Consider the following 221,433-nt stretch of genomic DNA (forward strand, 5'->3'; position numbering starts at 1 on the left):
TTGATAATACGTTTTGGTAATGTTTAACATGCAGGGAAAGGCTTTATCGTGAAAAGGCTGAACTCGATCCGGTAACTTAACTGTTTTACTGGTAAGACTGTCATTTCAGGGGAATGAGAAACGAAAAAAGGGTCAACAATGAACGTTACCTACTGCAGTTTAGAGTTAATCCACTGGAGTTAGGGTTACAATTTCAACCATCAAAATACCACCAAACAGGCAAAGGCTCGTTCAAATGCAGAAGCAATTTTTCCCCGTTCTGTCTTGGCGGGCGATTTCCTAGTAATTAAATAAATAAATAAAAGTTGAAAAAATAGTTATGCGCGCAAAAAAAGATTAACTCCGTTTTTTTAAATCTCAAAAATGATTATCAGCATCCCATAACAATTACATGCTGAATATTAGTGGCATTTGTTATCAAATGCTACTTTTGTGTTAAATGCTGTGTTTTGGCTGAGCTATATCCAGAAATTTAATTTTTACGATTTAGTACAGCCTTGGTTGTATTCTGGTTGGAAAACAAAACTGGTTCTTTTTTCTTGAATAACATTTTAATTTACCAAAATATTTGTTCTTGTAAATAAGTTTAAGCTTCAAAAAAAATAATAATAAAGTAAAATGAAAATTTAAAAAATACTTATCAAAATCTATTTGTAGTAAAACAATTTATCAAAAAATAAATAATAATAATAATAACATTGCTTTTTTTTATATTTCATCATCTTGTATTACTTATACCAAACAAAATCCAAAACGTACAGTACAATTTAAAATTAAACTAAAATATATGTTTCACATATATTTCATTATTTCTTTATATATGTTTCCTGAAAATCTTTGCTTTTAACTAAATAGGAAAAACATTTACAAAGCATGTTGTTTAAAGCAACCTAGTACTTAAAAACCTACAATTTCTCCGATGTTAGAAATTATTTTATCATAATTAATCCACTTCATTTTATAACATCCGACCCAATCTTCCATATTTTTGTGCTCATATTTTAATTATTAAAATTTATTAATGTTACTTTGTAAGATGTTTAGAGTGATAAAAAAGGTCTGAACAGATGGACTGAAACTTATGCAAAATTGTATTTTTAAAAGCACGGGGTAATTAACTATACATAAAGCGGAAATTCGAAAAAAAAAAGCACAAGTAACAATAAATAAATGAATGTATTAGAAAAAAAAAACGTTTCAAAGCCGTATTGCATTCCAAAATTGTGATGACAAACATTTCAGGACCGTGTAATTCTTTTCTTTTCGTTTTGTCTCCTCTACTTGGTATATTTGTGAATATATAACATTAGAAGATGTTTCTAAATGGAATCTATTTTGCATATTCAACAAATTGCTATATGAATCCCACGGAGAAAAAGAAAGCTCTATTAAGAAATACTTTCATCATATTTAACAGCAGATGTCCAAAAATTATTATTTAGTGCACAAGTCAGCAAAAACTTTCCAGCGGTAATTTATTTACATTCTGTCACGCAATTGAGAGAGATTCAAATTCATGAATAACGTGTAATTAATCACGGGTTAATCAAAATTTATGTTTTAGCCGATTGTTCCGGATAGTAACTTTAATATAGGCTTCCGTATTATTTCTTCTAGCAAGCATTTTTGTGTGGAAGACTAATGACATTATGATGAAAGGAAGTTTTTATCTGGTGCACATGAGAACGGAGGAAAAAAAAAGATTTTTGCAGCCGTCGCGTTTTCCGCTTTTCTGATAACATATTTCCTAAGCAGTATAATTTCTTCGTTGACGAAAGCTTTTCAGGCATTATTTTATTCCTTTTACAGCAGAAATTCTCCAATACGGACTGCTCTTATCCGAGTTCTCGCATATCCGGCAGCTATGAGAGGGGACTGACAGCTTGACGCAATTGAATCATTTGTTTCAGAAACTTGTTGGGCGTATTTTTCCATTTTTTTTTCTTGAAATGTAATTATGTAAATTAGATTATGAAAAATCTTGCTTTGGATGTATTATCATTCATTTTTCTTACAAATAGAGAAGAAACGGAATGGCTAGTGACAATTTGTTATTTATCAAGCACATCAGAAATTTCTTTCTTTATTGCACTTTGCATTTTAGGGTGTATTGTTTTTCTAATGATGCAATGTGATTCTCTTGTTTTTATTGTTTTTATGTTACTTTAAAACTTTTCTTTTTCTTGTTTCCGTTGTCTGGAATTTTCGTAATCCGAGCAATACTTGGTCCGTGCCGTTTGTAACAAATAGTTACTGTTTTTTCGTTGGCACTCACACTGAGGAAAATCCCTCAATTTTATCGTATCAAACTCCAGGATCCCGCCTACCTACCACTATTTGTGGTTGAACCGGTTAGATGGGGCCCTTAAGACGGCTCTGCTTTACGGATTCATGCCAGAAGTCGAACTGTCCCTGGTCCAGCACCCGCAGAGGTATTGATTCACTTGGAGGACTTTGCGACCACGAAATAATTAATGTGTCCCAGTCACCATAAACGAGCATAGAGGATCTTTGACTGACTGGCATTGAACCCAGGACCCTTCGGTTACGAATCCGACGCCTTTCCAATCAGGCCACCACGGCCAATCCTTGAACTAGTCCAATTAGGACGCCATTTACAACTATAACTAGATAAGGTTCTCGTTGTAGGATATCGAGTAAGTGCTTCCAATGTGAATAGGTTAATATTATCAAAGGAAAAGAAACGATTATTGCTTAAAAAACATATCGCATATTTAAAACACTATAAACTTCTATATTCTACAGTAAAGCTTTTGATCCCGAAATAGTTTAAAAAGAGGAAAGAAACTGCAATGAATTGTAACTTTTCGAATAATTTACCCATAACAATTATGTACATTATGATATCAAAGTAGCAATAAACTAACGCGTGATGAATTGACATGAAGCATTAAGGAACATTGCCCTACCTTTCCGATTGTAACTACCACACAGCTCAATTAATTGAAAGAAATCTGAATTAAACTCGTTCAAAACACTTAAAAGTGGCGGTTAGAAGGACTCTAGTACATCTGATCTGACATTAACCCACAAGCGGATTCCCTTTATAGACGTTTATGAACATTTAACACGGGATGCGGTCATTACGAAATCAATGCCTCATCGACCTACAGCCCGCTCGGATCCACATTCGAATCCAGGGGAATTTCTCATGCCAGTGGAATATGCAAGGGATCATTTAAGATATGATTTATCTGCTTAAGTTATCAATAATTATTGATCTTCATGCCAAATTTGAGAAATGAAAGTTGTTCAACGTAAAATGGTGCATTTTGAAGATCTGTGCATTTTAACTGCAAATAGGTTTGGCAATTGTTTGAGAAACTTGAACTCTTTAACCGGTATTTCCCCCCCCTTCAACATATTCTAATCTATGCAAAGACCGTCATAACTATTTTCATAAAGTTATTTCATTCTATCTTTATTAAAGAATCAAGAATGCTTGTTGATCTCACTTTATCCAAAGTCTGACGCTTATCTTTGAAATCTATAGTCTTTGTGACTGGTAGGTCGTGATCTCGTGATCTATAGTATCTTGACTAGTGAAATTTACTCTCTGGAAGTTAATATTATAGTCTGCTTTTTTACAGCAGTGATAAATACAGTGTTTATTTTTATTGATATTGAGATTTTTATGAACATTATTATTATTTCTTACTTACTTATTTATTTGTAGACGCAAATATAACCTTTTTTTTTCGGATTGCAGTTGGATATTTGTACGTTATTTCAAGATTTAGCTTGAAACGCTTGGGTAGGGTATTTATGAAAGATATTTCTTCAAATCCTTTTTCTTTGTTTCTTTTCATTTCTTGCCTTATTTTTATTAAATGATTACTTCTTTTTTTTTTGGGGGGGGGGGGGTAATTTCCTGCGCATTGAAATTTTTTCGTGGGTTATTATTTCATTTATTTAACTTGAAACTTTTAGCTACGGTAATTACGCTTGATTACCATTTAACTAAAAATTTCTGAAACTGAAGATATCTAAGGAATTCAGTTGGAATATGATTTGTATTTTCATTTTGTCCCCCTTAAAATAAGTGCTTTTACCCTTTTTTTAGTAGTTATAATTTTTAATCAGTATCTTTTATACAATTATGCAACCTCCTTACTGCATAGATAATATAATTTTTTGATTATATCTTCATTTATCATGAATACGATCTGAAATCTGATATATTACGATTCATTTGTGGATTTGCGCATGATATTTATCAAGGTATTATGATTTTTTATTTGCAATATACATTTTATTCCTCACAACATTTGTAGTTAGGCTCACGAGGAAAAGAATCGTAATTGTACGACATAATTTGCTCACTGTTTTTTTTTTTAAATTTTTATTTATTTATTTAAGTGCAAAGCTGCGAATATTTTAAAGAAATGCAGATGGTTAATATCCGAATTCGATTTGCCTGTTCAAAGTTTATAGAATTTCTTCGCCGTTACCAATCTGTTTTCTTGAGGAATTAGTTTCGGAAAGAATAAATTGACGTTTTCAATTAAATCGCTACTACTGCCATCTATCGGGGAAGATATTACCTAATTTATGTCGTGCAATTTCTAGACGTGGAAATGGAAGTGAAAAAAGACCCCCCCCCCCCCCACACACACACACAAAACGCGGATGATTTTCAGAATTTTACACTAAACTAAGCACGGATCCAGAGAGAGAGGAAGGGGGGGGGGAGTCATGACCTCCTCTTAAGCGGCCAAATATAACCAAAAACTGCATTTTGGAGACATACTTTTAAAAAAAATGCCACTACATATTTGTGCCCGTATATTGATTGCATTTTGCAACCCCCCGCCCCCTCTTTCGATAAAGGCCCTCTCCAAAACCAGAAGCCGGAACTGCCTTGAACTACGTTGTAGAAAAAAATTGTGTTGTCAATATTTCTAAATAAATTCCCTATTTGCAAATATTTAGGTCAAATACGATGAAGTTTCAAAGTATTTTTTTATGTACAGTAGACTCTCGTTTTACGCGGATTTATTTTACGCAGTTTCGATTATTCGCGGTTTAAGATTTGACAGCTTTATTTTATTTTACGCGGATGAGTTTTGGTTTTACGCGGATGCGGCAATGCAAACAGATAAAATTTTCCCCTCTTTCAAAATCCTAACTCCTAAAGATTGCAGATTACGCATAATCAATTGCATTTTGGCGTGCTAATAATCGAGCTTGGGCCACTGGAGACATTTTATGCGATTGGTTCCAGAGCTTTTTTCAGAAGTAAAGTTATTAAACTCACACAGTCCAGAACTCACTGGAAGAAGTGCTTTTAAGAGTGACAAAGGAGGCCAAAACCAACAAGGATACCGACGTCGGTGACGCACATCCAAAAACGTTAACATTGAAAATTTTGAGCCATTCCTAGACAATAGAAAGGATTTTTCTGATTTGTTAGTGACGGAAGATTCTATCATGGAAATGACGCTAGTGGTCATGAATGCGTTAATGCTCTGCAAAGAATTACAGAGAAACATACTTAATGACTGCCAAAAGACTATCATAGCCAGCTCATCTTTATCAACAGGACACGAAATTAATTTATGTTTTCTTTATGCATGTTGTGCATAAAAATCGATATAAGTACACATTAAACTTATCATACAATTAGTCATCACTAGAATGAAGTACTTTGTTATCTACGGAACCAAACCCGTATTTTAACTCTAGCATTAGGTCTCAATTTACGCGGTTTCGATTTAAGCGGCATTTCCGTGGAACGTAACCCCCAAATAAAACGAGGGTCTGCTGTATTTTATATTTTAGTTTTCATAATTACATTGAGATCATTGAGTAATTTTGTCTTATCTATAAAATGGGAAAGCTTCCTTCAGGTGAAACACTTATTTCAATTTACTTAATTCAAGCAAATGAATTGTCCTTCTCTTAAGACAATTATGCAGTTCCTTAAAATTTCCTTTTCCTAACTTCTCGTAATTAGTGAAACAATAAAAATAAAAATAAAAAAAACCCTCTTTTTATAATGCAAATACAAAAAATTTGTTAATGTAGTAATACTTAAACATTTTTAGCTGCTAGTAATTTCAAAAGTGGAAACTGGTAACACTTTGTAGTAATTTTAACGTATGCTTCTCTTCGTATTTCATTCAGAAGTTCATATTGTTGCAAGTTTATGAAGCATGCTTTTGAAAGTGCATTACAACATAAATTAAAATGTAAACCATTAGGAATGCTACTTTATTTGGTTGCTTTCATAACCCCGCCCATAATTGCACCGCTGTATCCCATAATCCCCCCATAATTCCGGCTTCAATTTCATCTCCTTTTTACCATAGACGGGGCCTCTCTATGTATATTTCTTTACTCTATAAGTGCCGCGGATAATGAAAATCACGGTTAACCCGAAAAAGGCTTAAAATGTGGTTGCCAAAAAAGAAAAAAAAATGTTTTTGCTCAAAAACTATTTTATGGTACACAAAAGGTTTTACAACGTATAAAGAGTGAAAATATATCCAGTACGCGCATTAAAAATTAATTGTATTTTGTGTACATACTTTGTGTAGCATTATAAAAGCTGTAGAGAAAAAGAGATAACGTTCAGATAAACTAATTTATTCCTCTAATTATCCCTCACAAATCTGTTGTTTTTGTTTTACCAGCCCTTCAAACTCATTTACGACTTAAAAAAAGTGGAAAGAAAAGAAAAAAGAAAACCCGTCATTTGTTTTTGTTTTTGCATTTGCGGATAATCCACCCCGCTGAAAATCTGCTCGTGGATAATCGGGACTGTACTGTAATCATTTCTTTAAAATCTATAAATTTAATGGTCCTTCTAACCACGAAATTCACACAAAGTTAGTTGCTGACACTGGTGCGTGTGGCCACAATAGCGATATGATCAATGGGGACATCATTGAAAGTTCATAATGTACAGTGCTGGCCAAATTATTAGACTAAAGAGGTTTTTTTTGTTTTTTGTACATTATTTGTACTAAAATACTATTTATTTTACTGTTAAAGTACAGTACATACTGTACACTGATTATTACGTTATTTTAGCATAATTTAATGTTTGCAGGTAGCAGCACTGTCTGCTTTGTTTATGTTCTTTGTTTATCTACCTTCCAGGAACATAACCTCAATCAGCTTAAACAGTTCACTAGTTCTTTTTATTAGTGTGTTCTGTTATATTTAAAGTTAGTTTTAGGTGATTAGTGAGTATGTGTATGAGTATATATAATAGTGAGTATAAACAATTTTTTACCTCCTTTTTTAAAAAGTTAAGAAATGGTGTAAACCTTGTGAAAAGTATGCCAAAAAGACTTAAAATGCTCATCAAGAACAAGGGAATGCATACCAAATATTAGGTAATTATTTCACTGTTCATTAATGTGTCTATAATTACGTAATCAATAAAGAATTGCTTCTAAAACAGTCTTAGTCTAATAATTTGGCCAGCACTGTATGTAGTTTAAACTACAAAACCAACCGGTAAATGTAACGAATGGTTTGCACTTGTAGTATTTGACAATTAATCGGTTAAAAGTTTTCTCCACCACACCAACCTAGGTTGTCAAAAGTGATACTACGTGAAACCTTGGTTTTCTCCAATGCTGCTTTTGAGTTGTGTCACTTCTTTTGGCTGGGTGCGATATGTGCACGCAGCAGTGTCCAGACAAATCTGTCCCAGTCGGTATACAGTTAGTCTGAGCCCCGGGCACGAAGACAATGCCCATAGTAAATCACGAACTCAATAATTTAGCATAGGAAAGTTTACACTCAATATTTAACGTTTTTTGAGGTGCGGGTTCGTATTTGCTCATGACATAAATTCAGATTAATAGAGAAAATAATTTGTTTGCCAGATGTTACAAATTATGATACTAACGTAACAATGGAGTAAAATGGAGGTAGTTGTTTTAATTTTATTTTTGGCTTCATTTTGATGAAATAAATTTTGTTAGTTAAACACAACTGTTATTGAAATAAGGTTGAAAGTAAGCATGCAATTTTTCACTAAAATGTGTGCATACTTTACGTTAAATTGTTCATAGCCACAGTTAAAAAAAAAAAGCAATTTTAAAGCATTGATTCCCTTCATGTAATTAATCTTCTTAAAATATTATACTTTTAGAAAAATTTGCTTGTATACGTTTAGTTTATATGCTTTTATTGAAAAGGGAAGATTACGTTGATTGTACACAAATTTAGGTATTGCTTTCATCTGAATTGTTGCATTTTTTTTTTTTTTTTTTTTTTTTTGAGTTTTATCCACTGTCTTTATTAACTAGAGTCTAGTGCACGTGCAGGGCAGTGCGGTGTAGATTAAAAGAACATTTAATTTTTGATCTAATTATAAATATTTAAGTACTAAACGAAACACAACTGTATATTGTATTGCAAAGTTAAATTGTTTATTTAAATAATAAGAATTTTGCGCAAACTTTTTGTTCCATTCATGTAGCTGATAAAGTGCATAGGAAGACATTATACAGAACCGATGAAAGTAAATAATGAAAAATAATAAATGTTTTCTCAAATCTGGATCATCGTCATAGTTTGTTTTTCGTTTCGATACAAGTATTCGTAAAACTACGATAAGCAATTGCATTTTGTTTCTGATGATCGGCTTTTTTTCAGCAGAAGTTACTAAAAATATTAATCTGGATCAACCGTCATAGTTCTTCATTTTTCGTTTCAATGCAGATCTTCGTAAAATTATGATAAGCAATTGCATTTTGTTTCTGATGATCGTTTTTTTTTCCAGCGGAATGTTGCTAAAAATATTAAATGAGAAGCATGTTACAGTTTGTCCAGATAACTTGCACTGCGATGGACGAAGGAATAAAAGATTTCGTTAGCTAAAATAGTGGTAAAAATACCATTATTAAAACATGCTGCGATCACCTTGTATCAATATCAGAAGTTCTCATCTTTCTTCCCTAACAAAAAGAGCTCTCTTAACGGCAGAAAACATGCATCATCAGAGCCATAGTAGCATGCGCAGAGTCAAGACTGATTTTGGAGGAAGGGATTCGAAATCGGTAGTCAAAAACTTGAAAGTTCTGAGAGTCGTAGTCTGAGTGAGACAGTTTCCCTTTGAATCCGCAATCTGACATGGCTGCGGGGTCAGAGTCGGACCCAGACTGATTTTGGAGTAAAGGAGTCAGAGTCACAGTCGAAGGCCATATAATTCCTAGAGTCAGAGTCGGTCATTTTCCTTTCGACTTCGCAGCCCAGGATCAGAGGCGTGGTGAAGAATTTGAGGGTTAAAACTCTTCTTTGGTTATTACCAATCCAAAACATGGTATTGTTACAAGATTGTTACGACTGATCTTCACTCTTCACCCCCCAGACGGTAATTTCTGGTTGCGCTGGTGGGCATGATAACAAAACGCATGACATTGCAAGAGTTTATGGTTGGGTTAAAAGAGGACAAAACAAATGAAATCGTTTAACCCTTCGCCCATCCGAAGTTATCTTTCAAATCCAGACTTTATAATTCTTTATAATTTTGTCTCTGAATGTATTGTTCGTCATTTCCTTGACTGTCTTCTCGCACGTGGTTCGAGCGCGTGAGCATGATGGCGATCCTCCTGAACTGCATCACCCTGGGGATGTACCAGCCGTGCGCAGACGAAGTGTGTTCGTCGAGTCGCTGCCGACTGCTGCAGGTCTTCGACGACTTTATCTTCGCCTTCTTCGCCATAGAGATGATGATCAAGACCATCGCCATGGGCATTACGGGCAAGGGCGCTTACATGAGCGACTCCTGGAACAGGTTGGACTGCTTTATCGTCTTTGCCGGGTGAGTACCCACTTCTTTGAAATGGAATTTTCCACTTCTCTTTCCGTAGTACTCGTCAATCAATTTGAAGATAAATGAATTTCACTAATTCACCAACAAAACTTTTTTATTGTTCTACACAATAACATATTTTAACGAGATGGGCAGTCATTTTCCTCTTTCTCCTGAAGAGCGGTCAAGAAATATTGCGAAAATTGTTATCTCGCTATTCGCTCAGGATTGTCTCGTAATTTCAAGACAACCTAACATATTCCTGTGACCCCTCACAGGAATCTGACACCCTCATTGCGCCTTAAGCGGAGCATATATTTTTTTACAATCTTAAAGCCACTATAAACATGCTGACCTATTTTACATTTTGGTACCAAGAACGCTGACCCGGAAACCATAAGAAATTCTAATCATGAAAAAAAGGTAGAAACTAAAAGAGCGTCGCAAAACATGTTTCTGCACGCGTAAATTATTTGCCCTCGTGTCCCTGTTATCAAAATATGAGGTTTAAAAGGCTGCCAAAATTTTGGGAAAAGTCACCAAATTTAGCATGTTTCGGTGAGAATGAAAGACAACCTTTACATTTTTTTTCAGAAAGACCGCCCTATAGCCAGGGCTAAGGCTGAAATACATGAAATACATCACCAGCTCAGGCATTCCAACCGATGACTGCAGTTTCGTGCTTATTACCACTCATCAGCCCGGAATAGGAAGTGCCTGAGCTGGAGGTAGAAAACCTCTTAAGGAAGCCAAGAATGCCAAACAAACTGGTAGCTAATATACAGGGTGTTCCGTTTTAACCTGCAAGTCCTTTATTTTCACAACCGTTAGTCCTAGATGTATACTTAAAATTGCAAAAATGTTCAAAATCAGATGCAGAGATAAGATATTGTTAATTTGAAGCAAAAATAAAAATGAGTCAAAAAATACAGAATTTAACTTTCTAAATGGTCCCCAGGTCCCCTAACTTTTGTGTATAGGAAAAGAATATCCATTGAAAAATGATTCTAACACAAAAAGTTTGAAATTAGTGCGACCAAGATTCACCGAGATATGAAACGTATCGTTTTGTGACTTACACCGCTTTTCACTTGCCGTCAATAACACTTTTTTTTTTGGGGGGGGGGGGAATATAGCGGTTAACAAGTATTTAAAATCATATGTGTGTATAGAGTGTACTTTTTCAAATTGTTCGAGGTTTTGTAGTGTGTTTTTGCGTATCACAGCATAACATTTGCATTTATTTTTGAATAGCAATGAAAAATGAAAACACCTTGTTTTTCTTACTTTGACGACCTGTCATTCTTCTGAAAGGGCGAAAAATTCCAATCTCATCTTTTGTATGGTCCCTTAAAATTTTGAACTAGAATATCTTTTTGAGTTCTGGTTGCACAGATGTAAAGTTTTTTGTGTCAGTAAGTTTTCAGTGGAGAATATTTCTCTAAATATAAGTTAGGGGACCTAGGGCCCGTATAAAAATTTAAATTTTGTACTTTTTAACTCTTTTTTACTTTTGCTTCAAAATTTGAATATCTTAACTCCACATCTGATTCTGAACATTTTTGCAATTGAGAGTATACATCTAGGACTATCGGTTGCGAAAATAAAGGTCTTGCAGGTTAAAACGGAACGCCCTTTAGAATCCAGACGAGTGACCGCAGCAAACCAGACGAACGCCTGAGCTGGCGGTGTATTTCATGTATCCTTCACATATGCTTTGCAGATGAATGTCCAGCAACATTCAGAAGGTGAAATCGTAGACTTTTAAGACTTTACTGTGGTAGGAACTTTAATATATTGATAAAGAAGAGGTGGAAGGGAGGGGGAGTTGGAAGAAGTCAAAAATTTTTGTCTCATACTCTTTCCATGGCTACTTAAAACTTTTTTTAAAAAATCACTATTCCTTATTAGGATTCCCGTTTCAAAAGCTGTTGCTCAGGACTTGCTGTTATGTCACGCGGTTTTTAAAATGGCTCCTGTTATGAATTAATGAAATCTTCCGTTCCTATTGACTTAAAGAGTTGAACCTCAATCAAGTAAATAGATTTGTAACGTAGCTGTGAGTTTTCTTCGAAGAAAAATTTTTAATATGTAGACTAACAGAGTCAAGAAACGAAAAGGTGGAGTTTACCGTCTTCCCAGTTATTGATTGGACCAGCGTCCTGAGCAAGAAGGACGTATTTCGTTATATTCTCGTGAGACGAAGGTTTTCATCTTATTTAATTTATAAGGCATATTTTGTATACTAACCCAGAGGTTGTATCTGACTTGGGAAATGTATAGAAGCATTAATAAAATAGGTGGTATCTTAAAATATAACTTAATTACAGTGTTCCAAAACGCCACGCTTCGATTTCATAAATATAAAATACGACTTACGACCTTGAAATATAAAAAAAAAAGAATTCGTATTACTTACCTCTTGAAGAAATCTGTTTAGATTGGAGATAAATCGCTGTTCTTTGTACTACTTAATAGAAACACTTATCTATATCAAAGAACAACCGATAACTTAATTTTTTTCTTTTGTATATCGAGGGAAATGTTCTTAATCAGTCAGCTATTATTTCATTTGTTTCCACTACTGTTCTGCAAGTTGTATTTTCACTAGTCAAAACAAGTGGTCCATTATCGAAAAATATACCTTACACTGGCTTTAATTCAGGCGAGAAATGCGCTTCCCAAATATTATCCTCAAAATCTCTCCGCTCTGCCAGAAATTCTCTCTCTTCAAACAATATAACTGCTTGCCAAAACGACACAAAAGGAAAGTATTCAAACCGGCGTAAACAAAAACTAGCAATTTCCCCAACCACGCGAACTGAACAATTTTCTACCATATCTCACTTCTCTGGAACAAAGGCGGAAGACAGAATAAGCAGATCCTCGTCTTGGCCGAATTCCAGGACGGTAAACATTAAACAAAGTGCAGATAAGGTTTAACAAATATGCACCATATTAGCGACGGGAAGTTCTTAATGAATATCTTTAATACGTCTTAAACAGCTGCTTGAGCGGTTTTACATCATAAACATCTGTTGAAGATGTGAAAACAATGGAAAAAATAAAGATTTACATGATTCGTTAAGAAATGGCCGCAAAAGGCTAAAAATAAAATCATCCGTGAATAAATGTTTATCTTTTGCTCCGCCGTGTTCTTTTTTTCCTTCTATAGTGCATTACGCTGGCTATTTATTTCCCATAAATTATTTGTGGAAACCTATTTCTTGACATCTTTTCTCTTTAAATTCCATATTCTTATTAAATATCTTTCAACGTGTCTACAGAATATAAAGTTTAATGGAATTCTTCATTAAATTTACAGTAGAGAAAGTTTTTTTTTTCTTTTAAAATGCAAATACGTGGCTAGTTTAAACGTAAATATATCAGTACAAAAAGTGTTTATTTTTTTTATTTGGGGCATGCAATACTGATATATTGGAAACAATTTTCTACTATTTTCCATTTAGCTGTATATGCTTGAGTACAGAAATTAAAACGTGCTTTTTACTTTAAAAATGAGGTGCTCCTTATGTAACAAAAGTCAAAACTGTAGCTTTTTTGAGCAATCAGGATTGCTTCTTGATCTCACTACGAGTTTGGTATGAAGGGGAAACTATAGTCTTTGATTAATCAGACCGATCACATGACCCTTTTTGCTTAATATCTTATTCAAAAATAAACACGCAACTTAATTTTTAAGACGAAGTTAACTGAAAACCTAACCCCTTTTTTTACGAAAAACATATAAATTATGTGAAAAGGTTCAAGGATTTCACAATATTGACTTCCTTCCAAAATTTTAACACAAGAAAATAAGCTATTTTACCGCGTCATTGAAGCAAAATGGTAAACTTTCGTTCGTAATTTATTTTCACCATCCTAGAATAGGGCAGACCGACTTAAACGGAACTTCATTTTTAAAAATTCATAGCATCGTTTAAAATTGTAGCACTTGGCAAATAACAGTGAAAACACTTTAGATCATACATGTGATTGTAGTTTTCAAGTTCATAGAATTCATATGGTTCTGTATTTGGTTTTTCTTTTTGTGGGTTGAAATGAAAAAAAGCGCCCCCACCCAATAAATGAACATCTCAACTAGTGGACAAACACGGCTTTTTCTAGTCGTTTTTTTTTCTGGAAATGTGTGAAAGAAGTGACTATTGCCAATTCATCTAAGACAAACGTTTTAAAACTTTATTTAAAAAAAAACAGTTGTTCATTCATTGGGGAGGGGGGGGAGAGGGGGCCCATTCAGTCACCTTATATGATAATCTAAAGATTTGCAAAATATTGATCTTTTAACGCATCAACGTTCCTTAAAAAAACTTTAACTTCTTCTGCGGTAGTTTTATAAATGGAATAACACATTTACAATTTAATTACTATTTCATTCAAAGCTAAGATTTTAGACTCTCTCTTCTTCCTAAATGATGGTTGATGTTAGCAGAAGAGCTCACTTTATATTTGCGTAACAAACTGCTGTAAAATGTGTGTAAATTCTTATTCAATCGAAGAACTGGTAACAGTGTTGAATTGGAAATTAAATAAAACATCTGATGAAATAAATTAAGGTTTATTCAAAATTTTTATATTCAGTAGTACGTAGTATTGCCTCATTACGATATCATCATTAAGGTTTCATGACAAAAATAAGATACAGCTTCCGGGAATAGCTTGGCAGTCAAATATATGACAAGTCGTCAGCTCTGTATCCGTACAGTTATCACAATTCCTATTAGCTCTCTTCTACATTCTCTATCAATCTTCGTTCCTCTGTAGCAACCTGCTCTTAGTTCAGCAATTGTATTTATATAATGCAGTCTTAATCTATATCACAGAGTTGATGCAGAACAGGAATTGAATTATCCCTCAATTTAAAATTTGCAACAGTATTGGCGTCTAATAAGGTAACACTGACGAGGTTATCATTATTGAGATTTCTGCCCTCTTTCGGAGATTTAGTTTTCCAGCGAAATTAATTTAAAAATTTAATTCAGGCGAGATTATTCTAAACAAATTGATACTCAAGGGTTCTTCAGCATGCCGCATTAACATGCGTGGAACCACAGACGGTTTTCTGCGTCCCGAAAATACACACGGCTAGATAACGGTTGCATAAAAAAAAGTTGCATTTTTTTAGTCCTTAAATAAATGTTGTTGTTCTTGCTGATCTCCTTGGTCTAGACCTCTGGCCCCAAGTCCAAGAGATCATGTTGCAGTAAAAGATCAAAGATAATCCCACTCTCATCCGATGGTTGCCTTACAGAGGCACCGATACAGCAAATAATATGAGAGGGAGAGGCAATAGACGAGCATGGGCAAGTAAAAGGAACCGTTGAAGATCAGACTTATAGTGTGGCTAGACCTTAGCCTAGCTAAGACAGTTTGGGCAAGTCTTGAGCAGGTCTTCTGCAAGGACAATCCAGGATACTCTGCGGTGTACCAACCGTGTTCAGGTGGAATCCTCCAAGTTGAGTTTATTTTATTAACAAACATGGAATGAACCTCTGAGGCTCTTAAAATTGATGATGGAAGAATGGAAAGGTTAATGCCTTCCACGACGAGTCTATCAGTGGCATCATTACCATGGATACCAACATGAGAGGAAATCCACTGTAAACTCACAGAGCCTACCTCGGACAATGTAGCCAATTTGGAAATGATATCTTGCCCCAGTTGATTATAATAATAAATGTTCGCCCGAATATCGATAAAATGTTGAAAACCCAACGACTGCAGATGACAACAGTCAAACATCACGATTGCCTATATAATGTCTGACCACGGATTGTATGGAAATGCAAACATCCGTTTTACAGGCTGAAATAGACGCATCTATTAGTTTTCAGGCATGTCAGCTTTGGCAGATGTATGTTAGACTCTAAATTAAACAGAGAATCATTCAAATAAGCGGAACACGTGCATTAAATTTTTACTTTTCCCCCTCATTCAGATTGACTTGTCTTAACTGGACGTTTGCCAATTCCATTCAATCCGTGGTTAGAGAGTAATATGAAACGAAATGCACACAAACAAAAATCCGGCATACTTGAATAGTCACCCATTATTACCAAACTAAGAGAAAAAATACATAGCTCAATAAACTAAAGAACTATAGCAAAAAATGAAAATTTCGCCAACTTTTACCATCGTTTAAAAGGTATTTTCTTATAATGCTTCAAACGCATCATTCCGAAATAGCTTTGACATTTGAGCTTCGATTTCACAGTAAAAGTTTCAGATTTTCCCATAAAATAAATTCATTTCGTTCTCAAATTTTGTAAACCGATATTTTGCAACGAGCTTCAAACACCACATGATGGTGGAAAAAAAATAGGGAAAGAAAATGCATTCGCTTTTATGGCCTGTTGAAAGAAAATCATTTCAGCAGCCCCCAGCCACTTCTTTTATTTTGCGCTATAAACTTTTCTTCTAGATATTTCCAACCGAGATTTTAAAAGTATCCGTAGAGTTAACTGCTTACTTTGACTTCGGCTATCCGTTCTACACTTAACGAGCTGTTTAAACCGCTTTAACATACGCGCAATTAAATCCTGCTGCGTTAAAAACCTGCTTTTCTATATAGTTAGTAGGAGCTGCTAAAACGTTGTGGTGCTATTTTATCCTAGAGGGATTATTATTACGCTACGCAGAACTTTAGGAGTTGTTTTAAATGCCTAGGCGTTTCGGAGCTGCCTCGGAAATATTCAATGCTTCAAGAATGAAGGTGAAAAATCCGAAAAAAATATCTCAACCGTAAAGAATTGGGATGACTTTTGAGCTAATAAAAAAGTTGAACTTATCAAGATGTTTTTTTGACTGAGCAACTTCGTCGTCTGTATTTGGATTAAAATAATTAAAATTCTGTTAGAAAATGCTCCTTTAATTAAATTTAAGAAGTACGGGAAGTTCAGTACGTAGTCTTAGTTATTCAAAATTAAGAAATAGTTATTATTAAATTAGTAAAAACGATTTATTAGCCTTTTTAAAAGCTATCGTGTCATTTAAGGAAATTTTGAGCCAAGCTAGAAATAGATGCATAGTAAATTATTTTCATGAAAGTTTTGCAATTTTAAAGCAGTAAAATAGTATCTCTAAACGCTTAAAACCTCGTTCTTTGTACTTCATAACACAACAATATTTCTAATATTTATGACAGTGGTGCTTGGCCCACAGCCCGCGGGTCACATCCTATTCCAGGTTCCACAATGTATGCCCGTAAAAAGTTTTAGGTCCAGAGATTTTCTCTTTCGAATCTTGATCTGTAGGTGTTCTAATGTGAGAATATCTTTGGTAGACATGTTGAACCCTGCGCGAAATAATTTTACTGGTCATCAAAGATAGCGGCCATTTTGGTTCACTTGCTCATTACGTTTTTCGCAACGTGCGTACCTATAAATTTAATTTTAGTTTTGAACTGAGATCTTTGGGGACTAGAAAGTCAATTAATGAATAGTTACGACATAGAAGCCGCTCTGGCTATTTCCACAATTTTTACGTGAGATACCTCTGACGTTTTTGATGTAACATTGTGGTTACTAAAAGGTGCACAAAAATTAACAACTCTTAATGAATCCAAACGATTTTAAAGTGTAACATCTTTTGTGTAAATCAATATCTTTCAAGGTCACTAGCGCTTTCAGCAACACCTTCTGAAGGTTTTTTTTTTTTTTTGATCAAAAATACCTTATGAAGGGGATTTTTGATCAAAACAGTCCTCTCATATGCATAAGCTACTGTATTAGAATTTGCATTCATGTTAAAACCAATAGCTCAATACCTTTCACCTCCGACACCACTTTCCCTTTCGCTGCGCCACTGTTCAAGGTTATCGTCTGCTATCAAAGTAATTGTTTTCGAGCAAAAATATTCCACATCTACAGAAACTTTTTGTTTCATGTTTTTCTGTAACAATAACTATTTAAGCAATTGCTGATATTTCTAAACTGAGTTCAGAAAGTTTTGGTGTGCAATTGAAGACATTTGATGACAGTTTTGACAAACGAAAATGTACTATATGTCAAAAGGAATCAAGAGAAAAATTATGTTCTCTGGACAAAAACGAGTTCGTGAAGCTGCTGAAATACGCAAAGACGCAATATTGTAAAACGCTGCAAGAAAATATAGTGTGTCATTGAAGCAACCAGTGCTACAAGAAATACACGGGAGATAAAACGCTAAAAAAAAAGGTCGAAAAAATGCACAAACAAGTTATTTTGAAAGTGAAAACAAAGTTTTAGAAAAATCAGAAAGTACTGAAAGAGGTTCAAATCAAGACGAAGTTTTTGGCAGAGTAGCAGATCTTAACAGCGATAAAAATGTTTCTGCTGCGAATTTATATGCACATCCAAACTTTATAAGTTGTTATATTCGAAAGTATGAGCGAGAAACCAATATATAGTGTTTTAAAAGGCAAATGAAATATTAAAACCTCTTTTAAATGCTGGGCATAGATTAATTCTGTCAGAAATAAAAGAATTGATGCTCAATGTAGATGAAAATGCATTGGTTTATATTAATGAAATAAACTATTTCTCATAATAACATATAATGATAGGATTCTTTTCTGTGCTTCCGAAAGAAAGAATGAACCTTTGTTGGTTTTTTTCTAGTCATTTATCTCCAAAAATACTTGCTGCTGCTATTCGCTCACAAGAAGCTGTGAAGACTGCAGAATGCATCTTGAGAAAATCATTATAAGATGTTGAGACTACAAGAGACTACACGTACTACTTGTATAGACTACAAGAGAAGTTCTGAGATGTGAGTAACGATGGTTCAGTATGCTCTTGGCTGAAAGGATGAGGAAAAAAGTCAAATAATCATTCAATCGCTACGCACAAATATTGAAAACTTGAAAACAGAGTTTGAAGTTTTTGTTAAGGGATGTAGCGACAAATCGGAACTATGCAGGTATTGGGAAGTTTTTCATTCACTGGTATCACTTGTAAAACACTTGATTATTGCCGATCGGGAAGAAAATTACAAATTGTACGTTGAAACTGGTGATTTACTGTTTCCAGTCTTTCGTGAATTTGACTACATAAATTATCTACTATATGCAACATGGTACATAGAGAGGATAAGAGCTAGAAAAAGAGTGTCCCTACCTGTAGGAAAAATTCATTGAAGGTAAATTGGTTGTTAAAAAAATAATGGTAAATTTAATACTCTGAAGCCAGATATGAAGTTGGAACAAACGATTCAATGGTCTCGGAAAAGTGCCGGAGGAAATGTAGGGCTGACGAGAAAATATGTTGCCGAGTGGTAATTAGAGTGTCATGAAATTTTAATGATATGCAATGTGTTTCGTGGTGTTACTAATTCTCATTTAATGGATCACTGTGCGAGTGTCCCGCATCATTATTTTTATAGGCAATCGTAGCTAGTATTTTGAGGAAAATGTCAAAAGACTTGTTGATTTTATGTATCTAAATATATAAAACTCAAAGGTGACTGACTGACATAGTGATCTATCAACGCACAGCCCAAACCACTGGTCGGATCGGGCTGAAATTTGGCATTCAGGTAGATGTTATGACGTAGTCATCCGCTAAGAAAGGATTCTGAAAAATTCTACCCCCAAGGGGATAAAATAGAGGATGAAAGTTTGTTTACCGAAACACCCATGCAAAAACAGAGTCAAAGGGCAAATTGAAAATCAAAGTGAAAGCTTTGCTTGAATTAGTTACTCAAGTTTTATTTATTAGCGAATTGAAAATGGCAACAGATAAAATTTTAACTCGTTAAAAGTTTTCAGGCATATTTTGGATTGCATTTGTTTTGTTTCGGTTTACTAGTTTTGGTTATAGACTCTGCTTTGTATTTGGCATTTGTTTTGTTTTTGTTTAGTTTAAGTATAGGTTTTGACGGTTCGACTTTTTTAAAATGGCTAAAGTTTGGTTTAAGTATAGGTTTTGACGGTTCGACTTTTTTAAAATGGCTAAGGTTTGGTTTAAGTATAGGTTTTGACGGTTCGACTTTTTTAGAATGGCTAAAGAAAATCTGAACGTTAATGGAGAAGTTGAAGAATGTACTATCGTCCCTATTGTTGGTGACGATGCATGTTTGTTTCGTGCTCTCTCTTATTTAATGTACGGAACACAAGATTGAGCGATGGAGGTGCGTTCAGAAATTGTCAGATATGTGGTCAACGACTGGAGCAAGTTTTCAATTATGACCCACGACAGGAATGGTGATAACTACTTAACACCTGACGAATATTTTGCTGATATGATGAAAAATGATACTTATGGCGGACTTTGTGAGTTAATAGCAGCAGAATTAATATTCCCATTTAAGTTTGAATGCTTAGTTACTACAGTTCAAGAATTACTGTCTAAAGTTTATCCAGACATTATTCATATACATGACAAGCCCATTCAATGGTTATGTGAGCATGCCATACTTACTCCAAAGAACGATCAAGCAGCAACTATCAACGATATCCTGCTCATGTCCTTTGAGGGCGAAGAAAAGGTCTATACTTCGATTGATACTGTGGTTAATACAGATGACGCTACTAATTACCCTGTAGAATTTTTAAATTCATTGAAACCGCCAGGTTTGCCTTATCATAAGCTTATTCTGCGTGTGGGCACTCCAATTATGCTGTTGCGAAATTTAAAACCACCAAAACTTTGTAACGGTACGAGACTGCAAGTAAAAGCGTCACATCGAATATACTAGAAGCCACTATATTAACTGGGTGTGCGAAAGGGGAAACTATATTTATACCACGAAGCCCATATAATCGAATGATATTCCGTTCGAATTTAAACGATTACAGTTTCCCCTAAAAGTCTGCTTTGCCATGACAATAAACAAATCTCAGGGGCAAACTCTCAAATTTGCGGGTATTGACTTGAGAGAACATTGCTTCTCTCATGGACAGTTTTATGTTGCTTACTCACGAGTAAGTTCACGCAGTAGTTTGATAGTTTTAGCGCCTAATGACAGATTAGTTAAGAATATTATGTACAAAGAAGTTTTGTCGGCCCTAATTTTTTTACACACGCTAAACAAAAGTAAAGCCGCAAAAACTATATATAATTAATAATAATACTTCTTAACGCGAGCGAAGCCGCGCGCAAAAGCTAGTCAACACATAAATCTTTATGAGAGTTCTGAAACAGTGCAACTTGACAACTTTCTCACTAAACACCTTGCGAATGGTAGGGTCAAGATTTGCTTTCTCAGTACCATGAATCATTGATCAGAACAGTACCGCCAGTTTAAACAGGAGACATTTGTTTCAAAAATTGTCTGATTTACTTTCGAAAGTCAACCTACCATGCTTTGATGCACACAGTTCTTCACAGAATATCATTTCTAAGGTAATGGGGAAAAATAAACTTTAACAAGGGTACAGAGACATGAAAATAGCGAAAGAAAGGGGAGAATGCATTAAAAATATTTTAGCTTATGACTTGTTTCCAACGAACACAATTCACCTACCAAGCTAGATATTATCGTTGCGCAGTTGCAGAAATATCTGTTGCCGAATATTTTCTATTTAGCAAAGTATCTCCGATGAAAATTGCACTCGTTATCTATTTCATGTCACAAGTCTGCTAAATAAAGAAAACTTTTGTAGAAGTTATCAGCAATGTTCTGCACGGATCCATTTCTGTATGCTCTTTTCATGAACTTCATGTTGTGTTCGATAGTTATTTGCAGCATTCTGTGAAATATTTTGAAAGGATGAGAAGGGAATCAACTAAGGGCACAATAAACCTTGCTGTAATTGACAAAAAAACACTAGTACTTATGCAGGTAGAAAAGTTCTGGTCTTCAGTATCAAATGAGGAATATTTACAGAAACTAGCACGCTAGGAAATAAAAGAAATGTCCAAAAATGCTACATTTTTAGCGATTGCTAGCGGTTTAACAGTTAATGAAGAAACAATCTGCAATACTTTTCATAGGAGATTTGAGACAGATAATTGGAGAACTCAATTAGAATAACTCATTAGAAGAAGCGGATCTAGGAATTAATCCACACATAGACTGGGCTGATAAAAATGGTTCAAAAATAGTGGTTGCGGCATCAATTGATAGAGACGTCGTAGTGCAATAACATGCAATGCAAAAACAGATCGTAACCTTTTTTAAAAGTAACTAATCTTGTATTTTTCGTTTATTGTGTTGTTAAAGAAACATGTATGTGATAAACACTAGTTTAAAATGAGCATTCTGGATTATTTATTAATTTTTGTACACTTTTCAGTAACTAGAATATTCAACAACAAATGTCAGAGATATCTTCACGTACAATTGTGGAAACAGTCAGAGTGACTTTTATGACATAATTAATACACATTAATTGACTTCCTATAAATTCCAAAAACTGCAGTTCAAAACTAAAAGTAAATTTGTAGGTACGCCCGTTGCGAAAAACGTAATGAGCAAATGAACCAAAAATGGCCGCTATCTTTGATGGCCTGTAAAACTATTTCGCGCAGGATTCAACATGTGTACCCAAGATATTCTCACATTAGAACACCTAGAGATCAAGGTTCTAAAGAGAAATTCTCTACACCTAAAAATTTTTACGGGACTACATTGTGGGGCCAGGACTTATCCAGCCCGCGAAGCTGATCCGTGTGGCCCGTTGTTTTGTTTAATGTTACATATTAAAAAGTACAAATAGGTACAATTTTACAAATTTGTCCCAAATGTTCAGAAATTGTTTTATGAAAAACAGATGCATTAATAAAATAAGCATAGTAATTCATAACAACAGTTAAGTTTTGGATTTTAATTTTCTTTCCTTTTCAATTCTTTTCCATGCTTTTTAGAAAAATGTATTAAATGTTCTGAAATGTAATATGTGTTCAGACCCGCGAGAATCATTCTAATATGAGGTGCGGCCCTCGAAAAAAAAAGTTGGGTACCAATGATTTATGATGTTGCATAAAATATTATAATTTGAAAAACTTTCAAAAATAGTTTCCTAGCAGTTACATCAGAATTATTGAATGATGCAATGATCTTTATACAGTGAAACCTGTGTAAGTTGACCACTTGCGGTGCACTACTTTAGTGATCAACTTAAACAGGGGGTCAATTTATAGAGGTTGAATTATATGATATAGATCTTATTCTGTGACTGAAATTAGCGGTCAACTTAGACAGATGGCCAACTTACAAGGGTGGTCAACTTTACAGGCTTTACTGTATAGTATTTTTTTTATTTATTTTTATTTATTTTTTTATAAAATAAAATGTATAGAACTTATATTTTCTAGTCTTGCTCGGAGACTGCTGGGTAAGGTCGTCAAGTTTTTTAATCTAAAGTCAAATGCACTAAACTATTTGAAGTGGTGCAAAATTAGCCGACATGGCTCAAAGTTGACAATAGTGGCTGTACAATCAGTAGTGTCCCTACGGAAAGGGGGGGGGCGATGTCTACCCCGGGTGACAATTAAAGTGGAATTAAGATTTTAAAAAATATTTAAATGTGCTCAATTTAATTCTGAAAATGTTGCCTAAAAAATACTAAATTATATTTAATCTATCATAGTTCAACAAAAGTGGTAGCCAGTGCTAATTTGAATTGAACTGAAAATTTTAGTGCTTGCACGCTCTTTGTTTGTAAGGAATGTGGAGTCTTAGTAATTGATTGGGATAGAAACCGAAGATCTACTGCTTTGAAGTCAACCAATCCGTAATCAGCCATTGTGACTCACATGCTGTTTAAAAAGAAATATGACTCTAGTATAGGTAAACCAAAAATTATTGTTCTTTTTATTGAGGACAATCCAGGGCCTGTGTGTGTGTGATTGAGATATTAAGGGTATCGAGACCAAACACTCATTCGGGGCCTTCCGCAGTCACACCTTATTCATTTTAACACTCACGGGGAATCACTTTTTAGTTTCTAATGGGGTTGCGTTAGAAAATTTAGCTTTTGCATCCCTCGATATAGCGTATCTCTTTTCTGTGGCACCAGTATCGGCGGAGGACAAATAAGAACTTAGACGCCCGATTTCCTCACCAGATGTTGACTCCTATGGTCTCTTCGATGGGAAATTTACACCCACATGATGGTACGACATGGACACTATTGATTTTTTGCATCTTGAAAACCCACCGACTGGAACCAGGCTTAAACCTGAGCCTTTGGGTGCAACAGCCGAAAGTCAAACCACTTCCCCACTCTGCTGGCTTTCACGGGGATCCGAGAGTGACAATTTCACAAGTGCGATGGTACTCAACCACTTTTTTCAAAATATTTGTTTGGGTGCACAGCACCTCGCACTTTACGTAACTAGAAGATAAAAGAAATAAATAAAGGAGGAAAATTTTAAGATGGAAGAGACTTAGAGAAAACCTTTTTATTTTTTAGATTATGGCTAAAAAGATTTTAGCCATTTGGGGCCCCTAAAAATTGGGTGCCTAAGTCGTGGCTCAGCCGAAAATGTTGGGTAATCAAACTTGGTGCCATTAAATATCTTCACTGGTGAAAATTCTTTAAAGCACCTTGGATCAATGCAGTTTCTCACTGTAAAATACATAAGTGCTGTTAGAAGACTAATCAATTTTTAATTACTTTTATTGCCAAACTACGAACAACTTTCCACACTTTATACATGAGGAATTATTTAATATTCAAGACTATCCTTCTTCCTGAAAAATAAGATTTCTAGCAGAAAAGTTAATATGGAGCTTTACAAATGCGTTAAAGCGCCCGCTTCTAAAGTAGCTTGTAGCTTCATATATCAGTTTAAAACACCTCTATTGCATAATGTTTAATTTATGCTTTGTGTTCGTTTTTAGTTACGTTACATTGAACGTGCGTTTTTTCAGTACTTCTGAAAAAAAATCCAATGAGTATGAAAATGTGGATCGCTGTGGATTGGGTTTATAAAAAATGTTTAGCCTAGTTTAGGAAAGTGTTACAAACCATGTCCGTGATCAATTTTAAACTTTTTTTTTCTTGTTTCCAATGGGGCTGTATAAAGGACCCACCTCAAGAGGCGGCTGGGCTATAACCAGACCTAGTGCGCTCCCCAACAATGCATCAGTCTTTCGTGTGTCAACATTAAGGCGCTGATGCATGACACAGTAGTGTTTTTGACTCCCAGTTTCCACCAGATGGAGGCACCTGGGCTCTCATTTGATGCGAAATTGCACTAGGAATTTAATTTAGCCGAGGGATATTCTAAGCCAAACGAATACCCAAGGGATCTTTTACATGCCGCATTATCATACGACATGGGCGTTGAAGATTTTCTGCGTCTCGAAAATACACCGACTGGCCTCCCAGGTCAGAGCCTGGGTCCACAGGCGTGTAAGGTCAGCGTCTGGGTCCACCAGGCGTGTAAGGCCAGCGCCTAACCATCACGCCACCGGCCGGCCCACCAGTCAGCCGGTTTTAAACTTATTTTAAGAACAAAAAATAGTTCATAAAACTGTTTTTGTTTTCTATGAAAACGTTTTAAAAGAACAATATTTTAATTCAAAGATTAACTTAAAGTTTGTGGATTTTCGATGCTAACGTACCAGGTAGAACAAAAGATGAGGGAGAAAAAATAACTAAAATTCTCTCATTTTTCCCTTTTTGAGATCTAAAACTAAAACTGAATTCCGGAGAGTTTAAGGAAATATACTTATTCGATTCTGCCAAAAGATCAAACTATCGATTGGTATTCAGGCGAAAAAGGAATAGATTTCGAAAGAGTCGGAGACATTTATCGTTCGGTCCTGATCAAATGTCAGCTGTTGCGTTAAGGTGAGTGATATGAATTTATTTCTTACTGAAAAATGTCATCCTCAAAACATTTAGTTCCATATGAACTCTCATAAGATATATTATTCATATAGTATGCAAGAACATTCATAAATCATTGGGTATCTGTGTAAGGGCATCGTATAAAAACTACAGTTTTAATGGAATGTATAAGATGTTTCTTATTCAACTATTTTTTTTTACTTGCTGGTGGCAATAAAGGAACAAATAATGTCTGTCACCATAGATTGGTGATTCTCAACCAGTGTTCTGGCGGACCGGCACCGATCAGCAAAATTTAACCGGCAATCAGAGATTTTTACCTATTCACGTCAAAAAGTTTTGTTACTAAATAAAATAAAAAGTAAGAAACAAAATTAATAATAATACCTACATATGACATTTTAAATTTTTACGTGAATTTTGTGATTAATCCTCGCAACTTCCTATGATCATACAAATTTTTCTTTACTTATGAGTAATTGTCACAATAATTACTTGTCATTGTTATTAAATATTTTTATGATACTTCTTTGGTACCGAATAAAGTATTATTTAGTTATATTTTAATATGTTATGAGTATTTTTCCATGAAATAAATAAAAAAAACCTCACTGGGTTCGTAAATTTTTCTCACAAGTTTTTAACGGTCCCCTGGTTAACCTTTTGTTTTCGGCCAACCTCACTGATTCGCGATTTTTTTTCGAAAGATTTTGCCGGTACGATGGTTAAAAAAAGTTAAGAAACGATGCTATATATCATTAAGTACAAGGGTTGATCCAAAAATAAGGTTCCCTTAAATTTTACAAACATACAGCACTGTCTATTCTCATTGAAATTTAAACGTTGGAAAACGAAAACGTTTCTCTATTTTTATACATAATTGCCAGCTTTTTCTGTGCATTATTGTCGACGGTGCCCTAACTTCTCTATCGAGTGTCACAGAATTTCACCGCCAACTAGTTGAGGAAGTTTTTCACCTCTTTTTTGACTTCGTTGTCGCTCCAGAAACATTGGCCATCAAAGTGTTTCTTAAACTTAGGAAATAAGTGGTAATCACTAGACTCGAGTTCCAAACTACATTCAAGAACGGAGTGGCATGTTGACTGTCAAGTCCTACTCTGGCGGTAGAATTCTGTGAGACACTCGTTACAAAAGTTAGGGCACCGTCGAATTAATACACAGAAAAATGATGCAATTATATAAAAACAGAGAAACGTTTTCTCTTTCAAACGATGTAAGTTTCAATGAGAAGAGACAGTACTGTATATATGTAAACTTAATGGGAAGATTCCTTTTGGATCGACCCTCGTACACAGACTGCCCGGATTGCTCATGTATCGTTATGCCACGTAGTAATGGCATTTTGGTTCGCGCCATAAGCAATTTTCATTAAAAATCCAAATGGACAAGAAAGCTGATGCACATTGAAAAATTTGTAATGGGCAATGTTATTTGAATAAGGGCTATAGCAGCAGTTACATATAAAATCACCCCCATGTAGACTGGAGTCACCGTATATTTAGAACTTTTGTTGTGCGGGGTAATTTATGATGCTGTTTTTTGATTGGCTTCATATTCAGAAATAAATTTTCCTTTATTTGTTGTTTCTCCTATGATATTAAAGGGAACAATTTTTTAATAAATATTTACCGGCGGTTAAATGCTTCAGATTCTTGGTTTAATGTCGCAAAATTTATGTAAGATCCGAGAAAAAGCTAATATTTTTATTTGCAGGGCATGAAAATACTCCTTGACATGTTTAAGTGGAGTGTGTGGAGTGGAGAACTCCATTTTGAAGGAGTGCGACATTTGAAAAGAGTAAAGACCATATCAGTGGTCAGTTCCATTAAAAAACATTCTTTCTAAATATGAAATAAAATGTAATAGGAAAAAAGATATATGCACAATATTGATTCGTAACGTTCATATTATTCTCCTTTTAGTAATTAAGACATTACAAAGTGTTCAAATGTAACATTATAAAAGTGCCAATTGCTTGTTTTTTTTTTTTTTTCCAGAGCTGCTAAATTTTAATTTTCAATGCAAAGCAAAAAAAAAAAAAAAACGCTTGGCAAAATGTTTGAGGCTTACTTCCGATTTCAATACGTAAAATAAGCTTGTAGGAAAAAAATCTGTATGCGATGTTGTTTCTCCAGATTTTATGAGAAAAGTCTTAACCTATATTGAAACATTGAACATCCCGTGTTTACAAATCCAATTTTATTTTTTCCGTTTAAAGGTTAAGACTGATTGCCTCAAGTACACTGAGCGCAATGAACTGATATTTTTTTTCCTTCAACGTTCTTTCTTATTATTTCGTTTGCTTTTACAGCAGGGTTCGTGATTTTTTCTTTAAACAAATAAAAAAATTCGTATTTTTTTATTTGAATCGAAATTTTTTTATTTTTTAAAAAAATTTACAAATTTTTGTTATTAATTACTTTACATTTTTAAACATAATATATTTCATACAGTAGATGAATCCATTCAGCTTACTTCTAAAACTAAGATAAGTTTTCTTTCTATTTAATACAATTTTAAGATTTATAAATACGTTATAAATTACTTAGATAAGAAGTGATTTTGTTTTACGCTTAGCTTTAAAATACGGTTTCCATCATCATGTACGTGTTAGTATAAAATAATATGTTGAGCAATTACTTTTCTTAACTATATTAGTGATAGTGTATAAGAAAAACTCTTAATTTTCATTTCGTTCTGTACTGAATTGAAGTGTAGTTTTGGAGTAAAAGCAATATTGCAAGAGTGAAAATCGGTTTCACACGCAGAAAGACGGGTCTATATAATTATGCCTGTTCAAGTTAAGATGGTATAATGCAGTGTAGTTAAATTTAGAGCAACACATTCTAAAAATGCAAAATTTATTTATAAAAATAAAATAACTGATTTTAATTAATGATTTTGTTAAAAAAATCACTTGATTCAAATCTATTGATTTAAATCAAGCTGTTTTAAATCAACGAACCCTGTTTTACAGTAACTTACTGGAACACGTCTCAGTTTCAAACTACACAGTCACTCATGTACATTTGAGTAAGATGGTCCATAGTTTCTGTTGTCCTGTTTCTATTATAAACAACTAGAAAATCGTCCGTCAAGATATGACGAGGGAGAATTGCTTCTCCATTTGAACGAAGCAATTGTCTGTTTGGTGATATTTTGATAGTTGAAATTGTAACACTAACTCTAGAGAATTAACCCTAAACTCCAGTAGGATGCGTTCATTGTTGACCACTTTTTCGTTTCTTCATTCCCCTGAAAGGACACAGTCTTACCAGTAAAAGACTTAAATTACCGGATCCAGTTCAGCCTTGTCACAATAAAACCTTTCCCTGCATTTTAAACATTACCAAAACATATTAACAAATTATAATGCCGTGACGTGAGTTTCATTGACGATGACGTTAGGATCGTTGCTCGGTCATTGGCTATTATATATATGAAGATTTGCATATTTTTCGTTCCTATCTCGACTATTTGATTATTTTCTATGAGGTGTGAGAAAAAACTACTATTTTGATTATTTTAGGCGTGATTTTTGGGGGAAGTTAAAAAACATTCGAAGAAACCCGGACATACAGACCCGGACGCATAGGTTGATGAATTTTCTTTTTCAAAATTGATTTACGAAGAATGAAAACATTAGAAGAAATGGGAAAAAACTGCTTTGTTCTACCTAAAATCAAGCCTACAAACCATAAAAATCGAAAATCAATGGCGACACATCGGAGGTTGAAAATCGATGTTTCAATGCCTTTACTGGGCTGTCATGTCAGTAGTGAAGAGATTGTGTCAATATTTAACGACACGACATTTTCACATATCATTCAAGTAAATGAAAACAGCTGCTGTTTCCTGCTGGATTTCAACAAGTATAGATTTGACATAACTTCCTATTGACTTTTTCGATTAAGATTTTTGATATTCTCTTTGTTTCCTAATTAATGTTCTCTTTTTTTTTTTTTTTTTTTTTTTTTATCTAAACAAGAAAACCGCCCGTCGAGGTATGACGAGTGAACATTGTTTCTACATTTGAACGAAGCCATTACCTGTTTGGTGATAGTGTGATAGCTGAAATTGCAACCCTAACTCCAGTGGATGACCCCTTAACTCCAGTCGATATCGTTCATTGTTGACCACTTTTTAGTTTCTTCATTCTCCTAAAATGAGTCTTACCGGTAAAACAGTTAAGTTATCGGATCCTGTTCAGCCTTTTCACAATAAAATCTTTCCCTGCATTTCAAACATTACCAAAACATATTATCAAATTATCATGCCGTGGCGCGAGTTTCATTGTTGATGACGTCAGTGGGACTCGATCGTTGGCTATTATATATATGAGAGTTGTTTTTTGTTCCACCTAGTCGGGTGTTTTTCCAAAGGTCTCTTCAATAATAAGCCTTTTTTTCGTACAAAACAAGATTTCTTGAAACTCTGAAACATGTCTTCATTTATTTTTATTTTTATTTATTTTTTTTTATTTATTATTATTATTATTTTTTTTTTTTTGAGTCATTTTAACGTTGCAGTAAAGTTTTTGAAATATCAAACGAAGTGAAAATAAATTTATAAGAATATAAATATTTTTTGTTTACTGAGTTTTGTGAGTATCAGGTCAGACAAGTTATTTAACATAGTTCAATCCGATAAATTTGAGTTTAGTTTTTTAATAAAGTCATCGCTTAATTCTGGAGTTGGAGTCATTGATCCAACAAGTTGTTCAGAAAAGCACTGGGATAGGAACGAAAAGGTCAAGGATTCGAAAAGCAGTGTAGCGTCGGTTTGAGCTACTCATAGATACAGCGTTTGTTGTGTTCTATATGTACGTACACGACTGTTTATAAATTCCTAAGAAACAAAGAATTTCTCAAAACAAAAACTCATAACCCTTCGAAAACTTCTTAAATTATCACAATATGAAATTAACGCACTGTAAAGGGAACAAGAAGTTCCGTCCAGAACTAAACGAGCCTACTTCACTGTATACGAATACCGACTTTTTAATTTCTGATCAATATTCTCAAAATTAGCTAAAGTCTCAAATTATTTCAAACATAACTTTCTAATATTTTGAGCTGATGTCTCGAAATAAAAAATATGCCTTACTCACCTAAAGAAAAAGATACTAAAAAAAATCAAGAAACGAACAAATAAAGTAGTTGCACCATTTAAACAAAATAGCTAATATATTTTTTCCATTCAAAAGAAATTTTATTGCATTCAAATAAATAAATAAAAATAATAAAAAAATACATTACAACAAATACATTATGTCAAAAAAAATTGTTTGCTCCTCCCCTATTGCCAAAAAATAAATTGAAAAATGAATAATGTACCTTAAAAAATAGATAGGAAGCAAATAAAATGTCAAATAAAAAAAAAATCGTCTGCGCAAATATTTGGGTAGAAACATAGGCTCCGCCAAACCTTACTTTTTTTTTTTGGAAACATTAAGGTTTAAAAAATAGGTCATCAACTTTTCGACTACTTTTATTGCCAAACCTAAATTGATACATGAAATACACCGCTAGCGTCTCAAAATTAACTCTAAAACTTGCTTTTCTGCCAGCACATTTTCTATGCAAAGAAAACACGTGTTTGATCGTGAACAAAATTGTGAGTGAGGATCACCAAATGGCGTAATAATGTTTCGAATGCGCAACGTAGCTTTTTTTTTTTTCAAAAAATATTGCACTTTATGTAGACAGAAACGTTTAAATCCAATTATAACAAATCATAATTGTGCATCAGTCAAAACTTTAAACCATACACGTGCATTAAAACAGTTAGTAATCCAACGTTGTGAAGCACAAAAATTGCAAAATTATTGCAGACACGTGTTTCGGTGTTACAAGGAACACCTTTTTCAATGCTAAGAAGTGCGAGCTTCTGGATGAAAACTCATCCGAGAAAAGCAACATGGTGGAACAGGAGATAGTATAAATATCAAAAAATAGAAATTAAACAAAAACAAATAAAAGAGATAAAATGACACCTGGAGACATAATTTATTATATACTTCCATCAGGGAAAAACCGTTAAGTAATAAATTTTCCAAGAAAATCCATAACCAATGCAAAAAGTCCAAAAATGAAACCACTCTGCAGAAATTAGCAATAAATTTACCAGCGGGAAAAACTATGTATGGAAGCAATGTATCAAATGGAGAAATGCAGGAAAAAATAGTTAATCACAAAACGAAATAAGAAAGCAAAAAATGAAAAAAAATAAAAGTAAGAAATGTACGACGTATACATAAAAATAATAGAAAAACTTAGCCAATTTTAACAAAGGAGTCCACACAGAAGGAAAATAGGGAATTGCAGTAAGATCGTTAACTAAATTAGAACGGTTCCTCAGGATGTGGAAAGATTCCCAAAAATCAAGATCCAACGAATTGGGGCATTTTTGTATAATTTGATAAGAGTTAAAATCAAAAGACTGATTCGATTTCCAACAGTGTTGAGCAATACTGGATTTATTCAATTGTTGTTTTCTGACATATCTTTGATGTTCTTTTAACCGAAATTTCAAAGAACGGCGGGACTGTCCGATGTATCCGAGTCCGTAATTGCAAACAATTTTATAGATCCCACAACAATTAAGAGGATGAATAGAATCTTTAAGAGAAGAGAAAGAAAGTTTATTAATAGGAGAAAATACCACTTGGAATTGGAATCGCTACAGAATCTTAGCAACCTGAAAACTAATGCCAGGGAAGAAAGGCAGAACAACTAAATTCTTAGTGTTAAAAGTTCTATTAAGAACAATACTTGAGATTTTTTGCAAAGTTTTTTATAAATGGAATCAACTAAGGTGGGCGGATAGTCTCTATCAACAGCCACAGCTCTTAAATAGTTAAGTTCCGCATTAAGAAGCTCAGGTGAAGAACAAATATTCATTGCACGATAAACAAATGTGTTGAAAGCTGAATATTTTTGATTAGGAGGGTGAGACGATAATCTATGTGGGGGAAATGAAACAGCAAAAGGTTTGCGATAAACCGTAGTTTCAAAACCAGACTCAGTTCGAGAAACGAGAACATCCAGAAATGGAAGGCAATTATTCTGTTCTTTTTCACAAGAGAATTGAATATGAGGATCAATGGAATTTAAAATAGATGAAGCATCATCAATGCTTAGTTGATTGTGATTCATAAGAACAAAACAGTCATCAACATAGCGAACATAGAATTGGAACTGTAGTTTCTGAAACAACTTGACCTCAAAGTAATGCATGTAAATATCACAAAGGATGGGGCTAAGTGGGTTTTACCATTGCCAAACCATCCGACATAGTATAAAATTTACCATTAAAAACAAAGGAACATTGCTTTAGACAAGTATGAGTAAGGAAAACTAAATCCTCAATTTCCTTAGAGGTAAAATGAAATTCAGACAGTCTACTCTGAAGGCATAACAATGAACCCTGGACCGGAACGTTCGTAACTAATGAGTTCACATCAAAAGAAGCCATAAAAGAATTATTTGGAACGCAATTCTGAATTTTTTTGACAAAATCGATAGAGTTTTTTACAGTGAATACATTGTGACTCATAAGAGGAGAAAACACAGAGACTAAATATTTTGCAAGTTTATAAGAAGCCGTACCAATATTGGAAACAATCGGCCTGAAAGGAATGCCAGTTTTATGTACCTTGGGTAAAGCAATAAAATCTAGCGCAATTAGCAATGGAAGGAATAACAGAGCGTTTAACATTTAATGGAATAGCCTGAACAGACTTGACAGCAGAAGAAAGTACTTTTAACTCATTTTCACTAGGATCTTTAGAAATCTCTAAGTATGGCCCAGAAGAAATCAAATCATTAGTTTTGTCAACATAAGATGATTTGTCAAGAACAACAATTTGACCACCCTTGTCAGCTTTGGTAACAACAATATCTGAATTGGAAGTTAAATTCTTTACAGTACGACTAACATTATTAGTAAAGACGGGATTGGAAATTCTAGAATTAAAGTCCACATTAGAAGCAATAAGATGCCTAACGCAATCTTTGTGATTGGATGATAAGGCACTGAATTTAAAAGCTTTCTCAATAGGAGCAATAAGCTGAGAAAAAGAAGGTTTGCTGGCCAGAGCAAAGTTATCATTGCATTTTAGGGCATTAATTTGAGAACGGTTTAAAGGAATACTTGAAATATTAACGACAACATTTTTATTTACCACTGGTAAATTTTCCGAAGGAACAACTTTCGAATTTCTACAAAGTTTAGCTTATTTCTTTTTCAAAACAACTTGATGATTCTCCCCTTGAACAAAGGATTCTAGACCAAGAAATTCTATCAACATAATCAAAATCAGAAATAGAATTTGAAATAGAAAGATGCAAATCATAGAGCTCACGTTTAATAAACGAGAGGCGTTTCCTAGTTTCTTGGTTCAAAGCTCTAAGTAGAGCCAATTTCGACCAAAAAATAACTTTATCAATTTTTACAGAACATGGTAAGTTACATTTCAAAGAAATAAAACTCGGAATTACTTTCCTGCGCCTACATTCTTGAAGAAATTTTAAGTGGTTCAAAAAGTGAAACTTCTTAATACGAAATTGCAAAACCTATTAATTTGAGACATTCCAAAAACAAAATACCAAAGCACATAAGAACAAATTATTATCAAAAATACAAATCAAATTAAAACGGTAACAAGGCAAAAGAAGAAAAATGAAGCAAAATTCAAAACTACCAGATACAACAAATGCAACCAAAATTCAAGGCAAGAAGAAAGAAAAAAGAAAATAATGCAAACGTAAGGCCCGTTTAAGCTAACTAAATAACGAATAAATACCTTTGTGCTGAAAATTAGAACAGCTAGTAATCCAACGTTGTGAAGCACAAAAATTGCAAAATTATTGAAGGCACATGTTTCGGTGTTACAAGGAACACCTTTTTCTATGCTAAGAAGTGTGAGCTTCTGGATGAAAATATTTCTGCACTGGACATGCATATTTTATAAATTAAGAGTTACAGTCGAGTCCCGACTTACGCGTTCCAAGATCCCTCGCATAGGTTGAAATTTCGCATTGTGGAAAAGGATGAATGTACAAATTTTTATAAGCATACTCGATTATTTTAAACACCAGTAAACACCACCTTCAACTGTTTCGAACCATTCCTTAACGGAATATTACCGTTTCTTGCATAAAGCACTGAACTTTAACTGTATTATTATATATATATATATATATATATATATATATATATATATATATATATATATATATATATATATATATATATATATATATATATATATATATTGTTTGCTATTTTATTCAACATAAAATACTGTTACGATGCACAAAATTAATGATCAAAGGGAAAGAGAGACATAAAATGAACCAGTATGGAACGTACAGTATGAAAAAATAATAAAGTCAATGTACTAGAATAGCACTGTGCAGTGCTGGTAAAAAGAATGCATCACCCTCGCATTTTCACAACAATAGGATTATGTGAGAAGTTTTGGTCGACCGATTAACGATAAATGTATGTGAAATTCTGCAAAACTTACGAAATAAACATTTAACAGCAGGAATCCGATAATTGTTTACGTAGTTCGGGGCTGATTCCCGGCCAAGGCAAACTGCTGACCCCATACTTATTTTTCCATTTCTATTATTATCTCTTTTTCCTTTTTTCTTTCTTTTTGGACGCCTTAGAATAAGTTTAAATGAATAATAACTGCACTTTTCAATCTAACGTTTCTGCACTATTTTTATTTGAACAAAAGTTAAGCTTTATAAAAATTAAACCTTAATCTTGCGCATTTAGGAGATATATTTTTTGCCCCTTCTTTTCTTCCCACTTTTATTTATTTTTTTCTTTTTCTTTCTGTTTTTAGACGCATTCGGATAAGTCTAAATGAATATTAACTGCACTTTTCAATCTATCGTTTTTGCTTTATTTATGTATGAACGAAAATTTAGCTTTATAAAAATTAGATAAATAACTACCGCACTTTACATTTTCAACACATTTGCTTGCTATTATTTTGGTTCCTGGGTAAATAGGTGCTTTAAAATCATTTCATATTTCAGTGAACAGATAGTTTTTACCTGGATGGTAATGAAATTAGATGAAAGTTAACTACGTGTTTCTTAAAACATATCTTATTATCAAAAGTATTTAAAAAAGTTCCAAAAACTTTAACTAAAAAATGTGACCTAAAATTTCTACTGCAGTCGTAAAAGTAGCGCAAGATCTCCTTCTGTACACATATTTAAAAATAAGAGGGTATATACCGAAACTTTAGAAGGCAAATGATGGATAACTTAGTTTAAAATATCTAAAAGATATACTAAGGATTTTTAATTTTCTGAAAATTGCATCCCATGTAGTGGGGGATGCACATTCGTCTGTAAACTATGATAAGCCTATTATACACACTGAACATTAAATGGTGAGAATCAAATAAGAAAAATGGACTTTTATGTCTATCAAATATTCCTAGGACATGTTTTTACCATTACTAATCTTTAAAAAATTCCTAAAATATGATGTCAAATTCAATAAATTCAGGGAGTATACGCCACTTTTCCAAAAGAATTTAAAAAAAACCACAGGGTATTCGCCATAAACCGTCGCATGCCCTTTAACACAACCCCGTCTGAACTTCACATTGGTTATTTGAATATTTAATGCTTTGAACTTCACACTTTTTATAATTGTAGGGCACATAGTAATTAACGCTTAACATAAAAGCGGCTTTCACCAAGTCTGATGTCTTTTCATTTACTTTTAATTAAAATTATATCATATAAACGACATTGCGCCATTTTCAAAAAAAAATAAAAACACCCTACGTCTCATAAAGCAAACTATTCTACTTCCCGCCAGAAAATCCTGAGGGTACCATAAAGCGGCTCTTCTGACCCTGGTTACGAGCGCATTCCGCGTTTGATGGCTCTATGATCGAAGTAGTTAGCCTATTAACGGAGCCTAATTAACCAGGATTGGCGAAATAAGTTGACATAGAAGCACCGTCTCAAGAGTACTGTTAATACACGATGGGGTGATGTGTAGTAGATGGCACAGAATCTTTGAGAGGGTAAAGGTACAAGTAAGTAATAAGTTAATTAAGGTCTCATACCGAACGATGACGAGTGTAATAATTTGTTACATATCTATTAACTTTATTAATGCACTGGTGGTACCAGCATGGCTTTGCCTGTAGTAGAAAATTAAAAGGTCATTTGGTTCGCCTGTATATTTACAAACAATGGATGATGAATTTCTCCCAATTTGCTATTATTCATTTGCTTGCTCATGTTACGATTCCACGTTATGATAATTTCGTAATTTATTCGTCCACGTTGTGATAATTTGCTCGGTAAAATGTTCTTAAAATTGGCATAGAAAAAGAACAAAATTGAATTTTTGAAAAATCGCTTCGAGGTGCACACACCCATGCTACAAACTAATTTTGTATCAAATTTCATGAAAATCGGCAGAACGGTCTAGGCGCTATGAGCGTCACAGAGATCCTGACAGAGAGACTTTCAGCTTTATTATTAGTAAAGATTACATCAAATGAATCCCGACTAGGGGGCAGCTTTTTGGATTTGGTATGTCAATTGTAATCAATAAATGTCACTGTTCCACTTTCCTCTTTCATTGACACTAGGCCTGTGGGCTCTGTTTGTTGAAAAAAAACATTTGCAAATATTTTGGCACGTTTGGACTGCCCTCTTGTAAATAAATAAAAAAAGACAAAGACGGTGCTGCCCAAGAATGATTTCACAATCTTTTTCATTAAATTTCACGACCCACCCCTCTTTCTATCACAAAGTGTTACACTTCATTTCAACAAATTTGACCCCTCCTCCCTTTTATCACAAAGTGTCACACTTAACCTTACCCCTTTGTTACACGTCACACTGCTTTTAAAAGCAAATTTTTATAAAACAAAAATGTGCAATGCCTAACTTTTTTCAGCAAATTTGATCCCCCCTCCCCCCACCATTATCACAAAGCGTCACTTTACCTTACCCCCTTTGTCACATGTCACGCTCCTTTTTATAAGTATCTTGTATAAGAAAACGTGCTATGGCACACTTTTCTTAACAAATTTGATCCCTTCTCTTTATGACAAAGTGTCACACTTTACCAAATGTGGCCCCTTTGTCACATGTCACGCTGTTTTTCATGAGCATATTGTAATCAACAATTTGCGAGGTCACACTTTTTATTCGCCCTTCCTTTCCTCTTTTCAAAAACTGTCACAATTTCTCGAACCCTCTACCTCTTAACGCGTGACTTTTTTTGAGGACGAGCTCTAGTAAAAGGAAAGCGTGATAAACAGTAAAAGATGGCTTAGCACTTTTAGCACCGTTATGGAGCATATGTGACTTTTAAGTCCAAAATTTATCTTTTTATCCGATCAAATATGAATAATTCACAACTTATTACTTTTTTTCCTAGTGCTTGAGACATCAGAATCTTAACATTAAGCCCATTCTTCCCAAAAAGTAATAGTTCAAAATAAATGCATTATTTCTTTCTGAAAAACTTTTATACTCTAAGGCAAAACTTATGGTCCTCAAAGAGTGAATGTCATTTCTTTGGGAAATATATATATATATATATATATATATATATATATATATATATATATATATATATATATATATATATATATATATATATATATATATATATATATATATATATATATATATATATCAAAACTAAATAAGCTCGTTACGTATAGAAAAACAAAATTGTGAAAGTAGGCTTTCGATATGGAAAAATATGCGTCTCTCGGTTTTGCTCAATAACTTTCAAGGAAATGGTCAGATTCGACCAAAACTAAAATTTCCTCATTGCACTCTTGTCAGATTGCCGTTGGAAATAGCCTAATTCTTGAAGTAGTTCTTAAAAATTGTTGAAGATTGTTTGGAAAATATAGCTAATGTACTTAATTCAATCAATGATCATGTTTTCGTTTCCTTTTCAAGCTATGTATTTTTTTGTGTATAAGTATTTGCAGGGCATGTCTTTGGATCATAAAAGTATTTGCAGGGCATGTCTTTGGATCATAAATTTTATAACACAATGGTGGAATCGTTTACATTATTTCTGAACTATGTTTTTTTTTTTTTTTGGAGGGGGGGGGGAGCATCAAATGTGTCATCCAACTTCATAAATAAGGTATCATTTCAAAGATTTTTTTTTTTTTTTTTCAGATTTAGGTAAAAATAAAGAAACAATTCACATTTAGGTTGCTTTAAAAAAATGTTCGCTTAAATAAAACGATGGCTTCGTTTGATTATATTGTGGACTTTCGCTTGCGTTGTTAAAAGGAAGAGTTGGATTGTCATGAGGTAGAGCGTTAGACCTTCAGCGGAACCTGTTCAGGGCTCGAGTTCCTGTTTGGGATTTGTTTCAAATCAAGCATTACGTATGTAAACCAAAGTAGTGTTAGTTTTAGAAAAGGGTAACACCTTTGACGTTGAAATTAATGCAACGAGAATACTCTCCGCTCAAAAAAACTAAGTGGAATGTAAGCTTAAGCAGAAGCATCACCAGGGTTTCCCCCTCCCCCCCCCCCCTCAAGTTCAATAGCGCAAATTCCCCCACCAAAATTCCTCTATCCTCTTTCCCTTTTTTTATTTTCTAGCTCTTTTTTATTTTATTTATTATTTTTTACAATGTTTTATTTATTTATTTTTTTAAATATTTTTTATTTATTTGTTTATTTATTTATTTTCAATTTTTATTATCATCATTATTATTATTTTATTAGAAAAATTTTGTGCTACAGAAATGAGACTTACAAACTAAATAAATAAATGTAATAAAATATAAACAGAATAAAATAAAATAAAATAAAATAAAATAAATTTAATCAATAAATTAAATAAAAAAATGAAAAAAAAAATCCCTCCCTCCAAAAAAATTTGGATGACCCCAACTTGCGCCATAATTTCCCCCCCCCCTCGAGGGCTCCCCTGAGCATCACCATAACTTAAATCATCATGACTTAAAGAGATTCATCTATGTATAGAAGAATAGTCCTTTATTGTATGTTGAAAGGTAGGTTTTTTTCTTAACTATGTTTGTAAAAGTTAATATAAATGAAAAATTTACTACTCCGAATAAAAATAAACTTTTTATCCAGTAATTCTATAAGTATTTATGAAAAACTGAGGAAATCATATCGTATAGATTATTTCTCAGGGTCATTTTTTGCGTGTACCATAATTTCCTTAGCAATTTATCAAACTTCATAATAAAGGCGTCAACTGAAAAAAAAAATTTCACCACTAGGCAAAAAAAAAAGTAATTAACAGAATGCTTTTTTTTATTTTTCGAAAACCTAAAAACAACCTAGACTTGAATTCGTTCCGTTAAATTCAAACTTAGCTTGCATTGTTACAAGGCAGCAGAAGTCTATAAACGGCGGAACTAATTTCTCCTTAGAAAAGTTGACTAATTTTTGTCTTTAAAGAACATAAACATGTAAATGCGTTCATCAAATTTTAAAGCGCGCACTATGTTTGAACAAGTGTCATAAAACGTAAATACGTTCAAATATTAAAACGCTCATAGCACTTTTTTCTATACGTTTGTAACGTTTCAATAAGCTCAATTGCATCGCACGTGTCAGCTAGTGTAATTTATTCTATATTGCTTATATATAACGTATCTTTGATATTTATTTTGCGAACCAATTTCCCAACGTTTTCCTATTATAGTGTTCATCTAACGATACAAAATTTGTTTTCCTAGAAAAAGTAACCAAATACTTATGAAAACCGTTTGAAGTTCAAGCTTTTCTTCGAAAATCTTATGTTATTTTATCATTTCATTCCTGCTCTTGCACATTTCAAAAGATTTCTCTCAAAGACTCTTCGTTCAGGTGCTTTATTTTTTTTTCCATTGATTCACAAATAGGTTTCTGCTTCAGTTGAATACTTTCGAATTTCTGATATGATCAAAATTGTGGATATAAAAGTCACTGGAAAATTAGCTTTGAAAATTTTCCGAGTTAGATTTTTGGTGCACTACGATAGAACAAATCGCCGCTTCGTTAAATTAAGCTTAAAATTAAGTTACGAAAAAAGGAAGAAGAACTAAAAAACTAATAACTCACTAAAGCAAATATGGAATAAGTTTCACATTTGTTTTTATACAATCCTTCTTTCAAAGCCCTTAGCTTTGTTCAGGGCCGCCGACAGCCAAGCGGTCAGTTTGGTCGCCAGATCTTTCCGACCACCATAAAATTGATAAAGTTTACACAATTCCCATTCTGAGCAGTCCCCTCCCCCCCAGGACAGGGCCCCTAGTACAGTGGTGGTCAAAATTACAAGGATAAAAGAAAAAAAACTACAAATTCTTCGCTGCATTTGGTTGGAAAGTTATACAAATTTTATGACTAGTCACATTCTATTTTTACAGTCATCCCGCTAGGTATAAAACTTCAAGTATTTGAGACAAGGAAAGCGGTTGTTTGAAAAATTTCAGGACGTACTGTAGTCGAATCACAACATATTTGAATAGATAGAGATCGGTCGAGCTTTCTCAAAAATTCCGGCAAATAAGGTCGACAAAGAAGAAAACTTAGGAAATCTCCAGTTTCTGTGTGTGTGAAACCAATGATGACAAAAAACGAGTTTGCCCCAAAAAACAAACATCAAGAGATATTCGATAGGAATTCAAGTTACAATACAGCGATCGAACTGTTCAACATCTTTTGAAAAAAAGAGAAAAAGGTTCATTATCTGAAACTAATGTCATGACAGACTCCTAAATAGTTCATAAGAGACCAAGGGTTGAGCGTGCCAAAAATGCGTCGTTATGGGTAAAAAGTGGGATAATGTAGCGCTTTTCAAGAAGAAAATGTTTAATTAGGATGAACTAGGTGGTTTTTGCTACTTCTGGTACGATCTCTGTGAATGAAAAAAAAATCTTAAAGCGTACATATGGAGGGGACTCAGTAATGATCTGAAGAAGTTTCGCTACGGACGGTAACTTTACCAAATTTTTTGTGCAGGGTAGAATGAATTCTGAGAGTAATGTTGATGTACCTACTGAGTAATATATTTTTAACCAAAATCACCATTAATTGCAAGTTAAAACTATTTGTTCCATCAGAATAATGGTTAATTATATGTTTCTCAGACCTCAAAATCATTTCTTGATGCTTATTTCGTGAAATTACTGTACTGGCTGGAAAAAAGGGTCGATCTGAAATTAATGGAAACTCTGAAACATTCTGGCAAGTTTTTGTGTTTTAGCATTTTCTGATTTTAATTTCTTCTTAGCAATTTATATGTATTCTTTTTTTGTTAATCCCATAATTTAGAAATCTACCATTCAATCATTTCTAAATGCAGAGTTCACTTTATTAAAGAAAAATATCTCATCAAGTATTAGTTATTTCAATAAATATCAACCAGTTTTCTCGAGAGGCTTATTTTGATGGGCTCATTGAGTCCTTCAAAAACTTCCCAACCCTTCAAGTAAATCACCATGAAGAAAACCGAGGATTTATTACGGATTTCTCTTCCCTTGGGGGGCATTAATGGCAGCGCTTCACTCATAACGAAGTCGCGGATCTGAGTACCTGCTTGATTTGTGACTCGGCACAGGGAAGACTTAACCGTTAAATGCAGCTTAATTAGCAAAAAGAGCGAACTAATTTGCTAATGCGCCTGCATTTCGAAAAGACGATAACTACCACTTCCACCATTACTGAGGATTAGAAAAGTAATTACCACTCCCGGTGTTCGAAGCACCCCCAGCTAAATGATAGAAAATAGAAAAGAGCTGGATTTGAAAGTTTTGAAAATTTTATTCCATGTTTTTTTTATTTATTATTTGCGTAGAAATGAAAACAGGGGGCAGAATATTATACATACATCTAAAGATGAGTATGAATGAAAATAACAGCTTTTAGCAGTAAATTCCATTCTTGTTGAAAGGTAATACCTACAAAATTTACTTTCTTTTTTTTAACGTGAAATCAAAAAAAAAAAAAAAAAAAATTGAATAAATGAAAAAATACATTGCTGGAATGATGACTCTCTTCTTCTATTCAATATTTTCATTTGTTAATGCATACATAACTCCGGTGATATTTAGTGAGCAAAAGAGATTTATAAAAGTGCATTTAAATTTACCAAGTGGAATCAAAAATGAGATTTGAGAACTCAGAATGGGGTTGTTTCCTTCAGTCAAAAGTAGTACTTTTAGTCACTGAAATTGATAGAATAAGTAAAAGAAAAAAAAAAAAAAAACATGGACCCAGAAAGTTTTTTTATTTTCCTAACAGTTATTTTGTAATTAATTTTTTTAAATGTCCGATTTTGCAAACAAGGCATGGTCTTATGACGTCACAAATGATGCTCTTTGGCACATTTTGTACCGCGTTTTCCACGCTATGATAATCAAGAAGCGAATTAAATTGCGCTCTACGCTTGCTATCAACCATATCGTTGCCAATATACGTGAATAAAGATGCGAATTAAGTATTTTGCTCTGTGAATGGCAACACAGAATGGCATTTCATCATTTGTGATGTCATCGGCAAGAAATGTAAACAATGAAAGTGCATCGATTTAAGTAATTTTTTTTAATATGAAACTTAAACAAATTATTTAAAAAATGGTTAGATCCTACATGTTTAATCATGTTCTTTCAGAAAAAAATATTTTTAAAATTTTGGAAACGACCCCATTATTTAAAGTTCTTGCGAAGTTTTTCCTTTCCTTCTTGTGCACCGATTCTTTTTTTTTTTTTTTTACTTTTTTTTTTACTTTTTTTTTTATTCGCTTTTATTTTAACTCATGTTATTAAATTGGACCTTTTTATTCTTGCTTTGAATATCAGACAAAGCTGGCTCTGCAGCGGGATCTGCTCAAAATCAAACAACACTATCAGTACCATTAATATTTAATTTCAATGGTTCACATAGTCTAAAATAAATCTTTTTCTTTAATATTAAAACGGAAGATATGTGGAGAGCTTAACTCGTTACACTTAACAATGTCTGTAATGTCAAACTCAATCAATTTACACGCAAAACCTTTGACAAGCAAAGTTAAGCTTTGAAATTAATTCGAATTTAAATTTAATATAACTGATGAATTTCCTCTCGTATAGTTCAACCTGTTTTCCCTCAATCACTACTCAGACTCTGGTTTCAGAAACGCAAATTCAATGTGCTGTTGATATTTTAACTTTTTACTTAACTAGCCATCCGTCATTTTTGTATCATTGTCGAATGTCGCTTAATGTAAATATTTCATTCTTTCCTTTTTTAAACCCCGGCACACAATGGAAAGGCTTATAAGTTAGACGCATCTGTGTATCTGTAGCACTCTAGTGCCTAAACGGATGGATCGAATTTGAATTTTTTTTCTATTCGAAGGGAGAGTTAATCGAGAGTGTTCTTAGGTAGATTGCGTTTTCGGATGACGTTAATTAACTAAGATATTAGTTAAAAACCTCTAAAAGGTTTTTCGCGATTTTTGCAGAGAAAACATATTTAAAAACTAAAAAATTTAGTTTCAAAATAAAGAGTAATTTTTTTCTACGTCTGATAAAATATGTTTGGATAATCCATATTATATAGAATTCGAATAATTCGCAACTCCAACGAACTATAGGGGGCACTGCAGTCACTGTTTAATGGCGGACGAAAAAACTAAAACAAACGCACGTGGTAACGAAGAAAATGCTAAAAGTGTTGTGATTTTTGTTCGTATGAATGATTTTTTTGTTTTATCCTTTTTAAATCAATATTTTAAGTCCTGAGGATATTTTGGCTCACATAGAAAGAGATTAGAATTCAAGAAGCCGTACTAAACGTCAAACATTAATGCAAATTACGTAGTTCGTAGTTCTAAGCAGCCATTTTCACGATGTTGAATTCGATATTTATCAATTCTTGATAAAACTAAATAATAATTGTGGCCTGACAAGAATAACAATTAATGCAAGAAAATTTAATGCGACATTACAAATTATTACCAAAAGATGATACTTCTTTGCTTTGCTTGGCTAGCGCTTATTGTTTTGCATTTGTAGCTGAGTTATTTTTCTCGAATTCCCGAATCGGTTAATTTAACATTTTTCTGTTTCGATGTTTCTAATTTCTGAGTTACGATTTAATTATGTCATGTTATGCAAATCATCTACAATATTCTTGCGGATATATGGTGGTAGTTTTCTTTTCAGTTGATTGACCATTATTTCTTTTTACTTATCGAATTCTGTAATCTTACTACCATTTTATTCCACTCATGATAAAAAATTAGATTGGTTTAACTAAAAACGCGAAATCTCGCCAAGGCTACTTTGCTCGCACAATACCAAAACTATAACCCTAAACAAATTTGGCGAAACCTTTCAGCTGAGAATAAAAGGAATAAAGTAAATTCTTTCTCGGTTAAACATTTTTCATTTTGTTCTACGATAATATATTTAAGAAAATATTTTGCATACTGTCCATTCCAACTAATTGCTGCTGTAAAATGGGGTTAGTTAAATTAATTTAAGATTAAAAAAAGACTCATATTCTTACAAATTCATACAAAACAATATTTTTTTTTTACTTTGTATAACGTTATCCAAGTTTGTTAATCCAGAGTTTTCGCTTTCACCATTTCTCAATCAACTCATATTTTAGAAGAAAATAAGGAAAACTAACATTATTTTGAGAAGCTCGAGAATACTACTAAGGGACGAATTAATTTCTGTAGCTGAAAGCAAACTAAGACACATCGATTGCGTTAATAAATACTCAGAACAAACTGCCTGTGTTTACGTCAACAGACACACGTGGAACGCAACGTGGCAATGTTTTAGTTTCTTCGGCAGTTTTGTAAATCACCGCAAGGTAGCGTATTCGAGCGCTGGAGTTGTGAATAACGTTTTCTTAATGCAAATTTTAAATACGGCTAAGCCTTTATTCACGAGGTTGGTAAACGTATTTATTGTCTACTGAGACTGTCTCTAGTGTGGGGTTTCTCAGTCGGTTTTTTTTTTTTTTTTAATTTTAGTTACTTGCTTTATAGCGTCGCACGCAAACTTTACTCTTTTACCTCGCCGAAGCTGTTACAACTAGGATCATTCACAGCTCTTTACTTACATTAATAGTTTTATTTGTTTTATTTCTCTCCGATAAAATGAATTGGGTTTCTCTGCTCAATTTCCATCAATGCCATTATTACAAACTTGAACAAGTGAAATGGCAACAGTTAGTTCAAAATCTCAAAGCGCCTTTTTACCAAACATGGTTGCATAATTTTTTCACTATATCTTATTAGAAATCTTTTCGTATTTGCTTCCTGTTCAGAATTTAAATAAACCTCTGTAGCCTCTGATGGCGGCTGAAAGAGATAAAACCAACAGTGATTCATTTACGTAGGCTATGACCTTCCCAATGAGACATCTGCATTGGCCGCGCAAAATTCTATTATTGTAATATTATAGTAATATTCCTCTTGGCTACAAAATGAAAAATTACATTTAGTAATTTAACCATTTAGTGCCCACCGTGACTCTGAGGTCACATCAAAGTTCATCATTATCTTTCCCTATAGGAGCGTTATTCATTTTCTGACCAGTGTGACCCGAAATGTGCAATGTGGCTACTTCACATTTAGGCTGCATGTATTGATGCAAGTTATTACTTCTGTCACAGTGTCACAAATCAATTTTGAAATTTAAAAAAAATTTAAAAACAAAAATTCACTTTATATGGGTTAAATGCATAATTCTTTTAACATTTCGGGAATGTAAATATTTTTTCCTGCATGAAATAACAAATTGAGTAATAGAATGTTAATTAAACGGGCAGTTAAACACATTTGTTTTTTTAATCAAAGCGATTCCGATTAATTGGAATCTATCTCACATGAGAAATATATAACTTGTTACTGGTCCATTTCACAGCATTTTGTCGAAATACCTAGTCCTCAATATGTCACTTTTTTTGCCATTACTATTTAATTTACTACTTGATTAGCGCATTATTTTATTTTGAGTTTGTATGTTGGTAGGAAAAACTCAAAATAAAATAATGTGCTAGCCAAACAGTAAAATAAACAGTTATGAGGGAAATATGTCATTTTGCTGACTCCACATTTGGAGAAAAAAAAAATACTGTGAAATGACCCTATAGCGAAAAGCAGAACATAACTGTTTACTTGATCCTATTCATAATGTTATTTTCAATGGATCTCAAAAACGAAAAAGCGGGAAACATCTTTCCCGTCAAAACAAAGCAAAAGCGAAACAGCAGATTGCAACTTCTTTATCCTACTTGATGATAAAAAAGCTCTAAACTCGGCCGGACGAGAATATCTATTTGCGGAACATGGGATCTCTCTCGAAAGAACATGAAAATCCTCTGAAATCACGTTTCGCGGCAAGAGGGAGGGGGGGGGGAAGGGAAGTTCGAAAAAAAAAATTAGACAATGGGATGGAGTAAAATGGAGTAAACTGGAAAGAAAGCTGGGATGAACGTGACTTTGCTGGGAACGTGGAGGGAGGGAGGGGATTGTCCAACACCCAGATTTGGAGAGAGAAAAAGGGGGGTAGAAGGAGAGAGGGAAACAATGGCAGCTATCCTCTTCGGAAGATGAATCGATTTAAAATTCCCATTTTCTTCATTCAAAGACCTAAAGGCAAAGTTCTTAGAAGGAATACAGGCCTGACAAATTGTTAGAAAGTGGTTTGATGTATTACGTACAGTATGTTATTCTTTGTTTTTGTATTACTTTCTCTTCTCCTTTTTAATTCGTAAAAATCAATAATGATTGAAAATTATCACAGATTAGTTAATAACTTGAATTTTCTTGCACATAACTGTTTTGCGATTTTCTATTTCGTTTGTTTTTTTCTCGAAACTCAATTAAATATTTCTTTTTTGCAAGTAATATTAAAGACATTAATAATGAAATCTTTAACATTTTTCAACAACAAATGTAATTTTTGAGTTACAACAAAATGTTACAATATGAGTCAATTTTTCAAAATTGCTTGCATTATCATACGCTTTGATCTTCTGACGATCAAAAATACTTCCAGACTGCCCTAAACTTTCGAAAAATCAACAAAAAACCAGACCTTCAGGCACTTGAAAAAATTAATCAAAAAACCAATCCTTTAGGCGAATTGGAAATATTTTAGTTTCTTAGTTTACTTCTTACTGAATACACAACTAGAACTCCCACGTTGTTTAGACGGTCTTAAAGTACTGCCAGACGGCCCCGGACATAAAAAAAAAAAATCATTTAAAAAACCTATGGGAATGTTTTTAGCGTCTCATTTTCGCTCTTACATTCTCTTTAAGCGTTCTTACATACTCTTTTTATTTTTGCAAGTGCCAGAAGGTCTGGTTTTTTCGTTGATTTTTCGAAAGTTTAAGGCAGTCCTGAAGTATTTTTGAACCGTCCAAGCTGTCTGGGGGGTCCAATTTTCAAATTCCGTAAGAGCAAAACTGATAAAATAAAGTATTTCCAATTTGCTAAAGGGTGGGTTTTTTGTTTGATGTTTTTGAAAATGCCTAAAGATTTGTTTTTAAATTTGGTTTTCGCTAGTTGGAGGACGTCTGGGAGTATTTTGTAATTGTTCAAACATTCTGGGAGTGGAATTTCTGCATCGTGTTGGAGCTAAATTGATAAAATAAAGTATTTGCAATTTGCCTAAAAGACGGGGTTTTCATTGATTTTTTGCAAATTCCTAAAGGATTTCCTTTTTAAAAGGTTTTCCACAAGTTCGAGGACATCTAGGAGCATTATATAATCGTTAACACAGTCTGGGAGCGTTATATATGTATTCTGCAAGGGCTAAACATAAAGTGTTTCTAATCTGCCAAAAAGATGGTTTTTTTTATTGTTTATTTTGCAAATGCCTATAGGATTTGTTTTTAAAATGGTTTTTCGCTTGCTCGAGGATGTCTGGGATCATTTTGTGATCGTGTACACAGTCTGGGAGGTTTATTTTTGCATTCAGCAAGCTCCAAAATCAAAAATTTAAACAGTTCCAAGGTGCCTACATGATGGTTTTTTCTTTTCTTTCTTTTTTGTTACTACGCAACTTCTTCAACTAGCTGCGCAGTAGCAAAATAACCACAAACGGCCTTGCAGACTCTCGATTCCAGATTCTATAACATTCAAGTTGTTCAATTTTTCCAGTTTCTAAGTGCCTAAAATACCTTCCCAAAATATGTCACCAGCTCTTGGGCTATAACGTGCTTTAAGTGTTGAATCTCAAACGTAAATCTTCCACCATTATAGAATAGCAAACAAATTTTTTTTTAAAAAAGCAGAAAGTAAAGCTTGAAGAATCACATATAACATACATGGTTGATTAGGCATTTAGTTTCGCTAAAAAAGAAATGATTCTGTCCGAATATAATTTTAAAAATATTTGCTTAAGAGTCAAAACAACGGCACTAATACCCCTCTACTCACCCCACCACACACAGAAGAAAATTATGCTTACATCGCTGAAGCTGAAGTACAAACTGCACTTAAATTGTATTTGAGGTTCACTTGTAGTTTCAACGTTTAATCTGACCCATCAAACTATGATCATCATATAAATTGGTAGGTTTAAAAAAAAATGTTGAACAAGGTTTGATAAACTCTTGTGAGACTGCAGTGGTAAATGAAGTCTTCTCCACCGTTTAAAGGGGACGCGCAGCATCAGGGAATTCTTCGTTTTTCTTTCTTTCTGTTTCTTTTTTTACATATTTTTCATCATTGCAGTTTTATTGCGCAAGCTTGCTTAATTGGTTTCCGCTGAAAATAGAGCTCGAAAAAAAAAAAGGTCAAAGTCTAACACTCTCCTAGTACGGAATCCAAAACGTGCTTCTTCAAACATCTCAAAACTTCATTTCTGCAGAAACTACGCTTTACCTTCCCTCGGCAGTACTATTCACCATATTTACTCGTTTAAAACTTCCGCATCAATTGAAGTGCAAGAGCAGCTTCAAATTTCAGAAAATATTATGAATAAGTTCAAAGTGGGTTACACCATACCCAAAACATTTTCACTTTAAAATCACTTCATAAATATTTCAGTTAAGTATACCATTAATATTTCCTTGCTCCCGATTTTTTCAAATAATTTTTAAAAGGTAAAAACTTGCTGTTGAATCAAAACTAACCACGACTCCATATTTGAACAAAGTTCGCCACTAACATTCTAATATGTAATATCATAAATCAAGCAAACGGTGATTTACACTAATTACGCTTTAGGTAGAAAACTCTCCCGCGAAAACATTATCGAACTATTATCTGCCTCGAGCACGCAAACGAGGTGTTTTAAATGCCCGATTTCAGTTCTGAACGTCCAAAATGATTCTCGCCTTTTTATTCTTAATTATTCTCTGGTCAAAAATGATTTTCATTCACGGATAGAACGATAGAACTCGTTAACGTTACCTTTTTTATCTCTTTTTTTTCAGAGCTTTAGAATACTGCCTTGATGTTGGTAACATTAATCTTTCTGCGATCAGGACAATCCGGGTTCTTAGACCACTCAGGGCAATCAATAGGATACCAAGTAAGCGATTCATTTTCAATACTTTAAAAGTATTATTTCATTTCTCTAAATACTGTTGGTTACATTGCCTTGGTTTTATCAATAGCGTAACGGCACGAGTAACAGACAGTCATAAGTTTGGAATTTAAATAAAAAGAGTTTTAGGCGGGTAAAACTGATGTTGCTGGGGTGCATGATTACGGTGCAACCATCTAGTGTTATCAGAGTGAATTTTATGAGCCAGTTGGTATTTACAAGGCAGTGGTGGAAGGTTTCGAGCAGCCACCACGAGGTCTGCCGGTATTTCATGTTCATTTGAATTTAAGAAGGTTTTAGTTTCTAAAAAAAAAGAACTTCTTCACATTTAGAAGAGGAAAAGGGAATTTTGTTCATTGTTCATACTTTCCTCATCCTATCTGTTACTGGATTTCATCAGACGCTTCGGTGAATGTTACTGGGGGTCGGACCTATTATCGAAATTGAGCAAATAAAAATAGAATTAACTAATTCAGATGATCCAGAAGCAGCCAAAGGTTAGATGAGATGTACTTCCACAAGAGAAAAATAGTTTAATACATTAAAAGCCTCAGAAAATTGTGTTAACCTGAGAACGATGTCTTAAGCATGTCTGTTACTGGTGCCGTTACCCTATTCCTTGAAATGCCTTACTTCAAAAAGTATTTAATATTGCCGTGCTAAGCCCAAAAGTCGTATCTGCATCCAAGTTCAAAATGATAAATTGCTGTTCAAAGTTGTGTGTCTCCATGTGATTCTGATGCAACTTTTTCAGGTTAAAAAAAAAATACATCCCATTGACTAATGACCACAAAACATTGCATTTAGGTGAAATATGTGACAAAGAAAGGTTTCTTGGTGATCGTAACTAAATTTTGATAAAAAAGGCAGATACGACTTTTGTGCTGAGCATGGCAGCATACTATTACCATTCAATGCATTTTCTTTTGGGTTATTAATCTTAGCCTTTGTAATATGACTGGTTGCACCGACCGACTTTTTCACACTTTTGATTTTATTTGCTTTTATTTGCTTATTTGCAGGTTTAGTACTTCTGAATGTACTGCCTTTATTTCAATATCATTCATTGTGGTGGATGCCATTTTAATTTATTTGATTGCTTAAGTTTCTTTGGCACGTCAATTTTAACTTTTTTTCCTCCATTCACAGCAATGTTTAGGTCAGAGCATTAAGCTTTTAAAACCAACAGAACAGTCATTTACCACTATTAAATTCGAACGTTTGTTCCAGAAACCTGTCAGCGTATAGTTTACAGTTATCGTTTGTTTAAGGTAACAATCCATTTTGCGTGTAATTATTTTGCAGAAAATCAGATAATACATCTTTCAGTCCGTTTAAATTAATAAACTAAATACTTTAAAGTACGCATCATTAATTATAATTAGGATTCTGAACTTATTTTTGTTTTACTGAAATTTTTAAATTTCTCTTAAAATGGAAATTATTGACTTTATGCCCATTTTGGAAAAATTAACTCTAAAATAAATAAAACCCATATCTAGAAAGAAAAAAAAGAAAACATTTCCATCGCTTTTTCAATGATTTTTCTATAATTTAAAATGTTTATTTAGTTTTTGCCGATAATTTAAACATGTTTCTGTATGATGATTTTGGCAGCATAGGTAAATTAACTTGCATTGAAGGCAGTTAACACTTGTATGCTAATGTCTTCTAGTCCTTCTTATGAGCATTTTATTTGGATCTTTATTGTTTTTATCTATAAAAACCGTAACTCTTAAAATCATTATCATCAAAATCACCCATTAAAATTTTCTTTTAACTTTGTTAGTGTAACAAGGTACATTGCAAAAACTTTTCACATGCACATTATGAAAAGATGTCTATAAGCACCTTATGTGAAAATGTTCATAATTGCACTATATAAACATTGCCTACCGAGAAACAAGGCGAAATTTTTGTCAGTTTGGTCGCCGGGCTACCCTTCCCACATTAAACTTATTAAATTTATACTAATTTCATTACCTCATCGACCGGGCCCTTACTTTCTGACTAGGCTGACATGACCTCTCGTCGGCTCTGTTTGTAATTTTGATCAAAGGTTCAATGGTTCATTATGTCTGGTTCAAATAAATAAATATAAAAATAGATAGATAGATAGATAGGTAAATAAATAAATATTGCTATGTAGAAAATCAATTACAAATGAGGATAATTACAATATGGCTCTTCCTATAAATAATATATTTCTGCTGTCGAATATATTCAAACTAGACGGAATCATAAATACCAAAATATAAAAACTGTCACAATACAGAGAAACACTTTCACTGGCCAAAAGCAAAATTATGTTTAAAAGCAACAGATAGAGTGCCATACAAAATTGCCTTGCTTTGATCACTAGATCTCTGTCGTACCGATATGCAACGGGTATTACTAAACAGCAAGTCCAAACTCAAGCACAGTAACTACAAATTGTTGCTGATTTTGGCGACCAAATGCAACTGACATGAACCCTTTTCTACAAAATAATGTACGGCGTTATAAACATTTGAAAGAGCTCTTTCTAGCGTAATCTATTGTTCAGTCTATGATCTTGAATTTTTGGTCAAAACTCATGTTATCTAGAAAAGAAATGATTCAGCCAATCGCTTTTATCCAAGTTGAAAAGTTTTTAGATCTTGGATATCGCTTTCTGTCAACTTTAGACAAACTTTAAAAAATCCTGTAAATACGAAAAAAATGTCAAAAACTATCTCAGTTGAAATGTGACTAGAAAGATCAATTAAGGTAATCTAAAAATTGCAAAAACCACACCACAAACAGCTATTTCAGAGATAGTGGAAAAAACATTTGAATCGCTGATTTTGAAAAGGGCGTAAGTCACCATTTTTGACAAATCGAGATAATAATGGGAAACGGTACTGTGAACGTAAACCTATTAAATGAGATTAAAAACGGCATAAGTTTGTATGAAAAGTGATTGAGAAAAATGGAGAGGAAATTTGCGATGATTTTAAAAAGGGCGCTAGTCATTGAACTTACGCCCTTTTCAAACTCATTGGCAAATTCTAATAGATGTCGCTGGTTGTGCAAGGTGATATTTTTTGTTTCTCTTGTATTAGTGTTTTATGAACTATAGTGGGTAATCTTCCGTCACTATTTCGCGATATTGCATCATTATTTTACCAATATTACGTCGTCGTTATCTACGTTGTTTTGGTTTAGGTATTTTTTTTAACATTAACGATGGACAAAGTAAATGAAAAAAATATATATATAAAAAGGAGTCAGAAACATGCTTTGATTCATTTTTTCCAGAGAAACGTGACGGTGTCCTTGCTAATATGTACTCTATGTAATCAAAGACAATACAAGACGTCTATTTTCAATCCCTCGTTGATCATCATGAAGTCGAAAAACATCGTCCCAGAAAAGAGAACCACGAGTGAGGCAGTCCACTTTCAGCTACCATGTCATGCAGGGCTCCCAAAAAGTATCTGTTTGACAAAAGGTTTTTCTCTGTCTTCACAGCGTCTCCGAAAAGAAGCTAAGGCGTTTACAGGGATTGTTAAGAGGAGGAGACACCCCAAAAGAACTGCGCGCTCAAGCTCCTCGACCAAATTTTTAAGATTTTCGCCATTGAAATCCACCGAATAGTGGAGTATATTAAATCATTTCCCACAAAAACGTACCACTATTCCAGCAGAGAAAACATCTACGTCCCGGACGAATATCATGCATTGATTCTGGCTACCAGAAAGGATCCCTTCACTGTCAAAGTGCTACGCCCCAAAGAAATCAAAGATTTCAGTCAATGGTGGCCAGAGTTTTATAAGAAATCCTGCATCCCTTTGAAAAAGACCCGCCCGGGCCAGAAGAGAGATGATCACGTTTTATTCTCCGGGGGTCAGTTCCAACAAGATGTACGTGTTTGATTCTTCAACACCTAGGATCCTTATTGCTTTTGACCGGATTGACGGTCTTAACTACAACAGTTACAAACTCCTGAAAGTCAAGAACATCCCCGATCTACCAACTACGCCAGCATACACTCACTGATCAGGTGCCCATCAATGAAAAGAAGTTGACTGACATTAGAAAGCTCCTCTTTCACATTCCCGAATAACACCATGGATTCTATAAAATGATCCTCTCTTGGGAAAAATACCGCTTCTAACAAGGCCAACCAATTTGTAACATTTATACAATTAAAAATATCTTTAAAATAAGTGCAAATAAAATATTTTTTTACTGCCAAAAACCTATTGATTTTGAAAAAGGCGTAAGTCATCTAATTTGTAAATTCGATATTTGATCCAAATTAAATCGGAAATTAACCAAAACTTCAATGAACATATGTAAAAGCAATGCCTTTGGAACGATTGCTATAGATTTATAATAACTAATTTGTAACTTGAGATAAATGGTTTTATCAAGTTTTCTCAAAATCAATTACTGGTGACTTACGCCCTTTTCAAAATCAGCGATTCATTTAACGTACATAGCAAGTTTTTTGAGAAAATATTTATGTAGAACAAGATAGTAGTATAGATACCAAAGCCTCGGAACGAAGGAATAATTTTTAAAAAAAAAAGAAGGCAGACTGAAAGCAAATTCGAAATCGTATGGTAAAAATGCCATATTCTCTTGCTGTATTTTCTTAAAAACATAGTATTTGCTTTGATAGTTTTGGGACGATTAAAGACAAGTGTATCTTTAAAAAAATATTATTGCATTCTGTTTTTATACACCCTTCCGTTTTTTTATTATAATGTCTTGACAACACTTGTACGGCACAAATCTTAGTTGTGTATTTTATTCATAACGCTGCATTGCACAGTAGAACGTCGGAAATACGAATTTTTGCTAAATTTTGTTAAAAAAAATTTGATTATGTAATGTACGAGTAGGGTTATGAACTGTATCTTATGCTATGTATATGTTACGGTAATTGTGATTATGCCGGTGATTTTATGCAAATTCACCGGTGTTAAGTGGTGGTCATATTTACCACTAAAATTGGTAAATAGGATAAATTAATGAATATTTCTCGAATTTACCGGTTTGTTTATTTAATCCCCAACTTGTAACAGGAAATGAAGTAAAAGTTTATTTTTTGACCTGAAACGGTTCTAGTAATAGAATTATTTCCTTTATTCAGGTCATAATATCTGGCTATACAAAAATGTAAGAAGAAATGTAAAATAAATAATAATTATTATTTAGTTCAAAGCTGTTTTGTTTGGATACAAAGGAAATATTTGTCGAAATAACATACTTGACCTTATTTTATTTTGGTCAGTTTTGAACATTTTGTATTTTTGCTATGCATTATACCACATATTGAGCATCACTTGGGATGTCATTCAGTTTGTCGGTTTTAATGTACCTAATAAAAGTAAAGTAAAACATCACCCCTATTATTATTTTTTCAATTGAAGTATTTTTTTTTCAAGTTATATTAGCTATCATGGCGTCTTTTTAATTGTTAACGAATTTTTGTTGTTGAAAATATGTATTTTTTTAGATTGTATACCAGTAGAATTAAGCCTTCGTCACTCCACAGAATAACTTGAATCTATTACGTTCCTCAAAATGAGTCAGAGATTATAAAACTAACCAGCAAATAAATGTTAAGTAATTTGTCATATTTATGAAGTTTTTTGCTGATTATGAATTATTCCGGGTAATTATATGCAATCACTAGTTTATCACATTTACCGTAACCAGTGGCGCACACAGGAATTTCTCAAGGAGGGGGGGGGGGGCAGGATTCACCATTCTCGTATCATTCTCCATACGTATCCAAACATATTCTTTTGATTTTATTTGTCGGGGAGAAAAAATTTTTAAAAAATATTGAATAATTAGCATTAGTTAATAAAATCAATTTATGAATACAAATACTGAGTTACACTACCAGAAAGCACAAGAATGGATGTATTTACTTTTCCCATAGTTAAAAATAAAAACAGTTAAGCAAAATCATCTTCTAGAACAATTTATGTTCGCATACAGTTCGATTTTGTAGTCGAAGAAAGAGAGAAAATAAATTATATTTTTTTCATTCATTAAATTTTAAATTACTTTTACCTTTGCTTAGAATTATTTTACGTACTGCATACATAGGATTACAGTCAATTAAAATAACTCAAGGGCCATGGGGGGGGGGGGGGGTCCGGTTCCATGTGGTTCCTTGGCTTTCCCGGTTCCTAGACTCTCCCCTTGTGTGCACTAGACCGTAACATATATATATACTTGTAATGTATAACCACTTCATTGACTTAACTGGAATACTCTATAACACATTCTTGAACTTTTTTTTAGTTATTTTCGAAACTTTTGAAAATCCGGACTACCTCTGGTCCCGATTACTTCGGATTTTCAACGTTTTACTGCATTACCTTTGTTTCAGCCACACGTTACAAGCGTGATAATTCGAGCGCATGAAATGTTCTTTTTTTTTCTGTTTTCTAGGCATGCGGATTTTAGTTATGCTGCTTCTGGACACGCTTCCAATGCTGGGGAACGTTCTACTCTTGTGCTTTTTTGTGTTCTTCATTTTTGGCATAGTCGGTGTTCAACTTTGGGCAGGCCTTCTACGACAACGGTGCTACATAGAACTCCCAAGAAATGTCTCTTTCCCCGAGTGAGTACCACACCCCGTTTCTCTCAATGGCGGTAAAAAATTTTGGAAATCGAAACATATTTTTAGTTAAGTCAGAAGAAAGGCAAGAGCATAATCCTCCTCTTTTTGCGTCGAGGGTAAAAAATTATTGATTTTCATGAAACTAAGTTCATAACACATACTTGACAACTCTACTGTTTTTAACGGGAGACTCCCGTTTTTTGCTTCCATCTCCCGATTTCCCGTTTTTTTTACGATTTTCTCCCGTTTTTGCAGTTTTTTCAATCAATCATTAAAAAGTTTTACCTTCTTCTCAGTAGATGGCGCCCTTTTCTATTCTACTAATGTCAGGGAATAAGAATTTTTCCAATAACTCCTTCAGTAAAAAATAGTTTTTTTGGAAGTTTTCCACATTGCATGTTCAATGACGTGCTTTGCCGAAAATTGCAGCAGATTTCAATCTTTTTGCATCTTGAAAATATTTCAATTATTTTAAAAGAGTGAAGTTATTTTAACATGTGTGCTGCCCCATACCTACTTACTTTATATTTTATTTTCATTATATATTGATTTTTTTTTTCGGATTAGTAATTAAGTTTTGTAGTTACTTTTTTGGTAGAGATTGGGGAATGCATAAAAATTTAAACAAATTCACTCCTTATTATTCTGTTTTTCCTTTTCAGTATATTTTTCTTGCTGCTACCAATTAGCTTACATCTGCAAAAAATCCCCATTTCACTTTAAATTTAGTATTTATGTCACTAAAAAGCATAATTTAATCATTCTGTTGTAAAGATGTGTCACTAGTGAATTACCTGTATACCTCTAGTGGAATCTCCTGTTTTTTTTTCTTCAAAGGTTGGCAAGTATGATAACATGTGTAAACATTCTGGAGGATAAAATAAACGAGATTTATCACTTGAAAAATTCCCGAGGTGTAGTTGGTACATTATGTTTTGTATACCCCATATTTGTTAACTAGTTTCTATCATTCATTGATTAGTGCACATTATAAAACGTACCATAAACTGCGTTTGACAGATTTTCCACACTAATAAAAGAAAATTATAACAAGAGAATAAATTCCTTTTAAAATCCTTTTAAGAATAAATTCTTTTTAATTTTAAAATTTGGTTTGGTAAATGTGCATTTCATTTATATTCAATAAAAAGCAGAAAATGTTTTGTAAAACGTTAACCATTTCCCCACTGAAGAGAAAAAACAATAATAGATGAAGCAAATTACTCTTCTGCAAAGGACAGAGACGCAGTTTGCAATTTAACAAAAAAAAAAAAAAACAAAAAAAAAAAACAGTTGTATTTCTTTCAGACAAATTAAATATTTCGCAATTTGAATTGCAGTCAGGTTTTTGATTTTTTTTTTTTTTTTTTGGAGACTTTTTCTATTTTCGTATTTATATGCTCTTTTTTTCTTCGTGCTTCCAAAAATTATGTCTTGCCATAAATTTTAGTCTATCGTTTCAGATTTTTAAGGGGGTCCGGGACACGTTTAGAAAAAAAATGTATTAAAAATTTTAGAGTTTTGAAATTTTTTGCACTGATTTACCATCAATTTAATAAGCAAAATCATTACATACATATTTAAAAGAAGATTTAATTTTTTTTCTTTTTATTAAAACAGTTTTTTAAAAAAATATGCTCAAACATAAAAGCTTTAATTTTTATCCGGCGATTTAAAAAATATTAATTCCATTAAAAAAAATAGAATTTATTTGAAAAAAAAAATTCGGAAAATTTGAACCTACTTTTTTTAAAAAAAAAATCATATTTTTTGCAGAAAACGTTTTTTTTTTTTTTTTTTTTTTTTTCAAATTCGTCGAGTAAAAGTTAAAGTAAACTGTTTGAAAAAGATGTGCTTCAAATTTCATTACTTTATCTTTATCAGTTCTTGATTTCTAAGGTAGGTTTAAATGCAAAAAATCGGGAAAAAATGGCATCATAAAGAGAAACGCATTTAAAGGTTGAAAGTTAAGCATGTATTTAACATTAGTTAAATACATGCAACAAAAATAATTATATCTTTCGTTCTAATTAAGATAGAAACAAGACACACGTCCTTTTAAACAGAGAAAAACTAAAAAGTTTTTAAAATGATTTAAAAAAAAAAAAAACTGCAAAATTTGACGATTATTGTGTCTCGGACCCTCTGAAACTAAATACCATACGAATACCATCGACCCCATTTGGGGGCACGGTCCATAGGTTGGAAACTCCTAAGTTAGGGGAAGAGAGGACAGTAAATCTTACAAATTGATTTTGGTATGGTAAAATAGACTCGTGTAAGTTCTGAGTAAAAGTTCTTTTGTCGCATCAAAAATCCAACTTAGAAGATAATAACTAATGCTGGGCATTGAAAATGTTTTGTTTTTCCTCAATAGAGGGCGCGAGCTCTTAAAGGACAAGACAGGCTTCAGAAGGAACCCTTTTTAATTATTTCATTATGTTTATGTCACATGCCACCTTTAGTGTCAGTGGATAGAAAATAGAAAATGTATTGTAGAATACTGTTTTGTGAAAATAATTGTTTTAGTTTTGTGTAGTTCCAAAAAGTTGTAAATAGTATGTTATTTTATGTATTAAATGTTATTCGTCTTAAGCGGAACATTTTATTTTTGAAAATAATACGTGCGTTTAGAAGCATTAAAAAAAAAAAATAATAATCCGTAGTGCAAGAAATCCATGAGATTAAATGTTATTGTTGTTTTAATGATCCTAAGCAGAAATAAATATGATGGAAACAGTTCGCTCTCCAAGCCTTAAAAGATTTCAGAGTTTATTTCTGTACCTCAGAGTCAGAAATACGTAAGTCACATTATGCTAATTTTACAGGAGAGAGGAAAACCTTTTTTTCTGGCGAGAACGAGCTCTTATAAACCTGGTAAGAAATTTGAAAGGATATTTTTTTTTTTAAGAATTTCGTTTACATGACTCGATGCGAAATAGGCTTCTACATACAATGCACTAAAACGGAAAATCGCAATGTTACATTAGTCTAACTCTGAGGTACAGATTTTTTTATTTACCTGCCCAGAACGGCTGTAAACGGGTAGTCTCAGTTTGTTTCTGGTAGTTTAATGCATTTGATAGTTCATTTTTTGGTCCATTTGTTTACAAAGGAAGTTCATAGTGAGACACGGTAAATTTGCTGTTAAAGTAGGGTTTTTTTTTTTGTAAATTTAGCCAAAGTATTGTTGCGTTGTTTTTTGTAAATGAAATATAAATTGCTCTTTATTACGGATTATTCTATTTTAAAATATGGAGGTTTATGTTTTTTTTTCTTTAGATACACTGGTATTGCTTAAATGAAATGAAATTGGCGAGGAAGTTTTTTCAATAAGAGAAGTAACTAAATTCGCATAGCTATGCAAATTAATTAGTAATATTTATGGTCTAAAAATTACGGTTTTGAATGCAATTACTGCGAGTAATGGTGCGCATAAAGTAATTTTTAAATGGGAACGTTTCTCTTATGGATTTGTCCCTGTTTTTCGGTTATTTTATGAAAAATATGGACATTCAAGAGAAATAAAACTCAACACGTGATCTAAAATCAGCATTTAGAAGGCGTGGAACCAGTAGGGGGTCATGCTCCCCCCCCCCTCAAAGTGATCAAATACAGTCAACTCTCAAATCCAAATATACAGTCAAATCCAAAGTCCCATTGGACCGACAAAAACCTTGGAGTGATCGGTTGTTCGACTAATCGGAAGTTCCCCTCCAAGACTTTTAAAAAAAAATTTTCTCCCTGAAATAATGCATTGTAGGTAGACTATAAAACGTATAGTTTGAATAAAATTAATTGTCTGCTAAGTAAAAATATCTTTACAGAGAAAACATTTCATTAAGATACTTGGAAAACGGAAGTTTTTTTTTTATTATTATTATTTTTTTTTTGCTTCTTACATTTATTAAAATCACATCTTAAAAAGTCATCAAGTTTGTAAAAACAATTCAACTTATCCACGTTTTCAGAATTTTCCAGGCACTGCAGTAAAATATTCAAAATCTGATACTTGCTGATTAGTTGGAGGTGGGAAAGATTCTTCGTCAGAATTTGCTTAAGCAGACTCCCCACTAACTGTATACTTAATCGCTTCGTAAGACAAGGTAGTAACTTTTTCTTCAATATTTAAGAAAAATTTCGTTTTCGCCCAGTTCACATCATCAAAAATTTCAAAATGATCCTTCTCGTCGGTCACATTAGTTCTATTTATCATTGATGTTTATGAAACCACAGCTCAAAAAGTATTTTTAACTACTGTTTCTGTCGTAGGCCCAATTTCTTTTTTCTTAACTTTAGTTCGCATTGTTTTTTAACATATTTTTGTCCTAAAAACACGATTATTTGAGTCATTTAGAAAATAAAGGCTATTTTTTTTAAATTATTTTCCAGCTCTTTCTACAGTTCTCTCTGGGAGTCAAATATTTCAATCAAAATTTGGTTACCCTGAAAACCTAGATGTTTCCCATCGGAAACCAGAAATATGGTGGCGAGTTGTTTCACTTAAAAACCATATAAGGAAACATTACCTGCAGCATCAATACGATTCGCATGAGTGATACGTGAGACCGTGTAAGCCTTAGAAGGTCCCAGAAACTAAATGGCAGTTCCCTACACAGTAGAGTCTTCGAAACGTACGCTCGTTTGTATTGAAGCCCTGAAACGTGTAATAAACTAGCGACACATTCGTCAACTTGGAGTTAAACGATGCTTTCTTTCTATGTCTTCTATGGTGATTTAGCGTGTTTTGCTTCTTGATTGGGATTTCCTATTATCTGAATGTTAATTTAATCCACAATTAAGAAACACCACAATCAAGAAGCAAAGCATGCTACTTCATTACAGCAGAAAGCGTCATTTAGCCCCAAAATGGTGGACGTGTCACTAATCAAGCTACGATCTAGGACTTTAGCTTTTATTGTTTTATTTTATACCTAAAAACATTCTTTTGTTTTTGTGAAGGAATGTGAATCCTTTTTACCAACTTCCCGAGGACGACGATTCCGAGTACATCTGCAGCCTGGACAAGGACAGCGGGATGCATAGGTGCGCGGACCTTCCTCCTTACATGCACCTAGGGCGGATCTGTAACAGCACCGCCCTTCCCTTCAGCAGCAACGCCCCCACCGAGGGTTCGTGTGTCGACTGGAACAAGTACTATCGGATCTGTCGGGCCGGGAACAGAAACCCCTTTAAGGGAGCCATTTCCTTCGACAACATCGGACTCGCATGGGTCGCCATTTTTTTAGTAAGTACACTTATCACTCTGCTACTAATAAAGCAACACAAAAATCCTATTGTGGTGCACGTCAAAGAGTACGCACATCATGTCCGGGTCACCAATATGAGACGTGCGGACGCAGTGTGAGCGGTGCGTGTCCATGGCTGAGTTTGATCCATAGACTTTTGTGAGGCTAACTCAGTGCTTTAACCGCCGAGTTAAAAGGGTCGAAAGGCTAGGCTCAGGCGAAAAGGATTATGGACTCTGTGACGTACACCACGCTATAAAAAGGAATTTAATTCCGCTGCGCAGTTCACCAAGGACTCTTTGTTCATTGAACTCATCTGGCGTCAACTTTTTATGCCATAAAGTTCGTAATGGAGGAGAAATACAACGCTCTTCTTAGCCCACTTTAATGTGCATGTGTTAATATCTCGCGAAACTTAGCTCATTCGTGAAAAAAGAGGCGCAAAAAAATGCGGAATCTTCCTTCAGAGGAAGTATTTCAGAGAAGAAAACACGCATTTCCTTCAGTAACCGTAATAAAAGCTTTGCTATGATCGTTTATTTTATTTTTTGTCACTTTCTCACTCCTCTTCGTGAGATAATTCATGGACAATTATTGATTGTTATTGATTTAATTACGTCAACTCGATAGATACAAAGTTTTCACCAAGTAAAAAATAGCACTGTACCTTACCAAAATTCGGCGGGTCAAATGACAAAGTGACGGTATCCCATGTTCCTTAAAAATTCTTTTATTGATACAGTGATGTTACAAACAACTAAATATTTTTTAAATTAGCCTTCTACTGTATTAACACTCCAATGAATGTGCTATCTTCCATTGTTCCTTCTGAAACAAGACTCGGTTCTGCATTGAAGTGGAATTTTGTACAGAACGTGCACCATGTTTTTCTGCTACATAGTTCTCTAGATTTTCATATAAATTACTTTTCAAGTTATATTTTAAGTGATGAAATAATAAAATAATGATAAATAAATGAAACCGAAGCGTGGATATTCATAAAGCAAAGAAACTGGGTACAAAGTGTCCCACCTCCCTATTTCCTAGTCCTAACACCTCTCCAGTGACAGAGGTGGTAAATCAAAACTGAAGGCTATACTGTCTTCTTTGACACCAATGGCCATGTTTTATGGAGTTTTTGAAATACTTTTTTTCTAATTCGAAAACTTAAATACTACTGCCAGGAAGCTATTTAAAATCATTGACAAACCCATATTCCTCTATAAGAAACTAGACGCATGAGTAAAAGAGAATTACCATATTTCGCCGGGTATCACTAAAGAGGTGTTTTCTTTTAAAAAATGTCAATTATATATCAATTTTATGCTTTGTTAGAGATGCTTTTATTTTAAACTCGAAGGTGTTGTTTTTATTCCGAAGTATAAATGTTGCTTAAAAAGAATTTCAGTAAAAAGTTATTTATTATTTTTATTTTAATTAAAATAAATAAATTATTTATTACTTTTAATTTAATTTAAGTAAATAAATTATTTTTTACTTTTCATTCAATTTAAATAAATAAATTATTAATTACTTTTTGGTGTTTTTTACAATTTTATGATTTATTTTTTTTTCCTCTGTGTACCCTCCTTTTCTTCGTCTTTCATTTTTTACTTCAAAGATTTTTTTTCCAATAAAATATTATATTTATTTTAAACTTAAAATAAATGCATACATTTATTAAAAATAAATAATGAATGAAAAAAATATTCATACATATGTAAAAAAAATAAATTATGAATGTTTTTTTTTTAATGTCCACAAAATATTTTATCCATGCTTAAAAAAATAAATGAATAAAGCAAAACTGGGGTAAAAAAGATCCCATTTAGCCCGGTACAAAAGATATTTTGAAAATGAGCTTGAAACTATGTATGAATAAATTATTTTATGTGCACACATATCAAAAGTTTTGTTTAACTACATTCTTTAATACCGCTTTACGTCCACCACGATTCGAGAAAATGCTTCAAAGAGCAGCTAATTACAGCGAAACCTGTAATTAACGTTTCACATGTTCATTTTTAAAACTATAAATTCCAACAAATATGTGATGTAAATGTGTGATGTTATGAGAGCAGAATTAATTTTCCTACAAAAAAAAAAAACTATATTTCGTAGTAGGGTATGTTGCTTGAATCTAATCACCATTCCATTTCTGAAGATATGACCACTGTGCACACAGTTTCAATGAAAGTTCCGTATAAGGTTGTTAGAAAAATTTTCCAGATTTTCTTAGAAAATAAGATAATTGTGAAAAGGAGAATTAAAGTAAATGATCTCAAAATGCCGGTGCTTTAGTTTTAATACCGTTTTTAGTATCAATCGTCCTAATTATTTAATAAATAGTTATGAACAGCTCCTTTGGTCTCATATAAATTCTATCGTTTTCTTTGTTTTTCTCAAAGTAGTAACAATGAAACATTTTAACTGAAGAGTATAGGGTGGCTCGAGTAACTTGATGCTTAACTTTGGATGAGCTCATTTATGTTCGAGTTGAAAGAGGAGAATTTTTTAGCTTGGCACAACAGCAAAATATCCAATGCAACGCACACACCGGTTCTCCTCACTACTAATTTAACAAATGAAATCGTCTAAGCCTCAGTGAATTAGTAATCAACGTACAGGGTTTGTCTCAAATGTAATGAGCCTCATTTTTTGGCCCACGCAAATATACCACGCACACCTTTGCGACCGGTTGGAAATGATCGAGGGGACACTAAGCTTTCCAGAGATGCTTGATTCAGTCGCCTACGAACTCTCGGAGCGATGGGAGGTTGTTTTTAGTGAACCTCCGCGCAAAGCCTCGTCGTGGTGTGTAGGATGGAGAGAACTTTGGAGCAATGCTATGCGATAAAATTTTGCGTTAGAATCCAAAAGGCAGGGATGAAAACGTTTAATTTGTTCACTCAGACCTTCAAGGATGATTGCTTGTCGTACTAGCAGATCACAAAGTGGCACAAGTCGTTCAAGGAAGGCCAGAAGGAAGTGGCCGACGAGGCTCCTTCTGGGCGTCCATCATCATCACGAACGGACGACAATGTCACTCGTGTGCGAGATTTGCTGAACTAAGGCAGCCAAGCGAGTGATCGTTTAATGTCAGAACAATTAAATTTGTCGAAAACAGATGTTCATCGAATTGTTACGGAAGTCTTGGCCATGCGTGACATATGCACGAAACTTGTGCCAAAAGTCTTATTCGACCATCTTCTTATCTGATCCGGATTGGTGTTCTAGCCCTGTTCGACTTCTTCTTGTTCCCAAGAATGAAAAGGGATCTGAAATGAAATCATCTGGAAACCCTGATCAACATCCATAAGACCACGACGAGTTCTCTGTGCGGAGGTTCACTAAAAACGACCTGCCACCAATTCGAGAGTTCGTAGGCGACTGAACCAGGCCTTCTTGGTAAGCTTAGAGTCCCCTCCACCATTTCCAACCGGTCGCGAAGGTGTGCATGGTATATTTACGTGGCAAAAAAGTGAGGTTCATTACTTTTGGGACAAACCCTGTATCAGAGCTCAGATTAATTTCAGTTGAAAGCAAAAAAAAAAACAATAAGCACAAAATACTATTTGATTGACACTAAGTTATTTACTGCCCTGATGCAGATGATGTTGGAACTATGACGAGTGAAAATGATTCTCCCTCAGCCAACTTTGAACAGACACTGCTATTTAATTTTTTCACTTTTTTTTCAATTTATAATGTTTACTAATTTACTAAAATTGATCTTATTCAACAAATTATGTTTATTCAACACTGCTTTATATATTTAAGTAAAATTAATATCTATGGGCTTTGAATAAATCTCAGACGTAGGGGGAGGTCAGGTTCGTTGGACCGGCTCGGAACTAACAAGTAGCTCCTACAAATCCTATATCAAAATCACATGTTACAGGTTACAGTTGTATTGAACAGATTTTATTTAAGACACAAATTTTATTGCTATGTTTTCTGTACTGAGTAATGTTCATAAGTTTGCAGCTTGATTTTTTTAAATTATTCTAATGAAGACTGGATAAATAAATTGAACTTCTCTCCAAAAGTATGTTATTTTAATTCTTAATAATTATTTGTAATTTCTTTATTTTTTGTTAAAAAGAGAAAAAAAAGTATATGACAGCATTTCTTCAGACCAGGAACGTGGACTACGTTAGTTCACTTTTAGACGCCCTTCTCTCCCTCCCCCCCCCCCCAAAAAAAAAACGAAACCTGTTTTTTTAAGAAGAATATTAATAGATACAATTCTAGTAGTAAGTAGCACAAAAGTAGATATTGGCCCATTTTTTATTTTAATATGGTATATTGATCTTTGATCTTTTCTTTTTTTCGAGCTTAACACAAAAGAACATGAGTTAGTTATAATATTGGATAATAACTAACGCTAAGGTTCTTGCAGAAGTTGTTTTTGCAATGCGGACAAACGTACCCACGCTCGGCACAATTTGGTTCCGTCAAAAATTAATATAAAGTCCGTGAATCGAACACTTTCAAAAAAAAAAAAAAAAACAAAAATTTGGGATGATGATACTTCATGAAACTTGTTGTATAAAATTAAACTGTTTTATGATTTTCCGTCATACAAATTTAAAAGTCAATAGACATACAAAAAAAATTTCATAGTAAAAATGTTTACTTTTCAAGTAAGACCTATTTAACTTTTTCTAGATATGCCAGCTTAAATTTAAATAAAAGGTGGGTGGCGCTTATGTCCAATATGGGGAAAGTGAGACACCCATCTGATTTCTTAAAATACATTAAGAATATTTAAAACGTTATTTTAGGAAATAATGAACTTTTGCTTATAAGTCCATAATAAAACCAGTAGGGTAACGGCACCAGTAATAGAAATGATTAAGACACCGCTCTCGGGTTAACTCAATTTTCTGAGCCTTTCAATGTTTTTGGACTTTTAAAAGTAGTTTTCTCTCATGCAACTACATCTCATCTAACGTTTGGGTGCGTCTGGATCCTCTAAATTAGTGAATTCTATTTTTTTTTTTTTTTAAGGTTTGACACCCCAGTAGCAGACACCGAAGAATCTGATGATACCTAGTAACAGATAAGATGAGGAAAAGATGCTTATATGTACAAAATTCTCTTTTTCAATTAAAAATGTGCAAAAGTGCTTTATTTTTAGAACTAAGCCTTATTAAATTTAAATGAACATGAAACACCAGCTCGTATTTGTAGTTCATAACCTTCCACCATTGCCTTGTAAATACCAACCGGCTCATGAAATTGCTCTGATAACCCTACATGGGTTAACATTAAGGGGCACCGTATTCATGGGCCACAGCAACATCAGTTTTACCCGCTTAAACTTCTTACTATTTAAATCCAAACTTATGACTGTCTCTTACTAGTGCCGTTACCCTAAATAAGTTTGATTTTTTACTCAACCCCCCCCCCCCTTTTTTTTTAATAAAACTTCGAAAACGAACTGTTCTAAAAAACGTTCCCACTAAACACACCTAACCCTATACATATGTGTATTTTTTCACCGAGAGCAAGTTTTAACGGTCACATTTAAATTAATTTCACTCTTTTCTTCTTTGTCTGCATATAATTTAGGTTCTTCGAAAACTATTACACTTTAATATGCTATTACGCAAAATAAAGACAACTTTCAAAAACAGGAAGCTCATTGACTTGTTTCACCGACTGAAATCCATTGGTACGCATTTAATTTATGCATTAGACGTTCCAAGAACACAATCCTCATTTCCACAGAAGTACTTTTTTCCTTTTGCTTGTCCATTTAAAAGCTAAAAGGATTTTAAAAAACTTTCATCCACGATGACCTTTTCATTTGGACACAAAATAGTATCTCTTATCCTCTCTCCTCGTTCCAGAGACTGAAAAATGATGAGGCTGCAGATTAAAACGTGTTTCTTTAATAATATTTTTGAGGAGATTTTCTTTCTTCGTTTTGCATCAGACAAAAAAGACACAGTGGTCTATTTATTTACAAATAACGTGGTGGAAAAAACGGCCCCGTTTTTCACGAGCAATGGAATTCAGTACATTTTAAAAATGAACTTAAAAGAAGTTGATTTATATTCATGAGCCGGTGCTTGCACCCTTCGAGAACATTCTTGGCGCGAAAGAGAAAGCACCACACGGATGGAATATTTAAGGGGCATTTTTGCGGGCTGATATTTTTTATTGTATGGCAGTAGTCCACTCATTGCGTAGGAAATAACAGAAATATGTGTTTACCGCCAGGAATTTCAGCATTCTGCTTAAAATACTGCATTCGTGTTTGAAGAATGACAAAAACACGTAATCTATATTTTTGCTTTTTAAACCTTCTTTCAGAAAAGACCATCTAACACTTCGGTTGCAGAATTTTACATATTTAGCATTTTTGTTTCCGTAAAACAAAATAAATGATGTCTGCATCAAACTTTTTCTCTGTTTGTTTTCATATTTAAGTTGAAGGTTTTAGATTTGTCGTTATTGTTTTCTTTCTTAATGAAAATAAATATTGTTTACAATTTTTCATTTAAAACAAAATGTACCATAAAAATGAAATTCAATGCTAAAAGTGCCTACCTAAAGAAAAGAACGAAGCTTTATATAAACTCTATGCGGCCGTGAGATAGCAAAGAGCAGTATCTACAGAAATGAGTTTTTAAGGTCATTGAAGAAACGTTTCGGATTCATACTTACAATAGAGAAATGGTGGAATTTGACGCTTTTTTGTGTATTATTTTTAGCGTAAACCAATTACGTAATCTTTTACTTAATGTATAATAGTAGATGAATATATATATATATATATATATATATATATATATATATATATATATATATATATATATATATATATATATATATATATATATATATATATACACACACATATTATATATACACACACACACACACACATATATATATATATATATATATATATATATATATATATATATATATATATATATATATATATATATATATATATATATAAAGCAAAATAACTTTCTTCAGCAGTATGATAAAACAGGTGCTTTATGCATCCATTCAAGCTATTACAGTATGACCCCGATATTCAAAGATTATCAAGGAACTGGAAAAAGTTATCGTTAAAATAAGAATATCGTTAAATCGAGCAGCATAGCCATTCAATGCAGTCAAATTCTGACTAGTGAAATAAATCATAAAATTGAGGAAATCGTTAAATCGGATATCGTTAAATTAAAGTTATATTGAAAAATAATTTTTTTGAAGATTTTTAAAAGAAAGTCATTGAAACAAACCACCACCCTCTAATATCTCTTTTGAGGTAGGTTGCTTTAGTAATATCTTTGAGTAAAGTTGCGTATTTATACAAATTTGATTTTAAGATATCGTGCCTGGAATTACGCGTTATTTGGCTCAATGAATCTTAATTTGTTTATTTTCAATCATGATTTACTAAAAGTGTTTCAGATATACTCCTCTGGCCTATTATAAAAAGCAGTTTGGCATCCAAAATTTTTGTCACAGTTGAAAAAATATCAACGAGTCTCAGTTATCGCAATCCTCTCAAAATGTTTTGGATTTCATTAAATAAATACACTGCTATTTCTCAAGTAAACCATGTTATTCAACGAAGTTTTTAGTTTGCTATTATTCGATTGTTAAAAAAAATATTATTGAATATTAATTAGTCAGCTCTCTAAATATAGTTAAATGAAAACTTCAGCAGCGCTCTGGAACCACGTACAATTGAGTCAATTTTGAATATTACTATTTATAGTTTTTTAAGTTATGCTGCCCAAAACGAACTGCAAAGTCGGTTGAAATAATTGGAAAACGTATTCCGGTCTAATTCCTTAATTATTTAAGGCTTATAAAAAATAGCGAGAGGATGCAGTTTCATTAAAGAACGTCTGGTTTCTCTGTTTCGTAAAGTGAACCAATTAAACCATCAAATTACGAAAACTCGCCGATGGCGGAATTTTTTTTTTTCATTTATCTTTCTAACTAGAGGCTATTTAGGCGCATAAAAGAAATTTTAATTAAGAAATATGTTCAAATTTATTTCAGTTCAGTCATCATGTTTGTGTGTCTAATATTCTAACAAAGAAAAGAGTTATTAATGGAACGTTTTTTCCCCATAAATGGAAAAAAAAATAGTATTACATCACAGTAAACACTGATGCATTTATTTGAATCGTACTGCAGTTAATTTTGTTTTCATATTTGTTTCGTTTAGTTTTTTTTTTCTTCTAGACTTTAATATTATTGAAGTTTTTAGAGTTAAAGCAGAGGGTCTTACTTTTAATTACAAGATGCATTTGACGAATGAAATAATTTCTTTAAATTCAATAAAGGCAGTGTTCATTGTAATTTTTATTATTAAATAATGCTTATTTGAAATACAATACTATTGTTAATTTTTTGCTATTTGAAGACGCAGTTAATTAATGCTCAGTATCAAAAAAAAATAATATAAGACGATAAACGATGATTTTAATCGCCGTTCTGGAAATTATTAGTTTGAAAGAAAGTAACAAAAGTCTCCGAAAAAAAGGTATTTATTAAGAGCAAATCAATACATAGCTTGTCCTGATTGATTTATCACCACGCAGTACTATTAAGTAGATAACAAACTAACTATTAAGTATATAACAAGCTGAAGTTTGGAACAATATTTTATAACGTAAGCACCTACCAAGAAACGATTTTTAGATGCTTTAATTTTCAGGAGGGGAAATAGGAGAGGGTAGCTGTAACCACGAAATCCTCAATAATTACAAACAAAATCCACAAGAAAGGGTCAACGTTCAAATGCGAACAGGTTATCCAAAAATTTGCAATTTTACGTGATCACAGATGCCAAGATGTCATCTTCATAGGACGCAAATTATCGGATATATTAATTAAAAATTCACGTCCGCCTCAGCAAATGCGGAGCCAAAAATATGCGGATGCCAAAAAACAATCCTCATTCCATTGAGAATTTTTAAAGACTGCTGTCAATACTCTGACGGGTATTTTTAAGGGACCCTTGAAGTTATTTAGGAACTGTTATCTTAATTGTGACGGGAGAATTTCTGGTACAGTTCTTCTCACTGTAATGGGTTTCTTTAAAAACTGCATTTGAATTTGGATTTGTAGCATGTGATAACGCTACTTTGGGAGTTCTCTTTACTCCAACATGGCATCGGGATTTTAAGGAGGTGTGCTGACTTTAAGAACTGTTGACCGTTTTGGAATGGGAATTTTTAGGGATAGCCCGTGCAACGGTAGGATGCTGGGTAGTCAGGTTCATTTCATTCGTATGTGACCATAAATATGTGCAAGTATCTGTTTTGACTCATACTCTGCATTTTCTATATTGCAGGTGATCAGTCTGGAAGGCTGGTCAGATATTATGTACTACGTACAAGATGCTCACTCCTTTTGGGATTGGGTTTACTTTGTCCTCCTTATTGTTGTAAGTACAATTTCATTTTTTTACTTTCTACAATCTTCCGCGTTACTTTTAAATCTCTGTTACAGCTGCACGTGCGTAGCATGGAGGTGGCCAGTTCAAAACCCGGCCTACGCTCCGAATGTATTTTCCCTTTATTATGTAAATCGTTTCTGAGTTGTTGGCGAAGGCAAGGCCCTAAATTCAAATGCTCTGATAGTTGGGAAGATGGATGTTTATTCAGCAAATTACCGCCCATTAGCCAGGGCTAAAGCAGAAATACATGGAATACACCGCCAGCTCAGTCATTTCTAGCCGAGGACTGCAGTTTCGTGCTTATTAGCACTCATCAGCCTGGCATAGGAAAGTGACTGAACTGGAGATGGAAAACCTCTTAAGGAAGCCAAGAGTGCGAAACAAACTGGTAACTAATACAGGATTAGCAGACCAGACGAGTGACCAGAAGCAATGGTTCGGTTCAACTCGAAGATTGAACGCGAGGCAAGGTATATTCAGCAATGTAGTTCAGCAGGTCACTCGTCTGGTCTGCTAATCCTGTATTAGCTACCAGTTTGTTTCGCACTCTTGGCTTCCTTAAGAGGTTTTCCATCTCCAGCTCAGTCACTTTCCTATGCCGGGCTGATGAGTGCTAATAAGCACGAAACTGCAGTCCTCGGCTGGAAATGACTGAGCTGGCGGTGTATTCCATGTAAGATGGATGTTTGTTTCCACCGTTCGAAGTAAATTTACGATTAGGGATTGTCTTCAAATAATGCGTTTTCATCACGAATCTTACCATAGAACCCTTAACAAGCTAGTATTCCTGTTTTCTGAAGAATCAATAAAGATTCGTCGCTCATCCAAGAATTATGGAAAACAGATTTTTAAATCAGTAATGCTCTAAATTTGTTGTAAGACCTGTATGACTTGAATTAACGCATGAAATTATTTTGCTATACTTTTCTTGGTTAGAAGCCAAAGTTTGGCGAACATTTCAAAATCATTAACATCACTACTTTTAGAACGAAAAATTTTTACCATCATTTTTTCAACAACTTATGTATTACTCACAAATTACAAATAATCAAGCATAATTATCTTCTCTTCAGTTTCACAACTTCCTAACTAGTGTCCAGCTAGTAACGAAGTTTTGGCTTTTTGCACTCAAACGCTGCTTAACACAAATCTCTTTCGCAGTGCGATACGAAATAGCTGTCTTTATAGATCTTCTTCAATTTCATGAGCAAGGAAAACTTTATTTCTTGGCTCGAGTATATATTTTTGTTTTAAAAATCCCTTTGAAGATACTTAAATCTGAGATAGTTTTGCACCGAGCTGAAAAACGTAAAGTAATAGCCCCCGAGGGAGATTGTTAGAAGGCATGGAATGACTCACTTGGGAAACATTTTACTTTATTCAAACAACTAAAAAAACATTTTTTTCGGAAGAATTATTGTTTTCTGAAAAATATATGCTGTTTATGAAGAATTTCAGTTTTTTATTAATATAAAAAAAGCCTTTAACTTTTCTTTTTGCGTGTTAGAGTTAACTGTAATGAAATTTTAGGTCTATTGCGAATAATATTCAACACATATAAAAGCATATAATTATTTAACATCGCGATATATAAAAGACGAAAGAACTAAACACAAAATACGAAGCAGAATAACATTTGAGCTTCTTTTAAAGCAGGGCAGAAAGCATTGAAGATGGAGGTCAAAATACGATTCCGTCACACGTTTATAATATTACAGTCGAACCAGCTTAATGAAACAGCTAATTTACCTGAAAAAATATTCTAATAAGCGCAATACTCCATTATTCGGGACGAAAATGACACATCAACGTTTTAGCCCATTCAAAGTTTATTACATTTTACTGGATATTCTTTTAACCGATATTCCAATGCGTAGGCTTAATATTCAAAATCAATCTTCTAAAATGTCTTTTAGCAACAATAGATTTTTTTTTTCTTTTCAAGCTGCTTTTAGAATTTAATTTAAATTTCATGTTTCAAAATTCTTTTAGACCAAAATATTGATTACAAACTTCACAACGCTTTCGTAATGCTTGTTACATTGTTGTTATCACTGACAATAATAAGGAACCAGAATACGTTGTCAAATGAATGACGATACTTTATTGACACAAATTTCATTCCATCTTCTGTAGGCAAAACTACTTACAATGTTCACACCAAGTACCGTTACTAATCTAAACACTTCAAATAAAATATCTAGAAAAATCACTCGGAACAAACTCGTAATTCCACCACAGGCTCTTGCAATATTGTTGTGGATGAAACTAATCTAATGTAACTTGAAATCTCTCCACATCAATGTTTCATACCTTATTCCCAGGTGCGCTGAGAAATATTGCGTAACCCGCCTTAAAAGAGTTCCTTTTGCAAGCAGTATGGCAAAGCCTGTAATGTCGAACATCTTTGTAAATGTCTACCAGTCTACGTTGACCGCTTATGTCGGTTACAAAAAAAAGTTTTTTTTTTTCGTCATCAACCTCTATAAGTTAACCTGTCTAAGTTGACCAGTAAAGTAGGACACCGCCATCACCAGCATGCACAGTTTTTACTGTACTCTTCTCTTCTTCGTTGGTCTTACCACCAAATTTGTATCATAAAGTAAAACTTTCGGCACCAACCTCCTTGTTCGAAAATATTCAATAAATCTATGAAATGGGTTGTCTCAAAGGGGTAGAGTAAACCGCGCATCATTCTGGGTGCTCAAATTGAGATAGCGCCGTAATCTAAACTTTTGCGGCATTACAATTTAGTTTTATTTTCGTACTAGCCGCCTTCGGCGACCAGCTGGTTCGCCTTCTTGCGCCATTCGCCTTTCTGTGCAAGCAGCCCCCTACGGCGGCTGTTAGGCTAACTTGTCATTTACCTTTTTACTTCACGTTTGCCGCCTTCGCCGGCTGTTTAAATAATTTTGGCAGCAGTATTAATCAATCCATCTCTATCTTTTTTTTTTTGAGCCATTCACATTTTTACGGCGGCTATCTACCTTTACGATCTATCTCTAAATTTTCTTATGCATCTCTATTTATTTTAACCTTCCCGTCCATTTCCTAATAAAAACAAAGATCACTCAAAAAACCACTTTTTTTATTTAAGTAGAGCAAAAAAAAAAAAAAAGCTCAAATTCCCGTTAGTGTGCAAAAAGTAGCGTTTGACAAAGATAAAAAAAATCTCGCTGTTTTTATTGAATTAAATGCGCACAACTATGAAATGTAACGTAATATAGATACAGCAAAAGTCCAGTTTGGGGGCAGGGGGGGGGAGAAATAAATACAATCCCTAAATAAAACAAAAAAAGGAAAGAAAAAAAGCAAACGCTGCATGAAAAACACTTGGTCATCACGTCATAAAATGTAGAAGTAAGCTATATAGTAAAAAAAAAAAGATTAACATTGCTTGCGATTAAGATTCAAGTAGTGACGTCACAGGCATAAAATATTGAAGAACGCTTTTTTCGACCGATGCGTGAAAAGACATGATGTGTTCAGCATTAAAAAAATTGTAAAAAAAAACTATTGCGTATTTTTAAGAACTTTTTTCTTTTGAAGAGGGCGAAATGTTTTTACTATTACCAACTTAAATTTTAGAAATGAGGCTTTGATACCTCTCGCAGGATGATATTAGAAAAAAATAAAACCCTGGAAAAAATGTAAATTAAAGATTTTTTCAAAAATTCATAAAAAATACAAAAACTGCTCTATCTTCAAAATTTTTTCATTCATCATATTTAAAATTGAATTTTCTACACTATAGTACAAAAGATATTTGTGTGGTGCAATTGGTTCGGGGTCTGTGAGGTAAAACGTACTAAAAAGTGCGGAAAACCACGTAAAACATTAAATAACTTTTTTTCTAATTAAAATTTCAAAAATCGAAGCCCGAGGTGCACATCTTCGGCAAAAACTGCAACTGTATACCAAATTTCATCTTTCTAGGCCTTACCGTTTTCCCGGGAAGCGCGCCACACACACATACACAAACATCTTATTTTATTATATGTATAGATTGAAATGCCACATGTTTGGTGCTTTTCCATTATACAATCAACAAAACTATTAGTGCTTTATGTCGCTAATGAGTAAAAACTGTAACAGATAATCCTTGTACTTATTTGAATATTTTAATAAAATACCTCAGAGACCCACGTGCTCAGATTTATCTAATCATTTAAAACCGATAAACCAAGAAATTTGTTGGGGCAGGGGTCTCTGGGGGTCTTAAGAGTGAAATATACAACCAAAACAGTTGATAGCGCTAATTTGTAGGTTTTGAAAAAGGAATCTCCATATCTTTTTTTCATGAGCGTTCATCTATTGAGCTTTGAAGTGCTATAACCAACTTTATTTTGTAGGAGACGGGGGGAAAGGTGGAAAAAACTTGCTCCGGATGCCATCACCTCTGAGGACGGCCCTAAGCCGTCCCCAGAGTTATTTGGGAATCATCTCATCCAGAAAATTTTGAAATCTTCGTTTAGTTATAACTAAACTGGATTTTTTTTTTTTTTTTTTTTGATCTAAAAATATGAATATATGTTAAGTCAGTTCAAAATTCGTTTTTTTATCGTATCTATTTTACCGACTTTCAGCAAATGAGATTGTGTTATTTACAGTGTTATGTATTAACAAAACGTACAATAAAAATTTAAGGAGTGAAAAAAAATACTCATTATGCTAGTGGTAATTTTTACTATGCTAAACAAAAAGTAGTTTTTCAGTTATTTAATTCTTATTTCATCAAATTATTACATTGGCTCAATGTAAGGTAAACTGTTGTAGCAAAGTAGTTTTGATAAAAAACGTGACAAAACTTAACAGTATCCCCAAACAAGGTTTTCTTTTCAAAAAAAAGAAGCTATTTTGTATATTGATGGTCAGTTAATCGTTGCATAAATTGTACTGTACTTCTAAGGTGGAAAACAAATGTAAAAAATAATAGTTTAAAAGGGAAAAAAATAATAATTAGTGTTATTGGACGAAATTTCAGAGAAATTCAGAGACAATGGCAAAAGTATTAATCTACAGTATAAAGTAGAACTAACCCGAACCACGGTGTAAAACTGAATGATATACAAAGATTGTTGAAAGGAAGGGAACAAGTATGCATATATGAACGTGTCTTATGAAAGTATGTCATGCTTTTTATTTCTCCAGATTGGTTCCTTTTTCATGATCAACTTGTGCCTGGTCGTAATCGCCACCCAGTTTTCGGAGACAAAGAAACGCGAGATGGAGCGCATGCGCTTGGAGCGATCCGCCATTAACTCGAGCAGCAGCATCGCGAGCGCAAGCTTCTCGGAACCCACTGGATGCTACAACGAGATCGTCAAGTACATTGCACACCTCACCAGGTACGTGCGGAAGACTACATTCTATTTCTCTTATTTTTTCTCTTTGTGTTTGATTTCCCTTTCTGTCCTGATGTAAGTAAGGTCGAGTGGGTGGCGTGGTTGTCAGGCGTTATCCTCATACGCCTGTGGACGCGGGTTCAGAACCGCTGTCCAAGTGGCCAGTCGATGATTTTCGAGGTGCAGAAAATCGTGAAAACCCATGTCGTATTATTTTCCGGAAGGAAAACTATCCTTTGATTCAGGCCCCCGACATTTGATATTTTTCCAGAGCAGGGAAAACTCCAAAAACCGTGTTCGCTGATCAGTAAAATCACAATATATTTTTTAAAGGAGGGGGGGATTTGCACCCCCCCCCCACACACACACACTTGAATCCATTAGATAACGGACATGCCTTGAGTACTCATTTGGGTTTGTGTATTCTCAGCAAAAAAATCTTTAGTGCAATTTTGCATTCAAGATAGCCCAGGAGCCTCTATCTGGTAGAGAACTGGGAGACAAAATTTTCTGTGTCATTGGCATTACGCTTTAATGGTGGCACATGAAAGATTGAATGCCATATCAGAGGATCGCACCAGTCCTGCATTAGACTAAAAGTCCTCACGAAGCGTAATTACCGAATTCAAAAAAGAAAAAAAAAATTACATACAGCAACGACTTTGAACCCGATCATCTAAATGTGTATGATGATGTAGGAATCGTTGGGTGACTCTTTAATGTATGTGGAAGCTTTTGAAAAAGACATATCATTGAAATACTGTCAAATCCTAAACTCATTTGATTTAGACCAATTCACTTGCCTCCGTGTGAATTAGCGTCTTCGTCTACTTGGTAACAAAAATAGTGATCACCGTTCACTTGGAAGATCTTGCTACGAAGATCATTAAGACGCTGATTCGTACAGAATGAAGTAAATTGATCTGAGTGAAGCGAGATTTGGATATCTGGAATTCGGAATATGGAGATGGAAACGTAATCATAGCACAGTGGAAAGCATTGTTGTTAATCCATGACGAAAAAACAATAGACGAAGTTTTGTCATACCCCATTATATTTTTTTCAAAATTTGTCAAAACTGCCTTTCTCGTCACTAGACTGCCACCAATTCATTCTTGCTTTAAACTTGAAGTGTTATTGCTATTAATCCTAGATATTTGAAGCAATCAATTATTTCACTGAGAGCAGCACACATTTACTATCGCCTAAACTGTGTGACCATGGTTTCGACGTCTTAAAACAAATATTTGCTTAAAAACAAGACTGATTTACTCTAATACGGCTACCGGTTAACCGCAACGGATTTCAGAGGAATTTTAATGCCTCGTTCAAACACGGTTACAGGATTTTGATAAATCATGTTTGAGGAAAGTCGAGAAAAGGCAATCCCTCAAGCAGGGCCATTAGAGAGTGACAGATGGAAGGATTTAAGCGCTGATAAAATGAATAGATATCTAGAGGTTAAATGGTACAAAAGTAAATAAATCTTAATATTCGTGGTCAGATACGCATTTGAAGATATATCTGAGAATGGAAGGGATTATATTGACATAGTTATGGTCATGTCCCTGGGATGCAGGATTGGATCTGAAAATGGAAGCAAATTTTACCATTTCGCAGACAAATAAATAGTTATAAGGTTACCTAAGTGGACAGGACTCAAGCGTATACATGAGATGGGATGAATTTTAGTACACGGTGTCTATGGCCGAGCATTTCACTCCTGTTGCGGTCATGCAACTGTCTGTCCAGATTGGTGGTTAGAGTTGCTGACCAGCCCGTCCTTAAAAATAAAAGTTGAAGGTAATTAGCAAAAATAAAAACGGAAATCAAAACACGTTTTATTGTCCTGTAAACATAAAGTTCACTTTTTGAAAATGTTCGACTCTTTAAAGTATTAATTTTTAAAGATTCTGACTTTATATTTAATAGTAGGTATATTATAATTTGTCTTAATTAAACCAACTTCAGCAACATTTTAATAACATTTTATGTTACCTATGTATAGTTAATTGTTATGAATTGGAGTTGCCCCGTTCTTTGCGTCGAAAAGATATAATAACTCGAATAAATTTTAGATTTTTTAATTATTCCAAATAAGATTCGACTACATTAAGTTCGTAATAAAAACCACACTTGACTTTCAAAATAGTACTGGAAAAAAAAGCGAAAGTTTTTTTCTCAATTTCTCCTGAAAAGTAGTACAGCTTGTTACAGCTTTTTTTTATTAATAAAAATCTCTTGTTCAAAAAATATGAAGCGTAATATTTTCCTTCACATTTTTTCAATGTTAAACATAAAATTTTTAAAAAAAGTGTAGACGTTCCTTCCTTGCACCGTGGTCTTCAATTTTACTGTACTTGAAAGTATTCTGGCGAAAAAATAAAATTCTAACTGCATGGAGAAATTAATTCAGAAGAATTAAAATATTCACTAGACCATTGGAAACTTAATTATTTTAAAACTTTAATTGATAACAAATTGACAGATTAAGATGCATACAAAGATATCATCACAGAAAATGTTTTGCCAAAAGCACCTTTGATAATATCTGGAAGGTATATATTTTAGCAGAAAAATGTAAGCATTCACAATTCTAGCTGCACAAAATTCTAGTTTCAAGCTCAAAAACGTAGAGAAGCTTAGCGTTTGAATTTAGGAAGTAAAAGCAAGGAAACAATTCAAGTAGCTTAAGCACTATAATCGTTTTATCGTTAAAAAATTTCTTTCAAATAAAGGGGGGGGGGGAGTATCTTTCTACATGTAATCACAAACTATCACATCCATACTAATAAAATTGATGAGTAAGAATGATTGAGGATTACTTTGCAACTTAAATACTATAGTATACTTACTTATACGGAGATTAAATATTAATAATTAAAACAAAAGACATTTTGTAAGGTTTCCATCAGCTATTTGGGATTGCTTCCTGTTAGAAACTATTTTGATTTAAAAAAAAAAGTCACGTTTTGAAAGTTGGGGATGGTGAAGTGCCAGAAAAGAGAATCCCGTAAATGGGCTATGGATCCGCGTCACTGTTCAAAATTATCTAAAAAATAGGACTCTAGTTGAAAACGCCAGGTTAAACATATTCTGCACAATATATGAAGCTTTTTGTAATATTTTTGTAAATACGATTAGAAGTGAGGTCCGTTGTATAGTACTTACATGTCAGAAAGTGTAAGGTGTAATTAAAAATAATAAAAGTTTTAATTTGCCTTAATATTTTTTCTGGTAAATGTTATAGGGTCATTCCATAGTGACTAACGTAACATTCGCAGCTGATTTTCAAACTCTTTTTACTTACACAGGGAGTTAAAATAAATGTGTTTTGGTTTAATATGCAGATTTAAAATGTACATAGTGACTATTTTTCATTTCTACCAAGAATTTGAAGCAAAATATGCGCTGGCAGGTGTTTTTTCATCAAAAAGGCATCGTGACTAACGTAACATTTTTGCAACCCTGAGAAACAACGCTTATGTTACGAGGCAAATTTTTCTGAAACTTACGCAGGCATTTAAAATTGGCCGATTTTTTGTAAGAGGTAAACAATTTATTTTTAAAAATGTACTACAGATTTGTTACAGATGAATCTTTTTTGGCCCTTAATGGTACTTTTACGAAAACCTGTGTGTGACTAACGTAACGTGACTAACGTAACCATCGAATAACAAGCAATGAATGCATATAAAAAACTTTTTATAATTTCTTGCTCTTATTTTACACTTTTTAGGAACCTTCTTCGTGTTGCATTATGGTTCTTTCATTTCCTTTTTTCTATATTAGTGTAAGAAATTAAATGGAAGGATTTAATTCAATTAACTCAACTTGAATATGTGAAGAAAAAAAAACAAAGAAAAAAAAATGCTTTTACAAACTGAATAACATCATTCTTGGGCTAATTAAATCCTAAATATCTCTTTTAAAAAACTAATTTTATGCAAATTGATAGTTTGACCGAATTCTAGTATTCTGCCGATATACAAGTTATTGCATAAGAAACTCCGTATTACTTTTCAATGGCATATTATTTTTTTAAGGTTTGCTGATTCATCGAACGAATAGTGTTGTGCATGCTTTTGAATTAAAATGTAATATTGAAAAAAAATATTCGAAAGTTTTTGCAGAATGCATTTTAATTCCAGATATCACCGCAAATGTTTGAATTTCTAAATGATCATTCTTGCATTTTCTGAAATATATGGCAGCAGCACTTATTGTCACTGTATCATGTAACATCTTCAAATGTTTTCCAACGAGCAGCCATTACTTCATTTTAATAATAGGTGGAGATGTATTTTCTAAAAAATAGAGACGTTCTCCTTTGTTAAGACTGTATTTCTATTAACTTAATTCTTAAGCTTGGATTCTTGTGTTGAATTCATTCAGCAGAGTACTCATTTTGCTTTACTCACCTTTTTTCTTGTTTAATAATTCTTTAAATTGGAAGTATCTTTGTAAAGACCTTTAAGAAAGTATTCTTCTAAGTAAACAGAATGTCTATGCAATGTAATTTTACCGGTATTTTTCACCCTTTATATTTTTAATCAATATAGAATGCCTACATATTCAAAATTATTCATGAAAATGTACATTAAATTAAATGAGTTTTAAATATTAGCAGTCATTTTTAAAATGTTACGTTATTCACATGCAAACTGTTACGTTAGTCACAGCTCAAATGTTATGTTAGTCACACTAATTATTTTATATCTACTAATACTGAAATAAATATTTTGCACTTTTTAAGTAAATATGACACAGATGTTAGAAAATAAAAAGTGCTGTTTGGTTCAATCATCTGGTTTAGTTTTTAAGCAGAAAATAGTACATTTTCGTGACTAACGTAACGTAAAATTTTCAGTGAAATATCCAAACTAATTAAAATACTTATCTTATAATGTATGCAAAAAGAACAGCCAATTTTATTGGGCCAACATCTAATCATTTAGAATATATATAGTTCTTTTAAAAATTTGCAAAAATTTTTACATTACACAAGAAAATGTAGACGCATGTTTTTTGCACATGCTAATCCTTTTCTACAACCGCGCACGTTCAGAGCCGGAAGAAAAACACCGAATGAAATTTTTGCAAACTGTTACTGGATTTATGTACTAGAAAGTATGCTGAATGAAATGATACGTCACAATTAAGGCTTTGTGTAAGAAAAATTTCTGAGGTTGAGGTTGACATTTCTATGGAATGACCCTATCTTTATATATTAATAGGCAAGTCGTTTTCTTTCGGTACCGGTTCCTCCTTTGTTTGTGAACCGATTTCCTTTATTCTTTTTTTGTTTGGTAGCTATTGCCGAATTTTAGTGTCATCAATAAAATTTTTTGAAATCGGACGCTAATTAAAGGAGATATTACTAAAAAAACGCATTTTCGTCCAAAATGGCTCTTTCTGCGCGAACGGATGGTCCTTTTTTTTAATTTGATATGGTTGGAAAGGTCTTTAAAAACACTTCTAACGAAAAAATTGTCAGGGCGCCCAAGGTCCAATAACCTAAATCCACTAGAAAAAAAGTTGCACGCGTTTTTTAGTTAGCGAAACTCAAAAATTTTAATTTTATCTCTTTTCCATTGTTGAAATTCATTGTTGGAAGTGTGAAACATTGAGTTTTAATTGGTTATACACGAAAAATGCATTTTAATGCTTCGAGCTTGGTATGGTTGGAAAGCTCGCGAAAAATGCTTTGAAACACGTTCTATCCGGTTTTACCGCGCGAAAACGCCAACCGGCTAGAAGCGCTAGAAAAAGCGCTAGAAGCAGTTAAAAGTTAGTAAAAATTCATTTTTATTTGCTTTTTCACGCGTGAAGAAATTGCTGGATAATATTGTGGTGTTGCCAATTCTCGCTTGAGCACAAAGAAATGAAATACTTGCATTTGTTTTTATTATTGAGGCCTTTTGGGAAACTACGGGCATTTAAAATATTTTCATTTTCATTATGTTTTAGCGATTTTAATATTTGTGAGGGATGACTTTCAGTTCCAGCTCCCAATAATACCTGCATTTGCTATCACCACAAATAGATCTCAAGGTGAAACTTTTGAAAAAATTGGCGTATTATTACGACGTCCAGTGCTTTCGCATGGACAATTACATGTTGCCGTGAGTAGAGTTCGTTTATTTGACTGTTGGAAATTTTATACTTAACGGCAAGATGATGCCTGCTTTTACAAAAAAATTGTTTGTACAGAGGTTTTAAGTATTAAGGGAGTTTTGCGGCATTATTTCATTCAGAACGACTTCTATAATTATGAAATTGGCGAACTTTATCTATTTTGGCACCAATGAAAAGACGAGAAATATCTTTCTTTAATATTCGTAAAAAAAAAGAGTACAGAAATGTCTATTTGCAAGGAACTGACTACGAATGAAGTCCCTCTTTAAGTTGGGGTTCACTAAATTGTAACCGTTCGTGACGAGGGGGAGGAAATAAATGACAAGAGGAACATACAATGGGCAGATTGGGACATCAAGATTTTTTTTTTGATAAGAACGTTTATAAAAAAAAACAGTGTGATATGTGGCAAAGGGAAGAGGGGTTATGGTGAAGTGTGAAACTTTTGGTGACAAAGGAAAGAGAGATCAAAAATTTTGAAAAGTGCATTTGTTAGTTTTCTCCTAAACCATAAACAAATCACAAACACGATTTTTATAAAAGAGTTACACTATTATTGCGACGTCCAGTGTTTTTGAATGGACAATTTCAATGCAGCAAGAAGGATTCGTTCATTTGACTGTTTGGAATTTAATAATTCTAACGGCAGAGGCCAAGGCAACTTACTCAATAATATTAAACTTATTAAAAGAAGCATTGTTCATGCAGAAGTTTTACGTATAATCTGAGTTTTGCAGGATCATTTCATTTGGGAAGATTTCGACAATTGTCAAATTGGCGAGCGCTCTTCATCTATTGGCGTCCAATTTTTGGCACCAATTGCAGCTAGAGAAATGTTTTTACTTTGCATACGAAAACAAAGAGTAGGGAAATGTATATTTGACTACGGTTGCCACAAAATAGGAGCTGTCCACGAATGAAGTCCCGGTTTAAGGTGGGGTTCACGAAATAGTAACAGTTAGTGACAAAGGAGAGGAAAGACATGACAAGAGGAGCATACAATGGGGTGAACGTGACAAGCCTTTTTTTTAATAGGAACGTTTATGAAAAACAGCGTGACACGTGACAAAAGGAAGAGGGGGTATAGTGAAGTGCAAAACATTGAGACAAAGGGGGGAGAGGGTCGAAAATGTTGAAAAGGATGACATCAGTTATGAACCGCGCTTAACCATAAACAAATCACGAAGTCGACCCTTTTTAAAAATTGTACTATTATTACGACGCCCAGTGTTTTTGAATGGACAGTTATTTATATGTTGACACGAGTAGAGTTCGTTCATTTGATACTTGGAAATTTATATTTCTAATGACGAAGAAGCAACTTACTCAAGAATAGTAGACGTTTTATAAGTAACATTGTTCACACAGATGTTTTACGTATAAATTGAGTTTTGATGCTTCATTTCATACGGAAAGATTTCGAAAATTGGATAGTTGTGAGTTTTATCCATTGGCGACAATTTTTTTGTTTCCAATTCCAGTGCGAAAAATGTTTTTCCTTTGCATACGTAAACAAAGCGTAGGGAAATATTTATTTGCCTAGGGTTAGCACAAAGCAACATGATATCCAAAAAAATTATTCAATCCAGCAATTTGTCGACCACACCAATTTCTCAATGGGGTTATTTCTTTAAATCAAAAGTACTACTTTTAGGCGCTGGAATAGATAAATAGATAGAATAAGAAAAAAAAAGCCTGAAAAAACTTTTATTTTCTCCACAGTTGTTTTTTTTAAATTTTTTTGAATGTCCGATTTTGGAAATAAGGCGTGGTCTTTACGACGTTATAAGTGATGTACTTTGGCGCGCGACTCCATTGCCGCGCTAAATATTGACGGTTTGCTCTCAACCGCGTTTTCGGGTTATGGTAATTTGCGCTGTGCGCTAATGGCATCAATGAGTGGCATTTTATCGCTTTTGATGCCAAAAAATTAATTTCAATCTGCGTACCGATTAAAATAGTTGTTAAAAATATTAATTTTTTTCATATTATTTAAAAAATGGGTAAAACCTTTGTTTTAAGCATCTTCTTTCAGTAAAAAATACTTTGAAAATTTCGGAAACGACCCCATTACCGAAATATCCCCTTTCATCCATTTGTTTTGAGATTAACAGATAAAAAGCAAAATTGGAATAAATTATTACTGCGGTATTGTGTGTCCGTATAAAAATTGTATGTTTTCAGATATGCAGTAAACATGAGTACTAGTAGAAATAAAAATGTTGGAAATAGTTAAATTCATACAAGTTTTCTCAAATATTCATTTATGAATATGGTCGAATTTCGACCACTGGGCGAACACTAGTACCCATTATTAGACATAACCAACCTAAAAACAGATTGAAATTTCAAGCTTGGTTTGTCCCATTGATGACACGTCTGAAGTCTAGTTATAAAGCTCATTCCTACAACAGAATACATCCGTGATTTCAGAAACACCCGTGCATAGATGCAGTTCGTAAAATACATTAACTTTTAAGCTAACTTCTAAGCAAGTCTAAACTCAAAGTACTATAGGGTCTGTCGGGGTAATTTGGGTATAAAAATGACCTACTTTGAACTTTCCACTCCTGTAATAAATTTATCTATACATACTTCATTCTTTTTCTTGTTTCAGCTTAGTATTATGACTTTCCAGAATAGTTTTCTACAAACTACATGTTAGTAGACCTATTTGCATAGAAATGGCAAACATAAGTTTCACTATACTCAAATTACCCCATGGCTGGGAGAATTTGGGTATAGTAATGGTTAAAGAGCAAAGCATTGTTTCAATAACAATCTAACTGAATGTTTTCAAACCTAAGTTGAATGTAGGTGCAACATAAATAATGGGATAGTATGAAACTAATTTTTTTAGGTATTAAGATGGATTTTAGACTGAAAATAGCTCAATATGACAAGCGTTAATGAACGAGAAGTAGTTTTTTGTAACAGAACATTTAAACAAACTTTGATAACCTTTAAATGCATTTTTTGCATATATTACCTTGGGTAGTGAGGATGCACATATGTGTCTATGTTTGTAGTCCAATAAAATTATTATTTGTCCTTCTGATTAGTAAAATGTAATGTATACCCAAACTACCCCATGTCTTAAAATCATTAAATACATTAAAAACTAATTATGTTAAATTTTTCAATTCAATTCCAAATTAAAGTAAACATATGTCTACATACCTAAACTTGAAAAATATAGAGTCACTGGTTAATTAGCCAGCACTATTTGGAAGTAGTTCGTTTGCAATGCATCCACATCTCCGAAAAGTTCAATTTATTTTTTATCAATTTCAAAAAGAGTGCTGGCAGCATTTTTTCAGCATATATTCATACGTAAGGATGATGTTTATAACTGTGAATTTTTGTAAGTGTATCAAATGAATAGTTTTCATTTTGTTCAGTGTAATATAACTTATACCCAAATTCCCCCGACTACCCAAATTACCCCAACAAACCCTACAACAGTTAGCAAGTAAAGCGCAAAGATTGATAAAAACAAAATTTTAAAAATTGTTATCGTAGAGTTCCGTTAAACATACTGTTTAAATAGCTGAAGTTCGAAATTAATCTGACTCGAGAAATATCACTTTATAACAATATTTTTATCAGAAAAAAAATTAAATAAAGAAATGAAATACCGAATAATATTATCCAGAGATTACAGAGAGAAAGAAAAAGATTTAAAAAACCCTTTTCCCTTTTTTTTTAGTGAAACGAATAGCGAAATCTTTTATTTTGCGGCTCATTTGTTCAAGTTAATGAGAATGAAAAAGGAAGATATATGTGGCAGAAAGTGGATAGGTAAAATTTTTGTTAGCTCTTTAAAAGAAAAGAAACTTTTAAAAACTATCTTCTATTCAAAGATTTAATGACGAAACAAAGGGTTTTTTCTTCGCATATAATCAAAAGCGGCCCGTTAAAATTTCGGAATTAATAATGAATTTCACTGTCTTTCAATTTAGAATATCCAGAAGATTCTAAAGAGCTGAGGGGAAAAAATGAAAAATTTTATTTGACAGTAAAAAAGGAATATTGACATGTATTCTCAAACGTGCCAACTTTTTAAATGTTTTAATACAGCAGTACCGACTGATTCGTAAAGAAAAGAACCAAAATTGACGCCAAACATAACTTTTGAATAAAAAAAAAAAAGTATGTATAGGGTAGACCGCGGCAACAATTTTTATGCTTTAACTTAGGAAATTTTATTACATTACAGTTTTATGAAGCAGTTAATGAAGTCAAAATTGGTATATTCAGCTGTCGCTCAGCTTGTTTGTTCAACCGTTAAAAACCCTTTTTTAAGTCCAAGTTGGTTGCGTAAACTTGCCCCGGATACGGGACACGTTTACGCATATTTATTTCGACACCTAACGTGGTTCTGTTAGGGTTTTGAGCACAATGTCTTACTATCGCTAAAATATAGCAAATGTATTGCAGATTGAATAGTGTATAAAGTTGAAGCTGAAGGGACATGAAGACAGCACTATATGATTGTAAGCTATAAGATACAAATGTGTAACTAAATTTAAAATTAAATGGTAAAAAGTGTCAGGGCACGTTTAAATAAGACACAGTAAGTACGATCGGAAAGGTGCTCCGACGTTCAACGCGTAAACCGTGCCCCGCCGCCGCCGCCAAAATTGATTAATTTTAACGTGCAAAAAAAAAAAAAAATTAATAACATTTCAGTTCATACAAATACAATTCTCAAAAAAGGATAAAATTCTGCACATTTTTATGCATTAGTTTTTTCTTAACTAAGAATTATTTATTCATAATAAGCTTCAAAACGTTCAACACAAAACTCAACTTGGTAGAAAGCAGATTATTCTTTCTGCAGGCTGGACCGAAGCTCGGATAAGGCTCAAAAATTTTGTGAGAATATTTGCTAGGGAGTAGGTTTAATCGCTTATGACTGTGTTGGTTCTCGAGTTATAATTCATTTTGAAAAAAGGACACTGCGTAAACGTGCCCCGGTCTACACCTAAACATGAAAAAAATGAAGTAAACATTTATGCTTTTAAAATTTACACTGAGCTCAAAATATTTTTTTTGGAAATTCAAAAAATATTTCATTTTGCTTAACTTATTAGTTTATCGATTATTAACTAGGGGAATCTGCGACAAAGTGAAATACTTAAGATAAATAACCTTTTACAAAATGAGTAAATTTGAAATCTCTTTTGAAAACCGCAGTACAAAAAGAAAGTAATACAACATGCGTTGAAACATTTTTTTTTTGGCAGTAAATTTCTACCTTCCTTAAAAGTGAAAATTTTTCATCCTTTTTCCATGGAACAAAGTAAATAGTAAAATATTTTTCTAATGAAATATTTTGTATTTGATTACTGAAAATATAGTTGATCGAATGAAAGAGTACATGAAAAAATAAATGAAGGGTATCGAAACAATAAACGAATAAATAAATTAATTAATTAATATGCGAGAAAAAGAAAATAAGTAAACAAAACAGCGAATGAATAAGCGTAAATAAGTAAATAAAGGAATAAATAAGTAAATTATAAAAGGGAGAAATGTAAATGGATTAATTAATAACTGAATATGTTGGTGATTTCATCAATGATTGATGAAGAAAAAAAATGAACTACTTTGCCCAATGTACTTTTCTACGCATGCACTTACCTAATTTTGCAAAATATTTCATGTGAAAATGCTTATTATTAAAGAAATGAATAGTGCACTGAATATTAATAAAACTCAATCAATATTCAGAATATAAATAACAAGACATTTATCCTTTTATTTTAACAAAATTAATTTGTATCTTTCAAAAAAATATTACAACATGTGTGAGTATCTATTTTTGAAAATTTATATTCATTTTGAACTGATACTCATATTATCATGTACTTTGATCTTCAGAGCTAACTTTTTCCTGACTGAAAAAGCATACATGTGTTAAAATCGGTGGTGCTAAAAAAAGAATAAAATTCCACCATTTCACTTTGCCCAACAATACCCTATGTCACCAAAGACACTAAAATTAGTGCAATTGTTTTTTCACGTACTGATAAAGATCCTAGAAACACTTAAGATTTTGAATCAAAATCATAAAAGCAAATATGGAGAGACATACGAGACAAAGAAAAACATCTTGGTCCTCTAGAAAATACAAACCAATCCTTATACTGTACAAAATAACATCTACTCTACTTAGTTAAAACAAGATGCTGTAAATACACAGTTTTCATTAAACTATTACTGATCACGTCAGAGCAGGTTATGGGGGAAGGGCACAAGGTTTTATTTATATTGACACCGAGGAATTATCAGTTACATTTCATTCATAACTTATGACTTACTGAATTGTTGCAGGAACTTTGTCTCATTTCAATTTTCTCCAGTGAATACTGGGCAGTACTTTGTCTCATTATCAAATTAAATATTCACTGTAATCCTCGTAAAAGTACTGCATTTTTCGAACAGTTAGCCTTTATATTGAATGATTCCAAATACGGCGTTTAATAATTGACCACATTTTTGAGCAAAAGACTTACTATAGCAGCGCTCGTCCCTGGTAAATTGTGTGTGCAATAACTTGTGTAAAATATAATTTATTTATACATTAAAAAAATGCTTAACAAAAGCACTAGCAAGCGTCTCAGAATTTGAAATGGTAGCAAGTACGTTTTTAGAAAGAAAGAAGGACGTAACATGAAAATTCTTCATACGTGAACTGGACAAACATTCAAGGCAAATTAATAAATACGATTTCCTGTTGCAACTAATAAAAAAGAAAAATGCTCAGAAATTAGTGCAAAAATATGATGAAAATTTAAAATTAAGCAACGTAAATGAAGCGAAAATTGCCAAAACATTCATTATAAACTTGTTTCAAGGTTACGTCGGGGCAAAAGTGCTCAACACACAACAGAAATGCAATAAGAGAACACCATCCTCTTCGTTTTTCCTTATGTTGTCTGTTGAGCTTTTTTGAACTGATAGATAAACTCAATTGAAGCAGTGAGAAGCAAAGGGATGTAAGTGGCAAAATTAAAAATTTGGAGATAACCAGTACAAATGGTAGGCTAACCTCTCTTCTGTCTTGGGACAGAAGATAGTACTAGTATTCCTAGTAGGTACTGTTATTTAGCATGATTTAAAAAAACTTTTTATTGAAAGCCTACCTAAAGCCTCATCTTTAAACGCGTTTTACTCAAAACTTGAAAATGTCCACTTACACCCCTTTGCTTCTCACTGCCTCAGTTGTAGTTTTGAAATAACTACCGTCAACTGGAGTAAACTTGTCTTTTTTAGGGGGGTTAACAGTGGCCCAACAATAACCACAGTGAAACCTGTGTGAATTGACCACCTAGGGTGCAGTACTTCAGTGGTCAACTTAAACAGGTAGTCAACTTATAGTGGTTGATCTATATGATAAGGGCTAATTCAGTGTCTGACAAAAGTAGTCCATTTGACAGATGATCAACTTACAAGGGTGGTCAACTTTACAGGTTTTACTGAACCAGTAACGATTGTTAAGCCAACCCAGTGCTGAATTCACTAGGTCCTTGAAACATGTAAGCGACAAACACTCTTCTATGTCTAATACAGTCTATAGACCATCTCTTTTCGTTTGTTGGGCCGAGGTTACCAGCAAAGGTCAAAGGTACCACAGTTGACGGTATGAGCGGAATTTTCTTGACAATCAGTGCTTTATTTAAGTTATTCTTTAATTTTAATCATGCAAACACTTTAACTTGTTCCAAAGTGTTAAAAGAAGTTACAGTGGTTAACGCTTTTTTTTTCTTTTCAGACAAGGCCACCGTCGTTTTTTGCTCTGGCTCCGGCGCATCCGGCGGCGTCGGCGCCAGGAGGGCCTCACGCTGCGCCGGACGCGCCGGTCCTCTTCCTCGACGAGCGGCGCGCGCAGGCGCCGGTCCTCCTCGCTGGACGCCGGGACGCAGCCGCGCAAGGCCTCTTCTTCGACGCACGTGCACCCCCTGCCCGAAAGGGCGGCCCTGCGTGTGCCCCAGGGCGTCGGGGAGGGGCGCAGGGGGCAGGCCCCCTGCGCCAGCCCCGAAATATCGGACGTGGACTTGTTGGGATCCCCCAGGAGGCCCGGGGTGCCCTCTTGCAGCGGAAGCGATTTCATCTTTTCCACCGATTCATCAGGTGAGTAAAGTATTGGGGAAAACTCAGTACTTCTCTTGATTCATAAGAGTGCTCCTCAGCGTTGTTGGTCGTCAGAATTATAGAATTCGTAGGATATGAGAGGAAGAAGTAAGCCACCGGTGAATCAGGACTTCCATAATACTGTTACAAATCCTGTAAATAGTAATTATTGTAGTAACGTAACCTGTAAATAGTTTCCCGTAATGAATATACAACCCCTATACATATGGCTAAAGTATACAACCCCCCTATTTCTTTTTTGTTCATTGATAAAGTTTGATAACGGTCTACTATTTTCCAGAAGCGTTTGGAATATTTGAGAGATTTCTTTTAGGTGTGTATATAAGCCGTTAGCGATGGATAAAAAGTTTAGTTTCGATTGAGATTTCGAACTGAGAGCGTATTTGCTCTGTTTATAGCGAGGCATTTCGCTGTGTTGTTTTCGTATTTGGAAGTAAATACGTGTGTAACCGTTAAGTTTACGGTGTGGAGTGATATTTGCTTAACTGCTGATGATTAATTTAGCAGTTGTTAACGATTTCTCCTGTACATAGTGTATATAAAGCTCCTGAGTTTTTATCAAGAACTGTGTCTTCATTTCAAGAAAGTGGAAGTCGCACCAAATACGTTTATTAGCAGGGAGTTTTGCGTGAGTTCTGAACTAAAATTTATTTCTTATTTTGAGCAAACAACGATGCTTCAAGCGATGCTTTCAACAATGCTAAATTACCTTTAAAAAAATCAAGCGGCCTCCACCGCCTGATTACAGTGACCCTTGCTATTCGTGTTTTCAGTCAGTTTTAACGTGTACCAATGCTGAGGTGCACAAATTCACAATGCTCAGTTTTGCTGTACAGTGAGGCTCTGATAAGTTGGGCAATAACCTTGGCAATGTTTACCTGTTTTTGGATAGTCATTGAAAAAAGGAGGCGTTATTGGAGCGGAATTGAGTTGGAATACTTTTGCAAAGCTACTACGAAAGTAAATCAATTCAATTCGCGTAAGTTATCTTTCTCTATTACTCTAAAAAGAAGTTGTAATTGTCAAGGTCAAGATTCAACTTCTCAAAGCCGCACTGTACTTGAAGTGTGCCAAAAAAAAATTATTTTTTTTTTTGCTTATTTTGATGTTGAGTAGAGGAGAAAAGGTGCCATTAGTAGACAAAAATTGACATAAAAATTGGATTTTTTTTCTTTTTTGACAATTTTTTCAACTGCTTTGCGCTGAAGTTTCGACCAAATGCCGCTTTTTGATAATTTTTGCAAAATTTATAGAAAAAGTATTTTTATGTTTTCAATGATGAGTAGAGCGGAAAAAGTGCCTTAATTCCCTTAAAAAATTTGAGGCGTGTGATCTAGTTTTTCCTTTGCCGCAAAAAGATAGAAATTTTGGCAATTTTCTGTTTTTTTAACGTTAATTTTCTCAAACCATTAAAGCTCTGTTTTATCGGTACTTATTTGAAATAATTATGTAGTTTATTACATAGATTAACTGCTTATAATGATTATAAGTCTTAAAATTTGAAACAAGCTATTAGAAAACTTTGTGCAACTCCCTGTTTGCTTTAAGCTCAAAACCACAGGTAAACACCCAGAACTCATTCCTAACCACTGGTAGATCTTTTAAAGTAAGAACAAAATAACTAATTCTACTTTACTAATAATAAAGCTGAAAGTCTCTCTGTCTGGATCTCTCTCTGTCTGGATCTCTCTCTGTATGGATCTCTCTCTGTCTGTCTGTCAGGATCTCTGTGACGAGCATAGCGCCTAGACCGTTCTGCCGATTTTCATGAAACTCGGCACAGAATTACTTTGTAGCATGAGGTGTGCACCTCGAAGTGATTTTTCGAAAATTCAATTTTGTTCTTTTTCTATTCCAATTTTAAGAACATTTTACAGAGCAAAGTTATCATAAGATGGACGAGTAAATTATCAAGTTATCATAACGTGGAACCGTAACATGGGCAAGTCAATGGGCGAGAAATTCATCATACATTATTTGTAAATATACAGGCTAACCAAAAGACCTTTTAATCTTCTACTACGGGAAAAGCCGTGCGGGTGTCACTAGTAAAAAATATAGTTCTTGTGAAACTTCACTCTCGTAAGAACAGGAAGCTGAAATGCGAAAATTCAAATTCGAAAAAGGCTTTAATCGCCTAGAACAGTGCAGATAAAACACTCTGGAGCGTGGGCAGAAATTTTCTGTACTTGTGGAGTACTTTGTGGATTTCTGGGCTGTTTTACCTTGCTGCAAAAATTTCTAACAACATACTGAAAATTTTGAAATTTATAAGCAACTAGCAGTTCATTTAAAACGCATCAAGAATCTAAAATTGCATCATACGTGACAGACTATATAATTATTTCAGATAAATCTGGTGAAATTAATATTTTAACGTTTTGATAAGATGTATTAAAAACGTTAAGAAAACAGGAAATTGCCAAAACGTTTGTTGAAAAGTAAGAAATTAAGTAATACACTTTCATTTATTTTGTGAGTTCAGGGCCACCAATGGCATCTTTTCTGCACTATCCATTATCTAAAACAAAAGAATATTTCTTTCTTAAACAAATTTTACCAAAAACATCAAAAACAATATTCGGTCGAAACTTCAACGCAACTCCGGCAGATCTAGTAATTAACGAATAAATACCTTTGTGCTGAAAATTCAAAAAATCAGTAATCCAACGTCAGAAAGCACAAATATTGCAAAATATTGCAGACACGTGTTTCGGTGTTACAAGGAACACCTTTTTCAATGCAAAGAAATGTGAGCTTCTGGATGAAAATTCATCCGAGAAAAGCCTTTTCTCGGATGAAAGTAAGCTAGAAAAAAAGTTTTTTTTTTCGTTCCACCCTACTATGAATGTCCCTTCTGTATTTAAAGCCCTCAGTATTTGAATTTTCCAACGGTTTCTGAGCACAGTTTTCGTGATTTTCAGTTCCAACGCTGGCACAAGAGCAGCCCTGTTCCACGTCTCCCCGGGTTTCCATCTCCCACGAGGGCCGGCGGCGGGTGTCGAGCGGGGCGGGGCGATCTCGGCTCACGTGCGCCCAGCTCCTCGCCCTCAGCGGAACTCAGGGCGCCGCCCTGGCGGCGAGCTGCGCCAGCAACTTTGCAGTGCACAGGTTCTGCTCCGGAATTGGAAAAGGTGAGTGCGCTTCTTGAACTGTAACAGACTCTAAGAAGGGGCAAACGTAACTTGGCAGCAGGGCCTGATTACCGCACAGGCCGGCTAGGCCTGGGCCTGCGCACCCATCTTGCAAAGGGCCCCAAATTACTAAAAACATTCTGCATAGCATTAGAAATATACTAAACATAATAGAGTGGCCGCCGCTTATGCGAATCACGTTTGTGCTAAACAATTCTGATTCCATAAAGCTTCTGATTCAACAAAGCGGCGAGTTCAGTAAAGTGGGATTTTGCTCTGTTTTTGAAGATTCGATTCATGAAACCGGTTGATTCAATTAACCACTGATTCAATGAACCGACGCCCACTGTATGTTTTTTAAATAATAATAAAAAATAATGACTTGTTAATTGGGGGAAAAAAAATTCTTGGAGGACAGCTTTTATTCATTCAGTCAGTTGCGAGTTTATCGTGTCATAATTATGAGGGACTCTGAAGGAGATTCATAAGCGCAAGTGATAAATCATTTACATAGTTCTGTGATAGACAAAGAGGCCCCCAACTATACGCCACGACGGGCTCCAAACCGGTAAATCAGTCACTGCATTTTGCTATAGAGTCTTCAGAGGGCCTCCAAATTATTGTGGACCTAGTACCTCACTTTTAGTTAGTCGGGCCCTGCTTGGTATCATATAGAAAAGGCTGCGCAGATCCTAATCACAATATTACAACAATGAAAGGTTACGTTTGGCCCATCTACATACCATCAAAAATAAATAAGAGATATGCTTCTGGTTAATAGAAATATTGGATATGAACTTAATTTTTTTTCTTTACTGTCATGTGTAATCGGTATTTAAATCGTTGATTACCAAGCGACTTGGTGAGAAAATTCTGTCAAACCCCCCACTGCTATACTGAGCACATTTTTGCTATTCTTCTCGGGGTAGATTCGCATATAACAACATCGCCAGATTCCCAAAAATACTGCGACAAAAAATTTGTTAATTGGATTAGTCTCTCAAAAGAAATTGGGTCGGGGGGGGGGGCAGAAAGACTTTTCTCCTCACCACCACGCCTCTTAGCTTTTAATCTTAGGTTAGTGCAATAAGACTAGCACACATATCAACATCTCAAAACCTTGTTATACATATAAATTGTTTTCATTACTTTTATGCAAAGATCTAATTTATTTTTGTTTTTTTTACTTTTGAGGCGTTTATAATACATTATGCCTTCTGTCATGGGAAAGCTTAAAAAAGAAATATACTCGTAAAATTAAAATAATAATTATAATAATAATAATTTTAAAATTCGTATAATTTTAATAGCCTTTCTTCTACGAAGAAACTCGTACAGAATAAAACACAAAAAAAAGTTTAAACTGCGCCACTTTACCCACAAAACCAAATTCTCTGTACCTTTCTCAAAAATTCGATTTCTATAGGCTATGGGAAATCTTTTAAACCCGTAAACGACAAATTAATGAAAAGTAAATAATTAGAAATAAATAAACTATCAACACATGGAAAGGACGACGTTTTCTTAAGTAAATAATGCAATCAAATATAAAAATAGCCCCATTCACCGTTTTTCTTTTTCTGATAGAACGGATGAAAGACGGACATTTGTCAACGCTGTCATTGAGCTCTTTGGCAACTCTCTCCATTTCAATGCCGCATGGTGCGATCGGCAGAGTAAGAGAAATGAACAAAATGCTTTCGTAGCTCAAGCTCTGGCTCTTTTTGCTTCCTTTTGTTGTCCCTTTTTTGTCGAACATGATGGTCTTTTAATGGCTCATAAAAGGTGATGATGTTTTCTAACCGATAGTCCCTCTGTCGTGTTATTGCAGATTAAAAGTTCGTAATGGGAGTTTCATGTTTCCTTTATTGATGAAAAAAAAAAGAAAAAACTTTTTTTTTCCTTCTGTGTATAGTGCATATTTCGTCTTATTTAAATTTTATGTTTTCCTTCCGAAAAAGCCGGCGTACTTTGTATTCTATTTGTCTACAAATTAGAGTTACTAAATATGCAGCGTGGTTGTAGTTGAAAGAAGTATAGGAATATTTCGGAAAAAGGTATGGTTTTTCGAAAAAGTAGCACGTTGTATAAAAGAGAAGTGGAATGTTGACTCAATAGACTGTTCTTTTTTCAAATTTTGCATCAGTCAATAAGTTTGAAACGTGACATCAGAATTAAGTTTCATTTTGAACATTCAGAAATGTGCTACATTCTAAACAATACGTTCATACAACAGAACATTTTCTATAGTTGGGGCAATCCTAATCTGCCAGAATTGGAAAGGCTACGGAGATCCTAATCACAGCTTTACGACGGTACTTGGTTAGGTTTGTCCCAACAACTTTAGAGCAAGGCTTCACTTACACCTTTAGAGCAAAAGTCAAAATGGTGTGAGCAAGTTCAATCATTGACTAATCAAAAGCTTGGGCAAAGAGCTCAAGTCACGTTACTCAACAAAGACAAATGGTTGACACATTTTCCGGGAAACTAGTAAATGAAACCTAATTTTTTTCAATTCTTTTCTTTAAAATCTATTATGTGACTTATGATCTTTTCGTCACGAATGAAAATGGTTTTTATCTAATCCTCTATTTGATAAAATCAACTCATATGTTTAGGACCATGCAAATATATATATATATATATATAAAGATTTTTTAACTCAAAATTGCTATACTCAGGAGTGTTTTCATATACGCCGTATACTCTCAAACATTTTTTAGACATTATGTGTACACTATATGGCTATAAGTGTTGGGACACTTTCAAAAATTCACATTTTTACGGATTTCTCGAGAAATAAGACTAATTGCTGTGTAATTTTTTTTCACATAAAAAGTATACTCCAGCTGTCATTCTCCAATAAAAATTAAGTCTACTATTCATTTAGGGGATCAGCCACAAATTGTAGAAACAAAAAAATGTTTTTGATCATTTTTCATTGTAAATAGCTAGGAATAAGCTATAAAATTCAAACATAAGTTAAAAACCTATCTAGAATTTATTTTCATATTTTCGTTAAAGTATCTCTTTCACCCACGGAGATATAAGCATTTTTTTCAAAAATGCAATTTTTTTTTAAAGGTTTTCGGCTGATATCACGCAGAGTTTTCGGTCAAACATACTTAGCTTTCAGAATATTTGACAGCATATTAGAAAAACATAATTTAAAAAAAAATGAAGTTAAAATATTGAAAATTTAATGAAATATGAACATTTGAAGCAATTAATTTTTCACTACGCATGCGCGAAAGATAGCAATTTATAACTTTCATAATTCAAAGTTAGATATATCCTATAACTGATAAAAAAAATTCCACCTCCATATCTTTAAAATTTAAAAAAATTATCAGCGATCTAATAAGCAGAATTTCTATAATTCTTGGATAAGCGACGAATAATAAGGGGTCGTTCGCAAACTTTCCTGTAACCGTTGCAGAGTGATTCTTGATAAGAACGGATTACTTGCGAACGATCCCTCATTCGTCGTCTAGCTGAGAAACATTAAAATTCGGTTCATTCGATCGCTGATAACCTTTTTACATTTTAAAGATATCAAGATGGCATTTTTATGAGTTGTAGGATATATCTGGGTTTCTGATTATGAAGGTTATAAATTTATATCTTTTGCGCATGTGCAGTGAAAAATTAACTGTTCTAAACGTTCATATTTCATTAAATTTTCAACATTTCAACTTTAAATTTTAATTTTATGTTTCTCTAATGTGCTTTCAAATGTTTTGAAAGTTTAGTAACGTCTGACGGAAAACTCTGTCTGATGTGAGCTGAAAACTTTCAAAAAAAATTTTGCATTTTTGAAAGAATAGCGTGGGTATAATTTCCGTGGGTATAAGAGGAACTTTCATGAAAATATAAAAATAATTTCTAGATAAGTTTTTAACTTGTTTCAGAAATTTACAATGAAAAATGATCAAAAACCTTTTTTTGTTTCCTCAATTTGTGGCTGGTCCTCTAAATGAATAGTAGACTTATTTTATTGGGAAATGGCAGCTGAAGTATACCTTCTAAGTGAAAAAAAATTACAGAGCAATTGGTCTTTTATTTCTCGAGAAATCCGTAAAAATGTGAATTTTTAAAAGTGTCCCAATATTTTTGGTCATATAGTGTATGATTGCATGCACACATTATGCATAGTGGATTACTGGGGGTATGCCCTCAAAAAAATTGATGGGAACATCACTAACTATACTAATACAAAATTAAACCTGCATTTACCTTCGGTTTGTTTGTTGAGCAATCACGATTGCTTATTGTTCTCATTTGACCGTTTTTGGTGTCCGTGCCTTTTTCAACTTGGATCAGAAGCCTTTGCAGCACCACCGCCCACCGTCCTCTTCTGGCGGCGCGGCTGTTCCGGTTTTGAGCTATCCGCTTCTCCTGGTCGGAGGCGTCCATGTCCTACACACACGCACGTTCACACACATACACACACACACACACGGCTTCACACACATACACACAGGTCTACGCATACACACAAGCCTACACACTTACACACACAACTATGCCCACGTAACAGCCCAGGAAGAGAGGCAGGCTTGAGGGGGACAGGAGCCATTTCTAGAAACAATAACTCCAATGAGTAGGGTCCTGTCTCAGTTCGTGATTGCGAAAAACATAATTTGAATTCAAAATTTCAGAATTCAAATTAATTTTCTTTTTTTTCCATTTCATGATTATTTACAGATTTTTTTAAATAATTTTCGACATATTTTAAACTTTTAAATGCTGATTCATAGTTTCACGAATCTGAAACAACGAAAAATGCATTGCTTTCACCTGTCGTTGCTTGGACCGAATGTGTGTATTTTCTATCACAATGAGGAGTTCCATTCTAGCACAATATAAAAACGTCGGTGCTCTCCCGCAAGGATTTAGTTCAAAGTCGAAATTTTTCACCAGGGAATAAGTGTACCTTTATAAAAATGATTGATAGTCATGAATTTTAAGTCTTGCTTTTCTTCTAAATCTTTTCTTCAAATCATTAAAATTAAGGTTATCTTTACTAATAATAAAGTTGAAAGTCTCTCTGTCTGTCTGGATATCTGTGACGCACATAGCAGCTAGACCGTTGGGTTGTTATGAAATTTGGCACAAAATTATTTTGTAGCATGGGAGTGTGCACTTCGAAGCAATTTTTCGAAAATTCGATTTTGTTCATCTTCTATTCCAATTTCAAGAACATTTTCCCGAGCAAAATTATCATAAGATGGACGAGTAAATTACCAAGTTATCATAACGTGGGAACTGCAACATGGGCAAGCCAATTGGCGAGAAATTCATCATACAGTATTTGCAAATATACAGGCGAACCAAAAGACCTTTTAATTTTTCTACTACGGGCAAAGTCTTGCGGGTACCACTAGTTTGTAATAACTGAACATAGTTTTGTATCTAGAAATATACTACAAGAAGCGGTCTTTTAGGAATTTCAGATAATTAAATACGTTTCTATTGTAACTCTAACATCTCTTGTTTCTATTGTAATCATTTCAGTAAACTCCAGCTACTACAACTATAAAACTGCGGATTGCATGTAACCCTTTTTAGGGTCAAACGTTGGTAGCAACCGCGAAACCCACCTAAGGGTGCCAATTTGGTTCCCAATGGTAGCTAAAGGCCGAAAATGGTACCCTTAAGGGTATCATAGGGAGTCGAAATGGGAACCTTATGGGGGTGTTACAAGCGTTTCACTTTAAATGGTGCCACAGCCAGCAGTTTTAACAGTGTACAGCCACTGCTAATGCTATTATTATTACTATTATTACTATCTGTGTAATTAAAATTGTCTTGCATCTGTCTACAGAAATAGGAAAAAGTTATTAATGAAATAGAAAGGCCTTTCTCGTAGTCTCAACATTGACGAGCATTGGAGCTGGATAACTTCATTCATGGTAAAGTGTATTAATAGCGCTAGACACCTGATAAATAATTTATTTTGACATAAACGTCTGTTGATGATTAAAATCAGTAACAAATAACTTTTAAATTACGAAAAATAATTTTTATACCTGGCAACAATTGAAAAGGAAAAAAACAAGGGAGATTTTTAAATAAATATCTTAAATTTTAATATCGATTTTTTTATTTATTTATTTATTTATTTTTTTAATGTAAAAAGAACGTAATGAGTTTTTAGCAAAAACAAATTTAAGTTTTCATCGAAACCCAGTTAAAATTAGTTTACTGTGTAAATTCTTATTTTTTTTTTTTTTTTGCATATTTTGGTTTTTTCCAATTTCCAACAATTTCCAAATTGGCAAAAAAGTGCTTGAATTTAATATAATTTCTGTTAAAAAAACATAATAGTTGCCATACATGTGGGAAAGTAGGCTCGTTTAGCTCTAGACAGACTTCACGGTTTGCTTTGCTTAAAGCGTGCTAAAAAGAGCTATCGGATCAACTGTTTCAGGAAATAATCTTTGCTCTTCAACCAATACTTACATAAATGACACCGAAACTGTTTTAAAAACAAGTAACGGTTTGTTCTTAACATTGAAACGCAAACAGTGTACATGTAAAAGCGAAAACTGACGTAAAAATCAGAACAGCAAATACGTGTTGTAATAATTATTTTAAAGCTTTTACGCAATACTTTCAACAACCGTAATCCCCATCATAATTTTTAATAACTTTGTCAGAAGCGTTGAAACAGAGAAAAAAGAAAGCTCTTGCTCTTGGTTAATTAACTCAAGTAACAGATTCTATTTCACGATTAAATAATGAACTGAATATATGCTGATGCCCATAATCCCGGATGACATAACTTTTAAATAAGCTGGGCTGATGTAAATTGATTCTTTTATTCGCGTGCGTAGAACTTAATGCAGTTTATTGAAGGGTTTTCTCCGGAAATTTTTCCTGAAATTTATCACCTCTTTCATAGACACCAGTGGAGCATTAATTCCCAATCAGTAGCGACAAGAAACAAGAGAGCGTTTCTTAAGATAGCTTTGGAAAATGGATACATCCCGATACATACTTTAAATGTGTCCTAACATTGGTTGATTAAAAAGTAAATATTTTATTTCGCTTCGAGCTATTTTATCTCAGCTCTTATAAATATAATTTCATGCTTCGTTTTTTGATCTGCAGTCACTCTTTTTTGTACCGTATGTTGTATCAACATGTTTTTATTTATCTTTTTTTCTAAATGATTTTTTCTGATTTTTACGAGTTTGGTTCTGTTATAATAAAGGTCTGGTATGGGAAAAAAATAACTTCAACCGTTTATAAAGTGTTGTGTTTTCAATAACATCAATTGTGGTGTTCACTTGTTCACAATTATGAGTTATCCTCTGGCTTAAAGTAACTCACCATTTGCAGAGAAAACATTTGACATTACTGTGTGTACGTGTGCTATTTATTTTCTCTGGAAATAAACGGTAATATAACTCGAGTCTTCGCAAAAACAACCCGTCATATTTAAAGGTATTTTGGCTCCATCCTCACAAGCGCGAACCACGGATAACAACTCACGAGCTACTCATGGATCACAACTCAAGTGCTACTCTCGAATCACAGCTAACCATTTACTCTCGGATCAACCCAAAATTGTCAGTAACTCTCGGATCAACCCAAAATTGTCAGTAACAGTGTAGAGACTTGCACTCATAGTAGCCACTCATCGACTTGAGAAAAAGGCACTACCTAGGCTCTCCTTTCCTCCCATTTGCGTACAAACTCAGTTAATCTTTTTATACTGAGAGGGCTATTTTTTTCAATGTCCGATAGGTCTCTAAACGAAAACCACACTGGTTTATTTACAAAATTAAGATATGAAATTCAGCTACTTCTCAACATAGTCATAATAGTGATAGAGACATTTGTCAGGGCGAGTTCAAGGGGAGGGGATGAGGATCATGGTTGGTCATGATTCTCCCCCCCCCCTCCATGCAGTCGATAATATTATCTCCATCCATTTATCCTGTATGTGATCAATATTTAATAACAGCATACAAGATGAATGGATGTCCAATATCTTGAAAATATCTTATTTTACATTATGTTTAAATACTTCATGAATAAAATGTAAGTTATTTCTGTACTCTTTTTAACTATTTTTTGAGTAAATATTTAAAATAATACTTTCGGTCCTTGCATACGAAATTAATTAAGAAAAGTTGTTTCCGTACAGGGCACATTATTCCTGTTTCATTTGAAGTTTTTTATTGACAACCGGATACCAGACGGTTCCAGAAATTTTTCGTGCCCGAAACAACATATTCTTCAACATGACACCCCCCCCCCCTCTCTTTCTAAAATACTCCTCTTTATCCGCCCAGGTTGCATGGAACATACTTTCCCAACCCCTGTCACAAAAGGCTGGACAACTGCCTGGAAACACTTAACTCTCTAAGTTGGTCTGAACCAAACTTTTTGTCCAGACTTTCAAGCAAAAGTGCAAGCAAAGTGTGGGAAAACGCTAGGGCCCAAGTCCAGACTGTGATGGTCTGGCAGTATGCCAGAATAAAATGGTTCACGTTCATAAAATGTTTCACGTATTTATTACTCATTTCTCGATGAATTTCTCTCACCATGCAGAAATCGAACGAAAACATACAGCATGAAATTCACTCTTTGCGGGAGATCTTATTTAGTGTTCGAAGTATGTTTGCATACTCCTTGCGAGTTTAGAACAAGAAACTCTTAAACCGTGCCAAGAGCAAAAGTCGTATCTGCAGCCAAGTTCAAAATGAGAAATTTGAAGTTTTGCGCGTTCATCAATTTGATTCAGATGCAACTCTTTCAGAATATTTTAAACAATATTTCTCACTGACAAATGACCGTAAAACGTTGCATTTAGGTGAAATATGTGACAAAGAACCACTTGGTGACCGTAGTTCAATTTTGATAAAAAGTGCAGGTACAACTTTTGTGCTTAGCACGGCAGTATAGTGTGACATTGGCAAGCTGAGCTACGACACTGAAAATGTTCACGTCATTGAGGAATTCAATAAAAAAGGAACGCGTTATCGACGCAGATTTGAGTTAGAATACTACAACAGAAGTAATCAAACTCAGTGGCAATTATATTTTTCTATTACTCAAAAAAGAGGCAAACATTGACAAGGTCATAGCTCAACTCGTCAGATCCTCAGTTGGCGTGATAAGTGGGTATACTCTGCAAAACATAGCAGTCTGATGAGCCATCGGATTTTTGCGATAGCTTTTATTTCGCGATCGCTTAGACTTTGAAAAAGAGTAAACTAAATAATCCTCGTATTTATATTTGGTATGTTTTTTTGTTTAGGAGAGAAACATCTGTCAGCGCCAACCCTCATCTTCTACTATCCAGAAGGGGGCGGCCAGGAAGAGGCGTGGGCGGCCGAGGGCGGCTCGGAAAGCGACCTGGAGAGCGAAATCAACCTGGGCATCGGGGGAGGGTCCTCCCCCTGCTGCAGGTGGTGGGGTCCCAAGCAAGCGAGACTCAAGAAGCTGGTGGACCATCGCTACTTCCAAAGGGGCATCCTTACCGCCATCTTGGTCAACACACTCAGCATGGGCATCGAATATCACAATCAGGTGGGTGGTAACTCGGTGATTTCTTTTAAACAATAATTTATTTTTATTTTGCAAGTAATATTTTTATGCTTTATGTAATTACTAGAGTATCAAAAGTTTTGCCATTATCTATATTGACTTCACTTTAGCCAACGCCCTTAAGTGTTATGTCTAGCATTCGACGCTAGATGCTTCAGTATCAAAAAATGCCTGAGAATTGTTCCCAAATTCCGATAGTTCTCTTAGGCTATAACATGAATTTTTCAGACTTTAACTTCAAAATTTTCTTGAGGAAGGTCCCCAAACTACTATCCTACCAAGCTTAGCCTGAAATCAAATTTTTCTTCATTGTTGAAAAGGTTCCGGAGAAAGCCTGACACCGTGTAGATACGAATCAGATCTTCAAATTTAATAAAAAGAAATAAATTAAAAAACAACGAAAAAGTTTTTTTCAATGAAAAGGGAGCATGAATGCGTCTCGGGCGAGTTTTATATAGAATGCGTTCATTAGGTTTATTTGTCATATAATGCATATTCGCTAATTTTAAACTTTTGTTATACCACATAAAGAAAAAAGTTTTATGATAATAAAACGATGAGCCAGTATAACAATGCTTTGCATTAAATTATGAACAAGGCAATGATTTTTTTAAAAAAAATAAGTTGAAATGTATTTTTTATTTTAATTTTTTATTTACTCTTAAAATAATTAACATGAATTTACTCTTTAAAATAAACCCTCATGTGCTCGAAGAACATAAAAAAGGATTATTGAGCAGCAATACATGCATGATGTTTTTATTTTATTATCTCAAAACAATTTTTATTATTACTATCATTACCATTATTATCATTTTCTACACTAGAAGTATATCTTTCCATAAACTTAAATGTACACGCATATAACAACAGTGTTCCCCTAATGCAATAAAAATTTGTAAAGCAATAAAATTTTCTGCTGCAAAAGCAATAAGAAAAAGTTTAATCTTAAGTGGAATGAGAAAGCTAGGCAGACGGATGAAAATAAATAATAATGCCTTTCGTTACTTAAAAATATCTTCATATTTTGGAATTATTGTCGTCTCCATTTAAGAAAAAGAAATTCCTCTCATTAAAAGAAAGCATCATCTAAAAAAACGTCATTGTTCTCAATGAAATTTAAAACAACTTTGAATTGCATCAAAGAAATGTGGAAAAACAAAAATACATTTCCGTTCGATAGATCAAATTGTTTTCTCGTTTCCTTTTTATGTCTTTCTACTAAGTAAAAGTAGCATTGTATTTACAAAAAAAAAAAAAAAATCCGTGAAATATCAACAGTTTTTAAGTTTTTACACTAATGTTTTTGTTTTAATTACTTGAGAAAAATGTCTTTTCCAATGTCTAAATTTTTGTGATATTTTTACGTTATTACCAACAAACATATTGGCACGCAAAAACTCGTTCTAACCTACCCCTAGAGCCACTAGATAAATAATCCGACGCATCTGTTTTAGTTCGCCATTTTGGATCGGACTTTTCATTAATGCGGAACTAGGGTTACCAGAGCAAAGTTTCGGTCTTTGCCAAATTAGCCAAAAATGATATTTTATTTAATAATCAATTTACGTGCCACTAATGTTTGTTCGTAGTGAAAAATCATCAAACGTGACAACTTGCCAGAAAAGACAAACACACGCTCCGATCCAAAATGGCTGATCTTAAGCTCGCGCTCCGAACCAAGATGATACGTCGACTCATATATAAAGGGGCCCATTTGACAATCCTTCGAATTCATTTTGACGAGTTTTATCGTGACGTTTGCACGAATGAATGCTGTACATACATTCGTTATGTGAGTTTCTCATAACTCCGAAACGTGCAGTTGTAGAAGGTTTAAAATTGGTATGATGGGCCACCATAGCATCCAGTTGGGCACGTTTTTTTAGTTGCTTTCAGAAGTTCTAAGAGTCTTTACTTGTTTTACTGGCAAATCAGTTACTTCCAAGGTTCTTTTTTTTGTGATGTTTTTTCCAAAGAATCACTTGATCTATGTTTTGGTTAAGTTGATATTTCGATCCTTTTGATTACCTTTGATGACCAATACTTCCCTTTTACTTGTTTATTAATTTATTGTAAGCCTTTAAATAAGTTTATTAATCTCGAAATGTATCGTTTTTTTAAAATTTCAACAGAAATCCTTCTCCAGTTGCTAAGAAATATAGTTTCTTTAACAGACCCGCAAGAAAAAAAAATGTTTTGCCTACATGAGATTTTTGGTCTAGAAAGTATTTTTCTGCAGCTCCTCCTTAAATCTTAAACCTATGCCCGTGCGCTTCTATGTCAAACTAATGTGCTCCCTCCCTCCCACTCCAATGAAAAGTCTTGGTACTATTTATAAATAGAGTTTTAGTTACATGTTTATAAAGCATTTCTAAAACGATTTTTATGATATTAATTGATCATGATTATCACTATGTTTTACTTTGACCACTTGTATTTATTGATGCATGAATAAAACATTTGCATTTACTAGTAGCTTACTAAAATTGCAATACTTTATTAATGTTTCTAGTCTATATTAGGCATGTTTTAATTTTAATTGTTTGATACAAGCAAGATACATTTGTCAAGTACAAGCGGGACAAAGTAATTTAGTTCATTTCTTTTACTTATTTATTTATTTACTAGCAGTACCCGCACAGCGATGCCCGTGCTAAAAATTTAATGGAAGTCCGTTGAATAAAAAAAAATTGACGCCCCCTCCCTCTCTGATATGAAATGATCGTTTTTCTTTGTACAAAATGCGTACACACCTTTTCAAAAAAAAAATATTTAAGTTTCGTTCGAATTTAAAACTTTTTCTCAAATCATTGAATTAGATTTACAGTTGCTTTAAAACTCTATTTAGAGAGTGAAGCGGTTTTTACTGCAATTTTAAAATATTTCGCCAAGTAAACAAAAAAAAAACATCAAATAACGTACATTTCACTCGGATAAAACCAAATCAAAAGTTTCTTTTCTTTCAAAACAAATCGCCAAAACAATGAATTACATTAACGGTTGTTTTAAAACAATAATTCTGGACTGAACTGCTCAGCGCCTAACGTACCAAGCGACCACGCTACCAGAACCCAGCCCTTTTGCGAGTGAAGCGGGTGTTTTTTCTTTGGCAACAATAAATGTTTCGCCAAACAAACAAAAAGGTATAAAATCACATTGACAGTAGCTTTCAAATCTTTATATATTAAGAGCGACGTTGCCCGGCTTTTCCCGGTCTACCTTGAGAACAAAAATTGTGTCAAGTGACATACATTCAACAATTTATTAAAAGAATAACTTAATAACTTAAAGAATCTTAAATAAAAGAAAAAAAAACACCATGCAAAATTACTCTTCCAAACAATGACGACAGATATTAAAATACTTTAAAGAAATTAAAATGCGAAAGATGGATTTTAAAGCGTAACCATGGGAACATGAAAAAAAATAAGTTTAAGAATTATGCAAAACAAATAAACAATGGATTCAAAAAGCGTAACCATGGAAACGTGAAAACTAAATGGTTGACAACCTGAATCAAAATGACATATTTCGAAATTGATTAAAAAACGCTTGTAACTTTTTTCCCTTTGAAGATAGAAGCTAATTTTTTCGAAGAAAGGTCGAAATAGATCTGGAGTAAAAAATGTCGCTTTTTCCAACGCTGTCAAAAAGAAAACTGTGGGACAATTCCTTCACTTTTTATTGACAGATTTAATGAAGAAAGTAGTGCCTAAATTTCAGCTAAGCCTAAAAGTTCAAGCTAAAAACGCAAATTACTCCCGCCGTAAATAAGTTAGAGCATTGAAATAAATTGTTAAGAACGCAGAAAATTCTACCCTTTTTAACGATATATAATATTAATATGTGCAAGTAAATTTTCGCCCCTTTAATAGCCAATAATATGCAAGTTACGTGAAATTTGGGCCTAAATTTGAATTTAAAAAAGAAGTATTTATTGGATTTTTTTCGAATTATAGACTATGTTACTCAGTAAAAAAGCACCTTTCATATAGTGAAAGAATTTTTCAAATAGGTGCAGTGGTTCCGGAGAGTACCTTGAACGTATGAACACACAAAAATCCGTCCTCTCTCTTTATAATATTAGTAAAGATTAAACCACTGACGTATTCATTCATTAATTAATTCTCTGAAATACTTTCCTTTATTAATTCACCTATTTGTTCATTTAATGACTTACCTTCCTATGTATTCCCGATTTTATTCACTCCTTTATTTATTCTCATTAATTAATTTATTCATTCATTCAATTATTTGTTTATTGTTTTACTGTTTGCTCATTTATTTATCCATTGTTCTGCTCCCTCATTCATTATTTAATTCATTTTTAATTCATAATCAGGCCGAGGAGTCAGTCACCTTTCTCACCTTTAGTCACCTTTTGAAAATTTGGTTACTTTTAGTCACCTTTTGCAACTTTTGTCACCTTTCTCACCTTTCTTAAAATGCATTTTAGGATTTTTTTTTAAATAATTAAATCTTTGAAAAGTATCTGAATGATAGCTTAAACAGTGAAATTAATTAAAAAATAGCCTTAAATATGCCCCCCCCCCACCTTGTTGTTGTTTAAGAAAAATAGCTATGCTACCGGGAAATCAGGGAATTTTTTTATCGCTTGCAATTGCACCCTATGAGCAGAACCAGTCTTTCTATCCCTTCTACAGATGGACTTGCTCCTTATTTTCGGGAATGTATGTTAAAGGAAGCATGTTTATCCTATTATACTTTGAGCTTTGATGAAACTACCAATGTCAAAGACAAAAAAGAACTGCAACGAACAATAAAATATTGGTCTGAAAGCCAATGTTGCATCACAACAAGGCATCTCAAAACTTTCTTCTTGGGCAAGGCAGTTGGTGAAATTTCGATTGAGAAGCTATATGAAGCCCTTACCGAGAGTAATTATCCATGAATAACTGTCTCATGCTTTCCTTTGGATGGTCTTTATATTAATAAAAAGGTTTTTAGGTTGTTTGACACTATTATCCTTGAGACACGAGAAAAAAGCCTAATAAATATTGGTACTTGTACTTGCAGTATTCATACAATGCATAACGCGTATGTCAAAGCATTGCAATATTTAGCTGAAGAAGCATCTGAACTTCTTCTTAGTACTTATAGCTATTTTGATGGTTGGCCTTCCCGTTAGGAGGACTTCGAAGAAGTGCAAGCTCAACTAAATACACCTCATCGCAAGTTCCTGAAACACAACTACCCATTGGCTTACCCTTGGACCTACAACAAACAGACTACTGGAACAGTGGGATGCTCTTCAGTATTATTTTTTTAAACATGTGCCTTTAAAAAAAGAGTTCAGCTATGCAATGCAGGTCATATAAAGCTGTTGCAAATGTTTTAAAAAGACCTTCTATAAAAGCTGAGCTGTATTTTATCTTTTCATCTGCTGATTTGTTTATGCAGTTCACGAACGCTTTCAATGCCAAGCACCTATGATACATAAATTGTACCAAGAAATAGAGACCATTGTTCAGACTTTTATGGCTCGGGTTATAGAAGCCTCTGTCATAAAGTAAGTTGATTTTTTAAACGTAGACACGGATGAACTGTTTGCAGTAGGTAACAGACTACCTCTTGAAGATTTCGTTTTTAGTGGAGAGGTGACAGATGAACTGTCAAAACTGAAAGAAAATGAAAAGGTTATGTTTTTAAGAGCTGTTAAAAAGCATTGTGTGACTGCATGCACGTATGTAATAGAAAAAAGTTGCATATCAAACGGATTACTGAAAAGTTTTAAATTTTTGGATCCAAAAGAGAGAAGTAAATCTAGAAGCTGTAAGGATTTGATAAAGGTTGCCAAAATCATGCCTTTTAATGTTCCACTCGATAAGTTGCAAGATGAATGGAAACTTTTGCAGCTGGAAAAAGATGATGAAGCATCAGAAAACAAAATCATTGATATCTACTGGCAGCAGCACATTTCAAAAAAGGACTCAACTTCCAATGATCTAATGTTTCTAAGGTGATAAAAGCTTCACTTGCATTATCACATTGTAATGCTGACATTGAAAGACTATTTTCTATTTCAAAGCACCTTTTTGGTGAAAATAAGACAGCAAGGACTGAAAGATTTTCAAATAGCATACCTATAGTTAAAGACGCTGTAAAAGAATATCCTCATTTGCTTTCTTTACCGATTGGTCCAGAAATAATTAAATGTGCACAACAAGCACACGTAAATTACAAAACATACATGGATGAATGTAAAAGGAAAAAGGATTTGGAATTGAAACAGAAGCAAAAAGAAGAGCAAAAAAAAAAGAAAGGATTGTGAAGAAGAAACTAAGAAAATGGAAAAAATTAAAACATGTATTGAAAGTGAAACTGTAGAAATCTTTACAAAAAGCATATAGGGCTATTTTGGTAAAAGTCAGTAAAAAGGGATAATCCTTTTCTGTTTTTTGAGTTCTTAACAAATTGCTTTTGGTCACCTTTTAGTTACTTTTTTGTCACCTTTTAGTCACCTTTGTTTTCAAATTTGTCACCTTTCTCACTTTTTTCAAAGGCCATCAGCAGTCCTCGGCCTGATAATTAATTTCATTTTTAATAATCAAGCATAAAATGTTTTATAAGAAAAATGTTTTAATTTTTCCACTTTGCTCAATGCAAAAAAAAATATTCACTTTTTTTTCCAGATTCAAATTTACTGCCAAAAATGAAAAATAATGTTTCAATGCAAGTTTTATTATAAAATACCTTAGTTTACTAATTTTCAATACAAATTTTCCTACAAATTCAATACATTACCCTACATATGGGTTGTATTTATCACGCACGTACACATGTTAGAGGAGAGTGTTGTACCTTGAGACACTTTTCATATTTTAATTTTTAACATCAATCATTTAAAACAAATTTAAAATCTGAAAGCCACATAAAAAACCCCAACATACGAGTATTTCTATGCAATATATTTTTTAAAATTCAGACGGTTTGAATATAAAATATTGCCAGCCATTTAAAGTAAGAGTTCCAAGCTGTCCCAAGGTACAACATCTTTTTGTACCTTGGGACACGTCCTCTTATACAATGGGAAAGTCTTTATTATTCAGGAAACAGACATATACTTAAACCAATTTTGTACCAAAAAACAAAAAAAAAATATTTGTTTCATGATAGTGAATTAAATTATGAATAATCAATAATGAATTATGTGAATAATGAATTGATGAATTATTATATAATATTAAATATGTTTAAAAGACTGCATAAGATTAGAACAGTGTTCCTAAACATATCTTAATTATTAAGAATCATGCATATATTGTACCTTGGAACGTGTGCTAAGGTACAATATGTTTGGCTGTCTCAAAGTACAATCACCACGTGGTTTAAGAGAAACCAAAGTGGTGGTTAATCTAGATGCACTATCATTATTTTCACATAACCAAAATATTTAAAGTACTTCTCTTTTTTAACAAAATAAAATTCAGTTGATTAGTTTTACAAATACAAAGACAAAAAATGAAATTAAAATGAATAATATATTTATTTTGGTGTCATGAAATTTTCTTTCTCCCACAAAATCGTCATTTGAACTCATTTGCTGCTGATTGTTACGATGGCACCATTTAGTGGTGAAGGTTACAAAAACGCAAATTAGAGATTACAAAAACATGGCTACTAAAAATAGATTCCTAGAAACTAGCAGTGTCCCAAGGTACAACACTCTCCCCTAAACATAGCACACATTTTGAAAAGATTTAGAACTCCTAAATACAGGTAGTTATCAAAATAATGGAAACATCTGTGAATAAAAGTGACATTTTTGAATGCGCTTCGTAAGTAATAAAGAATAAAAATAGATATCTATTTTTTTTATAAATATCTATGTATATGATCTGGTAGTATAGGGTAGTTTTAACGGAAGTGCTGGAAGTCTTGGATTTTTTTTCAAGCGCGTGAAATGTTGGAGCTCTCAAATTTTTAAAGAGGCCAAATTGCTGGAGTGCGTCTACCTGGAGCAAATGTAACTGATACATCTCAAATTTTTGCCATTTTTAGAGATACATTATCTAAAGTCATGCTAGCATACACACATCGCGGTAAGACAAGCTTGGCAAAGCAAAACAGTGGTCGGAAAGAAAAGCTCAGTAAAAGAAACCGACGGGTGTTGAAGTGGATTATAGTGTCTAAAAAGTGAACAACAGCAGTAAAAGTGACCACAGAACTCAATCACGATCTTGGTTCACCAGTGTGAGTGATTAGAGTTAGAAGGGCTTCTTTATAAACAGAACATTTACGGCAGAGTAGCGATTCGAAATTATTTTTCCAAGTGTTTCAATTATTTTGATAACTACCTGTATCTTTAAAATGATCAAACGATGCATCATTGTTACTGGTTATTTCAGCCGGAGGAACTGACGTTCATCGTAGAGGTAAGCAACCTGGTGTTCACCGGCATTTTTGGGTTCGAAATGTGCATGAAAATTCTGGCTGAAGGTCTGTATGGATACATCAGCAGTGGATACAACGTCTTCGACGGAATCATCGTTATTCTCAGGTATCTCTCTTTCTTGCTTTATTAAAAGACTCTGGAAAAGCCAGCCATTCCAACTACAGTTGAACTCGGTTAATACGAAATGTCAAAAATCCACGAATTCGTTCGTATTAGCCGTTATTCGTAACAACTGTGAAGGAGTGATAGTGAAAAAACGAAGGAATGTGCTTACATATACTTGAAAAAAATTACAACTAATGCACATATTGTAATCTAACTATTGGTACATTCAGAAAAAAGTCGCTTATTTTTTGTAATGAATGTTTTTGTAAAATACCAAAAAAAGGAAGATAATAATCGATAATCGCGGAATAGGTTATGATCCACAACGGAAGATGAACCGTTTTATCTCCGAGTAAATTGAAATGTCCACAGGTAAACAAATGCACGGACTTTATTTTCTATTAAAAATATTTAATATTTTCTTTTCGATACACAATGGGACTCCTACTACCTAAAAAAATGATGAAAAATTTCTAAAAAAGAAAATTACAGTAAACACGAACATTTTAAGTAAAGAGGTCAGAAATTTTTGTTAGCCTTTGCCGATTCTTTTAATTTAATGTACATATTAGTATACGGGAAATTTTTAGTGTAATTAGATAACAAATCAAACTTAATGAACAAAGTGTTCATTTTAGCCGCGATTTCGTATTAAACGTGATCGTAATAAGATAGTTCAACTGTTCAATTTTCTATTTGAACTAATTACATGGACTATATTACTATGTTTTGCGTCAAGTGTCATCCACCCTGTCCTTATGTAATATTTGTTTAGTTTGTATCGAAGTTTTTTTTTCCATGCAGACAGCCTAATAGAAATCAATTTGAAATTATGTTTCACTTATTAATTATATAATTAGGTTAAATAGTTCTTTATTATTTTATTTCTGTTATGAAAACTGATGTAAATAAAGATTTTTTTTTACCTAGTGTATTCACATATATGAAGCATTCTTCCATGGGAAGATGAAGGGATCTGCAGTTTTTGGATAGTTGAATGAGTTTTTGGATAGTTGAAGAAACGCATTTTGGATTCCTTACGAACAATAGGAAAATTTTGGAATGTGACGGGTTTTTTTTTTTTTCTTTACTTTCAATTGAAAGCAAATAAGCAAGCTTGTACAGTAAAGCTAAAGTACAATAGATAAAAAGTACAAAAAAAATGAAAAATGGAAATTTTCAGATGCTACCTTTAACCTTTCCACGGAAGCATTTATGCTTGATAAATCAAAAAAGGATTAGTGCCTGCAGAAATATATTTATTGAACAGCTCAGTCAAAAACTGAAGATTGAAACGAACTTTGTGTCAGAAAAATTTAAGGCATATTTCTGTTTTGTTGGGTCAATCGTTTATTGTTATAATAAAATGATCACCCATCATAGAAAAGATCACTCACCAAAAAAATCAAATAACTTGTCACACATTAACTTTGAAATGGAGGAATTAGTCTAAAATTTATTTTTCGATTCTACCAATTTGGAAGCGTTGAGTGTAAAATTTTCATACTGGCAATACTTAGTGAAAAAGAGTAGTTTTTTTTGCTTATGAAATAAAACTACCTCTTTAAACTTCTCTGAGAAATTTGGTTTATTAGAACTTTCGTCAGACTGACTGTGCAGAAAACTTCTCACATGTGTTAAGAACACTTTCGCATCAACAGCTAAGCTTGATTTTTTTTTTTTTTTTTTTTTATTATTATATTTTAGAACAACTTAAGTAAGGCCGGATAAAGTGGCGATAGGTTATTCTCAACATCTTTCATGTGAAATCACTTAATCATAACATATAAAGCAGATTTTAAGTAAATATTTATTTTACTAAATATGTGTTGTTTTCAAGACAAATGGAATACTTACAACTCAGCTTAAAGGCACTAATAGACTAAAATTAGTGCATGGTTGCATTTGCATTCCTATAATAGTCAATACATTTTTAGCACTTTTTCTAAAACCACAGCTTTCAGTTTATTCTAGTGAATCAATTTATGTCCTAAAAATTCACTGTTAAATGTTGATGAAAATAAGAAGCTTGTATCTAGAAGTAGTTCGTTACACTGAAGAATTAGATAAAACTCGATCAAACATATTTATTTTTCTTTTGATATTTTGTAAAGTAACACTTTTTATAAAACTCTCTTCAGTAATAATGTCTTTGCAACATATAATTTAAGTAATTTGACATTGTGCAGATTGCTATCTTTAAAATAGTCGTAAAAAATGTTGCAAAATTATGCTTACTCAAACATCGGAAATTATCACACCTTCCCTGATGACATTGATGAAATCGAGTAGTCAAATATGATTAAAATTCTTTGTGAGCAGCGAAGAAGCAAGTGTTTAAGGTCGAAAGCTTAAGAAATTTCATAAAACAAATGTAAATGCATCGCCCCACTTGATTCTTACAGGCCATGACAATCGCTGAAATTCATGGCAACAAAGGGCGCGCTACAGGCGACAACAAACGCTACAGGCAATCCCTGTTTTCCATTCTTACAATCAAAATGTCCATTGATTGGTGGATACACTGGATTGTGTTCAGCGCCTCTTGCGGTCATATCGGGCGACATATGAAATTTCGCATTTTTCTAGAATTTCAAGAGCAGATCATCTGAGGCTACTAGTTGCATCGGTTCAACACAGAAAAGTCATAAATTGTCAAGGCCCGTAAGAATCAAGTGGGGCCATGGTAAATGGTATAATATTTTTAACTGCTAATTTATTTATTTATTTTAATTTGAGGCTGCAACTTTGCCAATATGTTTCATTTTTTCTCTGTCTAACAACCCCCCCCCCTCCCCTGCTCTCATGTCTATGTTACAATTATTAAAGCTATCAGCCCAATGGACCCTATTCACGATTTGGCAACAAACGCTACAGCTGTTGGTCTGCGGGTATTTTGACCAACTACGCAGTATTGGTAGTGCTAAAATAACTCGTTTTATATAAGGATTACATAACTTCAAACGCATCATGAACATGCTTAGGGCTTTTACAGACTTAATACTGCATGAAAAATGCTGCGAAAAGGGAAAATTAAAATGAGAATTGGAGTTTTCACTATGTTTCTGATAAGAAACCAAAGAGGCGTACAACCATGAAAATACGATTATAAAGACAGTATTAAAGAGAGTATTAAAAGCAAGTGTTATTGCATGCTGTAGTACCGGATTTTTGTCTCCTACAGCTCCCACAATGCACTGCAGTGACATTTTATACCCGCAGTGACGTCAGGTGAATATAGGGTCCATTGGATCAATATTCTTTTTAAAACATGTGTTTTTGCTACTTCTTGTCTGTTCTTTGACTGCCTCGTCTGACTCTGCTGTCCCTTTGCGTAGCATAGTGGAACTGTGTCATAGCAGCGGTAGCGGTTTGTCCGTACTCCGGACATTCCGTCTTTTGCGGATTCTGAAACTCGTCCGTTTCCTGCCCGCTCTCCGGCGACAGTTAGTCATCATGCTGAGGACCGTGGACAACGTAGCGGTCTTCTTCGCCCTGCTCATACTCTTCATTTTCATTTTCAGGTAAAGCAAAGTCCCTCCTTTTTTCTCTGTCTTTCTTCGATTGTGAAAATCCTGTTTCGCACTGAGCTATTAAAGAAACTGCAGGGCTTGCAGGCTAGGATTCGTATTTCCACAGCTTTGGGTGAAACATGAAGAACTCAAAATTGGGACAGCTCGTAAATATTGCGACAGGGTCGATCTAAATAATTTACTGTGACAAATCACTAATAAAAAACAATCCCAACTGCAAATGAAACAAAAAAATCAATATTATTACATTAATTTTAGGATTCATAGGAATGCATTCAAAAAAAGTTCTATATGAAGATAATAATTTTAAGAGTTCTGCTCTAACAGTACTACTTCTGCTCTAAGAGTACTGCTCTAACAAGCTTCATTTTAATTATTTCCTAGAGGTGTGATATCGTCCATGTGAAATGGTTTTTTTGCGTAATTAGGAAATCTTTAGAGAAAGCTATAATCATTTATCGGATATATTTAATTATCAAGAAAAAAAATTTCGGAAATCCAAAACCTCATTAGGAAACAAGTTCCAATTTAACATTCTAAGAACCTTTATTCTTAGGAATGAGCACATGGTAATGTATTCTGATTATGCTGTCTTAATATACAAATAGAAAACTGACTAAAATAGGATTGATTTATCATTTTCGATCACAATGCAGGTATCAAAACAAATGCTCATATAACAACACAAAAACTGTTCAAAAAATGATATCAGAAGAACAATTTTTCCTAATAATTCTACTTGTTCAAGGTGCTGCATTTTTAATAATAGTCAGTCATATAATGTATGACTTATACTCTTTTACAAATAAAGTAACGTAAAATAGCATTGTTTTATGAACATTACTCTTTTCAAACTAAAAATTTAGAAATATTTTACTAGCACAGATGAAGTAAGCACTCCAGTTTCGTTATGGCTCAGTGTTTTACTGTCGAACCACGTTAAACGAAATTTACGATTTCACCTATTTTCAAACAGCATTTCGTGGAAGTCAAGCATGCATAACTGTAGTGAAATGTTTCGTAAAGAGCATTGAAACTCAAAACGTAAATAATTCACCTTTGTTAACACCCTAAAATTGATTTTTAAAAAATAAGTTCAAAATCTCTCTCAAACATTTCACTACGAAAAATTGATGCCTAAAATAACTTTTTTTTAAATGTTCTATTTTGTTTATACATCTGTATTACGTCCTTTATTCGGTAATTTTGATGCATATTCTTTCAGGCTGGTTTTTTTTTTTTTTTTTTTTTTTTTTTTAAAGTTATCTTCAGAAAAAACTTGATTAGGACTAAATGTGAAAAAAAAAATTCAATACTTTTGTTTTTATAAAATACTGTTTTTTCTACAAGCTGCAAGTATTATTTGAAGCCTTTTAAACATTTTTTTTTTAAATGCTTTAGAATTAAATTAACAAAGAGCTAAATCTATTAAAGCTATAATTTATCTCTTTTTTTGCCACTCAAGCTATTAATTAAGAATTTAAAGTACTTTTAACGTAAACTATTTCCTATGAAATTTTAAGAAAAATTCAGAAACTTTCGAAAAACTTCCAAAAACCTCAATGATGGAAAATCATATTAAGAAGACATTCCATGGAAAATGTTTGAAAGTAATTGGTTTCAGTTTCCTCGAACTATGGAGCATGTTGTATAAAAGTATTTGCATGCCTTAAAAACATTAAGCGTGAAAATTCATATTATAAAATGTTAAATTAAATATTGAAGTATGTTGAATTTGGTTTGAAAGCTTCAGAAGCATGCATTTGAAACAAATCACAATTGAAGTTATCTGCTTAAATAGAAAATTGCTCAGTGAAAGTTCATCGAAAATTTTGACCCGGTAACAGCGATGATCAATCATGATTTTTTTTTTTTTTTTTTTGCTGTTACTTCAATGTGCAGTTTTTCTCTGAAACAGCAGATATATTTACAAGTGTTTTGAACACCTTTGCTTTATAGTGAATGTTGAAAACAGTTGCTGTGCGTCTTAAGCTTTGACGAACAAAAATTTTATTTTCTGCGCCTAAGTTAGTTCAACTGAGCTTTGTAAGAGTAGAGATAAGCATATCAAAACTGATTGGAGGTAACTAAAATTGATCCAAATTCCGAACTTTATGTAATCAAATCTTTTATATAAGCATTTCAAAACATGAATCTCAAAATATTTTTAATTGTGATCAAAAACAAACTTGTAGTATCGTTAAATCAGATATTGCTTATTTCGTTTCGATTGGAATTCTCAGCGAAAACCAAAAATGTATAGATTTAAAAAAGTTGTTAGTTACAATAAAAAGCTATTAGCTGGAGGGAAAAAATTGGAATTCTCAGCGAAAACCAAAAATGTATAGATTTAAAAAATATATATTAGTTACAATAAAAAGCTATTAGCTGGAGGGAAAAAATGCACTAATTCCTTATCGCAGCTTAGTGCGAAATGATAGAGCAGAAATGTTAGTCTCAACAAAGGAAAGTATGCTTCTGAAACAATTTGTATTGTAAAGTTTTGGTTTGGGGTATTCATTATGCTTTTGTTCACATCTTTAAAATTGACATGTTTTCTCTTTTTTTCTGTGTAAACAAGTATGCAAAAGATTTGCTGTTGTTTGATTATTTAACGTTTGTTTAGCAGTTAAAAGGTAATAAATAAGATATAAGTAAAATATTTAGCAATGTTAAATTTCTTAAAGCATTGAGTAAAATTCAATTACTTTTTAAGATCAGAAATTTTTGCTAACAATCTGTTAAATATTTATTTCTTTTATTTTATTCAATAATGTGATTTCTCTTTATTGTTTCATTAAAATGCAGAAAGCCCTCTCTAATGTCACAGTCATCCACTTTTACATTAAGTTCTAAAAGTTTTATTGTGACGAATATACGTTTGAGCAATCTTCAAATTTCATGGCGGTGAAAAAAATAATTTTTCTTAAAAACCGACGATCTGTTCATTCGAGAGGTTTTACTGTATTTTATACCCAGTGAATATGTGTAAATTATGCATTGCTTTCATTGTGCTTGTCACCTTTATTTAATATTAGATGTTCCATAATAAAAGTTCTTGAAAATTTTGCATGTCGAACGAGATTTGGTAAGTGTGTGCGTGTTTTAGTTTGTGAAAAAGTGATTGCTTTTCATTGCATAACAGGACACTGAACTTTAAACGAATTATATATGAAAAGATACAGTTTTTTATTTTTTTGAGTTCCTATTGAAACGGACATGATCATTTTACTCATTTTGTTTACCAGATATTACATAGGCTTCACCAAACAAGAAAAGAATAAATATTTATATTGTTTCTGCTTGTTATTTTTAAAAAATATAATGCTAGAATTGAAACGATAAATAAAATGATACTTTCAAAATTAACGATTTATGTCTATACAATTCTTATGTATATGCATATGTATATAATTCCGTAATTTTAGACATATTTTTGCAGTACAAGTTTTAACAAAGTGCGTTTTACCAGCAACTAAAATGATAAAGGATCGCACAAATGAATTCGTCCCGATCTCATTTCATTTCAGTACAAACGCATGAAATTCTGACTTTTTAGATTGAAAGAAATACTTTGCGGCAAAATAATAGGCACTTTTTTGCGTTTCACATCATCTTAATGACGACTGAAATTTCAGAAAACTAATTAAAAAATATGTTTGAGTATCAAAGGCTATATATCAATTACACATTTCAATGGAGAGCGTGATATTAGGGGAAGATTGTTGACAATATTTGTAACGAAACGAGTTTACGCGCTACGGTTTTCTGGTAAATAAATGAAGGATTTGTCTCGTTTCAATAAGAACTTCAACTTCCACTATTATTTCACGAATCACCTTTTATGCAACTAATCTGAAACTGAACAGTATCACTGCATTTTGAATAATTTTTACGCACTATCAGAACTCTAGATTTAAAAAAAAATTAATTAAGTCTTTGAATGTAGTTCTTGTAACTTCATCTGAACAAGAGCAAAGCACTAGTATAGATAGATACTCACTCGTACTCAAATCGGAACGTTGGTTTGAGTTAATCTGTCTCACTAATGCATAATGAATGAAGATTTTTAGTTTTGGTACCTCGTGAGAAGAGGAAGCTTCCTCACTGCATTTGCTTACTACACATACACACCCTAGTCTCCCCTTACTATCCCTGTAGCTCCTGAATGTGAAAAAGAGGTTCTCAAACGGCACTAAGCTTACGTGGGCGAAGCAATTAATAAAATTGCAAAAGCATCCACTTATTCATTTGAATTTTGACGTCTTGAATTCGAAATATGTTTTTCGCAGTCTCGAGTTGTGATAGGACCCTACTAGTTGGGATTCTTGTTTCTAGAAATGGAACGGAATGAAAATGGCTAAGAAATTTGCTACCCTCATGTTATGACTATTAACTTTCTAGAATAGGTAATACGAGGCTTATCCATTACAAAAGGAATGATGATTATGACGTAGTAATAAAAATAAGATTTTATGGCCGATATGCACCAGTAGACTTATCTTTAAAGATTCTTCACAGCGTTTAGGTTATGTATTTTTATTTTGAATCAATCTTAAATGATGAGAATGAGTAATCTCGAAATTTTGTATTTAGATGAAGTTTTGCTGTTTAAGTTCATCCTCACAGGGGTTTTTCCTTAAAAAACGCAATTTTACACAAAAAAAAAATTTTATGTTAAATTTGCTTGAGTTTAAATTTGCCCTGAAAGAAATATGAATAAAATAGAAACACAGACTATTTTTGTAACTATGAAGATGAAAATTTCGCTCTTTTATTAAATATTAAAAACAATTGTTATCATGGTAATCTGCAAAAGCAGAGAAACATCAACTTTGGTCAAGAAAAGATCATAAGAGACTCGTGATTGCTCAAAAAATCGCTTTGAGGAATCACAATTTTACTAAATTTTCAAACGGAGGAAGAATGAGCCTTCTACTAAAATATATTTTTCCCCCCTGTTTTGAGGACCATCCGCGTCAGAGGTGGGTAACTTGATTGTTAGGTAGCTTTGTTCAAAATAATTAGAAAATAACAAAATGCGATGGAATTTGTTTTATCTTAACGTACATTATGCTCGAAATGTTCTAAATTTACTCACAACGCCTCTTGTAAAAGCTAGCACTGAACTACGTCACCAAGAGATGGTTGTTCTGTTCAACGAGTTTAAGTATATTATCTTCACAAGTTGGCACTGTGATAGGTATAAATTCAAATGTTTCAAATAATAGAGCTTCAAGAATGCGCTAAGCTAATTTGGTGACTTACAGGGAGAATAGGAAGAATATTGGGGAAAGTGTTGCCTCTTTACTTTTAAAGAGTAGTAGTAGTACTCCTGTCTCCCTCAGGAAGTTTCATAAAATGACATTTATTATTTTTTACAATGCTAATCAAAGTCATAGAGTAAAAATAGCTCTTTTTTTTTTCATTTTTTTTTGTCTAAATGTACATATTATTTAGTACAAATGTACGTAGCTTTGTTGTTATCAAATTATTTTGCTGGGCATCCAAAAAGAAAAAAAATCCCTGTTTTTGCACTATTAAAACATTAAATCATGGCAAGTAAACTGAAAGAAGGCTGATATATTAATTTATCTTACGTAAGAGCAATTTTACTGCATACGAACTATGATTATTTTCATTTGGTCAGTTTCATTCTATTTGCCTTTAAGGTGTTTGAACCTGCCAAACATTTCAGAATTATTATTCTAAAACCTAGAATTATTCCTTTACCTTGTCTCCATTTAGAACTAAATATTAATGGATTTCGAGTTCCAAAAAAGCTTGAATTTGAAGATAGAAAAAAAAATGGAAAACATTAATAGTAAGAATATTTTAAAGAAAAAAAATAATGCAGAAATATAATAACGTCTGTCTATTAGTTTTGTATTCAATAAAAGTACAGTACTAAAAAGAAACAGTTTTTTATATTGTTAAGCTTGAATACAAACTCAAAACTATGTATAAAAAACTATATATTTCGTTAAATTATTTCAAATGTATCACTTAGAAAGGCTAAAACCCCTTTGGAAGCTTTAACTTTCTTATGGATGCCACTGCTTTGTTTAAAATCATTAAATAAAAAGACTAAACTAGAGAAATTTTAGTTTAACCAGAGAATGAATAAGCATAAAATATATCCAAAGTCATTATTTTCGTGTAATTGTAACCACCGTTACACGAAGCAAAAAAAACAATCTCCAAGTTTGTTCTCAATAATGGTCACCTATCACTTTTCAGTTTTAAATCTTTATGGTCCGTTTCTCGCTTCATAACGTGTTTCTAGCCTCTTCAATGCATTTTACACACATGTGTATATAGCTTTTGTATTTGATTATCTAATAAAAAAGTTTTCCAACGCTGCAGTTTTTCCTGTTGTCTGGCGACCATTTTTATTAGTTGTTCCTCATTCGTGCCGTCCTTCTCCTCTTTGGCTCTTCCAGCTATTTTTCTCCATTTTCATGTGCTTATATTGAATTAATCCAATACAACACCTTTGGTAAATATACTGTGATTTGCTGTTTTTAGATTACCCAAAATTAATGTGTTGTGTGTTGGATGTTTTTGCATAGGACAAGGGATTTTCTTGTGTTGAAGTTATATGATTTTTTCACAAATGTGTGATTTAAAGCTAAAGGCAGCTCCTAACTTCTTCTTCTTCTACAACAATTTTATTACAGGCATCGTTACTGGAGTTACCGTGATTTACTTCTACTACGATGTCGATTCAACGTAAGTAAAAGAGAAAAAAATACTACCCGAAAGTAATTTTAAAGTACAATTCGATGACTCAATATAACAACGGTAAACTTTTCGCAATAATTTCATTGGACGAGTGATTGATTTTACATCTAAAACCTAATTATATGTCAAACACTTGTGTAGGTGAAAAGCTTCAAATTAAAATTTAAAAAAAAAAAAAAAGATTTTTTTCATATAAACGCTGTTAAATAACGTACTGATGGTAGCTTATGCTTTGTTTCAAGTATAACAATATCTTCATGTAAGTTTTCATCTGGGTACTAAAAAAATTATTTGGTGCTCAATATTGGTAGATAATTTTGAGGCATTGTGTTTGAATGTACTGAAGTTTCGTGTATTGCTGAGAATACAATGGGATACCGTCTTGTTAATTGTGACTCTTTCCAAGTGGCTGACAGTGTTTGGGAACCTCTTATGAATGACTTGATATTAAAGCATGGAAAATTTCTATAGTATATGCATCCGCAGCATGCTGCATGAGCATGGTTTTTTATTTGTCTCTCACTTTATGTTGATAAATTTTTGATTTATCTGCACTTTTTGCAAGAAACACGTGAAAAAGCGTTCTAAAGATTTTAGATGTGAGAACTTTTTTGAAGCTTTGGAGACTTTTTTCCCCAGTGTTTGGTGCTACTTTTTGTTTCCGATTCTTTTTTAGATGAGTTATGCTATATTTTCTTCATTGTTTTTGTGAAACATTTCTTTTTATGTGAGTATATTGTTTTCCGTTTTATTGTTTGACCGTATTGGTTTTCTTTTCTTTTGTTTTTGCGGTTCTTGTGGGTTGAGAACGGTTGTGTTGTTCATGCACTCATTCTATCAGTCTACATTGATGATGGAATAATGAAACTTACAAAAAGGAACGATCTGGAATTTTCAAGAATTGCTTCATCAGAAACATGTACCATGTAAAAAAACTTTGCATGTGAAACTTTATTCGAAATGTGCGATCAGATACAATGATATTTTTATTTCTTAAAAGTAGACGCATTAGATTAATTTATCTCCTGAAAATTGTATTGAATCTTCTAAGCTTTCATATACTTTCCGACTTGCAATCATTCCTTTTATTTTCTGTCACTACCGTTTTTTTTTTACCATGCAACGTTTCATTACAACAGTATGAGTTATTCCACAAAGTTTGAAGTTTTCACTTTAGTATAGTAACAACAGAAAACTACTATTGTTTAAAGCATGAATAATGTTTAAATGAAACTATTAGTTAAATTACTTACTATTGAGTTGTCACACCTATTACAGATATATTTTGAACGTCACTTTAAAAGCTATTAATATTGTCCCCATGAAATGATTTAAAAAAAAAAACTAAATCATCCAACAGCTCGCTGACTGAAATTCACTCTTTCCTTTTCGTTGTCTGGGGAAACATGCAACTTCATTATTCCATCAGCAATCCAAACTTGCCTGACATCCTCACTCTGACTTTAACTGGAGGTTTTTTTTGCCTTTTTCCGCATTCTTTCAGTATTCTCGGAATGAACCTTTTCGGATGTAAGTTCTGCGAAAAGTCCGAAGATAGCAACAGTGACTGTGACCGGAAGAATTTTGACTCTTTGCTTTGGGCTATAGTCACGGTGTTTCAGGTACTGGTCCTCACAATTATTCCCGAACCTCAACCACGTGGCGTCAATAGAGGAATCCCCACCAACAGCTTCCACCTCCGGTTGAAGAATTTCCCATTTTAAGACCAAAAGGGATTTCTTTTAGTCTAGCTTATTTTAGCATTCTATCCATTGCTAACGAATCTACATAAAGCTTAACCATTAGGCTTAACTGCTTAAAATTTCATTAATATCCAAAGGCGCTTCATTTCCTTTTATGATCCGCTTTAACTGCTTATTTGACTTTGCATTGCCGCTCTATTTACGCCACTTTGACCCTAATTCCTTTTCCACTATCTCGAGTTTTATTAATCCGATGAAACCTTGCTAGTTCTTATTGACTTAGCGCTTTAAACTTCCTCATCCATGCTTGCTATAAATTGATTTAAGGAATGGAAGCCACCTTTTCCCGATTACATACCTTGCTTTCGCATTACGGTAATGAAGTTGGATAGGTTTATTGCTGTAATTCTGCCAAACGTCATAAATTTGAAAATCAGATTTGGGTTTTCAAACTCAAACATAACCAACTGTTAAAACAATATTGTAGTGGTGTTTTAACACAAGGAAGCCGATGTAAATTTTAGTTGATTTTAATGCAGTTGTTTTTAATCTTACATATTTTTATTCCTGTTTTTATTTATTTTTTTTTCTCTGTTATTGATTGTTTTTATTTTATTTTATTTCATTTCTCCGTTATTGAATATTTTCTTTTTGTTTTTGCTTTATGTTAAAATTACAATATTTTGAATTTTCAATTTTTGACACACTGTTTTGAAAATGTCTTTTTTGAACCGGACTATTTTGCTAATACATCTTTTTTGCTGGCTACTGAAGCCACACTGAGGCTTAACGAGATATGTTTTTGTCGCAAAGGATGGATACTGTCTTTGCACACACTAAAACCATTGATGTTGTCTTTAGTTAGAATTTTAGTAGTCCCAATTAAATTGTGTCCTTTTGCAATCCTTTATTTCTTTGATTCTCCACTGACGCTGAGCACAGACACATAGTTATTCTTGTGTTGAAAATAACTTTTTCGCAGTCTTGCTTATCCCTTGCGCTGCTTTTGTTTTTTTTTTTCTTCTACGCCTCACACAGCTCCGCGATTTGCACAAAAATCGAGAGATAACATCATTTCTCCGATTGCTTCCTCTTTTCCTATCAAATTTGAAGCATTCTCGAGACCGATACGTAGACATATAGCCTAAGGTTTGAATGAGACAAGAAATATCAAAAACGGTAATGATATCAATAATAATAAGTTTTCTGAATGAGCACACGTGAAGTGTAAATGAAGCCAAAACTTTGAGGGAGTAAAGAGTATTACATTATTTAAAGATGAACCGAATATAGTATAGAAGGAATTGCATTTTACGATAAGGAGTTTCATAAAAGTAAATAATTTGAAAAGTCAGATGTTTGAAGGGCATTTTACCACTATCCCCTCTATTTTTATTGATTCTCATAGATACCATGAGTTATGTATTTTTGCGAGATAAATTACAAATTTAGTCAGCAATGACAAAAAAAAAAAAAAAAAACACCAACCATACTTCTCTGGATGAAACACCAGTAAAGGACTTTAAGCTTCGATACAGCATTCCAGGTAATGACTCCAATAGTTCCAGAATAAATCATATCTAGCAATGACATTAACACATTTCTCAAAGTCTACGTAGTGTTAAAGGTACAGTAATCAACCTGATTTTTCATGGAAAGTAACGGATCTCACAACGGGGACGAAGCTTTACAGGCAAAATCTGATATATTAGCAGGATGAATCAAATATAGCTCAAACTGAATGCATTGCCATGCTTTGAACCGAGATAAGGAGTTTGCAGCACGCATTGAACATCTACAACAGCATGTTGAAATACTGACGTATACTCCGTTTTTTTTTTTTAAGTATCTCTTTTTTCAAAGCTTTGTCAGCGTTGAAAAAGTAGCTGGAACTAGCTGCAAATAAAATGATCAGTGGTCAAAACGGTGAAAAAAATGTTTGCATTGATCGTTTATTAATTTGAATGATTCATGTGCTTATGTGTTGGAAAAAAAATCTATTAGTAATGTTATTATTTTCTAATAAAACCATACCGGAGTTTTCATAATTTGGTCTCTCATTAATACCTTTTTAATGAGAATGACGACCATCACTCATTTTCATAAATTATCGTTTAAAATCGTTTTAAAATAGAATTTTCAAAATTATTTTATTACAGTACAGCATCTCGATTTCAAATTTCATCGTTAAAATGCATCTCCAAAACTCGGAAATATTTCTCGTTAAACACGATAGTTGTTAAATTTAACAGACGTCAGATTGGTTCTGATTTTAAAATTGAATTATTCTTTATGTCGTTAATTTTCCCCTCTATTAGTAGAAGAGATTTTGAGATTCATTATAGAAGAGATTGTTGGCAGAATGCCTGTATTGGCTTGCTCTAGCCCTTTTCGTAGAGTACATTTTCGAATGATTATGAATGTATTTGCGAATACATTCGAATGTGTACAAACAAGTTAGTTTAATTTTTTCTTTCCTGTTTAAGAGTTTCTCGTAGCTTATTAGCGGATAGAGCTCCACTGAAAAAAATGCAGAGCGTCGAGTTGTAAGTGTCCAATAAATGCAAAGCAGCTTTGAAAGTAAAAGACCAAGAACATAATTTCATTTGAAAGATGCTATAACTATTGCATAAGGTGCTATCCTGACAAAATCACATTTATTTAAAATCTATATAGTGCAGAAAATTGTAATAAAAACTTGGAATAAAAACTTAATCGTTAAATATAGATTAAGAAAGTTCAATCCGAGGCAAAAGATTAAAGAAAAAAAGAAAGAAGGAACTATTGTGTATATGTATTGTATGTTTAATCTATTGACCAAGCGCCATAAATCCGAAATTTCTGCTCAATTAGTTCAATGAAATTGAAGGAACCGTTATTGTGTAAAAATGTACTTTAGGACAAATAAACTGGTAATAATTTGGATTTTTTTAAAAGCACGAGTTACGAGTTATGGTAAAATTTCCAACCGATTATTAATTTCTTAACAGTAAAAAAATAAAAAAGAAAAAAAAAATAGAAAAAAAAAAACCTTTTGTAAACTTTTATGAGTTATATTTTAAGAACTGGCGAAGAATTGGTCACTATCAATTACATTGAAAGATAATAATGTGTGTGCAAATATCTTAGGAAAATTAAACACGTATCATCCTGAATAAGAAATCTATATTTTTTTTGTGATCATAGATAAGAGATTTTCTCCAGCTTTATTTTGTAAGGTATGGCAAATTGTTCAGTTACAATTTTTTTCTTTTGCTTACCGTGCCATTTTATGCCGCATTTTATTTAAAGTTTTTGAATTTTCAAGTTTAAATCCCTTTTAATTTTCAAAATACTATTTGCCCTTCACATGTGCTCATTTTGGTATTCGAAAATTATTTTTTAACGTCGTCACAACTTTTTTTTCTTGTTCTATCATTTTATTGGTATTGTGTCTCTTGATTGTTTTTATATTTATCTTAGTTTAATGAATTTTCTTTCTAAATCCTTTCTTCTAAGTTGATTGTCGAGTAGGCTAATATGTCTTGTTCGACAAAGATCCATACAGTTCAATTAAATCAATCCGTGGACCAATGTTGATTTTAATGCTTCTTGCGTCGTTTTCATGATTATTTCTTGATATTATCATTAAGAGTAAAATATTAATCATCAATCTAAATTTAATTTTGAAACACTTATATCATTAAAATTCAGTTTTAAGGCTTTTTTGCCTCGAGCACTCTCTTGACATTTTCTAGCAAATATGGGTTAGGATAAAATCGTAATTGTGCACCTAACAAATACAGTTGTATTTCTTTTACAGCTTCTAAGCTTACTAAAATTAACTAGAAAGGTTTCATCTGTAAATAAAGCTCAAGAACTATAGTTTTCCTTGCATGTGTAATTTTTGATTAATAAATTCATATATATTTAGCTGTAAAAGTAGAGTTGTAAAATCTTCGAAAAACCCATTAAGGTATTTTTCATCCGCGTGTTGAACTCAAACTTAAGAGTGCATTAATGGAAAAAAAATGAGGAAGCCCGAAAAAAAAAAAAAAAAGTCCTGCATTCAAAGAGCTACAACGACTAAATATGACTTTTTCTGAAATTTTGAGAAAGCAATATATGCTGTGTTGTATATATTCTCCTTTTGAACTCTTTCATAATCGGAAAAATTCATATCGAGCTGGTTAGAATGTTTTTTTTTTTTAATTATTAAAAGAAATTATGTTGGCAAAATACTCTACTAAAATCATTCAAAGAATTAGGTACATTTCTCGGTTTAATGACAGCATTTGAACATGAGAAAGAGTTGACCGCTAACTGCACCACGTTTATGGCTTTTAAGCAATGTTACTATGTGTAAAGATTACAGAGGAAACTCTCTTTTGAATTTTATCAATTACTACACGCAATACATGAATGCAAAAATCTAAAAAAATCTCTTGGGGCCTGTAGATAAAACTTGTTTAAATATTGTTGCATCTATTATGTTTGCTACGTCTAAAAAACTAGTTCTGGTTTCTGTTTAATCAGTTGATCTAATATTTATTCTTGTGAAAAAGAAAACACTCAATATAAAAAATAAAAAAAACGTTTCGGGTCTGCAGCTAATTATTATTATTATTATTATCATTTGCAATTTTATTTTGAAAACTTTGTATGCATGACCATTGAAAATTGGACACAACTCTTTGCTTTCAATTTAATGGTGTGCAAAATTTCTTAAACGTAATATTTCATAGATTTAATTATTGTCTTCCGCTGTTTTGTGAGTGACCTTGATGTTTTGCTGTCCTTAGGTATTGTATGTTTAAAATTTTGAAACCCCGTTAGCAGTGACTATAGGTTAATTTTATCGCATAAAATCTTAACTTGGTTAACTAGAGGTCAACACTTGCACAATTGGGAAAATCTCCAAGCCCAGCCAATCGGCATGTTTGCCCGTTTGTGCATGTTTGCTTTATCATGCAGTTGTTAGCAACAAAGAAGGGTTACTGGATTTTTCTTTCAAATTGTAAAACTCGTGCTTCAATGTAAATTAATCAGTCTTAGGGATGTACTAAAATTACAATTGTTATGACACATGTCCGATAACTCCCACGAAGCTGCATTCTTTTTATGGCTCCTCAACCCAGTCTTGCCAACATTTACCTCTTTGAAGTAGAAACTTAAGATTTTATCCAGAAGATTGAAGCATTTCTCGATCATCACGAATCGTAGTCGTTCCTCGGTTCATTGCTTTGTCTGAGTTTTTCCGAGTGAAAGAGTTTACGAGGACACACGTGTGAGCTGCCCGATGTGGCTGCGATGATGTGTAGTATGTGGTTGTGGAGAGGACGTACTGTAGTTATGTGTTTGCCTCTACCTCTGCAGTCTCTTGGGCATGCATTTGTTCGGAGGTAGATTTTGCAGACGCAGAGACGGTCGGGGGATGTGTACCTGCGAAGAACTGTGGAAACCGGAACCCCCATGCGACTGCGACAGGATGAATTTCGACAACTTCCTGTGGGCCACAGTTACCGTCTTCCAGGTAAGAAGGGAGGCCACATGTTAAATCCAAACAATACACGAGGAGTGACACCTGCGGCATGGGAGCAACATCCACCATGCCGTAGGGTGGCACCTGTGGCACGGGAATAACATCCACCATGACGTAAGCTAACAACTGCCTTGTTGACAAGACATGTATTTCATAGTTCTTCATTGGCGTGAGCACGAGGGTCACCAGGGGAACCCTCGCTAGCACGCAGAAACGAAAGTTAGTACGAAAATGGCTTTCAGTTTCATTAACGTCGTACATGATATGCTTTAAAAATGCTTTTTTACTCAGAATTTTTAAAACAATTTCTTGCGTCAACAAGTATGGAAGCCTCTTTCTCAGCGAAATTTAAACCTCCTGATACAGTGGTACCCCTATTTCTGAAGCTCTGCGCACACCTTTAAAGTTTCTGTAGTCTTTTCTTTAGATTCTATAGCCATTACAATGGAATGTATGAACATTCTCTGAGAAGTTATAAACAAATTTTCTCTCGTAGTGGCAATTTCTGTGTACTGCATAAAAGGTGTTTCTAAAGCACTGGATACCTTTGCTAAATCTCATAAACATTCTTTGCTTGAAGTCATTTAACTGGCAGATGCGTAGCCAAGGAAGGGTCCATGGGATCTGAACCCTCCTCGAAATAAGTAAGAAAACTCAAAAATAAAACTATCCTTTTTTTATACATAATTTTCTTGTTCTTATACATAGGAAAACTCAAACTTGAGTACATGCAAATTTTACTGGACCCCTTCCGAAATAAAATCCTGGCTACTCTACTGTTGATCAGTATCCAGAAACGAGGCCCATGTCTAATATTTGTAGACAATTGAGCTGCTTTGACTTGAAGCGACATTTTTTGCGGGATTGAGTCGGCTGGTAATAAGGTCAAAATCGTAGACCACCGTTATTGGTCGAAATGTAAAATCATAAATAATGTCTATTCCGATAATTTCACACACTACACATAAATAAGTTCGACAAAAACAGAGATAAAAAGCCTATTTATAACAAGGGGATTCTGTGACTAAAACTTTCAACTAGTTTTATAAGATCTAGACGTAGAAGTCTGTTTTTTTTTCCCATTATATACTTTATTGACTACAGCACAAAGATTTAGCTGTGGTTACAAATGGGTTCTAATTAAATATGCTCGTGGTCACAAAGTCCTCTAAGTGAAACGATACCTCTGGGAGTGTTGGACCATGGATTGCTCGGCTTCTGGTCTGGGTCATAAATTCAGAGCTATCTTCAGGGTATACGACCAGTTAAACCACAAATAATGGTAGGTACGGGGGACCTGGAGTGAAAAGTGAAATGGGTTCGAAATTTTCTAGAGTAAACGTTTATTTACAACACTCTTTGCATTCATTACGAACACTTGGTTCGTATGCTTGCAACTATGAACGACTTTTTTCAATTACCAGCTTAACAATATATAAATGAGTTTTGGATTTCGTCTCATGTTTACATCTAAATAATAGGTGTGATATATGAGTACACACTGCACCTTTTCCATCCGCTTTTGTCCGTGAGTGATTTCTTCACCTAAATCAGATTTTCACACCTAATCGTTATAGTTTTAAGAAAGCTTTTCCTCGCCATAATAGACTGATAATCGACAGAAAATCTCCTTCAACTTCAAAGTATGAGAAAGAAAGATTTTTCCCAGAACCAAAAGAAAATTAAACCTAATCAACTTAGGACATCGGCAGTTCCGAATCTTGAACTTTTCCGGATTTCAGATCATTAGTATGTTGCTTGTCTCATAACTTTTCTAACCTTATCCCGATAATTTCTCCACGTTATATTTTTGTCTGAACCGCGTTAGAACTTTAAGTGGGAATACAATATTTAATGGTTTTTAAAAAACTTCTATTAGAATACAAGTTTTTGTTTTCGAAATCATCAGGCTGTTTAAGCATTATTTGTGGTGGTTAGTTTTATTTCAGGTTGTTTCAACAACGTGGATTAATGGGAAAAAGTTTCTTTCATTTTGTTAATAAACTTCCATTTTTGCTTTGCAGGCAAATCGATATTTCTGACAATGGAAATTTGTTTACGTCATTTTAAATGTCAAAAAAGGGTTTTTTTCTTCAGATTATCAGAGTTAATAGACATAAATAAAACGTACCGTTAAAAACATAAAGAAATGTTTCAATGAATGATTAGTTAAGTATGCTTAAAATCAATTTGTATCAAGTACATGCTCTTTTACATGTTGCTTGACAGCTTAATAAAACCCCGTTATCGTCTTTTCGAAATCCTCATAAGGAAAATATCATTCATCTTTGAATAAAAGGAGCTATATAAATGACGATGAAGAGGCAATAAAGATGTTAGAAATGATTTCATGATACGTGACTCAAAAAGGTTAAGGGGCCACTTTCATAGAGAATATAAGCTGCAAATGTGCCAATCCTTTTCTTTTTTTACCAAAAATCATTTTACTGGCACAGCTACCTCACATTTATGTATGATTTTCTTCTAAAGGGGAAGTTTTACATGTAAAAAAGTACATTGGACAATAGTATGTTGATAATGTAAAATGTGAAGAATCATTTAGCGGGAGACATTTTACATTATTAGAAGAATGGAAAATAGTATATTTATACTCTTTTCAATTTCATAATTAACGTCACACAACCGTTTATCCGCATCCAATTTATTCAGTCACAGTGTAATCGTAAAATATAATTCAGATTATCCTTGTCTTACGATCTTTATTGATATTTCTAACTTTTCACGTATGCATCAATATAGTGTTAGAAACAAACTCTAAAATAAAAAAAAATATTGACAGGTTTTGTACATTTAAGTACTAACATGCTAATAATTTCTGTGTCTGTGTGTGTAGTATAATGATTACATAACAAATTAGCCAGTCGTCTGCTCTGAAGGTATGATTGGAGCATAGTGGAGGGCGGCCCAAATCGGGTATGTCACCCAAAGCGAGTATGTCGTGAACTAGTGAAATGCATGCTTGAAAATACACATTAGATATAAACATCAAATTTAAGGGCATTACATTATAGATTATACTGAAAATCAAATGTTAACGACTTTTCTGTTCTTCAATATACTTTGGGTGTTTCTTATAGATTTCAAGCTGCTGAAAAATAATACGCTTGCAAAAAGTTTCTATTATACCCTCAAATTTTAAGAAATTCCATTTATACGTTTTGTATTATATAGGCACTCTTATAGCAGTTATAAGTATATTACATTTTTCTTTTAGATGCATTTGGTCGTTACACCCATACTTTTTACAACGATAGAGCATGCAACAAGGAGTGGAAACGTAATGCAGTTTAATAAGTTTTAAGTTTGCGACCTTGAGCTAATGGTTCTAGGCGTTCCGTATCATTTCGATTTCACGCAAGGGCACGGCACCTGAAGCGCTGCGTTTCGGGGCGTCTGTACTGCTATTTCTGCACTTGGAACTAACCAAGTTTTAACGTAACATAGACGATACATAGTAAAAAGTATCCAGGCACTTTGATTTTTTTATTTTTTTTGTTGATTGTTTGAATTTTTGCACAAATAACAGGCGACTCACACTTCACAGTAAAAGATCATTCACAAATGCATTTGGGGACCAACAACAAATGTGACAGTGTTAAGTAAAGGAACGTAAAAAGAACTTTTTCAAGTTTTGAGAAAAACGCATTTGAAGTTCAGATCCTTCATTGATTTTTTTTCTAAACTATGCTGTAAAGCAGCACCTACCAGGGCTACTAGTACCACCTCTTGCCCCGAAACAGATGTAAGGTTCAGGTTATCTCGAAATTGGTAATTTTGACACTTACATCCCTTTTTTTTTCACTGCCTCAAATACACAAAACAAAAAGGTCTTTGATCCGTTCCACAATAACTGTACTTCTTCTATTGAACAGGTACAATGGTGTTACGTACGTTCTCTAAAACGATTTCAATAAGTCTGCATGCGCATTAAACCTTAAATAATTTTGGGTAAAATTCTGGTTCTTCTAAACAGTTTATGTTGGAAATATTTTTATCACATCCCATGGCATACCTGTCATTTGAGTGATTCGTAGGAAGGGGGTTATGAAAACAAAATGTAACTATGTATTTTTGCTTGGATTTTGATGTTTTTTTTTCCCATAAAATGAATTTAATTCATACTCTTTGCCCACCTCCCATCCCGTGGAAAGTTTTGAAATGACAGGTCTGATCTATGATGCAGTATTAATGTTTAAAATTTCTGACGGAAGTATGCGTTTGCATTGCACGAATGTTGAAAGTTTTCGTCTCTTGTTGCATTTCAGATCCTGACGCAGGAAGATTGGAATATAGTCCTCTTCAATGGCATGGAGAGAACGTCCCACTGGGCAGCTCTGTATTTCGTAGCGCTCATGACATTCGGGAATTATGTCCTGTTCAATCTCCTCGTTGCTATCTTGGTTGAAGGATTTTCTGCAGAAGTGAGTAGGCTCTTCCGTTTTATAGACGACAAAAAAATGCATGTTAATCGAGAAAAAAAACAATCAGCAGACCCAAGATAAAATATCAGATACGTATTGAAAATCGAATGCATTGGAAATGCGATAATCCGAACTTCGGTAATCCGAAAGTTAATTGAGAGAAAAGAATGGTGGTATACAGTGGAGCCCCGATTTTAGGCGTTCCGTTGGACTAGTGATTATAACGCACCAAGCGGGAAAACGTAAAATAGGGGGCTGGGGTAAAAATCAAAGCATATATCCTCAAAATATTTTAATTAAAATTAAGTCTTTGTAAAGCATTGTTTTGTCTTATTTTAACCGTTACGGTTTGCATTTGAAATAGATATCCCTGTTTTTATAATTCTCCCACTTAATCCCTTCAGTTGGAATTATGAAGTACTTGACCAAAATGTCTATATTTGGTACACAGTGTACTACGGTAAAGGTTATCTTATAGACAAAATTTCAAGTTTGTAGGAGAAAAATTTAAAAAGTTATGGGACGTCCCATATTCCGGTCTTATATTTTTGAAATTAATATTTCATGTAAAAAAACGATAAAATACCAAACAAACTTTATTATAAAATGCTCTTCAAGAAATAATAAAACATAATATAAGCGTTTGAAACGATTAATTAAAGATCATATATTTTATAAAAAATCAGGAAAAAAAATCTCGCTTTTCAGACGAGAATCCATGATTGAAAAAAATGAGCCACTCTCTTATCTCCCAATCCTTATATGGTAGTGTTGTCAATCCAAAACCGAAAAATTATTTCGCAGATTATAATAAGCAGAATGTAAAGAGTCAATAACAAAAAAAATCAAGTAAGTTAATCAATTATTAAATGATATTAGCTGCTGTTCAAAGTGTATCTCCAGTATTCCGGACACCAGGTCTGAAGGGGACTTAAGTAACTAAACATTTCTGAAATATAACGTCTATTAGATTGAAAGAATGTCTTTGAAATCACTATCAATAATAACTAAGAATTTCCTTTCTTACGTAAAAGACATTTTTTTTTTCTTTTTTTGAGATAACTTTGTTTTTGTTAAAAACTCCATTTGAAATAATTTGAAACTTCAGCCAAATGAAAGAGTGACGTACGCTTTGCTAATTTTACTAAATTAAAGTTAGTATAGGAGAAATTAGAAATATTTAGTTATAAACGAACTTCTGGTTTCGCTTATAATCAAATCTTCATATTTACTTTTTTTTGGAGGATGAGAGGAAAAGGAGTGACGAGTCTATTAACCATGAAGAAGAGCATCAGCAGGTGAAGAACGAAAAATCGCCAAGAAAAATGTCCCGGTCTTCACGCCACGGTAAGCAAATATCTACCATATTATGCCTCTATTCTGGACATGCCAATGACCAATTAAGAGGTTACACTACCTCAAAAATGACCAAACGACCCCCCCCCCCTAAAAAAAATATTGCTTATTTTAAAACTGAAAATCATTTCAAACACACAGAAAAAACCCTCATCGCTTTAGCTCAATTATTTAAAAAGTTATGAGTGACTGTAGCTCATGCACGCTATGTGTTCTAATGGAAAAGCAAATCTTTAAAGTGCTTTTTCAAGGTGATCAATTTCTTGTGTTTCCATGTCACTGAAATCGCTAAGGATTTTTTTCTATTAAAGATGAAGCCTTCAACAAATATGTTATGCACTCGGAATAATATATTTAACAAAATTGTGCACTGAATAAACATCTTATGAATTTCCAAAATTTTTAGATTTGCAAAAAAAAAAATGATTTTTTTACATCAGATCACGCAATATTTTCTAACAATTATATAAGCAAATGAATGCACAGATTTTTGGAGCTAGTTATAATGTGATCACTTAGCAAAAAATATTTTTAAAATAGGTGCAAAAACAAAAAAGCCTTAGGGTTTTTTAAAAAATTGGATTTTTCTAAATTTTTTTTTAATTTTCAAAAACAGTTAGCACTCATTTTAATCTTTTAAAATAAATTATTGATTGGAAAGTAAGAGTCCATGAAAAGGCTTCAAAGAATTACATGATTCATTTAAATTTTAAAATATTGTTGCGAAGGTAATGTGACCCCTTAACTTTTTCTTAATGCTAACTTTAGAGTTCTACAAATCTGTAATAGTATCTGCATGCCGAATTTCAGTGCCATAATTTGGATGGTTGAGTTTCGACATCTTGCGCAACACACTGTCTTTTTTAATATATGCTAACTGATCTTCTCGTGCAAAAATTTAAGAATTCATTTATGTGATGAAAATAGCAATGCACAAAGCCTAAAAATGTCTTTGAGGTACGAAATTTTTAATTATTTCCTTTATTGTTATTTTTTTAGTTTGTGTTTGTTTGACATGGCAAACACAGAAGCATGCAAATCTTAAATCTGATGCCTTTTAAGTTAAGTCATTAAAAATGCATTTAACAAGGGTAACTGCTGTCTTCAAGTGAACATCACGAGAATTCGTTTTGCATGAGAAGAGTAACAAAACCAAGTTAGAGATGCGCCGATGAGCAAATTGGCCAATTAACAATTAATATCAGGGTTCATTCAAACAGTGGCGTAGCCATGGGGGAGATTGGGGGGTTAGAACACCCCCCCCCCTCATGAGCCCCAAAAAATCATTTTTCAGTCGAACCTGAAGGGTTCTGTTTATGAGCTAAAAGATTTTTATTTAATATAATAGCTTTTACGACGGTAAAAAGCTTATGTCTTCCTGTTATATAAAAATGTGTGTGTGTGTGTATAAATTTGAGGGCATGGCTTTACTTTAAACTTCAAAGAAAATTACTCCCCCCCCCCAAGGATTTTTTCTCGCTACGCCACTGCATTCAAAAACTATGCCTAAGCGCCTGTATTTTTCATGACTAAGAAATCCAGAAAAAGTAATTGGACTAAAAATGGAAAACGCAGTAAGTGCCAAATACAAAATTTTACAGGGCATCAAAACTAAGATTCCAGACGGATTGTGTCACTTACTGCGTTTTCCGTTTTTTTTTTTTTTTTTTTTTTTTTTTTTTTTTTTTTTTTTTGCAGCATGGACTTGGTACTAAACAGAAATAATAGTTTAAAAAACTAAAAAAAAAACACACTTTAGTAGCAAAATGAGCAAAAAAGTTAAAAAATAATCTTTGGATGACAAGTATATAAAGTAATTGACCAAACACTTAATTTTACTGTAATAAAAAAAAGCGTGGGGGGGTGCCCATTTACATTTTTGCATGGATAACAAGTGAAAGAAATTTAAGTCAACTGATAAGAAGCCCCCAACGCTTTTTTTCTATTACAGTAAAATTAAGTGTTTGGTCAGTTACATTATATAGGGTCTGGTGGGGGAAGTGGTCAATGGGGTAAAGTGGTCATACGTTAAATAAATAGCTATAGCTTGGAAATAAATGTTCGGAAGAATGTGAAAATTTTATTTTAGAGTAGGGCAGTTAGAAACTAAATTTTAAATATAAAATTTTACAACCGACAAAATTTTATTTGGTAAAAAAAAACATTTTGTGTGAATATGAAATATTTAAAAATCTAAACACCTCTTTTAACTTCCTTGGGAAATTTTGTTCGTTAGAATTATGAACAGATTGACTGCACAGGAAGCTTCCTACATGTCTCAAGAACTCTTACTCATTAGCAGTTAGCTGAATCTATTTTAGATAATTTTTCATAACAATTTAAGTAAGATGGGGTAAAGTGGTCCATAATATTAGGCTTAACGAATAGTATGCATTGTTCTTCTAATGTCACTGAATCTTTAAGTATAAGGCAGATACAAATTAAATATTAATTTTACTTAATATGTATTCTTTATGCAGTAAACGGGGTTAAATATATGAGTATATGCGTATACATACGCATATCTCGTGTAGGCACGTACATAGACGTATTCACATAAATGCACAAATAAATACGTATATGGGTATCTGCAAGTATTTTTTATCCATACAGCCATACATTCTACTATACACGTATATGCTCCCTTATACTCTTATATATACGAACACTTATATACTCAGGTAGACACGTATATACGCATACGTACTCGAGTAGACGCATACAAGCATAAGAAATACAAGTATACAGGGGGAGTTTAAACTCTTGAGCAAATTATTAAAAGGTGTTAAAGGGATGAATAAGAAGCAAGAACCATAAGGAACATATGGTCACAAACACAATGCTGACGCGCTACATGCACGCAAATCCAGAAACCGATGGATGCAAAAAAGGTCACAAATTTATTACACAGAGACAATTTTACACAACATTTTAAGTCTTAAAAAAGTTTTAAAGCGTTTGGTGAAATTTGCGGTCTGCAGTTGTAATACATGCGTCGAAATCACAAATTACTCTCTGTTGCAATAACGAGACTTTTGAAAACTTTTCATCAGCCGCTGCGCCTTTGTTGCGATGCATGTATTAGAACTACTACAGGCTTTAACTTTTAACAACTGCTTTTAATATTTTTTAAAAACTAAAATGTTGGGTAAAATCATCTTTGTGCAACAAATTTGTGCCCTGTTTTGCATCCATCAGTTTCTGGCTTTGTGTGCATGTACCGCGTCAGTGATAATAACTTCCTTATGATTCTTTGCTTCTTATCCTCCCCTCTCACACCCCTTTGATTTTTGCCCAAGAGCTTAGAACTCACTCTGTAGGCTGACATGTATATAAGCGTATATTCTCGTGTATACATACGTGCACTGGTATATACACGCAAATGTACGAATATGCGTCTATACAGGTATATAATCGTATTTACACGTATTCGTGCGTATATACTCGTGCTTCCATATTATATATACATGAGTAGACACGTACCAAAGACGCACTGGATGTATCCACGAATTAACTCGTGTATACCCGTATATGTATGTATGTACACTTATATATGCGTATGTACGTCTATTATACACGTATATACTCAATTATGCACGTATTTTCTCGAGATACAAGTGCATACGCGCATATGATGTTCGTTAATACGCGTATATACACGTGACACGTATATACATGTGACACGTATATACTCGTGTAGACACGTATACACTCCTGTAGATAATTACGTATACATGCTTATATACATTCTTATATACACTTATGTACTTGAGTAGGCACGTGCATGCATACATCTGATGTATACATGTATCTACTCATATAGGAATGTGTTTACTCGTGTATAACACGACACGTATATATACGTGTATACACGCATGTACTCGTGAATATACTTGTAACTACAAAAACAACCGAAATATATAAGTATTAGAGTTATTTATAATGGTTTTGCATCTATTTTTAACTATGACCACTATACCCCCATGCTATGTCCACTTTCCCCCACCCCATGGGGTAAAGTGGTCATAGAAACATAGGGAAAAGAAAGTGCTATAAAACTACTAAAATCAATATTTTTCTTCCTAAAATTCAATGAACCGTGTTCTTTAATAATGCAATGTAAAATAACAACAAAAAAAGTTGAAGTATTTAAAGAATTTATTGTATTTACTATCCACAGAATTTGAAAACCTACGATTTTATGACCACTTTACCCCACCAGACCCTACTTGTCATCCAAAGATTATTTTTAACTTTTTAGTTCATTTTGCAACTAAAGCGTGTTTTTTTAGTTTTTTAAACTATTATTTTATCTGCATCAGACATTTTGAATGCTTTCTGGTAAATTCATGTGCAAACATTGTTACACTCCGCAGCTCTGATTTGTACGTTTTAAGTAATTCTAATAAGCCACTGGCTATTTGTCCAAAGGAAAGTGGGACCCACAAAAATACAAGTTAAGCTAATAAAAGTTTGTTAATTAGAATAAACTAATAACTTATCGTTAATAAATTAATTTGATTATAGAATATTGCATTCTCATCGGATCTGAGGTTGCATCCTAAATTTTAAAAGAATCCGATCACAAAAAGTGCTCGAAAATTGAGTTGCAAGATTATAAGTTTAATTTTGGTGTAGACGGGACTAGAACGCACGCCCAAATGACTCCCGGAGGTGGACGTTAGCGAAGACCCGCGCCTTAGACTGCTCAGCCACGAACGCTCATAAAGTGGTGGAATGTACTAACAGTAATAAGCCACTAGCTCTTAGTCCAAAGGAGAGTTACTCACAAACATACAAGTGAAGCTAATAAAAGCGTGTTAAAAAGATCAGTAACCAGCAATAACCTTTAATGGCACGGCACTTATGCGCTCTCCACCGCACGGGTGCTAACTCTTGCCCCAGTGGCGGACCTTAACAACGTTTTTTTAACTACTTTTAGGGGGGATAGGCACCTAAATCGTTTACCGCAGTGAAATGCTTGGCATTTACTTGATTTTGACGAGAAAGAAAGAAAAAAAAATTATTATTATTTTTTTTTCTGCACTTAATGCGTTTTCCAATTTCAGTCTTCAATTTACAGTGCTAACTTCTACACAGCATTGTTTTTTCTCCTGCATAACACTTTTCATTATTTCCCAGGTCACCGCCACTCCAGGTACTCCACCGGAGGGGCGGCTGATGAGGGCGGCAGGGACGCCCTCTGTTCTCCCCCTATCATCACGCACACCGCGGCCACCCCGCAAGGATCGCCCAACAACACCCTCGAGGTGAACCTGATGAAGGACCTGAAGGACAGGCTCACCCCTCTCATGGCCTTCAGCGTGCCTGGACAGTCCTTTGAGTCCATCGACAGGACCTCTGTGAGTAATAGGTCACTGACAATTATTTCAAAAATAATTTTCACATGAATTTATAGCAAGTAAACTCATCGCAAAATCAAATCCACATGACACACATTTTTCTCGCGACGATTCGTCATTGCTTCAACTCCTTCAGGAGCAAATGCTTTGCGATCTTTATAAGAAGTGATGACTATGTACATTTTAGTTTTTTGAAATGTGTTATTAAGTAATTTCAATTCTATTTGTCTGTATATGTTTTTAGTAATTCTCATTTAAATGTATGCATAATAATCAATCCCAACTGGAGAAAATGTTCGATAGTAGAGTCCTAAATTAAACGCGCTTTGAATTAAGCGAGAATGATGGAACGAATGAACAAAATCATTAAAACGGTCATTTAGAGCCAATTTTTTTTGAGGACGAACAAACAAACGGAGTGTCCCTTCATGTTGAAGAACACCTCTGGAATTCACCATCAATTGAAGTATAGATATTAAAGCATGACGATTTTTTTTTTTTTTTTTTTTTTGAAAAAATGATGTTACAAAATCAAATATACCGAAAACAACTACATTTACTAATATATATATATATTTTTTTAATGGCAATCGATCTACTAATATTTTTCATAAAGTAACATAAGCATTAAAGAAAAATTTTAAGAAGTGTAGAATATAGTAAAGTTAGTAATCTCTAGGGTCTGTAAAGAAAGTAGTAGAACAAGTTCAATAAATGAAAGATTATTGTTTCTAGTCACAGTTCTGGGCACAACAATTTTCCGAAAATTAACTCTACTGCTATCGATCGCACGATTATTCATCAATCAGAGTTCAGTACTTGTCTAGCTAACTGCACGTTATTTTCAGTTTAGCTTGTTTTAGTTGGTCATTCCTGGTCGTTGGTCATCCTCAACCTGTTCCCTCACCTTGCGAAATAACTTGTGGCAGTCGCACACCTAAAAGACCCATATTGTCATCTCTGTAAGCACGTCTGAATGGTTAAAGGGTCTCAGTAGCGCTTTTGACTCAGCTGCTCGAGTTTTATAATAAAGTGTGAAGAAAGACCTCTGACAAGAGTTCACACAAACAAGCACAGTTTAAAATGGTTTGAGTCGACTGGCGACTGTTACGCTATCAAGGGCTCCCATCACATGATGCAGGGTTCCATCCCCCACACACGACGCTCCGTCCGGTTCAGAAATATTAAGTACGGCTACTTTTCGGATAGATCCTGTGAATTTGAAACGAAGTAAATGCACATAGATCAACGATACAAATCTGTGAAATTTTGCAATTTTTTCCTTAATTCAGTCAGAATTGCTACATTATCTTTAATCATTTAGAATAAAGTGTAAAGCAGGAATCATCAGAGCGGTTTTTATCGATACACTATTATCAAGTTTCAGCACGATCGGAGGGGGGAGGGGGGGCTCGGTATTCGGGGTCGATGAGTACCTATGTTATTCAATCACTAATTTATTACTAGCAACGCAACAAATACATTTGGTTGGAATTTGATTTTAGTTCTGAGGTTCAAAGCATAGCGAATTACATTTTTGAGAACCAAAAGATGATTTAAGTTTGAATGGGAAAAAAAATATTACGCAAAGATATCCAATAGTTAGTAATGCGGTAGTTTATTATTTAATTACAACCTCGGAAAACACATTCAACCAGGAAGGGTTGAATTTAGCTTCAGCCATGTTAAAAGCATTTTAACAAAACGGAGAAATAATTTGAATGCAGAGAGTGTCACTGGTGGAAAGAGATACTTTTGAATCTTGATGCACCTTAAACACTTCTTTCGTAATAACATAAGTTCGCAGTATGTCTTAAGACCCGTTATAGCCTAATACAGTCGATTTTATTTCTCACTCTTCAGTAACTAAAACACACGAAATGCATGAGGGAATTGAAGAAGAATTGAAGGCGAGAGTTTTACATCTTTGACAGAATACAGTTTTTTAAATGATTACTTTGGAACAAGCAGATTATTCCTTTTTGAACCGAAATACATCTGAGTTTCTTTCATTTCAGACAGCAGCTAGTCTGGCAGACTCCAGTAGTCCTTCTTCCCGCAGTCAAAGGACCAGTATAGGCAGTGAGATCCTTATGTTTGTGCCAAATTACGCAGTTCCTAATTCCCCGCTGCCCTCTAGAGACGCTGAAGGGTTCCATGACGTCAACCAATCGCAAGTGAGTTCACAGTTGGTCAGTTATGAAGCATCAGGCGGGTTTATAGATTTTCAAACCGATTCGTACCTTTTCCAATGTTGTCCCTTTTCGCAAGCCCCTATTAGCAAGTATTGGAGAACCACTTCATTCCGATACAGAATTTACTGAGAGGACCAATATGTGTATTGCACCTATGCAAAGCGACCTATGCATATGTGGTTCGACTTGAACAAGTCCTATATGTCATGGACAGGTCATCGCTTAATCTAGATTAAAATCAAATGGATAACTTTTGGAAACATCTAGAACGAAAATTATATGAAAATGGGTGCCACCATTTTTCGACCCAGGATCTTTAAGCTGCGATAGAGAAAGCGTGGTATTAACAACTATGACATCTCCCTATAGGTAATCCAAAACTTGAGAACTTTCGAAAAAAAAACTTTGAAGTAATTAGAGGTAATCTAAACGCTATTTCATATTAATATTTGTTATTGTGTTTCTGACCTTTAGATATAGTTTATAAATTAAAAAGTGTCTGTAATTGTGGGATACTTTATTTTTTGTTTTTCTAAATAAATTCAATTCATTATGCCTTTCTAATAAATTAACCTCAACTTGTGTTTCACTTATTGTTTATTATTGCAAACACGTGAAATAAAAATCCCCCCTTCATATTTTTACTACGAATTGTACTTTATGCTTGGGTCTATATTTTGCTTTTGAACATATGATCGTCATGGAGTGCATTCTTCTGAAATAATTCTCCCTACAGAGTATAGGTGTAGTCCAGTGTGAAGAATGTGGTATCGAAGAGCTTCCAGAAGACCCCTCCCCTCGGGTAAAGCTGAAAGGGAAGGAGGATGCTTGTATTCCTGTAGATGAAGGTGACATGCACTGCATAGAAGCCTTCAAGAGCTTAAACGAAAACAAAAATACCACCCGGTGGGTACCCAGCAGATATTAAGTCTCACTCATTTGTATTTTTTCCCTACTAATTCTATTTCAAAAGGTAATCCTTGAAACAAAGAAGGAAACAAGGAAAGGTTCTCTTTCTTGTGCTTTCCCTAAGAAAGTCATTTTACCGGTTTAATGGAATGGGCACTTTTTTTTCTTTTTTTTCTTTTTTTTTTCAGTATCCCAGGTTGCATATTTACTCACCGTCAATCAGAACAATTTAACCAAGTACCTTCACCCAATTACCACTCTTTGCCTATTTTTGAAAACGATGAAGTTTGGCGCTCTACTATGGTCTAAATTTCAAACCACCTAATAGATGCGGTAGTGCACAAAAAAGCACTACCACATCTATAAGCTGATTTTGGAACTTAGCCAAATATAATCGTTTTCAAAGGCCGTGGCAAAGTTGTCCTGGTTGATGGTACCTCTTAGTTCATAATAATAGATATTTCGTGGCGTTATGATAAAAATTGCAGAACCCTCAAAATCCAGTTTTCATCTAGGCAGTGCTTTCTCGAATTTCGCCAAAGTTGTTTCTGTAAGAATTTCCTACATTATGTGCTTGTAAAACATGCTGGATAGATGCTAGATACAGAATGTCCCATCTCTTCTGTCCTTATGTTCCTCCATTGAAATCACAAACCGCCTTATTGAGCAATCACGATTGCTAATTGTTTTCATTTGAATGTCCTTGATGTTGTGGTTCTTTTTTGAGATTGGACCAGGGGCCTCTGCAGGCGTGCCTCCTCTGGTCCTGACCACTGTCCTCCGGGATCCGGTGGCTTGCAAATTCTACACACACGCACGCTCCATACACACTCACACACCCACACACACATGCCTTTACACACATACGTTCACGCCTACGTGCATACACGCAGGTCTACGCACACACAAGCCTAGCCTACACATCATGCACGCACGCACGCCTACACACACACACACACACACAACTAGACACACGTAACCGCCCAGGAGGAGGGGCAGGATAGAGGGGACAGAAGCCGTTTCTAGAAACAAATGAGTAGGGTCCTGTCGAAACTCGTGATTGCGAAAAACATAATTTTAAATCCAAATTTCAGAATTCAAATTAGTTTTTTTATTTTATTTTTTATCCTTTCAGAGTTCGTGTGATCAGCCACCGGCACTGCAATGGGGGTGTGCCCCTTCTGCGGGACAGAAACATGCAAGGCCCGCTGGTTCTGAAGGACACTGAGGTGCACCTGAGCTGTGCCCGGGACTCGAGCCCGCAGTATTCTTTGAGGAGCCGCGATCATCCCTCCCCCCTCAGCAGGCAGAGCTCGTTGGCCAGCAGCAGCGCCGGCAATACGAGACATAACTCACTGACCATCATGGCACCCCCTCGAGAGTTCACGAAGGAGGCGGAGGGGTCTGGATCGTCCCTGCATCGGCTGCAGGAGGAAAAGGAAGAGGTGGTCCCGCCGCCAAAACTGGTACCCGACTGCAAAAACGACCAGTGCGAGATCACGGAGAAAGTAAGTGCGTTTGAAGTTACCCTGTCAACCCTAGTATACCAGACATCAGTGCTACAGGGGGAATGTCAGAATAGAATGAAACTGATACCTTAGGAAAAATTAATATAAATCATTAGAAAACCGTTAGATGAAATAACTGACTAAGTTTGGAAGTACATTACTCCCAAACTACTAAAATTAAAAGCAAATTTATGAACATTGGAAAAATTAAGTTCCTTTTTACGAAAAAATAACTTATTTTTCGTAGCGTGGATGATCATCTCGGACAGAGCCTAAAGTATACCTAACACCTTGGTTTCATTGAATATTTTGAAATGTTTCTCAAGACTTCTAGAATTTCACGACACCGGGAACGAATTTGTCACTGTAAAATTTGGTACTTTAAGGCACTTATCTGCTGCTGAATCAGGTTCAACTCAAGTGAGTAAGATGGTCAATGCATTCGAGTGACCTCTAAAGCTTGCAAGTGTTCTGGCACCACATAAAGTCAAGATTTTTAGCCATTAGCGAAAATTCTGGTGCAACAGCACCCTTAAACAGACGATCGCGGAGTAACAATACTTAGTCCGCATAACTCCTAGTGGTTACAAAACCTCTTTGAACGATAAGTAACTCAGTGCAGCCATTTGCCATGATTCATTTCATGAAACTAATAAACCACGCTCGCAGTAACGGGTTATTTTATCGAAAAGGTAAGGCAAATTGCCTGGTGTTCTCTTTTAATAAATATCAAAACACCTCTAGATTCAGAGTTCCGGCTGAATATATACTCGTTACTAAATATTACTCGAGCTCAGTTCTCTTGGACCCATTAAACGCTGTTAAAGCACAAGTTTAAACTCCCCCCCCCCCAGGGGCAGCTGGAGTGAGTGGTAAACAAAGACTTTTTTTGACTGTCATCATTGTAATTCGCAGTGACGTCCTAATAACTTAGCCGTGTTATGTTGTACCGTCAGGGGATATGCACAGGAGTGCAGTTTTTTTGTTAAACTGCAATTAATTAGTACAAGTAATTGAAGAATTTGGCATTGATTGCAAGGTTAATTTAATAAGCATTTTTTTTTTTTCGTTTTCTTTTATTTTAGATGATCAGTGTATATTCAATCTCGTTTATGGTTGGTGTTGTTGTTACGGTGGCATGGATGGGATCGTCTTTTTTATCTGTAGAAAAAAAAAACATTTGCGCAGGAATTACTCCTCACATGCTAAGTTAGTGCTACTGAAGTTTGATTTAGTGCTCGAAATTGAGCCCTAAAAAGCCATCCTAAAGCTAGAGAATAATAGGGGGAAATTTTGAAAATGGGTCTCAGAGAAAAACTGCATACGAGTAAACGATTCCCACTGTTCTTGAAAAGTCCTTGAGCTTAATTTCTTCAGGTCCCTTAAATGCAAGAGTGTGGTCCTTAAAAAAGTACTTGAATTTTTAAGCTTATAACAAATGTGAGACGTTTGTATTGGTCAAAGATTTCTCACGCAAGAGGTTTTCCCTTTTGCATAGTAAATAAATTCTGCAGTTTCAATCGGTTCTTCTAAAAAATAATAAGCACTAAAAACGATTGATTTTTTTTTTTTTTTTGCATTGAAGAGGAAAAAAGAAGAAGGGAAAAAACGGGTTGTTTGAAACTCTAGCGTGATATTTTGGTTTAATCTCATATGTATAGGTCCAGTAGTGAATGAGTGCTTTCGGACTACAAATCAAATGCTTTTTATCAAAAATACCAAATATTTGTGTATAATTCATTTTACTTCATCCAATATAACATCACAGAAAAAAAAATGCTTCCCATACTAATAAATCTGCATAATTTTAATGATTAATTTGCTTTTAGATTTGCTGGATCATCGAACCAAAAGGCTGGATCAAAAAGAGAGAAAATTATTCTATATTTTTATTTCCCCCTGCTAATCGGTAAGAAGAATTTAATCTCTAAAATGTTTTATTAATTTTTTTTTCCTTATTTTTATGGTTTCCTTTAAATATAATTTTAATATATGTGTTTTGTTTTGTATGAGATGTACTTTTCTAGCCATATAAATTTGCATAAAATTTAAAGCACCTTAAATAACAAAGGCAAAAAGTGCTTCTCTTTTCAAGTCACTTGTTTTTATGATTTGCGAATGGTTTGGTTTATGACTTCGTGATCTACAGTAAACAAGTAAACTAGGAGAAGAAGAAGAAATATAAGTGAACAGTGCGATTGTGAAGAGTCAGATCAGAGTGATAACAGTTTTTCATATTTTTTGATACTACCATATATTGTTAAAAACACCCAAACTTTATTATCATTTTAAAATCATACTTAAAATTGTTAGGTTTTGTTCAGAGAATAATATTTATTTCGTAGGTATATCTTATCCATCGACTAGTTTTTTACCAAACTAGTTTTTACGTTTAAATTATAATATTGTATTTTTAATTTAAATAAATATGAACATACTTGTATAAGTCAAAATTTGGATGGAAAAATTTGTCGGGGAACAACAATTATGACTTTTCAGCTATATTAAAATTTTTCATATTATGAACTGCGCTGTGCATTACTTAATTCACTTTCGATATTTAAAAAAAAAATTAATTTTATTACTGAAAACTCATAACAATTATAATTTTCTCACAATTTCTACAATAATTATGAATTATTTGTAACACAGAAATACTGATATTTCTTGTTCTTCTTTCCTCCGGCAGGTTTCGGCAGCTGTGCAATTTGATTGCGAGTAAGAAGGCTTTCGACTACGGGGTCTTGTTCTTCATTTCCTTGAATTGCATAACCCTAGCAATGGAGAGGCCAACTATCCCGCCGGGCAGCTTGGAAAGGACAATACTTACTGCCGCCAACTACATGTTCACCGTTGTCTTTGCCATCGAAATGTTTATTAAGGTGGGTGGGTGCACACGAACTTTTTCCGGCTTTAAAGATCAGTTTCAGCCTAACCATATTCTGAATCGTTGCTATTTTAATGCAGAGACATAGCTATTTTTTTCACACAAGTAACTATGTTGTTAAACCAGGAGATATAAGATTTTCGTTTTTCGACTAATTGGTTGATAATTGATTCGTGTGACGAGAACTAATTTAAGTCTGCAATAACTTTAGTTGCAATCAGAATACGGAACTTGAGAGGTCAGTTTTCATTTTCATTAGTATAAGTTCGCAATAACATTTAAATCACTAAGTGTATTTTTTAAAACTTATTCTGTACAAATAAATATTTTCCTTGAAAATGACAGCCTTTGCGTCTAAAACAGAAAAAAAAACTTTTACTTCAGAGAACTCAAGAGAAACAAATTACTGCATCATTAGTTCAATTCATTTATGAATGCAGATTATCATCAATAAATATTTTCTGAAAATTAAACAGTTTTGCTCTTTATCCAATGAATTAGTTATTTATGAATTAATTTTTATGGCATAGTTAAATGAAGAAACATCAAAGGCCCTAGTATTTTATTACTTGGAGAAAATACATACAGCGAAAAAGAGAGTGAATGAGTAACACATAAGAAGGCGTAGGGTAGACCGGGGCACATTTACGCATGGGGCACGTTTACCCAGTGTCCTTTTTCCAAAATGAGTTATAACTGGAGAGCCAACAGTCATATCAGATTGATGCTGCTCCCTAGCAAATATTCTCACAAGTGTTTGAGCATCAGTCGAGCTTCGGTTTAGCATGCGGATAGGAAAATCTGTTTTCTACCAAGTTGAGTAAATTTTGTGTTGAACGTTCTGACGTTTGTTGTGAGTAAATAATGCATAGTTAATAACAAATAAATATATAAAAATTAGCGGAATTTTGCCCTTTTTTTGAGAATTGTATTTGGATGGACAGAAAAGTTATTAAATTTTGTTGCACGCTAAAATTGAATCCAAACTTACCGACGGGGCACGTTTACGCATTTTCATCAGGGCACATTTACGCACGTCTTTACTGTGTCTTACTACTCTCCCTTACTTATAAACGGGCCCCGCGGATGCTTTTTTCTCTCTGTACTGTTTCAAACCTTTAGTATTTTCAGGTTATTTAGTTTTGAAAACCACCATTCATTTTTATTTAAGTAACAGATTCGTATCTTACAACTTGCAAACATAGTGTTGCCTTCATGCCTGTTCAGCTTTAACTTTATACACTATTTAGCCTGTAATAATTTTCTTTATTTTAAAGATGGTAAGACATTACGTTGGAAACACTTACAGAACCACGTTAGATGTCAAAATAATGGAAAGGCTTAGCGATAATCCAAGTATTTCTTCCAGTAGGCCTTCCACATCGTTATCTATATGAACTACCCCAACTGAGACCATTTGAAAAATTAGGACCAAAGCTTAGGAACCAAGAAATTAAAAGAAAAAATAGGATGTTCACAATCCTGACTCCGACTAAAGAAGCCCTCAGATAAGAGCAGTTAGAAGTTAAAAAGAAAAAAACATAATGGGCAAACAAAGCAAAAAGGAGAAATTACTTCAAAATTTACAAGTTTCTATTGAAGCAGAAATAGAAGACATCAAAGAAGAAAGTATGAAAGTATAACCTGCGACAGGGAAAAAGTTAGTACCCTGTACACTGCAGTAAAATCTAATAGCAATGAAGAAGATGACTAAATAGTTTCTGTTTTTAATTAGCAATAAGCCCTATGGTTTTAGTTTAGCCTATAACATGTTCTCTAATTAATTACTTGCGATTTTCTTAATTTTAAAGTGTTTTAAGAGAAAAAAACTTTTAAATTTGGTTAAATATTTATTTCACTTACTCCTTCGTATCATTTTTAATATGCGTAAACGTGGTCCACTCGATGCGTAAACTTACCCCGTGTTCGGGGCAAGTTTACGCAACCGACTTGGACATTAAAAACATTTTTTTACGGTTAAAAACACAAGCTGAGCAACAACTGAATATACCGATTTTGATTTCATTAACTGCTTCATAAAACCACAATGTTTAAAATTTCCTTGGTTAAAACATAAAAATTAGAAAATTCATTGAAAAAAATCCACGTAAACGTGCCCCGGTCTACCCTACTGTATAATATGAAAACATCTGGATCGTACTAAAAACAATATTTATGTTCTCGTTTAATATTTAAAGCTTAGGGAAAACAATATAGAAAATTTGCCAAGATTTTTTTTCTAAAAGTCACGAATGATTCGATCACGAATCTCCACACATAAGTTTCCGAAAGAAAATATTCTATAATCAAATTTGAGCGACAAGTGGTAAAAGATTCCTTTTTATTAAATTTTTGAGTGGTCATAGTTTTTTGTATTAATCTTCTCTTCTAAGTGAATTTTAGCAAAACCTTCTCTTAAGGAGTTTACACAAGTTTCCTCGAATAAAGAAACATATGAGGAAACAAACCTTATCTATGGCAAAACAGTTAGCAGTATTTATAAGCAAATCCAAAGATTGTTATTCACTGGAATCTGGATTGCTGTGTCATGATACAATAATATAACTAGATTTTAAATGAATTCGTTTATTTAGAATTGAAAACGCCACTTTCAGTCAGTGTAACGTGCTTCAGAAAATGTTCACGTAGCTCTTCAGAGACTAGTAACGTAAATACACAATTCCACCAAATGTGGCCTACTGGAAGGTCTTTGCAATCGACTCTGCATGTTGACAGATTAGCGTGCATCAAAACAAACCGCTTAAGTGGCATTTTTTCACGCGTAGTGAGACCTAAATTGTTCTTAGGCTGCATATGGCGTCTTACTTCCCTGAAAAATAGCTTCCTGGTTTGAATAAACCAAATACTGTTGTTCACTAACGACGTAAAAATTTTTCAAGAGTCAGTAAGAAAGAAAAATATACCAGTCAGCCAAATTTCTTTCGAGGGTACGCTGCTCCCTTTAAAGTTTCCAAAGGGGATCACCAGTTCCTTGATGCCCTGTGTTCCTGACCGAAAGTTAAACCGAGTGTACACATTTCATGGAATACATTCCATGAACTTATGTCTAACTCCAACTGACTGTCACTATTTCTCTTAAAATGAGAATCAGCTGTGGAAGTTAAAAGAAAAACAAATCTCTTCTCAAATTAACCCCACTATTAAGTGATCGCAAAAACATTTATCCGGAATAGATGCTTAGAATATTGAATAATTTCGTTGTGTGACGGATTTGTAATAATCTAACTGAATGGCGACACCTCTGCAGGTGATTGCGAAGGGTCTGTGGTATGGAAACCGAGCTTACTTCAAGAGCGGCTGGAACGTGATGGACGGGTCTCTGGTCATCATATCTCTGGTAGACTTCTGCCTCTCGTTCATTGCCGACGGCAGTCCCAGGATCTTCGGAATCCTCAGGGTCTTCCGACTCTTGCGATCGCTCAGGCCACTCAGGTAAACTAGCACTGCGTCTCATCAAAAGTAGCTATACACATGTGCCTAACCTTTTTCCTTTCAGGGAGTCACATCCATGCGATGAGGTACAGTACTTAATGTAGCTCGAGGACGGCCACACGCACACAGCTATTGCGTTCAAGCTGGCTTAAAAGCGAGAAATATTTCAATCGTGAAAATCAAATTCTGGAAAGCGGACTTCCCTTAACGACAAAAGAGTACCATGTAACAATGCGTGGGAATCTTAACCTCCATGATAAGAAAAGTGATTTGAATTGGACTTATTTCTTACAGTTTTGTCTAATGATCGAGTTCTGGAATAAACAATTTATTCACAATCTAAAATCCAAAAATTGATTTTGCCTTCTCAAATGCAGGTAACATGCTCATGTTACGTGATTATACGATAAAACGTACTTTCGATGAAGTAAAATTTAATCAAACCGGCTGCACTGATGCGACTAATCCTTTGCTAAAATAATTAAATTAATAAACTTAGCGGGTTTTTTCCCTCATTTATAGCATGAAAAAAATACATCAAAAACAAAATTTTGCAATCTAAGGCTAAACGAACGTTTTCTGGACTAATTTTATGCAAGAGCGAACGCTGAAATTAGATTACAAATCCAGAAACGAAGTTCACTGCCTTGTGCAGGTAAAGGGCAGTAACTGAAAATTTTTCATTTTTTTACATTTTGGTCATCTAGTGTACGTTAGCTTTATTGTACAAGTTTGCTTATTTGGTTTCCGCTGAAAAAAAAGAGCGAAAAAAACGTCTAATTCCAAGATTTCCCTATGGTTAATTTTGAATTCGGCACTCATTTTTTCAAATGTCTCGAAAACTAATTTCTGCAGATACTGCCGTTTACCTGCACACGGCAGTACAGTCATCCTAGTGTTTGCTTAAGTATGTTACATGCGTTTCTTATTTCTTCCTTGATTTGCAATGTTAAAGCACAGTCTTATGAAGGTATTGTTGCTGTTACATTGATGATTCCCCAGGCTACAGGTAAATCTGGTTTCTCGTGTAACCAACTTTATTCCCAAACTCTTTTACCATTTAGCAAAAAGTCTTAGCATTTCCACGCTTACGAATATAGCACTCGAAAAGTGGTTTAGTATTTCCCATACAGGAAATCAAGCCCGTATGAAACGCAAATCTTAATCCACTCCTTGGATTGCGTATAACCAACTAATTTAGGCGTTTGTTTTATTTTAGATGAGTTGTCGCAATGGCAGGGGGAAGGTAAAGCTTCAATTGTTCGCGTTGTACGGCAACTCTACTAGAAAATAACCAAACATGAAGCATACCTTGCTATTGAGTCTGACCTTCCTCAAGCATTGAAATTGATCGAAGGATTTTTCTTGGAAAATCTTCTTATATTTAACCAACTGATTTAGACATTCCTTTCAGAGTCATCAACCGAGCCCCAGGCTTGAAGTTAGTGGTTCAGACTCTGTTATCCTCACTGCGACCCATCGGAAACATCGTGCTCATCTGCTGCACATTTTTCATCATCTTTGGCATCCTTGGTGTGCAGGTAAGTACACAAGAACATCATTTTCATGACGATTTCTTAAATATGCTAATAATGTTTTTCTTTTTTGTTCTCACTGGTAATGTTTTAACTTTATCTCCAGCTGGAATAAGATATCCGTAAAATTTATTAAATTATCCGAACTAGTTGGAATACATTAGCTTCTGATTATAGTATTGGATTGAAATTATGATATAGAATCTTTGTTGCGTTGTTTTGTGTAAAAGAAAAATACGCTCCTTTTAAGCATACAGTCTATATCAAAAAAATCTTTGCTTCTCTATTTTCTACAGTAAAGAAAGATATCCATCTGATAAATTTATTTCTCGGCAACACCGATAAATAACAGTAGTAACCTAATAAACTTGCTTATTGCTTCAGAAATGATAAACTGAACTTCATATGTAGTGAAAAAGTAGTCTATTATAAATGACAATAGTTAAACCACATAACTGTAACCCTCACAAAATGGTTTTGACTTTGCTGTCTTGTAGAGCTGTACATCGACAGACTATGCCATAAAGTAGGAGAACAATGTTTAGATAGCGCACTTAAGTTGGGGGGTGGAACTAGCTTCTCTTTTTGGAGGTGTCATTTTTGAAAGGGACGTCGAAGTGCAATTTTCGGGAAAAAAATGGGTCTAAGAAGAGTTTTTCTAAATTAAAGAGCTCAACAAGTAGTTTTAGGCGACATTTGGTCACTGAAAGCGGTCATGACCCTCATATAACTCCCCCCTCGATCCGCGCCTGCTCTAAAGCAGCAGAGCATTTCAACTTTTCTTTGTCTCTAGTAGTATGCACATAACAATTATTTATATGGGTAGCAACGTAGAAACAAACAAAAGCAAAAATCTAATATGTCTCTATGATCATGTTACGTTCATAAAATTTCAATCATTTTTTTCGCATTCGAACTAAAGTATAGCTTGCGAAAAAGATAAAGTGGCTTGTACCTGGCATAAAAATCAACTTAAAGGATGGCTTATCAACTAATCTGTCTTTACGAATCACTCGCAAAAGCTCTGTAGTTGAATAAGACTGATGTTGCACAGGTTGAGTATCATCGTAGACGAACAATTGATAGAACTTATGATTGCGTCGTAACAGAGTTGGTACAGTTTGCCTGAAAGCAGTAGGACAATTGAGGTAGTGAGAAATTCAAGGATGTAGTGCCAAAACGGAAAATTTCGAAGTAGTCTGTACGAACAGTTGGAAAACCTCTCCTCTGCATTAGCGCTAGGGATAGTACTAATAGCCCTGGTAAGTTCTTTTATACAGCAAAATCTCGAAAAAAATTTCAATGAAAGCTTACCTAGGATTTGAACTTCAAATCAGTTTTTCTCGGAACTTAAAAAAGTCCACTTACATCCCTTCGCTTCTCTCTGCCACTATTAGTAAATTGAAACGTAGTACAATAGCAGAAAAATCGCAAGACGATTCTTTTAAATTGTAAAACTATCGACAGCTCATACATTTACATCCTGGAAATAAGGTGATGAAAATCCTGCTCATACTAAAACGTTAAAACAATTAATAATCCAGTTGCTAAATTAGTCGTTATACCGAAAGCTAAAATAAACTGCAAGTACGTTATTAGGTAAAGTAGTACAACAACAAGTAACTATATAATTAAAAATTTTTAGAAACCCCGTCTGAGTCGCAAATGTAGAATTAAGTGGGAAAATTGAAAATCCCTTTAAAAGCTTCTTACAATTAAAAATCAATTACAAGTGTTTTTATTTGTTAACAAATAGAAACTGGCAATAGATAAAAATTTTAAATCATTGCGTTTTTTTTCTTGTTGAATTCGGTTAACAATCGTGTGAATAAAGGCTTAGCCGCATTTAAAATCTGCTTTAAAAGAACATTATAATTCGAATTCTATACAACATGGAATTCTATATAACACATTCTATCAGACGTAGAAAAAATTACTCTTTTTTTTTTTTTAATTTTTAAATATTTTTGTGTTGCAAAAATCACGAGAAATCTTTTAAAGGTTTTAATTAATATTTTCATTAATTAAAGTCATCCGAAGACGCAACCTAGCTAAGAACACTTTAGATCAGCTCTCCTTTCGGAGATTTTTTTCTTTTTTTCGAAATCGGTCCATTCGTTTAGGCACTAGAGTGCCACACACAGATACATACAAAGACATGTCAAATTTATAAACTCCTTTGTGTGTCGGGGGTTAAAAATTAAAGAGAATTGCATGCTTAAAAGATCACTCGGTATACGCTCGAAAAGAAGAACAATCGGTGGAACACAATCTAAATTCGGATAACTATCGAAAATAAAAGAACATAAAGCCATATGCTAAAATAATATTGCTGAAAGACTGTGACTTAAGTTAGTAAAATATTCAGTATATCGCATGAAATCGGGGGGAAAAATTGTACTTTCTTTGTCATGCTTTCTTGATCGTGATTTAAGTACAGAAACATACGTGTTCAATTTCTTACAGTTGTTCAAAGGCAGCTTGTATTATTGCGAAGGGCCCGATATAAAACACGTCAAGAACAGGACAGACTGCGAATCCGACGCAAGGAACCAGTGGGTCAATCAGAGATACAATTTTGATAATTTAGGCCAGGTAAGTTGTCTTATTTCCAAAAGATTTGGCTTCCCAACTTGTGTAAAAAATAAATCTAAACCAAAACTGTGCACAAAATATTCCTAAAATTACATTCTCTGACTATGACAGTTTGCTTGTACCTGTGTAACAATAACTACGAAGATAGACAAAATGTAATAATATATCAATTAACGAATCTAAGCGAGATAAAAGTACAGGAAGATATGTTAAAAAATCTATTTAATGTTCTTAAAATTACAGAAATCTATTCACATGTGTCCTGATTTTAACCCTTTTGATTAGCTTTGAACATTATATGTTTGGGCAAAGAGATGTTTATAAGTGGCCAATACTATTCTTCGGTTAAAAATGTAAATACTTCCGTAGAAAAATCCCCTCTTTTGTTTAGTATTGATCAGCGAAGTTGCAAAACTAAACTGGACATAAAACAAGCAATAAAATGACGAATACACAACTAATTCTTCAGGTTGTTTCATGTTTTATGTCGAACAGTATACTATTTCCAAAGAGGTTGGTTTTTAGAACTTGTATTTCGGGTCACTGATTTTATGTTTACTTTACGTATAAATTACTTTCGGTCGTATTTCAGCACTCACGCCTAATTAATTTTCTAGGCTCTGATGGCCCTTTTTGTTCTCTCTTCAAAAGATGGTTGGGTGAACATCATGTACACTGGCTTAGATGCTGTTGGAGTAGATCAACAGGTTAGTAAAAGGAATGAAATCATCAATTATTACAGTTTGTGTCTTCTTCTGTGATAATTCCGTAAAAGGTCCACATAAATACTGTGCTTGAAGTTAAAGTGAACGTTTGTCGTAAAACAAGTAACGTTAAAGTTAAATAATAATTTCATAATTTTTGGACATAAACTAACTATAAAAAACACCGTGACATAAGGTGTATTTAAGATATTTCTCCATTTCAAGAGCAATCACTTTTCTCTGGTCAAGTTACAAATTACATTCAAATGTGAATTTTTATTGACTCGATTTTAAAGTAAAGAATTTGATTCAGGAAAGTTATTTTCTCCTATTTTAACTACAGTTGGGGCAAACCTAACCTGGCAACGTCGTAATGCTGTGATTCAGATCTGCGTAGCTTTCACAATGCTGCTAGGCTAGGTTTGCACCAACTATAGATAGTGAGATACTTGTATGTCATGCGCATACGAGTATTATCCCCCTTTCAAAAAGAAATCAAAATCAGTGTTCAGTATTACAAGTACGTTATGGAATCCAATTGCTTCCTCTCTTTTTCCCCTAATTATTAATTAATCAAAATTATTATATTCATTAGTGATATTTCAAATCGAACTGAAATTCCTGTAAAGTAAAACAGCGAAGATTCGATTTTCAAAAAATAACTTACTTTATTTTCAATCAGACTCCCACAAACAATTCAAAAAGCATTGATCACATCCCTCAGTCTAAACTAATAGTCCCAATAAAACGTGGTCTTACAGATGGATGGTTTATGTTGATGTATGGCACCTAGCACCGTTCCCCTGAATCCATATTTCTCCGAGATCATTGATGCCTGGATAACAATTGAAACATCGAAAAAACTGGGAAACTTAAATACAACTTAGCCTATGAGTTTCTAGTTGCATTATATGCACTCGAAAATGCAAATATATACGTATATATTTACTTGGAAACCCCACATCTTAGAGAGGGAATTCTTTAGTTCTAACCACTTGACATTAGAAAATTATAACTTAAGCTGGAAGACTTCGTACTGGAATCAATTAGGCAGCTATATTGAGACTGACAATAGTGGATTTAGTAGAACCTAGTTGGTAGGTATTTATTGTTGACTATTTTTTGTGTCGTGTCAAAGCAGAAATACTCTCCCAAACGGTAAAATTTTGTTCAAACATTCTACTTTGACTAAAAATGTATACTCTCATTTTCTCATCAGAGTGTTACTGTAACCTACGTACAGACTACTCGCCATTTTGAATGAGAGCGTCAGTAATTCCTATCAGACTTCTTATCAAAATCTTATGGAAAGAGAAATACAATTAATAAGAAGTCATTTTTGAGTGCAGTGAAATCCTGTTACTTCCAACCTTAAGAGACCACAACTTTTATTCGTTGTAACGCAAATTTAGTTGCAATGGAATGGCTAATGAACTGGAATTGAAAATTTATTTCGTTGAAATGGATATTTCGTCGTATTGGGTATTCGTTGTAACAGGATTTCACTGTATGTCTTTTTGTCTGTTGCAGCCCATCGAGAACTACAACGAGTGGCGCCTCCTATACTTCATCTCGTTCCTGCTCCTGGTGGCTTTCTTCGTGCTCAATATGTTCGTGGGCGTGGTGGTGGAGAACTTCCACCGCTGTCGCGAAGAACAAGAGAAAGAGGAGAAGGCCATGCGGGCCGCGAAACGGGCTAAGAAGCTCGAGAGGAAGAGACGAAGTAATAAGACGAATTTCGCGGGTTCGTGCTTCTCCCTTCCCTTCCCTCCCTCCCGTGGTCTGCCCCACCGAGACTGGCTTACCTCTGACAAAACGGATAGCTATACGATCGTATCAGTTCTACTAACGCGCGCAATGCTTTTTTGCATAATACTATCAAAACGTTCATGCGATTTAATATTTTTCAGCCCTTGTTTTACGAAACATTCATGACTATCTCGAGTTTTACCGTTATTCTTGAGCATATCCGTCAATGTGATTTATTCACCATTCCTATAACGTGGTTCCAGGAGTGTTATGACGTTACTTTTCCCCCATTGAAACGGCGTTAGAGAGGTGTAAGAAAACATTTATTTAGAGAATACATACGTATAAGGGTAACATCTGTGTAAAAAGGTGAGCCCTTTCATTATGCACTGTCTAAAAAGGAAAATCTTACAAAAATTATTACGTAATCATGATATTCTGATTGTAACCGGTAACCATGTTGCCATTTTCAGTCATTGGGCATTGTTAAGAGCAAGGTTAATTTTCATGAACATCGATATGAAACGAAGTTGAAAAATAATTATGGATACATCCGCCCATTTTTAAACCTAGAAAATATTCAACAACTATATTATCATTGATCAACCACTCCTACACATTGGAGATTTTGTTTTCTTTTCAATTTAGACATTTCATTCATGTATTAATGTTTTCAATACATATTAAAGTTTATTGGCCTAAATACCGTTAAAAAAATTAAATTTAAAATTATATAAGGATATTACGATATTACCAATGATTTTGAACGTAGAAAAATCTCAACTCATGAGTCCATTTAACTATCAAATGAGAATTTTAATCATTCAAAGATTTTTTTATTTATTTAGTTACTTATTTTCAGTTTCATTTTTTACGAGTATCTTCACGTTTCAACGAACAAAATATTCAAATATAGGTCAAATATGGTACCATTAATTTGGTAACTATGCCGGGTTAATAAAAATGATTTCAAAATATTAACGTAATTAAGTTGCCAAAACTCTTCCGTAAAAGTTGGAGGAACAAGCAAATTACCTTTTTGAAATGAACAGGCGCTTGCTTGCAAGATAAAGTATCAATTGCTATTGAAGCTTTCGGTGATAAAAATCTAGATCTCACTAGTTTAGCTGTTTGCATCAGTTTAATTTTGCTGCGCTGGTGAAAATGTACCTGTAATTCATGCGAATTCGCATATGATTTCTTTAATATGGAAAATCTGAATTTTAGTTTCATTCTGAAATAAATCTATTAAAGTGCTACAATTCGGTGTCTAATTATATTTTTCTTTTGCTACTTCATAGGTGTAATTTTTAAACTTAATAATTTCTGCGGCTGATACTGGCTTAAAACTCTGATCTATGCTGCTGCGTGCTTTTACGTGCGCCAGAATAAGAAAAATGCTTTTGACTTGCCTAACCTTTGCCTACTTTTTTCTATTTTTCTATGCTTAACGGAGCACTTCGGATGGATGTTTTACTTTTCTCTTAGTTGTGAAAAGCGCACTAAAAGAACGTTTTCTTTCCTGAAAACATGCTCATCTTGATTCTTGATGCTAATGGTTTTCAGAGAAACGGACTTAACTTTTGTCTGCTACTTGTTGTATTTGACTTTGCAAAATCTTAAGAAATAAATAGATTTTTTAGGGAACGTAAGCTACAGGGGATTCACAGAAGATGGTAGTCGTTGCTTATTAGATTTAAACTTACAAGACATTCCGAAACTAAATAAATATTTCGAATTTATGAAAGTCAAATACGTAACTACTCCTATATGCGTGATTTACTAACATGCTATTGATTAGATATGAAACCTAATAACAAAACAATTTAGAAAACAAAAGTAATAAAGATTAATAGCCATTGAATTATATTTTAATAACTTTAGTTACATTTAAAGAGAAGAAAACTGCGAACGTGACTTTTTTTTTTTTTGTGGTGAGCGCGAAAGTCGGGGGGAATAGGGCAGCGCTCAGGGATGGGATACAAGGGAGAGGGTCATGGAAGTCATGATGCCCCCATAGGCGGCTCATACGAGGAGGGGGGACAAGAGGGGCAACTGCGCCCTCACATCCAAAATTAAGGGGATCTTGCATCCTCACTTTTCAGGGTAAAGTAATAATGATGGATTGAACATTGAATTTTATAGGGTAGATTGATTGATTTCACGAAAGTAAAAACTAAAAATTCCAAATAAATTTTTATCTCACTTTTTTTCCATCTTATTTCATAAAAATTTAAATTTGAAAAGGAACGAGAAAGTCCATAGTGGCCATCCGTCCCAATTCTTGATGCCAAATTCCATTTTTAAAAGTCATGTTATCAATAATCAGTCAATAAAAGTCAATAATGTAGCGCAAGTTTACAAAATGAAGAAAAAAAAATCAACTTCAACGGCCACGCCCCCTAATTCAACAAATTTTCAATATTTTAACTTCAAATTTTGTTATTATGTTTCTCTTCTATGCTGTCAAATAATCTGAAAGTTTAGTAACAGTTGACGGAAAACTCTGCGGGCTATGAGCCGAAAACCTTAAAGTAAAGTTTGCATTTTTGAAAGAAATGCTTATATCTCCGTGGGTATAAAAGTTACTTTCACGAAAATATAAAAATAAACTATAGATAGTTTGCACAGTGCTGGAAACAAAAAAAAATTACGTTTCGTTGGCAATTAAAAACGTAACATAACGTTTTCTTATCATGATTTTACTTGGCATGCTCCCTTGTGAATTGACCGAATAACAAATATTCGGCTACAATCTGGCCGAATATTCGGTATTTGGCTAAATAACTAGAGTGCATGCTAAATAAAATCATGATAAGAAGTTCGCATGTAAAGTTTTTAATCTCCAACTAAATGTAATTTTTTTTTTCTTTTTTTGCCGGCACTGTATTTAAAATTTTAGTTTGAATACTGGGGGCCTCAAAAAATTATTTGGCATTGGTTCCCTCATAGTAGAGGGGCTATGGTAGAAAATATAGCCGGAAACTGCATTTTGTGATAAAATCATGAAACTTGGCATGCATGTAGACAATGTACTAAAAACATTTTTGGAAGGGGAAGCAATTCAAATCCCCCTCCCCATGGCAGCCAGTTTTGGTCAAAAATCCAAAACTACTTTTCTTTTTTATTTTTTGAAAAATACCCACTGTATCTTCTTTTGGGCATGGCTTTCTTTTCCTTCTATTATGCTTACTAAAGCGTAAAAAGTCATCAAAATATCTCTAAACCTCCTAATTTTAAAATTAATTTTTAAAACTTGATTTTTTGAAACAAAACTTTAAGTAATCAAAGTCTTTAACATTTCTTGAGGGGTCGTTTGAGAAATGTTTTTTATGCATTTTAAAGCACTGTGTTAAGGAAAATCAATTCATTTACAGTAGAACCCAATAATCCGAACCCTAGAAATCCGAAACATCAGAAAATCCAAACCTATGTTTTAGAATTTACGATTAAAAATTGATTACAAACTAAGAATAAAACTAGAAATTAAAATCCGTAAACAAAAGCTAGTAATTTTTCAAAACTTGAAACAAACATTTGAATTGTTGTTTAAGAATAAATACAGCACTTTGATTAGTTAAAACAAAATCAATTTTCATTATCTGTGAAAAAAAAAACTTCAAACACTTGGAAATGAAGTACGCAATTTTTTGGAAGTTTCACTCACATTCTGCAGTTTTAGCAGTCATATGTGCACTTGAAATAAGGGGGAGGAGGCACGGACGTTATTTTTACAGAACTCCAATCTTTATTATTATTAAACAATTTAAAACAAGTTTCAAGTTTTTTCCTCATTCGACGATTTGAGGCGTTTGTTCTATGTTTTAAACCATGTAAGAGGAAGAAATATTTAATTACTACAATAAGAAATTTAGTGCTATGTTAATAAAGCTAGCAATATTTTTATTATTAGTAAAATTGTTATTTCTTGAAATATAATTCACGGTTACAAAAACTACAACTAAATTGCAATACAAATCTGATTAAGTGATGCATACAACGATTATATAGAAGGCAATTTAAAACGTTTGAATTTGCAAGTAATTTACACAAGTACATAACATTTTCCATTGCAGTAGTTACACATAGGTGTTTAGATAAGTCCATTTTTGAAGCAGCCACAAGTAAAATGACAGCAGGTTTTTTTACACTTGCATAACGTAAATTCGCTTTCAGCAAGAACTTGAAACTTCGGGCAAGCTCAAACAAATAAGAACGTGCTTTTCATCAGTTACTGTAAAACCCCAATCATAAATTGAAGTTAAGGCTAAATTTTTGGACATACTGCCCCACTGATGTCCACTTTAATAAGCCCTAAATAACTTGCCTTAGGGCTTCAGCTGTGGGTGGTAAGTTATTCATTGATCAGTGTTCGCTGGTGGAAAAAGTTTCCAGCTTCATTTACGGACGACAAGTTGCATGCAGATGAGTAGTAGCAAAGATTAATGAATCGCTAAGATATTTGAAATTTTCAATTAGGTGTGCATTTTTTTAGGTTAGGATACATATATGAAAATACACCAATAACATCAGGATAGTCTTTTCATCATTTCCACATCGTCACTTTTTTCCGACCTGCATGAAAAGAGGTAACCATGGGAGTTCCGCTGAGAATGAGTGGAATTCTCTTAGAACAACTGATTTTTGCTGACCGAATTTGTACGCTAAGTCTTGGAGTAATATAAGTCGAAAGTGTTTTCCAGCTCCAAAATCTTCTTCATCCTCTTTTTGTACACCTGATGGAAGCATCGTTGTCAACAGTTCCAACGAATATGCTCATGTGTCCTCTTATTGCAGCATGCAAAACATGAACGAAGATCCAGAAATTAGATTCTTCGTGATTTTATGGCACTAGAGATGTCTTATTCGATGAAAATCACCGTCACATCATTAAGAGCAAACATAAGATCATATAGCTAGTGCAATCATAGAAAACAATTCTGTCTTATCTGCGTTTAGTAGAAACTGAACCAGTTCTTAGAAAGCAAACCATTTTCTCTAAAATGATATCTTTCTCTTATTCCTCGCATATGTCTTACTTGTTGTATCCTGAAAAGAATGCAGATACTCCACCGAAAAATTTTCTGTCCTAAGTCGTTTTATGTGAATGATGAAAGAACCATCATAGACAATGGCGTCACAATGTATCTCCAATAGCCCCACCATCTCCTTTCACTATCGCATTGTTTTGCGAAGCATGGTCCGATCCAATTACAGAAAACACGTTCATTGTCTTTTTTACAAGAAAACGTTCCTTTTTCAAAGACTTTGTGTACGTCTGGAAGGTTTGTGGATTAAAGAAAAAGATCTTGAATAAAAATTGGTAACCATTCAGTAGAGTTGCCAAAGTATATTGTAACGGATTCGGTGCGACTTCCACTTTCTTGAAATGAAGACACAGTTCTTGATAAAAACACAGGAGATTTATTTACACTATATACAGGAAAGATCTTCAACAACTGCTAAATTATTCATCAGCAATTAAGCAATTATCACACAACACCGTAAACTCAACGTTTACACACGTATTTACTTCCAAATACGAAAACAACACAGCGAAATGCCTCGCAGTAAACAGAGCAAAAATGCACTCAGTTCGAAAATCTCAATCGAAACTCACTTTTTATCCATCGCTAACGGTTTACATACACACCGAAAAGAAATCTCTCAAATATTCCACACGCTTCTTTAAAGTAGTAGACCGTTATCAATGAAAAGAAAGAAAATAGGGGTCGTATAATTTAGCCGAATGAAAAAGGGGTTGTATATTCTTTACGGGAAACTATTTACAGGTTACGTTCCTACAATAATTACTATTTACAGAATTTGTAACATTGCCCCCTTCCCAAGGACTGCACGTCCCGGGCAGTACAATCCCCAGAAAGGGTGCGAAACCTCTATCACAAGTTTACAAATATACACATTAATTAATAACTAACAGATACAGAAAACACAATAATAACAAGAAATATTACTAAACATTAAAAGCAAAAATTATCTACAACTTTTATGTTATCAACCATGGTTGTTTACGTAATACTCATGAACTATGGCCATAGTATGGGGCTAACCGATCATAATGTACAACCCTAGGTTTTGCATTAGGTGATTTTTGGATCCTCACTACGACGTCATTTAGTCGGTTAACGACTTTGTAGGGTCCATCCCAATGCGACTGCAATTTGGGTGAAAGACCTTTCCGTCGGATGGGATTCCATAACCAAACCTTGTCGCCGTCGTTGAATTCATGTCCAGTAGACCTTGTGTCGTATCGGGTCTTCATCTTCTCCGCCGCGATGTTGATTCGCTCTCGTGCGAAGTTATGAACGTCTTCCAACCGGGCCTGGAGATCCTGGATGTACTCCTCAGGCGATGAAGGCGCATCCGGAGGACGACCGAAGACGAGATCACAAGGTAGCCGAAGCTCTCGTCCGAAGAGCATCTGAGATGGGGCGTATCCGGTAGTCTCGTGGACAGCACTGCGGTAGGCCAGCAGGAACAAAGGTAGCTTCTTGTCCCAATCCTGTTGATTTCTGGATACCATAAGCGAGAGATTATTCAGGATTGTGCGGTTAAATCTCTCCACCATGCCGTCCGATTGTGGGTGTAGTGGTGTTGTCCTAGTTTTCTCAATTCCGAAAATTTGACATAGGCCCTTAAACACAGCAGAGATGAAATTCCTCCCTTGATCGGAATGAATCTGCAAAGGTGTTCCGTATCTCGAGATCCAATGTTGGACTAGAGTCTCTGCTACGGTGGTAGCCTCTTGATCTGGAATGGGATATGCTTCCGGCCATTTGGTGAAGTAGTCGATGGAAACAAGAATGTATTTGTTCCCATCAGCAGTTCTTGGTAGAGGACCCAGGATGTCGATCCCAATTCGCTCGAAAGGAGCTCCAACGTTGTACAGATGTAGCTTCCCTCTGCTTCTTTTCTTCGGTCCTTTACGAGCAGCACAGGCGTCACACGAATGGCACCACTTCTCCACGTCATCCTTCGCCTTGCTCCAGAAGAAGCGTTCCCGAACTTTATTGAGGGTTTTCAAGACACCAAAATGTCCTCCAGTCGCACTACTATGTATTTCTTTCAGAACATCTGAAATCCTTGATCGGGGAAGTAGTAACTGCCACCTAGATGTTTTGCCGTCGTCAGATTCCCATTTTCGGTGTAGCACGCCGTTCCGTAAATGGAGCGAGTTCCATAAAGCCCAGTATCTTTTTGTTGCAGGACTGAAGATGGAAACGTCCTGCCAGCTAGGGCGTCGACTGTCACTTTCCATGAACTCTAAAATTGGTTTTATGTCGGGGTCTTCAAGTTGATCTTTTCGAACTTGGTCATCACTCCATGGATCAGGTTCTGATGATGTTGGAGTCACTGTCACCTGATAGGCGGTAGGGCTAGTCGTTCCATCCTGTTTCTCGATTCGGGAACAATAGTGGCAGTTCTCAGGACAGGGTCTCCTTGATAAAGCGTCAGCATTACCGTGAGATAACCCTTTTCGATGCTTGATCTCCATGTCATATTCCTGGAGCCGCTTTATCCATCTGGCTATCTGGCCTTCTGGATTCTTGAAGTTCAAAAGCCAAGTTAACGAGGCATGATCTGTCCGAAGCAGAAATTTTCGGCCGTAGAGGTAATGATGGAAGTGTTCTACAGCTTTCACTATGGCCAGTAACTCCTTTCTGGTGACGCAGTAATTTCGCTCCGACTTTGATAAGCATTTGCTCCAGTAAGCGATGACATGTTCATTTCCGTCTATTTCTTGGGATAAAACAGCTCCGATGCCCTCGTTGCTCGCATCAGTGTCCAGGATGAAGGATTTTTCAGGCTGAGGATAGGCGAGGATAGGCGTTGATGTTAAAGCCTCCTTCAGTCGTAGAAATGCATCTTCGCATTCTTTGGACCATTCAAACCTTTGCTTGCTCTCCGTCAGCTTATGCAAAGGCCGTGCAATGTTGGAAAAACCCTTCACAAACTTCCTGTAGTACGTGCAGAGCCCCAGGAAACTTCGCAACTGATGGATGTTTTCGGGACGACTCCAACTCCTGACCGCAGATACCTTCTCTGGATCGGTTTGTACACCTTCAGAAGAGATGATGTGACCAAGGTAGTTCACTTCCCGGCGGAACAAATTACATTTGGACGGGCTTAACTTCAGATTGGCCTCCTTAAGCTTTTGCAGCACCTTCCTAAGATTTGCCAGATGTTCTTCGAAACTGCGTCCCACGATGATGATATCGTCTAAGTAGACCAGACAGGATTCGTAGGAAAGTCCTCTTAACACTGTCTCCATAAGACGCTCGAACGTAGCTGGTGCATTGCAGAGGCCGAAGGGCATCACTTTGAACTGCCATAAGCCTTGTCCAGTTGTAAACGCTGTCTTCTCTCGGTCATCAGGGTGTATCTCAACCTGCCAGTAGCCGCTCTTCAAGTCCAGGGTCGAAAACCACTTGTGTCCGGAAAGAGTGTCCAAGGTGTCGTCTATCCGGGGAAGAGGGTAACTGTCTTTCTTGGTGATTTCATTCAGCCGTCGGTAATCGACACAAAATCTGGTGGAACCATCTTTCTTTCGGACCAAGACGATGGGAGAGGCCCAAGGACTGGACGAGGGTTCGATGACATCATTCTCCTGCATCTCTTTCAGGAGGGTCTCGACCTCTTCCTTCTTGGCAAACGGTAGTCGTCTTGGATGCTGTTTAATAGGGGGGTGTTCTCCAGTATAGATCCTATGCTGCGTTAAATCCGTCCGGCCCACATCCTCCGATGTAGATGAAAACAGATGCTTGAAGTCGTCCACCAATTGTTCCGCAGCAGTTCTTTGATCATTCGATAACGGCGCACTCCCAATTAACTTCGATGTCAAGGACTCAGAAGACACAGTCTCAGGGGAATTGATTCTTCTAATGATGCAGTTTACTGGAGTACAAGTTGCCAACACATCACCTTTTCGGATATTCCTGGGCCTTTCACTCACGTTGGCGACTCTCACAGGAATTACATCCTTGGAAAGGTCCACAAGCGTAGATGCTACCAGCACTCCTTTTAGGTTGTTGCTTAGGTTAGGGTATTCAATGAGTCCAAATCGAAAACTACTGCTTTCTTCAATGGAGCCAGGTATTAATGATTCTGACCTTGAGGGAATCGATAAATCTGTTTGGGCTATTATTTGATGAGCGGATTTTACATCACTTTCTGCGGGGAAAACGGCTATGTCTTCTCTCATCGAGTGCAGCTCATTAGTCTTGAAGTCGAGGTTGAAGTCATACTTCTTTAAAAAGTCCAATCCGAGAATGAAGGGGTCCGTGATAGCAGCAACGAATGCCGTATGATGGTAAGTGGCATTTCCAAACACAATTTCTAAGTTTACTTTACCTTCAATCTCGATCTTGTCACCTGTCACAGTTTGGAGGGTAACGCAGGGCGGCGTCCAAAGAATGTTGAGTCCAAATTGACGAGCCACATCTGTTCTAATGATTGTAACATTGGCTCCAGTGTCAATAATCAGTTCGCAGGGAAACCCGTTTACGTATGCGTAAACAAACAGTCCATTACTGCCACCACTCGTCGATGAAATCTGGAAAACTTTAAGATGGGGCTCATTCCAATTTGGCGACCTCCGCCCCGCGAGATTGCCATGGCTTAGTTTTCCTGGACCTGCGAGGGAGAGGTGCTCTTCCCTCTGGTTTCTTGACGAGCTTCACAGTTTCTTCGTAAGTGACCCTCGCCACCACATTTCCAGCACTTAAATGATTGTCCATTTTGGTACTTGGGAGCCGAAGTCCTTTTGAGGATTCCTGCAATTTCTTTTATTTGCTTTTCCAGTTCAGCAAAGCGAGACGAAACCGGATCAGGCTCATCAGTTTTCACGCCGCGGATTGAATGGCGATCCTTGCGGGTTGCTTGCTGGGCGGCCTCCAACTTCATCGCATACACAACAGCAGAACTCAGGTCTTTGACATCCGCCATCCGTAGAGCTTTCTGGATTTCCGGATCTCGAACCCCGTCTATGTAGTAGTTGAGTGCCAGGTTGTCTCGAACATCCGCAGGACAGTCGCAAAAAGCAAGATGAGACAGTCTCTCGACGTCCGCCGCTAGCTCTTGCAGGGTTTCCCCGGTTTTCTGGAAACGGGACTTCAACTGGAGTCGGCTGAAGTCTTTCTGGCACTTCTCACCGAAGCGAAGCTCCAACGCAGATGTGAGGACGGCGAAATCCAGGCGCTGGCTGTCCGGAAGGGTCTGAAGAATGTCCGCTGCGTCACCTCTCAGGGATGCTGCAAGATGGCAGGCCTTGGTAGCAGAGTCCCATCCGTTCGCTTCCGCCACTATCATGAATTGAGTTTTGTAAACCTGCCACGAAGTTTTCCCATCAAATGTGGCAAGTTTAATGGACGGTCGAGCAACCGATGTGGGAGCGCCAAACTGTACAGAGCTGCTTTCCGCGGTCGCCAATCTCCTTTCCACGTCCTTAATTATTTCTTCCTTAAATGAAGTCAATTTCTTGTCCTCTTCTTCCAACTTATTTTCCATATTGGCGATGCGCTCTTCCACAGTATCAAATTTTTCTTCCAGAGCATCGACTTTATCTCCCATGGCGGTTAGTTGATTCTCCATCATGGTTTTCATCGACGTTAGGTCACTTTTCATTTCATCGTGACTTGTAGTAATTTTAGCAGTTAAATCACTATTTAACAGTTCTTGGTTAGTCGCTAATTCATTTTTCAATTGTTCTTGATTAGCCGCAATGTCATTTTTTAATTGTTCTTGATTTGCAGTAAAACTTGCAGTCAAATCACTTTTTAATTGTTCTTGATTAGCCGCCATATCATTTTTTAATTGCTCTTGATTAGCCGCCAAACTTTCAGCCAAGTCACTTTTCGCAGCATTAATTGCTTCCAGAAGTTGTTTTAATTGGTTATCCATTGCGCGAGTAATCACCATAAAAACAAAGTCTATAAATTCAAACAGTCTTTATGAAAAAATGTCCAAAGTCACACTTACTCCAAGAAAGTCCAGAAGAAGCCCCACGTTGGGCGCCAATTGTAACGGATTCGGTGCGACTTCCACTTTCTTGAAATGAAGACACAGTTCTTGATAAAAACACAGGAGATTTATTTACACTATATACAGGAAAGATCTTCAACAACTGCTAAATTATTCATCAGCAATTAAGCAATTATCACACAACACCGTAAACTCAACGTTTACACACGTATTTACTTCCAAATACGAAAACAACACAGCGAAATGCCTCGCAGTAAACAGAGCAAAAATGCACTCAGTTCGAAAATCTCAATCGAAACTCACTTTTTATCCATCGCTAACGGTTTACATACACACCGAAAAGAAATCTCTCAAATATTCCACACGCTTCTTTAAAGTAGTAGACCGTTATCAATGAAAAGAAAGAAAATAGGGGTCGTATAATTTAGCCGAATGAAAAAGGGGTTGTATATTCTTTACGGGAAACTATTTACAGGTTACGTTCCTACAATAATTACTATTTACAGAATTTGTAACAATATGTATAGCGTACAGCAATAAAATGAAAAACACACACACACACACACACACACACACACACACACACACACACACACTCACAAAATCAACTCCTTCAAAGTTTCTGTAAAAATACTAAAGTTGGTTGACATCTATGACCTAATAAACTTTAATTTTAAAAGCACCAGCTTTAATACGGTGCTCCAAAACTTGAATTTGTTTATATATATGGTTTTATATATATATATATAAAATAAGAAAAAGCTTACTGATGATCAATTGGGTGACGGAGAATTAACAACAACAACAATAGTAATAATAATATAGAACAGAAATTTAAAATTCAACTTTAAATTTCTTTCTTTTCGAATTATGTTGTCTTGAAATTAATTTCTCCCTTTTTTCTTCAAGTCCTTATTCTATTATACCCTTCGCAAATAGTTTCAATTATGTGTGCTCAGTCATTTAAAACGAGGGGCATCATGACCGGATAATTGGACAGTTCGGGCAATTAGAGTTCGGATAACTGGAACCCTACTTTGATATAACACTAATGTAATGTATCTTCAAATTCAGAAACCTGTAATTATGTTATGGGGGGGGGAATCACTTCAGGGAACTCACAATTTAAAAATATGTTTTTTTTTTTTTTTTTTTTAAACCACTTTTTGTGAAGTTATTTCTGAAATTAGACATTTTTTGGAGTTTTAAATAGTAAAAAATGTAATAAACATCCATAGAATGACACAACCAATGATTTAAAAAATTATAATAACGAAAATTTAAAAAGAATCGTCTTTTTTATATTTTGGACCAAAAATGGCCGCCAGGGGGGGTTTGGGGGGGATTTTGGAATGCCTCCCCTTCCTAAAATTTTTGTTTATACAATGTCTACAAGCAAGCCAAGTTTCATAATTTTATCACAATTTGCAGTTTCTTCCCCCGTAGCCCCCCGACTATCATATCTTAATTGGGGTCTGATTAGGTGCCTTATTCTTGGCCGATTCGGTTCTTTAATATTGACATCTAAGCAGTTTCATAAAGTTTTTGAACCAAAACCATTAATTCGTTCACAGGATGAGGGTTCATTCTTCCTCGTGATTCCCCCCCCCTCCCAACCTCTTAAATGGAAGTCCGCATCCTCCCCTGGCACCGCTGCAGTTATGCCGAAATAAAACGTGAAAAGAAATTCCTATCTTGCTTAGTTGATTTAGCAGCTTTAGACTCTTTTCGCTGCATTTACTAACAGAATATAAATACTTGTTCCCATTTAGTTTTGGGATAAATTTGGCGCTTTCCCATTCCACTCTACTCTCCTTTAGGTAAATTTTAAAAAATCAAATGAAGTGATAATTTTAATCAACTTTTAAACTAACGTATGGCTGAAATCGTTCGAAATCTCTTCAGCTCATTTTTTTTTTTTTTTTTTTTTAACGGCAAAGATTCATTCCAGCATTTGAAACCAGCGTCTAATGTTAACAAATTTACTTTCCTACCATTCTGACAAAAGACGACAACTAACTCCATCTATTGACAAAATCTCGATTTAACAATTAAATGCATCATTTTCTCAATTCAATGCCTTCATCGTCATCACTATCGTTAAATTTGTACTGCAATGAACAGAGGCATATGGCATAGCTAGTTTGTGACAAGCAGAATTTTTTTGAGTTTGCTTACCGCGTAGTTGTTATTTTTACAAATGAAAGAAACACGAACATTTTGGCCAAGGCCGTATCCAGAGGGGGGGCCTGAGGGGCCCGGTCCCCCCCCCCCCCCCGAAACCCAAAATGTTTTGTACCGTAAAACAGAAGAAGGTTTTTTTTTCCTTTTTTAAATTCCTATTGTCAGAAAAAGAAAATAACAATTTTTTTTAATTCTTAATTTTGCTACTATTCAAAATTTATAATATTTTGAAGAAGTACAGAAAAAGCAGTTCTAGTTCTCATTAGCTGCAAGGCACACTTGAAATTTAGACCTTTAATTAGGACTTCCTGCTCCCTTTCCCAATTCAATTCAGGGCAGTCCAGGGTCAAGGCAGGCCCTTTGTCAGTTCGGTAGACTTTTCAAGTCTACCAAACTGACTTCTGTGCACTTCCTCCTCCAGAGGCGTGCACAGAAATTTTGGTTCTGCCACAACTGCTTTTTTTTTGGGCCCCCTCCATAATGTTTACCCATATTTTCAACCCTAGGTTTAAAAATATTGGGCCCCATTTAAGCTCGGGCCCGGGCCAACAGGTGTCCCTTCTCCCCTCTGTGCACGACCCTGCCCTCCTCCCCCTAAAACTCTTATAAAACACACTGTACTGATTTCGAGCCGGGGACTCCCCAAAGGCTGGGTCCCTAGTTTCCGATTAGGCGAGTATATTGTTACCAAGATGTGCCAAATTCAGCTCCTTGATACATCCTGAGTAAAAAATGCAAAAATCACGATTCTCGCGTTTTTGTAGCATAATTTTCAAATTCATTTTTGTGACTGATATGTTTCTTGTCTTGCATTTATTTAATGCCGAATTCAGCATCATGGAAGTTCTTTTGTTATTGCTTGTTTTTTTCTAACTTCTACTGCATACTGTTAATACCTTATGTATAAGAAATAAATAACTCTCTTTCATTTTCTGCACTACTTGTGATTGAAAAAAAGTCGTTTCGAGAAACATTTCCTTGCATTTATTTTTAACTTAAAACGGGTGTGTCTTACAAAGTTATAATCATTTTGTAAGACTGTGCAATCAACTTCTGAAAATGAAAATAAAGAGCATGAAATAATTTCAACTGTTAGAGAGTCTTTGAAAATTATTTAAGTTTTTGAAATTCCTTGAAAAGTTCTTCAATTTTGTATCTTATCAAGAAAATAAAGTATGAATTGTCCAAATGGCCAGAATATTACTCTTCCGTTCTTATTTTCTGAATGTCTACACCATTTCTTTTAAACTCTTTTGTACAAGTTTCATACTGTAGGGCATTTAATGAAAAAAAGGGGGGGGGGGGTAGGGGGAGTGATCAAAAACAAACTTCACTAAAAGCCGATATGAGCAGATGGGGCGGGGTGCTTCTCTTTTCTCCTCTCTCGTTTTTCCTCTCTGTCCATTAAGTTCCATGATTTGTCGAGCAAGCAATTTTTATTTTGTTTGATCTTGATTTGCAAAAGAATGTATAACTTTTAAAAGACTTTGTTTGCCTCTTTTTTTCTTCATATTTTTGTAGTCTCAATTACCTAATATAAAGCCTCAAAATACAGATTTTTTTTTCAAAAATTTCTCGGGGAAAAACCTCCGAACCTCCTGAAATTATGGATGTTCTACATCCGACTTAAAGGGACACTCTCCTGTTATCCTTACCACTACAAGGTGAATAAAAAAATAATAAGAAATTAAAATAACAACAGTTCAAACAGTGGAATCATTAAAAATCGAGACAAAAAGTCTTCTATGTTAACATTTTTATGCGTTTTTTTGTGTCTATATATACTATGTGTGTGTGTGTGTGTGTGTGTGTGTGTGTGTGTGTGTGTTAAGGCAATGTGCTAATCCGGGCCCCTCCCGAAAAAAATTTCTGGATACGGCCTTGATTTTGGCTCTTCAAAAAGAAAAACAGATCAAGCTAATTTTCTTTTTCAGGCCCTATCAGGATAATTTGGCTTCATGCTAAAACCAAAGCCTTGTAAATCGAAAAACATTTTTCTCCCCCCCCCCTTTCTGGTTTTAAATAATATATCTTCATACCAAAAGTAAAATCACGTATGTATAGTAAAAGCGTCTCCGGAAGCGTCAATTTCCTCTACCTCTCGCTGCTATCTTAATCAGCAATTAATTGTTAATACAGTCTCAATGATTTTGTATTACATTAAATGTGTTACGATAGATTTACCGGAAACCGAATTTAGAATATTCAAACATGCTTTTCTTATGCGGAAGGTAAAAATCGCATCAAAATACAGTTACTCCTTGTTTTATTTTATGAATAGTTCATTTTCTACAGTATTGTTTATCAAGAAACTAGAGTGCTCGGAGCTGTGTCTTCTGCTCATTAACACTCACCTACTCGCGACAACCCTTTACGAACAGAACAAAATGAAAAACCCCTCTCTACTCTGTAGAAAGAAAAATTTAATTAAAGTTATTTAGATACAATGAGTTAATTAAAGTATTCATGAAAATTACAGCGACATGAAAATTCTGCTCCCACCGAAAAACATGCAGTTTGATTAAAATACACATCACAATTTTTCAGCCGCTTCGGAGACCACCCCTCCCTCAGAGTCGAAACTAACTAGTACTAAATTTCACAGCTATAGATGCTAAAGGGTTCTTGAGCGTAGTAAAATGGCCGTTTTGTAGGGTTGAAAAGTCGTTTTACAATTCGTAGTCTCTACTAACATTTTACTCTTTTGCTCCGTAGTTGAATTGAGTTTCTCTCTGAGTTTTACTAAATTAAAAACCCTTACATATTCCGTTCTTATTGAGAAAATTGGAATGAACTTCATCATGTGCACAAGAAAAAGTTCTTTTGAATGACATAGAATCTTAGTTAAAGAGTGTGGGAAATAATTTGTACCCTTAATAGGCAATTTATGATAGATTTTATATTGAAACAATTAATTGCGAAAATTACTCCTAAATGCGAAAAACCTGGGGTCCGAAGTAATTTTGTATTAAACCTCAAGGCAGCAGATGCTATAGGGCGTCCTGGACGTGGGTCACACACAAACACATTTTCCTTGACGAAACTTTTTTTTTTTCATATACAGAGAATAATACAATGCAATGGATATGTACTGAATAAACAAAGTGCAACACAGAAACTAGTTCAAAATTTTACAACGTAATAGGTTGTTTCCTTCAGTCAAAAGTACTACTTTTAGTCACAGAAACTGATAGATTAAGCAAAAAAAAATAAATAAATAAATAACATGAACCCAGAAAACTTTCATTTTCCCAACAGCTATTTTTTAATGAATTTTTTAAAATGTCCATTTTTTGATACACAGGTGGCCTTCATGACGTCACAAATGATGTCCCTTTGGTGCACCTTTCACTGAGTTCCCACGTTATGATAATCAAGAAGCGAATTAAAAATTGCCTCTACGCTTGCTATCAACTATATCGTTGCCAGTACACGTGAGTAAAGATGCGAATTAAATATTGTGCTCTTCTGAATGGCAACAGTGAATGGCATTTCATCATTTGTGATGTCATCGGCAGAAGCGTAAATAATGAAAGCGCGCCGATTTAAGTAATTTTTTTTAAATATTAAACTTAGTCAAATTATTTTTTAAATGGTCAGTTCCTATTTTTAAGCTTGCTTTTTCAGAAAAAAATACTTTTAAAATTTTGGAAAGGGCCATATTACAAATTTGTTTTCTAAAGATGGCATACATTAATTTACTCATTTTAGTTTTCAAATGAGCAAGCGAAGTCTTGAAATTAGCGAAGATAATAACTTTATTCATTACTTCTTGTACTAAGGACGATAGAGGGAAAGAATACTTGCGTGAGAGAACATTCGCAATAAAGTTTTGTGGAAAATTGACACGCTTTTCATTGTATATGACGCATAATCAAGTGGGCTATGTTATTTTTACAGTATTTGCCCATTTGACTACCTGCTTTGATTACTTTTTATTGATGTTAGCGCATATATGAAATTTCTTTAGAAACTAAATTTAAAATGTCGCACGGGAAAAGTTGTGCAACAGGAAAAAGTAGGCCCTCATAAAGACAGGATTGACTGCGTTTTAATTTCGTGGGATGCTTGAATAAGACTAACGCTGTGTTTGTCTGCATAAATTTCCAATGAAAGATGTAGTGCAGTAGTTTCTAGAAACTCCTTTTTCAGTGCAAATTTGCATACATTTATGCGTTACTTTCATTCTGCATAATAGTAATTATTTCATTGATTGATTGAATAGGTGTTCAAATTTTTGAAACATGTCTTTGAAAAGACAAACTTATTTCAGCTCTTGTCTTAAGTTTCCTTTTCTCATTTAGAAGTACCATTTCCTTTTCTACGCATTCTTGACTACGTAAGTATTAAAACTTCAAGCCAGTCTCAAAATACTTTGTGTGGTGTGTCGCTGCTTATCTTTTCATTACCCTTCCAATATGCATTAGTTGGCGTAGCAAATATCAATATGCTTTGCCTTTTTCTGTGCTTTATGTTGCTTTTGTAACCGTAACTATGTGTTCGCATGGCTGTTATTTCTCGTGGACTAATTAGTATAAAGCTTGGGACAAATTTAACCTAAAAAATAAGTGAACAAATAAAATACAGTTGATTCTCTGTTTAACGTCTTTCAAGAGATCACAAAAAAGTAATAAAAATATATCTCTCTTTAGAACTATTTTTTTAACTTTATGTGCTTTTAAAGTATCGCTCCAGACATTGAAACAAAATTTTATTGCTATCACTCGTGAAGCAAACACAAATTTAGAAGATAACAAACTAAATGCCCTTTTCGATGGTTGTTTTTATTTTTACCTTTTAATGGTTCTAAAATTAACTCTTTCTAAACAATAATTCTCCAATTCGAATGTTTGTTTTTTTTTCCAAAAAAGTAAAAGTGATATGTTTACCTTACAGTTTATTTGGTAACGGCATTTAAAAACAACTTTGATCCCATTTTCTTTTGTCACGCAAGGACCTAAAATTTAGTGTTTCAATTTTTTTTTTTTTTTTTTTTTTTTTTTTTTTTTTTGCTAATAGATTTTAGACATTCGAAACAGAACCGGATTTGCATGCCGGAGGTTAGCATGCCCTTGCATGTAGCAAGAGGCATATGCATGACCTCCAAGATACCATAAACTTTTATCACTTTAAAAAAACAAACAATGCTGAAAACTTTTGGCTTTATTATTTTTATTCCTTTATGTTTAAAGATTATCTTGACAAAAAAAAGACGTTACTGTTTGTGTTTTTATCATTGTGCAAAGGCTTTCTCAAAACTTTGATTTCATTTTTCTAAGAAGTGCAAGAAATTGTCCGCATATTATTTTCTCCCTAACCAGCAGTTTTCTTGGCAACAATTAGGAAATGATACTTCATGAGCTATAGCAATAACTTGACGAACATCTTTTTTCCCTCTTTGTCATCTGATAGTTTGTTTTCCCCGTTTTTTCTCCGCTAGAAATGCGAGAGCCCCCGTACTACATCAACTACTCCAAGCCTCGCCTCCTCACCCATAACATCATCACCAGCAAGTACTTCGATCTGGCGATCGCAGCCGTCATCGGACTCAATGTGGTCACCATGGCAACGGAATTCTACATGATGCCCATGGTAACCGCCCACTCTCTTTTCTTCACCCCATCTACCTGTTGCTTTAAAATAGGAAATTTTGGCTAATATCCTCAAATTTCGAGAAGATTTATTTATATTTCAATGCAACTTTGAGACCAGGATGATCATTTACGAAAGTTGTCAACAATTTGATGTAAATTTCAGTACTGATTTTCACAGATAATTTGAGGCATATTTAACTAATCGTATTTCAATGTGATCACTAAATTATTAGAAATTATTATCGTAAATTCATTTTGTCAATAGCATATATGTTATATATTATGGAAAGTTCTCAATTGTATGTATGTATATAATAATATACATACATACAATTGAGAACTTTTCTTAAAGAAATGAAATAGAGTTACTTTAGAAATCAGGGTTTGTTTAAAAAACGAATTTAAATACATATTGCTCAGTAACGTCAAACTTACGTGCATCTTTCTAGTATTAGTGATAAGGGGCCATTCATTGAATACTTAAGGGTCCCAAGGCGGAGGGGGCGTTAGAAAAATCTTTACATACCCTTATTTTGGGAGGGGGGGTTCAAACTAATTCTTACGTAATATTTTCCAAGTCGATATTTCAAATCAGAAATCGCGCTGTCAAGTGGTTTTGTGGGGATGATATTTCATTTTCGTCTGAAAGGCAAAAACGTATAATAGGATGAGCTGTTTTTTACTTGTTTTACAAGGAATGAATAATGTAAAATGTAATAAAATAATCGCACTACGCATGGTGTGTTTTATTTTTAACTAGTATCGCATCACATGATATATTTGAAAAAAAAAAGAAAATCTTTGATGAACGTTAAACTGGGAGTTTCAGTGTAACTGATCCTTTTCCAGCAACATTTTATTATTTTGAAAAACAAAATTAAATTTTACGTAAGAATGGGGAGGGGAGGTTTGAATAATCTTACGTACCCTTACATAGAGGAAGGGGGGGGGGGCCAAAAATTGCCAAAATCATCCTTATGTAAATAATGAATGGTCCCTAAGCACACTAACAACATGAAATGCACAATATCATACCTTCAATGGGTGAAAAATATGATCTTGTGCACTTCATATTTTCAATGAGCATATGGATGATATTTTATAGTGAAATTTGATTTACATTAAAAGCGCAGTATCTTTAGTTTTGAAAGAAAAGTGGAGACATTTTCCAAGAAATGGGGCGATGGAGGAAAAATTCCTCCATTTCTTCACTTAAATATTTGATCGCTCCTCTTTTGGGAGATTGTTGAAATCATAAAATCAAATGGGACCATGTTCGAAGCTACTGTTTATAAGTCAAAGTTACATGTTCCTCGTTGGCTCTTATTTTTATATAAATGAGTACATTAATTTATGTATAGTTGAACGTTCTCTACTCAACAGGACTTTTAATATAAATGCTTCGGTTATCAATGCTCTTTTAATATGTCCAAATTTGAATTCAGGAATAGAATCATGCTCATCAGTTTTAAAAACATGATAGGGTAACGGCACGAGTAACAGACCAAGGGTCCAATAACAGACAGTTTTGAGTTTGGATTTAAATAATAAGAATTTTAGGCAGGTAAACTGATGTTGCTGTGGTTCATGAATGCGGTACTACCATCTAGTGCTATCAGAGTGAATTTTATGAGCCAGTTGGTGTTTGTAAGGCAGTGGTGGAAGATTATGAACAGCTACCACGATGACAGATGGGATTTCATGTTTCTTTAAATTTTAATAAGGCTTTAGTTCTAAAAATAAAGAACTTTTGCACATTTTGAAGAGAAAAAGGGATTTTGTCATCCTCTCCTCATCCTATCTGTTACTGGGTATCATCAAATTTTTCGGTTTGTGTGACTGGGGGTCGGACCTTTTTCCGAAATTGAGCGAATAAAAATAGAATCAACTAGTTCAGGGGATCCAGAAGCAGCCAAACATTAGCTGAGATGTAGTTGCATGAGAGAAAAATATTTTAAAAAGTCTAAATACATTAAAAGGCTCAGAAAATTGAGTTAATCTGAGAGCGATGTCTTAAACATGTCTGTTACTGGTGCCGTTACCCTAATACCCAAACAACTCTTCACTTTAAATCCTGAAAATATTTTTAACTGCAAGTTATAAAAGACAAAAATAATTTAGAAGTTATATCAAATACATGAATTGTCTTTCAGATGTAGCTGTAACTGTGCAATAAGAGTTGCTATATTTCGATAAATATTAATCGCTTTCTCTGTTTTTTCAGGAACTGGTGTACGCTCTCAAGGTCTTCAACTACTTTTTTACTGCCGTCTTCATTCTAGAAGCGGCAATGAAAATTGTTGCCTTAGGTTTACGCAGGTACCTGTCCGATAGGTAAGACTTCGTTTCCACGATCGCTTCATAAACTTTCCTTTCTAATTTATGCTACATAATATCTCCATCAGTTATAAAATATCTTAAGACATCTTATATAATTAAAAGCTGAGCTTATGTATCTATGTATGTCCATGTTACTTCTCCCGAATGCCAATGAACTGACCATCGAGGTATCGATAGATTCCTAATTTTCCCGTCTTTATGTTTGGCTATTTAACATAATCCTCCGATAATAATTAGCGGGAGATATCAATTAAAAACTATTAATTATGACACTTAGATTTCGACATAAAATCCCCATTTTTCGAAGGCTTTCCTTCATTGAAATTAGTATTCAATGCTTGATCTCAACTTTCCGTAACAATACTTTTATTAAAATTTGTAGCGTGAAGAAAAACATTGAGACGAAAGATCTGTTGCCATTTTTTCTCGAATATGAACAAATTAAATTCTGGCTTTTGTTTTAAAGGCTTTTCCTGTAATCGGGGGATTTAAAATGTTTACTTTTTGGTTATTTTTCCGCAATCTGCCGCAAAATGTTACTGTTTTTTTTTTTTTTATTATTCAAGCTTGATTGTTCAACTCGCGTCACTTAACCTAACTTTTATTTTCAAGACAGACCGTGCAACGCCGAGCGATGCAGCTCGTATACTCTTACTTTTAACAAAAACACTTATACTCAAAGTAATCCTTCCGAAAAAAATCCTATATATGTAGTGTAATGATTTACAATTTCAGTTATAACTACCCACACAAAAGCCTTACTTGGTTATTTGAAACACATATTATTATCAATATTCAAACAAACAGTTATGTTTAAATGTCAAGCTTGTATTTTGGGCTTAAAATCCATAAACTCTCTAGTCATATTAACTTTCAGAGCTCATACAAACCCGCACTATGCATATTGAAATAAAGATTTCGATGTATTACATTTTCAAAAACAACAAATACAACATTTATTTTTCTACTAATATCATATTAAATCTGCATGAGAGACTGGAGTACGTAGCAAGATCTCTCTGATTAATACACGAATACAAAACTTGCTGCACAGTGAGTTAATCCATGTATTATAGTCAAAAGTATTTCAAAATATCTTTTGAATTATAAAAAATACTTAGATGTGATGTAAAGTGGTGATGTTTACAACAAAAACCGTATCGTAATAACTACAATAGGGTAGAATGATAATTTTCTACTTTTATTTAAAAGAGCAAAATTAATGCCGAAAATAGAAGAAGAATTTAAAAAAAAAAACATTTCAATAAAAGTTTGACAATAAAATACTTAATAAAAATAAAACACTTAAAATATTCTTAATATACAACAATTTGCTAAATAAATTTCCCATTGCTTCATTTTGAAAAATGTATTTTACCTTAATTACTTCACTTGCCCTACATTCTTCTACTGCATAATTGTATCATTTTTGTGTTTTATGAAGCTCAATGTAAATACTCAATTCGGACAAAACACGTCAGTTCATTTAATTATTATTAATAATTCATTGAAGCAGAAGTTTTCAGAACCAAAGATATATTATATTGTTCTTAATCAAACAAAAGTTGTATCTCTCTGACTCCACCACAGCTTCAAAATACTTGCTATTTCTTTACAGATGGAATCAGTTGGATGTTGGAATCGTCATCCTCTCCGTAATTGGTATCGTTTTGGAAGAAATGGAATCCGAAGTTATACCAATTAACCCGACAATCATACGTGTAATGAGAGTTCTTAGAATTGCGAGAGGTAAGAAAGAATTAGTGATGCAAGTGGAAATTTTTAGAAACAATTAATGAAATAGTACAGATAATCAGTTGTTTTCAATTCAAACTTTAAAGGAACGACGCAATATTTTATTCAACGTAAAAAGAGAACTACCAAGTGCTTCAATTGATTTTAAATGCATACATTCTTATTAAATGTTTTCATTCTTTCATCTATATATATAAAAATGGAGTTTGGTAAATTTGTTCCCTAAGATCTCAGAAACTACCCGGCAGATTTGGCTGAAACTTTCACCGTTTGTTCTTTTTGGTACTGGGGAGGTTTGCAGACCAGTTAGAAAAAAATCCGATTGATAGTTCCTTTTTTATTCTAATTTGTCCAAATTTTCGCATAAATGCCCCAATATGACGGTGAAAAAATACTTGCACATATTAAAATTATGTATCCATCGAAAGCGCTTATTTTTCTGCTGAAGATGGCATCTGTTAAAAAGTTCTAAGTTGTATGAAAAACGAGTTATGAGCTTTTTTTTCCATGTTCGAAGGCTTTCCTCAACCCAATTCATTATTTAGTGTATCATCTCAACTCCCAGTTCATAGTTAGAATTGTTGAATGTTTTGTGTTTTGTCCGACTGTTTAAGGCTTTTCTCAAATCAAATCTTAAAGTAACGTTTTTTCCCCAAGATTGGCTAATAATAACTAGATTTGGTTGATTATTTTCCATTTAAACGGAACTTTAGTGTAATTAATGGGGGTTTTTTAATTATTTGTGCTGATTGGATTTTTTAATCATCATCCAATCTAACAGCAGAAACCTCGCCCAAATTTATGCAGAAAGATTTCAGTGCGGATGCATTTGGCAGTTTTTTCAACTGTCGCGGTTTTTGAAGTCAAAGACTACGTAATAATGTTTGTCAGCTTTCACCATGTAAACAAAATATCGTCAATCAAAGAATCTTTAAAGCTTTTTTTACTGTAAAATAATCCAGCAACTAAATTAGGCAAATCCATAAACAGCACAAAAACTTCCATTAATGTGACTTTGTGCACAAATTCAAACCATCGCCAAATTTTACTACTTATTTTGGAAACATTTCGGATGAAATTGTTTAGCGCCATTTTATGGTGACCAAAAGTATCTTAGCATATGGCGACAATATATCTTTAACAAAAAATAGTAACATACCGTTTTATAAAGTAAGGAAGGGAAGCATTATCCAAGGTATCCCAAAACGATTCCCGAAAATTCAGTAACATTTTAAATCGCACCAAGAACCCACAATAATTAAAATTTTCCAAAATAACTTAAGCAAGTTTAAGGGGATCACGTGCGCGCGGCTACATTTTTTTTAAACAGTTCGTTCTTCAATAGACATACAGAGAAGGTAAGACTCCATGTAAAAAACAAAAAAGTATTAACTGATAAATCTTTTTAAACATGTGAAGTTTAATTTCATATTTCGGAAATTCTTCAAATTTGTATACGCTTAAATTTCGTGTTTTCGTTTCTAAATGAGTACTATTTTGCTCTTATTACTTACTGCTACTTTAGTTTTATGAGTAAGGAAGAAGCTAGATTTTAAATCACGTCAAAAAGGTGTGTTTTAAGTTCTTTCACCTAAAACAGAAAACAAATGCAAGTATAATTATTGCTAACCCAGGCAACGCCGGGTATTTTTGCTAGTTATATATATATATATAAATATATATATATATATATATAAGGATTCGACCGATGCATCGGCGCCGGTGGTTCAACAATTTAGCCATCGGCATCGACCTCGGCCCATCGCCCATCGGCCTTAAAAAATGTCAAAAAGCCGATGGAATTGGCCGATGTTTTTGAAAAAAAAAAAAAGGGACCTTTGTTGCTTTACTTTTTAATACTTTTAATACAAAGTAAAGGGAGTTATTGTTTTTACATAAAATTGTTTACTTAAATTTTAGTACGAATTTCTATTATAGTCAACCCTGAAAGAGTTTTTAATACTGCATTCAGGTACCAAACAAGTTAATTATTGCGTTGTTTCTTGCGACTGGATGTACGTATGTATCTCTCATAAGTCATAACTCAAAAATGGTAAGCTGTAGAAGGCAAAATTTTCGCATGTGGGGTGTGCGTACGTTAAAAGTTGTGCACTTCCCTTTTTGTTTTTGATCGGGTGTTCTAAAAAGCCTATTTACTCATTTTTTGTGAATATTAATTACTTATTTCAATGGAAAACTAATATAGCGTCTCAGACTGACGATCATTTGGTGATATATTGCCGAATCGGAGACCATGGAAACAAATATGAGATGGCGAAACCGGTTTTGTTTCATTTTGTTAGATTCCCGTTGAACCAACGGTAATTTTTAATTTTCCGATTTTTGTAGTATGAATCACACTAATGCAGGCTTTTCTGTACGCTTCGGCGGAGTTACAAGTTTGAGACCCGTCGAAATACATTTAGGGGCCCTATTTCTCTATCACAGAAGTTGTAAAACATTTATCGTAAGAATTTTTGTAACTCCTACAGTGCCCCTATGGTTATGGGGATTCTCGAGCAAATGCAACATTCGCTATATTTTAAATCCGCCACTGCACGTCAAAACAAACTCGGGTGCAGGTTTTAAAAGAGTTTTTCTGCTCAATGTGTTTTCCTTCCCCGTCTCCCTCTGCAGCACTCCCGCCCACCGTCCTCTGCAGGCACGGCTCCTCCGGTCCTGAGCAATGTCCCCCGAAATCCGCTTCTCCTGGTTGGTGGCGTTCATGTCCTACACACGCTCATACACACACGCGCCTATGTGCATGCACAAATCTATGCACACACAAGCCTACACATGCACAAGCACCTACACACACAGAGAGACACACATGCCTACGTGTATACACAGGTCTACGCTTACACAAGCCTACACATGCATGCGCGCCTACACACACACACACAACTATACACACGTAACCACTCAGGAGAAGGGGAGGTTTCGAGGGACAGGAGCAGTTTCTAGAAAAATGAGTAGGGTCCTGTCGCAACTCGTGATTGCGAAAAACATAATTTGAATTAAAAATATCAGAATTCAAATTATTTTTTTTACTTTTTTTTGCCATCGGCCCAACGGCATCGGCCATCGTTAAAAAAATGCCATAGGTCGAGCCCTAATATATATATATATAAAGATATATATATATATATATATATATATATATATATATATATATATATATATATATATATATATATATATATATATATATCGTCGCATCAGAACAATAGTAAGATATCTTCGTGTTATTTCTGGGATAAGATGTCTTACTGTTGCTCGGAGGCGAAGATATACAGTCAATTCGCAATAACTCGAATCTAAAAAGACCGACAAAAAAACTTCGACTTATCGAAAGTTCGACTTACAATTAGCTTTGGTTTTTGACATTTTAATATCAAAAACCATCAAATATTTTAATTTATATATATATATATATATAACAGACAAAATTCCAGAACTTAAAAGTTTTTTCGCACAATATGTAGTTTCTCCGTGAAGAGTTCTGAAGATGAAGTTGTGTCTGGTCTTTAACTTCTCCTGCCATCCAGCACTGGCATAGAAGATTTCTATGTTCAGTAATGTAGCAAAATTCGCTGCTTTCTCACACAGCAAACACCCACTTATAGGAAGGGAATGGTCTTGATTTCGATGTTGCTGAAACCACTTGAATGGAGCTGATTCTACTTCAGGAAAGGTGCACATCTTCATTTGTTTCAAATTCGGATTCATGGATTCGTACCGCTTTTGAAGAATCTTTCTTTTTGATTGTTATAGACTCCTTTCAATGTCAGAAATAAGATTTACTAAACTCTCTAAATCTAAGGTTTTTGGCTTTCTCTTTAAAGACAAATCTCTCTCTCTTTCTTGGAAACCTATCAGCAAATGATCAAACTAAAGAATGAAGGGGAACGCAACCTTACTTAGGTCAACGTTTGAATAAAGGTACAGTCAGTTGAGTTGACAACTTGACAGCTTAAAAGCAGATTTGTAGTCCAGCAACATGTCTAAGTGTAAACAGTACAGTACAACAATAACAAAAAAAAAAGCTATACTCATTTCCGCACGTGTATCTACTTTATTGCACATTGGCAGAACAGGTGTTCTCCTTGCTTTAGAAATCTAATGTGCAGGAATTGCAAGTAAAAGTGAATGAATTTTTCTCTCATAGTCACTTGTTTCTTTCTTTTTTTTTTTTTTCATTCTTCCAAAATAAATTTCGAGTCATTTTTCAAAAAAACTTCGAGTTAAAGGAAGGTTACTTCGAGATATTGAGAATAATCAGCATGGAATGAAAGACAAAGGGATCGTAACTAGATAAAGTTTCGAGTTATAGTAATATTCGAGTTATTGGACTTCGAGTTATCGCGAATTGACTGTGTTTATAGTAAACTACATAAGTGTTTCGTCTTTATCATTTGTTCAATTTTGAATGAGAGATAATTAGAGTTTCGTTTTTATTCTTAACTGGATTTATTTAAAAGTTGAACTATTTAACGCATTTCGACCCGATTTTCGACCCGAATTCAAGTTTTTAAAAAAAATGTATTCACAAGTTTTGTTCAATTAAAGGAACTCAAAAACTTTGTCCACTTTAAAAGAAAAGCGCTAAGCTCTAAAAACTAATTAGAAACAGTTCGAACTAAGAGCTAACAATGCACAAAGTTCATTTGATTCTTTGCGTTATCTTTTGAGCTTAAGCGCTCACAAAAAAAAAAAAAGTTTTTTATCGACAGACAGACATGCACACAAAACGGCATTATCCAAAAAAAAAATGTTCAACGAGTAGCTCAGCACCGGTCAAAAATGAAATTTCGAGAAAGTTCCTGAATCCAATTCTTTTTCTGTTTACTTTTGATGTAGTAAAAGTATAAATAACACATGATTCAGAATCGATGATTTATAGCATAGCCTATGATATGAAAAACTTATGTGTATCGCTATGTGTAGTTTTACTGTTTTGAAGTTGGTTAAAATGAAGCTCTTCGTCAATGAAACCGTAAGCAAATAGGATGAACCCTTTCCTTTCCTACTTCAAAACAAAAATCTTGCTTTGGGTGGAAAACCTCTTCGAGCGACTCTTTGTTTCTTTGGGTTGAAGAAAGTACAAACTAAACAAATGCGTTTGATGGGGTCTCCACTAAAGATAAGTGAGTCAGGAATTTTGCAAGAGTGCACGGAAAGTTCTAAATGAACAGCAGCAGTTCTTATTGCATTTTCTTTTCTTCCTCTCTTTCAGTCCTGAAATTGCTCAAAATGACAGGAATTACACAAGATTATACGGAGGACAGGAAATGAAGATCAACAACTCTTATTACATTGTCTTCTTTTCCTCTCTTTTAGTCCTGAAATTGCTCAAAATGGCTAAAGGCATCCGTGCGCTCCTGGACACTGTGATGCAAGCGTTGCCCCAAGTCGGGAATCTAGGACTGCTGTTTTTTCTGCTTTTTTTCATATTCGCTGCCTTAGGAGTGGAGCTGTTTGGCCGCCTGGGTAAGGACCATATAGACCTATCTCTACTTATTATTGCATATATATATATAAATGTGGCAGTGAGAAGCAAAGGGATGTAAGTGGCAAAATTAAAAATTTGGAGAAAGACAGTACAAATGGTAGGTAAACCATCTCCTCTGTCTTGGATCATGAGACAGTACTAGTAGCCCTGGTGGGCGCTTTTGTACAGCATAAAAAATTCAATGAAAGCCTACGTTAGACCTTGTCTTTAAACGTGTTTTACGTAAAACTTGAAAAAGTTCATTTACACCCCTTTGTTTCTCACTACCTCAAATTTGCTTTTCTAAAAATGAACTAAAAAGATATCAAAAGTCATTAAGTAAGACGCGCGTGTGAACATCAAAAACATAAAGTTCGTCGTCATACGTTATTTTAAACCTATTCCAAAACATTTGATGAGAGCCAAAATTTGTTTTCGGTTGTGGTGCATATTGGACAAAGCGTGCAGATATGGTTGGGAAAATTTGAAGCTGGTTTTTACCGACTTTTTTCGATGACTATGTTATGCAGTTCATGATCCTTTTTTTTACAGAGTAAAAAAACATCGAATGTGGGGTACTTTTTTTCTGTAGTTTATGTATTTTCAATCTAAATCACATACATTAGTTATGCTTGAACTCAAATAAGTACTGAAAATCACGTACTGTAGAAGAACTAGTACTGCAGAAGTAACTATCCTATTGCAATATAAACAAGAAAATAAACACAATATGTTTGTAGTTTCTGCTCAATTACTCATAGGACACGTCGACAGCAGAACTGAATTTTAAAAAATGACATTTGCATTTCTTTTCTTCATCATTAATAGAACTGTACCATGTCATATATATGTTGCTTATTTTCTTACAGACTGTACCGATGATTATCCATGCCAGGGTCTCGGTGAACATGCCCACTTCCGGAACTTTGGTATGGCCTTCCTCACCCTCTTCCGGGTGGCCACTGGGGACAATTGGAACGGGATCATGAAGGTAAGAACCGTCATCCTTCAATGTGTCTCACCTTCGATCAACCTTAAACGCTTTCTCGACGTAAATGATCTATTAATTTCTTTCTGAGGCAAAACGACACATTTTCTCACAACACATTATGAGCCTTTTATTACACACTATGGAATATGATGATTCAAGTGACCCGAGCATTGACACAGAACGCAACTCAGGATTTGCATACCAAAACAAGTTTAACGATAAATTAGTAGCCAGTTTAGCCATGGAAGTTTTTACTTTTTGCATGCGTTTTAAGCTTTTTAAATACTATGTTTTGAGAAGTGGTACGCTAAAATGCATTTTAGAGTAATATTTGCTTGATATTCAACCAATCGATTAATAAAAATTAATTTTAGAATTAAGTAAACTTCCTTCGACCATGGTACCACGTAACCCAAAGTGGTAAAATTGGTAACTTTGGGATTTTGAAAATTTGAATTTAGAGAGAAGGTTTCTCGCAGCTTCAAAAAAGGTTAAGCAATGTAAAGCATGGAGTAAGGAGCTGTGCAAGGAAGATATCAAATATTTCCTGCCTTTTTGCAAACACTCTTCATGGTAGATATTAAATTGGAATTCCTCAGTGATAATAGTTGCTTAACTGCTTCATTGTCAATGTAATGTATTACACACTGTGTGTATCACTAAAAATTTTAACTATTTTATCAAGAAAATTTCATTGCAAATGGCTACCAAAATATCAAGTCTTTCTCACCAAAAGTGGCAACCATGTGTTTCTTTATTTTCGAAAATTCTTATCCTGTGTCGTGTTACGACAACACGCTTCCAACCCTGAGACGTTCAGCGTATTAGTCGATTCCATCTTGGCAATGTAATTCTTAGCCAACTCCCTTAAGAATATTTATTTTTTGCGCTATTTATATACATATATTTTTTTAATGTGTACCAAAACTGACTACCATTTTGTGTGACTCTGGTAGCCAGTGGCTACTATTCAAACTTCATAGTCTAGAGCTTTAACTTTCAGTCAAGTACGCAAACTTTTCTAACTACTGTATTGAACTATACTATGCTATGGCGAAAAAGACTCAAAATATAAAAAGCCTACAATTTTTTGACCGCTACTTTTCTCCTGTGAATAATGAAGCAAGCATTCTTCGAGTTCTTGCTCCTTGAGACCTCCATGCAATTCATCTAATCAGAGCCAAACTGTAATCACAAAGAAAAAGAAATGGATCATATTTTTAAGAATATAATTTCCATCCTGTGTTCGTTTTGCAGGACACCCTGCGGGAGAACTGCGACCCGTCCAGCGACTGCGTCAGCAACTGCTGCGTGTCCCCGGTCATCGCGCCGCTCTACTTCGTCGTGTTCGTGCTGATGGCGCAGTTCGTGCTGGTGAACGTCGTCGTCGCAGTGCTCATGAAGCACCTCGAGGAGTCTCATAAGCACATGGACGACGACATCGAGATGGACGCCGAGATCGAGCGTCAACTGGCGGCGGAGATCGCTGACAGTGTCCGGAGGAAGGTCAGAGAGCCTTTGTGATCGATAACTCCCGACCCAATGTTATGAAGCTTTTACATTAAAAAAAAAAAACACGGTGTGTCTTGTAAAGACACGGGATAGAGAAGTGCTTTTATCTTTTCATTTTTATTTTTTACATCCTGAACTGTCACTTCGCCGGCACGTCTTCTCTCACACCACGCTTTTGATCTTTCTGCGCCTAACTTAGGCAAATTACAACAAAACTGTATATTTTAATGAAGAAAATAGATTATAAGAATCGAGAAAACTAAACTAACTAATACGCTTTTTTACTGTTGCCAAAAGGAATGAAAAATAATAGTAAATATGAAGTTAATTTTGTTAGTTAATGCTAACAAACTAATTTCAAGGCTGAGCTTAAGCAATGCGGATTACACTTTTAAGATGACTTGACGAATGAAGGAAATCTTTCAAATCCAGCATTATTTGAAAAGTTTAAAATGAACAAAATCCCCTAATATGTGCTTGCTTTGGTTCAGCCTTCAAATTAATTTGTAAAATATATTAACAAACTAACTTCATAATGACTAATTTCATTTCATTGTTTTTGGCAACAATTTTTTTAAAAAACTACGTCACTTCCGTCACACAAAAAAGTTGAGGATCAGAGTTTAAAAACACTCACATAAAAACTTTCAATTCAAAAGTCTAGTTTAAGCATAAGTAAGCGTCTTTGGAGCTCACGACCAAACGGCACTACATTGAGGGTCACAGATTTGGACGAAATTCCAGATATAGGTCTCTCCCCTCTAGATATGAGCCCAGGTGAAGCGGTTTGACTGCATAGGTCCTAGTTTGGCTGCAAAGAGGGTCCAAAGTTGCTAGTTTGGCCTTTAAAAATGCTATCTATGGCGTTTCCATTGGAATTTCAGACTTCCCGGCACACTGTTCATTCTCCCAACACATTGGCCTCTTTTGTTAGCATAACGAGTGACAGGGAGAACATCTATTTATTAATGAGCATTATTTTAGCTACTTTAAAAGTCGAAACAATCTTTTTTTTTTTAATGTGTCTAATACCATTATTTCTCTTGATATAGCAGACGATAAATATCCAGTTAAAGTAAATGTTTTTTTATCAGCAAACGATAAATACTTTTTACTCGCAGGTGATTACTATAAAACGAAAATATAAATAGTTTCATTTGTAAACGATAAATATCCTCTAGCTATGTTATTTTGGTATTCAAGTTATTGAAATTAAAAGTAGTATCCAATTTAAATTTGAAACCCATTTATTAAAAATTAGTATTCAACGTAATTAATTCAAAGGTAAGTGCATACAAATCGCTCATACTGCAGTACAATAGCAGAAAAATAGGTAAAAATGGTAATTCTAAAAGAAACTTTGTTGAATTTCTGGATTCGAGTTATCAACTTTGGACCTTCGTTGCAGCCGAACTAGGGCCTATGCAGTCAAACCGCTTTACCTGAGTTCATACCTAGTGGGAATTGACTTATATCTAGAATTTTGTCCAAATCGGTGACCCTCAAGGTCGTTCCGTTTGGTAGTCAGTATAAAGCCTTGTTACTAATCTCCCATCTGCTCTGGCAGAGTCGGAGCGGATCAATTAATCCATTGACCCTAATGAAATTTTATACTAATAGGGTGGAAGCATAAGTTTCTTCCCAGATCAGTCCTAGACTGCCCAACATATAATCAGAAAATGCTTGGTGTTGATGGTTTTTAGGTAGGAGACGTTAGATAGTGTTTCCTTCGGAAAATGTTAGGCCCTTCAAGTGGCAAATCGCGACGAGACAGACCAGTTTTTATTTGCCTATCGCATGGAATAGAGTCGCTATCTAGATAGGCCGACGCATCAGCTTAAGTTTAGCCATTTTGGATCGGATTTTTCATTGTTGTGCTGCTAGGGTTATTACAGCAAAGTTTCGGGTTTAGCCAAATTTGCCGAAAATAATACTTTATTTAATAACCAATTCACGAACCATTAATAATCGCTCGTAGGGAAAAATCACCAAACGCGATAACTTGCCAGAAAATACATCCACTCAAACATGTGCTCCAATCCAAAATGACTGATCTTAAGCTAATGCGTCGGCTCGTATGTATAAAGGGGCATTAGCACGGAAGAGACATGGAAAGTTTCTTTTTTTTTTCTATGAATGGTGAGAGGAGAGTATTAACCAGCTCTGGTTTCGCGCCTTTATTTTCAAAAAGATAATAGAAACGTTAGTAGGTAGTTAAACATCTGCTTGAAATTAATGTAAAAAGAGAACATTCGAATTTTATTCGGAAGACTTATTGTCATTGAACATAAACCTGCGTAAAAAGTGTTGCGTTTCTATTTCATCTGAGCTTAGCTGAAGTATTGATTTTTAAATATGTACTTTAAAGTCATCGTGAAACTAAGAGAAATATTTTATAAAATTTAAAGCAGCAACACAGATCAGTTTGTAATTGCTTATTTATAGAATTCTTTCCTCCATTATTTATTATGCCAACTATTTAATATTTCATCGAATTAATGTGTTTTTTTGGTCTTTGTGCAGGGCCGAGATAAAAGAAGAGAACTGAGGAAGCAAGAAGAACTTAAAGAAAGTGCTCATAGGAAATTAATTAAGATGTCTTCGCTTCCATCTAATTTTATTTTTAAATTTTCTGAAGACGTCGATGCCAAAAGTATTTACTATTTATTTTCGTCTACTTCTTTAAAAATGTGTACATTTTTTTTAGATATATTTAATAAATGCTTATGTTTTTTATACACTCAAACCGGTTTTTGTGCCGTGGATAGGGACTGAGTAAAAATCTCAAACCTTATAAGTAGTTATAAAAACTAGTTTTTGTATAACAGTTAAAAAAAAAAAACATTTATATGCTGAATAGACCGCATTAAAGAGTCTCACCTAGAAAATATTTCAAAACCGTACAAAATGTCTCGGAATTACTCTTTTAAAACTAACTCATGACACGAGGCTAAGCAGTTACTTACAATCTTGCTAAATCATTTATAATCAGATTTTAAAAGTATATATGCGAACATTTTTCAGTATTTCATTTACATGAGTTTTGAAAAGTCAACTCATGCAAATATTTTTAAAATGTAACTATTATCCTTCGTCGTCTGACAATACGCGAAAGTTTTTGTGGTAAACTGGTTCAAAATCTTTCATCAATATTATCTTCAATTATTGAAGATAATATCTTGCACTCGTTTCATTGACAACTTCGTCAATTATGTTCTCATTTGATTGAAATTTTCTTGTAACGCACAAAAATCACACAAAATAAACTGCACAAAAAATAGTTTTGATTGCTCTTAATACACCTATGTAAAGTCTATTTTTAACTCAGTACTGCCAACTATTATGAATTCACTTTCTTGTTTGAATTACCGCATTACTAAGATCATCTACAATAATTATTTTAACACGCTTTTATTAGCTTCACCCGTATGTACTGTCTGACCACGGATTGTATGGAAAGGTAAACATCCGGTATACAGGCGGAAATGGACGAATTTATTAGTTTTTAGGGATGACAGCGGGGGGGGGGGGTTTCAGATCTATGTTAGCCTCTAAATTGAGCATTCTCTCATTCAAATGAGCAGAACACGTGCATCAAATTTTTACTTTTCCCCCCTCATCCAGGTAGACCCGTCTTAACTGGACGTTTTCCAATTCCATACAATCCATGATTGAACCGCAGACTAATAATAAGAGTAGACCGAGCTTTCACAGTCTTGCTGACGAAGAAATTGGTTCAGAGATACATCATGTGACTGGTGTGTGACTTGGCGAAAACTTTGGCAGCATTGTTGATAGATGGCGGCATAATCTATAGTTTGGCACTCGACATGTATTTTAAGACGTAGTGGATTTTCAATTTATTTTTTTTTTCCCAGGTGCAGAGATTGAACTGTTTTTCTTTTAGTTATGGATTATTTCGACATTAGTAATTAGTTTTAGATCACAGTTTTAAGTTACTTTTATTTCATTTAGAATTAATCATTTTAAGTGTAATGTTATGCGTGGACTAAAAGTTTTCGCCACAAACAAGTTGAAACAAATTGCCGTCTATATTATGCTGAAACATTTACTGCCTATGCTACATTTCTTGCAAAAGTGAAAAAAATTAGGAGATACTACGTTTCTAATGAATGTTGAAGGAATTTAGAATTTCAAAAAATTAGCTATGTACGGAAGTTTTCTGACGTAAGGTATACTAGATAGTAGCCAGTTTCGAAATCCGCTACTGTAGTAAACTAAACACTGAATTATTTTCCTACTTTACTTTTTAGCCTACTTTCCCAGTAAAAGTCAGAAATAGAAGAAAAAAGCATGAAAGAAGACTTAATGCATCTAAAAAATATCGCGAAAAACAAAAAAAGGTCAAAAATAAATAAAATAATTAAATAAACATCGAAAAATTCAAAATTGGAAAGTAGGGCATTGAGATGGGGAAAAATGTCTGTCGGTCTGTCTGTCGGTCCGTCGATCTGTCTGTCTGTCCCCCCCCCCCCCAATAACTTTTGAATGAATAGTCCGGTTCGAACAAACTTTTTTTTTGTTCGAAAGATGTCGGCGAGGACACTTCAATCCCATATTTCACTTTTTGATTTGAACTATTTTTTGTTCAATTTTGAACAGTTCAAAAAAATTTAACATTAGCGCCTACGGGGAAATTGAAGGCAATTCCGAATTTGCTTCAAACAAACTTTGAAGGAAAAAAGCTTTTGATGAAAAACTTGTACATAAAATATCTTTTTGATTTGAACAATTTTCTGTCCAATTTTGAACAGTTCAAATCCTTTAACATTAGCGCCTACGGGGAAAATGAAAGTCAATGTAGATTCCGTACTTAAAGGCAGATTTACTTCAAACAAATTTTGTTGGAAATAGCTTTTGACTCCAGGCTCCGACTCTGAGAATTTGCGGCACCTGACTCAGACTCCGACTCCTGACTTCGTAGCTTTGACAAAAATTTATACGCGGAGGACAAATCACTGAGTCCGATTATCGGATATTCGACTCCGACTCCTTTATCTCAAAATGAGATTGACTCCGACTCCGAAGCTATGGTTATAACTGCGAAATAATTTTTGTTGATATGACTTTTTTTTTAAATTTTCACGCTAAAGTTTTAATTTAAGTATTTAGTTTTCGGGGAATAAACTCGAAGTCATTTATGTTTCTACATAAAGATATGCGCAGACGATTTTTTTTTTTTTTTTTTGACAATGAAAAGTATTTCTTTAAGTTGACATTTTATTGTTTATTTTGGTAAGTGCATTAATTCCTTTAAAAAATTATTTTGGGCAACAGGGGAAAAAGAAATGATTTTTTTTATATGATGTATTTATTTTAATGAGCTTATTAATTTTAATTATTATTTTTTTCGTTTTGAAAGCTGTAAAGATTTTTTTTAATGGAAGAAAAGTGTATTAGCTGTTTTGTTTAAAAGGTGCTGCTATTTTATTTGTTCGTATTTTTTTTTAATTTATTTATTTAGTATTTTATTTTTTACGCATCTATTTTTTTTGGATGAGTGAGAAATATTTTATTCCTAGAAATTAGCTTAAAATATTAAAAAAATATGTTTGAAACAATTTGCGAGTTTAGCTATTTTTGAGAATATTGATCAGGTACTAGAAAGTGGATTGGGTATACGGGAAAGTAGGCTCGTATAATTCTAGACAGAACTTCTTGTTTAAATCAATATGATTGAAATAAGTTGTCTTCTCGAAACGAGTTTGGTATTTCCAACTGTCTAAATAACGTCAAAGTATGATTAAACGGATGTCACCAGAAATTAATATGGATCAAATTTGATAATCTCGAAAATTTTAAAATTTCGACATAGAAATATGAATTATTTAAATACAATATGTGAACATGAAAGAGAAAACTGAAAATCAAGATTGTTTTCAGTTTAAAAAGGGGATTTTATAAACTGGCGGGGAAAAAATGTCGCCAACTTTAAGACTAACTGCTAAAACTTAATATTTAAGATCGCAAGAAATTAAATAAAATCTAGCATTAATAACACTGCATACCTGTAAAATGTTACAGCTAATTCTTTTACATATTTTTCTTTGCAAGAAAATGCACAGCAATAGTGAACCACTTTTCTTGCACTTGGGTATTATGAATAAGAAATTAAAACTTCGCGCTTGGCAAACATGATTTCTCAGAAATCCATGATATGGATGACGTCGTCTGCTACGATCAACGCCCGCCGTTGCTAAGATACACACCAGTCACGTGGTTTGGTTTGTGAGCAGCAAAAGGGTTGCCATAGCTCGGTCTACTCTTATTATTAGTCTATGGGTTGAACAATATGCATGTATCGTGTAAGTCTCGTTAAAGCACTTTTATATTAGGAAGTTACATCAGTTACTTTGGCACTCCAGTGCATTAATTGGTATTAGATAATGCGGTTAACATTTTGGAGTGAATAACACAGCTAAGTCCCTAAGGTGAGGTTGCTCAACACCACCCAATGCTGAACTTTTAAATCCCCAACTCTGAATATAAACTGTAGAACTTTTCGTCATTCGGGAAATCTTTGCCAAGTGCGATGTCTTTGTCGGTTTTTAAAAACAATATTTTGTGCTCTACTAAGTTCCAAACAAGTAGGGGTAACAATTTTGGATACTGCCTAGAAAACGCTGCCCCTATTTATAAGCTAGTTTTGGAATTCAGTAGAGCGACAAATATCCTTTTTAAAAACCTTCAAATATGTCCCATTTAGCAAAGTTATCTTGGTTGGCGGTACCAATTTGCACGAGCTTAGATGTTGATTACTGTCTTGTCTTAGTAAATGACCTATAGTTAACTTTTCACCACTACTTTAACATTAATCAGAGTTAATATATGTTTTGTTCTGTATTCACTACTATTATGCAAAAGAAAAAACATTAAAAAAACACTAGTCTAGGATGACGAACCATTTGTGTTTTTCCAAAGGTACTTCAAATTATCAGAGATCTGAATTGTGGTGTCGAACGAGAAAGTTTCAGCATAGTAGCCAGAACTGTCCGAAGAAGGAGACTTTAGAACTGCACCAACAGCTACAAAAAGAGTGTTCCACATAAGACAGTTGCACACAATTTTCCTTAATTGTTGTTCTAATTTTATGTAAGGGGTGCTATAGTTGGAGGGGGGGTTCTAGGGAAACAACCACCCCCGAAATATTTGGTTTATCATAGTAAAAATAATGCAAATGTAATGTACATCGTTTCCAAACAACCCTTTCTTTTGCTAAAACGCCCCTCTCCCAAACATCAAATATATTTCTTTATTACATCACTGTCTACAAGGTATTGAGGTTTTGTAGCTATAGCATATATATACTTATGCAACAGTAGTGGTTTAGTTATCTTGATCCATGTAAAAAGTGATAACCTAGCTTTCATATGAACTAGTTTTCGGAGTCACCCTACTTCAAAATGAGGTCTATTTTATGCTTGAACTGGATGAAAAAGAAAATTAATAATCCAGCACCATTTTTCCTCTGGACACTCTGTTGGGTATGATTCAAAAAAAAAAAAAATATATTATTGAAATATTTCTCAAATTTATTATTTCTTACTTAGGCTCTATGGGTCACGACAGGATGTGCGACACTCTGTACAGTCCTTTGGCCACCATATCTATGCAAGAAGAGGCAGGCACATCTCCAGCCCTGTCATGGCCCGTGGCTTCGACAAGCGACGGAAAGGGGCGGCGGCACACGCTCGAAGGGTGCTCGGAACAAAGACGCTCCGTGCCGCAGCTGAGCCCCACCCCCCTCGTGGGCAGTGTCATCAGTTTGTGCAGCTCGGAGGGCGCCCCATACCGCTCGCCCGGAAAGGGCAAAAAGACCCCGATCAGCAAGTACATCGGTCCTCCCATACGGATGATCAGTGCCGAGTCCAGCGACGACGCCAGCGCCCCCTCGACGACAGTCATCCCCGCAGACGAGGCCTGCGGGGGCGTGGTCATCCAGGAGGTCGGAGGTGCCCTGGGTGATGACCTCTCCCTGTGCGACGTCGTGCTGCCGGACGAGAAGGACGACAACGACCTCCTTTGGTACGTGGAAGAGGAAGAGTCTGCCACCTCCACAAACGGACTCCTGAGGAACTATCCCGAGCTGCGGTCGCAGCCGGGGCTGGACTCGGTGTCGTGGACGGCATCGGACGATTTCTCCTCCACCACCATATCCGGGACGCTATCCGGGGCCGAGGCCCCTCCCCCGGAACTCGAGTCCCACCCCCAACCGGGCTCCTCTTCCGGCCAGGGGGTGTCCGTGTCCCAGTCCTCCTCCCTGCGACTGCTGGGGGTGGAAGAGGAGGAGATGGACGATGTACTAGTGGTCGACCCTAACGACCAGAAAGCAGTCCTTATAATCGGGAGTAGGCGCTGCAGCGGGATGCCCACACCTGGAGAGGAAAGCATCGGTCACTGCATAACGAAACCTTCACCAGATCAGTGCTAACGAACGTGAAGGACAGGCCCTTAGTTATATTTTTGGATTCGAAGCACCTGTTATTGCAAAGCTCATTTCGGAGTCATATGCTTCTTTTTAGTACAACTTCGGTGGCATTGCATTTCACATTAACTTCATAGCCCCTCCACTGGACCATGGGGGTAGATAGCTTTAAGAGGGCCATTAATCTTTATTGGAGACTAATTAATTGACTAGGACCAGCCAAGCTGGGCCTGGAGCCTGTTGCTGGTCGTCGTATTTGTATTTGTATATGTAAAAATTGTAAACGGAGTGGATGAAAACTAGAACCTGAAGTTTGTGTGGTTGCCTGAAACTCTGAACTTTTTTTACAGAAGGAAAAAGATGCTAATCTATTACTTGAGTAATGAAAAAAAAAAAAAAAAACATAGCTCTGCAAATGTAGCTAAAATGTATGATCCAAAAGTCCATGCAAGAAGGAGGGGCTGTGACTTCAGTCTGATACACAATGCTACCAAATATTTGCTTTAATAAAGCTTTTAAACACACACAATAGACGCTGTAATAAGAAAGGGGTTCCAGAAACTTTTAAACATTGCAACCCACTTTATAGTGTCCCAATCTATATTGACTGCCTTTTTAGCCTGACCCAAATGTACTTGAGAAATTTTAACGCATGCAATAGCAAATATCAATATTGCTTGACTAGATGTAACGCATTTGACCACATTTTTTCTGTCTATATTTTATCTTACATGCATTTTAACAGTGCCGATTTAACCTAGAAAAGCCTGATTGTTATATGGCATATGTAATTTTATTCAGTATAAATCGCCCCAGATGCGTAGTCCACGTTTTTCACTTCATAAAAAACATTCTTCGGCACCATGTGCAAGTAAAAACTCACATGTTTGTGTTTCTTTTATTTGCATCATTTTACATGTTTTAAAGGAAAAGAGAAGCTTTAGTGCAATCATTAATGGGACAAAGCGGTACTGCAAGGCATTGCCACGATTTATGGCTTTGATAATCTTTTGAAAATAAGTTAATCAAAAAGAATTATGCCTTTCCTTAATTTTAAAGGAAATATTGTTTGATGTTAAAGTCACGTTGCATCCAAGAAGAAAAAATCATCCAGAATATGCTCACGTTTTGCTGTAATTTGAGCAGCAAAGAAAAAAAACTAAGGAATAAATTTGAGTTTTTTTTTTTTTTTTTTTTTTTTTTTTTTTTTTGCGTACTTGTATTATGCCATCATGAAATTTGCCGCCAGTAGCGTAACTATGGGGTCTGGCGCCCCTGGCGAAATAAGGAAGTTGCGCCCCCCCCCCCCACCCACGGTTGCCCACGTGGGAAGTCACCGGGGATCATTGTGCCCTCCAAAAAAAAAATTTTTTTTTCTTTTTTGGAATATTTTGATTAATTGATTCAACAAATAGGAGACAGCATTGTAATTTTTTTTTCATATGTTTTTTTATAGAATTGTTTTCAAATGATGCAGACTGTTCCCCTCAGTAGACTATATATACCCCCTCTAGCTCTTTTTCTTGCGAGTTTTTTTTTTAATTTTAAAGCATTTTTCAAATTTTATAATTTAAAAAACAACAACTTTTAAAAGATATTTTTTTAATCATTCGAAATGCCGCCCCCTGGCTGCTGCGCCCTCCTGGCGAGAGCCACTCCTGCCAACCCCTAGTTACACTACTGTTTGCCGCCCCTAAAATCTGCTGCCCTAGGCGGTGCCACAGGTTGCCTACCCCAGGAGCCGGGTCTATGAGGCTATCGAAACATTTTTCTTCAAAATTCATCATTGTTAGTGCCCGTAATAAATCTTTTGGCCTTCACTAAGTATTTAATATTTTTCTAAGGCCGAGGGAGACATGATTTAAACCGTTTCAACAGTTCAAATAGCTAAATCAATGCATCATCTTTAACCAATTTTCATCAAAAAGTAATTTTAATGGATCACTACCCGGTGAAAAAAATGGCATTATAAAGTACTAAAATAAATATTTTAGTTTAGGATTATAATTATTTATGCTTAAATGCTTTACGTTTCAAGTAAATTTGTTGCAAAAATTTTATTTGGATAGGACAATCTCCTATGTGCTATTAAAATAAGATAGTAAACTATTTGGTTGAATCATTAAATTAACTACATGCAATATAAATATTTTTTACTTCGTTTACAACTGCTAAAAATAATCCTTTTCCCCTTAAGCAGCCTCTATGCTAGTGAGCTTGTCCATTTGACATTAGTATTTATTTGTGTATAAGCATATAAATGCGCTTAAAAATGGAACCTTTTTCTCGACAACTTTCAAACAAATTCAATAGTATATTTCATTTCCACTATTATACGTTAGATTTTCAAGACCGTTTTGCTTTATATTGTACTGTAAAATAAAATTTATGCCAATATTGAAGTCATACGAGAAAAATGCTTATCTTTGTATACACTATTGATTCATTTCGCAAAACAGAAAAAGGACATTTTTCCTACTACAATAGCCGCACGAAAGGGAAACGGCTAAATACATGTTTTTATGTTTCAGATTATATCACTTATAAGCAATACATCGATAACTAACGGGAAATCTTCAGAAAATGACTAAATATAAATTCTTCCACTGATATTAGCACATTTCGATCAGGGCCGCATAATGACGTCACTTTCACTATCCCTAACTCCGCGCAAGCAATTTTATGAAAAACCAGAACTAATTTAACCCCAGGGTTTTTCACTCTCTCACATCAGTTAAAGATCGTAATCAAAATAGTAAAGCCAGATATAAATCATATCTTGCAAAGTTATGTCAGCAAATGATAATCAAATCTATGAAACTTTATTCAGTATAGCAACTATTTTTTTTACCGCAACGTATGTTATAGGCACTTTATTTTAAGGCTTTAAAGCACAGATTGAATGAACCGTATATTACATGTTAAATGTAAGCATTTTACGTTTGGAACCCCTAGTCGTGAGTATCATGCAGCAATGGGAAGAACTTTTCAAAAACAAACGAAAACGATATTTTTACGAATTATTCAAAATTGGAATTTCGTGAACAAATCGAAGTTTTTTATTTGTTTAATAATTTCACTTGTTTTTTGCTTCATCTCAATCGCATTCTTATTACATAAGCAATAGTAGGAAGACGGAGATATTATCAATCTATGGAGATAAAAGATTCTTTTAAGCCATAGACTAATAATAAGAGTAGACCGAGCTTTTTCATTCTTGCTTATGAAGAAAATTGGTTCATAGATGTATCACGTGACTAGTGGAAGGGCTTGGCGAAGACTTTGGCAGCATGGTTGCTAGATGGCAGCATTATCTATAGTTTGACACTCGACATGTATTTTAAGACAATGTGTTTTCATTAAAAAAAAAATTTCCGAGTGCAGAGATTGAACTATTTTTTTTAGTTATGCATTATTTCGACACTAGTAATAGTTTTTGGTCACAATTTTCAGTAACTTTTATTTCATTCGGAACTACTACGTCAGCGTTGGCGTAAACGTAATGGCGTAAACGTTTTGCGTTAACGCAAAAATGTACTAATCGGTATCTTAAATTGAAATTGTGGGTAAAAATCTTACCGTTTGCGATTCTTTTTGGGCGCTTGAATATTTAATTGCTTAGAGAGATATTGAAATTGGCTAAAGAAAATGCACAATACTATCTAAACGAAAAACTCACTATATTAACAAAATATTTACAACTTTGAATAACAAATTTACAAATCGGACTCCATAAAAGATCATTCTTCCGTGTTCCAGAAATTTTATTTATTTTATTTCGATCGTCTGCTACGATCAACGCCCGCTGTTGCTAGGATATCCACCAGTCACATGGTTTGGTTTATGAGCAGCAAAAGGGTTGCCATAGCTCGGTCTACTCTTATTATTAGTCTATGTTTTAAGCAATGCACAAAAAAAGGCATGGTTAGTTTATGCTTTCGAGTTTTTTGAAGAAATTTTATCAGAAAATCTGCCAAAGTAAACTTTTGACATGAATAAAAATTTCTGTTCATTTTTTTTCTGTAAATTGAGTACTTGATAATTCAATACTTGATTCAAACACATATGCATTTAAAAACTTAAACATTGAACAGGCTCCACAAGTTAGTCTTCTCTGAATTCTACGGTGCATCTACATTCTTCTTAGAAACAATTTAAAACTATGTTAGAAAATGGCATAGTTCCAAAAACATAACTAAGGGTCTGCTATAGGTCTTAGCAAAAATTAAATTAAGTAATTTTTTTTTCTGAAATGTACAAAAACAATGGCGAATTTTTCTATGTGATGTTGTATTTGTACGTGTTTTCACTGTATATAATGTAAGTAGACGCGCACCCACTAGAACAAATCTTTTTCTAGAAAATGCATCAACACATCTCTACTGTTGCCAACGGAGACAGCTGTGCCGAAAAGTTGACAAAAAATTCGGACTGAGAAATTGTGAGACAGACAGCCTTCCCTTTTTCATGTGTTATTATACTGAATGTATATTTATCAAAAACAAATCATATTCTATTCATATATTATGTACATAAAATTTATCGAAAGCTATTTTCATTCTACAAAACTTTTCACAAGTGTTCGAAAAGAAAATGGCTATTTGTTACGATCCATATGTGTTCAAAATTTAGTAATTGTTTTTGTATTGTACAGTTTTAACAAAAATGGTTATGCAATTCTAGATATTTTACGGTAAAGTTGTTTATTTTCATCATGTAGCACTATTCTTGCACTAACTCAAAACTGGATGTCTAAAACAGAATGAATGCATTGAATTTATATATTTTTAAATTTTTATAAAATTTAGAATTCAATTTCATTTTTATAATTAAATACTAGATTAATAAGTAGAAAAATATTTAATGATATTACCATTTCCAAATTTTTAACATAATATATTTATTCATATTATAAATAGTATTCTATTTATTCACTATTAAACGCTTCATCAACATTTTATATTGAACTGTTGTCTTTAAATTTCATATTCTAGTGTATATTCCATATGAAAGTATATCTCTTTTTGTAAACAAGTTATTTTTCACTAAATCATATAAAACTTCTAAGGCCAAAGGGGAAAAAAAAAGAAGCAAAGGCAATTTAATTCACTTATCCTCAACTTACTTAACAACTCAAACTTTTTATAAAAATATATAATTAACGTAAATAGTGGTTCAACTGTTTCGGAAATTATTTAGAAGTCCTGTTTTAAGTACGAAACGAAATGTATAAGGGTATGTATATTTACGTTACGGGGAATTTTAATGTCCAAGCAGTCTACATGACATGCTTTTCAACTCCTTTTAACAAAATCAGTATTATTAACTTCTAAGAAACTAACTCTCTTGATCTTTACCGAAAGCTGTACTTATATAAAAGAGTCCGGTTTCTGTATTTTATACAAAGTTTTCCAAAACTCAGGGTAAATGCTTTAAGAGGTGATATAAGGGCTTATGGGGAGCAGAAATCAACCAAGGTCCGTGGTCTGTCTTCAATCGTTTTTGAAAGTTATTAGACAAAAATTGTCTAAAGCGCAAGAAATCCTAATTTTTTGAAGCATTTGTAGAACAGAAAAATTCCAATAATATGCAATCAGACTCATTGGAATACCTCACCTAATGGCGGGGTGGAAAAGCTGAAATTTGTTTTAATGAAAAGACTGTCAAATTGTTGCTCAAATCAAGATTTGACAATTGTACATATTTTCAAAGTGTTCGGCGCCATTAAATCAGGTATTCCTGTAAGACTGATGTCATATTATAGAATGTTTTCTGTTCTACAACGTTTTCAATAGATTCAAACAAAAAAAAAAAAAAAATGGAAATTTTACGCCTTAGACATTTTTTGGTCGAGCAACTTCAGAACAATTGGAGATAGACCATAGTGATAGATTATGGTGATAGACCATGATCATTTTTGCTCCAAATGAGTTCTTATATCACCTCACAAAATAAGAGTTTTGAAACATCTTGTATTAAAGAATCAAGTTTTGATTTCTGTTTAATATTCTAGTGATGTACAAATTTTTTTAAAGCATTTTCATTAATGATTAACAATGATTATTTTTTACTAAGGTAGAGAAGCTTTGCTCTTCGTTCTTTCTTTCTTTGACTTTTTTCTCTTTTTGTTAACCTTCTACAAAATAACCATTAATACATGTTTATTTTAAGTGAAATTCATGAACGATAGATAGGGAAATTTTATGCTTTATGTTACCGACAAATCATGGTGGATGAAATTGCTATTATTTTTTTTCTCGCCCCCTCCCCTCTTTTGTCGTTTTTTTTTTCTGTAAAACTTCACAAAAATAGGTGCGTTACCTTAAATCCAACCAGAATCACTAAATGTGCTGCAGCATTCCACATTTTACCCGAACTCAACTACATTTCTCCAACGCAGTTTTCTTCAAATTTCCTTAGTGCTTAGGACTAGAAAGTTTTTTTTCACGGAACCTCTTCCCATCGTAAGTAAGATATAATAATTTTAAATTTTAACTCTGAAGAAAACGTAAAATGCGAGTAGTCAGCCACTTACGCTAGAGTTTAACGCATATTTGTCACCCCTCAAGTTAAAAAAAAGAAGTAATGTTACTCAAAACTAGTTTTTAAAAATTGATTGCAAAATTTGAAATATCTTACTTTATACAACACATCTAAACATATCATCAGCGATTCAATAACACATTATGTACCTTCACTACATTTTAATTCAGAAAATTAATGTCTAATGCGATAAAATCTGTAATCAATCCCAAGTTAAAATTAGATTTGCAGTTTTAGAGCTTGAATACGTCACCTTGTGGTGATTGAAGAAATTAGCAGAATATGTAAAACATTTCAGATTTGCACGAAAAAGCTAAATGTTTCAATGTACAGATCATATCTTACGTAAGTGGTTTTACCTCTTTCCGTCGCCATTAGTCGGAGACTGCAGCGACTCCTACAGTTTGTTTGAATTGCGAATTACAAAACGTCATTAGTTTTGCTTTTTGCTCTAACTTTAACCTACATTCTATAAATTTCCCCTTAAAAATGAAGATTTTAAACACACATCTGTGCTTAGCGACAGAAAAGAGTAGAAATCACAATAAATTTGGCTAAACGAAGCAATTTTGAACGTCAAAATTGCAAATATAAAGTTCAAAAGAATGTTTTAGCTCCAAAAGCTTTTATTTTCAACAGTTTTGGGCAGTTCGAAACAACTTTTAGAAGACTTTCTTAAAGACTAATCAATTTTTAAAGCACCAAAGCTTCTCTACATCTGATGAAGTAGCTTCTCTCTCAATTCTAAAATGCTTTAACATGTTTAACTAATGTTGTCTGATGATGACTAAGTCAAATGAAGCTGCATTCATAACCACTTTTTCAATCCTTTGAACCGGATTTGAGGAGTTTTCAGCCAATTAAAATTATTCATCTCATATTACACAGCCGTTATCGCTCCTTCGAGATTCAGCTAAGATCAAAGGGAAGACTAATTTTCAAACCACTTTAATTTTTTATTTCAAATGCCACGTAGTGAAACTCTTTTGTTAAGAATTCTTAAAGCTCAAATATTTAATACACTGTCCAAATGGACAGCATGATATTTTCTCTTTTAAACTAAATATTTAATGCATTAGAGAGCATGGCGTATATTAAACGTTATTGCAGCCTAAGATACTGATCCTAAAAAAGCAATTACTCTGAAAAAAATTCCCAGTCGCTTATCAAAAACATTGATTAGAAACACAGTCATTTGTAATAATTTTTTTAAAGAGTCGCCATTGAGTTGCTCCGCACTGCTGGGATAATCATGAACTTTTATAAAAAGAAGAAATTAAAAAAAGTTTTGTTGTAGAATTGTATTGCCTTCTCAAGCGGACTTAGAATAGCTCGTACAGACAATCGGACCATTTGTAAAGCAAATCATTGAGAAGTGGTCTTTCTCGCAGGTTAATCTCTTGACTCGATGCGTCGATTGGTGGTTCACCTTTTCTGTCTCAACCAGTGTGGAGCAACTCATCACTTCACAGACATTTTGGGTTGCTTTTGTACTTATCGTCAACTTAGTCTGACGGTGACTGACCAATTACAAGAATTGGTTGAGGTTCAAAAGGTCGATAGTAAGGAAGGGAGAAGAATCATTTTCGTTTCACAGTGAATCAGTTGACTTTACGAAATACCGATACAGCAACCGAAGTGTGCAGCCATGACGGCATCATTCATTGATCTCTTGTCATCATTTGGTGGAGAGGTCACAACTAGGCGTCCGGATTACAATTCATTCCTCGGCTAAAAATTAAAAAATTTTTCTTCTCTCTTCCATTTTATTGAATACATAAAAGCAAAAAGTCTTCAAAGTTCATAAACTTGCCACAGAGAAAACACATTTTTACACTCCCCCTCTCTATTTCAATATGGTATGTATGGCATATATGGTTCTAGTGGCGGAGGTATTTGAGTGGAACCCATTTATAGCTACCTTGATTGTAACGATAATCCGGCCCTAGAAATAGAGCAATGATCTTTAAGTTGAACAAGAAAACATTCGCAACCTATATCTTTTGCAACGAGCCAAATTAATTTATTGAACAATTAAAATCTTCTGTTAACATAATTTTGTTACTTGTATAACTAAATGTTTAAGCGTTATATGTAGATTCGTTTTCGTATAAATACCCTTTCATTCGAAGGGAGAGCAAGTTACAAATTTTTAGTTCAATACCTTCTTTAGATAGAAATTTTGTAAAGAAATTGAAAATATGCAAATAACAGTATCTAGCTCTTCCTTCTTACTGTGAATAAGAAAAAATTTAAGCTTTTTTTTCTCTCTTTAATTTCCCTGGACCACGTTGTTTTGAGCACTTAATTGAAAGAAGCAAATGTGTTGGTCTTCTTTGTACTCACGTAGCTGGAGAAATGTGAAGTTAGTCAGCTCTTAGATGATATCGGTATGCGTTTCTATTTAGCATTTCAAAGCGCCCTCTATAAAGTAACTGGCTAACTACACAGATAGATCGCCTGCTACAAGAGTACGGTTCTCTTATACAAGCTGTAAATGGGTTCAATTCGAAGACCTTCTTTTATCATGCCAACTATTTAATCGATATCAATCCATAAATTATCTGTATGTCTTTGATTGAAAATCAATGACATAAAATAAAACAATACTTAAGATATTGTTTATAAATGAAAACATTGTTTCATTCAGAAAAAAAACTATCCTTACATACGATTTCTTTTCATTAGTTCAAAAGTCTATTTCATATGAATTTGTAAGTTGTGTGAATCTACATATCGATAATGGTAAGGTTCCTGATTTCAAAAACTGTTAGTGATTCTGTGAATTGTATTATCGTGTGCTACTGTTTTCACGAAAATATTGAAAAGCCGCCTGTAACAATTCATTCACGCTAAACAAGATGTATTGTTTTTATTCAAAATGTATTTTTTTGATATGGATTCGCATAAAATGTATTAAGACCGGTGTCAGTATAAGAGGCTGTAATCATCAAATTTTCTTTTGATGACATGTAATTTACTCTGTTTGCCCTTTTTGTGAAAAGTGACTGCATGCAAAAGAGCCTTTTTGGATTTTAAAGAATACAGGCAATGACAAAATGTAATAATTCCAAACTCGTCCTTAAATATTTGACAGCTTTGTGAATTAGTCGTGTATAAAGGCTTATCTACTGTGCTGTTAAAATCAATGCTTCTCATTTTGTAAACCTGACATTACCTTTTATTGTTTAACATACCGTAAAAATAGATTCTCTAAAATATTTAAAAAGGGGTTAATTTATTTTTATGTGATCAAAAGCATTGGTGTAGCAAGGGAACGGTTCATGAGGATTCTATTATCCTGATGAACTTCAAATGAAAAAAAAAGGACATCAGTTATATACTACGCATACACCGTAATGCATTACTGCTCTATTCTCTACTAAGTTACTTAACTTACAGTTTTATCTTTGTTGCAATTATCAGGATCGCCCAGAGCAAAGGTGACCCTCTTGTCAGCTTGGTTGCTGGATACCCTCCCACCATAAAACTTACAAAACATTTCGACTCCGGGCCCCTAGATTTCGACCATGCTGACAAGGCCTCTTGATGACAGTGAAAATTATTCTCCATTAGTTGGTGCTCCAAGTAAATGCAGACAAATTATTTTGTACCAGTGTAAGTTTTTTTTATCCTTTGTCAATGTATTGATTCATTATTTCACTCGAATTTCTTCTTGAATTATTTTATGATAGAATAAAAACTCGGGCCGTTGTCATGATCAATATTTAAAAAAATCATATGGCATTGTCGCATAAGACGCGATTGTCGGGTTTTTATTTTATTCATTTAAACCCTATCAAATACCACAGGATTTATCATGGTGAGGGAGGGTATTTATTGCACAGCTGTAGCCCAGGGAACTTTTTCCTGATCTAAAACAAAACGGAAGGATTACTATCAAAGGTTGTCACTATGTTTACAAAGACGTTGACAAGTTGTGAACAGGCGTGTCTTAACAATCCAGTTAGAATGGAGCTAGCTTTTTGCTTCAGTATTGCTAGCAAAATGGTTTGCGGTCTGAAAAACGAGAGGAGAAAAGCGTTACTAATTTCCGTTATTTCAGTTCAAAAATGATAGAATTCAGCCTTGCAGCATGTCATTATGCTTTTATTTTGAAGAAAAACGTTAAATTTGAAAATATTTAAATAGTAGACTATCTACCCTATGTTTTTAGTCAGTTGTTTGGTAGCACCATTAGAACCATCATATTTGTTGCAGTCCTTTGTTCTCGACATCTAAGGACATATTGAATATATTCAAGAGCAAAGCGCATCATCCATGGATACCATAGTAATACTCCTCTGACATCAAATGTGAAATTTATTTTCCTTCGTTACAAGCGAGGAATGACGTACGAAAATTTATCTAGTTTTAGCTATAAGTGAATACGATCTAGAATGAAATGGGGCATTTTATGTAAGTGCATCGCTAAGAATAATGCATTTCGAACTGTTGCGATTGAAGTTTGCATTTTGCTGAAGGTTGTACCAGAGAAAAACAACTGGCTGAGTTAGCACTTCGCATCAGATGTTCATATAGCTCAAGTATACATAGTGATTTCAAGCTAAAGACCAAATGTACCCGGAAATAAAATCGCATGAGTTTAGTTCAGAACGCATTCAACTTTCCCCTCCATAAGAATTTCGCATTGACAAAATTTAAATGTTACCTTTTATTTCTGGAATCCTGGAACGCAATTTTGCGGATATAGAGACTGAATCTAAATATTGGGTAATATATGAATCAATGTTCTTTTCATGAACCCTCAATCTTAATCACACCTGAAAAAGTCAAGCCAAATATGTACTTCTTTCCCATATTTTACAATTTGAGAAGCATTTCTTTAAGACGCACGATAGCTTTTAAACGCCAGACCCTAAATTGATTTACCACTACTTCAGTAAAAAAAAATATTGCCTACAATCTGAAAGGTCGCACATCGTTGAATGATTTTGATGACAATAGAAGAAAATCCGTGCTATTTTGTTTATTTAAACCAATTGACGCATTTGGTCAAGAAAATAACCTGCGAATAACCACAAGGAAAACTCGATTTGTATTTTTAAGGAAGAAAAAAGTCCTAGAGCTAGAGTTTTATACAAATGTATATAACTTTGTAATCTTCCAACACTCATAGGGACTAAATATACGTTATAGTATTTAGCTCAATATTTAAGTAGAAGAAGCGATGACAGACCAGGGAGGGCGTTCCTTTTCATAAAATATTTACAGGAATTGGATGGTGACTTAATATGTGTCTTATCCTGCTTGTTTTTTGGAATAATTGATTGCTTCAAAATACCAAAAGGGATTTAAACCTACTTGGACACTATTTACCAACCTTACTTCTTAGTTCCAAGTTCGAATTTAAAGTCTTCTTACATTCCGTGTTTCTCATAGTGTTACAGTCGATCCCGTTTATAGACGTTTTTCGAATTGATCAAATATACTCTCATCAAAGATTCAGGCAAAAATTCAGTATTAAAATGTGAAGGATATATCTCCATTATCACTAACAAAGAAAAAAAAACAGAATAAACGAGAAAGCAGATAACGATAGTTTTCGTATGAAACCACAAAACGAAATCGTTTTTCCCACAGAAAAATAACAAATAAATATTAAACTTAATATGCTTGTATGTTTTCTTAAGCTTCACTCTCACCAAACGATTGATCCTTTCTAACATTTTAAGGAGAATGTGACTGCAAGTTGAAAAACAAAATGCAATTTTACAATTATCGTGCATTCGAATTATTGCAGTCAAATATATAGTACCTGTTGTCGTGCGCCAGCTAGGTTGGCAATTTGGGGTGAACTGCTTCACTTTTCCAACTGTACCGTAATTTGGTGTGAAGTCCGACTTCCACAGTACAAACATGCCATAGGGTCCCGTTTATAGGGTAGGCAATACATTCACACAAAGAAAGAATAAAGACTGGAGGAGAAAGTACATCCATGCCCGAGCCGGGAGTCAAACCAGGACCTTCCTGTCACAGTCAGACTTCTCTGACGACTAAACAAGGCAAGCGGCAACAGAAATAATAAAGAGTTGAAATTCCTTAGACCATAAACGTATGCTGTAAATATCTTCGTTTGCAAATGTTTCTTACATTTATTTTATTGTAAAATTATACATAGGGAGAGTTATAAGCATATTTTATTAGTTGACCAAAATAACCACATTAAACTAATGTGCTGAAGTTTAACATATTATTTTATTGCAAAATAACTGCCAAATATTTCAAAATGAACTATTGAGGACGCTGCGAGAGACTAGTATTATTTTTATACGAATTGGTCTGTATTTTAAAAGTGCCAACGATTCCAAACTAAGGGTCCAGAAAAAGATTTGTTTGTATAGTGTTTTAAAGAGAATATATTGCTGTTATTGTAAGAGTAATCCATCTGAAAATATTTTATGTGAAGGATCTGCGCCCAATGCGAAAGACGCTGTGCCCTTCTTTCAGTTTGTGGGCTGCCGGAAAAGGAAAACCAAAAAAACGCATGCAGTCACTCGTGTTGCCCTTCTTATTGTTTTGAGGAAGTTGCTCACTCGTTACTCAGGAAAGAGTAATATTCACTGTGATAACAATCATGTATATATATATAAGGTTATCTATGTCGTTGCACAATGAATTCCCTTCTGCATGCCGACATTTAAGCTTTCAGTTATAGAGCTTAGTCACTTATCTGTAGCAGAGATGCAAAGTTGGTTTTCGCTCAAAATGAGTTTTCAAGAAGAACATTGTCAGATTTGCTGTGATGCAGGAGCGGATACAGGCGACCATTTTAGAGGGGGGTCAGAACCCCCATCCCGTAGAAATAAAAGGTTTCTGGTACAAAAAATTCTGAAATTGCTCGGGTGTCAATAAAAAGCACAACATAGGCCAAGAATAAGGCATAAACTTAGCTAATCAATTTCATAAGCAATGAAAAGAAGTAACATTTCAAATACTTACTTTAAAAAATAATTTATGAGGTGAAAAGGTTACTGAAATCATTTAGATTTTATTTATGACTGGATTGAACACAATGTGGACGGATAATATTGATGGCGGTTTAAAGGGGTCCCCTTAATACGTCCTCCCTTTATATTCACCCATCTGCTGGTATGTTCATCCCTCCAAGGCAATTGCATTTCCCCCTGAAATGCTATGAAACACCCCCTCCCATGATAGCCCCAAAAATAGGATCAAAACTATCATGAAATCCCCCCCCTCTTAAAAATTTCAATGCCACATTCTGTATTATGGACTCCCCCCCCCCGTCATGGGCAACCCTAAATTTAAATATTTCGCCGACACGTACATTGAACGGGCTAGTACGCACTTGACTATCAGCAGGTCTAATAATCAAGACGTAATATGCCAGAATTCTCTAATGCACAAGAAAAATGTCTTCCTTTAAATTTGCGGCTAAGTAAAGCCCATTATAGATAAATTTAATGTTCAAAGATAAAAATTTAAAAGTTGAGTAAAAATTCAATTTATTTTTTAAACGGTATGAGAAGGCTAAGTAATTTTAAACAAAAACCTCAGTGCAAATTGCATTCAGAAAGGTCTTTGAAATCAAGTTTACATTTTTGATCCATAGATCATCAGTTTGACTCATTTAACAATCAAACGCTTCATCATTTTATTATTTAACGTTGCAAAAACATATTTTTAAATTGCATTTCATAATTTAATCATAAGTAAAAGAGAAAAGTCCTCTAAGGATTTTATATAAATCATGTTATAATATATGTTATGGATATTTTACGTGATTGAAAACCGTGCTTGAAGTTTAAAAGAAATGGGCTAAGAAATACGATGAAAGCCAACAAAGTCAATATTTCAAGAAATCCTGCATACAGTTATTTCAAGATTCTTGATGATTATTTTTGTGCAAAAGCTAATGAATTATTACTTTTATCTTTCTAACTGGTTAGTTCGTGCTAACCCTTAATATCGCACTTTATCTTTTTTATTACAAAATATGCCGTCAGTACTTTTGAAATAGCCGAGTGCAAGGTTTCTTGAAGCGTATGTGCTTTATCGACATTGTATCATTTTGAATACATATAGCTAGGACATAAACCTTGTACTAATTTTCGGACTAAATATATTATGAATCCTATTTGTAAAATTCCAGTCAACACTAAAAAGACAATTTCCACAAAAATGACAAAAAACAATTCGATTTAAGAACATTTTAAGAAGCGTCATACTAACATGTAATAAAAATCATTTTGCGCAATATTACACCGGTTTTTACTTGATATGAAACTGCTAAAAAGCCAGACTTTTCTTGTTTACATATTAGTAATTTTACTCAAAAATGTGCTCGTAAAATCTAAATAGAAAAAAAAAGGAAACCTAATTTTATAAAATTCAGAAGGGCATTTTATGACTTTTTGAAATATTTTTGTATGAGACTACCCCCCCCCCTGGAAGTGTCTTGTACCTATGCGTATTTGCCAAACAAGCATTTATTACTGGAGACTCAGCCCCTTGCTTGCTTCGCTCACCAACCCCCATTCGCCACCTGCGGTGACTTAATGCCGACTGCAACCAGTATGAACAGCAGCAATTTTTACGCTTTAAAAAATATTCTTGCTACTGATTGCTTTCATTTCAATCAACAAAGCTAAATGAAGTATACATTTATGAATATTTTCTGTCTAAAACTTCAATGCATTAATGTATTTTTTTGTTTATTTAATTATTAGTTTCGTTCCTTTATTCTCTATCAAGTTAAATTGAGGCAGTGAGAAGCAAAGGGTATTTTTTCAACTTTTGAGTAAAACGCATTTAAAGATTACGTTCTCGGTAGGCTTTCATTGAAAAGTTTTTTTGAATCATGCTGTACAGCAGCACCTACCATGGCCACTAGTACTATATTTCGTCCCTAGACAGAGGAGAGGTTCACCTACTATCTGTACTGGTTATCTTCAAATTTTTAATTTTGCCACTTACATCCCTTTGCTTCTCACATCCTCAATTGAACTCTGGTTTGATGCAGAACACCAAAGAATTATATACAAGACATATGCGGTGAATGAGGGTACTATTATTCTCCTGAAGCACATTTATATAAGTAAATAGATACTACGCAACAAGTACAATTTTATATCTCTTCTCATTTCAAGAACCCTCAGCGCTAAATTAACCCTTTCTGCTTTTTTCTTTAATCATATTACAACGATTCAGTTTATAGTATCACATTAACTCCTAATCCTAATAGTTTATCTTGCCATTTCAATTTGGTTTCGCCAAGCATGAGAATTACAAGATTAGATTAAACTCGATTAAATATGTTGACATTTTCCTCCTGGTGAATAAAAAATTGGAAACTCAGGAACCAACCTTGCATTCTGGTACAACGACCTGTTCTTCACCACCTGTATTCTTAGGCAATTGTTCTTTCCACGTTCAAGTAATGGCGCAGCTACGACTTGTCACGTGACTGTTGTACGAATGACTCTTAGAGTACGTAAGATTGTTGCATCTCTAAGAATGAAGATACGCACGCTGTCGTTACGAGACCAACAGTTAAAATTTCTAATAAAACTTCTTATGATCGTAATCAACTTTCAGTCCTTTGTCCTTCCTTTGTTTTTCTCTTTCTTGGTTTTTTAACTATGGTATCTGAATTTTAGATCAGGAATTCAAATGAAGGGAGCAAGTCCAATCATTGGCTTAGCAAAAGCTGACCCAAGGACTCCAAGTCACGTGACTCAACAAAGACGAATGGTTGACACGTTTTGCGTAAAACTAGCGAAAGAAACCTGATTTCTTCTAGTGCTTTGCTTTGAAATTTGTCACGTGACTTGGGGTCTTGGTTTCATGAATGAAAGTTCACTCCCTCTACTTTATCTCTTAATGATCTGAATCGCTCTGAACATCTGCACTCTAGTATCCGCTTTTGGGAAATGAAAAACCAACGCGTACAACCACAGACGAGATGGAAAGGCGGGCAAGAGTTTATATACATGAAATACACCGACAAGCTCAGTCATTGCCAGCCGAGAACTGCAGTTTCGTGCTTATTACATCAGCCCGGCATAGGAAAGTGACTGAGCTGGTGATGGAAAACTTCTTAAGGAAGCCAAAAGTGCCAAACAAACTGGTAACTAGTATAGAATTAGCACAGACCAGACGAGTGACCGAAGCACTCGTAATTTACTGAATATACAATGCTTTGCCTTCAATCTCCGAGTTGAACCGAACCAGTGCTTCGGTCACTCTGGTGTGTGCTAATTCTGTATTAGCGACCCGTTTGTTTGACACTCTTGGCTTCCTTAAGAGGTTTTCCATCTCCAACTCAATCACTTTCCTATGCCGGGCTGATGAGTGCTAATCAGCACGAAACTGCAGTCCTCGGCTGGAAATGACCGAGCAGGAGGTGTATTTCTGCTTTAGCCCTGGCTAATGGGCTGTAATTTACTGAATAAGAGTTTATATAGGCAAAAACGGACGCATATATTATTTTGCATCGATTCCAGTTTGCCGTTACAGATGCGCGTCTGCTTCTAAATTAAGTAGCATCATATCGAAAGGGAACACGGGCATCAAACTTTAATCGCTATTTTTCCTACTCCTGTGTTAGGCTCATTCAAATCTTCTTAGCTGACAGCTTGCCAAATTTCCAAGAGAAACGTGGTTGGACAGTATTTTGTAACACAGCATACGAAGATTTCACACAATGTCAGAAGTATGACAAGTTTCTGAAAATTCTTGCAAAATACCGAATATCGAAGAAACTTTTCACTACTAAAAGTCTTCTGCGATGAAACTCGCACACCTCTGTCGTAATTCTAATCTTGTATCCTGTTATGTTCATCTCCGCTTGTAGAGCAAGCGCGATACGTCTTTTGCATTAATGATTTTACCAAGGATCATATGAGGCAGTGAGAAGCAAAGGGATGCAAGTGGACTATTTTAAGTTTCGAGTAAAACGCGTTTAAAGATCAGATCCTAGGTAGGTTTTCATTGAAATTTTTTTCTAAATCATGCTGTACAGCAGCACCTACCAGGGCTACTAGTACACTCTCTTGCCCCAAGACAGAGGAGAGGTTCACCTACCATGTGTACTGATTATCTCCAAACTTTTAATTTTGCCACTTGCATCCCTTTGCTTCTCACTATCTCATATGATGCTTTTTGTTGCTAACAGTGATGTCCCAAGGATGTAATAACAGCAAAACCAGAGCGAAAATTTACTAACATAAACCAAAATTTCATCCATAAGCAAGAAACTACTGCCAAAATTCAAACATCGCCGTGAAGGGATGCTATATGTTTCAAGGATATAAAACTATCCAACATTCTCCGTTGATAATAGCTACTGTGTCTCGAGAAGTGTTAAAACAGAAATTGTTTCAAACAAAAAAAAATGGGGGGAGGGGGGAGATCTCAATGGGAAATATGTTCTGGGGTTTGGAACCAATAACTCCAAGAGCAATCAAACTTTTGCGAAATTACAAGCAATTTCAGTGCTGAATCTAGAGGGGGCAAGTCGGGGTCCTTTGCTTTCGGGCAGCAACTTCTGAAGGTGGCACATTAGCCCTACATCCACTTTTTTTCTTTCTTTCTTTTTTTTGAATTTCGATATTAAATTTGAAGGAAGATGGGTAAGGGCGACAGTTTCAAGCTTTTGTCCCGGTTTAGAAAAATCGTAGATCCAGCACTGAGCAATCTAAACATTAGCTAGCTCTGCAATTGCGTTGAATTCGCAAGCGGCATTCCAAGCCACTGCGTTGGAGGTGAATTGAAATCCTCAAGCATTGCATGCAAACGCTGTCTGTTAAATCCCTTTATATTTCACTAACGAGCGCAAGTTTTAACCATTGATAATTCTAAAGCGTTTACACTCTAAAAATCTAACGCGAGTTTGCATGTGAACTTAACTTTAGTTTGAATGACTTACCCCATTTTTATTCGAACCACACCATAAAGGAGTTAATTTTTATTCAGTTGTTGACTGAAGAAAAAGCGAAAAAAAAAACAACACTTACCTAGTAGATTGAGAACTTAGTCATCACAAATATTTGATCAAGGTATATTTGGTCTTAATATCTTATCTTACCACTAGCGCTTAGCTAACAGCAATTCTGGGGAGATACTTTATTAACAAAAGACATTCAACTGACATGTAAATAAGTCAACAAGAAGGATCGGTAATTAGTAAGGTGACCATTAATTTTGAGGCAACTACAAAAGCATTAAGAAAAAAAAGTATCTCTTTTTTTTACGTTCATAATAGAGAAAAACAAAAATGAACATTTAAAAGAGAAGAATTGAAGTAGCATATTATTTTTTAATGCACAAACTTGCTTGAGTACATGTGATGCTGCTTTTAAATAAGAATGACATTCTTGGCAAAATATTTTATACAGTTTACTTTTGAAATTAACATTGTTTCAAGAATATGGATTTGCAATGAGCTCTCTCTCTTTTCTGCAAACAATTGTTAGTAAGCGAGAATACCCTTTCTACAGGTAAGTTAATCAGGCAAACAAAGTATATTCAATAATTAAAAATGATTTAACCCTTAAAGGTATCGTGCTGACTTTTGACAACATACCCAATACAGGCTTCTAAAATACTATACGAATAGATTGAAGCTTTTTTGTTGCCATTTGCCAAGAAAATACTCATTGCAGATGCTACTAAATCAATTTTAAATTTCCAAATACACCAATCTTATGGAAAACAGAAATAGATTTCTTTTTCCAGCATTCGCAAATGGGGGACTTTGTTTTTAAAAAAAGTTTTGTACGCTTGAAATGTCTACTTCAAATTCTATGACGAATAAAGATTTACTACTACTTAAATAGTAAGGCATTTTCGCAATTTTTATCAATGTTCGGAACAACCGATGGCAAATTATTCCTTGGTTTTTATGTTAAATTCCAACATTGCCTAGAGTATTTGTTTAACCATAAACCATACTTAAATTAAGCTATGATTTTCAACATATTTTTCACATGCTTTGAACAAAAGTATGAAGTCAAAGAACATATTTCAAACAGTTGTTAAAAAATCAGACATTTAAGGGTGAATTGATTTGTATGCAAATGCTCTACCCAAACGACTTTCAATTTCAACATTCAGAGTCCTGTTCTGTCACGTCAGAAAAAGGGACATCTTTTTAACGTTTGCTGTGGTTATGCTGCTTTGACGGCACCCATACTGTATACCTATAAAATCATGAGTTGGGTGTAAAGTTTAGAGTCTGGTGTTTAGTTTAGTTATTTCTTATTGATAGAGTTCAAATAACTCAAAAGCGTAGCTTCTTGAACGTTTAACCTTTTTGACCATTAAAATTCAGTTTAATAAGAAATGTTTAGGTTAAACACACCTAAACAAAAACAGAAAAAATCGCATTCCGACCTCACACTAGTACTTTGTATGCCTATCAAAAAATCGATGCTTTTTAACAACGCAAAATAATTGGGTACATATACCCATATATCCGCGTTGTATGTGATACTTTTTTGGATGTTTATCTTTTTACACCTTTTCCTACACTTACAGAGGTACGGTATAGTACATAAATAATGGCCCTTTGAAATATAAAATGATGTAAAAAAATAAAAAGGTGTTTTTGTTTGCGTCTGAGCATTGCAACAACAAAAGCTAAATGGAATCAACAAGAGATACAAAAATACATTGCAATTGTTCCTTAGATTGAGCAAAGACACACTTTAAATCGTTATTTAGTTCCTTAAAACAACGCGTAACCAAATCAGTTAACCAGTCTTAACATCAACGGATTCAAAGGATTGTAAAAACTTTATAAAACAGATTCGAAAATAATAATTACGATGATCATGATTTGAATTTGAAACACATGAGCCTAAATTTTTCATTGCACACTACTAGTTTAAACAGTTTCGCACTAGCACATACTTGTATAGGGTCTGGTGGGGGAAAGTGGTCAATGGGGTAAAGTGGTCATACGTCAAATAAATGGCTATAGCTTGGAAATAAATGTTCGAATGAATGTAAAATTTTATTTTAGAGTAAGGCAGTTAGAAACTACATTTTGAATACAAAATTTTACAACTGGCAAAATTTTATTCGGAAAAAAAAATATTTTGCGTGAACATGAAAAATTTTTAAATCTAAACACCTATTTTAACATCCTTGGGAAATTTTGTTTGTTAAAATTCGGAACAGATTGACTGTACAGGAAGCTTCCTACATGTCTCAAGAACTCTTACTCATTAGCAGTTAGCTGAATCTATTTTAGATAATTTTTTAGAACAATTTAAGTAAGATGGAGTAAAGTGGTCATAATATTAGGCTTAGCGAATATTGTTCTTCTAATGTCACTTAATCTTTAGGTATAAGGCAGATACAAATTAAATATTAATTTTACTTAATATGTACTGTTTTTACAATAAACGGGGTTAAATATACGAGTATATGCGTATATATACGCATATATAGTCGTGTAGACATGTACATAGACGTATTCACATAAATGTGCCAATAAATACGTATATGGGTATCTGCAAGTATTTTTTATCCATACAGCTATACATTCTACTATACACGTATATGCTCGCTTATACTCGTATATATAAGAACACTTATATACTCAGGTGGACACGTATATATGCGTACGTACTCGAGTAGACTCTTACATACAAGCATATGATATAAAAGTACACAGGATGAGTTCGCATTCTTGAATTCTTGATCGAATTATTAAAAGCTGTTAGAGGAGAGGATAAGAAGTAAGAATCAATAAGGAACATATGGTCACAAACACAATGCTGACGCGCTATATGCACGCAAAGAGAGAAATTGATGGATGCAAAAAAAGTCACAAATTTATATATATATATATATATATATATATATATATATATATATATATATATATATATATGTATTACACAAATGCAATTTTACACAACATTTTAGAACTTAAGAAAGTTAAGTCATTAATGAAATTTGCGGCCTTCAGCTGTAATACATGCGTCGCATTCACAGATCCCTCTCTGTTGCAATAACGAGACTTTTGAAAAACTTTCATCTGCCGCTGCGCCTTCGTTGCGATGCGTGTATTAGAGCTACTACAGACTTTCAACAACTGCTCTAAATATTTCTTAAAAACTAGAATGTTAGGAAAAATCATCTTTGTGCAACAAATTTGTGCCCTGCTTTGCATCCATCAGTTTCTGGCTTTGTGTGCATGTAGCGCGTCAGTGATTATAAATTCCTTATTATTCTTTGCTTCTTATTCTCCCATCTCACACCCCTTTGATTTTTGCCCAAGAGCTTAGATTCACTCTATAGGGCGACATGTATATAAGCGTTTATTCTCGTTTATACATACATGTACTGGTCGGGTGTATACATGTAAATGTACATATATACGTCCATACAGGTATGTAACCGTGTTTACATGTATACATGCGTATATACTCGTGCGTCCATAGTATATATACGTGAGTAGACACGTACAAACACGCACTGGATGTATCCACGAATTAACTCGTGTATACTCGTATATGTATGTACACTTATATATGCGTATATACGTCTACTATACACATATATACTCAAGTATGCACGTATTTTCTCGAGATACAAGTGCATACGCGCATATGATGTTCGTTTATACGCGTATATACTCGTATATACACGTGACACGTACATATACGTGACATGCATATACATGTGACACGTATGTACTTATGTAGACATGTATACACTCCTGTGGGTAATCACATATAAATCCTTATATACTCGTATATATTTGAGTAGGCACGTGCATGCATGTATCTGATGTATACATGTATCTACCCATATAGGAACGTGTTTACTCGTGTATAGCACGACACGTATATATTCGTGTATACGCGCATGTAGTCGTGAATCTACTTGTAACTATAAAAACGACTGAAATATACAAGTATTAGGGTTCTTTATAATGGTTTTGCATCTGTTTTTAACTATGACCACTTTACCCCATGCTATGACCACTTTCCCCCACCCCATGGGGTAAAGTGGTCATAAAAACATAGGGAAAAGAAAGTTCTATAAAACTACTAAAATCAATACTTTTCTTCCGAAAATTCAATGTACCGTGTTCCTTAATAATGCAATGTAAAATAACAACAAAAAAAGTTGAAGTTTTTAAAGAATTTGTTGCATTTATTATCCACCTAAGTTGAAAACTTGCGATTTTATGACCACTTTACCCCACCAGACCCTACCATTTAACCAATATTAATAATACAAACCATAATACTAGTAGCACTGTGCTATATTAAACATTGTTTTGAAAGCATAAACACATTCAAGTATAAACACTTCTTAAAATTGAGTTCAAAATATATGACAATGACTTACGTTGGGATATTTCTGACTTGAAAGAGTCTCGTTCAGCTATTTACGCAATAAAAACTTGCTTTCTCTATCTGTTGGACACACAAAAGAACAGCCGGAGATTTTCACTATTTTTTCAATAATTAAATGCATACGTTTCAAACCTTCAAGCAGCCTTTGACATTTTTTTCAACTTGGAAGTTGGCGTCATAAAAAACTCGTGTTGCTGCATCGATTTCGTCTTTTCGCGCCAAGTGGCGAGAAATCGCTGCTTTTTCATGAATGAAAGCCGAATCCCATTCCAACTTTGCAAAACCATCTGTATCAAAAGTGTTTGAGATAAATGGCTTCATTTACTTGACATTTGATTAGACGGGTTTTTTTTCGCTCTTTTTTTTCAGCGGAAACCAAACAAGCAAGATTGTACAATAAAGCTGACGTACAATAGATGACAAAAATGCAAAAAAAAAAAAAAAAAAAAAAAGAAATATTTGCAGTTACTGCCCTTCAACTGCCCACGGTAGATCAGTGAGTGATCAAACGTAAATTGATTTGAATTTAAAAAGGATCTCAAACTCATGTGTTTGTTACAGCGATTAATTTGTGGTACTGTGGCAAAAATGAAAACTTTTTTGCCCCTTTCCACAAATTTTGGGTTTTTTCTTCGTAAAAATTAAAACACAAACATTTTTTCGTAAACTTATTTTTAAGTACAATATACAATTTTGTCAAGTTTACTTATGTGTAAAATCGTAAAT

General features: G+C 34.1%; 1 protein-coding gene across 1 annotated transcript; it reads left to right on the top strand.

Moving 5' to 3' along the window:
- The first annotated feature begins 9,566 nt into the window (after nucleotides 1-9,566).
- LOC129220822 (voltage-dependent T-type calcium channel subunit alpha-1G-like) lies at nucleotides 9,567-197,806 on the top strand. Its single transcript, XM_054855252.1, has 33 exons — nucleotides 9,567-9,805; nucleotides 50,008-50,105; nucleotides 56,559-56,730; nucleotides 61,693-61,978; nucleotides 71,320-71,412; nucleotides 76,576-76,772; nucleotides 90,688-91,046; nucleotides 93,992-94,201; nucleotides 103,476-103,747; nucleotides 112,138-112,289; nucleotides 115,628-115,813; nucleotides 124,071-124,188; nucleotides 134,077-134,232; nucleotides 135,477-135,579; nucleotides 140,731-140,951; nucleotides 142,970-143,128; nucleotides 143,883-144,052; nucleotides 145,191-145,563; nucleotides 147,393-147,472; nucleotides 148,253-148,445; nucleotides 151,719-151,903; nucleotides 153,318-153,444; nucleotides 155,905-156,033; nucleotides 156,651-156,740; nucleotides 158,268-158,460; nucleotides 177,112-177,263; nucleotides 179,490-179,599; nucleotides 181,224-181,354; nucleotides 186,701-186,850; nucleotides 187,721-187,842; nucleotides 189,100-189,348; nucleotides 191,878-192,007; nucleotides 196,926-197,806. Exons 1-33 carry the CDS (start codon nucleotides 9,579-9,581, stop codon nucleotides 197,804-197,806), a joined length of 6,474 nt encoding a protein of 2,157 aa, XP_054711227.1. The 5' UTR covers nucleotides 9,567-9,578.
- Nucleotides 197,807-221,433: the final 23,627 nt, after the last annotated feature.

Source organism: Uloborus diversus, chromosome 4 (assembly GCF_026930045.1).
Source record: "Uloborus diversus isolate 005 chromosome 4, Udiv.v.3.1, whole genome shotgun sequence".
In the NCBI taxonomy this organism is placed as follows: domain Eukaryota; kingdom Metazoa; phylum Arthropoda; class Arachnida; order Araneae; family Uloboridae; genus Uloborus; species Uloborus diversus.

Excerpts from the sequence above, each read along its gene's own strand:
- LOC129220822 (XM_054855252.1), top strand. The coding sequence starts at position 9,579 with ATGATGGCGATCCTCCTGAACTGCATCACCCTGGGGATGTACCAGCCG. Across the intron at positions 148,446-151,718 it reads CCATCGAAATGTTTATTAAG|GTGATTGCGAAGGGTCTGTG; the intron begins GTGGGTGGGTGC and ends ACACCTCTGCAG. Across the intron at positions 179,600-181,223 it reads CGCAGGTACCTGTCCGATAG|ATGGAATCAGTTGGATGTTG; the intron begins GTAAGACTTCGT and ends ATTTCTTTACAG.